This window comes from Cygnus atratus, chromosome 11 (genome assembly GCF_013377495.2).
Source record: "Cygnus atratus isolate AKBS03 ecotype Queensland, Australia chromosome 11, CAtr_DNAZoo_HiC_assembly, whole genome shotgun sequence".
NCBI lineage: Eukaryota > Metazoa > Chordata > Aves > Anseriformes > Anatidae > Cygnus > Cygnus atratus.
Genome location: NC_066372.1, coordinates 18,868,083 through 19,145,301, shown reverse-complemented (window position 1 = coordinate 19,145,301; position 277,219 = coordinate 18,868,083). Strand labels below are relative to the sequence as shown.

General features: G+C 50.2%; 13 protein-coding genes and 1 long non-coding RNA gene across 19 annotated transcripts; 7 read left to right on the top strand and 7 right to left on the bottom strand.

Moving 5' to 3' along the window:
* The first annotated feature begins 2,059 nt into the window (after positions 1 to 2,059).
* IGDCC3 (immunoglobulin superfamily DCC subclass member 3) lies at positions 2,060 to 89,824 on the top strand. Its single transcript, XM_035554607.2, has 14 exons — positions 2,060 to 2,170; positions 10,783 to 11,088; positions 53,198 to 53,342; positions 55,917 to 56,047; positions 60,014 to 60,151; positions 66,016 to 66,174; positions 72,577 to 72,742; positions 80,916 to 81,163; positions 81,521 to 81,685; positions 86,754 to 86,942; positions 87,228 to 87,332; positions 88,751 to 88,889; positions 89,343 to 89,550; positions 89,660 to 89,824. The coding sequence occupies exons 1-14, from the start codon at positions 2,104 to 2,106 to the stop codon at positions 89,822 to 89,824; spliced, it is 2,331 nt and encodes a 776-aa protein (XP_035410500.1). The 5' UTR covers positions 2,060 to 2,103.
* Positions 89,825 to 114,905: 25,081 nt separating this feature from the next.
* On the top strand, positions 114,906 to 120,608 carry PARP16 (poly(ADP-ribose) polymerase family member 16). Its single transcript, XM_035554606.1, has 6 exons — positions 114,906 to 115,091; positions 115,962 to 116,099; positions 116,899 to 117,105; positions 118,187 to 118,358; positions 119,119 to 119,260; positions 119,916 to 120,608. Exons 1-6 carry the CDS (start codon positions 114,906 to 114,908, stop codon positions 120,058 to 120,060), a joined length of 990 nt encoding a protein of 329 aa, XP_035410499.1. The 3' UTR covers positions 120,061 to 120,608.
* Positions 120,609 to 125,680: 5,072 nt separating this feature from the next.
* On the bottom strand, positions 125,681 to 137,236 carry LOC118251994 (gonadotropin-releasing hormone II receptor-like). Of its 2 annotated transcripts, XM_035554758.1 has the most exons (6): positions 137,167 to 137,236; positions 133,703 to 133,802; positions 133,099 to 133,391; positions 127,186 to 127,769; positions 126,403 to 126,604; positions 125,681 to 126,090 (listed from the first exon to the last, which is right to left on the bottom strand). In XM_035554758.1, exons 4-6 carry the CDS (start codon positions 127,684 to 127,686, stop codon positions 125,681 to 125,683), a joined length of 1,113 nt encoding a protein of 370 aa, XP_035410651.1. In that variant the 5' UTR covers positions 127,687 to 127,769; positions 133,099 to 133,391; positions 133,703 to 133,802; positions 137,167 to 137,236. The 2 variants fall into 2 exon arrangements, 1 of the variants encoding a protein (XP_035410651.1); XR_004780004.2 differs by lacking the exons at positions 125,681 to 126,090; positions 126,403 to 126,604; positions 127,186 to 127,769; positions 133,703 to 133,802; positions 137,167 to 137,236 and adding exons at positions 130,110 to 130,850; positions 131,269 to 131,357; positions 131,483 to 131,637 and having other exon boundaries at positions 133,099 to 133,340.
* Positions 137,237 to 137,261: 25 nt separating this feature from the next.
* CILP (cartilage intermediate layer protein) lies at positions 137,262 to 148,456 on the top strand. The gene is made up of 9 exons (XM_035554852.2): positions 137,262 to 137,563; positions 139,037 to 139,166; positions 139,837 to 139,920; positions 140,717 to 140,770; positions 142,187 to 142,372; positions 143,509 to 143,823; positions 143,927 to 144,035; positions 144,602 to 144,759; positions 145,386 to 148,456. Exons 2-9 carry the CDS (start codon positions 139,103 to 139,105, stop codon positions 147,731 to 147,733), a joined length of 3,318 nt encoding a protein of 1,105 aa, XP_035410745.1. The 5' UTR covers positions 137,262 to 137,563; positions 139,037 to 139,102; the 3' UTR covers positions 147,734 to 148,456.
* A 4,950-nt stretch (positions 148,457 to 153,406) lies between these two features.
* MTFMT (mitochondrial methionyl-tRNA formyltransferase) lies at positions 153,407 to 158,877 on the bottom strand. Its single transcript, XM_035554851.2, has 9 exons — positions 158,693 to 158,877; positions 157,937 to 158,149; positions 157,406 to 157,528; positions 156,262 to 156,364; positions 155,618 to 155,693; positions 154,999 to 155,090; positions 154,816 to 154,897; positions 154,111 to 154,193; positions 153,407 to 153,838 (listed from the first exon to the last, which is right to left on the bottom strand). Exons 1-9 carry the CDS (start codon positions 158,845 to 158,847, stop codon positions 153,629 to 153,631), a joined length of 1,137 nt encoding a protein of 378 aa, XP_035410744.2. The 5' UTR covers positions 158,848 to 158,877; the 3' UTR covers positions 153,407 to 153,628.
* A 4,727-nt stretch (positions 158,878 to 163,604) lies between these two features.
* On the top strand, positions 163,605 to 171,103 carry SLC51B (solute carrier family 51 subunit beta). The gene is made up of 6 exons (XM_035554840.2): positions 163,605 to 163,678; positions 167,195 to 167,295; positions 167,786 to 168,163; positions 168,457 to 168,600; positions 169,239 to 169,329; positions 170,094 to 171,103. Exons 2-6 carry the CDS (start codon positions 167,256 to 167,258, stop codon positions 170,311 to 170,313), a joined length of 873 nt encoding a protein of 290 aa, XP_035410733.2. The 5' UTR covers positions 163,605 to 163,678; positions 167,195 to 167,255; the 3' UTR covers positions 170,314 to 171,103.
* On the bottom strand, positions 170,680 to 176,009 carry RASL12 (RAS like family 12). 2 transcript variants are annotated; one of them, XM_050712925.1, is made up of 6 exons: positions 175,940 to 176,009; positions 174,972 to 175,088; positions 174,229 to 174,285; positions 172,807 to 172,880; positions 172,548 to 172,738; positions 170,680 to 171,965 (listed from the first exon to the last, which is right to left on the bottom strand). In XM_050712925.1, exons 2-6 carry the CDS (start codon positions 175,078 to 175,080, stop codon positions 171,581 to 171,583), a joined length of 816 nt encoding a protein of 271 aa, XP_050568882.1. In that variant the 5' UTR covers positions 175,081 to 175,088; positions 175,940 to 176,009; the 3' UTR covers positions 170,680 to 171,580. The 2 variants fall into 2 exon arrangements, with proteins under 2 accessions (XP_050568882.1, XP_035410732.1); XM_035554839.2 differs by lacking the exon at positions 175,940 to 176,009 and adding an exon at positions 175,280 to 175,662 and having other exon boundaries at positions 170,949 to 171,965.
* A 1,595-nt stretch (positions 176,010 to 177,604) lies between these two features.
* Positions 177,605 to 178,981, top strand: KBTBD13 (kelch repeat and BTB domain containing 13). Its single transcript, XM_035554838.1, has one exon. The coding sequence runs from the start codon at positions 177,605 to 177,607 to the stop codon at positions 178,979 to 178,981; it is 1,377 nt and encodes a 458-aa protein (XP_035410731.1).
* Positions 178,982 to 182,954: 3,973 nt separating this feature from the next.
* Positions 182,955 to 190,554, bottom strand: UBAP1L (ubiquitin associated protein 1 like). The gene is made up of 5 exons (XM_035554827.1): positions 190,423 to 190,554; positions 188,244 to 188,966; positions 187,182 to 187,379; positions 184,028 to 184,129; positions 182,955 to 183,089 (listed from the first exon to the last, which is right to left on the bottom strand). Exons 1-5 carry the CDS (start codon positions 190,552 to 190,554, stop codon positions 182,955 to 182,957), a joined length of 1,290 nt encoding a protein of 429 aa, XP_035410720.1.
* A 4,089-nt stretch (positions 190,555 to 194,643) lies between these two features.
* Positions 194,644 to 198,650, bottom strand: PDCD7 (programmed cell death 7). The gene is made up of 5 exons (XM_035554605.2): positions 197,851 to 198,650; positions 196,811 to 196,949; positions 196,241 to 196,477; positions 195,534 to 195,621; positions 194,644 to 195,152 (listed from the first exon to the last, which is right to left on the bottom strand). Exons 1-5 carry the CDS (start codon positions 198,637 to 198,639, stop codon positions 195,035 to 195,037), a joined length of 1,371 nt encoding a protein of 456 aa, XP_035410498.1. The 5' UTR covers positions 198,640 to 198,650; the 3' UTR covers positions 194,644 to 195,034.
* A 453-nt stretch (positions 198,651 to 199,103) lies between these two features.
* Positions 199,104 to 221,210, bottom strand: CLPX (caseinolytic mitochondrial matrix peptidase chaperone subunit X). 2 transcript variants are annotated; one of them, XM_035554742.2, is made up of 14 exons: positions 221,041 to 221,210; positions 216,926 to 217,086; positions 215,419 to 215,536; positions 210,464 to 210,618; positions 209,270 to 209,429; positions 207,752 to 207,793; positions 206,449 to 206,625; positions 205,418 to 205,582; positions 204,984 to 205,072; positions 204,315 to 204,479; positions 203,022 to 203,321; positions 202,482 to 202,574; positions 202,095 to 202,201; positions 199,104 to 200,979 (listed from the first exon to the last, which is right to left on the bottom strand). In XM_035554742.2, the coding sequence occupies exons 1-14, from the start codon at positions 221,096 to 221,098 to the stop codon at positions 200,889 to 200,891; spliced, it is 1,881 nt and encodes a 626-aa protein (XP_035410635.1). In that variant the 5' UTR covers positions 221,099 to 221,210; the 3' UTR covers positions 199,104 to 200,888. The 2 variants fall into 2 exon arrangements, with proteins under 2 accessions (XP_035410635.1, XP_035410637.1); XM_035554744.2 differs by lacking the exon at positions 207,752 to 207,793.
* A 1,961-nt stretch (positions 221,211 to 223,171) lies between these two features.
* SPG21 (SPG21 abhydrolase domain containing, maspardin) lies at positions 223,172 to 234,502 on the top strand. 2 transcript variants are annotated; one of them, XM_035554778.2, is made up of 9 exons: positions 223,172 to 223,338; positions 225,597 to 225,690; positions 229,956 to 230,117; positions 230,972 to 231,052; positions 231,638 to 231,783; positions 232,320 to 232,428; positions 232,912 to 233,019; positions 233,392 to 233,532; positions 233,855 to 234,502. In XM_035554778.2, exons 2-9 carry the CDS (start codon positions 225,628 to 225,630, stop codon positions 233,975 to 233,977), a joined length of 933 nt encoding a protein of 310 aa, XP_035410671.1. In that variant the 5' UTR covers positions 223,172 to 223,338; positions 225,597 to 225,627; the 3' UTR covers positions 233,978 to 234,502. The 2 variants fall into 2 exon arrangements, with proteins under 2 accessions (XP_035410671.1, XP_035410672.1); XM_035554779.2 differs by having other exon boundaries at positions 223,203 to 223,282.
* A 151-nt stretch (positions 234,503 to 234,653) lies between these two features.
* On the bottom strand, positions 234,654 to 249,704 carry ANKDD1A (ankyrin repeat and death domain containing 1A). 2 transcript variants are annotated; one of them, XM_035554776.2, is made up of 15 exons: positions 249,456 to 249,704; positions 246,167 to 246,270; positions 245,269 to 245,505; positions 244,756 to 244,854; positions 244,163 to 244,267; positions 243,400 to 243,498; positions 242,854 to 242,952; positions 241,609 to 241,707; positions 241,004 to 241,102; positions 240,671 to 240,769; positions 239,596 to 239,694; positions 238,375 to 238,470; positions 236,770 to 236,971; positions 236,121 to 236,252; positions 234,654 to 235,695 (listed from the first exon to the last, which is right to left on the bottom strand). In XM_035554776.2, exons 1-15 carry the CDS (start codon positions 249,487 to 249,489, stop codon positions 235,634 to 235,636), a joined length of 1,665 nt encoding a protein of 554 aa, XP_035410669.1. In that variant the 5' UTR covers positions 249,490 to 249,704; the 3' UTR covers positions 234,654 to 235,633. The 2 variants fall into 2 exon arrangements, with proteins under 2 accessions (XP_035410669.1, XP_035410670.1); XM_035554777.2 differs by having other exon boundaries at positions 245,407 to 245,505; positions 249,456 to 249,703.
* A 9,048-nt stretch (positions 249,705 to 258,752) lies between these two features.
* On the top strand, positions 258,753 to 274,953 carry LOC118252002 (uncharacterized). Its single transcript, XR_004780008.2, has 4 exons — positions 258,753 to 260,861; positions 263,778 to 272,958; positions 273,639 to 273,813; positions 274,713 to 274,953. It is a non-coding gene; the product is annotated as an uncharacterized LOC118252002 (long non-coding RNA).
* The last annotated feature ends 2,266 nt before the right edge of the window (positions 274,954 to 277,219 follow it).

Sequence of the window (277,219 nt, the reverse complement as noted above, 5' to 3'; positions counted from 1 at the left end):
TAACCTTGTGGGGAGGGTCGACAGATGGATGGACCCCATGCTGCCTCAGCACTGGCTGGGCACCTTCACACTGCAGCTCTGCTGTTTTTCAAAAGGCTGCGCTTTCTGCTCACTGTGTGATAAACAAATTCCTGCATCCAATACAAAGCAACTTTTTAGCCTTCGTAGTTTACAGAGGAGCACAGAAAAACACGAGTGCTCCAGATTCCTGTCCTCAAGTAAGTCTAAGAAGAGCCCCAAACCGGCATTTTTCTTTAAAAAAATCTCATGGCTTTTCAGGTGAGTCCCATTTTTTGGCAGAACCACACCTGTGACTTTCGAAATTGACACCAGTGATGTCACTGATGTCATTTGCAAAACGTGGACTGAATTTAGAGATGCTCTGAAGAGATAGCTACCCCTGCTCCTGAGTCCTGCTACTGCCACTCAGGACACTGCCCGTACACAGGAGCAAAAGCATCCAAAATCTGTGGTTCCTGGGGGAAACAAGCCCTGTAAAGCACACTGTCTTTTGTTTCCCTTGGAGTTACTGATCCTGACAAGCTGTACTTGGGGCCAGTCAGGCTCTGGAGCCTGTTCACCATGCTGATGCAGTCCCTGGAGCTTCTACAAGCTCACGATGGCTGCATATGATAAATGCTTGCATGGTGGCAGCCAGGAAGACAGCTGGGGAACAGGAGCAGAGTTTGTGCAAAAGGTCAGGGACAGCGCAGAAATTCAGATGTTACCGAGAGGCCAACAGAGCCAGTTCAGCCCAGAGCAAATTCTTCCCTCCACTAAATGAGCAAACCTTTAATGTGGAGCAGATGCAGTGACGTCTTCTTTCCTTGCTGGCTGACTCCACCACACTCAGAGTGCACCATCAGGAGAGCCACACATTGCATGTTTTGCAAAGTGTTTTCATCAGGCTTCTGGACAAGTTTGCAGGGTTAGCAACCTGGTACATCAAGCTCTGGTTTTGTTCTGAAAAGAGAAAATAGTTACCATCCAATTCTAGTATTTTTTTTTCCCTCAGACAAACAACACAAAAGGCTTTGAGATGTCATCGAAGGGATGACTTTGCTGCTGCTGCTGATGACAGGGAGTTGTGTTTGTGGAGAACATGGGCCAATGGATTAAGTGCAGTAGGGAACCGCTATGGCTGTAGGGCTGGACCCTGCCCTCTCCCTCTGCTTCGGTCCTGGACACCATTTCCAAAAACGGGTCGCTCTGAGTGGTGACAAGCAGGAGCGAGACCCTGAGGCAGACACAAGGAAAACATCCCCTACCATTAGCGCAGGCTGTGCTGGCCAGCTGGGACCTGTGAGGGGAGAACTGTGAGGGGAGATATGTGAGGAAGACACCTCAGAAGAGACTTGTGAGGGGATGCCCATGAGCGAAGACCCCTCAGAGAAGGTCCGTGATGCAGCCCCAGTGAGGGGAGACTGGTGATGGGGGACCCATGAGGGGAGACCCCTCAGAAGAGACCTCTGAGGGGAGAACCATGAGGGAAGATCCCTCAGAGGAGGTCCGTGAGGCAGCTTTGGTGAGTGAACAGTGCTGAGGGGACACCCATGAGGGCAGACCCCTCAGAGGAGATCCATGCAGCAGCTAACGAGGGGAGACCCGCGAGGGGTCCCCCTGACCCCACACAGGATGGGTGCTGAGATACCCCTCGCTGACACCGACTCCCACCCGCACTGCTGCCTCCCCCCGGCCGGGAGGGAAGTCCCCACAGCCCTGCCAGCCCCGGAGCCGTGTCAGCCCGGTCCCGGCCGGCCCCATCGCGGCGCTGCGGGCGGATGCACAAGATGGCGCAAGGCGCTGCCCGCCCCCGCCCGCCGGCGGCCCCGCTCCCTCAGCGCCGCCCCCCCGGCCCCCTGCCCGCCCGCCCGCCCGCCCGGCGCGGCGGCGTGCTCGCACGGAGGGGAGCTGCGCTGAAATCCGCTTTTTGGCTTTTTCACCCCCGTTTTTTTTCCCCCCCCCCCCCCCCCCCTTCCTCTTCCCCCCCCCCCCCGCCTTCTCAAGCGGAGGGAGGATCTCTGCCTCGCCTCCTCCCTTCCCCTCCCGCCCCGGCTGCTCCCTCCCCGTGGGGCGCAGGGAGGCGAGCCCGCCCGGGATGCCATGGCTCCGCCGGGCTCCGCGCTGCCCGCCTGCCTCCTGGGGCTGCTGCTGCTCGCCTGCCGCGGAGGTAAGGGCGGGGAGCGACGGGTGGGGGACCGGGATCCATCGCCGCTGTCTGTCCGTCCGTCCGTCCGTCCTTCGGCACCCCCTTTTGGGGAGCGGGGACACCCAACGCACAGCCCCGACCCCAAGCCCTGCAGCGGGGTCCCGGACCTTCTGCTGCTCCCAACCCCTTGACCGTCCCCAGCCGCCACCGTCCCTGCTCGCAGCCCATCCCCGTGGCCTCGGCCCCCCGGTGGGGCCAAGGGGGCTCCGAAAGCTCCGGGTGTCGAAGCGTGGAGGTGTGCCACGGCCCCCCATCACCGGTGGCGGTAGCATCCCTCTGTGGGATGGAGTCCCACCATCACCTGTGGTGGAAGCATCCCTCGGTGGGTGAGGTGTTGGAGGGGGACGGTGGCGTCTGTGGGGACCGCGCTGCCCTCAGCACTGGGGAGGGACGGGGTGGTTGTGGTGGCGGTGGCCTGGCTTCGGGTCCATGCCTGGGGAGCCCACACGAAGCCATCACCGGCAACGCGAGCGGGAGACGGCGCCCGCTTGGACGAGCCGCGTTGGCCAGCGGTAGGTGGTGGCTGCCCACAGGGACGTGGGGCTGCGAGCTGCTGAACCTCCAAGCATCGAGCTCTCACGTAACGCCCAGCTCGGTTTCCTTCAGCCACAACCGGTAACACCACCCACCGGACCAGGGCCGAGCTACAAAAACATCAAAAGGTTTTTTTTTTTCCCTGGACCTACGAGCCCTGCTGATAAATCGCAGTGTTTTCGCTCTGCCGGCAATGCTGCTTAATTATGGGGCTAATCTGAGAGGGATGCTGAGAAAGATGCTGTGCTGTAGCAAAATATTCCTGTGCCTCCTGCCCTCTCTTCGCTTACCAGCCTTATAAAAAAAAGCAGGAATTGTTTTAAAAACGTACGAGCAGCCCAGCAGGGTCAGAGGGAGAAAAGCGTGTGTTAGATTAATTAATCAGAGGTTTGCTGCCTGATATGAGGGGTGTTTAAGAAACCGGGCTGGGGGCTCTTCCCATAATAAATCTCGCCACGTGGTCTGTGGCAGCCACAGCGAGGAGAAGCCGGTGTAACTCGGAAAATAGAAGTTGTCCGTGGAGCGGCTGTAACGAGGCGGGTCTCGTTGCTCTGTTGGGATACCGCAGTGCAACGGGGATAGATGAAAAAGTACTTTTTTTGGGGAGGGGAAAGGTTGGGAGAAGGAGGTTTTGAAAGCAAAACTTTGATGAGCCGAGTGTGTGTCTAGCTTATCGCCTGCTGCTGTCGGAATTGCCCCGCGTGCTCGTTTACGCTGCGACTTGGCAAGGCTTAGGGGGGTGTTTTGCTGGCCCCGCTGCTGACCGCTTGGCTGCGCATTAAAAGTTTTTCTGGTCTGAGGTTTCCCCCCTGCCCTCGGTGGGTTTCTGCACCGTAGGTGCGGTTAGCAGCGGCGTGACGCCGTCTCTGGGCTCTGCTGCATTTAATGAAGCCCCCGCGCCGATGTCAGTCAGTGTTGGAGCAGAAAGGCTGGGCAGGGGGTGTACGGGGACGGATGCTGTGCTCTGGGGACAGGTTCTGTGCTCTGGGGACGGATGCTGTCCCTTTCCATGCGGGATGCTCGCTGCCCTGCTCCTCGGGACGCGGCGCTCGGCTCCCACCCGTGCGGCTCTCCCGAAGCGCAGGCGTGGGAGCTGGTCAGCGTGCCGGAGGGGGCTCGGCAGCGAGACACTATTTTCTTTTTTTTTTTTTTTTTTTTTCCTTTTAATTTCCTGGAGCTCTTTGTTCTGGGTGGTGGACAGTTTTTGTCTGTTATTGCTGAGCCCGGCATTCAAAGGCAGGCATAGGAATACCAGAGGCTCCCGGCTCTGCTCAGTAACAGCCTTGGAATTAAGCGTCGTCATTTATATTTAAGTAGACTTAACTTCTAAATTATTGAAGCTCTAAGCTTTCACTAATTCCTGCTCTGCGTGGCTCTGTGTTCTTGTTTCTAGATTCAAAAAAAAAAAAAAAAAAAAAAAAAAAAAAAAAGATTGCCATCTCCTAAACCAGTGTAATACCCCCTATTTTTCCTTCATATACCTAGAGGTTATCTGGTGTCACTTCCCCAGGAAAGCTCAAAGCTGCTGCATGAAATTCAGTGTTTGGGCTCTGCCTCTCTCGGGGGGTTCGACGGGAGGAGCTCGGGGAGCGGTGCCGGGCGCGAGGCTCGGCGGGTGCGAGTGTGCCGCTGCCACGCACGCGTCCGCTGGGGCCACCGCCGCCAAGCTTCCCGCTGGGAGCACTGAAAAGCCGCCCGAAAGAAAGGGAGAGGGGGCAGCTTGGTCCCCTCCCCATCCTCCCTGCCACCCCCGGCACGGGGAATGGAAAATCCTGAGCTAATCACGTTGCTCCTCTTCTTATGACTGTCAGGCTTTGGGCTGGCACGGCACGAGCCCTGTGCTTGTTTAGGAGCTGGCGGTGGCAGAGGGTCCCCGGTCCCGCTGACAGCCCAGGTCCCCCTCCTCTCTTTCCTGCTCCAGCCTGGTTTTATCCGAGTGCCCCAGTGCAACCAGCCCGCCTCGGGCCAGCGTGGAGCAGCTCAGCAGCAGAACTTTTGGGCAGAGAGCTGCAAAACTGCTCTCACGGCGTGCGTGCAAACAAGGAAGCCTCTCGCCTTCCCTTCTGCCTGTGTGAACTTTCCTTTCCTTGGCTTCCCTCCTCCTGCGGGGTTGTGTCACGGTGCTGGAGCTGAGCACACGCTTCATTCCATTGCCTGCGACGGGGCTGGGGCAGAAGATGCTTTCCTCCGTGCCCCCTTCCCCCAGCCTTTATTTCTTCGTGCTTTGCACCCCTGGATATTGTCCTTTTATTTGATCTAAGCAAACAACGCAGGAGCCCCCCTCTGCAGATCAACAATTCCCATCTACATCAATAACGTCGGGCAGGAACAGGAATAGTCCGTTCAAAATTACTTTGAAATCACAAACTTATTTGAACTTTACTGGAGCTTTTAGTTTTACAGAGTTTAGAAACTAATAAATTACGTAGCAGGGCTCATGAAAATCTACCCGAGTCCGCTTATCCAAAAGAATATGCAACGTTTTGCTTTTGCAAGAAAATAAAAATAATTGTTTACACATGTTCAGGAGTCATTGGCAAGCATATAAAACGGACGGTTAAGGAGGCGAACATGTCAATAATTGCGCTTTAAGGGAAAAGAGAGGCAAGCAGGCGAGCGCACCAAGGAAGGCGCGCAGCGTACCGGTCTGGCCTCGCTCTTATATCAGATGTCGCTGCTGCGTCGCGCCCTCTGCTCAAGAGGACCCTGGTCCCTTAACAACCCAGCCCCGCTCCCGCGGTGGTAATTTAAAACCAGAGTTTCAGGGCAGAGTCGAGGATTTGCTGCCTTTTTATTATTTTTTTATTTGCGCACGCGATGAAGCTCACCGCGAGTCGGGAGGACGCGGGCTGCGGCGGGTGACGGCTGCGTGCAAAGATGCTGTCGCACGAGGATCTTTGCTGCTGAAACCCGAGTGTATGTGAAACGGGAGAGAAGTGCTAGGGGGATGGCTCTGGTTTTAGAGCTAGCAGGTTTTTCCTTCTGGTTTTGGAGCTAGCTTCCTGGGGAAGGCTCTGGTTTTGGAGCTGGCAGGGGCCCGCGCTTCCAAGTCGCAGGACGGGAGGTGAGGGGGCAGAGGGAAAGGCAAGTGACGGGAGGGAGCTGGCTGCTGCCTTGGAATCCTCTGGGTGAGAGTTTCAAAGGTTTTAACGTGCACAGAAACTTCTCTTCCTCCAGAAGGGCCTTGCCTTTCCTTCCCTTGCTCACCGGCCAGTCCTGCCCCCAGCCCTCAAGCCGCATTCCCAGGGCGATGCGATGGGGCTGCTGAGTTTTGGCTGCGGGGAGCCAGCTCTGCGCACAGCATTTCCCTTCTCGGCCGCTGCCTTTGCCGTCCTGGCGCACGCGGTGCTTTCCTGCTCCGGATTTGTGGCGCTGATGCCCTCTGCGGTGAGGCTGTGATCTGGTCAGGGCTGCGAAACACGTGGGGAGTGCAAATAACAACGCGTCCTACGCTCGGGCTGCTGCCCTGCTCTCCGGCTGCCTCGCCGTGCACGGAGCTACGGCGGGCAATTCGCTCGGAAAAGGGTCTGTGCCCTTTGCAGCCTCACCGACGGGTTTCACCCCGCTTGCTTCAGAGATGGGGGAGCCCACGAGGACTCGGAGCTCGTCCTGGAAAGGGGTCTTTGTGCTGGGAACGCTTCCTGCTTCCGCGCCGTATTTAACGAGCGACCTCCTGGGATTTGCCCGGTCTGGTCTCAAACATCTGAAAATTATTTGGGGCCGTTTCTCTGCCTCTTTGGGCTGCGTTTGCTAAAACCTCGGCATCAGGTGGCCGAGAGGTCGGTTACCCTCACAAAGCCTCCTGCAATCCCCTCACGAGTGGATGTGGTTTGTGCGCGCTGATGGACAAATCACTTCGTGTAACCTCTGTCCGAAAGGAAAGGGACTAAAATAACCTGAGCTAGTAAACGTTACTGCCAGCAAGGTGGTGGGCATGTTACAGCCTATTTCTCTTCTCTAAACGTACGCTTTTCTGGATGCCCTAAAGAGCCAATTTGCACTTTCCTGCAGTGCAGCGCCCTTCTCCTTAGGGTCTGGGTCAGCCTCGAGGAGATTTAAGGGGGCACCAGCTGGATTTTTAGGTTGCCAATTTCGTCCTTCTGAAACCTGTTTGGAGAGCATCTTGCAGGCCTAGATAGCTGTTCCTTCCATCTCCTTGCATTTGCAGAAGTGTTTAAAGAAAACACCAACAAAAAAAAAAAACAACAAAAAACGGGAGTCATTTCCCATTGGGCTGTCCCAACACACACCCGCGTTTTCTGTCCTAACGCCGACCCGCTGCCCACTGCCCAAACCCCGCTTCTGGGCTCGTGGGAGCCCCAGGGACGCTTTCTTGTGATTTTTATTGCAGCAGGACCTTGGTGGAGGCCAGGCTCGCTGGCGGCTCGCTGCTGATTTATGCGGCGTTACGCTGGGAACAAACGCGGTAAATCAGGAGAGGGCAAGCAAGACCCTTCTGCCCGCGAGAGGCTGCGTGTGGGTGGGTGTTGGAGTGACACGGGAGGAGCTGGGGCTGCTGGCGTCTCCCCGCCGAGCTGGAACGGGCAGCGAGGGCCTGGCTGCTCCCACAACGTCTCGTTTTAATGACCTGGGCATCACCCGTGGGGACCACGTGCTGCTGGGGCTGAGGGGTACAGGGGGACGAGCCCAGGTCTGGCTCGGGCTATTTGCGATGGGAGCAGCGAGATCAGCCGCTCTGTCTTGCAGGAGAACAGGATGGGAAGCCAAAACCGAATGGAAAAGGACAATGCTAGGGTATGAGCAAGTTCTTTTGAAGCTTTGAACATGAATCACAGTGTCAAGTAAAAAATAATTAAACTTTTTTTTTTTTAAATGTACTTCAAAGTGTCTTTTAAGCTTCCCATTAATTCCAAGTTCTTTCTCTCAGCGCTAAATAAATCTCTCGGTTCAAAAGCACAAGTGCTAATTGGTTTCTCTGAGTACGCCTGTCTGCTTGATCAATAGGGGAAGGAGTTTTTGTTAAATATTTGCACGTATAGCCTCATATTGTATTGCTCAGGGAGATGGTAAATGTTTCTCCAAAGGAGACTTGTAGGATGAGGATTCCAATAATTTTCTCGTGGCCTTTATGTCACAGCCAATAACGCTTCCTCCCTCCGTCCTGCTGCAGAAGTAAAGCAATTTTCCCTCGTGTGCTGCCTGGTGCAGCCTGAGAGGAGCTGACCCTGTCCCTGCGTGGCACCCCTGTGCTGAGCAGGCAGTGCTGGGAGCCTTGGAGCCCTTCTGGAGGTGCCCGGGACGCCGCGTGGGATGAGGCAGGTTTGGGTACGCAGCCAGCAGCTGGGGCAGGACGGGGCTCCTAGTGTCCCTGTGAGCGCACACAGCCTCAGTGGCTTCCTCTCCCTCGCAATTAATTGCACTTTTACTGTTTCCATGTGCCTTCCGAGTGTCATTTACTTCCAATTTCATCGTTCGTGCGCCTCGCTGCTAAGTGCAATCAGATATTTGTGCTAACGGAGCTGGCTCCCCGTCTCCGCTGTTACCTCCTGGCTGTGCGTGATCTCCCTCGGCGCTTCTGGAGCACACGCTCCTCGTGGTGCCAGCAGCCTTCACCTCCTGCCTCGGGCATCCTCAGCCAGCGTCCCCATCCCTTCGACCCTCATCATCCCATGGAGGCAGGGATCTGCATTTGGGGTCCGTCCTGGGGACCCGGAGCCCCACGGTGCCAGTCTTGGGAGGCCAAACCCCAGCGTCTCTGTTCGAAGCCCAGTCCTCGAAAACCATTTTCGGTGTGGGTAATCCCAGGCAGTGGCACTTCCCAGTGTGGCCAAAGGGCTGCAGGGGGATGTTTAGGAAGGGACAAGGAACCTGTAAGGTGCCCAATTCCTACCGTGCCTTGCACCCAGCTTTTTCCAGAGCAGCTGTGCACAGACCATAGGTTTGTGGGCCAGTTTCTTATTCCTCCTCTTCCTGGTGCGTAGCGCTGGGTGACGCAGCATCCTAGAGCCTCATTTTTTCTCTTTTTTGAGAAAAACTTCCCGGAACGTGATGCTGCACCCTGTAAACTTTGCAGAGTAGGACACCGAGGCCCTTGAGGACCAAAGCGGAGTTTTTCAAGGCGATTTAGGATCTATCTGCTTAACGATACAACTTAGGCAGCTTTAGGGTGTGCAGTGTGCCAGGGAAAGGCTTTGGGACTTTTGAAGGGCTCCTCCCCTTGTCTTTCAGCATCGAACTGTCTGGGGAGAAGAGAGACTTGGCCCAGAGTTGGTGTGGAAAGCCCGTGCCGGGCGCGTGTCTGAGGGCCCCGCTCCTAATTACGAGCGGCGTCGCTTCTGCTGCTCGAGCAGCCCGGAGTTAGGATGCAGACCGACTGTTTATGGAGGTAAACATGATTATCTCCAATCACAGGCCCTAATGACGGTTATTATAATGACAGCGATTGTGGGAAGGGCATGTAATTATGTTGATTCTTCCCTTTATTGTACATCTAATAATAAGCTATTTTATCTAAGAGTCCAGGGGAGCGGCGGAAAGACGGGGCATTTAATTCATTAGGGATTTTTCCTGATTGCCTGTTAGGTTAAATCCTGAAATCCCGGTCAATTTTATTGAGTCAGAAGCCCCCCTGGGCTACGCGGGGAGGCAGGAGGTGAGGGTCCTTACCCTGCCAACAGGGGATGGGGCCCCAGCACGTTAGGTGCTGTCGAGACTCTGGCCACTTTGCAGAAAAATGCGGAGCATTCGTCTAATTCCTTAATTTTTACCCCCAAAAAAAAGTAATTGGCGGGTTTGTGCTGGCCGCAGCGTACCTTGCGGAGAGGACCCCAGGGCTATCCCGTAAAAAAAAAAAACGAACCTGAAGTCACGCTGAGCGATGGATCACCGAGATGGCTGGAGCTCGCCTGACATTTTAAGGCTTAATGGGTTAATAAAGCGTGTGCTGGAGGTGTCCGTCACTAAGTAGGGTTTGCCCGTTCCCTGCACACGCTCATACCTTGACAGCAGCACCTTTGACCCGCCGAGCACTACCCCTGCCTTCTTTGTCTGCTCCGTCCATCTGCCTCGGCTCAGGTTGCACTCAGTGTTTATCCCCCGTAATCCAATTTAAGTTGCCGTAGAAAGCGATGGGGGTTTACGGAAAGAAAGGAAAAAATCTCACCGGGTTTGCAGAGCCAAAAAGACAGGCTTTTTTTTTTTTTTTTTTTCTTTTTTCCTTTTAGGCTGTCTCCTCTCATCTCTTTTATTTCTACCGTGCATTAACGCTCTCCCCCGTTACCCCAGCGCATCGGGATGCTGTCGGTGTCAGGGTCGGTCGGAGGCGGGTGTTGCAAAGGCTGTGCTGTGGCTGATGCTTGCCCAAAGACCTTGCCCACGTGTGCCCCAGTTCCTCCAGCAGCCGTGGAGTTGGTCCCTTGGAGCCTGTGGAAGAAGGAGAAGCTGCCCCGCAGGGCACAACTGCTGGAAGCCTCCTCCTCTTGGGGGCTGTAGCACAGGAGAGCAGCTAGAGAGGCTTTCCAGGGGTTCACATGAAATCCTACTTTTCGTACTCTCCTGGAATTTCCTCTCCGTTGCTCTCATTGATTAAAAAAAAATCGCCTCCGTCCCTGCATTTACACCCTTCGGATGTTTGTATGACTCCTGTTTCTCGGTCGCTTTTTTGTCTTCCGCGTCAGCATGTGTTTTGGGCTAATCTTTAAATAATAGCTCCATTTCCGTCATCCTCTGTGGTGCTTAATCATGCCTGTATGGCAAATTATACCCTAAAAAGGTGTGCTGGACCAAGTGAAGCGTAACACGCCACAGTGTTTAAGCATTTTGTTGGCAAAAGAAGAAAATTAGTACGTATCTGTGTGATGGCAAGCGAGGCTTTGCCCATTGTTGGTACAGACTCCGCAATAACTCCCATGCCCTGAGATTTCGAGGGCAAAGCCTTGGGAGGCAAAACATTCCCAAGAGTTTCTTGTTTTTCCGCAATGTTTTCCCTATCACCCATTAGCTGCTTTAGCAGTTGGCTCTCGCTTGGTCTTGCGGACGCGTTGCTGACTCCGTCCTTCTCTCTCCTCCCTGCCTTTTAGATTTTGGCCGTTCCTCCGAGCTGGCGTTCGTGGTGGAGCCCAGCGACGACATCGCGGTGCAGGAGCAGCCCTTGATCCTCTACTGCCAGGTGGAGGGCATCCAGCCCATCACCATCACGTGGCGGAAGAACGGCGCGATGATCGTGGACAGCGAGAACGCCTTCATGTTGGCCAACGGCTCGCTCTACGTCTCCCGCTTCCAGAGGGTCCGCGGGGACGGGTCCTCGGACGAAGGCGAGTACGACTGCATGGCGCAGAACCACTATGGGCTGGTGGTGAGCCGGAAAGCCAAGATCCAGGCAGCCAGTAAGTACGGGTTTCATCCCGGCTGCACCTCCTGGGGCAGCTCTTCTACGGTGCTACGTGCTCGGGGAGGGAGGCTTAAAGAAGGGAAGAGAAAGTGGTGTGGGAAAGCCGGTGTGGGGATCTGGCATCTAATCTCTGCGGTTGTCCAGCTGTGAAAGAAGAGCTAATCAGCCTTCTCAGGGGGAGAAAACTAAAAGCCAGCTTCTAGCAGTAAATCTGTCTCGGAGGGGTGAGTTACGGTAAAGTCATGGAGTGAAATAGTCCATGGTCCGTGTCTCTCCTGTGGTAGCTTTGGGAGCCCATCGGCTCTGCAGCACGGTCGGGCTCTGCTTGGCAGGCAGCACATCCTAAACCTTCAGCAAAGACCTTCTGAAGGTCATGGTTTCTTTCCTTTTGTTATTTAAGACAGGCAGTGTGGAGGCAGCAAGGTCTTATTTACTACCCAGTGTGGCAGTGCCTTTGGGGGCAAGGCTAACAACACCAGACAGATTGTCTGCTGGGGGAGCCTGGAGGAGGAGAGAGATGAAAATGTCAGCGAGGGAATGAAATTTAAAGGTGGGGGAGGAAGAATTACAGGGCTGGCTGTGACTCCAGCCCTGCGCAGAGCCCGGCTTAGCCCCTTGCACCTGGAAATGCTGCCGCAGCCGGAGCACTTGGCCCATTTGGGTCGTCTGATGATGGTTTCCCTGTGCCAGCTCTGGTTTCTGGGTTAAGTTTGTCCTGGGGTTGATGGCAGAGCTGAGGAGCTGTGACATGGTGGCTTCTGTCCCTGTTGTGGTGGTGGCTGGCTTTGCCCACACCATGTCTGCAGGCTGCGGAGGGGCTGCCACCAGCCCTTTTTGCATTGCACCAGAAGTTGCTGCTGGGCTTGATTTATATTCAGCGGGGATGTGGGTGTTCAGTATGGCCCCGAGAGCTGGCCAAACGCTGGTTTGTTAAATTAAGTTTTACTGAAGTGTTCCCCGACTTGTCTGAGAGGCGGCTGCCACTCTTCTCTGTGTGCAAGCCACTTACACCAGTTCCATTATGTCTGCTAACCACGCCGTGCTTTTTCGGTGCAAAGCCTACAGCAGAGTTTGGGGCCAGACCCAGGGTCCCCCGGCTGCAGTCCCCAGCCTGGGGGGCCGTTGGAGCGCAGCATCCCGCTCCCCGCAGCGCTGGGCCCGCTGGCAGCCCACCAAGGGAACACTTCAGCCCTTGTGTACAACAATTCCCGAGCGCATGAAGTGGCCATCTGCGAACCTAGCTTTTCAGTAGGGTAAGAAATGACATTGTCCAGGAGCCAAGGGCTTTGGGGCCGTGCCAGATTAGCAGCTGGATCTGAAACGTGTCCGTCTTGTGGTGCTAAACCTCGGAGCGCTTTTGGTGAACGGCTCTGGCATTGATGAGCTGGGAGCTGGCTGACGCACGAGCACAATGCCAGACTTCTGGGACCTGTGAACAGGAGACAGGAGAGCCAGAGGAGTTACCTTTGGGATAGCGGATTGTCGATAAACACTGCTATCTCGGCTCCTGCATCAATGTGTATGGGATGTCCTGTGTGGCCCGGAATAGCCTTTCCTTTTGTAGCTTCGTGTGAATCGAATTGAGAAAGGGATTGCGTTGAAAACGCTCTGGAGCCCATGCTGGCTTCAGGCTTGGTTTGTTGCCAGCCCTAGGGAAAGGGCTGGGGGAGGCCAGCACCAAACACAGGCACCTGGCCCCAACGCCACGTGCACCTGCTGGCAGCGGGACTGGAACAGGGGATGTTGTGGGCAGGCGTAACGCACGGCTCTGGCGTGTGCAAGCAAAGATGAGATCTCCCGAAAACGAACCACAGTTGTACCCTTGAGGCCCTGTGTCTTGGGCTCGCTGTACGCAAGTCATAGCGATTTTCCTTACCCCAGCTCCAGATAAGGGAGTCAAACAAGGTGGGGAAGGTCATTATCCCTGTTTTAGAGACGAGGGGACCATCGTGTTGAAGCCGTGGGTGCTGGCTGCCTGGAAGCAAAAACCCGAGTGCTGAGCAGACCTTTGCGGAGCAGAGTAAATACTGCGGGCGGGTAAAAGCTCATCCCGGTGCCGAGCTCTTCTTCTCCCCGAGCCTGACATCTGAACACAAAAGCAGAGGAGAAATAAAAACCTTTCGCAAACAAAAATCCTGAAAGTTGATCAAGGCCGTGCTACTGCGGAATAAAAGGGATCTGACGGAGCGGAGCCCCTCGAGAGCCCCGCTGCACTTTTCGCTGTCTTCAAAGGCGTGCCGTTGGTCTCGTATCACCGTTACAGCCCCTGGCTTCGGGTTATTGCCTGGAATATAATCTGCCTGGCTCGGAGGAATGTACATATTTGCATTCAGGAAATGTGGGTTGGATATCATATTTTTTTTTATGTTTCAAATTTACTTGGACGCTGGGCGCGGAGCAGAATTTAACTGGAAGAAGATGCTGCGCTCAGCTGCCGCGCGTGCGGCCCCGCTGGGCTCGCCGTGGGTGCGCGGGGCGGGCAGATTAGCCCGGCTTTGCAAGGAAGCCACAGGTTTGGCACAATCCGGAGACCGTGGAGCTGCAAAAATGTGCAGTTTTGCCATAGCGGTAGGTGAGATGTATGTAAAGGTGGGGAACGGGACAGCCTGTGTCGTCAGACCCAGCTTCCTCTGCTGCCTTAGGTGAGTCTTGTTGCTTTCCTGCCTCAGTTTCCGCATGGAGCGGGCACTTCTTAAAATCCTCCTGCTAGAAATTGGCTTGTGGAATTTTCTTAACTGCAATTCTTTGGAAATATCTGTATTTTGTCATTGGTAATCGAAGATTCTCAGCGGAGGAAAGTGCATCTTGGCTGTTTTGTGGATTGGTAGGTCATGTGCTAAACACCTTGATGATATTTTTGTACTGTAACCTCCTTTAGAACAAGTACAAGTGTGCAAGCAGCGTGTGCATGACCGAGTCGAGCAGAGGCCCTTGGCACTTCCATCCTCTGCCTGACGTGCTGCCTGGAACTTTTTCGGTCGCTGTTTGTGCGCCTGTTCAGGCCCTGGTGTGCTGTCAGCAGGCGGTGGAACGCGGCGTGTTTTTGTGATCCGACCAGGTTATTGAACACAGACCTTTCCCTAATGGCAGTTTCATAATTCCTCACGACTCCGGGCTGTCTTAATTTAAATCGGTTTGGTAGACAGCGTGTTCTCAGGTGGCAGGGAGTGCTGGCTGTGTCTGTGCCAGCAGCCAGTGCCTGCCTTTGCTGTCTGGGGGTGAAGACACCCCCGAGCAGTAAGCACTGGAGTCCAGCCCTTTGGAAGAGGGGCTCCCCAAAATGCAGCCACGTTTCTTCTCATCACCACCTTTTGCTTAACTCAGCCTTCCTCCACTCCGATCCCGCTGTCTCCTGGCGTTTCCAGCCTTTCTGCCAATGCTGTAATTTGACGGAGCCGGCTCCCCGTCATCATAAATCACAGCCCGGCCGGTGGAGTAGGACCCATTGATTCTATCACTCAATAACGAGCAGTTACCACTAATTGGAAATCACCATCAAACCGGGTATTGGATCAGGCTCCGCACGCATCCGGCCTGAGAGCAGCGATTGTCACCGTTTGATCTGGAGCTATTTTAAAAAAAAAAAAAAAGGAAGGTAAGTCAATCGTGTGGCTTAGATCCAGGGGTATTTCACAAAGCTTGGCGAAACGGGCCTGCCGGTACCTGAAATGCTGTGGGATGTGAGAGTGAAGCTGGAGAGGTCGGGGCTGGCAAAAAAGGCACTTTCCTTCTCATGTCTTGCCGCAGGGCACTGCTCTGTAGCCCTGCTTGACACCACACATCCCCCGTGCCTGTCACTGCTCCCTTACTCCCTTCCCCTTCTGCATCCTGCCCCAAATCCCGTTCCCCCCCAGCACATTGCCTGGCCATCCCCGGCCTCCCCCAGGACAGGGGCTCAGCTCTGCCGTCGTCCCGCAGCCCCCATCCCGGGGCTCTCCCTGCAAACACACACCAACCACCGTGACCCCTGGGCCAAGGGTCTCGAGGCCATTTGCAAAATAGAAAAAGGGGGCAGGTCTGCTGAATATGCATGCCTGCAAGTTGTTTTCCCTCGCTAAGCTGCCCAGCGAGGGGAGGAGGTTGGGAATCGCGGGGATTTTAAAGCAGCCAAGATCTTCCCATCGGTTCAGCTCCTCGGCGCGGAATACATTCAGGGTTTAACCTGCAGCCCCCTTTCCAGGCTCCGGGGTGGTGGGAAGAGCTGCTGAGCCCAAATAATGGCAGCATTTATAAGAGTGTAGAGACAAGAAGGAAGTCTAAAAGGATTAAGGAGAGACAAAGGGGGCTGATTATTTTATGGGTCACAATACAAGGCATTAGAGCGAGATCACAAAGGGATGTAATTACAAAAGAAGGCCATACTGGGGGGATCAAACCAGGATTAGAGTGGGAAATGTTTTTACACAGTTTTGTTCCACTCATTATGAAGTTAGCATTTGAAATTAAGGTTTAAATAAGGTGGCACCAAAGTTGTCCCCAAGGTATTTCCTGGGCAGTGCCACTGTTTGGACGCAGGGGCCCAGCTCCCAACGCGAAGTCACGCCGCGAGCGCACGGCTTTGCCGCTGGTTGTTCCTGCACGCACGGCGCCCGTACTGACAGCACGGCCCTGCCTTGTGCTTGTGCTTCCACCGAGGGAACCCGTTTCTGCAGCTGGGATCGGGATGCTTTTGTGAGGACAGGTTCCAGCGGCGTGAGGCACGTGCTGGAGGTAAAGGGATGCTTCAGAGGTGCTGGTTTGCTGCTCTGGAGCCGTGCTGGTGTTACTCCCAGGCTCTCGGGGCTGATGTTCACTTCCAGTTTGTCGCAGTGTAGCCCCCGGTGTTGCACGCCAAGTTTCTTGCGTCCACAAACAAAATTTGTATTTATTTTTCCGCCATTTTCTTTGCATTTCCTGCTCTTTCTTCTCAAATACTGAGGGGTGAGCCTGGCTTAGTCCGGTACCAGCGGTGTTTCTCTGCCTAATGCCTGTGCTTTGAATGCTCCCAGCTCTCAGTAAACCCAGAGCACATAGTGGGCTTGCAGCAGAGGTTCCCAGGGGGAAAAATACCCATGAGGGATTACTAAAAAAAAAAAAATAATAAAAATGGAGTGAAGCAAAAAGACCGAGAGAGGCTTGCATGGGAGGGAAATGAGTGGGTTATTTCTCTCCATCAGCTCTTTGGGCTGCCTCCAGGACACGCTGGCTGACGTGCCGCTGCCTCTCGCATCCCTCCTGTTGCAGCGTTTGGCCCTGCGTGTGCTGCAAAACAAATGTACAAATCTAGGAGCCGCCAGGGGGAACGGAGAGATGTGGCTGGAAATTTTAGTCGGTTTGGGGGATTAAAAGAGTTTGTCACTTACCACCCGCTGCCTTTCAGTGTCGGCGTGTAACAGCCAGAAGCCATCCTGAGACTCGAGCACATTATAAGGCCATATTTCTCTCGGCTGCTCGTTTCTTAGCAGTGTGAGAGTTATTTAAATATCATCGTGCACTTCTCCGCGAGGCTCCTAGCGGGGACGCGCCAACCTCAGCTCTGGCAGCGTTATCTCTCATACAGGGGGGTTTGCACTGCAGGCAGCAATGTCACTTAGTCATTTACGGAAAGCTCAGGGGAAATATATCAGAAGAATTTCATTAATGGCAGCACTGTTGAGTTATTTGTCTCAATTAACTCCGGGAGCACAGCTGAGGAAGTTCTGATGCCTCCGCCGCGCGCGGCTGCTCCCCGGCTCGCCGCCCGCGCTCCCCGCACCCTCCGGGGGTCCCAGGGGAGCCGCAGGCCACGGGGTGGGCACGGACACCCCCACACCAGCTGTTTGCACCCCCCCCCGTGTGCAAACTGCACCTGGGGGGCAGGCTGCTGCTGTTTCCCCTTTACCGGGGACCCCTGTTTGATGGGGACGTGCTTCATCGGCGCCTTCGCTTCCCTGCACGCCCGCCAAGAGGCGAACGCGGGGCCGGGGTGGTGCCGGTGCTCAGGTGCTGGGGGCTGTGTTTGTGCTGCCCTTCGCTGGCCAGGCTGGGAGTGGGAATCGACTTGCGGGGGCGTTTGGCCCGAGCAATCGATGCTCTCAGTGTCGTGGGTCGCAGCGAGTGCCTGCGAGGTAAAGGGACACGGCGCTGTGGCTGCCCCGGAGCTCTGGGCCTGCCCGTAGCTGAGTTACTGAGAACAGAAGTATCAGTAAATAAAGGGACATAGAAACCAGAGAGAAAGATAGGTGATTGTGTCAAGGGTGTGTGTTTTGTGCTGATCCCAGCTCGCAGCTGCCCGCTATGAGATCGGGATTCTGGGGACCCGATTTTTGAATGTTTGGGGTCTTTGGGTGCAGCAGCGAGATGAGCAAAGGCAGCTCTCCCAAATGTCCAGTCTCAGACGAGCTCCTGCCCAGGGACCAGAGCAGCTTCCCCAGGACAGCAGGTTGGGAACTGGTCCACGAGCTCCCCAGCACCGAGGGTTGCCAGATCCTGGCTCTTCTGCGCCAGTTTTGGGTTTACCCGCGGCCGCAGCCCTGTTGCTGGGAAGGGAAGCGGCTCCCGCTCCTCCTAGGCACGGCATATGGTTTTCAGAGAGGTTCTTGCTTTAAACCCAATTTTACAGTTGGGTTGACTGAGGCAAAAGGAGGTCAAACGATTCGCCTGAGGTCACTCAATAAGTGGCTCAGATTAAATCTCAACCCACGACGCTGCCCGTTCCCAGCGCTGGCTGTGCCGGCCGGACCAGATGGCCTTCTGAATGCGGCGTCAAGATCCTCGGCTTTTTCTCTACCTCATTGTTCTCCATTGTGGGCTTCTGAATGCAGGACCTTGAAAGTGAGAGTCATCTGGATTCGGCGAGTCCAAGTTATTCTGTTTAATGACACGGATTTGCAGGAGAGGGCTTAAACGCACCGCTTTGCTCCAGGGGTTGGAATTTTGCGGAGATTTACCTCTTTGCTTCGTTTTTTCTGACGTTAAAAGTCTCTCTGCTAAAATTGGTGCCCTCAGTGTTCAGCTGCCCCACTGCTACCTGTGCAGATTTGTCCACAGGGAGCTCTGGCCCTGGTCCCGGGGGTGATTCCCTGGGGGTTTTATCCCAGCTGCTGCCCTGCTCTGGGTTGTCTGTGCCTTCCCCCTGAGCTTGGTCCTGGGACGACACGAGGGGGTCAGTGCTGGCTGCTGGGGGATGCACGATGCCGTGTTCAGCTCCAGGAGGCTGCAGGTACTTGCGCCAGCTCTGGAAACACACATGGAAGTGCTGAAATCTGCCCCACGATCCTGCGGGGTGGCCCACACATTGCTCCCGACAGCAGTAGGGCCACAGATGCAGCCAAAGCAGTGCGAAAGGCGTCGCCGGACAAGCTCAATCCCAACCCTTTAAACCAAGGAGCTGCCCAGGAAAGCATCCGCATGGCTCCAAAACCTCCGTGGGAAAGCGGGAGGATTCATTCCCAGGACTTGTCCAGGAGCGGCGATGCTCGGGTGCGGGATCCTCCCGTGCCCCCGCATCCCTCTGCGGGACCGGCGCCGCTCCCAAGCCTCAGTAAGTTGGCACCTCTCGAGCACGCCGTGATTAATGGTGTTTTTTTGTCGGTCCTGAGAGGCCCCCATTATGTCCCTTTGATGCTGCGTTTCGCACTTAGCACTGTCACTGAGCTCAATGACTAATTTTCACAGGTCACGGAGAGGGACAATGGATCAGGCCACATTTGGAAGAAACAAATGAAATTTTCCTGCAACCGAGAGCACTAATTAAGAGCGAGGATCAATTTGGATGTACAAAAGAGATAGTTTTAGGCTGCTGGTGTGTAAATGAGCGGCGGTGCTGCGGGAGCAGAAAGGGCTGCGTGCGTGCATGCTTCAGCTGCAGCGTTGTACTGCACTTGGTCGGTACTTCTGTGCTTGTTCTCCGAGGGAAAACCGAGTATTTTCCTGCCTGCTGTGCCCAGGAGGGGCAGGGACAGCAAAACGTGCCAGGTTAGGTCGTTGTTGGTCCCAGGAAGATGTTTTTGGCCAGCAGCTGAGCGCATCGGGATGCATTCCCTCCCGTCTCTGCAGGCAGGATGGTGCCCACCCCGGCCTCAGGCTGAAGCTCTCCCTACCAGGGATGTGCTTTGCTGAGACTGCAAGGGAGCAGAAATTTGGAGGAGCAAGGCCAGAGCAAGGAGATCTGGGCAGGGGGATGGACCAGAGGGGGTGAGTGGAGGCTGGGGGCAAATAGGGCGTCAACGGGAGAGAGGGACAGTGAAATCCCACCGAGGAGGAGGCTGTGAACGAGGCAGGGAAAAGCTGAGGGTATGCTCGCTTGTTGGGTTCGTGGCTTCGCTGAGCATTGCAGACAGGATTCGTGTTTGCTGGCTCTTCACGTTGAAGGAGAAGCGAGAGCCAACGTGTATTTGGGGTAAGCTGGTTGTGGATGTCTAAGTCCCCAGGCCTTGCAGTTACAGTCAGATCATTTTGGTGGTAGAAATGCATCACGTTTGGTTTTGTTTGGATTTGCCTTGGGCGTAAAGGTAGGAGCATTAAGGGAGCATCCTTTAGCCAGGAGGATCCCCAGGGCGGCTGGCTTCCCACGAAGCAAAGGCTTCAGGAGGTGCTCGAAGCCAAGCAGATTCGTGGCGTTGAGCAAACCTACAAGGTGACCGGGCAGAAGCAGCACTCCCCTCCTTCCCCTCGTCCCTCAGTGTGGGTGCCCACTGCCATTTCTTCTCCCCGCAGCTCAGCATCTCCTCTGGCTCGCCCTGCAGCCGTCCCATCCCACAGGAGCTCGTGGCTTGGCTCCTGCACGGCCTCGGAGGCCCCTTGGGGGTTTCGGAGGTGGGGGTGCTCACGGGGAATTTTGTTTGTTCGCCCCAGCTCACCGTGGTTTCCCAGCGTGGTTTCTCAGCCCCAAATCCCCTCGGTGGTGGGAGCAGGAAGACCAGCAAAACTTCCTGCCCAGGCAAAAGAGGCTCCTGGCCACCCTGGGCTGGCAGATGAAGGATGACAACAAAAAACAGCTTTTAATTTTGTTTGGTAGCCAAAGAGCAAACAGCTTCCTTGTCCTTTGGGACAACTGTGGGTGTGCTGGACCTTTGCGAGGGCTCGAGCTCAGCAGGTGCCCAGCACCTATGTAAGCAATGGGGACTTGTCTGCATCCTAAGTACTGCATCTGGGAGCAAGTTTTAAGGACTCAGACATTTTTGGCCAACGCAGCCTGGTGGTTGATGCCTTGGGAAGCCTGGCTCCGCTGCTGGCATCCTGCTGACACCTCTCCCGACGGCTGCGTCCCCAGGAATGGGGGACGGAGGCTCCGGTGCTGCCCCTCTCCCCGTCCCTGCCCATCCCATTTGGGTTTGGGGTCTGTCGCCTCATCCTGCCTGTGCCGAGCTGGTGTCCGTGGGGTTCCCAGGTCCGGCTTTTCTGAGAGCTTTGTGTTTGTGTCCAACTGCCCCCAGGAACCAGCTGGGGGTTTGGAAGTTCTTTCAGAGGGAGGCAGCGATTTCTGCTCCATGTATTCATACCCCAAAGCCTCTTAGACAGCTAGTTATAAAAGCTAGCCTGGGTGTGTGTACGCAGAGGTGTCCGTGCACCCAGGGGCGAGTTTCTGGGGAATATGTGCAAAGCTTTCTGTTCTCACGTGTAGCTTGCTTCTGTCTGCAGCACCTCTGCAACTCACGCTGCCGCGTCCTGCGGGGGAAGCAGGATTTGGTCTTGCCCAGCACCCTGCCCAAGGGAAGGCCGCTTAATTTTCCTTTTGCTGACTGTGTGCCCCCCAGAATGAGAGATTACCTGGTCCTCCAAAGAGCGCTTCCAGCGTGCGGAGAAGTCTGGATGACTCACAACTTTTAATTAGCTCTCCTGACTGCGGCACGGATCCCTCCCTCCCTTCCAGAGGCGGTGATTAGAATTGCAATGAAGATAATCCAAACTGTGTGTGCAGGGCTTTCTGTAAGCGGAGAACAAAGCAGGACATCCATCTGGTGAGTGTGAGCCCATAATACCTTTCTGCTCATTTCTCCAGTGCAACGGGAGCTGTTTGGGACGGAAGCAGGCTCATTATTTTGGAAAGGCTTGCTGACATGCAGAGCAGGAATCTCAGAGGCACCGAAACCGCTGCTCGGGAAGGAGCAGTGCTTTCATTTTTAAGCCCACCTTTGCATTTCTCCTTGTTAAAACCCGTAGCAATGAGGAATACCAACCTCAGCGACTGATTAATGTGTGAATGAGAGACACCCTTAGTTTTAGCAAGGCTAATCAAAGCTGCAAGGGAGTTTTAGAAGATAGTGCAGGCGAGCTGAGCCTGTCCTGTAACAAACATCCCAGCAGCAGCAACGCGTTAGCTGTGCCCGGGTAATCTCAGAGGAGACAACCTCCTCTCCGAGTGCTGCTGCTTAAAATCTCCAGCTCTGCAGAGGACGGAGCTCCTGCCTTTAACACTTTGCCATCCCCTGGTGTGCTGCCTGTGGTGGGAGGCTCTCCCTGTGCCCCTGGGTCCACTCCCCGTGCTGGCAGAGAAACGCAGCGGCGAGCCCTCGGCCGTGGTGCTGCCCTGGCTTCACGGTCAGCTGGGTTTTGCCAGGCTGCTCCAGCGCGGCGAGAGGACGGGCACGTCGTGGCGGGGCCGCCACGGTGGGAAAGGAACAACAAAAAGCCGTTGTGGAGCCCGACACATGCTTCCCCCTGCCATGGCAACAAGTTCATCCTCCGGCCAGCGCAGGGCTCGGCTGCGACGTGGCGATGCGGCCGGGAGCCCGTCCAGCCTGCGGCATCCCCAGAAGAAGAGGCAGGAGGGATGGGGACGGCTTTCGTGCCCGCAAGGTGCAGGCTGCAAAATTCAGGCTGCTGCTTTCCTAGCCCAGAGGGATGGGAGCTGCTTTCCAGCCTCTGGGCAATCCTCTTGGGGTGCTGAGCACCGATGGCCCTCCAACGGAGGAGCCCAGGTCTAAGGAAGCGGTGATTGAACACGAGGAAGCCCTTCCCTTGTTAGGAGCTCCAAGCAGTAGCTCTAAAAATCCCCCCCTGCGTATCAGAGCGAGGTGCAGCTTGTGCTTTGAAGGCGATGTCTTTTCAAGCCTGGATCCCAGCTGCTGAAAGTGCTGCGAGCCGCGCGTGCTGGGAGGGTGCAGCTGGTGCAGCTCAAAGGGCAAATATTATCAGCTGTTGAATCGCAGAGATTTGAGACGTCACGCCAAGGGCTTTGCCTTCCGATGTTTGGATGCATGCTGTGAGATTCATAGGTGGAATGTTTCTGGAGAGCTGCTTTGCTTCTGTAGGAAAAGGCAGAAAAAAAAAGTGGAAAATAAATACAGTATGGTATTGACAGCTTCTAGCACTCGAGACCTGTGAGGCAAGCTGTCTCTCCCCTCCCAAAATTACAACGCTGGTTCTGAATTCTTGATGTTAAAAACCAACTAATTAATAGTTCCTTTAGATCATCTATTTTAGCTGCTCTGATACCCTGAAGTCCTGTCCCTGGCATATGTGATTCATTGAGAAAAAAGCTTGAAAGCATCACTTTCAACATAACGAGAGCGGAGGTTGATAGAGCTGCAAAACACTGAAAGTTGGGGCTTCACAGCGCTGCCAGACATCACAAGATCCTTGATGAAATGATGAGAGCTGGGAAAGCGGAATAAACTGCCGAGCGCCTTCCATTTTGGGCCCTTGTCATGTAAATAGGCTCCAATCTGCATGTCAGATCCCTTGGGTGAGCGAGCGTAATATAACATTAAAAATAAGGCAGCAAAGCCCCTAATGTGTGTGTTTTAGCTGTCTTTAAACAGGCAAAAAAAATATGCTTGGAGGAGCTGGGGTGGGCTGAGAGGGCTCCTCGTTACCGCTCCGCTCCTAATGCAAAGAGGTGGCTGTCGGGGCTTCAAGGAAAGTACTTTAATGCTACATAAATATAATTGCTTCGATGAAATGTCTTTAGCCTCCTGAGGGAAGTTGTAGGCTGCCGAGCCTTTAGATATGAATGGACGACTCCGTAATTGCTATTGTTTCGGAGACACATTAGGAGGGCCTAATGCTGATCACTTCTGGCATGTTGGGGAAGCGGCGCGATGGCAGTCCCACGCACCGCATCACTGCGGTCTGCGGGGTGGAAATCTGGCAATTGCTTCGGGACTGGAAGTTTCTTTCCTAATTAGATCGTGGGCTGGTGAATTTTACTTTTTTTTTTTTTTTTTTTTTCTTCCTTTTCCTGCTGGTATGCGGAGCGAAGGCGTCGAGCTCTTTGCAATTTAGGCTTCGGATAACGAGCCTGAAGGCAGCGCCTCGGAGGAGTGCAGAAGTGATGGGTTTGTGGCTCTGGTTGGGGCGCTCTCCTGACTCTGACGGGGGCCAAAATACCTGGTTCAGATAAAAGGCCGAGGCGTGGGCACTCGGAATATTTTAGCTTTTTAATACTGATAAGGGAAACGTTCTTGTACATGGGGTATGCTCCCATCTCTGCATGCAGCTATGTTTAAAAATCGGGTTCCGGGCTTCACGATAATTCCTAAAAGAGATTTGGGGTTGTCTCCTGGGCTTGGAGGCTGTAGGCATCACATTTTTCAGCTTTTCTGCGTGGCACTGGGGCCAGAAAGGCTAGTAGACCGTTCTGGCCTGGTAAGCAGCTAGGTGGGAGCTGCAAGCCCTTACCCCATCCTAGCGATTGTGGCTTCGGATGCGTTTTTCGTGGGAGCCAGAGGAAGCCAGCTCCCGAGAGGCAGCAGCATGGCCAGGGGGACTGGCACAGCCTTCGGCGTGGGGACGCAATTTTCATGCCATCGGCCGGCCACAGGACTGCTCCTCATCTTCCTACCGATGTTTCCCCTGCAGTGTGTAGCCTCAAGTGGTAAATCTTGGTCCTACTCGGGATTCATTCTCATTCTGGAGATTTTTACGGCTTTCAGAAACCTCAACTGTCGGGTTTTAAAGACTGTTTTCTTCCCATGGGCTTGTTGTTTTAAGGAAAGTGAGAGGAGTTGTGTAATCCCTGCCATACAATAGATAGCCCCAGACTAATAACACACAGTTTTTCACAGCAAACCCAATCCTGCCCGTGTAATCCTGCCTCCATCCTGGCTTGCTGTTAACCCAGACAACCATTACGTGACCGCTCCACATACAATGGCAGCTTTTTGCCCCAGAAAGGTGAGGAACGAGGGGCAGCGAGTCAAGGAAAATCCCAACTTAAATCGCCTTCTTGTGTCCTGGCAGCGCTTGGCTGAAATCCAATGACAATAAGGGCCCGACGTGCCAGAATTCGCAGGCAAATAACGCTTTTCCACCACAGCATCCCTGGGAGACCCCCCCCAGCAGCCGTCCGTGCTGCCACTCATCCCCTGGGCCCAAGGAAGCTGTTGGGGGGGGGGGACACGTCTCCGTGTTGTGACGGGGTGCGATGCAAACATGAGTGACAGGGTGACATTTTGACAGCTTGGCTTCAGGTTCCTCCTGCAAATGTAAATACGTTCATTTGAATCCAATTTACACAACCTCGAGTTTTTAATGGGGAGTAAATGGAGGATTGCTCAAAGGTGAATTGTGGGGATTTTTTTTTTTTAATCTGGAGATAGTTGGGGATTTTTTTATGGGTTTGGAGTCAAAATATCCTTAGCATTGTGGAGGTCGAAGTGGTTCCCATCCTCATTTGCTTCAATTACGTGTTTTTCCATCGAATTGCTTTGTTTTCTCCCAGCTTAATGCTAATCCCCATCTGAGTTGAGAGACAGGCAGCAATGAAGTTCATTAAATGTACCTATTGAGCAGCTGATAAAATTGAACCACAGGCCCATCCTCCTCAAATCAAGGACTCTTAACCAGCCAATAGTCCATTTTATCTTTTTCCTGAGGGCTCTAATCTGTTGCTCTTTCTCACTCGGAGACCTGCTGTATTTTTGCTGGGGCGAAGCCGCTGATTGTCTCATCAGGTGGGAGCGAGGGCAGCCGGATCACACCTCGAAGCGTGATTTATTTAGACAGGCTCAGCACCTTGGGGATTTCTTATTCCTCATTAACGTTCCTGGGGCTAAATCCTCCCTGAGATTCGGGTGAGTAAAGCTGGAAGGTGCAAACTCCAGCCCCAGCTGGGCTCCTGGGCCTCTGGAAGGAACGCAGCCGGCTCTCCGGGGGTGCTCATTTCTCCCCTATCTCTATTTGCTCAAGTGCTTGAGGCTTCCTTTGCAGTGAATTACCTGCTTTTGTCAAGCAAAGATGATCTCCATTTAGAGGTGGGTTTATTAGGCCTGCTGAACAGGGCAGACGTTCACTGGGGTCAGTGGGGGCTGCTTTGGCCCCGTGCTTGAAGGCCAGCTGGAGCCTTCAGCTGGTGCCCATCAGCATCATTGAGATGGCAGCAACACCTCAGGGGCCTGATGCTGAAGAAGTAAATCTCCTTAGGTGTGGCACGGCATTTTTGTTTGGGTCCTGCAGTCTGTGTCAGTTGCCTTCTGGCTGCTGGTCCTCAATGAGTTTCTGAAACACTGTCTATTTAAAGAAATAAGAATAGCAAATCTGTTCCCCTGCCTTTTTTTTTTTTTTCCCTTCTAAAATCTTTCTGTGCTCCTTGCAGTCCATGGCAGGAAAGTCTCCAGCAGTAACAAAGCGAGCTGTCTGTAAAGCAGCCAGGGAAGCTCCCCAGCATGCCTGATAGCGTATGGGATTTTTGACTGTGCAGCGCTCCGCTGCAGGGTCTGTAACTGGAGCAGGTGAGTTTTCTGCGCTAGGAGCTAGAAACCCTTAAAGCTTAACCACAGCAAGGAGATACAGAGATCATGCAGACCTTGCAGCTGCGGGTGTCCGGCCTCTGGCTGCCTCGAGCTCAGAGGTGAGCCGCGGCCTCCTGGCAGGGCGCTGGTTTCACCCCACGTTTTGTCCCTCTGTCCCCTGCGGCACAGGGCAGGTGTCCCCCCAGGGATGGAGGATGTCACCCAGGATTTCTAAGAAATAGCAGATTGCTTACTCCTCACTCTGAGACCTGTGAATGCCCGTGATGGATGCTAATTAAGAATCTGCTTCCTTCTTCTCAGTTTTAAGTGAAAGGGTGGCAAGGTAAAGTGGCAGGCAGACCTCGTTTATCTTAATGAGAAGGGTCAGGAGATTAATTGAGTTTTGGTTGGTGAGGGTGTTGGAGCCTACCCTGTGTTTGTTGGCAGGCATTTCTGTGGTGTGGGTGCACGGGGCTTTTCAGCAGGGTGCTGTGCCTACGTGGGATTTAGTGCCCATGGCCTCTGAAGTCTTCCTGAGGGAGAGAGGCTTCAGAAGAAACCCAAGAGACTTTCTAGTAAGTGTGTTGTGACTTTGTAAATGATTTAGATAACCATATCGTGAATTTTGCAGACTTTTCCCTGGGTGATTGTGTTGCATACATGTCTGTGATACGTGCTGCGCCACGCGATGGTCACTTTGAAGCTCTGCTGTAACAGTTCAGACATTTAGCCAATGTACTTAGGAAATACCAGCAAAAAACGTGACCGTTTTTACATTCCAGACTCTCACCTTGTACTTACCACTTCTGAGGTTTGTTTGACACGATGCTGACATATTTACAGTGTAGCCTTACTGTATATAGATGGAGTAATCAGCCAGTCACTCAGGGCTGCATCAGCCAGGCAGAAGTAAAGCTCCTTTTACTAGTTCACGTGCAGCTCCGTGCTGTGTGCATAACCTCATTTCTCAAGCCTGTTTCCTAGGTATTGAACGTAGACCTGAGCAACACCTACTCCTTAATGGGACAGGCTTCCAGCTGGCGTACATCAGCACAGCTCCAGCTGAGAACAGCCCCGTATCCACAAAGGAGGATGCCAAGATTAGCAAGGGAACGCTCTCGCAGGGCCAGCGAGGCAGGTGAATGCTATCACTGTCATTTTTCAGGGGGGACATGAAGGGATAGGAGGGGCAGGACAATGCCGAGACAGTCCAGAGCTCTGTTGCAGAGCTGATGTGGAGCGTGGAAGCCTTCAGCCCCTTGTTTGTGCCCTGCCTGGGGAGGAATTCAGACCTGCTCTGCTGGAGTCATTCATGCTTGTTCAAAGCCAGCATCAAAAGTTCCCATTCTATCTCGAAGCTTTTTAACGCACAAATGGTGAAAAGTTCATTAACTATTGCACTTAACCGACTTCAGTGCTTAAATGCTCTGTGTCTGTGAGCACCGAGAGCTGGGGGTACCTTTCAGGCTCTGTGAGGAGCGGGGATGTCACTGCCAGCTCTCCAAAGAGCCACGTCTGTGCTGGGACATAAATTCCGGTTGGCCCAGAATATTTTCATGTCATGCTCGATGGCCTGTGAGTGCTCTCTGCTCCTGCCTTGCTCCCCAGGTAGGTGGGCAGGATCAGGCCTTTTGGACGAGGGAAGCAGCGCTGTATTTTGTGCAGTGTGAGCGTGCAGCACCTCGTGTCACGGAGATGAATGTCTCTAAGGTCACCTGCAGATAAACCTTTGCTGGCTTCTTGCTCGTATGCACACCGTGTGTTCTGAGGCATTCAGCAGCTCTAACGGTGCTACTTAGCACAGGTTTTACTTCTCCACCACGCACAGTGTAGTGGGGCTGGGGTAAGGACTGTTCCCTGGAGTGAACCTCCTCCACTTGGGGACGTTACTTGGGTACGAGGCACCTTGCCCTGAGCTGGACTTGCAGGCAGCTCATAGCTCTTTTCCCAGTACACGGCCAGTGTGCAGCTGGAGATCCAGGCAGTTATTTTCCATCCATCCAGCCTTCTTTCCAACCTACTGCTACCCATGGGGAGAGAATTTTCTCCTCCTCCGGAGCGCGAGACCACATTGTTCCCAGCACCTGAGGCATGCAAAATCCCCTTGCCATCCTGGAGGAAGGGTCCAAGGGAAGCCACGGCTGATTAGAGAGGCCAGAGCAAAACACTGGCCCAGAAGCTCACTTGTGTTACTGTGCAGGGAGAGAAATTGTCCCCTCTGAAGAGCAGGGGACAGGCAGCTGCGGGGCTGCTAGCAACACGCTTGTACTTTGGGTTTGGTCTGATGCAGGAGCGGCTTGGAGGGGAGCACAGCATTTCTCAGGCACCCAGCAGCACTGAGCACCAGCACAGCTTCCCTGCTATTCCTAGCGGTAGTTTAACAGGCGATGGCACCCTGTGCCATATACCAGACCCCAGTGACCACAAGAACCCCGTTCGTCCCCGGGAGACTGCACCAGACCCGGGACAATTGCTCTCTCCAGCTTGGTCTGCGTTCAGCCCAGCGGGGGGGACACGTCCCTGGCTGGCCTAATGAGACCAGGCATGTGTGACATTTTTATGACTCCTTCCCGAGCTATTTCCTCCAAGTTTTTTAGTGCTTAAATTGGATTCCTCCCCCCACACCCCCCGGTGTTGTTGGCAAAGCCGTCTGCAGACAGAGGAGCGATGCAGAGATAATGCTCACAGGCATGGGTCTGGCTGACTTCATGGCTCTTGCATCTTTCCTTCAGGGTTTCTCTGACTTTTTGCCAGGCATGGACGCATCTCTCCGGGCATTTCCCGTGGCCCTGCACTAAGGGCTGCCCCCCGGCTCTTCCAAAGCTTTGTTGCAAGAGGCGTTTCGCGGCAGATGTCCCAAATGAGCATTTCCCAAGTTCTCACCCCACTAGAGATATTCTCAAGAGAAGCATGCTTCAGTTTTATAATGTAGATGAGCCTTCCCCCAGTGCCCCCCTCCAGTTTCCAGCCCTAAAAGTAGGCGGTGAATTCTGAGGCTTGAGGGAGGCACAAAAGCCTGTTGGAGTCCCGTGGCATTGTGCAAGGTGGGGATTTGCAATTTTAAGCAGAGGACAAGGGAATCGTCCTGATAATTGTGTACAACACCTACAGCACCTATAAATACAGATGTGTATTTATATAAAGCCTCTCCCCCCCCGTTCTGGCCGGGGTTGCCAGACCACCCTGTCCTGCACAAACAAATGAGGTAGAAAGTCCGAAATTCCATCCCTGCCTTTCGGGGCTTGTCTGGGGAATTCCTGAGTAATGGAGGTTGAATTGGGTCACAAGGGCAGCGGGGAATAAATCTTCAAAGGTTAGCTCTGGCATGAAGTCTCCTTTTTAGGCATGTCAGGGATTCTTTTGTTTTGCTTTGTTTTCGAAGGGCCCCCCCGGCCGGGGAACAATACCTCGCTGGGGCCAGGGCTGGCCGGGCACAGCCCCGCAGCATTGTCTGGGGGGGCGGGGGGGGGGGAGAAATGACATCTTAAAGAATGGCGCTTCTTCTTCTGGACACTTAGTAGATCAGTGTGCATTCAATTAACCCTATAAACCGTGCGGGGTCCAGGGAATGAGCTTTTCAGGCGTTAGGGATTGAAAGTACTAAGGGGGGCGGGGGGCGAGCTGCTGGGAGCCCTGTTTAAATAAAGCCCGTTAGGCAGGGGCAGGCTGGAGGGGGTGGAACAGGGGGATGTTTTTCTTCTGAAAATTAAATTCCAGCGTAGACTTCATGCCCTGGTCCCAGTTTTCTTTGCTTAAAGCCCTCGTGGCCCAGCTCAGGCTGGCTGTGTTGGTTAGATGCTCGGTCAGAAGCTGGCTCCGAAGCAAAGGGATCCTGCAGACTGTCTTGGGTGGAAAAAAACAATCGTTGTATTTTTTCCTCCTCAGATTTGTGCTTGACATTGAGTTATGTCCCAAGGCCTGGGCTGTAACAGCCTGTGGGACGTGCCTGACCTTCCTGAGTGCGTCTGATGGTCACCTGGGTATGAAAACATCAAAACGCTTCTGTGAAGGACTAAAATACCTTTATTTTTCCAGTCCTGTCCATCTAACCCTACAAAACACTGCCACGTTTTGAAAATACAGTATTTATTCCTAATAATGTTTGAACGACTGTCAAATTTCGGAACTTTTGCTGGGATCTCCCCCCCCCCCCCCCCCATCCACCCCAAAGCCCCGGAGGCATCAGGGCGAAGCAGCACCCCTAGGATGAGAGCGAGATGGTGAGCAGGGAGCTGGGAGCAGCCAAATTTCACCCGCTGCATATGGATAACATTCACCTGGAGAAATCCAACCCATTTGTAGATATTAAACTAGACACAGTAATAAATTCAGTATGTATTTCAATTTACTTTGCTGCAAATAGATTTAATTTACCAACTGCAGAGCTTTAGATGGAGCTGCCTGTATTCCTGCCATTTTACGCTGCGTCCCGAATAGCTTATATGTAAAGCTGTAAATTAATAGGCCTGTTTCTGATTTGTTGCGCATATGACATGGACGTGCAAGTAAATTAACAATGAAGTCTGAGTGTTGCAGAGTTTAATTATATTTGCAGATGAACTGGCATCTAATTCCTCTATCTCTTCCTTGTTGTGAAGTGCGTTGGAAATGCCTTTTCCCCAAAGGCAGTGGCATTTTGTACTGTTTTGAGAGATCCGTTGAATTTCCAGCTTGTCTAGGAGCTGCTGTTTGACTTCACGGTGCAGCCAGGCTGTGTACAATCGTGGCTGGTGATTATTAAGTGGTAAGCAGCATTTCTGGGGATGCTATCACTTTTTGGACCTGGTATTGCTGAGGACTAGAAAATCAACGTGTGTCCTTGGGGCCTGCAGCCTCAGGTTGGTTCCTGGTGGGCTGCTGCATCGTGGACCTTGCTGGGCTGCCAGTGCTGGCTTAGGGTAACATGGTGGAGGTGGCTAATGTGGAGAGATGGCCTCAGCCTTGGAGAAGAAGTAGCAGCTGGGAGCCCTGCGAGTGCTCTGAGCTGTTGTTCCTTCAGGTGGGAGCGTCAAGACGGTGCAAGGTGACTTTTTTCCCGTGTTGATGGTTCAGGAAAGCACCCCAAGTCAGCCCAGCACCCATGTTTGCAGGGAACCTCTGTAGCGTCAAGACATCATTAACACTATCTCTATTCCTTAAAAAATAGAACCAGCAGCTCTCCCCTCTGCCGTCCTTCACAGGCTCCAGTCCAACCTTCTTGGAAGAACACACAAAACTGGGCTTTCCCGAGGGCTGTAGTACCCATCTCCTCGGGGTTTCCAGATGCGTGAGATTTTTGAGGACCTGGGCTACAAAGTCGGTGCTCGGTGGCATTGCTCCCAGCTTTGGAGTGTGCAGGTGCTTTACTGCTCCACCGGATTGACACCTTGAAATCTGCCTCCATCCTTGGCGTAGGAGCAGCTTCTCTTGACCTTTGTTGGGCAGCAGGGATGAGATAATGGCACCTTGCTTTATTAGCTCCTTCAAAAATTATTCTGATGAAAGGAAGGGTTTGCTTTCTCACTGTCTTGCACTGCTTATCTTTTACACAGCACTGCGCCCTTCCCTTAATTTAACTTAGAAGTAGCTTCTGAGGCAATCGCAGTGCAGGTTGCATCCTAGGAAGAAATACTTTTCCTGAGCAAACAGGGGAAGAGTCAGCAAATACTTGGCATCTCTTTTCCTGTTGTCACAAAACCCTGGCGTTCCCCGAGGTCGATTTGCGCTTGCTCCGGGCTGTGCTTTAACAGGAACACGTTTGGGATATGAAGTGGGGAAGCTTCTCAACAGCTTTTAATTGGAGTTGTTGCTTTTGCTGGGGCTGCACTCATTTCCAGGGGCTTCGGCAGGGAATAAAATACTGGATTCTGTTAATGCTGGCGGGGAGTGAGGCAGGTTTGCCGGTGCCTCAGAGGGGCTTTTTGTGACTCTGCTGTACGCTGGGACAACGGGGATTTGATCCAGATGACACCGAGCCACGCACCGGGGCTGTGTGTATGAACGGGAATTTAACTTTGTGGCTGTCACTGCCGAAGAAAGAAACCTGGGCCGTGATGAGGGTTTGTAAGGGGAAACCGAGCTATTCCCCCCAGAGCTGCTTTCCTCCTCCATGCCTGGTTGCCAGTGGCTTCCTGCCTGTTGTTAGTTTTTCTTTTCGAATACAATTTAGTTTCTGCAGGCCAGTGGCTTTTAATGATTTCCTTTGAGTCCATGCATCCTCCGGAGCGGCCCTCTTCTCCCTTGACACTTGATGTGGGAATGTGTACATCGGTATTGTTACCTAAACAATACCCTTCAGGCACCGGAGCTGGGCCCGCAGATAAATCACGGATTAAAATGAAGCAGAGTTGCTGGATAAAAAGTCCACAGCATTCAGGCATGCAGGGAGCAAAGCGCACAGAGCCCAGGTAACGGCAAATTGTGCGTGTTGTCTGAAGAGCCATGTAATTAATGAACAAGAAACCTGTTTATTCTGAAAATAAATGGCAGAGTTACTGTAATGCTTTGAATGCCGAATGAGGATCTCCGGAGGCACAAGAGCCCTGGCAGCTCCAAGTCACATCTCGACCAGAAAGCTGGCTCAGGAGACGGAGGATTGGAGCATGCATTGCTTTTATAAAGAATATGGGACCGGCCTTCCTTCTAATAAACACCTCATTTATTTTCTCCGCCTCCTCAGCCATCCAGTTTGCAAACGGCGATGCGGACGGAACAATTAGTGGCTTCGATTCGGTGCACATGCCATTGCCAAGCAGGAAACAAGCACGCTGGGCACGAACACCATCAATCTTCGTTTCAGGCATGTGCGAGTGTCTGGCACTTCAGAGACCTCTGCAAACAGCCTGTACTTCTGCCCCCCCCGCCCTGCTTTCCATCCCAATCTTGCCGCTGCTGTATTTCGGTGTATTACACCGGGATGCTTCCCTGTTAGAGCTGGGGGAGGTTTGGTGGCTCGGTTTTTCGCCCCAGCCGTTTTCCCTGCGTGGAGAAATGCGCCCACGCGGGAGGCACCGCCGCAGCGGGCGCCGGCGAGGCGGGAGCTGTCCCTTTAACCGTGCAGAGCATGTGGCTGGTTTTAGTTAGAGCTCTTTTAGCAAGTTGTCTCAGCACATCAGGGCCCCGCTTTCATCATGCCTGGCTCTTTTTTTTTTTTTTTTTTTCCCCTTTTGAGTCCTAGAAGTCAGAGGCCACGGGGGGGGTGACAGAAAGCAGTGACCTCTGCAGAAGCGGGGGACCAGATGGCCACTCCTCTTCCTCTGAGCCTTTTTCTCCTGGCCCCAGGGCACGGATCTGTGACCTTCGCTTTAGCTGAATGCCCAGACTGTGTGACTGGGGCTTTGACATGCTCTTTAATAGGCATACATTATCCCTCCATTGCTAAAAGCCCAGAAAACTGGGTTCATTTAGACGGAATTTAAGTAAAACTGTTTGGATTGGTCTTGCTATCCCCTAGCTGCCTCCTGTTAAATTGTTGATCTTAGTGCTAATGAAGGGAAATGCACACACAGACGGGCTGGGGAGCATTTTATTTTCATTTCAGTCTGCTCCTGCTTTGCAAAACTCGGTGCTGGTGATGGACGAGGTGCACACTCGGCGCGAGCCCCACAATGTGCCCACCCAGCTCCGGTGCTGGGACCCCCCCGAGCTGGTGGGGGCTGCTCTGTGCTCCCAGGTCTGGCTCTCCCGTCACTTAGTTAAACTTCTGATCAAGCAGAACTTGGGCTTGTAGCCTCTCACGGAGGCTGTAGGCACAAGGGGGAGATGTAAGCAGGAATATTTAAATCCTTCTCGTTCCCAGCAATTGGTCTGGTTTCGAAGTGGGAGCCAAGCTAGAGCATTGCAACGTGGTAGCACCCCATGGTACCAAGCACAGGGGCAGTGAGAATGGGCAAAAATCCCCCCTGGGGAGAAAGGTTAGCACTGGATTAGCTGGAAATGGAGAAAAGAGAGAAAATATTTCCTTCTGCTTGAGTTAGAAGTCACCGTGCTTCTCCCCAGTACCCACGTAAGCAAGAAATTCACCCGGTATTTCTGCCTCATCCTGTAGCTGTTATTAGAGGAGGCCAGGCTCCTGTTAGAGCAATTTGCTTAATGGTAGCTGTGCTCTTCAGGAATGTCCTCAGGAGGGACGTGAAACGTGCTGGTTTTCAGCCGAAAGGAACCTCAGAGGTGTGTGTTTCTGTTAATGACCAGCAACCATCGCCGCCGCTCGGCCACGGCTGGCCTCCAACCTCTGCCAGGCAAGCGGATGCTGAGGAGGGGCTTTATTAATGCCTACCATTTCCGAAGGGTTAAGCACATGAAAGTTATTCAAGGAATTTCCTTTTTCGGGGCAGACCTAGGGAGGTAGGTATAAGCAAAGGCCAATTCAGCCCCGCTGAAAGTGATGGATGCAGTTCCCTTTGAAGTCCCCGGGAGCTGCACTTCCTCGCTGCACAGCTGAATTGAACCCAGAGGTCTTCAGCTGTGAATCTGTAGCCACGAAACACAGTTTGGTGACATCTTCCATGGTTCATGAGCTACTGAAGGTGGGAAGGGGAGAGCAGAAAGCCGCTCGGAAGGCTGGTGCTGATGATACCGGAGGTTTCGCTTGCAGCTCGTGTTCCTGTTTTCAATTAAATTAGAAAGTATTTGTGGATGAAGTGACCCATTAGTTGGGTAATAACACTACCTTATCACGCCTGCTTATCAGTATTAGTTATGCACTATAAAACCCATAGCAAAGCCCTTGGGGGAATCAATTAAATTGAACCGGGCAGCTTGGGGCGTGCGCGCGGCGGAGCTCTTGTGAGATGCAGGGCGCGTTTGTACACCAAACTGTTGCAGGTTTCGGGGAGCCGGCGTTGCTGAGCTGCACACCAGCCCTGCCTGGGAGCTGTCAGCATCACACGTCTTTGTTGCCTCTGCCAATTCTTCGCCGAGCGGGAGAAACAGGCCATAAATCTGCTGATTATGTGCATTTAGGCAGACTAGCTCCCTTAATGGCCTTTATGACGGTTGCAGCCACCAGTGATGGAGTTTTGCATCCCCAGCTTCTAATAGTGGATGGTTGCTTGCTCATGCTGTACATCCCATTAAATAAATCTGAGCCTATGGTAAATGATTGCCAATATTAAACTGCAGAGGGAGAGATTAAAAATGTTTTCCCTGTCTGCTTGGAAGCCTTGGGAGGGCTTTGTTCAAGCATTTTAATTATTGTTCTTTAAAGAGGAGATAGGAAATACTTGAAGAAATAAAGTCTCGTCTGTTTTCACCGGTGTCTGAGCTGAGAAGCTCAGGTAAGGGGAACCTGATTTAATGACATATCAAATAGAGAGCTAGGTCTCATCCGATCCCTCTTTGAAACACTGCTTGGCAGCAATCAGTGCCCCGTCAGCTTGAATCAGTAATTAGACCTTATAAAGTATTTAGTCTGTGGTGGCACAGGGAGCTCTGGTGACCGCTCACCTGGAAGGAGCTTCATTTCCAGGTAAAAACTCCCACTGTAGGGATTGAATCTGCTCACACTTCAGCTAGAAAAAATGAAAAAAAAGAGGGGGAAACAGCGTTTTCCTGAGTGTTTCGGGGCTGCAGTGAAAGCAAAACTGTGGTGGTTTGCACCGTCCATTAGCGCCGTCGCCCCTGGGGCTGTGAAATGGCCGCAGCCGGCTGGGGCTCAGCTCCGAGCATCCTCCCGGTGCTTTGAACCCGAGGAGCCGTCACACCTCGAGGTCAGGCGAGGGGCCCCGGCAGCGGGCAGGGGCAGGATGTCATTTTGTCATTAGCCGGGCTTCAAAGGCAGGCAGGCGGCAGGGAAGGGGGGCGAGGAGCTGCGGGGTCGCGGGGGCTGCGAGCCCCCTGGGCCAGCCTCGCCGCTCACCTGGCACCCAGCTGCTGCGGGGCGAGAGAGCCCGGGGGAATGGGGGGCCTGAGGAGGAGGCCTGGGGAGCACCATGGGGCTGGTTTTGGGGTGCAGGGTGTGCTCTGCTTAGTGCCACCAGGATGGTGGTGCTGGGAGCTGGAGTTCGAGCTGTGTAGTCCCCCGGGAGCGGTGCTGCCTGATGGGTTAATGGGGTTCTGCACGCGTCTTGGAGGTGGTTTTGGCATGATTTTGGCTTGCTGGGGGTGCTCCCGTTGGAGGCTGGTGGCAGGGTTCAGTGCCCTCATGCTTGTGCATCGAGGCTTTAAGCTTTCCCGAATCAGCTCCGACCCCGAAAAATCAGAAGAGTGGGTTAAAAACAACAAGGTTGCCAACGGGAAAAAATCCCCCTCGTTCTGGGGACCCGCGACTTCGCACCCCACGCCCATCGAAGCCGAGGTCCTCCTGCAGATCCCCGCACGCGAGGTGAGATCAAAGCACACATGTTGGCTGTGCCACTGGTTTCTGGGCTCAGACGATCTCCCACCGGTCCCGACCAAAGCCGAGGGGCTCAGCGCTGGGCGTCAGACGCCCGCCGGAGCCAGCAGAAGCACGGCACCGCTCTGCCTCGCGAGCTCCTTCCATCCTGAACCCCAATGGGGCTGGCGTGCTGGTAATTAGGATGTTTGCTGCCACTTCTCTGGGCACGGCAATGCATATTCATCAAATACGTAAATTAACGCATTGAGCTCTTTGCATAAATCTGGATACGAGAGGATGATGGGGACGGATTGCTGCAAGAGCAGCTCTGGAAATGATTCCCCGCCAGCCAAGTGGCACCAGGATCCCGCCCGCGCTCCGTGGGTGCTCCGGAGGTGGAGAGCAGGACCTCGTTTGGCTTAATTAGCGCCAGAAGTGCAGGCAGGAGCAGGTTTACAGGTGGGTTTGCACAGCCAGCTCTCAGGTGGCCACCCCCGTGGGCTGGGGAGGCCGATGGGTGAGGACTTGTCCTTGGAGGGAGCGGAGCTGCCCGTGTGCCCGGTGTCCCTGGGGAGTGGAAACGCACAGAAGGTGTTTTTGGGGCTTGCTCTGGGTGTTGAGCTTCCAAACGAGCCCCCGGCACATCTGGTGCTACCACAAGGAAAAAGCATAAGACCCGTAACCTTTGCCTGCAGTAGCTTAACAATACCTCCGAGTATTGCTTCAAATACATATAATAAGTCTGAACTAATAAAGTAACGAGTTTATGGGCTTTTTAAAGATTTTACTGGATAAACGGAGGGCCTAATAACACGATTCGATTTCTTAATGTAAACACTGTGTTTGCCAGGGCCTCTTAAAATATTCCGAACTTTAACTGCAGGAGCTGTGGCGTATGATTTATACTTCTGGCTGCTGGAAGCTCTGGCTTTCATTATCTGTATGCGCCGCAGATCCAATTATGTAATATCGCCGAGATAAGGCATGTAACGTTTCACGTCTAATTGTTCTAACATGCAAATTCATCCCGTGCCGGCGTACGGTAGCACAAAAGGCGAGCGGGGGCTGAATTTCAGGAGCGTGCGTTACGGCATCGGGCTCCGTGCAGGGTCTGGGGGGGGAGATGGGCAGCATACAGCTGCTGGACGCTTTGTTGGGCTGAGCATCCCGAATCCTCTCTGTCCCTACAGTGGCTGTGACTGTCCCTGTGCTCGGAAGCAAATGGGACAGCCAGAGTCCCAGGTGTCCTTCCTCTGCCCGTGCAGATGGCTGTGATACCGGTGTGCGTGCTGACCGTCCTTGCCTGCCCCTTCTTTCCAGCCTTAGATATTATTATCTCCGTCTCTGAAGATCTTCGTTAGGACGCTGTGTGCATTCCTGGTGCTCGTCCAAGGCTTGCCCTTTGAGTCGTCTGCGTCCTTGTCCCTTCCTACACTGGGGTCCCTCCGTGCCGGGTGCCACGGGCAGGGCAGGCGAGAAGGCAGGGCTGAAGGCACTCCCCTCTCCTTGGCGCAGCGTCGGGATGCCACCAAGGAGCGAGTCCTGCCATCGGGAGGGTCTTGTCCCCTGGGAGACCCCACCTTCCCTGTGCACGAGGGTCCTTGGGACCAGCACAGGCGCTTGTATCGATGCTTACCCGCGTGATGTGAAGGGCTGGCAGCAGCCCGCTGTAATTTAGGGGTCTTCTGACCTTTGGCATGGGCTTGAAGGCTGCTTGGGACCTCCGCGAGGCAGCGGAGAGGGGACACGTGTGGCTTTGTGGCTGCTGGTGGCAGCTGGAGATGGTCAAAAAGGCTAACTTCTGGGGGGTAAGGTTACTATTGCCCATGGTGGAGCTGGCTGGGGGAACTAAAACCATCCATTTAAGCAAATCCCGGGGTTGTTTTGGCCCAATCCTCTTGCATGCATGCACTTGTCCTGCAGGTCCCATAGGGAGAGCTGCCCCGTCCCCGGCAGCCTCCCGGCCCTGGCTCTTCCTTCTGCCCCCGCCAGGTTTCGGTGCTGCCGTGGTGCCGGCGACGCCGGCCACGGTTCTGGCCCCGCCGTTCGGCTCTTTAGAGGAAATTTCCCACTAGCCATCTTACGGCTACCGGCCATTGTGCTCGGGATGTGAATAGGTCCCTTTCAACCTTGTTTTATTCATCATCAGCAAAGCATGAAATTACAGTGGAAATGCTAATAGATTTCCTAACAACTTGGTATCTACGTGGGTGAAAGTTATTTGTTGACTAATTAGTAAGTTAATTGTTTTATGTTTTATGGAGGTCAGGTTGCTGTTTTAATGTAGGTGGTGCGTGCTCTTCGAAACAAGACTGCTTTAATGAGGCAGCAGCGGTTTTTGCCATCCTAAAGGGCTGCAGGGCAATGTTATCTCCCCAGGAGCTTGTTCCCAGCTGTTTGCCGTGTGCCAAGCTAGGATCTGAGTCGTGATCCAGGCCAAGAGCAAGGGGCTGGGAGCTTCTGTTGGACCTGCGGTCGGGCGTTTGCTTGTGGAGCCCGTAGCAGAATTCGGGGCGTATTGAAGCTGAAGCAGCGCTGGGTGTGATGCCAGCTGGCTGTCTCGGCGCTGAGCTCTGCAAACTGGTCAGAAGTGGGGAGGAGAGGGGCTGGCGTCGCTCAGAGCCATACCTGGGGAGCATGAAGCTGCCGAGGATGGGTGAGAGATTTTGGAAACCCGATCGTCTCGATGACATGGACAACCACCCCGTGCTCCGCTTCCCCGCCTGCTTTTGTGTTTGGAGCCAGGGGGACGGAGCTGCTCCTGGGAACAGGGACGAATTCTGCGGGGATGCTCAGCTTCCTCTGCCACCGTGGAAGGGGCAGGCTTCTGGGCTCCCAGAACTGCTCTTGAGCTTTGAGCCCCCTAATTAAAACCATTCGTGACATCAAAAAAAGCGTTTTGCAGAGAGAAAGGAAACATCTCTCCTTCCTGGGGTTTGTGATAGACTGTAGGAGTAACTCGGCCTTGGGTTTCTGCGGCATGAAGTCTTTTCCCTGGCTTGATTTATGTGATTTAAAAAAGGTTTCCTGCTCTCCTGCTCCTCAGCAGCTTTCTTCCCCCTGGTTTATGAATTTGCTGTTGTTTTCCACCCTGGATTTAGATGTCCTAAAAGGTACTGGCGGGTGGATGGAGGCAGTAGCGGGCTGGGGGGAGGCTCCTCCTGGGTGATTAAGCCATCTTGCTTCGGATATTTTTTCCCTTCCATGTTCCCCCTGTTCATCCTCCTAATTAGGGCTTCCCGGTAATTATCTGCCTTGGCCAACGCTGCCCTTTCTCAGTCGACTCAGCCCCGGAGCTGTGATACGAGGCAGTGGTTTCGTGCCTCTCCTCGCTCATCCTGCATGGGGAGGGGGCTAGGATTAGCGTTAGGGATAGGATTAGGGTTAGGGGTCGCTTCCTGGTGCTGCTCTGGGTTGGCAGCATCACAGGGAAGACTGTGAGAAAGATTTTTGCTTGCAGACAGCCTTTTCTGTGCTGATTCTTCCTCCTTCCAGCTGGAAGTGCAGTGTGGAAATTACCAGTACCTGGCGGGTTTATTTGTTGTGCTGAGAACCTCATGGTTTTAGAGAAATTGCTGTCGTCTTCTGTCTCAAGGTGTCTACAGCCAGCTGCAGGCTGTGCTGGGACCTGCGGTCGTGCAGAGGGTTTTGGAGGATTTGTAGGGTTTTGTAGGGTTTATAGGGTTTTGTGCAGAGGGTTTGGGTTTTTTGGCTCCACGCTTTAAAATCAAGCTGGAAACAGGTCAGCTGCCAGCAAATCCAGCCTGGTACCGAGACCAGTGCTAAAAAGCACCACAAAATAGGACTCAGACCAGCCACCAAACCCCACCTCGGCTGCCTTTACCCTTCCCCTGGAAGTGCTGTTGTTGGGGGGCTGTCAGGGAAGGGGGCTGTAAGAGTTTTATTGGTGAGACAGACAGACATTGCCAGCCTTGGCGTTCCTTGGGAAATAAGAGAAGAGACGGCAGATAACACTTTGCTCCTTTATTAGATTGGGAAATCATCTATAAAACAGAAGTGGAGTTGAAAGCGAGCCCCCACGTCTGTCATTACGGCCGAGCCAGCGGCAGCCAGCCTGGGCTGGAGCCCTCCACGAAGGGAGATCCCAAAAGGGCCAGAAGTGAGGTGAGAGCAGAGCCACCAGCCACATCCCCGTGACCCAGGAGGGTTGGGGGGAGCCAGGGACCCAGCTTGGGCAGCGAGGCCAATTCCAGCTCTTCTGTGCTGCCAGAGCAGCTCAGAGCAGGCAGCGCCAGCTGGAAGGTTGTTGTCCCGTTGTTGTCCTTCAAGCTTGGACCCAGCCCTTGCAGATCCTTGCGTCAGTACATCCAAGTGCTGGGACATCCAATATTCAGCCGTGACAGTCAAAAACTGGAGAAACTCAGCCCCGGGGGAAGCTGCCTGCCTGGCGGGTGGCTGAGAGCTCGGGCATGCTCGGGGGCTGGTGGTGAGGCACCGAGGGACAGCAGCGAGCCGTAAAATGTCCCTGAAAGCAGCAAGTCTGAGCAAAGCGATGCTGCTTAAACTGTTTGATCGTGTGGTGTGCCAGGGCTATCAGGCCCCTTCCGCGCTTCCATCAGGCAGCGTGGCAACCAGCAGGGAAGTTTTATCAGATATTAAAACCAGCTTTTGAATTTTCTCCTAAAGCAGAGTGCTAAATCAACCTCTTCACAGTAGGTTTTTTTTTTTTTTCCTTTTTTACTTTCGTGTGCTGTTTCCTGCTCGGCCCTTCTACCTTTACTACTGTCTCTCTCTCTCATTTTCCATCAATTGTATCTGTAACCGTTTTGTGTTTTATTGAGCATGAATGAACGGTGATGCCTTTTAGATGAGTGGTATTTTCATCTGAAGATGCTCGTTTAATAGATGCCTCTGCTCAGCTGTTATCCCAGTAGTGCTCGGCGTTTACCAACACGTTACTTACACCAGCTTCACTTTGGAGGCGAATTAATTGCGTGGAGAGTTTTTCTTCCCTTCTCCCACCCTAACAAAAATTCTGCTCGTCTGCTGGTGGGACGTTAGGGGCCTGCGACGCGATTTGGGGGCGGCGTGAGCTGTGTAGGAGCTGCAGCATCGCTCCTGACGCCATCCACCCTCCTGATGGATCCGAAGTCATTAGGAAGGGTCTGGGTCTAGCCTGGGTGCTGGAATCAGGAGCTCAGCTGTTGGAGACAGTGGTGGATCCCCGAATACCTTGTTGCAAGGCATCGCTGCCACCCTGGAGGTTCCCTGGGCTGTGCAACAGCAGCTGGACCTAGGGATGCTGAAACATGCCTCAATCGCAAACGATTTGCTTGTTTGGCCCAAGGATTGTCACAAGGATTCCCTGGAGGTCTCCGATGGTCGAGTTAGCCCAAGGCAAGCACTCGGTTGTCTCCTGGCACTGGTGAGAAGCAGGCTGCCGGTCACAGCGGTGACAAAGGCGTGCAAAAAGCCAGCGAGGGAATCGTTTGCCTCCGTCGTGCCGGGGTGAAAGGCAGCGTGTGGGGGCCAGCTGCGGGTGGCAGCGCTGCCGTGGGGCTGCTTTGATCCTTCTGGGCTCTTCTTCGCCCACGTCTGAAGAAACCCCGCTGCCTCTGATCCCCTGAAGCCCTCCGAAGCTGGCCGTGGAGGGGAGAAATGGCCAAGTGTCGATTTTGCACGCTGCAGCCAGAGCTGACTCCCTCCAGAGAGCTCTCACCTGCATCTTACAGCACAGAAGCAGCATCGGGCACCGACCAACGCACCCAAATTTCCCCTGGATGGCACCCGGGGAGCTCGTAGAGGCACAGAGGAGGCTCTGCGAGGAGGCTCTGCCCTCTGTGGTGGCCTTGAAGCCTGCTGCTGTGTTCAGAGCAGGGGAGGAGGCGGGATCGTGCGTGCCCCCCGGGCTGGAGATGAGCTCTCCAATTCACATTTCTGTGCCTGGGAAGGGTTGCGCAGCCTTCATCCCCCGAGGCTTGTTCTCTTCTCGCTCCTTGTGCAGCAGCTGGCAAGGGAAGGGGCTGGACCTTGTGTCCTCGACGAGGTACTCTGCCAGCTCTTTGCTACACCGAGCCAGATTTTTCCTCGTGATCCAGGCTCCAGCACGCTCATTCAGTACCACAACACTTAAGAAAATCAGATATTCGGTAAGTGTTCCTCTGGGGTGCTGACCCTGCCGAAATCAGCGGGGTGGCTCCTGGGGAGAGCTATTGCCCTGCGTGACTGCGGGCTGCGAGCCTGGCCCCGACCCCTGACATCAGCATCTTCATCCCCTGCTCGGTGTGTCCCCCATCCGTGGTAATTTCCTAGCGGATCGGCTCCAGTAAGGCATTGGAGGAACATCAGTTAATTTTGAGAATGACGCATAAAAGAAGCGGTGTTCATCCAGGCTGTCCCTGCTGCTGCAGGCTCTGCATCCATCCACCTCCGGGCAGCTCGTGCATCTCTCCATTGAGCTGGGAGCATTGAAAAGGGCCGTGCCTGCAGCTCCCCTCATGCCCACCTCATTTTGCAAACCATCAGGGGCATCTTGTGCCCTCCCCGGCCCCGCTGGATCCACGGCCGCAGCTCCGCGGCGCGCCGCAGCCCTTCCCACACCGGCCGAGCGGCTCACCAGCCAAATTTCTCGCGCATCTGCCTTAATTTAGCTGCCTTAATGTGGGCATCTCGTCAGCTTGATTTCCCCCGTGGCTCTGCGAGTCAGCTGGGGCGCCGGGGCCTCCCATTAGCGGTCCTGCCCGGTGCCAGATGGCGGGTGATGGCTTGCGGAGGCTCCGGAGCTGACGTGCCCCATTGTGCGGTGACACAAAAGCGAGCCTGCCTGGATTTATTTAATTTTTTCCCCCCTTCTGCTTTCATTTTCGTTCGGGGCCATCACCGCCCCAGCTAATTCCTGCAGCTCTCTGTTTGTTTGTTTCGTGTCGCTGTGAGGCTGCTGCTGGGGTTTTCCACGCGGGTTCCTCCACGAGCATCTTGCTGCTTCCCAGCTTTCATCCCACACCCACACGAAATCCCTTCTTGGACAATTTGGTCTCAAAACCGAGTTATTCGGGTGTCACAGTCACTCCCAGGAAGCCGTTCTGCGCTGCAAGGTTTTGTTAAGATGGACTTCGTCACCGTCCTGGTGATTTCGGGTGTCCCGGCAGTTTTGCAGGTCTCTAGCAGCCTGTGCTGCAATTACACATCTGCTCCTGCGTTTCCATCTCTCTTGCTAACAGCAGAGGCGCCTGCTTTGGGGTGCAAGTGTTTTTTCTGATGAAGATGCAAATTTGAGGAGGCAGAGGACTGATTGCCCAGGCACGGCGCAGGGAGGGCTCGGCTTCCCCGCGGGGGCTCCCGGAGGGTCGGGCTTAGAGGGTTTTGCCTCTGATTTCCCCAGTGTGCTGCAAACACCGGGGCAAAGCTCAAGTTCAGAGCTCAAAGCCAGTGAAAACGCCCCCCTGCAGCCCCACTGGTCAGGCGGTTTGACCTCTGCCTGCTCCCTAAAACCCACATCGTTTTTGCGATGCTGCCGGGCCTTGACTTCAGCATCGCCCCAGCCCAGGCGGGCTTCCACGCACACGTGCACATCCCAAACCCTTAACAGACCTTAATTAAAACGAAATCTCGTGATGACAGGGAGCTGAGGTGGCTAAATGTTGTCCAGTCTGGCGTGCGGATGGGAACTGCTGGGCTACTTGCATGTCCAGCCCTTCCTCCCGCTGCCCCGTTGCCTTTCCTTTGGCAGGGGCTGTGGGTGCTGAGCTCTCCCCCAGGCTGGGTGCTGGGTGCTGGATTTCTCTTCAGGATCTCCTCCTGTCTGTTGTTCGTGGCACGGAATTTTGCTGCCCGGGGGGTGTTTTGTGGCCCACCCCCACTTGCCATGCTCATGCTTCTTTGGGTGTTTGTGCTTCCCAAAACGCATCCGTGGGTTTGGTGATGGTCTGCTGACAGCGGGGAAGACTAAACAGTGAGATTTGCAGTTTCTAACCCCTCCTTGAGAGCTGCCATCACTTTCTTCCTCTGCGTTACCGTCCTCCACACCCTTCTTGTCTTTAATTGCTGTCCCGTGTCCCCGCTCGTGTCTGTCTTCGTGCTTCGGATGGAGTGAGTGGCTGCTTTGAGTGGACCCGGCACTTCCACAAGGAGAAATATAACCCCTCAGCTTGTTGTCATCCTGGACGTCTGGAGGGACCCCTGCACGTTGTCCCCAGTGCTGTGGCACACGTGCCTGTGCGTGCACACCCCATGCCCGGCCATACGCGTTCGTGCCGACAGCCCCACGCGGGTACGGGACCGGCGCTGGCACTTGTGCAGAAACCCAATGCCCTTCTCCCGAGAAAGAAATCAGGGAAAACATCAAAACCCCACCCGCCGTGCAGCGGGGCTGATGTGCCTCAGCTAGGAACTTTCCCTTTGAGGTGGTAATGGCCTGGCCAGCAGCCAGCAGCGGCAGCCGCCCGACGGAAGAGGGGGGCTTCCCGAGATAAGCTATTTCCAGCCGGCGAGGCTCCTCGCGGCGAGTAAACAGAGGAAAAAAGGGACGAGCTCCGCCGACGCCGTCATGTGTCCCGCTTTCGTGGATTTGGCCTATTTTCTGCAGGACGGCCGTAATTCAGCTCGGGTCCCCCTGGACGGCTGCCAGGAGATTGGGAGGCTGCCGCTCTCGCCGAGGAGCGGGCAGGAATTGATAGACGTAACTCAGCCACGGGGATGAGATGACAGCCGTCGGCTTCGGCGCTGCCGGGAGGAAAAGCAAGCCTTGGGGGAAGCTGGATTTTCTCAGTTATCACGGCGGTTGAATCCTTTCTAAATCTTCCATCTTACCACCTTCAGTCCGGATCAGGCAGCACCGTAACACAACGGCACTGCTCACCACCGGGGATGGGAGCAGGATGTTTCAGATAATCACGTGCACGAGAGAAATGCGGTGGTAAAATGAGCAGAAAGGAGCCGAAAGCGGTGTTTTGTAACCTTTACTCTGTGCCTGACTTCCTCTGCAGCTGCGCTTGGGTCCTTGGCCTCTCGTCTCCTCCCCACGCGGTGGATGCCGAATATTCCCCTGCGGCGGCGTGCGCAGCTCCTCTGCAGCAAGCGATGGAAATCCAGCCTGCGTGGCTCTCTTTCTCCCTTGAATTGCTTCTTCAGTCGACGTGCGCGCCATTCCCACCTCTATTCCAGTCCTTAGGAAAGAAGGGGAACTTTGTCACGCTCGGCACCGCGCATGGATGTGCTGAAAGAAATAGTGTTCTGAGGGACTTAACGTGAATTTCCCTCGGACAGAGGAGCTGTTGTTCAGGTTACTCCCTTGCGAAGGAAGGGATCCTTCTTTCTGCTGCTCTCAGACTTGGCCTGGCCTGCAGGGAGGCTTTACCCCGTGTCCATGCAGCTCCTCTCCGTGCCCTGGCCCTGCGCTGCTCTCCGGGGTGCTGGGTGTCCTGGAGGTGCTGTGCCCGGGTGCAGCGGTGCCGTGCAGAAGGGCTGAGGGTCTCCATGCTGTGCAGGGCTTTTTTGCCACGTGCCACCGCAACGCCTCAGGTCACCAGATTGCACAGAAAGACGCAGGGAAATCATTTTGGGGGCGCTCCCGGGACACCCAGCACCTCCTGCAGGCACTCATCCAGCCGCTGCTTGCTCCTGCAGTCTTCACTGGTCAAAACTCCCCCTGCGGCGGGGCCGACCCTGTGCTCGGCCGCTGCGGCAGCAGGAGGGGGAACGAAGAGCGAATGAACGGCGCTGGGGCCGCTCGCTGCCGGCCCGATAAAAATGGCACCTTGCCCAAGCCTCCTATAAATCACCAGTTCCATTCGGAAAGGAGTTTTCTGCGGTAATTAATGAGCCAGTATAAAGACATTAAACGGAGACTGTGTGGTGATAGAAAGGCTTGTCATTCACTGAGCCATCTTCCCCCATGTGAATAACCACGAGGGAACAAAGGCCAAACTCCTTATAGACTGAAGTGCACTATCTCTGATAGCTGGGAATGAAGTAATTCTCTGAAAATAACAAAGGCGCGGTGAAATACATTAGTAAACTAATTACAAGAGAGCTGGTAAAAACAGATGCTGAAAATTTAAAGCTATTATTGGAGTGATTGCCAGCAGAAAAATGGGGGCTGACAACAAAAAAATTAAAAAAAAATGCATCTCATTTAAAATTCATTAGCCTGTAAATCAGGACGGCTCCCTGTCTGCGAGCAGGGCCGATGGCATTTCCGTGGGCAGCGATGATGAAAAGCTTCCTGCCCTTCGCCTCTCCAAATTCCACCGTTGCCTCCGGAGGTGCTGAAGCGCAGCGTGCGCGCGTTCCCAAACCCCAAAATCTGGGGTCTGCGGCGCCCCGCGCGCTCCGAGGTCTGAGCGGGGATGTTCGAGGTGAGGTGCCGCAGCGGGGCAGGATGGTGCCTTGTGCTGTTCTGCCCTCGCTGTGCCGTGCTCGGGGGGCTCGCTGCCTCTCCGGGCTGAGACAAAGCAGGATTGCTCGTCCCCGCTTGGTACCAGAAGCAGTTGGCTGCGAACAAAGCGGTCCGCGGCCAAAACCGGCTGCGCCGGAGCCTCCTCTCGTACCATTTCCCGTCAACATTTGGGAGTGGGATGGGAAACATCATTGTCGTGCGACAAATCAAAACGGTAACCATGTAATTTGTCTTAATTGTCTGTGTCGGAGTAGGAAAAACACGAGGCGCTCCGGATGGAAACCTGGCAGGAGAGAGCTGCCTGCTGGCAGCGCGCTGCACCTCGCCTCGCCGAGCCCAGCCAGCCTCCTGCGGGCTTGTGGGACGGCTTGCCCTTCGTCTTCGCGGGATTTCAGGGGTCTGCAGGGGCTCTTGAGTAGGATAACTTGTAGGTATTTTGCAAACGTGCTGCAGAGGAGAGCCTGGGAGGCGGCGAGGTCCTGAAGGAGACGACGCTCGGAGCGGGGTGAGTGCAACAGGAGGGAGCGGAGGCACCTTGTTGTGGTGCTGGAGGGGAGACCAGCTCCCGGTGAGGGAACCTCCTGCGATGCTGGGGTTTGCCCCGCTCAGAAATTCGCCCTGCAGAAACCCAGCAGTCCTCCGTGGTTCGTGGCCAACATTGCCCCTGGTGCCTGCCTGCGGTGCCGGTGACAGATAACCTCCGCCTGAACCGCAGGTTCGCGAGCCCCATATGCAGTCCGCCCGAGCAAATTAAGAGTTGTTTATGACATTTAATACTCCCCCTTCCCTCCAGCAGCAGGGCAGCAGGACCACGGGTTTGGCTTCACAAATGGTCGCCTCAGGACACACTAAATGCTGTCACGAGCCAGAGAGCAATTTCGTCTTGAAAAATTACTGCAATAGCGCTCCCTGATAAAGGTCTCTCCCAGCGCTGCAACCCTCCCTGCCAGAAACTTCTTCTCTCCCTGAAACCAATTTAAGAGCGCTAAAGGGGCTGTTTATTAGGCGATTCCCCTGCAAAACAAGAGGGTGCTGGAAGACAAATCGCCACCATGGGCTGCCTGCCGTGCTGCTCGGTGTCGCAGGTAACGCGATGGGATGCTGACAGGGAGCGCTGCGTGTTCAAGGGAGCCTCACGGAGCATGGAGCTGCAGCTCAGGCATCCGAAGGATTTCCAGGTGCCACAGTGAAGCCCCTGCAGGGACACCCCATCGTCATCCTCCCCGCCTTGGTACTTTGCTCGGGCAGAGCAGCCAACTCCTCCCTTGTGGGCTGCTGCAAAAAGGCCAGCGCCTGAGCTGGGGATGGCTCGAGGTCATTTTGTGCGTTGTGCAAAAAATTCAGGAGCCACACTCGCAGATATTTGCCTCCTGGTGGACTTGAGTCATGAAGCAGTAGTTTGTTTTTTTTTTCCCCTCCTGCAAAATATCTGTTGCACGTTGCCCCCCGTGGGCAGCTGCTGTGCCGTGCCGTGAGGCATTAGCTCACTTGTCTCCCTTTCATCCCCGTCCCGGGGGCTTAGGGCAGGGGGAGAAAAGCAGGCCAGGTGGAAACTTGGTTCTTCAGCCAGAGGAGTCCGACTGATGCGGCATCAACCTCGTTTAAATGATTTCACTCAGCTTTGATGGAGGACGAGTGAGTGTGACAACAGCAGAGACCTGAGGATGCGAGATGCAGACGTGCAGAGAGCCTGGACCATCCGTGCTCCAGGGGGAGAAAGGGACAGGAGAAGAGGAATAAGCATTTATTTGCAAATGTTGCAAACAAAAAGCCTGCAGGTCTGACCCTCTTTCCATCTTCATCTGCCGGGCACAGGGCGAGATGGGGCTTCCCCCCTCTGTCTTCCCTCCACGTGGTGTAGGTGCTCCTGAATGAGCTGCGTTCCTCCAAAGTCTCTGCCTCGCTTCAAACTCTCCCGAGCCTTGCAGCCTGTTTTCCTCTGAGATCTGAGGCCCAGTGAGGACAATAGAGATCTGGGATTTTCAGCCCTGTGATTAGTGGGCAGGGGCAGAGGGGATTTTCCCCTGTGCTGGGAGCTGTGCAGGCTGTTCTTTAACATTTCCCTCCCTTTCCAAAGCCGAGAGAGAAAGGCGATTTTTCTTCCCTTTAGATGTGAGCGAAGGCCCCCGCTCCTGCTACTCCCGGCGAATTAAATAGATAAATGGGCGGCGCTGTTGTTCACGCTTCACTATGCACAAAGCAACTTGCATTCAAAATCGGGCTGCTGGCAGTTCAGCAGCAGCCCCGCACAATGGCACCATTCGACACGCGGGGCCGGCTCGCAGGCTCTGCAGCTGGAGCGGCCACCGGGCTGCTGTGACACGGGCGTTTTTATTATCGTTATAAAAATGCATCTTAAAAAAAAAATTAGAAAGAGAAGATATAGTGTTCTTTCTTAAAAACTTGGAGAAACATTCCTGTTTGAGAGCAGGGCACAGAGAGAGCAGGATGGGGTTTGTGATGTCCGTATTCCCCCCGTCTTTTCTGCCAGTTTTTTTTTTTTTTCCAGGCAAATCCTCAATTTCCAGAGTGTGGAGAGGAGCACATAAAGTGACCTCTGCCTGCTAAGCCTTCCCCTGCCAACTTTCCTGAAAATACTCCCCGGCAGGTTGCTGGCTTAGTGGTGTAGGTGCCCGAAGACGGGAGGGGATTGAGACGTGATCCCCCTGCTCGCTTTGGGGCTGCTGTCTCGCCGGGAGTGCACTGGGGAAGGAGCTGCAGTGCCAAGCAGGATGGGTATTTAATAAATCTCGTGGATCCAACCAAGGGCTGGTTCTGCTGGAGCTGTGAGCCTGCTGTGAGAACAGTTCAGGTCTGGGTTTAACTGGAAGAGTGGCTCCTTGAATTTTAAAAATAACCCTGACTTCTGCCAGCCCACGGGGAAATTCAATTTTTATTCGCAAGTTGGAGAGTTTAGCATGAAAATCAGCAGCTGTACCAGGATAGACCATCGGGATAGAGCCACTCCTGGAAGGGGAAGGCTCTGCCTGTGGCTTGTTCTCTCTCCCTGGCCAAACCACGTGCCTCCCAGGATTCGTCTCCATCTGCTGTAACGGAGCTAACGAAGCCTGCCCTCCTCGGCAGGAGCATCTGGGAGCCCAGGTACTGCGGCCGTGTCCCCGTTAAACTCTCTTGTTCCCCGCACTGTGTTAACTCAGAGGCATTTTAACCACATGCTCCATTAGAAGAGGCCTGAATTTAACAGGCTGGAGGCAAAAATGTGGAGAAGGCGTCTTTGCTTGTGGGCTGTCTGGTGGTGAGGATGCTCAGCACCTCCCTGGCATCCTCCCATATTGCAGCCAGCCTGGGCATCTGTTTCCCCACGAGTAATTTAAAAGCAGAAAGCAAAGTGACTGCAAAACTCACTGGGCTTCCCCAGTACTCTCCTAACACCGTGCTTGGCACCGAACCTTTTAAGTCTTCTTCCTACCCTTGTGTCTGCACTTGATAATAATGTTTGCGTTTTAATGATTCCAGCACGCCTGGGATTTGCTTTGACATACCAAGTTAATGTTTTCTTTTTCTATATCAAATCTAGGTCAATCTCTGGCTTAGCACTAATGCTGTGCCGAGCAAGAAAGGATTGGCCACTAATGGTTTCAATTTAGTTTTTTCATGGAGTAAAGGAAATTTCATTCAATACCTGTTTTCATTTTTATTCCATTGGCCTTTCCACGGGATCCGTTGGGCTGGGGAGAGTGTTTGCTCTTTGATTAGAGGAGACCCAGCAAAGCTATTTGCCAGAACGAATCTTCTCTGAATATGGACGAGGATGGATGAGAGCCGCTGCTCACCTGCATGGTGCCGTGTCTGCAGGACGTGCCGTGAGGACTGCATGCTGGTGAGGGTGAGGCAGTGGGACACCCCCAGCATGGGCTTCTCTCTGGGGAAGAGAACCAACCGCCCAGCCCCATCCTAACCGAGGTCCTCCATGGTTCGAGATGGGAGAAGAGGTGAAGAGCAGCTCGCCAGCCTCGCGCTGCAGACCTGCCCAGCTGGCATCTCTTCTGCATCAACATCTTCAGGAGAAGGTGCACCCATGCGAGCGATGTGGGAGGGCTCTTATAACCATCCCCATCTGCTGCAAGCCTTCTCTTGTAGCGTTTGGTTTTTTCTCTCCCTGCTCTATGCCAGTCTGGGTGTACCACAGCCAAAACCCAGCTGTGATGGCAGCAGAAGCACTGAGACACCGAGGCTCGGAGCTCCACCAGTATGGAGCAACGTGAGTGCACGATTCAGGTCTGATCTCAGGGCTGGCTGACACCTGGAGCTGTAAGAGGGCAGTTTAATGGAACGGGGTGACAGACACCCCGTGTGAGGATGGTAAAGAGGGACCTGGGGCAGCACCAGTTCCTCCGTTGGCACGTGGATGCTGTGATGCTGGATGACCAGAGCGATAGGTAACGCAGGCAGGTGGATCAGAGGCTGCCTGCCCGCTTAGGAGCTCACAGGGGCGAGGGGCTATTGTGATTGCATGTATTTATTTTTCAAATGATTCTGGCCATTAGCATAGAGATTAGATGCGGCTCCCTGGCTGCTGGCCAGCCCCACCGGGCCGGTGTGCAGCTCTGGGTGTTGGCTGAAACAAGAGCACCCGGGTGATAACAGGAGCAGCGGCGTTTTCCGCTGGAAGACGAGTGCCAAACGGGAGCGAGCACTCCCGGATGGGTTTCTTGCAGTCAGTTGCGGCGTGTGTGAAAATCTTATGGGGAACAGCAGAGATTTAGACCCTCCGAGCAATGCCCTGCACAGTGGCCATGCTCACGCCATGATTTGTGTCCTGGCTGAGAGCAGCGTCCAGGTAATTGCTCGCCTTCAACTTTTGGTGCTGCTTTACAGGAGGTGCCACGAAAGCCTTTGTCTGTGCAACTGTAAATAAACTCGTAAAGCCGTGTTAAAAATAGCGTTTTGTAGCTCGGCGCATGAATATTTAATGCATCTTCTGCAAACCAGCTGGTCTTGGCAAGGGTCACAGTGTTTCCTAGGCGTTTAACATAAAACTGTGCTTCAAAGCCACATTATAGGGTCGTTGAAGAGTAATATTTTACTTAACATCCTCATAACTGAATTATTTATAACTGCCCATGTTTTATTCATGATAAATATTAATACTAGTGTCTTTAAGAGTAAAGGTTATCGCTGCAGTTTTACCTAGGAGAGGTGATATTATTGAAATAAAGGGATGCCAATGAATTCTGCAGCCGGCGGAGCAGCGTCTGTGCTGGGGCTGGGCTCATTCACACCTCCCTCTTCTTATCAACCCTGTCAGCCACCAAAAAACCTCAGCGCTGAGCATCTGTACGTTTGAAAGGAATTTTCCTGCAGGCGTCTGAATCCCAGCTTTTTTTTCCTTTGCCTTTCTTTATTAACGAGCTTTGTGCCATTCTCGTTAATTCTTGGATTCGTTTCTTGGTGAGAGCCCATCAGCTTTGGGTGCAGGATGCTCGCCCTGACCTGGGCCTCCGAGGGGCAGCCTTGACATATGCTGCAGCTCCCTCGAGCCCCCCTTGCCGCAGGGACCCCCGGTGACCCCATTGCTTTCAGCAGCCCCCATCACTTTGGCGAGGGGATTGCCTGGTTTGGGGGCTGCCAGGGGAGACACCCCAGCTGCCTTTGGGCTCGAGCCCGCATGGCTGGGTGCTCTGGGCCACGAACAGTCCCATTTCCAGGCTGAATGTGTATAAACGGGGTAAATTGCCATTGCTCTGCCCCTTACCGGAGGGAACATTGCGTTACCTTTCATCCTGGGGAAGTCGGATAGGTTTGTGCTTGGTCTTTTCACCTTGTGCTGCTGCGTGCACCCGTGGCAGCCTGGCTGGAGCATGGCACAGGGGGCTGCCAACCCAAGAATCCCGACGTGGGGCTGGGGGCACGTTCTTAGACCTGTAAACCCTTCCCAACCCCACGGCCATGCCGTGGCTTCGCCGCGCGTTGTGCCATCAGCTTAACAAACCCGCGGCGAGCGGGCTGAGAGCGACGGGTCCGGGAGCAGCGCGGGTTAATGCAACACATATTTAATGTATGATTGCTAATGGCCACCTCCCATCTGCCCGAGCCCGACTGGAGTTTGCAGCTGAATGATTCAGCTGCCCTGACACACACGCAGCTTGTTCCGTAGCCGAGGTACATTCATTACGCCTGACGCGTGTAAAAGGGGACGAGGCTTTCTCGCTGGGGAGAGGCATTATCGGGCTGGGCTGGCGGAGCAGGGGGCTCTCTTGGAGTTTATTTTATATGATAATGTGAGAGATCTTCCTGTGGATGCGGCGCTATAAATGAATCACGAGCTAAATAACCACTGGGATGTTTATTAGCCTCGAATATGTTTATTGCCGAGTCAACAGGCAGCGCCTTCCAATTAATTAATAGTAATAATTACTGTATTATTTATGGAGCTCTAACAGCGTGCCAGAGCCTTTCTGCGCGATGCTTACAGCTGTGGCTGTGCTGAAACGGGCTGCTCTGTGTTCACCCTGCATGGGCACGCCGGGGTTTGTCCTTCACTGGCGGGTGGCCCCAGCCCCAAAAGCCGTGGTGGGCTGAGCTGCTGAGCTCTGAAGCCCACTCTTGGTGCTGGTGGAAGCCTGGTGCTCTGCGACATGGAGATGTGACCATTACTTCCATTTTGCTGGAAGGCAGGACGTGCAGTGAGCCGAGCAGAGATGGGGATCAAGTGCAAACAGCCTGGTCTTCTGCCAGGGTGGGTGCCTGACAACCCCATTTGCCAGCTCTGCGAAAGTTCCTAGGTCCCGTGAAGTTGCTGGCGATGGATCTCCTTTCACAAGTGACCGTTTTTGTCTCTCTTTGTGTCTTCCAGCGATGTCCGACTTCCACATCCACCCGCAGAACGCGGTGGTGGAGGAAGGGGGCGTTGCGAGGTTCCAGTGCCAGATCCACGGCCTGCCTGAGCCTGTCATCCTCTGGCACAAGAACCGCATGCCGGTCAACACGGACAACGAAAGGTAGGACATGACCAAACCATGTGCTGCTGTCCTTTCCCCAGGTGGAGGCAGGAGAGCAGGCCTGCTTTTACCCCCACGGGTCTTCTATGACATGACTGACCCAGGCTGAGACTCTTGGCCAGCATTTCTGCCATGGAAGACTCTTTAGGTTAATGTTATGGGTTGTGAGGGCTCCTTCTGGCCAAGGGCCATGCAGAAAGACGGCATTTCCCAGGAGAGCTAGATAAACCCTATTAGATGATTTTGGAAGCGGCAGAGGCTTTCATTGACCTTCCCCAAGAGGAGGCAGCCCTCTTCCAGTTTGATTTTCCAGCCTGGAGAGCCCACACAGCAGTCCTAGGAGAGCCTGGAGCAACTCTGGCATCCTTCATCCCTCTGTGACTCCATTTTGAACACGTCTATCCACACCAGAACCATGACATGGTCTTGCAAGTGGCTCCCAAAACTGAACTATACCACGACCACCAGACCTTCCTTCCTGGGTGGGTTCCCTTAGCGGGTGGCAGCAGGGAGGCTCCGCGGAGCGCGTCCCGCAGCGCCTTGGGGCCGCTGTTTCCCTCCTGCAGAGAAGCCCCAGCCGCCCCCCTTCCGCAGCCGAGGCCTTGGGGCGGCACGTCCTCGCTTCCTGTGTTTGACAGCCTGCTCCCTCCGCGTCGGAAACCTCACTGGCCACGGTTTGATCATCCGAGCAGGGTACAGGTGGCAGGAAGCCCGTGCTCCACGCCAGCAGCCTCCGGCGGTCCCAGCTGCAGCTTGGGGGCTGCACAAAAGCAATGGCAGGAGACCAGGTCGCAGCACACCTCCATCGCCCATTGGCGTCCATGCGTTGGGAATAGGCGAGACCAGGAAGCCGTAAATATTTTCCTGAAAGCCCCTATTCTTGAAACAGAACTTGGTGGGGTTCTTCAGAGGCAGGAGAAAATGTGAGGCTTGGAACAATGCCTGACCTTTTCAGCATTACGGTGAACTTACAGTAGAAAGGCCCAAGAGGCCCAACCTCGCGGTGCAAAACTGCAACTGTCAGGTTTTGTTTTTCGTTGTGTTTTTCGTCTGAGCTTTTTTTAGCCCAGCACAAGGTTGCTTCATCAAACTCGATCTCCTCCGAAGGCTCCTCAGTCACACGAGTGCTAAACCGGGGACATGGCAGAGCAGGGCAGCTGGTGCGAGGTGGTATCGGCAGGAGTAAAGGGTGCAGAATCGGGCCTGGCACCTTGCGTGCATCCTGATGGATGTTGCAGGATGGGCGAAGTCCTCCTGAAGTCCCCCATGCATTATTGCCACTTGCTGCTTGAGCCCAAGGTCACTGGTGTGGGGATGGACAGATCTGGCACAGATCAGTGCGACCACGACTTCTTTTCTCCAAGACCAAGGAGGAAGAGCCAGATAACCCCAAGCTGTGCCCATCCCACTGCTTCGCCTCTGGGGCCAGGAGCTCGCCCAAGCCCTGGAGGACACGGTCTGGGAGCAGCTTTCCAAGTTTTCAGTGTCCTGATTTTGAACAGGCTTTTTGTAGGAGTAAAGTTGCAGGGGAAGGATTTCATTGTTAGCTCAGTGGATTAATCTCTGACACCAGCGGGCCTGGGTGATGAGGGTTGCTTCTCCAACTGAATTGGATTTCTGCATTAATCACGCCCGGTGCATTTCTGCGTATGAAGTGTGTATAAATTTGTATGCCGAGCCTTGCACTTGGAGGCTCTGGAGGCAGCATAATAGCTTTGGAATTGAATCTTCTAATGCTGTGGGCAGATTGTTAACAAAAATGAAGGCTTCTTGTGGTATTCATCCAAAACAACGGGCATTTTAAAGTCCCGGAGAGATTGCAATCAACTTGGGGACGTGTAAGACTGATTGCTATCACGCTGCCACCGACACCGAGCCGCGCGTTTGGCACCCGGCGCAGGGAGCAGGTTATAGGCACTTAGCCATATGCTGATCCGGAGCAAGGTATTCTTCATCTTCCAGACGGAAATGGATTATTAACTCATCACGGTGTAATGACACAGCACCGAGCAATTTAAACACGCAGTTGCCAAGCAACCCATAATGTATGTACACGTATAGATGTCTGTGTGTGTGCATGCGTGCTCTAAGTGCGTCTGGTTTGTATATACAAAATATTTATGTTTATGTATGCCCACACAATATTTATTTTAAAGACACTTTTCCGTGCATTCGAGGTTTTGATGTTGCACGGATTTGAGTCCTGTGTCAGACCTGGAGCACACACTTCCCCTGTGCTTGTCCATAGACTGACGTGTCAGCTGCCTTCACACGAAAATGCACTTCCAAAGCTTTTCCATGAGTTAAATAAGAAGCTTCTACTTTGTAGCCTTCTATCGAAAGCCATCCTTTCCCAAGGATGCATCAGAAGATGAAAAAAGGAACGTAACCTCTGCAAAAGAAGAGCAGAGGCTCAAATATCGAAAAAGCAAACGACTGAAAAGCAAACGTGCTCAGCCTGCTGGGGTCTGCATCATGCGGGTGGTAGCTGCTTTTCAGCTGCTTTTTCATCAGCCTGCTTTCCCATCATGTCCCGCCTTGCAAGTCTTCATTTCTGCTTTTCTCTTCCCGCAGGTACACGCTGCTTCCCAAGGGGGTTCTCCAGATCACGGGGCTGAGGGCAGAGGACAGTGGGATTTTTCACTGCGTCGCTACCAATATTGCTAATGTGAAGTTCAGCCGGGAGGCCAGGCTCACTGTGTCAGGTCAGTACCAGTCCTGACTGTCTTTCCCTCTTCCTGCTGCTGTTCCGGACCAGGACAGTTTAGCTTTGGGCTAATAACACCGAGAAAAGTTCCTCTGTCCAGCAATAGCACGTTCCTTGTTCTGTATTGTTATTAGTTCCTGCCAGATCGGGCCATTTGATTGCAGAGAAATCTGTCTCTTTGCCTCTAAATTAGTGCCAGTTTCTGGGGAGAGGGAGGAGGGTGTGAACATGAGTTACAGCAGCTTTGCATTAAATAAATTCTTTAGGAAATGTGGAAGATACATCATCTCCTTATGAGACTTGCCCACTCTGGAAGTAATTGCAGCACACAGGGTGATCAATTATTTATCTAATAGGGGAGTTATGTTCTGTAGGCTGTGAGCATTACACTGCAACCAAAGTGGGCTCGCCTTTCTTTGGAAGATGAGAAGGAGAAACCCTGAGCACCCCAGGCTGGATTTGGGCTCGGTTCTCCATCCATATTTGAAGTTATTGGCAGAAAACAGGCTTTCACTGCTGAAAGCTCCAGCTGAAGAAATGGCGGTACTTTTCGGTCCCTCTCCAGAAACAGGTCCAAAACCACATACCTGCTGGTCTTTTGCGTGCTGTGCAAACAAACCAAAGCATTTCACACCCACACTTTGTTCGTGCGCAAGTTAGATGTGTTGGTGACAGCATGCACGGACCTTTTACATGCAGCAAAGGGTCTTCCCCCCGAGCTGTGATCCTTCTGGCCTTTGGTGGCATGTAGTTGCTGGTGACTGAAAGCTTGCTAGTGTACACCTGTGTGTCGGAGGCTCACACCTGTACCGAGTGCCAGGCTGGCCTCTGCCGACTGAAAAAAAGCAGCACGTGTGAAACGGGGGAAGCCGAGGAAAGAGCGATGCTGTGTACGTCGCCTGGTGGGGGAAGCAAGCAGGTTAGCTGGTTCTGAAAGACCTGGGAGCTTCTGGTGCCTGCTAGCTAGCTGTTTTCTTGATCTATGTGAACAGTAGCCACATGGGGGGGGGAATGTACAGTGAGTTACCGACGTGTTGAAGTTCTTTGTGTCAGTTTTCTGGTCTGAGTTATTGTTTCTCACAGGGCAGAAAGTGCTAGTTGTTGTCAGCTGACCATCCCTCATCCCAAAAGGATATTTTCCAGGTTTCCTGTCTGTGCAGTGCTTGTGGTTTTTCTCTTCCTTAAGGCAGTCGGACGTTGAATACGGGCACAGTGTGTAAGTGTGTAAGTGTCTGTGAAGGGCTCGGACCGTGCTTCAGTTACTGCATGTGAGCAGAGCTGCAGGAACTGCACGTTTGCACACTCGCAGCCTGTTGAAAGCACGTTACCCTCTTCAGAGGAGGGTTCCCTGGCTGGGACAGCAACTTGAGCTGTTGTTTGACCTGCAGAAACCCTCCCTGGGGTTTCCCTGGGGTGGGAGAGGAGGAGGAGGCTGGCTGCTGCAGGGGAGGAAGGAGCCTGCTCGCAGCACTTCCCTTCCTCTCTCAGCACAGATCTGTCTTCCAGCCCTACTGGATTGATTATTTTCAAGTGCCTGCTTAGCGGAGCTGCTCCCAGGGGGCCGCCTGCCTCTGCACTGACACCTTTTCAGCACGAGCCACGTCTCTCTCTGCTGCCGTCCTTTTGATCAAGATCTAACAGCCCTTGCCAGCGACGCTCCCATCCCTGCTAGAGTGCCTGTCGCTCCTCACGGTGCCGGGGACCTCCCCACCCTCACCAGGATCGCTGCTGGCAGAGCCCCTGGGGACTGCCTGCATCATTAGAGGCTTTTTCCCTTTCAAAATAAATCCCCCCCAGCTTGCCCTAACCCCCGTCATGCTCCTCCAGCAGCACTTGCCTACTGAGAGCCCCTCGTTTTGTCACTCCTCCCTTCCTGATGCTGCACCAAAGAGTGTCCTGGTAGGAGAAGGAAACCTCCCCGATGGTCAGGGGGCAGCTGCATCCCTCCTGGGTCACCGTCCCTTCTGGGGGCCTGCAGGAGCTGCCACTGCCACCAGCATCAGGCTCGGCAGCGGTGGAAGTGCTGGTCCCAGAGATGGGCAAGGTTTGCTCAAACTCAGGGAGCTGATCCCACACCCAGGAACCCGCCTGCATATTGAGGACTTGGAGCGTAAATCAAAGAGTGTGATTTTTGTTGTTGTCGTTGGCAAAATAGAGAGTTTTATAATTTTTGCTCTGGTCTCAGCTCCCGTCTGCTGATATTCTTGGGTGACCTTGGACATTTCATTTCATTTTTCAGTGTTTTGAAATATTGAAATCAGTATATAATACGATGATAATATCGTATTATTCTAAGCGTGGACATTTACCATTGTGATTTAGAACAATAAATTTACATGGCTTTTAGAGGCACTCCGAGGTACCGAGGGGGGAGGTATTGTTTTCAGATCCCTTGGGGTTAAGCAGCCGGTCATATGAATTTATTGTGCATTCTGGTTCTCATCAAAAAATCTGCATTTTATGGCTTGCGGTGAAATGCGTTCAGCGAGAAAGTCAGCTCTTAAGTCACACCGACACGGTGATTTTTCTTGGATTTTGCCCATTCAGACGCAGCCTCGGAGTGGCTTTGTCGCTCCCCGAGCAGCCCCCGGAGGGATGGTTAACCAGCGAGCCGCTCCGATCCGTGCTGTGCGGTCCCCCTGCTGCCACCCTTGTTTCAGCCCCTGAGGTGCTGTGAGAGGGTGATGTTAAAAAGCATGGGAAGAGCCCTCGCAGGTCGTTTTTGGGGCATCGATTCGCTTTAACAAGCTTTTGGGAATGTCCGTGTCCTGGAGGCGGTGCAGGGTGGACCCTACAGCGAAGCCCTGCCGGTGGCAGGGCTCTGCTCCAGCCTCCCCCGTGCCCCAGTCTTGCTCGGGGGAGAAGAGCAGCCCAAGTATTCCTCTCTGCAGGTGCACGGCATTTTTTGCCAGCAGCAGCTGTCAGATTGTTTAAATTCCTCAAACACTGCTTGACCTCGGCATTTCTGGCGTGCAACCCAGATCTCATCAGCAAGGGAGAGCATAAAGGGAGAAGGCTAATGCAGAGGTCGTCGTTGTTCCTGTTTGCTGATGGAGAACTGAGAATATCTCGTTTTCCTCCTCTTCTGTTCCCCAAAAATGGGAGTGGAGGCCAAGGGAGCTTTGGCCCAGGGGTAAGGTGCTTTCTGGTGGCCCAGGAGATGCAGGTTCAGCTGTGCTGTACCTGACACGGGATGATAGTTTGGCCCTTGCAGTCTCCTTTTGTCCGGTGAAATGTGGTTGTCTAGTTTCCAGTGTCCTTTTGCCAGAGCTTTATTTTAATGTTGGTCCGTGCATCATCTTGTGTGATGGGTTTCAATCTCGGCTGCTGCCTGTTGGTGCTACCGTAGTGCAAATAAACAATTTCCGGAGTTTCGTCTCAAAAAGATCCCCAGCAGGAGTCAGAGACTGCCGCCTCCACTTCCCTCTGTGTCCCAGGACAGGGTTTTTGGAGCAAATGACACCAGCAGCAACAGAGGATGCTTGCAGGGAGGTAGATTTATGTGTTGTGGACCACACAGATTAATTAACAAACAGAGATGGTGAAAGGTGAAGCAGCTCTTTCATTTATTTGCGTAATGTCTGTATAAGTCTATATGAGTTGTCCTGTAGCTTGTGTCCACCCTGTAGATCACATCCAACCTGCAAATCTGCTCACTGCAGCTCGCAGCAAGGTTCCTTCTCTGTGCTGCCCATACGTGGGTGTTAAGAGCTGTGCCTGTGGCTGGGTGTGGCCGAATTTCCCCAGAAATAGCAGTGCACACTTAAAACACGTTCAGACAATGCAGCTGCCTCCCGAATACTGTGCTCCCTTTGCTTCATGTGCATCTCAGATTTATTGGGGATTACACCAAACACATCATCGTTACCTAGAGGATGAATGAAGCCCTCTGTGGTTCCATTAAACAGGAGGAGGAGATGAGAGGCCCCAGGGATGCCTTTTAACAGTGATGCTGTCCTTGCAGGCTCCCACTCCACTGTTTACAAGGACCCCATGATTCTTGTCGGACCGGAGAACCTCACGCTGACGGTGCACCAGACCGCGGTGCTGGAGTGCATCGCGACCGGCAATCCCCGGCCCATCGTCTCCTGGAGCCGCCTAGGTAAGCCCCGGGGCCGACCGGGATTTCTTCCTCCTCTGTGTAGGAAACAGGTGATGCCAGGGACTATATCACAAGTGATTCACCCTTTCCATTCCTACGGGGATTAATTGCAGGCTTGAAGTGCTTTTTTTATCTTCTTGTCTGCGCTCTGTTTTTTTCTCCCTGCCAAGATCCTGTGTTTAGCGGTTAGAGAAGTGGGCTGGTTAAACCCGTAGATGTTTCCTGAAAGGTGATAATTTTAGCGTTCCCTGAGTGACAGCGTCTTCTTCAGCTGCATCAAAAACATCACCACTGTTGGCCCAGAGAAGCAGAAGCATACACAAACATGTCTTCCATGTGAGACAGACTTGAAAGAAACTTGCTGTCTGTTCAGAGAGCTGTAAAAAATCTTAGGGGGCAGAGAGAGCTTAAGGTAGCGTGTCTGAAGCTCTGAAAACACAGATGCTCACCACTGGGGTCAGTGATGGTTTTTAATCAGCATGGAAACCAGAGCCAGTGTCTGATGGCATCACGCAAGCAAAGTGCAGTGTTTCTCCCAGTCCGAAACCAAGGGCTCTTTTAGGCTTTTACTGTGATAGTAGCTCAGAAAATACTTTGTGCGGAGCAACACTTCCACCGCCCAACAGAAATCTGCGCCGAGCAAAGAGCTGATGGCTTTTCATTTATCTTCTGGAGCTTGTAACTGTGTGAGCATGCTGTGGGGTTGGGGTCAGTTAGCATTTCCCAAGCCCTCGTGCTCTGTGGGGTCACGTTGTTTTTTGAAGCTAATCTCCCCGAGTCACCCGAGGTGTCTGTGAAGCATGAGCAGAGATAATCCTGCCCATAAAGCAGTGCTGGGTGCAGGGCTTTGCCCCCGTGGCTCTCTGAGGGCCGTGCTGGTGGGGTCTGGCCTGGCTCATGGGACAGTGACTTCTCACTCAGAGCCATCTGCGAGGGGACAAGGGCACGTATCCAGCAGCAGTCGCACCGTTTCTCCACGCTTCCCTTCCAGTTTGCTTCCTCTGGTGGCTTATAAAACCAACTTGTGTTTGCTAACTTCTTATTTTTCCTCCAGAGCCATAACCATCAGATTGATGCTGTTTTAAAAATTCCCCAGATAAGCTGTATCACTGTTTTGGTTCTCTTGGACGCAAGGCAGCTCTACGTTAGAGCTCAACTATAATAAACTACGTTATAATTGCCTTAATTATAAGTGCTTATTACCTTCTTCAAAACACTTGTCTCTAAAGAGCAGTGCAGTAATGAAGATGTAATAGCTTCGTGCTATGTTTGCCTGGATGGTGTGAGCTCAGCATTGCCTTCCACCAAAAATAAATACCCTCCCCACATGGCCTTGCAGCAAAGCAGCAGATTTAGAGCTCCTAAGTGGCAAAGAGACCCCATTATTTTCCCTCCCCTTCAGTGTGAATGTTTCGTGTCCAAAGAATCAAAGATCTTGTTTCTTATTGCACCAATCTTGACAGCAATGGGGCTTACAGGCTCTCTGGTGACTTTGTGGGCCTGTCATCTCTTTGTAGAGGTTTCAGAAGCACTTTGATGTCTTTGTGTCTCTGTCATCTGGAGGTGGGAGAGGGGTTACGCTGGAAAGGGAGGTTCTTCGAGCATCTGTCCTCTACAGGTGGCTTCCTCCCCTATGAGGGTCTCCTTCCTCAGGTTCTTCTGGCAGACCTGGTTCAGCTTAAACAACCGATTAACATACCTTGGAAGAAAAACCTTCATCCACTCCAAGAAATAATAAAATTCATGGCCGTGATGTCTTAAAGAGATGCAGCTGGTTTAGCAATAATTTAAATGTAAAGCTCACTTCTGTGTGAACATCTGTCTTGCTTGGTTGAGGGAGAGAGCCACGGTGTTGCCATTACACCAGGTCCGAGCACAGGGCTTGTTGCTGTTCTGGAGTTTCTCTTTGAACCCCTTTGCTCACAGTTTTTACGTTGTGGCATTTTTCTGTCAGAAAGGAGCAAAGAACAATTTTGCTTTTACAGCTTTCAGTTGCAAGGGAAGCAACATTTGCACTTTTTGCTTTGGCTTTGCGAAAACCTGGCCGGTTTTCAGGGGGAGAGGCAGCTATATTTTGCTTAAAGGAAATCATTCCAATTCTGGGCCGGTTTTTAAGTGTCACACAATCAATTTTGAATTTAATTTCCTCGGGAATATGTTGTAGCCCCTGACCACAAACAGAATTCCTCTGTCTCGCAGCGCATGAAATGTCAACATTCATTAGAGAGCAGGCTCTGAGAGAAACGTAAAATCATTAAGGGTTTGTTCAGGGAAGATAGGGCTTTTCCTTTCAGAGCTACGCACTTCAGGCTGGGACCTGTATGTGTGCACAAATGAATATCCCGGGCACTTACTGCAAAGCCTTTTGAATGAATGACGATTTTAATGTATCCTTACCCTTTAAGTGACAGGCCACTGAGCTGGCCTCCATAAAAGGTACCAGGGCAGAATAATACACTATTTAGAGAGAGATAGAAAAGTGAGGCGAAAAAGAAAAGACAGTGATTATCTGATAGCGTTATACAGAAGTTGTCAGAAAGGGTCGCACAATGGGAAGGAAATTACTAAAGAGGGAGCCATTCAAAAAGTAAACCATACAACAATTGTAGGAGCCAATTAATTGGTAACTTATTGGACACAGAAGCTTGCAATAGATGGCTGACTGGTTGACAGGAGCGCCGTTCCTGTAAGTGTTTAGAAATAATAGAGTAAATTTCACCACTTCACATCCTGAATAGTCAACTGTTGCAATGTACTCTAAATATGCTAATCCGCGGTGCCCGGTGTCGGACAGAGCAGGAGACCCATGCGTCTAAAAAGTGGAAGGCTACTATGGCACAATACAAAGAATTCACAAAAGACCTAAATGATCAACATTAGAAAGTTGTTACTTTCTTTCAACTCGCTACTTATAAAAGAAAGGCGTTCATGTTGTTGCATATTCATATGGCCCGGCACGTTTTAACGGGTCCCCGTAATTGGTGCCGGTGTGCCAATCACTGGTTGAGCAGGCAGAGAACGGGCTCCAGAAAGCATCACATACACCTAGTAAAAGAAATAACGGGGGACTCCCAAGCCCCGGACTTCACCCCAACAGGAAACCTGGAGACCTCTACTTGTCCAGAGCCGGGGCGTTATTTGGGAGCATCTCCCACATGGAGAACGGACTGCTTTATTAATCAGTCACTGGCTGCTCTTCACAACCGGCTGAACCTTCATCCCTCTTCAGCTGGGGAGTGAGATGATCTGGCAGACATTTCCCCCTAAACTGGCTTGTTCTCAGGCCTCCAATTTTCTGCTATTGACTTCATAAAAAGAGGTGGAAGGTCATAGTAAATGAGCAAGTTTCAAGCCTGTGTGGGTCCGGAGAGCTTTGGGGGCAGAGCAAAAGGGTTAGTTTTTGCAGTCTTTTGGATCTCCACCATGGAGAGATGGCTTGGTGATGGAAAGCAATGCCAGAAATGTGGGTTTTGCAGGGTCTGAGTCCCTTGATCCAAGCCACTCAGTTCTCCCTGTAAGAAAAACAGGGTTAAAAAGTGCAGATGTTGCTCTAGAAACTGTTTCCAGGACTTTTTGGAAAGCAGCAATTGAGCGAGAAGCCTATGGGCTGATCTGGCACGGTGATCCTGGCCGGCTGCTGGAGGTGGCCATGCTCCCCGAATCAGATGGCAGTCCCCTTGGGATTTCTGAGCTTGGAGTGCTTTGTTCTTCAGGGAAATGAAAGATGCTTGGCTGACAGGAGACGTTTCTTCGGAGCATCACCCCTGTAATTAATAGTTGAAGCTGGGGAGACAACTGAGGATGTATAGATGCAGGTATTTGGACTTTGCAGAGTATCTGCTGCAGGCTGGGTCTTTTGTGCTTAAATTATGTAGCACATTGTAAATAATACACTAAATCTGCTGACATTCAAGTCACATTTCTGTGGTATTTCTTCAGGCAACGATGTGATGAAGCATCCAGGTGGGGACACTTCGCATCTTTCACTGATCCCGTCCCTCCCTGGAGAGGGAGATTTGATTTTCACACCTATTGTAAATACAGACTTGCTAAAGGTCTAACTTAAAAGATGAAATCAAGTTCAATTTGAATTTAATTCAGACCTCTTTACACTTCAGTTCAAATGATGTTTGAAGGAAATGGTTCCTTCTTATTGCTCATTAAATGCGGGACAGGTCATGTTTTACTGTCCTTTTTATGACCGAGCCATTTACTGCCACAGTGGCTTGGCCAGCTATGTGATCATTTAATCATTTAACGACATTGTTTTTCTCTGTCTAGAAGACCCAAGCATTTTTCTTTGCAATGCAAATAATGAAGTGATCTGGCATTGCCTGCCTAATGAAGCAAGGAATCCTTCAAATCTAAAAATTTCCTGAAAAGCAATGCAAAGAGCGTGGCAGGAGAAACGGTGATGAAGTGCCGGGTAGCTTTCAGTCCCCGTTTTGCCAGTGTTTCCTAGCACGATGCTGCAGAAACACCTTCTATTGCAAAAACACAGCTTTGTTTCTCACAGTAGGGAGAGCCAGGTCTCCATCAGGGGCCATTTTTGGGTACAGCAGGGGCTCTGAAGGAAGTACTTGAGGATAATGGGGTGGGATTTTTCCTTTTACCAAGCACAACTTTGAAGTGGAAGACGCAGTCTCTTCTGCTGTTGTGGAGCACACACGTGCGGTAGGCTCATGGGATGTTCAGATGGGGCAATCACTAAGGCTGGTTCTTGCTTCTCCATTTCTGTAAGCTCCTTAAACTCCTCCCTGAGCAAACGTGAGAGAGGAACTGGGTTCCTGCTTCCCATCTGATGAACGTGTGCTCTCCTTAACTGCTCCTCCAGCAGAAGTACTCCCCGCCTTGCCCCTCTGCTCAGACACCCTGACACATGCTAGGATTGATTTAGAGCTGCCTTTGTCAGGCAGTGTCTTAAAACACAAACCAATGAAACAATAAAAAGCAATAGCCTGATACTAATGAAACACATTGTAATTAGAGCTGGCTGGGAATTCTCCAGTGAAAACAGGCTTTGATGGAAAAAGGCGAATTCTCCGATACTGCTATTCCATGCTAAGCACTTCAAGTGCTTCAAAACCTTGTGCTGGAGTCCAGGCGTGATTTTCTAGAAGCATTGCTGCTCTCCTGCCTGCCTGCTTCATACCCAGCCCTCAGGATGAAGGCGACCCTTTCATGTTGCCCTTCCAAGCCAAAGCAGCTGGCCAGATCAAACCATCCAGCTTGGAGCTGGGCTCCTTAGTTCTGGGCTATTCTGTGTGTTCAGGAGCAAAAGAACTGAAACTCCATTGTTCACATAGTTTCCAAAAGCAACGAGACAAATCCGTCAAGGGTTAGCAGATAAAAAAAACACCACTTCTAGCTCAGGAAATCCCCAAGCCATAAATTGTTCGTGGCTGGGAGGGTGCAGCAGGGAAGTACTGCTGTGGGGTGGCTGCTCTCCTTCCCAGATCATCTACCTCTGTTGGCAACAGGCTGTTGAGCTGCCTGGATCCAATGTATCAATGGCTTACAGAAATTGATATGATTTCTTTTGCTTTTACTGCTTTATTGGAAAGCATTCTGGGAGCTTCATCTTAACCTGAACACATTAAAAGCTTCCAAATTTCCTGTGATGGTGCCTTAGTTTTCCAAGCACAAAGTGTGCCTTTGGGCAAACACTTAACTGAGGATCCTGGTTTCCTCCAGAAGGCAGCTCTGCTAAGAGCATCAGCTAAAACTTTACTTGGCAAATCCCAGTAACAGAGCACGATGCCACTCCATAAGTACTTAAATTGGACCTCACCAAGGACTGTGTGCTGGGGCACTTCACACAAAGGCTCAGGATGTGACCCTTACCCCTCTTCTCCCTCTTTCAGACGGCCGCCCGATTGGCGTGGAGGGGATCCAGGTGCTGGGGACAGGAAATCTCATGATCTCGGACCTCACCGTGCAGCATTCTGGCATCTACGTGTGCGCCGCAAACAAACCCGGCACGCGGGTGCGACGGACCGCACAGGGCAGGCTCGTGGTACAAGGTGAGCAAACTGGGTCTGGCAGAGTGACGATGCCCGCTTTGCTGTGCCCTTCGCATGGTCTCTGCCTGTCTCCTGGGCACTGTGATGGGTTGGTTTGGGCTTCTTGGATAGTATCAGACAAAGCACTTCTTTTCTACACATGGTTTTGCGGGTGGGTGTTAAGTGTCTATGTCCCAGACAGGTGAGTAGTGGCCAGGTATCATTGAACTGAGGCCTCAGCTGCTGGGTTGCAGTGGCTTCCCACCACCTCAAGGTATTTGGCTTGACAGCACGGGCTGAGTTAGTCAGCCAAATCACCTCTTACCCTCTGCATGGTTCTTAGTGATGTGGGGATGTGGGCACTGTTCTCATATGGGATGCCTCTGCTTGATGGAAACCACAGCTACAGTGATATCCAGTAGTGGGTATCACTCACAGAGTATTGCTCCCTGACCTGAAATGGCCCAAGTAAATGTAAAGCCATTTCCAGGAAGTCAGCAAGACCCTTTGCTGTAGCAGTTGACGCTGCGTCTGAGCTCTTTGCCCCAATGTGGGTAAAGCACCCTTTGGGGTTCGTGCCCAGGGAGTGCAGGCTGCTCCCCTTCCCCACAGCAACTGTCCTGAAATGTCACTCGTAGAGGGTGATTCAGCCCAGAGCAGAGATCAGCACTCAAGAAACCGAGCAAATCCCTTCCACATGCTCCGTGCGACCAGTCTCCATGGTGAGGGGAGCCAGGCAAGTATTTCAGAAGGCAAACCCAGCTGGCAGCGTGCTCTGAATGGCAGTAATCCACCCCTGATTACAGGCACTCACCTCCTCTTCAAGCTAGTCCACTTAAAGCATCTCGCACTCTCATCAGTTCACTCATTAACTATTGACTGATGATATCCTGAATCTAAAATTACACACCTCCTGCTGGAGCAGGCTAATTGAACCTTTCATGCTGGTGATGGGGAAAGTGCCCTGCTCCAGCCCTGATGCTCACCTGACAGGTCCTGGGAGCGGCTGCCGGTGATCCGGCACCACAGGGCTTGTGCAGAGGCTGCAGTCCCTGGATGCTGGCGTCCCTCTTCCCTTTTGCCTTGGCAGCATCAGGGAGCGATGCAGAAAGAGAATGTGTACAGGGCTGCTTGCTCCTCCTGAGTCCTAGGTGATAACAGGGGGGGAAAACTTGCCATCTCTTTTGCTGCTGCATTTTTGGGTGAGCAGTGCAACGAGTGGGCCTGGAAGTCCCCTTGTTAAGAGAAACAGAGCCCAGGTATTGCGAACAACCTGGCTGTACTGATACAAACCATTCAGAGCTGCTGCAGGATGGCTCTGCACGTGGTGCATGCAGCTGAGGCCGTGAACCCAAACGCAAAGCTGATGTCCAGGTACCAGGCAGGCAGAGCCGAAAGAAATTCCTTGAAAAATCTATGAAGTTGTAAAAATACAGCTATTGAATGCTGTTGGCTGCTTCAGTTAGCAATTGGATGAGAGCGCAGCACAACTTCTCATCGCTACGGATCAGCAGTTCTCAGTTTCTTTGGAGAGTTGAACAGCACCCCCAAGCAGGTGCTCTATAGTGTTGAAGTACATCCAGGGTAGGATTACTGTGGATTTTCACCTGGAAAACCAAGATAAGAATTTGTCCTCAAGCAAAAAAAAGGAAAATGGAAAAATTGGAAAAGGAAAGGGTCGTCAGAGCCCTTCGCCGTGGAAGGGAGTTGCTTCTGTGATCAGGATTAGCGAGAAGTGGGAGTGGTATGGAGAAGTGTGGCCAGGAGCTGAACCCGTGCTGCCATGCACAAAGTGTTCATGTTTTGGGGGCCCGGCCACCCCCAGGGGAGCAGCTGGACTCATCCCAGGTTTGCTCCCCCCTCCCTCTGAAGCAGCTTCTCCCTCTGAATCTCATTTTGCCGGAATTCTCCAGCTGAGAGGTACAAATGATTGCTGTTAGGTTTGTCTGGGAAGAAAACCCCGATAATGACTGACATGGAAGACTGGCGGTTTTATCTTTGTCGAGACGTCAGCGATGCAAATTACATCCGCAAAGAGAAGAAAAGCAAAGAACAGGCCATCAAAAGCCTGGCTGGAGAGGAAGTTAGCACAGGGCTGGGACAATGGGAGCGTCCTCAAAGCATGCCAGGCCAGGTACTTGCTGCTTTTATGCAGGGCCCTTGAAGTGCCTGGAGGCACAAATTAACTTGCCCCGCGCCTTTTGAAGGAGGCACGGTTTTATATGTGGGAAAGCCGGGCAGAAAGGGCCACGTTTCCTGCTATAAGGCGAGGAGTTAGCTGGGGCTGAGAGCACATCCTCCCTCCTGCTGCCACCTCCGCCCCGCTGCGGGCTGCCAGCGGCGGTCCTCATCCTATAACAGCATCCCCAGAGGTGTCCCGTCGCAGGGCTCTGCTCTCGCTCCAGCCTTTCACGTCGCAGGCTCTCCTTCAGATCATCTTATTATCTTCCTGGGAATTCCTCCTCCCTTCAGAGGATAAGGCCTCAATCCCCCGCTCCCTCCCTCCCTGCCCTCCCCTGGCCGTTTAGGCTCCTTTGATCTCTTTTGTGAGGTTCTCCCACAAGAAAGTTTCCATTTTCTCTTTAAGATCCCAGCGCAGCCATTTGAATATTGCTTTGTGCCGGGCTGCGATTGAAGGCCTCGCGGGGGGAGCCGAGGAAGGGCCGAATGCTGAACGGAGCCGGGCCGTGCGTGTGGTGCAAGGGACGAGCAGGCTTCGGTGGCAAGGAGGGGGAAAAAAAAAAAAAAAAGAAAGAAATCAAAGCGCTTTCCCTCTACCTCCTGCGCAATCTTTTGTGCTTTATTATGTGTTTGGTGTCATAACAAACTGATGGGCTGTGAATGGCCAGATGGTCACCAGTGTTCTCCGCTCCACGCTTCATTTCCTCCTGAAAGCTATGCAGAAAAATGAGATCCCATCTCATAAATGAGTGCCCATCTCAAGGCCGGGGTTTTGAAGGCTCCGCTGACAATGGCTGCCTTGTTCGCCCTGCTTGCTGCTGCCAGAGCCGGGCATCGCTCCGTGGTCCAGCAGATCCGGCCACCGCTGCGTTTCCTGATGTTTCTCCCATCGCCCCGGCTCGCTGGCGTTGGCGAGCCTTGGCTGCGGGCTGGAATTTGTCAGCAGAGGTATTGCGGTTACTGGGTTAGGCTCGGCGCTGTGGTTGGCCTTGAGTTTAGCCCCGGCTTAAATTCATGCTGCAAAAACAGCTCCAGTCCCTGCCGCGTGGGTCCGCGTGCCCCGGGGAGCAGAGCCCATCCTGTGCTCGTTTTCCTTGCCAAGGAAAGGAGCCGTGCAGGGACAGGCAGGAGCTCAGATCTCATCCGTCGGGGTGCAGGAGTGAGCTGGGGTGCCTGCGCCCTCTGGAGCATCCTCCCTGGAGCACGCAGGTAGGTGACACGGGGACATTCACTGCGGAGGAGCTGCAGCCTGGGCCGTGCCAGGACGAGCAGGGCACACGATACTCGCTGACAGCCGATGGACAAACGTGTGACAGCCTCCCTGGTGTGGGCTCTGCCCGGCTCCCAGGGGACACACTCACAGTGCCCATCTTTGGCCGTAGGAATCCCTCCTACAGCTTGAAGAGTTAGTTACTCACCTAAGCATCCGCACATCTGTGGGCGGTGGAGGAGAAGCAAAGTGAGGGGCAGTTCTTTGTCTGCCTCCTGCCATCTGATGCTGTGCTTGACCGATTGCCCTGCAGACCGGTCTTTATAACCTTATTGTGTATTCTGCTGGCCTGATTTATGAGATTTTGTGCTTTCCAGGTTATTCTTCCTTCTCCTCACCCCAGTCTCCCTCCCTTAACCTGCTACTCTGGGTAATTGAGAATTACTGCTTAGCGCTTCGGTGCGAGGGGCAGGGCATCACCTGGCCCTGGCACCTCAAATTTCCCTGGAACAAACAGCACACCCCAAGCTCATGTCAGGGGCTGTGGCTGTGCAGCGAAGCTCCCTGTTCCCTGGGGTGGGGCTGGTGGCTATTGCTTTTTGATACCGATGTCACGCCTTTAAATATTCATTAAAACTGCGTGATCCCCTCCTTCCCATTAAGCCCCGAATAATCAGCGCTCCGGGTTCCTCGTGCTTCTGTTCCTATTGATGCGGCAGCAGGAGGGCATCTCCCGGCAGCAGTGCCTGTCCCCGCATTCAAACCCCGGTGGCACCCAGCCCATGTCCCTTCTCCGATGCTGTCAGGTGCTGGTAATGGGGACAGGAGCCTTGTAAGTCCATACAGTCATCTTTCAAGGCTTCCCGCTGGGGTCTGGTGCACCAAACACCCAGTTTCTGCTGCAGCCTGGGCCTTTTTGCTCCTTTTGCCGTGAAAAGGAGGAGGGCAAGAGCTGAGCGGGGCAGAGCAGTGCCCACAGAAAGCCAGGAGGAGTGGAGCAGCAGGAGGACAGAGCTCAGCACCATCCAGCGAGGGGCCACCCGCTCCTCAGAGAGTTTGAGCAAGTTGAACGGGGCGCCGGGGCTTTGCTCTGGTTGGGTTTAGCAGGACAGCGAAGAGGAGGGAGCACAGGATCCTTAACAAAGCTGCCAGTGGGAGCTGGCTGTGCCCTTCCTTGGCATCATGTTTTGCACCTGCGAGTGTCATGGGCACAACCTGTGGGATGGAAGCAGGGAGGTGCATGGCCACTTGCAAAATAATTGTGTCTGCAAAAGCGCGCCAGCACAAAGCAGGGGGTGGGAGGTTAAGGGAGTCTTAAAAATCAGGTCTGTACCGCGACCCTAAAGGGACCGTTCACTGTGGGGCAGAGAGGTTTCTCGCCCGTTTGGCCACGCTTCCAACTGGTATTGACCCGATCCTGAATTTTATTTTGATTTCCAAGTCTAGGGGGAAAAAACGTGGAAAGGAAAAGAAGGGCAGCGCATCGATTGGCACCCAGGGAAGTTTAGCAGGAGGCTCTGGGATCCGTTAGGCTGCTGGGATCAGGTTCATTAGCAGATCCGAGCGGCAGCAGAAGTGGCCTGACCATAAACTCCGCCAGGAGACACCCCGGACTGCTGACATAAGTCAGGGTTGCCATGCTCCGCTTCCCTTTGATTATTAAAAATGGAAGAGGGGGCTCCTCCAAGGCAGAACGGCTCTGCAGTGAGTTTCTGTGCCTTCCTGCTCACAGGACTTACAGTCTGCATGGCTTTGCTCTTAGACGCCGGCACCTTTTGCTGCGTTTTGGCCCTGCTGCAGTGGTAACGGCGCTGGTCCCTTGCACACGTGCAGCAGGGGAAGGGTTTTAGTGTCCTGTGCTGTCACAGCAAACCCCAAGGGTTCTTTTGGCCACGAACCACAAGGCTCTGCCCTGACATAGCAGCTCCTGCTTGCAGCCTGGGGACCCCTTCCCTGCCCATTGCTGGACCCCTTTGCTCCTTCCTCCTGTCTCACACCAGTCCCATGCTTGGAAAACGCCTGTGAGCAGTGCTGAGCACATCTCCCTGGCTGATCTAGCTTTTGTGGAAAAATTTAACGCTGGCCATCCATTGTGTGACGCTGGTTGGTAAATTCATTACGGGCCCGTGCCTCTCATCTGTTTGTCTTCATTGTGGCTGCTGCTGGTTCCGCATGATTTTTGGTCCCAGCAGCAACGTGGAGTGTATTTATCACTTTGCCCTTTGAAGCGTAACTGCTTGGATAAACTCACCTATTTGGCAGTGTTTTGCAGGCCGTGCTTTCTGTAGGCTGATACACTGCTTTATTCTGATAAATGATTTTAAATCTATTCTGAGCTGCTGGAAGCGGGAGAAATCGCTTTCTGTTTACAAACCCTGATGTTGAAGGTAAAAAACGTTTGGTCGTGAGGTGAGCAGCAATTACAGGCTCCGCGGAGTCTTCTCCAAGGCTCGGCAGGACCAAAAGGGTCCCGAGCTGCAGATCTGGGGTAAAAAGGGCTCCCCGGTCTGTTGCCGTCAGGAGAATCTGCAGCAAATCCAATATTTCCTGGGGACGGAAGAAGCTGCCAGATTGCTGTATGTACATCCACACTTTACAATCCGTTTGCTAATGCCGTACGGGTCCTTTGGGTGAGGCCATGGGGTGTTGCTCTGCTGTTGAGCAGGACTTCCCACCCACCAGTACCATCATTTCAGCACGTAGTTGCTGTCTCCCTTCCTCAGCATTCTTTGTGCTGTCCGTGCATGCTGGTTTTTGCAAGCTTCTCTAGTAGAGGGCTGACTTCTGCCAGGGTGATGGATGTGCTTGGTGCCACGCTCAGCAAAACACCATGCACGCTTTCTCTTTTATACGTTACCTGCTGCTTGTGCTGTGGGTTAGCCAAGTATACCTGGATCTGATGGCACCAAGACTTCCCTTCCCCATGTTCCCAGGCAGTTGAGGCTTATAGGAGACCAAGCTATGAGGTCTGTGCCAGGGCGAAGTGAGATCATCATGATTTTTCTCATCCTTCTCCTCGTTCTTCCCTGCAGCCCCTGCGGAGTTCGTGCAGCACCCCCAGTCCATCTCGAGGCCCGTGGGGACCACCGCCATCTTCACCTGCGTGGCCCAAGGGGAGCCCCCGCCGCAGATCACTTGGCTGAGGAACGGGCAGATCCTGGAGACCAGCGACCACATAAAGCTGAAGAATAACAACAGGTAAGTCCCCGTGCGCTGGCCAAAGCAGCTCCAGGTGTCGGGCAGCATCAGCCTGGAGTCACCCTGCGCAGAGGACCCACGTCACCTACCTTGTGGCCCAGAAGCAGCTGTCGCTGCAGGTGTATTTCGTGTGATTTAGCTACAAACAGGATCAAAATGGACAAAGACAGCTCGCACTAGCTTCAGCTTTTGCACAGCCGGCTGATTTGAGGCAGATGTGAGCGTTTTGGAGCGGTCGGTGAAGGCTGGCAGCGAGCAGTGGGCTCTGTGAGATGTCCCAGTGAGCCGTGCAGCCTTGCTTGCTGTAGCCCCGTTGTGCTGGGCAATTGTTCGTGTCCTGGGGGGCCGAGATGGGCACGAGAGATCCAGAGGCGCTGCCACCCTGCGGCTGGAGCACCTTGCTCGGGGAGGGCACTGGAGGTGGCTCAGCTTCAGCAGGCGAGGTGGGCGGCTGCCACGCATCCCTCGGACCGGGGCGCTGCTCCCTTGGGAGCGAGGCTGGATTAAAAGTCAGCATTTTGAACCATCTTGACTCCAGTGGAAAGGGGCCTGGGAGGGAGGTTGGCTTTCTTTCTACATTAGCAAAGGGCTAGTGTGAAGGTGGTGGTGTTCAGAAGCAGAATTTGTGGATTTGACTTGGGCTCTGATACAGTAAAACACTGAAGCATCCTCTCTGGTCCTACCAGCTGCACTTTGTAGGCTTACATTTCAGTGCTCTGTGCTTTATTATACCAGGACGTCAGTGATAGACCTTGACTGACGATGCAGGAGCCTGGCAAAAGTTTTTCTTTTGTCCTGATCCTCTTCTGGGTATTTCTGGAAGGACCAGAGGCTGTCCCTGAGGCTGGCAGGTTGGGTGCTGTACCGCAGTGGGGGAACCATCCTTTAACCCCTGTACAGCGACCTGCTTGGGTGTACAAATGCCTTTACCCCTGTTTGAGAGAATATTCACGTGGAAGCTGGCTGTCACTGAACTTCAGCCCTTTATCTCACCGGGGAATGGTGTTCTCTCTGAGTACTAAATAAATAACTGCATTTCCATGCGAGGGAACGGGGATGTTTGTACTGCAGAAATGATACGGCGCGATGCTCTTAGCGTGAAAATTACAAGTTGACAACAGTTTCTATGGAAATAGCATTGAACAATATACTGAAAAATAGTAGGAGCTGTGTTGTAAACCTAAATTATTGGTAGAGGTTTGTACTCTATAGTGTCATATAGCTGCTGTCTGTGTTAACAAACGTATCTCATGAATACAACCCCACCTCGATGGAAGGTCTGGACTTTCAGTGTAGCCTGTGCAGGCACTATGGCATGTATGGAGAACAGTGGTTTTATTTTTCTAAGGCTCTCTGTAATACAGCTGTTCGCTTTCAGGATTGAGGCTTTCATAAGCTTTATTATATGAAGGACAGAAGGATGTGAGTTGCAAGAAGGATAAAGTGTGGGTTGTAATAAGATCTTCTTGATCGGCGGAGGTTTTTCTGTGCTGGAAGTTTTTAAAAGCTTCGGCGAACTTTGTGCATGCACACACAGACACCACTCGTTCCAGGCTCGTGGTGTTATAGTTCATGTTTTCTGAGGCATGGGTGCCCTTGTCATATGAACACACCAGAAATGGGAGAAGGGAAATCAGTGCATCCCCTTTATTGACCAGGTAAGACTTGGTTGGACTTGATGATCTGAGAGGTCTTTTCCAACATACATGACTCTATGATTCTGTGGCCAAAGACTTTTTACAAGTGGTCATTGAATCCATGACAAAACTCACACTGAGTCCAGATCTTTGTCTTTACTGGGTGCCTTGCCTGTGAAATCTTTCCTTTCCACTGCTCAAGGAAGGTAGACATAGGGTCTTCGATTGTGGTCACGACTCCTGACCAGGTGCCAGTGCACTACAAGCGCATATTAACTGAGACTTGGTGAACATTGTAATAGTATTTTATGGCAATCATTTAATGCAATTTAGCTCCAGTCTTCTCCGTTGCAAGCTAAATGATCAAATTACATTGCATCTGTCCCAGGCTGGGGGAGCTCTGCCCGTTACTGGGGCTCAGCTGACGTGTGGCATCTTCTTAAGCTATAGTAGCGCGATTGTAAAGCCGAGCCCTAAGGCCATCATGCTTCATAACGTTCAACTTTTGGCTTCTTTTGCCCTAGTTTTAGTTTACTCCAACCCTCAGCTTCAGGAAAGTGGCTGTGCCTGGTAGTTTCCAAAGCTGTCAGTGTGAAAAATGCCCTTGCTCGTACAGCGTGGCTGGGTGCTCCATGAATCGGAGCCACGAATTCCTCCAGGAATCGGAGGAAACAAATCAACGACTGGTTTTTTTTTCGGAGCTTTTTCAAGTTGTCCTTTGTTTCATTCCCATGGGCATGAGTAAGTGCTGTAACCCACTTAGTTCCAGGCAGAATCGGTTTGTGATTATGCCTTGGATTTATCAGCCTATTGCACTTGGAAAATATTTGTCCATGTAAAGATGGATCGCGAATCTGCTAGTAATGAAGCTGCTAAACTGCACCGTGAGCTGTTTAATTAGATTACATGGTTTCCCAGAAAATTCATTTGGATTAAAACTCTGCTTAATATGGCAATAAAGGTCTGAATGCCCCCAAAGGGATTTTTTTTTAAAAAAGACTAAATCATCCCAAATCGTATCATGTGCTAATTGATTGCAAAATATATCATTATGAAGAACCTCACTCTTGTAGACGAACGCAGCTAGAAGCGAGGTCCAGACCTGCAAGACATGGGGCATGTAACTGCAAACCCAAGGAGAACAAACCATCAAGGTCAGGGGGCTTCAGAAGACCGTCCTCTTTGAGGTGGGATGGCAGCTTCAGGGCTGGGCTCCCTGCAGGTTGGCCATGGCTGCTTGTACAACATCATGAGGGTCTCCAGAGCCACTCGCCGTGCGATTTCCAGCCTTGCAGTGCAGTAAAATAAGCCTTGCAGGCTGTGTCCGACAAATACCTCTTTCCTCGCGGTCCCTCTGATCGCCTGATGTGTTGATGGTTTCTTGACACATTAGCATTAAAGATCAGCCTTCTGCTGTGCCCTCTCCAGAGGTGGTGGTTGTGTTTGGAAAATGCCAGCTGTGTGGGAACAAAATATCCAATCGATGATTAGCAAAAATCAAAAGCAGTTGTGGGCTAGCGGATAATTGTTGATGAAAAATGCATGAAGGCTCAGGTGGAGGGAATTGTGGGGTTTTCCATTAAAAGCTGTGAATAAAAATCACCGAAGGGGCTGACGCTGGGGGTGTCTTGCCACGCGATGCCGGGGCTGTCGGAGTGATGCTGCACTCAGCTCTGCTCTCGGGTGGAGAACTTGGTGGAGCCTTTTGGACTTGGGTGGAGCTGCCCCTGATAATCAGAGATGCCATGTCCCCATTTTTCATGGGGTGATCTGGATTGATCATGATCCAAATGCCCCAGCCCGGGAGGTGCAGTGGGCTTTTCCAGCTGAATTCCCACCTGGCATCAGCAGCCTGGCCTGAAAGCAGAGGTGTCGCTGCAGGGGGAGGGGGTGGTGACTGGCCACATTAATTGTGGGCTTGTGGAAAATCCTGCTTTTTAGGTTATTGCTTGAAAATTTACAAGGAAGCATGAAATAGCACCCGAATTACTGCTCTGAAAGGTTTACTGCTTTCCTTCCTTTAACCCAATCAGGTTCAGGGGGATAATTTTCAGCCCCGAAGTATATCACACCGTGGGGTTTATATCGCCGTAATAGCAAGGAACAAAGGCCAACATCTTCAGAGGAGGCAGGCTCTAAATATTGATTTTCCAAGGAGATTTTATTTACAAAATGGTAATTAAGGGACTTCATTTGTTCCACAGGAAAAAGGCTACATCAGAACCCGGGCTCAGGTGGCATTTGCTCTCCTCGGTGACCTTTGCTTATGAAGTGTCTCCTTTTTAGATTCTTCCTCGCTGGTTTGCACTTGTTTTAGGGCTCTGCGAATGATTCGCTGTAAGGGCCTTGGACGCTCAAGGCTCATCAGAGAAAATATTCCTCTGCAGTTGAACTTCAGGACGACTTTGCTTTTCTTGCACTGGTTATGTTACTTAATCCTATTGCAGACAGGGAGAGCAGGCTTCCCACAGAAATACCCATGCAGCCGGGGCAGGACAGCTGTTTTGGTACCAAACCCAGGGAAACTCCAACCTGTCATTTGCAAGGTGGCGTTTTGCCATGAAACCCATGTTAAATGGGTTAACCCTGGTCTCTTTGGGGTTCACACCCCCACAAACTCTGGATTTTGTAGGGATTTGACACCTAAAGGAAGGTGCAGATTATTTATGCAACGAGCTCGAAGACCTTTGGTGGTTCTGGCAGGGTACCGCATAGAAAATCCCAGCTCAGTTCCCAGAAGCATGACAAATAAGTGCGCGGAGGACCGGGATGTGAACCAGCTGCTCCTGATTTAAGCATAATTTATGGGTTTGACTTTGTGGGGAAGAAGCGTGGGGAGGCTGCGCGGGCTCCTGATTGCCTTCGCAGGGAGGGTCTCGGCACGAGCAGCGGGGCAGCCGCCTGGCCCTGCCTCCCGCAGCAAGCACGGGTCCTTACAGAGGAGTTTCGAGGCAGGGGCAGCCTCTCATGGGGCAGCCCAAGCTCAGCCTCCCCAGGGTTAGGTTGGGTTCTTTTTCTCTCCAACGCCGGTGGCCATTGATGGAAGGAAGCTCTGAGGACTTTCCACTTTGCAGCAGAGCTCTGCCAGCTGTCCGTGCTGTCACAACCAAAGCAGGGATCTCCCCTCCTGTCCAGGAGCTCTTCCCGAGGTGTTCTGTGCTCCCCTGCGGTCCTGTGGGTGTAAAAGCTTTCCTGCTTTCTGCCGGGACAGGATTCAGTTACGTCTGTGATTGCAGTCTTGATTCATGAAAACAGATCGAGTGGCAGCCAGCTCATCCTGTTTTGCAGAAAAGATGCTGTAAGACAAATCCTCGTCCTGCCAGATGCTGTCCCCTCCCAGAGGTGCAAGAAGGAGCATCTCTGACCAGCTTTGCGGGGCTTTGCAGCCAGCACGGGGCAGGCGGATGGCTGGGATGGTTTCCTGCAGTGCTGTGCACCCCGCTGGGGCCGGCAGCATCCCTCCATGGACCCCACCGGGGTGGGTCTGTAACCACAGAGCCAGGCTGGGCCCCTGGCCGGTGTGCTGCAGGATCTGCTAAACATAAACCTGTCGACGTGGGAAGGGATTGTTCTCCTGTGTAACACAGCCCAGGGAATTTCAGTTTGGGCTAGGAAGCTCTGTATGGTATTTAATTTTTGGAGAGGTAAGGACGTGCTTAGGGAGGGCTGGGGACGATCTGCAGTGTCCCTCTGGGCCGGTGAGTGTCACCCTTCACGCCTTGCACCCTATTCTTAGCCTGGACCAAGGCAACCTTCAAAGGCAGGGCACTTCTACAAGGCTGCCGGGGCACAGCACCAAGGGGAAAAGCCCCTTTGTAGCGTGCCAGCGGCTGGCAGCCTGTAAGGAATTGAGGCAGAGCAGGGAACGGTGCTGGGATGCTGGTGCTGGGCGTCTGCGCGCGGCCCCAGCGCATTTCTGTAGCCACCGCCACTGCAGAGGGGCTGAGCGCTGGCAGCAGCCTGCTCCGCATTAATTTCATCACACTCCCTCCTTTGTGCGCCTGTGTGCGCGCACGCTGCTGTCCTTCCAGATGGGCCCCTCTTCTCCTTTGTGCTGCCGAATCGATGAAGAGGCCGCCTTCAGTTCTCAGACTTTTTTTTTTTTTTCTCCAGAGGAGCCTTTGGAAAGCCGATCTCCGGTCAGCGGCCCGGACCCCTGACCCGAGCCAGATCAGTCATCTTGATTGCCTCCGAGCTGCGAGACAGCTTGGGAATAGGCGGCTTTCGAGCTGCCTCCCGTTTCCCTCCGTGCCGCGGCTCGGCCGGGTGTGAACGTGCAGCAGCTCCTCTCCCCACTTCCATCACTGCCTGTCAGGGCATTGTGCGGAGCCGTGACGGAGCCCTCGGCTCGCCGAGCGCCTTTGGTGACCAGCAGAAAGCCTTCTGGCATCTCGCCGCGCCCGACGTGCTCGCGGCGCTGCCAGTCTGGCACTCGCGGGAAAGTTTCCCAACAGCAGATGTCCCGAAGTGACAGATTTTTTTCCCCTTGACGGGAAGGAAGAAAAGGACGCCGCATGTTTCAGATGGTTGACGCGCGGAGACGCTCTGCGCCTCCTTGCGCGGCAACTACATATTTCCCTTTTGTTTGAGCTTCTTTAAAAAAAAAAAAAGGCAAAAAGCAAAAAGCGGCCAAAGCTGGGAGAGCTGGGGACCACGCCGTGCCGCATCCTCTGCATCCCAGGGGTGCTGCACAGGGGGGAATTCTGTCGATAATTCGGGTGGAGAGGCACCAGCTGGGGTGCTACTGGGGTGCCTGTAACTCAGCGGCAGCCACTGCCCTCCTCCTGGCTGCTGCCAGCAGGTTTCAGAGCTCACGCCGGGGCTTGCAGCTTGTAGAGCTCTGCCTGTGTGTGTTAAAGGGCCCGGCAGGGAGTGAAAGGCCTTGTTTTCATGGACCTGGTGTGTAAGTGCTACCACCCCGCTGGGACTTCTGCAGAGAGGCAGCTGGGATGCCCGGCTCCGGGTGCCAGTGGCCACCGCTACGCAAACAGGCTCCCCTCTCCCCTCCTCTCACTGTTTTAAACTCAAAGCAAACAAATACGCTTGGAGACAGCGGGGTTTAAGTGCTCCTCATTGTTCCTGGGCAGCTTTGTGCCTGGGAAACTTGAGGCTGCTCTCGATGTGCGTGCCAGCCCAGCCTGGATGCTCCCGGTGCCCAGATGCGCAGCGGCTGCGCGAAAATAATCGCGGCTTTGACAGCGCGGGAGGAAACGCCACTGCTCCCTGCTCACATCTGCTTCATGCAGGGCTGCGAGTGCAGCTTTTGGACTTTATAATCTTTCTGCCTCCTGCCATCTGCCCTCGCAGGAGTCGGGCTTTGCTGGCACACTTGAGCATTGGGTCTCTCCTCCTGCTGCCCCCTCCCAGCTCCGGCTTTCTCCTCCCATTTATTCAGATCCGTGGAGCCTGTGGCTATCGGGGGTTAGGGCTGATTCTCTAAAATCACCATATCAGCTGAAAACATCACATTTGATATTCCATTTACAGTGTTACCAAGGAAACAAAGGGCCAGGACATAAATAGATGGCTGTTAAACATTTGTTCACTCACCATGGCCCTGATAATTTGCAAGGCAGAAATATAAATGTTAAATCAACAGCAATAATAAATTTAAATGCAGGGAGCCCAATATTTTGCCGCAATTAGAAGAAGCATTCATTCTGCTGTACAGGCAGGCAGTGGCAAGTTATTTATCATCTCCACCTCCCATGTTTCATCTGCATAAAGGGCACCTTTGGTGATGACTCCCCAAAAGCCGTGAAGTACCCCTCACATCAGCAGAGGTGTAAGCACATCCGAACGGGACTAAGAGCATCATAAGCCTATTTTATCGTTACCTTCCTGAGCTCCTGCCTTGAGGCTGGTACAACATCTCCAACACTAAAGGCTGGAAACAGTGCGGGGAGACTTCCCCCAGCCCCATGTCTTGGCCAGGAGATGCGCTGGGTTTTTATTTATGGGGTCTTGTGCCTGCTGAATATTCACAAATTGAATCATTTTGTTCCAGGCTTGATTTCAGGAAGAGAGCAAGCCCTGGAGAGAGCAGAGCTTTTGCTGACGGGTCTCTGTTTGTAAATAAATGTTCTTAAGCTGTTTTGCACGCTGAATGGCGAGACAGCGCCAACGTGCTGCACATTTATTTCTGAGTCAATGCTTGCTGCTGTTGTTTTAAAGATCCGGGGCTGGCCCTGAAGTTGCCCGGCAATCACTGGAGGGCCATGCAGCTCAGAAAGGTGTGAGGTGCCCACATGTGCATGGGGTCTGCTTGTCCCTGTGTACTCGCATCCCAGCTGCAATCCTGGGGTTCAGGACGGAGATAATCTGCCCCTCCTGAGGTCAGGGAAATGCCACATCCACCTCCTGAGCTTTTATTTCCCCAAAAAACACCACCCTGCAGCTTCCTGGGGTCACAGCGTGCGTGGCCCTGGAAATGGAGGCTTGTTGGATGCCCTGCCCTCGCAGCCTCGGCTGGAGGGGGGGGACTTGTGCTGGAGAGCACTCAGTGGGATGCTTGTCCCTCTCGTGTCCCCACGCAGCACCCTCTCCATCTACGGGATCAACCAGGCGGACGAGGCCATCTACCAGTGCATCGCCGAGAACAGCGCCGGCTCCACACAGGCCAGCGCCCGCCTGACGGTGCTGTGGGCGGACGGGCTGCCCGGGCCTCCGCAGGCCGTGAAGGCCGAGACGGTGTCTGCAACCACCATCCAGGTGTCGTGGAAGGAGCCCCTCCAGAACACCAAGGAGATCATCGGCTACGTGCTGCACATTCGGAAAGCTGCAGGTACGTCTCCAGCTTCCTCGGCCTTGGCAGAATTGAGCCATGAGGCCCAGCAGGTAAGGCAGGCCTGCACTGCCATAGATGGTGCTGCCATGTCCTCCATCACCCCCATGTTTCTGAAAGACAGAGATGAGGCAGTAACGGTGATATAAACACCAAAAAAATGGGGAGAGTGAAGCTACACAGTCAAATCTTGCTGCTCACGTAGGTCTCTGGCAAAGCACACAGAAGTGTAAGCAGAAAAGGGTGTGGGCAGGTTCAGATCCACGTTAGGGACCAAAGTTGCTGCTTGCAGCATCCGTTTAGTCCCTTTAGCTCTTGCAAAGCCTAACACAGCTCTGTTCTTTCTTCCCACTTCAGATCCCGTGGAGATGGAGTACCAGGAGGCTGTCAGCAAGAGCACCTTCCAGCAGCTGGTGACTGATTTAGAGCCCTCGACCAGCTATAGCTTCTATATAAAAGCTTACACCTCCCGCGGTGCCAGCAAGGCCTCAGAAGTCACAGTGGTGAGCACGCTGGGAGAAGGTAAGGAACGCTTTGCACTTGGGCCATCAGATGCTAAATCCTGCTGTGTGTAGCAGCGGCACCAGTCACCCCGATACCTTCTCTGAGTGCCTTGGCCCACAGCCTGTGTTGTCGCTGCTCCTTGTTCCCACTCCTCCTCACACCCTGGGTTCTTGTGTAAAGCTCACTTGTACCGTTACACGGGGATCGCCTGATGGCCTTAAACGCAGCGTTACCTCTCACAGCTTGTGTTGTTGTGAGTGCAAGTCGATCCTTTCCGCCGTCTGGTCGTGTATTGCAGCTGCTGTGGGCTTTTCCTAAACTGCTTGCTAAGTGCAGATTTCCTGTTCAAGAAATGTCTCAGCATTCTCCAGCAGCTCTGGTACTTACAGTTCTTACTTGATAGGTGCCACATCTTTCTGATTTTGTATTTTGTTCTGCTCTACCCTGGAGAAAAAACACCGAGCTGAGCCGTCCAGACCCCCAAGTCCCTGCCTTGGAGCAGCCCTGTTTCAGTGGGAAGTTACAGTGTTCTCCAAGGCTTTTCCCTGCCTTGGCCTCCCAGACATGGCTACCAGTTTGCGTCCCCAGTAAGAAAGTGGGTGCTCTGATGCAGGGGACTTGCCTACAAACCACAGTCCCAGCATTATTTGTCAAACATCATCCGTCTGGCAGCGGCATCGTAGGAACATTTTCCTCATCTTGTGTGCCTCTCCAGCACCTCTAAATCCTGTCTCGTCTCACTTACTGAGAGTAATTTCCTAGGAGGATTGCATTATTCTCATAAACACTCAGTAATTAGGAATTTGCAGCAGAGAGGGCATGAGGATGTGATTTAGGATTAAGAGTGCACTGGCTTCCAGGTGGGGGATCCAGCCCTCCTTCCATCTTCAGCTGCTGCAGATGTTACTACAGCATTGATGCAACAATGCCAATAAATCCTTGCCCTGCAAGTTTATTTCCTTGGTACTCCACAGGGAATCAGTCACCCTTTGAGTTTGTTTTTCCTTCCAATTTAGAGGCAGAGGGATTCACTAAGCTAAAACTTGAAACTCCTTGACCCGACACTCTTGAGTTCAGCTACTGGAGCTAAAAGCCAGCCATGCTTCATAGAGTCTGGTGTTTCTGCAGGAATTTGGGTCAAGCAAGAGAGGACTTTTGGTCATTATTACCTTCAATCACGACAGGAATAGTTAAGTATCTGGTAATGGGATCATAAATTTCCTGTCTCGCTGAAATTTTAAGGCCTCATTGTCCTGCTCTTACTAGCCTTTGAGGTTTTGTTCTGTGTAACGAAGCTTCAGCAATTAGCTACATGTGCAGGTTGGACAGATTGTCCTGGTTGAGATCACTCAACCCAGCTTGGGTTTGCATCCTAGGGAAATAACAAGAGATTCCAAAGCCCAGTTCTGGCTTGATTCTTAGGCAGGCAGAGTGCAGGGGGCTTTCCTTGTTTGCTTTGCTTTCCTGGTTGCACATAGAGCTGAAAGCAGGTCAGGGAGCCAGGGACCAGCAGCTTTTGCCACCAAATTAAGGTTTCTTTGCAGATACGGCTCTTTTCACACACAGCCAAGCTGTTTTGCCCCGTGCCTTCGTGAGGCACATGAGGGGGTTGCGAGCCTTTGTTTTAGGGGAGCTCGTGAATCCGTGCGGTCAAACAGAGCCCCACATGCCGCAGCGCTGCCAGTGTGCTGCTTTGCCTGGAGGGGATGTGGGGGCTGATTTGGGCTGCCGAGGATGGCTCGGCTCTGCAGAGGCAGGGCAGCATTTGTTGGAGTTCCTGCAAAGGTGCTGGCAGCAGGGGATGGGTCTGAATTACCTCGTAATTGCCATGTTATGCAGGTGTGGGCCTCGGGAGCAGGGCTGCTCCTGCCTTTGGTGGTCAGCTTTTCTTTTCAGGACTAGTAATATCCTGGGAGTGCACTTGGCTGAAAGTGTGGTGCTCGTTCTTTTGTGGCCAGTGATAATTTTGGATGAAAAGATGGCAAGATGCCATAGGGAAACCAAGCAAGTTAACCTCGTCTTCCTTAAACATCTCTCGCTAGAAAGGTCTTCTCATCTCCTCCCTGTCGTTCTCCTTTCCCCAGGACTGGCTAGGAGCAGGGTCCCAAGGGTCCTGCAGGGATTGCTCCGGGTAGACGGGGAGCACTCTCCGTGTAAAACCCCTTGACTGCCTCGCTTTGAAAATCGAATGCTTCTCTGTGAGCTTGTGTGCCCGGCTCGGGGCTCCTTTCCGCCGTTTCACAAATGCTGTGGTATTTTTAATCTCAAAGTATATCCGCTTCACTAAGCAGCACACGCTCCTGTTCTTGTCTTTTAATGCTTTTTAGGGTTTTCTCCAGGACTTTTTGACATTTCTCTAGGATGAAGACTGTTCCTTTAGTCTCCTTCGGCTAAAGACGCCTTCAAGAAGAAAGTTGAAATGACCTGGGGAAAATTCCAAACAGCACGGAAGAGGAAAACAAGTATCCCAGCCCTTAGCATGAGGGAGGTGCCTTATATTAGATGCATACTATGTTTTATATATACTTCTGTGAAGCACATATACACTTGTGTGTGTACATATATTTATGCACACACAGATATACTCCATCTGTATACACTTATTTGTGTAATAACATTATAAACAGCACATGCATTCTACAAGTGCCTACATATAATCAATATTATACATATATATATATACTCAGAGTTTGAATAAATACTATATATTTCGTACTTTGAAGGAGAGATATTCTTGTGGTTTTTATTAAATGTAAGGCTCTGCAACCGTAAAATAAAGCCGACTCTTCGCAAATCAGGATGGCCCACGTTAGTGTTTCTTTGTCCATGGGATGATGCGATCTCCCTTTACGTGGCATTTGCACTGATGATTCAGAAAATGATGCTCTAAGCAAGGGGCCCACTTCTCAGAGGGGTGATCCAGACAATTCCTAATTTTGCCCTAATGGGAACTGGGGAATTGGGAGAAAAAAATAAATATATTATTCTGTTGGATTAAAAAAGTATGCAGACTTGGGAAGAATGGTACACTCTGGTATTTTTTTTTGAAATTGCTCTGTGTTTTGCCACCTAGAAATGGCTAAGCACAGCCTTCCCATCAATGAAAAGCACGTCGGAATAAATCCTAGCCAGAGGAAATACTCCTGCCCCTTTTTTCCTGTTGGCAGCACTCAGGCAGGGTGGGATCTCGCTAACCTAAACAAGGACAGACGCTCACCGCTCTTTTCCTTCTGCGTTCACATGCAGAAGCTCACCAGCCAGCAGGGACTTGTTCCTCTCCTGATGCTTATTCAGAGAGCATCAGGAAAAGCCCCTGCAGCCCACCAAGGCTTGGAGAAGGAGGGCATCTCTTTGGGAAGAGCTTGCCCGGACCCTCCTGCTCACCAGGAGAGATGTCTTTCCTTCCCCTAAATCCTGTGGGGGCTCCCAGTGCCTGGGAAAAGGCCAACCATCGTGCTGTGCCGCTTTGACTTTGCTGTTAAATCGAGGAAGTGCCCTTTTTAGCTCTTGTCAGTTTTAGATTGACACAACCACATTTCAGCAGCTTTTCAACATCACTCACTAAATGGCTGTGCTGAACTCTGTGCCAAAGGACAGCGTCGAGGCCAGGTTTTCACTGCTCGTCATTTAGAGACCCAGTGGGGAAAACAAGACAAAAAGCAGCATCGGTGCAGTGCAAGCCCAGCAGTCCTTATACTTGGGCTATTCTGAGCGTATAATCATTTGGGACTGGAAAATAGTTCTGCCTCAAAGCCTTCTCTTGGCCAGAAGCTGTTGGAGAAGCGGAGCTGTTGTTCTGCTCCGTGCTTTTCCTGCTGGGTTTAGTCAAGCTCACTGCCTAGGGCAGCAGTGCCCAAAAACCCAAGCAGGAGCAGAGCCTCTAAAGGCAGACCCCACAGCGCCTGGTGCCATCCGCCTTCTGAATGGTGCAAAAGGCTCAGGAACTGACGGGAACAACTGGCCCGGGGGTGTTTGGTGGAAATGAAGTGAAAAAATCATCAGTGAGAGGTCCTGCTGAGACACAGCTCTGCGCTGATGTGCTCAGTGTGCGAGAAAGGGAGGGCGAGGGGAAGGAAGATGCTCGGGGGGAACGTGGTCCTGCCTGCCACTGCTCTGCATGGCGCTCTGTGGCAGCGTTTTGTGCAGAACCAGCTTTGGAAAAGACATGTATTTGAATCAGAAGAAAGGTGGCTCTGGTTTGCAAAGCTTTGCCTCTCAGCCCAGGCTGAGGGGGCAGGACAGGGTCGGGCAGCTCTTTGGGGAGCTATGGACAAAGTGGCACTGATGGCTTGCTGCTGTACACCCCGAGAATGGGAGCAGGATATTGGGGTGCTGACTGGGCTGGCACTGACCGTAGCTAAGGTTGTCCTTTGAATCAGGCCTCGGTGACACCGGGCAGCAGCAGGGACACCCTCCCAGCTAAATCCCCAGGCGCCCCTAAGGCCAGGTAAGTGCCTGCCTGCCGAAACGGGCAGCGCCGCAGTGACCTCAGGCTGCTCAGGTAGTTAGGGCTGTTGCTGAAGATGTCCCAGTTCTCTCCTTGGTCCCCAGCACAGAATCACAAACCTGCCTCCGAAAGCTGATGGGAGAGCAAGCTCCCAAACACCCTGCAAGCCCCCGCAGGAACCTCGCGCGCTCAGCCGGGCAGTGGCATATTTCACCGACTGCTTTTCAAGACGGATGTCTCCGGCTCCGTCCCTTCTGGTTCCTTCCTCCCACAGGGATTAATCACTCTGAAAGGTCCTCGCTGCCCTCGAGGCGAGGGCAGAGAAGTGGAATTTGGGAATGCAGTTCCAAAGTGGCTGCATTCCTGCCCTGACCCGAGGGGGCCGAGCATCAAATTGCAACCCGAGTGTAAAAGTAGCCTCTTTGCTTGTTGAGTGGAGCCTAGGAAACCCTTGGAAACTCACACAGCTCCCTGAAGAAATTCAAAGCTGTTAAAGCAGGATCTGGTCTAATCTGATTTTCTCAAACTCACCTAGCACATTTTTTGGTGCAGCGACTGCAGGGAAGTGCTGGTGGGGAATTTCTCATCCTGCAGGCTGAACAGCACGTGCAACCTGCCGTCTTTCTCTCTCTGTTTCAGTCCCAGCCATGCCGTCCCTCTTCATTAAAGTCATTAACAGCACTGCTGTCCAGGCCACGTGGGAGCCCTCCATCAAACTGGGCCAGCATGAAGGCTTCAAGCTCTACTACCGCAAAGTCCACCTCTCCCAGTACACGGGTCCAGTGCTACTGGCCAGCAACATAACAGCGTACAACATTACCCACCTGGGTGAGTCCCGTGACAGCTTCATCCCTGTCGCCTCCCGACCCCGCGGAGCTCAGATGTGTTGCTCAGCCCCTAACCAGGGGGTGCTGCAGCTCTTCCCCAGGTTTTTGGGTGCTTTCCCACCCAAAAGAGAGGTTCTTACACATCACAGAGGTGGTGTGAGCTTGCCTTGTGACTTGTTAGCAGTGTCTTGTGTGTTTGGTTAGGCATGGTTCCTAAATACCTGCCACCCTGGGGAGATAACGCTAGTGATCAAGGCTGAAATACCCTTCTTATGTCTCAAAACAGATGCGTCGGTGGTGTACGAAGTCAAACTCCTCGCCTATAACCAGCACGGGGATGGAAATTCAACTGTCCGCTTCGTGTCCTTGAGGGAAACCGTGGAGAGGACAGGTAAGACGGGCCATCGTTCTCGGTGGTGGGTCATGAGAACTGATTTGGAGGAGAGCGGCAAGGTGTGACTCTGACAGTGCACCAGACATCAGACACCATCGCTTTCAGTCCCTTTATTTTCAGCATCACAAATAATGACGAGGTGAAGCTGCGTGGGGTTGGAAGGGTGGCTTCCTTGCCACGAGGCCGCACAGATCCCTTGTCGAGGCGAGGCGTGCATTGCTGCCAATGATGGCTCGCTCCATCCCAGTTGTCCCTCGTTAGCCTTAGCAAGCCAACACCTCTTTGCAGCACAGTTCAGCCCTGTGCCTTTTTCACCGTGGGGGAGAGGACGAGCCCAATGCTTCCACAATTGCCAGTTTTGTCCCCCAAGCTTGAGCCAGAAGCGAGGCAGTGAAAATCAACAAAACTGCAAACGTTAGCTAAGAGCTGCTGTCCTCAGGTGAGATGTGGTGCACCAAGCTCTTTGCTCTTCTGGAGCTCTCTTGGAAGCTCTCAGAAGCTCCTCTTCTGAGTTTCACTGGTAATGAGGAGAGAGGCCGTGCGGCTTTGGGAAGGAGAGGGGCTGCAGCGCACGAGCGTTACATTACGAGGCAGGAGAGAGTAAATCTCTGGAGGGAATCTCTAACCGATCACACCTTGCATATTCATCTATGTGTAAAAAACATCCTGCTGCTCTCGGAGTCCTTTAAAGCCTTCCAGAGGGAATATCTCCAAGACAGTTATTGCTGCTCTATCTGCGTTGCAGTAAATACTCCTCTGGTTGGCAGCTGCTGCGCTCACCAGCACCTCCTGCCTCACAGGAGAGGGAGGCTCAGCCTTTGAAGCAAACTGCTTGTCTCAGGGATGGGCTTCAACCTGTGATGGTGCCAGGAGAGAGCTGAGCAGAGGTGGGCTGTTTGGGAGAGCAGCACTGGGGCTGTTTTGAGCCCTCTTGCAGGGCATGAGCAAAGCACTGTTCGGCTCAGCTCAGAGTGTGATGGCATGGTGCTGCTCCGCACCCAGCCTGCTCGAGCTACTGCTTTGTGTTGTGCGAAAACTGACCTTAGAGTCCTTTTTGTTCACTGATTGTGTCTGATACCAGTAGCCTGGGTGCTAGGGCTGGCTCTCTGCAGACCTTACAGTCTCATGCGTGCTCTGGCTGCCTCCATGGGGTACAAGGAGCAGGGGGGCTCTTTGGCAGGCAGTGGCCCCGCAGTGTAACAAACCCTCCTGGCCCACCACCCAGCTCTCCTCAGCCTTAGACACAGCTCCAAGCCCTGCCTGGGGTCCAGCTTTTCCTCAGGGGCTGTAGCAGTGAGCCAGCACTGAGCCATTGCCCCGTGGCAAGGTGCAGTCTGTTCCCACCAATCCCCAAAGGTGGACAAGCAGCAGGAAACCAGCACCGCTGACCCCCTCTCTCCCCTTTCTTCTGGCAGCGCTGAACCCCCCTTGTGACTGCATGAAGGACGAGCAGAACAATAAAACCTCCACGACTGGTATCATCATTGGCATCCACATTGGCGTCACGTGCATCATATTCTGCGTCCTTTTCCTCATGTTTGGGTACAGAGGAAGGTAGGAGTTGCTCACCATGGCAGGGTTGGGGTCTCCCCCCGAGTACTATGACAGGCTGTTTTCCACGCACATCCCACAACGCGCAATTGCACAGCCCAGCTCCTGGGAATGCCACCACGCAGGTGCTGTTTGCACCACAGTCCCTGCCTTCCTCCCAGGCATGCAGACCCCACAGACTTCTCTGAACACACGTAAGAGACCCCATCAGCTCCGGTCCCCACCAAGGGAGCTGGTACTTCCCAGGAACATCAATATTCCTGCTCTGGCCAGCCCTGATCCTCCCTGTAAACCAAAAGCCCTTCTGCAGCGAGTGGAAGAAACATAACTTCTTAGGAAGGATTTAAGGAATGAAGGAAGGCAGCAGAGAAATAAGGCAGATTCAGGCTTGGGGGAAGGAAAGGAGGAGAGGCACCAGCTTTGCTCACCCTCAGGCTATGCCTCGTTATTTTTCAGGCTGCTGATGTGTAAAAACGTGCAGGAGCAGCTGTCGACCCCGCAGATCCCGAGGAGCCAGAGGAGCGCCACGGGGCTCGTTCTGAACGGGGCTGCCCGCAGGGACAGGGACGAGCGGGACTTGAACGGGAAGCAGCTGGATATGAACGAGCTGGAGAGGTTATTCCCAGCGGCACCCTGCCAGGAGCAGCAGGACAAGGGAACAACGGTAAGTCCGGTGGCGAGGGGTTGGAGGCACACCACAAAACACAAACATGTCTAAAAGCACCGGTGACCTGCCATCATCCCTGCATTATTTTCCCTTTCTCTCCTTCCAGCCGTCTCGCAGCCCGCCTGCCGCCCACGACGACACGCAGATATCCACGCTGCCCTTGGATGAGTTCAGCATCATCGAAGAGCAGCCAGAGCCTCCCCAAAAAAGCCCCTGCGGCGGCAGCCCTGCTGCTCCGGCCCCCCACCCCATTCTCACCCATGAAGGATAACCTGCCAAGGCTTGAACCCTCGTGTAGGAGCTACCAGAAACCAAAACCGCGGCTGGCGACGTCTTTACGATGATTTCCTCAATCTCAGGTCAATTGAAGATTTCTACGGTCTGATTGTTATTTTTTTGTTTTGCTTTATTTTTATATATATATATATATAAATATATATATATGTGTGTGTATACAGCCTTTTGGAAACTCTGTGAAGTTTGTCATTCCGACCTGTCTCAGGCCTCTTGGTGCGTTTCTTTCAGCGATGGCTTTATCAAGGCTGGTCACGACTGATTTTTCCCGCTGCTGCTAAGTAAAAGACTCCTTGGCAGAGTCTGGCAAACTCTCCTGTCCCTGACATTTTTGGGGATACAGTGGAGCTTCGTCCGCTTGGCATCACAGACTTCTTCCCACTCAGCAGCTTTAGGACTACTTTTTGGATCTATTTTTTATTTTGAGAAGACTGGATTCGGAGAAACCCTTCGAACTTGACTCCAAAAATCGAGGCCTGGAAAGGCCATCTTTCCATGGATTTGATGATTTTGTACACTTTTGCTATTTCTCAGGATACTTTTTTGCTGAATGACTCTATATAATATGGAAAAAAAAAAGAAAAAAAAAAAAAAAGAGTGTGTCAAAGGAGGCCTGCCTGAGGGCTACTGAAAGACTTGGACAAACAACTCGAGTGAAATCAGAACCTACCTCAACCGGAATGAATGTCTTCTGGGAAGCAGAAATGCCTGCGTCTTCCTTCGTGTTCAGTAACAAGTAGCGGAGCACTTGGTCAGTACAAGCTTGGTCCTACCTCAGCAGTCACGCTCTGTACCTGCCGCGTTGTTGTTTTTGTTGTCGTCGTTCCCATGTAAAGCACTTCCAAACCTTGAAAGCAATGTTCTACCTCAAGCGTGATAGAAATTCGTGTGTGTGCGCCCACCCCCCCCCACCCCAAATGCTGCCTCCTCCACCCGGCCCCGCGCCAAGGCGGCGGGCTGGCGTCCGGCAGCGCTTGCGCTAACGCCTCGCTGGTCGTATGAGCTTTACTTGTAGGCACGGTGGGATTTCGCCGGGTGGAGATTCGTATCCTGGTTTTTACTTTAAAGACTGTTGGGGCCGTGATGGATGCGTGGCTGCTGGTGCCCCGCAGCTCGCTGGCACTGTTGCTCTCGCAGGATGGACCCAGGCTCCCAGCCCCAAATGGCTGCCTTGGCCCGTCCTGGGTGCGTTTGGGCTGGGTGCTTGGGTCTCTTCTGTGCCAGGCCCAGGGCACCCCTTGCCCCGTTAGCTTGCCACTCTCAAGGCCGATTCCCCCAGGACGGTTTATGGCATGTGCCGGCACGAGCACCACGAGGCACCCCTGCGAGCTGGGAACCCCAACGTCACCGTCTTGTCCCTTCAAAGCCCACCCTGCCACCAGGAGCTCTTTGTGGAAACCATGACCCAGCACTTCCAAACCCTGCTGAGATGCTGCTGAGCTCCTCTGGCATATTCCGAGCCGGCAGGGCTCATCCCCAGGTGGGCATGGCCAAAGGATGGGCTCAGCCTCACCGGGCTTGCGTCTCCACGGAGGACGAGGTGAGGGGGGGCTCCTGTGCGGCGATGCAGGACAGGATCCAACGCTGGAGGACGCTGGGGGCTGCCGGCAGCCACCCACACCCGGTGGGCAGAGGGGCTCCCGACACCAAAGAGAGGTTTTGTGCGTGGCCCCCACCAACCCGCCGCCGCTTTGGGGTTGTCCTGGCACGGAGCAGCATGGCGAAGCCTCGTGAGTCGGTGTGTGAGCGATGACATCCATAGGGTGAGATGGGGACACGCACAGGGGACGGGGATGTCTGCCAGGCAGAGGGCAGACAATTCCCCCCCTGGTGTGGATTCGTTAAAACCTGACAAATGTAAAGGTCCGAACTCTTTGTGGAGGTGGTGGTACATCAGACGTCGCTGTATTTACAAAGAAAGGAATCAGGAAAGGAAATTAGTTTAAGTTTAAAAGAAATGATAATTGTATTTTTTTAAATGGTACCAGTGGGAGGGTCCCGTGTGTCAGAAACATTCCCCATCACCGTCACGTTTGGCAACGGGATGCTAATTATGTAAATAATGCGATATACAGGATGATAAGGAAAATGTCACGTCCCATGTGCTGCGTCCTGGGGCTGGGCTGGGGACGGCTGGGGGCTGGATACGAGCAGGACTCTGTGCTTCCAGGTCAGATTTGTGCATTAATCCCCCCCGTAGCCCCTCTGCCGGGCCGGTTCCTGCTCACATCAGCCCTGGGGGACGTTGCCTCCCGTGTGATGTTGGGCTTGGGGACAGCGTGTGAAGGGCACCGGCGGGGCACGGGATGGGCAGAATGGAGGAGGAGATACCCATGGCTCCAGCCTGTGGTGCTCACGGCCAGGAGGGTTTCATTTTTCAGATCCATCAGCTTTTTTTTCACCCAACCCAAAGTTCTTGCTGTGATTCACATCCCCTCCGTTGACCAACCCAACTGGCCAAAGGCACGGAGTCCGGGTTTCACCAAGTCTGGCCAAGGACCAAAGGCTCAGCTCGCTCCTGGCCCCCAGGCATCAAGACGGGGGCAGAGCTGAGCCCCATGTCCCCATTCTGGGCCCTGACCTCGCACCGCAGCACCCCAAATCTCCTCCTCCCGCCCTGTTCCCGGCCCCGCCGCGCGTTTCGTGCCGTTGTCTTTGTGCGGAACGCCGGAGCTCACGTCGGATAAGTACTGTTGCCAAAGTGAACACATGATGTAGAGTAGCTTTCAGCTCAGAATCCCTGGAGCTGTGAACATGCTATTAATTTAATATCATATTATTGTGATATTGTAATAGTAACAAGTATTTGTCACTACTTCCTTTTATTAAAGGGAAATGCTGTGCCATTTGACTAGGTGAAATACGATAGTATGTCGAGAGTAGACCTTTTTTTGATTTTTAATAATTATGCAGAAATGTAATGGCTTAAACCAATGCAGATTGTGGGTTGGTTTGAGATGCTTGAAGATGGATGTGAATCTTTAAAGACTATTTTTAGATGTTTAGCTTTTCCTCTTTCTGGGGTTTCTTTTACGCTCTTGTCAATCCATACCGCTGGGACCGATCCGCAGGCGTTGGCGGCGGGGCAGCCCCGAAGGGCTGAGGCTGGAGGGGGATGTGACCTTCCCTGAATTATTAAAACCTCTCAAGTCTGCAAAATTGGGAAAAAAAAAAACACCTTGAAACAGCCCATTCCAGTTTTAGTCCACCTGCCTGCCAGGCAGCTGGAGAGCCGTACTCTCGGTATTTTGCCTCCGTGATTACCTGGGCCAGACTGGAGGCAAAGCTGTGCTGGAAAAAGCTTTGGAAAATGTTACCTGAAATGTGTCTGGGCTTTAATCTGTAAAGTGGGATGGAGGAAAAAAAAAAAAAGAGCTTGTGTTTGATTTCAGATCGGGGCAGAGATTCAAGTCTGTCCTTGATTCAGCCAAACTGTTGCCCTGCTTTTGCTTGAAATCGCGGGATTTCTGTGCAGTTGCTGGGCGGACAAGGGCTGCAGGTCCCTGTGTGGCTTGGGTGGAGGTTCCCAGGTGACAAAATGCTCGCCCTGGGTCTTTCCTGTTCAGTTACCTGTTTTCTTGTCATCAGAGGTTTCTCCATCCATGTGCTGGGCTGGGATCTTGCTTTTCCAGGAGCTGTGGGACAAGCCCCGCTCATCCTCGCCTGTCCGCAGGGCCGGAGCACTCACCCCCCGGTGTTCAGGAGAAAGCTCGACGGCTTTTTTATTTCTTTTCCCCCCTTTTCTTGCCAGGAGGGATCAGAGTGTTTTATCCGAAGCCAAAACTGCTGGATAATGGGCAGGTGCTGGATCTCGAGCCAGCTGCTGGCAACCACCCCTGTTTTTGGGTAGGAATCGTGTCCTGTAATTTTTTTCCCAATCAAATAATTCCACTTAATCCAACCCTGCTGCCTTTTCTGGGCAGATCCAAAAACCCTCTCGCTTTTCTGGCTGTGGTGAGATGAAATTGCAGCAAGGAACAAAGTATCCAAAAGCTGATTTTTTTTGGTAACCCATAATGGGCACAACCTATTCTTGGAGCTCTCAAGTTTCCCAGAGATGGCTGCTACCTCAGGGATAGGATCCACGTTGTGTTTAGTTGGACAGGGAATAGTTTTATGCTGTGACAGGGTATTTTCAACGCTCTTGGATTCAGGTATTTATTTGTCTAACGTACCTTTCTTCTTCCTCATTTGGTAAAGACGCTGAAATCTTGAAGTGCTGGACCAGTTTGGGGGTTTTCAGGCTTCCACCCGTGATTTGTACACAGCACAGCCCCAGGTTTGTGCACAACAAAGGACGAGGGACGCTGAGAAGCCGAGCAGGATGCTCCTAACTGCATCGACGGCTTTGGTCCTGGTCTAGGTGTGTACGAACCCACGATAATTAGAGAATCAATTAAAAGACATTTCCACCACCCCTCCCCTAACCAGTGTGACGGCGCTGGCTGTGGATACCCCACCTCTCGGTGCCCCAACATTTTGCACCGTCCCTGCTGCCCGTCCAACAGCCCCGACCCCTTGGCCACCAGCTTTGGGAGCCGAGCCCCCTCCGAGCCTCCTGGCAGCTCTCCGGGCTGGGAAAATGGGGAAAAAAGGAAATTAAAAACCTGCGAAAACAAACGGCGGTGGCACGGGGGGAGCGACCGACTGACTTCATCTGTGCAAACAGGACTTGGAAATGTATCCCTCCCGATGCCGGGCCACTGAAGGCAGGTTAAAGATCCAATCTAGCAGCACAATGCCGGCTAATTCATTTTCCTCCCCCAGAAAATTAAAAAAAGGGAAGGGGAAATGGGAAGCGCTTGGTTGGGTCAGCTTTTGGCCCTCACCTCTAGAAACAATTATGCAGGAGCATCCACCACGGTGTCGGTGTCAGGGCAGCAGCTCTGGGTTTACCTCGAGAGCAGCGTTCAACCGTCAGGATTTCGTGCCAAGGTCGGGGCAAAACCCAGTGGTTTGGGGAACGGCCAGGTTTTATGGGACTTAGGGTCAAGGTCTTACGGAGAAAAGAGGGGTTTGACTTTGGTCACGGTTACATCCTAGGAACTTGCAATATCTTTGTGTTTGTCATAAAGGAATAACAAAGACGATGGTAAACCTTTGTCCTCTTCGGAAATCCGTCGTTAAGAGTAATGTTAAAAACCCAAATTGCAAAGCACTTTTCTACTGTTTGTTTTCTACCTTTCTTACTTTGAACTGTCATGATATTTGAAATCCCACTGATCCTACGATTGTTAGATCTGTATAAAAAAGGAAAAAAAAAATTAAAAGTTTTTTTTTTTTTGTAGTTTGCTCTGTTTAGATTTTAGCCTGTGGCTACTTGTACAAGAAAAATAAAGCTAGAATAAACGAGAATAGCTCCACTATTCAGCCCGAGCCGTGCTTTGTTCCTGCCGCAGCACGTGAATGGCCGCAGCGTGGGAATCGCGCGGCGCACCGGGATTTCGGGAGCTGGAAAATTTGGCTCCTCTCGCCAGCCAAAGGCTTCCAAAACACAGTTTTTAAGGGCTGAGGGCTGGGTTTTTTAACCGTTATTGGAGGTGTGCCGGAGCATCGGGCACTGGGGATGTGCCTGAGAAACCGAGCACAGGAGGAGGCAGCGCAGCTTTGGCGCTGGATGATGAAGACCTCCAGGGTGTCCCGCTAACCACGGTCCTGTCCTCGTCCCAGCAGAGCTTTGAGCCCCTTCCTCTGATCTCCATCCCACTGAAAAACATCATTTTCAGCCTCCAAATCTCCCAGGCGAGAAGGAGGGAGCCGGCAGCGGGCGGAGCACAACGGGTTTTGGGGACTCAGCTGACCCCAATGGGGGCATGACCACAACCCTGCCACCCCCTTCAGCTCTTCCTAAAGAGCCTTTGTCAGCAGGTGAGTGAAAAGTGTCGCTTCAAACAGCTCCCTGAAGCTCCCAGAACAGGTAAATTGCAGCACGGACGGGCTAAATGCACACTTCATAATAAACACGGGCATAAAAACTGGGTTTATTTCCCGGTGGCAAAGCAAGAGGTGAAGAAAGATCAGAGCTGGTTAACTCCAGGGATTTTGTTGTAAGTTCTGTGAAATGCGGAGCTTCAAATCGCAGCTTTGGAGCCAAGGTATTATATAAAGCTCTCAGCTTTCATTAAAAAAGGACTTTCCCTGCCTTCAGAGCAATAAAAAAAGCCTTGACAATATTAATGTAAAGTCTTAGAAAGTAAGGAAATAAAAAGAAGCCAAGCAATACTTTTAAATCTCTTTGATTTCTGGCTGTTGGGATTATTAGCAGTCTCAAGAAAAAGTTACCTGAGCGCCCAAAATTCATAATAAATAAAATAAAAGGAATCTCCTCCTGACTGCTGCTGCTGGGACCACCCGATACCTGCTCTCCAGCTGCAGGAGCGCTCAGGATGCTCAGGCTGGGTGTTTTGGGATCCCCCCAGTCCCGAAACACCCCCAGACCCCAGCTCATGGCCAATGGCACCGACCACTGGGTTCCTGCCTCGGGTACTGCTGGAAACAATGCCCTGGGTATAACCCTGCCAGCACAAGGAGAATTTATAATATCCCATAAACCCCTAACTATCTGAAAGGTCATTTCAGCGCTAATACAGCTCGGGCATTACGGTTTCATTTGCTGACACTTTTACGAATCCGCGTTTAATTCCAGCACAGCTGCTGTAAAACCTTTATAGCGCTGTTCTCTGCCTTGAAAAATAATCTTTAAAAACCACGAGCCAGAACATCTCCATCAGCACCACGCAGGCAGGGCTGATCCTGACCTCGCGGGGCTCCCACAAAGGGCAAAACTGGGGTCCAGGCACCCTGACCACAGCACATATGGCCAAGGAATCCTGGCACTCACCCCTCTGGCTTTTAATCATCAGAGTCCTCAAATTTGGGTTTTCAGCCCCGTTATGGATGGCTCCCCCCAGCTCTCTGCCGCTGGCTGCCTCCCACCAGGCTGAGTTAAAATTCTCCTAATTTTGTAGGGGACTCCTGCTCAAAACCTCGCGCTGTCCAGAAAGCCGTTTTCTCCATGCTAAAATGGCCAAATTAGTCTTGCTCGCAGTTGTAAAGGAGCTTGTCTTGTTTATCGAGCGATAAATATAAAGCTACAGTAACTAAATTCATCAGTCCCCAAACATAGCCACTGGGAACGGCCGTTTCCGACATCCAATCTACAACCGCATGAATATTTCAGAGCCCTCTTTCCCCTGGGCACTCGCCTTATCTCTGGAGCCTGGATATTATTTTCTGCTTTTCAGCTTTTTGGATGTATTGGAGGAAATGTCATTATTTGGACCTGTGTGGATTACAGTTGACTTTCCTAAGCCAATTTATATTGGCAAGCTGCTGTTTTTAAACCCCACCTATAAATCACTCCTATGAATTTTAATAATATAATGTGGTTTCAAACATGCTCCCTTAATACGTGACACACTATTACAGCCGGCAACAGCTCCCCAGGTCATGAACTCCGTTTTATCGCTGCTCGTGTGTGTGTTTGTGTGTGTTACGATTCCAGAAGTCCAGCCCTGCTCCCAAAGCCTGGTGGGTTCAATTTCCTCTGACCACCAAAAGCCCCAAAAGCTGGATCTCAGTAGCCCCGGGTACTGGGATGCGCGCAGCCGGTGCTATGGGGTCGGCAGGACCCAGCCCCAACCTCAGCCCGTGGTGACCCCGACCTGCTCGGGGTGTCGGGTACCAGTCACAGCACGGTCACCACCTGCAGTCTGAGGGCATTTAATTAATTTATTTATCTAAATTTTTGCTTTGAGACCAGGAATTTCCTCCCGAGGCAGAGGTGGGGATCCAGCGCTTGGGTGAGACCTTTAGGAGATGTCCGTGAAGTCAGAATTAGGGGATTAGGACTGGTGCCTGATATGTCCCTTAATAAAGACGTACAGAGTGCACCAAGAGCGTGGTCTCCAGCCTGGATCCACAGCCCCAGGCGGCCCTGGAGCCATGTATGAGGCCAACCCTCGTCCCCAGCGCTGGGCTTCCAGCAGCTCTGCCCCTCCTGGCGCACCCGGCACCACTGCTCATTCTGTTCCCACCCCTGCTGAAGTCTCCTGGCCAGAAAGAGAAGGGCCAAGAGGGATGGGGCGCAAAAGCCAGGACAGAAAGGAGCCCTCGGGAGACCCCCTGCGATGGACCAGGTCATGGAGCATCTCCCGAGGTTCCCCTGGGGGAGCTGGGAATGGGCTATGGTGCCCTGGTGGTGGCTCCGGTGATGTCCCCACCACGGAGGTGATCCCTTGGCAAGGAGCTGGGCCAGAGGTTCGAGGACGAAGCCACCAGCAGGATGGAGCCAAGGATGACACTCTCTGCTTGCTCCCAGCTGCTGCTGGCCCGGCAGCACCGACGTCTCCATCCCCCAGCAATCACAGTTTTAGTGCTGCTGGAAAAAAAAAAAAAGAAATCCAGTTTGTGCAGAGAGCGTACGAGCTTCTCAAAGGCTTTGGCTGTGATGATTTAGTCTGCAATGTTGTCACGTTCATCATTAATCTATTTTTTCCCTTTCTGTAACTTAACCTGCGACAAGCAGACATTGTAAGTGCTTGATTTCCCAGGAATAAATTACAGTTTCATAAATGGTATTTTGCTTCGCTGCTCAATTTGCAAGTGAAATTACGCCAATTGCTTTGTTCACAGAATTTTATCCAGCCCGAACAATGCTGTCCTCAAGACTTTTTTATTTTTTAACCCCCGAGTTGTTTTTGTACGGGCTGTAACAGGGCTACGTGGGGATCCTGCGGCTCTGCAGTAGCAGCTACCAGGGCACAGTGCCCATAAAAACCTGTGTGGGGAGACCTGGACACGAGGCAAGCCACGCATGGAGCCAAGCACTTCCTGTAGAGAAAATAACCCTCCAGATCAGAAATATTTAGTCGCCGGTTTTGATAGCACCTTTTTGTGCTGTGTGATTTCGGGCTGGGGCTCAGGGTGCAGAGCACGGAGCCAGGGAGAGCTCGGGGCAGCTCGGGGCAGGCCCTGCGCTGCTTTTCGGAGGCAGCAGCGTCCGTCCACGTGTGCTCATCATTCAGCCATCGCTGGGGACACATGGGGGACAAAATGTGGTGTGTGTGTGACCGGGAGAGGCCCTGAGTCACTTTTAAACTTTTTTTTTTTTAACCTGCACTTTTTGGGGAGAGCGCAAAAGCCTTTTGGGGAAACGGTCCCTGACGCGGGGAGGCTTTGGGTTTCTTTCAGCGCGGCACACGAACCGGCTCTGCCCACAAAGCCTGTCATGAAGCAGAGCTGTCACCTTCTGGCCAACCCCGCCACCAATACTTCCAAGAGGTGACACCCAAGCCCCAGAGGAGTAAAACACTCACGAGCGAAGCACAAACAGATGGGAAAAAGCAGGGTTGCAGATATGACTGCCCGGGCTCACGCACCTGGTGTGCGAGGAGGTATCAGCCACCAGAGAATCTGCCCGGTTCCTCCGCTGAGGGTATCGCTCGTTTCTGCCTCATGTGCAATGAGGAAAAGATGATTAAAATCAAAATTTGGTCACGGGACGGGGCTGGGAAGCGGCACGGTGGCGGTGCTCGTGGTGGCAGTGCTTCGCAGCCACCTCCTCCCCTCCATCCCTGCGCCGTGCGGGACGGGAGGTGCAGGAACCGCGTTCGTCCCTGGGTCCACCCGCGGGGGGGGGGGGACTTTGCCAAAACCCTCTGCAAGCCAGGGCTTTGCCAAAATGCCTCCCCTCCCCTCGCCGCGCCTCCGTCCGGCAGCACTCCCCAAAGACCCAACACCTCCGGTTTCCATGGCAGCCTGATTTTCAATGAGCATCGTTCAAGTCCTAACCGGAACGAAAGTGTTTCATTAATGCGTGCAGGACACGCCGGCGTCTCCCCAGGGCGACAGCAGCTCCCCCCAAAACTAGCACCTTCTGCCTGTGGTGGGTTTTTTTATTATTTTCGCCATTTGGGCCCCGCCAGCAGCTCGTGCTCTGCTGGAGCTCCGCACTTCAGTCCGTTGTGCAGCCACTCCGTGCCCCAACCATCCTGGCTGCACGTGGATTTTTAACCAAAAACGTGTATTATTTTCCTAATCCTCCTTGCAAAAAATGGCAGTGTTCAGAGCTGGGTTTCAGCCCAGCCCGGCTGCAGCTCTATGAAACACCCCGAGCGCTCCCGAGAGCAGGAACACGCTGGAAGCCGGGAACGTCGTTAAATGAATATTCATAAATTATTTTGCTGTATAAACAGTATTAATATCACACCTTCCAGCTTCAAAAGCATGTCGTGGGCATGGATTCATTACGGGCACAGACTTCCAGAAAGGCCCGTGTGAAGACTTTTGTTTACGGTTAAACTCAGCGACTTTATTAAACACTGGCAATATATTTATTTTAATAGAGTACAAAGCCGGGATTTGGCCACCCTAAAACACCACTCGGGGCGCAGGATCTCGGAATAACCCAATCAAACAAAGCTAATGTGCGCAATATATCTTGGGTGAGTAATATACAGCCACATTTCCTGCTCCATTTACCCAGTTTTAACTACACCTGACCTACTCTTATCCTAATAGAAAACGGCTGCTCTTCTCATTGCCCCGTCCTCCGCACACGTTTTTCTGGTAACGACCGAACCTAAATCACTTCCCCTTCCCTGAGAGCTGGGCACCAGCTGTCTGGTGGCTTTTAGCCACAGCAAAGCCTCCTCCAGCCCCATGTCCCGACCCCGTCCCGTGTCCGGATGTGTCCTGACGCCGTGGCATTGCCCTGCTCGCCCTCACCCATGGGTACACATGGAATAACCCTGGGAAATGCCCAGATTTTGCTTTGCAAACCAGCATCTTGCTGCACCTGCGAGGACATTCAGGGGTTCGCAGGAGCACGGTGAGATGCTGCCCCCAAACATGTGAGCATCCCACGGCAGGACATTTTTAGCAGTGACAAAATCCGGGGCAGGAGAGGGAAAAATCCTGCTCCTGTCGCTGCTTTTCCCCCACTGAGCTTAGCTCGCAGCGATGCAGAGGTGGATTAAAGCTTCCCGAGCAGCGCGCTCGCACGGCCGATTTGACCAGAAAATGTGCTTGATTCCCAAGCACGGCCTGCGCTCCTCCAGCCAGCGCTGAGAAGTCACAGCTACATTTCATTATCATCGCTAATTGCTATAAAGGATTACGGGGAGGCGACGGCACAGGCAGGAAGAAATATCCGCGGTTTGCTCCACATTGACCCTGGAGGAAATTTCCCAAGCTTGCTTAGGGGTGCAGAAATTGGTGCAAATAAATGAGCAAAAGCGTTTTCTGAAGGAATTAGTGCGTGGCACAAGCAAATTGCAGCAATTGTCTCTCTCCTTTCTAAGTGCTGAATTGCCTCTATAATTCCCCATCATTTAGCTGCATAAATCTTGCACAAATAAACTGGCAATTTGCATATGCACAGAAAAGAAATTACAGAAACACAAGGAAAGAAATTATATTTTTCCCGCTCGAGCGGCAAATAAATACGCGTTGCTTGTGCCTAAGCTGTGTTTGGTCCCGGCTTGGAAATCAAAATTTGGGAAACCCTTTAATTTTCAATAATAAATACATATCAGAGGACGAAAAAAATAAAATAAAATCACGTGTGGCTGCTGCTTCTGCGACACGAGGCGTGGTGCTGAGTGCGGTGGGCGCGCATTCAGCGTGGGGCCGGAGGCTCAGCCCTGTGTGACTGATCTCGTTCTGGAATAAGAGGGTGTTATTCCCCAAAACGCCATAATCCTCTTCCAAATGGCGTAATCGCATTTGGAGTAACGTGCTTTTCTGCCAGAATATTCATATTGGGAAAAATTGAGGGGGAGGAAAAAAAAAAAAAAAAAGCCCCAGCATTTGGAGCTGTGGCTCCTGCAGAAGGGCTCTTGGTGGGCACTGGTGGCACCGCAGCGCTTTATAAAGATTTAACGAGCTGCTCATCACTAATTCCTGCGGGCTCTGGGGCAGCGTGACCGGGAGGTGTGTGGCCGCTCTTCCCTCCTGCCTTGGTCCCCAGCCCCGCCGCGGGCAGCTCCTGGCACCGCTGGGTGACACCGCACGGCCGCTGCTCGTCAGGCTTGGGAGGGCACTCACCACCATGCTCCGACGGCGGCAATATCAGGCTCACCATCATCTCGTTGCCAAGAAAAGATCCCTTTGAGTGCCATTGCACTGGTGGAAAACTGGAAGAAAAGTTTTTTTCACCATGGGCCCCCCCCCCCTCCCCAAACCCCGATGCGCCTCCCCAGCAGCGGGGATGAAGGCAGGAGCCTGCCAACCCTCCGTCCATGACCCCATAGCCAATTCATCGTAGGTGGGCGATACCTTCCTTTACACCCCGGGATGATGGCCATCCCTCCTGACATTCACAGGACATGGGGGCAGCTCCCCTGTCCCCCCTCCATACTGAATACACCACAAGCAAGGCACAGCACTGAGTGAAAAGTGATGCATTGGGTTTAATTTTCTCAGAATTGGGGAAAAGAAGAGAAAAAGGAAGCAGCATCCCCGCCTTCAGACTCCAGAGAAGTGAAACCCAACCATTTCAGACAGATATTTTTCCTGCAAAGCTCCATGTTTTGCCCCAAAATCATAATTAAGCAAACCAGGAGCTTGTACAGTAATTGTTCGTGTGATTTAGGTTAAAAATAATTGCTGCCCAGGCTTCTCCACCTGACACAAGTAATTAGATGACAGGGCACTTATAAGCTGTCGTTCCCTATGAGCACATTCTGAGCTGGCCTTTAGGATGTGACCTTTATATCTGCAGCAGCTTCATCTGCTGCCTGCCCCTGGGCTGGGTTATTGCTAGAGACCCAGGCTCTGCCGAATGAACCTCCAGGATTAAACCCATTGGAAAACCCATTAAAACCCATTGTGAAATAAATAAATACATATATACATATATATCTATATTATACATATATATTTATTGCAGTGATGGAAATTGCTGATGGCCCCAGGGGAGCCTGGGCTGCTGGGACCTGGTGTCTCCCTGCTGGAAGGAGCCCTCGGTGCGTGTCTCTTCTGCGAGGCTGACCCAAGGGGAAGCGGATCCCTGCCTCCCAAAGCCCCAGGGAGGCCAAAAGCAAACTGCAGGGAAGGGAAAGGACCCAAGGAACTCATATCACCCTCGCTGCTTTCTGAGATGCAAACGGCTGTGGGGAGACCCTGGTGCATGAGCACAGCCAGCCCTGCATAGCAGGGGTTCGAGTCCTTCGTGGCTGAATGGCTCAGTAAATAAAATTTAAAAAAATAAATCCAAGGCAACGTAGACTATTTTCTTTCCTTTTTTTTTTTTTTTTTTTTTTTTATAAATTCCAGACTTTGTTAGACTCTATCTTCCTGCTGGCATCCATCGAGAAGCAATTTGACTTTGCTGGAGTTGTCAGATTTCTAAAGGAAGAGATTTCACTTTTACACCTCACTCAATATTTCTCATCAAATCCACGCACGGTTTTTAAAAACATTTCCAAATTCCCCTTGTGGCTGATGGATTTGTTTTTCCTTTATTGTCATAACTTTCTTCGAGACATAAAGACCCTACATTTGCAGAGCAAGCGGGGATTGCCAAAAACATGCAACGTGTATTTATAGCAGTGTTGTCTGAGAGGCTCCTGCTACGCCAATATTTCTTTGCACCTTGAAGTCTGTGTGTCAGCCGAGAGGCACGAACCTGCTATGGGAAACCAGCCAACACATCGACGTTCTCAGATTCAGCGCCGAAAAATGAATTCTTTACATCTTTTCCACGCAACAGGCGCCTGACCCTGGCTGGCACAGCTCGCTGAGTCCCCCCGTGCAGCAGCAAATTGCATGGTTTGTTCAATGGGTCCCCAACCACAGATTTCCCTGCGAGTAGGGAGATGCAGAGGGTGAAGCAGAGGCACAAGAGGGTTAAAACAACCCACCCAGCCCTGATTAAAGAGCAAACATGGGAGAAACCAGGGCTAAAGCCCACCCTGCCTCCAGCTGCACCCCTTGCAGAGGGCTCTGCGGGGGCTCCACATCTCTTGTGTCTGAGAAGCTGCAGTAATGGGAAATAATCTGGTGCTTAATGAACCCCCAACTTAAGCAGGCTACAAAACAGAGCTTCAAGGATCCCGATGACTTTCGCTGACCAAGCTAAAATCCCGTAACTCTTCCCGCTGGGGTGCGCGGTGTAGGACGTAAAGCGGTAACACCGGCAATGCCGGAGCTCTCGGCACTGCTGGTGTAGGACTGGTGGGCTGAGGAGCCCCTTCAGCCCCCTGGGGTCTGTGTTGCGACTTAAACTGCTCTCAGGAGAGGTGCAGATGGAAAGGGAGCCATTTGCCATCAGGTGGACGAAGTCGGTCTCCTCAGATTTGGCCAGGAGTTTTTTCAGGGGAGGCAGAACGGCTCTTAATAGGATTTCAGGAGCAGTTTATCTATCAAGGGCAAAATCCCACCCTGAGACAATATCGCGGGGAGATTACCCTGCGTTCTCTGAAGGAGAGATCACAAGATGATCCCGAAGCGAGGCTCGTTTGTGTTGAGCTAATGACAGCTAATTGGTAATCCCCCTGCACAGCTGTGTGGAAGGAGAGCAGCGGCCGCGTTCCCAAAGGGAGGGCATCTGAGGCCTGACGCAGGCTTCATCTGAAAGAAAAACTTCTGGAAAGGATCAGGGCAAGGCCATGAATTTATGAAGTAGTTGTTGGGCTGACTCTAATTTTTAAAGCGTTATTATCCTTTTAGCAGGACTGTCGGGGAGATGGAAGCCAGAGCTCGCGGGATGAGGAGCAGCTGAAGGGCGATGTGGAGCAGCTCCTGCCCGCCACGCTTTTTTTGCGGAGCTGCGAGCCAAATTGCTTGTAAACAGCTTCCCCCGGCCCAAAATGCCGTGAAAGAGGAGAGATTTCTGGACTCGTGGTCTGAGGAATGGAGAAGGAGAAGGAAAAGGGAAGCCCAGGCTGCCACGAACTGGATCTCATAAAACTAGAGCTCTGCGGGACAGCTAAGGGGTGCTGATCAGAACAGCCGATGGGCTGATCAATCAGCCATGCGGGAAAACTAATGGGGATTGATGTCCAAAATGCAAGAGGAGGACTTACCTCTTTAAATAAATAGCTGATGAGCCGGTGATTGCATTAATCTTGCGGTTCTACGGGGAAAGTTTGTCCCAAGCTAATAAAGAGAAAAAGGAAACTGGGGAAAATAGCATCCCCGGGTGCCTGGAGGGTTTCATGCTTCTGCCTGTGCAGCTGAGGCACACTTATTCCCAAAAAATAAGATTTTTTTTTAACTTTTTCCTTGAGGAACGGAGTGATTTGGATGGGGGTGGAAGGGCACATGCTCCTTTCGGTGCCTGAAAGTTACTCCCTGCAGCAAACCATTCCTGCATCCCCCCTGCTCCATTTCCTTCCCTTTGAAAGGCCTCCCACCCGATCACAGATGGCAATTCCGGTGTGACAGATCCTAATGTCACTACTGGTGATGGACCAGATGTCCAGGCAGGCGTATTGCTCCTTTTAATCCAAAATCCATCAAGAGCCTCACCTTTGTAGTTGAGGGGGGATATAAAGGTGTCCTCATGGGAAGGGGGGGGGGGGCACGCATTTCGGTCCCTCTCACCTCCTCTTCCCTTCTCTTTTGAGGAGCTGCAAGGGACTCAACCCGACACCACAGGGGTCCTGCTCTGAGCAGCAACCTCACCATAATGCCATAAAAACCTCCCTCGAACTTCACAAGGATGTGGGAAGGGATACGGTTTGGGTGATAGGACCTGGACGAGCCTCGAGGCTTCGCAGCGTGCCAAGGCAGGGTAGGTCCCTGCAGCCTGGATGAGTCCAGGGGAGGGAAAAAAACAACTCCTAGGGGTTAGGGCACGATCCTGACCCCCCGTGTATCCCCCTGTCTCCTGTACTTGACTATACCCAGCTCCTCCCAGATGGGCACGAATCAGACCTGGTGCCACATGCAGCACTGACTGTGCCAGTGTAATGCTGCTCGGAGAGGCTCACTCTGTGCCCAGCACTCTTTTCTTCTTTCAATCCCCCCAAATGCAGCTGCAGCTGTGAAAAAGAGCATCAGGTGCCCGGGATGAGGTAGTGCAGGGGGCAGCTGGTTGGCACCCGGTGGGCGCTCTACGGGTGACTTCTTTCTCCTCGCATCGTAAAGCGAGAGCTCTCGTGCTCGTTACCGCTCCTGGAGACACAGGAAAAATCCCAAATCCTCTATGGCAGCAGAGACAAAGCTGTGCTGGGTGCAAGATGTCCATAATGAGTGCCGGGAGCAGTCCTGGTGTTTTAGGGGCCGGGTGGTGTGAAGTGCAGAGCAGGCTCGGGGCTGGAGCTGCATTATTCATGGCGGGGGGTCTTAAATATTTCAGTGCGAGGCTGAGGTGGGGAGCAGCAAAACAATAGCGTGTTGTCTTCTTTCTCCCCCTAAAAGCATTGTTTGTGTTTACGAGGGCAAAAGGGGAATATTTTTGTCCTTTAAATGTAATGTAACGCACCGACAAATCCCAAGGAAAACCGGGACACCTGCAGGCAAACCCGCAGCCCCTCCGATGGGGAGGGAGCCACCCGTCTCCCCTCAGCTTCCAAGGACGTGATTTCAGTCCTGCCTTTAGGGGAGGAACAATTCAGCCCCCGGCATTTGGTTTTGGAGGTGATTTGTTGCTTCTGCTCTGTTCGAAGGCGATGAATGGGAGGGTGGGGGGCACAGACAAGAAAAGTGTCCTGCAGTTCCCCCCCCCCCCCCCCCCCAAAGCAGCAGCCTCGCTTCTGCATGGGAGTTTTGTGGTCTGATGCGTTGGCTGGATGGCCGCAGGGCAGTGGGAAGCTGCGTCGTGACCCTAAACTGCAACTTTTGGGGCAAGGCAGCAAGGGGAAGGGGCAGGTGAGCAGGCAGAGGAGCCTTCCCCGGCCTCCCGGCGCTGCCCCCAGTGCAGATGCACTGCTGCCATCATCCGGCACCCGAACCCAGCACAGGGGCTCAATCCCTCCCTGGGCAAGGAGAGGCAGCACAGGCACAACAAACACCCGCTGCTCCACACGCCGAGCCGTCCTCTCGCTGTTTCCACTCCAAGAGGCATCCTTCAGCACAAAAGTAAATAAATAAATAAATAAATAATAAACAAAAAAAAAAATAAAAAGAGCAATGCAGCAGGTGTGATGCTGGCGGAGGCTGGATGTCTCAAAGCAAAAATCTGCATCAATACCACTGGAGATTTCGTTTATTTTTATTGTTCCGTCATCCATTTTCTAGTTTCTAGTTCCCATCCTCTGCAGAGGTGCCCAGGACCCGGCCCCGGGAGCTGGTGGCACTCAGATGCCCCCTGCACCTTGACATCGCGTCTCTGCCACGGTTCTCTGAGCTGCTGCTGGGCAGATCGCTGCCGGTCTGAAATGAAAAAAAAAAAAAAAAGTAAAAATGTTATGGGAAGAACCTCAACATTTCCCGAGGGGGCCCCAGTCCTCTCCAGGAGCTGGCACATGATGGGATCCATCCTGTCCCACCCTGCCCCAGCGACCAGCCAGCAGCAAGGCACATCTCCCGCTGAGACCTGACTGGAGGCAGCCCAGGCTGCTCTTCTGGGTCCAGAAATGCATTTTTTAGCTGTGCAGTCCCCCAGCAGATGGTTTGGGTCTTGCTCTAAGGGCTTGGCTTTATCCCCACAGCTCCTGTCTGGTGCTGAGAGACCGGTGGAGAGCGAGGCTTGGCCGAGCTTCGGATACGCAGTTATTTCAGACAACGTGATTTTGGCCAGAGCCACACGAGACTTCCAGACCTTTCTCACTTCTGTTTCCCTTTCTGCAAAAAAAAAAAAAGAAAAAAAAAAAGAAAAAAAAAAAAAAGCCCACAAAGATAAAGCTTGGCAGTTGTCTCTTGTATGAGGGAAAACAGAACAGGCTCCCGGATCTGGCACAGCTGACGTGCAGCAGAGTCCCCTTTTCTGCCCCTTTTGGAACCGTCTGACAGAAACTCAGATGACTTCCCCTGACAGTGAGAAACCCCGAGCTTTTCCCATCTCACATTTAATTTCTATTTCTCTCCCATGTTCGTTCTCAGCTCAGATTCAGGTTCTGGGTGCAGCATAGCCAGAAATCCTTATGATAAACCATTGCAAGTGTTTGCTGTGAGCTGAGTTGATCTGTGCCCTGGCACAAGCGCTGCGCCTCCTACGAGGAGTCGGTTGCATTCAGCCACATCTAAAACGAAGCAGCACAAAGTTTCCTTCGGAATCTGCCCTCTGAAGGTGGGGAGAAATAGGGAGAGAATAGAATAGAGAACAGAAACTCGAATATTTCTGAGTTAACAGCCCTTTCTGGTTTGTGTCAGGGCCACTGAAAAGCAATACTTTAGAAGAGCATCCTGGCGCTGTATGCACAGGAGAGGGCATTACAGCAACATCCTCCCCTTGGCCATCCCCATTTCGGTGAAGGAACTGCAAAGATGCATTTCCCTTATGGAAACCAGCAGCATCCAGAGTCCCCGGGCATAGAGAAGTCCTCGCCACATCGCTCTGCCCTGGCTGTAGCAGGAGCGGGTGATGGAAGAGCATTTATGGTTATCCCCACATTCCCAAGAGCGGTCTGGAGAGGCACGTCGGGTGAGCTCCAGAGGCGCTTTGTGTCACTGTGTCACCCACATGCTCCTGGCCTGGCCTGGCCTGGAGCCCATGGCCGAGGGGTGAACTGCCTATATCCCATACCCAGTCTCCCACCGAGTTTATTTTGCAGTGTGGAGCATTAAAGGCTGCTGTAAGGAGCAAATCTATCAAAAGCTCAGCACCCTAAGATGGACCCAGCTCGCTTTTATGGTTACTTTTAACAAGCGTGCTCCTTCCGATTGTTTAGCAATTGCTTTAAAAGGGATAATTATCAGATTTCCCTATTAATGGGAAAAATTGGGCGGTTGTAAATCTTAAAACGTGCTACTATCTGCACACTGCATGTATCACATTAGGGAAAAAAACAATCTGTGGAGCAGAGCTGTTACAGAGTGACTGTGTCTGGGCTCAGCAGCTGGTTTTAATCCCAGCAGGAGACCCCCTGCTCCCCAGCCACGCCACGAGCCCTGCTCTTCCCACCACGTCTGTGGAAGTGCTGCAAAACCCGTGTTCTCCTTGCACATCGCAGCAAGTCACACCAGCAGAACCTATGCATTTGAGACAATGCGCACCAGCTCATTACTGCTTCTGCCATCGTATTCACCCGTCTAGAGAGGTTATTTCTTTCTATACATAGTGAACCTGGCCCTCTTCACTCGTGGTTTTTTTAGTCAAAGCTATGCTTGCTTTATCGGAGTTGTTCCTGAGTTTCTCCAGAAAACTGGAAAGCTTTTTTCTGGCTGCCTGATGATAGACAGGTGCCATTGGAAAGCCCTGGAGATTCGCCATCTAGTAAGAATTAACTGACAGCAATTTGTAACCTCTGATGTGTCTGGGTGAAGCGAAAACTTCCTTTATTCCCCCCATGCAGTGACTTACACAAAGCTGAATGTGGGCCCAACTAACTGGTGGAGACTCCACCTTCAGGTCCTGCTATCTTCTGGGAGCACAGAGAGCAAAAGGACAAGGGTACACGAGCCAAATGCCAAAGGATGGTGTTGTGGTTAGAGCACTGGCCTGGTATTTGGGAAATTTGAGACGACGTTCTGGTCCTCTCCCCCAGAAAGCTCTGGAATCCACCACAGCCTGAGGACTAACCTGCATTTTGCTACAGACCGAGTAGCTTTGGCTAAACGGCTTAATTCTCTTCCCTTCCCACTGCCTGCGCTAGGTGGGATATGCGAGCCCATTTGGCACACTTACCTGGTGCTCGGGAAGCTCCTAAATCCATGTAACAATTAAACAGAGCCCCGCTGTTAGATTAGAACTACAATAACTCAGAGCTGAGCACATTTTGGTTTGATTTCCTTACGACTACACGAACGTGGCGATACAAGTGACAGAGAAATATGATTCACCGCATTCATATGACTATTGCCCAAACAGTCATTACTTTTATCTGAGCAAGCTATTGGAAAATGTTAAAGGCAAGAATATTTTACCCAGCTGACTTAAGGAGGTTGTTTTATTCCACATTTCTGTTTTCAATAAATCTCCCGGGACAAAAACATTCCCTGCAGCATATATACGCACAGGACAAAAAGGCGTTAAATCCTAAGAGAGGGAGAGGGGGGGAAAAAAGAGAGATAAATAGTTTACTTCTATTATCTTTACCATATGTTCTATTCCAACTGGATACACATAAACAGCATGTAATCTTCAAGCTCAGCTTTAGACTCTTTGAAGTGATCTGACCATACTACTGATTTATTTCAAACTAACCTTTCTCTTTGAACCCTGGGTCAAGGTTAATTCTATAATAAAACATACCTTATACAGCTGGCTTTTCCAGTGTTGCTAGCAAGTAACGAACCTCTCAGTCATAAGCATTTGTTTTACTGAGTGTAGTATTGTATTTCTATTTTCCCTTCCCTATATTAATTTCCTTCACAGACCCTAGTTAAGGAGGAAAAAAATCTCTTTTCCGGTCCATGAGATCAATTTTAAACACACTGGAATTAAATGAAGACATTTAAGCCGCATTTCTATGCTGAAATGCATCCACCGACACCAGAAACTATTTTTATTACGGTCTATGTTAAATAATCAGATCTTCAATTTCATAAGAAGCAGTACAACTATGTTATTCAAACTGCTCCACTGGCAGTGACCCTTTCAGAACCTTTTACAAAGCCATCTCTGCACTGAGTCATAGCAAATCGCCGAGGACAGCCTTTATATCTAGAAAAATAAAATTGGAAAAGGGACGCAGTAGGTAAGAGATGCACGGCACGTTGGTCAGAGGCTGCTGCTCGGGTTGTTTTTAAGAGGACTGGAAAGATGCTTCTGGGTCTCAGCCTCTTGCTCACAGCACTTAATTAAAAGGCAGCAAGGCAGAAGCTAAGACAGCAGCTGTTACGTATTTGTTCTGGCTCCAAAGCCTTGCCAACACGGTGCCTGCTGGAGCTGTCGGGAGAGGGATTAGTTGGGATCTTCTGGGCTCGGGGCTCCCAGTGCGGCTCCCAGTGGAAGACCTTATCTGGTGTTGTTAACTTCAGGAGGGAATTGTGCTTCTCCTCCAAATGGCATAAATAATGACTTTATCCTGACTTATCCTCACAAGTTTTGCAGGCCCAAGTCTAGAGTAGGTTGGTGTCCAGCAGCATCAGCACACGGAGGTGCATCGCCCCTAAACCTGGCACCAAAATCCTTCAATACTTCATCGCTGGCTTAGCAGCTGCTTTGTAAAACGGGGTTTTAATCCAGTAGTAGATGAATTTGATCAGACAGCACTCCCAGTCAGCTTTGACACAGTAAACTTGTTATCTCATCAATATCTGTCATTGCCTAACTCAGTTGAGCTACTGTAATGGAAGCACCATCCATTTGAAATCCCAAAGGTAGGCATTGGTTTGGGATCAATGCTCTCAGAATCTCCATTAACTGTTATGATGCCAGAGATGCTTTAAATCTCTTCGGGGTTAATTTCTTCATGCCAGGACATGTCAAAAAAAATGTCTTCACCTCACTTTGAGAGGCTCTCTTATAGTAGTATAGAGGAGTGGTGGCACAGTGAAGCCAGCACCTCCAGAATTTACACACTTGCACAGAAACTCCCATTGCATTTCACCACGCCGTCCTTCTCTTCAAGCTTCTCCACTGCTACTATTGCCCTTCCCTGCTGTGAAACCACAAGCCAGAAAGCCCCACACAACACACCAAAGTCCCAGCTGGCAGTGCCAGATGTGTCCTACCCACTGCCCCAAAATCACAGCCCCAGGCATGGTGTGAGATGAAAGGTACAGCATGCCGCCTGCCATGTTACAGTTCTGAAAGGGAGGCCAACGCACCTTTTGCTACGTGAAGTGTCTTTACCTGTCCCAGAGCTAGCAGGAGCAGTACCCTTCATCTCTTCTGTGCCACAATAATTAGTATTTTAAATGAGAGCACTGGAATCACACCGATTTGAGAGCTCAGAATTGCAATGTAAAATTTCAAAGACATTAAAAGAGACACCGCTACCATTTTCCAATATTGTTCTTTAACTGGCACTGAAAATAAAATGATTACATCTAATGATTTATTAGTTGTTGTGGTTTAGCCCGGCTGGCAGCCAAACACCACACAGCCGTTCGCTCACCCTCCCCCCTCCCTCTCCGGGATGGGGGAGAGAAACGGGAAAGTGAAGCCTGTGAGTTGAGATAAGGACAGTTTATTAAGACAGGGAAAATAATAACAATAACAATAATAATAATAATAATAATAATAATAGTAATAATGTGTACAAAGTGATGCACAATGCAATTGCTCACCACCCGTTGACCGATGCCCAGCCTATCCCCGAGCAGCCGGCCCCCCCACCCCGGCTAGCCACCCCTATATATTGTTCAGCATGACGTCAGATGGTATGGAATACCCCTTTGGCCAGTTTGGGTCAGCTGTCCTGGGTCTGTCCCCTCCCAGCTCCTGCTGCACCCCCAGCCTGCTCGCTAGCAGGACAGAGCGAGAAGCTGAAGAGTCCTTGGCTTGGTGTAAGCATTGCTCTACCACAATTAAAACATCGGCATGTTATCAGCGCTCTTCTCATCCTAATCCAAAACATAGCACCCTGCCAGCTACTAGGAGGAAAATTAACTCTGTCCTACCTGAAACCAGGACATTAGTGAACAAAATCAGCCAATTAGACAGTCAACGGCTGATTTTCAAAGGGATTGCACAGAACAATTTAATATAATACAAGATAATAAACATGTCCTGAACTGAGTCACTGAAAGATGCTGCTAACAGACTGTCAGATATATCAGATATTTACAACAGAATAAGGCACCACATCAGATAAAATAAAATACATCCTCTCAAGGATATAGAAATATGGAAAGGAATCTCCGGCTGCATTTCAACTCTGGGCAATTTACATAACTCCTGAGAAAAAGCTTTGTGTGGTGCCAGACCTCTTAAAAGTAGCCCATGCATGCTGCTGTCATTTGGATTACCCAAAATATGCTGCTTGTGAGGCAGACCTCTACTGGTGACAGAAGTTCGTGTGGGTTTACAAGGTCCAAAAAGAGCAGGCGGAATACAGACTTCAAGATTCATTCCAAAATCTGCACAATAATAATTACCAACACATCAAGAAGGAAAAAAAAAAAAAAACAGCATTGACCTTATGGGATGGTTTTAAAGAGAAAAACATGCAGCAAGTAATTTGAGTAACCTAAACTAAAGCTATCATTAAAATCATTTTGTCTCCATGTTGCCACTAAATATGTCAGACCCAAGCAGGTTTTTGTGCTTAGAACTGACGGCTTCATATTGCAGGCTTGCTCATGCAGTTGTTACTAAAAGATGCATTTTTGATAAAACGGTAAAAAAGCAAGTAAACAAACCTGCAACTCAAATTGATTTATATATATCATTGTGAAATCATTTTCAATTTAATGTAACTGTGCACAGCCTCTGATACATCTGGTTCTACCCAGAATCATGAAAGCTCCACTCATGCTCCCAAGCCATTCAAGTGGGTGAGTAACTATATGAACTCTGCACTTAAGAAGGAAGTTTGCATTTTGTTTGCTTTGATACCTGCCTGGCCTTAGATGGTATTTAATCCAGCTGGTGTTCCTGTTTGCTATGAGTAAGGCTGAAATTGCAGCTCAGAAGAAGGTGGAAGACAATCTCTGAGGATCTGGTTGCAGGATGAGAGCCCAGTAACAAGGGATTTTAACATTTTTCTGACATTTGCAATACTCTACATGTATCAGTTCCTCCACCTGTATCAGTTCCTGTTTGGACACGTGCTATAACCCTCCTGAAGAAAAACACCAAGAAAGGTGCTAGAACACACATAAAATGGCTATACAGTTCCCAGATTTGTCAGTCTAAATATCGTGCACTCAAGGCCGCAGATTTGTGGTCGAGGAGACCTCCACGCTGTCGATGGAGACTTCTGATACACCTTGGAACTGGAGAAATGCTTCAGAGTACTGCAGAGCACTGACCCTGTGCTGGTATTACAGAGGGAAGAGGGAGAATTTAAGAGCTGGTTGCCTGGACTCAATCTTGGGCAACACAGTGAATGTAACCTTCAGAAACCACTGCTAAGATGTCCCATGAAAAGTAAATTCCTCTCCCTTAAATCCACAGTGCCAGTCTGCGGAAGACAACTCAAACCTGGCTTCAGTCTTTGAGGTTACAAGCTTGGATGATCAAGGTAACATTTAAGGAGTAATGGTTTTCTATTTGCTTTTGACTTACTTAGAGCAACGTAACACCAAATTTTACACAAAGAGCAGTCTCCCTGGATGACCATAGGGGCTGATCACCTTTACTGTTCAGCCGAACGCAATGCCCAAGCTGGGACTGGGCACGTGAAGGAGAGCAGAGCCCCTCCATACCCCAGCAGGGACACAGTGGGGGACAAGGGCCACCCGGGACCCCCGACAACACGCAGGGGACAGAGCACAAGTGTCACAGGGCCACTGCGCAGCTCACACCCCAGCATGTTGCCACCATCCCTGCCACCACCATCCCCTGCCTTGGGGTCACGATGCACTTCTCCATGCTGGCTGGGTTCTTGTGGGCAGCTGGGCTCTCCCTCAGTGTTCTGGCACCAGAGGAGTGCTCTCCCCCTGCTCTACCTGAGGAGAAGGCACCATTTCCTTGCACCCTCACTCTCTACCTGAGGAGAAGATGCCATCTCCCCGTACCCCTCACTCTACCTGAAGGGAAGGCGCCATTTCCCCGTACCCCCCTCACTCCCTACCCAAGGGGCACACGCCATTTCCCCGTACCCCTCCCGTCCCCCCGCTGAGGTGACGGTGCCGCTCGCCCCCTCAGCGCCCCCACTCCCCGCGCAGCGGGCACAGCGGCACCACAGCCCGGCACGGCCCCGCTGCGGGGCGGAGCGGCGGGGCCGGGCCGAGCCGAGCCGCGGCGGCCCCGGGGCGAGGCGGAAGGGCGACGCCGCCCGGGCGGGCGCTCGGAGGCCGCCGGCGGAGCCCTCTCCACGCTCGGAGCGGCCGCAGCTCGGCAGCCGGTCTCCCCCCACCCCCCCCCGCCCCGACCCCTCCCGGCCCCAGGCCGGGCCATGCCGCAGCCCGGCCCCGGCGAGGCGGCCGGCCGCGTCAGGGAGGCGGCGGGGAGGGACCCGCTGGCCGCCGACCTGCGGTGCAGCCTCTTCGCCGCCGCGCTGCAGAGCTACAAGCGCGACTCGGCGCTCAGGCCCTTCCCCGGCCGCTACGCCGGCGGCGACACCAAGGACTTCGAGGCGCTGGTGAGTGGCCCCGAGCCCCCCCTTTGTCCCTGCTGAGGCAGGGAGGCGGCTCCGAAGTGAATTCGGTGCGAGGAGGCTGTGCCGGCGCTGCCTGCCTCCAGGCTGGGCGAAGCTCGCCCGTCTGCCCCCGCCGAGGGCCCAGGCGCGGCTTTCGTCCAAGTCCTGGGACAGGGACGCCTCTAAAAATCGTCTGGACAGCTGAACTTGCGTTAGGTGTTTATATCCAGGACGGGAATGCTTTGCTCAGCCTCTGGAGTGAGGAAACAGCCACATAAATCTGCTCGTTAATGAGTTCAGGGCAAGCACGCGTGGGAACATTGTGGGGTAAAAGCAGGTGAGATTGGCTCTCTGAGGTGAGAGGGCAGGTGGCGTTTCAGGGCCACCAGCACAGCATGAGGCTTTGTCTATCCCCTTACGTATCCCCATAGGTTTTACAATAAATTTAGGATTCTGACGAGTAAACTCCTGCTTGCAAATTTCCAAATCTGGTATTGAGATGCAGAGAGTTATAAGATCTCGCACCGCGTGCAAATTAAAAGTAGTTTGGGAGGGTTTGTAGTTTGCAGGGCCTTGATACCTCTTGTGTTTATCCCACTGAAATCTGCATTTTGATGGCTTATTTCTTTTCGGGAGCTTGCTTGCTTGTTCCTGTGTGTACCGTACAAATACTGTTGATAAATATAAGTATAAATGGCTTTACAAGAAGCGACAAACTTTCTCACAAACTCAGTACAAATGTCTGTATCTCAGAACTGAAACTGTTTTTCTGTTTACAACCTATTAGGGTGAAATATTGTTTTCTTTTCACTAGAGGTCTCTGTTTAATCATAATGAAAAGAAGGAGCTTACACTAAATGTCTGTTTTGTTAGCTTGCAGATACCAATGCGCTACCAAGCCTGAAAGAACTTCTAGAATCCGTTCCAAACACAGAGAAAAGGACCTGGGATTTATTTAGTTGGATTTTATCATCTAAGGTCTTAATGATACAAAGTACTAAGAAACAGGAGGTAAGTTTTACATTCTGGAAGTCTTGATAAGAATTTGTCTTCTAAGGCAATTTTGCGTTTCAGAAAGTATTTCCCTCCTGCCAGAAGTTAGCTGGTTATTGTAAGAGCTTGATGTGAATGCATTTTTTCTTTATATAGAGAGGGGTTTTCTTAATTTTTATTTTAGGAAAACTGGTTGGAAGAACTAGTTATCACTGTCAGTAGCTGGTGATTGGGCAACGATTGTAGCTCCCATTAACAGAGCATGTACATGCATGTATTAGACCAAGATAGTCCTCCTCGGGTTTCATGGGGCTGGGTCGTGCTTCTCACTGAAAGACAAATTTGTACTTCTGCATACTGGCCCAAAAATGGAGAGGTAAGGTTAAGAGCCACCGAGGCACTTCTCTAATAGGGATCAAAATAGTTGTAGAGATTAGCAGCAAGATGAAAACAACTTCTGGTTTTACATTTTTTTTTCCTTTTCCAAGATCAGCTGATGAATGTGTCATCTCAGTGGCCAAAACAGCATTGTAGAATTATTATATTTTCCTTACATCTATTAATTCATAATAGCACTTCAGTCTTTTTTTTTTTCTCCTTCTGGAAAGATGAATTAAGATTTAGCTTTGACAGCAAGAAACTGTCAGAATTCTCACTGTACACTTACTCTTCCTGATTTGTGGGAGTGCTGAATTCTAACCAGGAAGCATGATCAAAATACATAAAGCAATTTGACAACTTAAGGGATAGTAAACAAAATTCTCAGTGAAGAGTCTAACCCCATAAACTAAGACTCGTATTTCTTCCTGTTTTCAAGTATGAGAAGATACAAGAACTCACGGGAATGTCTGGTGCTGCTGTTCCTGCTCCGGACTTCCTATTTGAGGTCGTGTATTGTGATCAAATGAATACCAAGTTTGCTGAGACCAAGGGTGAGCGGGACCTGATCTACGCCTTCCATGGTAGCCGCCTCGAGAACTTCCATTCCATTCTGCACAACGGCCTGCACTGCCACTTGAACAGGGTGAGGCTCCTGGTGTTTCTCATATTGACACCACATCCTTTGTTGGTCACTTGCAGCCAGTGACACTTAAAAAACCACCTGAAATTCCTTTATGGTATTTTTCCTTTTACAGTATAATTCCTTTTACTCCTGTTTTCACTTTAGCGTAGGCCTTTGTGTATGGTTGTATTGGATCTTCTGATGCAGCCTCAGGGTAAAAACTGGAAGTGGCAAGAAACATTTTTTCTCCAGTGTGACAAATTATGACTATCCTTTATTTCTTTGTAAGGAAGCATAATGCCTCTGAAAACACTGTCATATCTAACACCCTGCAGCTGGAAAATGCTCATGCACAGAGGAAGATAGTGACCCAGGCAGTGCAGAGATTCTGTCTTTCTGCCTGGCTAAGGGAGATATCCCAGGATATGTAGCCCTTCTGATTGCAACAGAAGAGAAGCTGGGAGTTCTAGCCTTGTGTTGTTTGTAAAGCAGCTCTGACACAACAGCTGCATATCCTTCCTGTCAACCTGAACCATGATTTCCCCTCCACACTCTCTTTATGAGTAATGGCTCATCAGCTACACCGGATCTACTGGATTAATAGTGATAGCCAGTGGGCCAAATCTTCTGATACAAAGTTACTAAACCAGTTATTTTTGAAAGGAATTCACAATTGAAAAGTACTTCCCTCCTTTCCTGTAAAGCAGGGGTTTAAATGTGAGTAAAGCCTTGTCTGTACGTGAAGGTTGGGTTGTTTGAATGACGGCAGTCTCAATAAATCAGTGAAATGCCCCTGACAGCAGCGCAGTCATGTTGATATAAAAAGGTTAACTGGCAAACTAAATCCAAATCCGGGAAATCATGAATCTGTCCACACCAAGGGTTGTGCCAGACAGCCAATTTGAGGGATGGCAGCTGCCCCACCCCAGGGGATTAGTGCCAGGACAAAAAACTGTGCATGGATCTGGCCAAATGTGGGTAAGAAAAGCCTTTCTTCATTTACCTTCAGAAACAGAAAGGCCAGTCTGAACGTAAACAACACTTGTGTGCTTTTTGTAGTTTGCATTACAGGATTTTAGGATATATTTCTGCTCCATTTCAGACGTCCCTGTTTGGTGAAGGTACCTATCTCACCAGTGACCTGAGCCTGGCTCTCCTCTACAGCCCTCATGGGCTTGGCTGGCAGCGAAGTGCGTTGGGCTCTATCCTTAGCTGCGTAGCTGTTTGTGAGATCATCGACCACCCAGATGTAAAGTGCCAGGTGAAAAAGAAAGGTGAGCCTATTGCAATATTAACTACACATAGTTCAGCCCTTCTTTGGCACCTTCTGTATGTCAGCCTTGTGCATATATGCAGTTGTACAAACAATGTAGTATACGGATACTCATCAGCAGAAACTGGCCTCAGACTCCTTTTCCAGTTGGCCCCTCGACAAATCCACAAATGCCTCATTGTCTGTGAAGCTTCTCTTAAGATAATATATTTAAAGGATAGAAAATAATTTGGTTGCATCATTTGTTTTTACGAGTTTCAATAATATGATAAAATCATCTATAATGCCTGCCCATTTCATCAGTGATGGTGGGACAGAAGCATCAGAAGTGTGTTAAAACCGAACTGTATTTGATGTCTGGGAACCCTCTGCTCAGATTGTCCTCTCCTATGACTGTTTCCTGCTTGCCAGGCTCAATCAGTCCTTCAATGTTGTTTTCCTTTCCCTGTTAATATTAGCAGCTGCTCAAGTGCTGTGTGTGAAACCCGCCTCCTTTTCACCCTGCTCTGGGACTTAATACCATCCATACCAAGGATGCCTAGGAGTGGTATAGCCTCAAGCAAACTTTTCAGTCTATTCTTGGATGCTAAAGGATTCTGGGGAATTCCCAGACTAGATGTTTGATTATCTCATTCCCACTCGTGTGTGTGTGTGTGTGTGTGTGGTGGTGGTGGTTTTTTTATATATGGTCACTTGAAGTTGTGCATCTCTTTTTGCTTTTCTATTCCCGAAAAGACCTCTTCTTTTCTCTTCCCATGCAGATTCAGAAGAAATAGACAGAAAAAGAGCACGAGTGAAAAACAGTGAAGGGGGTGATGTACCACAGAAATACTTTGTTGTCACAAATAATCAGCTTTTACGAGTTAAATACTTACTAGTATATTCACAGAAACAGCATAGGAGGTAAGAGTTCATCTATCTAGAGTGATGAGCATGCTGTAACATAGATAAACATATCCTATTTGTGAAAAAACAATGGAAAACAAACTGCAAAGACCTGCTTGCACTACCAGATTTTTTTTTAACCTGTTTCCTGTGGAAATAAGCCTTACTGCCTGTCATCATTCTTCCTCTACCTGCTAATTTAATGCTCCCAGTTTCATCTAAATTTATTTTTCACCAGACCTGTAAGCACTTAATATCATCATTAAGATACTTAGAGAGCTCTAATAGTTTCCTGCTATGAACAAATAAGAATGAAACTCAATTGAGTGCTGCTCTTAAAACTAGGGCGGTCTCAACTCTGCTCTTACCTATTCTAAGAGGCAGCGTTCACCGAGCTAATCAAATGCAGGTACAGCCCAGGCAGTTACAGCCCCTCGCAGCTCAAGGCAAGTCACAGAGAAAGGTGTGAACATGGAGAGAGAGAATAGGGTTGTGCACGGTGACTTAGGGAAAAGGGATAAGGAAAACAGGCTCTGTTGGTTACATGAATTGTGGAACAACTTACCGTTTTTATTGCATTAGCTTAAATTATTTAAAATAACAAAACTTAAGATACTCTTTGTCAAGGTATTTGTCCATTTCTCACAAAACTCATGCATTTTTCCCTTTTCAGGCCTTCAGGTCAATCTTCCTGGTTTTCCACCCACCGTTTTGCCATAATGATGATGCTGTACCTACTGCTGCTAATGGTGATCGGGGCCAGCAACTCGCCAGCCTTCCTCTACTACTGGCACAGAATGTTTGACTCAGAGGGATGAGTTGCCTAAGAAGATAAACTGTTACTTTCACTATGTGCCTTAATAATAACAAATCTACAGTGCACTGCATCTCTTCCAGAGCTCTGGAAATAAAGGTGCCTGGAGCTTTCCAGTTCCGTCTCCACTATGTTATCCTCATGGCATCTTTCCATTTACTGTTTCTGTATTCCTGTGATTCATGAGGATGCTCGGCACAGCTGAAAAGGATCATGATGGTGCAGCTTAGCATGAACCAATTGTTGAGGGTCCATGGGAAAAAAGTTATTTAAAATTAATGACAACTAAGCGTGGAAACACTCTGGTGTAACTATTTCCTGTCAAACCGAGGTAGTAATATTTGCACAAGTTAGAAAGGAGGATTTTTCTGGATGTCAGTGGGTCTTAACCAGTTTGTGTTCAGAAACTGTGTTTAGTGATGTTTGGCACGTCTTAGCGCAGATGGGATCACGTTTAAAACCAACTTTGTTTCTGACCAGGAATTTTTATATTTGAGCATAATGATTGTAAGAAAAGAACATGAAATAAAACAGCAACCAAAATGGAAAAAATTAAGTGGCTTCTACTAAGGTTTCTTTCTCCCCATAAAATGTGTACAAGGTTTGTGCTCTCAGCCATGACCTGCCTTGTCCTTTGGTTAGTGCATAGATCAGACAGACTCAGGCAACTCAGCATCAGTACTGGAGGTGCATTTTGCTATTAAACTGCCTTCCACTTCTATTTTCTGCAGCAAAAAAGGGGAGGGTGAAAGGTTGCACTTATGCTGCCACCTGGCAGGCCTTTTAGGGTTGCTGCTGCTTAAGTTTTGGGATCTGGTCCAACATTTTTAGTTGCATTGAATTGTTCTCAGCCTCACTTTACGAACAAATAGATCAACTAACAGAATACCAACAATTTCCTGAGACAGTTTTCCAAGGAATGGAGTAAAATAGCAGCAGAAGTGGTAGGGTTTATTTTATGTCTGAACATTGTGGTGTAATTAACTTCATGTAGACTTCACTCAGGCCTTCATGTGACAACTTATTCATAATACTATGTTTGTAAGGTAGATTGCCCACTTCCATTTTTCACGGAGAGGTGGAGCTTTCAGTAGTCAGAATTATGGCAGTTGCACTGTTTGCAGAGTGCTTTGGCTTAATGCTGGCGCATCAAACCTCAGTGCATCTCAGATTCAACTTTTCTAATCTTGAAGGAAGGCATTCTTACTGTATTTTGGGAGCTTGTTTTTAAACGCACACATAGGTATGTGCAAGCTAGTTAATGGAAGGAAACATCCTCCTCCTTATGCCTAAGTCCTTCATATTTACTTATATATCCTGTCCTTCATATTTTGTTACAAAGCAGCCCACAACTGATCGAAAAAGGAGCAAAGGACTATCCTCTGAGCAGTGACTGGGCATGGGATAAGCCCGATAAACAGCCCGGGGATTCTAGGTGAAGAAAAGCAAGGTACATGCTGCTGTTCGAGCCCTGGCATTTGGCAGCAGACTTGATAAATGCAGGCTTTCGTTGCACAGTGAACCCTAACTAAAACAAAATCTCATCACATATTCCTAGCAAATGAGCCTATGATTACCGCCTCACTCATTAAATATTTCAAAGAAAATCTTCTTTCTCTCATGTTCTGTTACCTAATTGCCAGAAATAATGACGAGGTAATCAGGTATTCTAACTAAAGTTAGAGGACAAGTTCATTTACAGCAACCCCTCTTCTTGGTGGATGGAGCTAGAAGCATTTATTCCAGTTAATTTTGCTGCCAGAACAAATTTGTTTATTCACTATACAGCTTGCAAAACAAGAACATTATAATCCAATTCCCCATTGCCTTTTACAGTCCATTAATAATGCTCACTGTTACAGCACATTGCATTTCCTCAGCCCAAGAAACGCACGCGCTAATTATAGTGCTGATTTGCAATTAAAATGTACGTAAACTAACAATTTATTGCAAAGCAGAGTCAACCACTTTCCAGTAGTTCGCTCCGATATTTCAGTGCAGAAACTTGGGGTTTAAAGCATGTATGGTGTGTTTCTGGAGGTTTTTGCCCATTTCTGGTCCCCCTCAGCATGTTATATTTAATGTGCCGTGTGTGTAGGGGTTTAAGGTAGGTAGCAGGGCAGGCAGAAAACCTGGAGGTGTTCGGTACTGCCTAAAAGGTATGGTGTTGTTAAGGGGCTTGGTGTTCACCTGGAAATGAGATGTCTTTTGGAACAGATGGGATATCTGGGGCCCTTTGGAAAAGGAGGAGGTTTAGCAGCAGTTGCTTGATGGATGGCTGTTCCACCGTGTGAGCCTGGGAGCCCACCAGTCAGACAAAAGGAACAGATGGGGAGAAACGTAGCAGGGTTTGGGGGGCTTCCTTGCACAGGAAAGTTTCTGAAGGATAAGCAAAAGGAATTGCCGCGTAATGGCTGTTCAGTGCTATCTCCTAACGTCTGGCTGGGCTTTTTTTTTTTTTTGGCTTTTAACTGGAGAGCTGAACTCACTTCCAAAGTGGGGGAGAATGGGTCCGTGTCAGGAGCTAGTCCCAAGCAGATCTGCATCGGGGGCTCCAGGCTATATCCCCAGGGAGAGGAGCACCGGGGGACCTCACGTGTGAGCCAGCACTGCATTAAACCAGCAGGCATCAAAGGGAGAGCAGCTTCTTCCACTCTCAGGTTTGATCAGGTTGAATAGACCCACAGGAAAGAGGTGGCTGCAGGCAGGGAACCAGGCTCTGACGTCCTGATGGCTCCTTGGTGCTTTAGATCCCCATCAGTGGGCTGGGGGAACCCCAAAGGCAATGGGAAAAAAAATATTCATGTAAGGTGCTCACGTTCTACCTTAGCTGGCCAGCAAAATACTGAACACCCTACTCTCGTGCTTGTTTTCTGCGCTCCCTGCTGAGTTCAGCATGTGTTTCCCAACGTGGCAAGATGCAGTCAGCTGAATTAATGCGAGTGTTGTGCTGAGTAACTGGCAATATTATGAATTAACCTCAGGTTCACGTTAACCTCTCCAGCCCATTGCGAGGCTCTTTGGACACGCATGGTACTATAAAAACGCTAACGGGAGAGGAATCAGAGCTGCCTCCTGAACAAAGGAATGCCCTGTCTGAAGCAGGCAGCCCGGGATGAGGTTGAGAAGTGGTAAAATTACCAAAATACCTGTGTGCATTAACACGGTCATTAAATTCTATTGGTGAATATTGAGATTTTGTTACTGGCATCGGACAAACCCGACCCTGAAAGGGAAAGCATGGCAGCGGGTGTTTGGCAGGGGGAATGGATGAATTTAGGGAAGTGGAAGAACTCACCCCCTGTAAGGGGAAATGGGTGATTAATGCATATGGAAAGATCTCAGGAGCCGCCTGGGTGACGTGGGCAGGGAGGGAGCCACAGCAGAAACAGAAGCACCCGCGGGGCGAGGAGGAGCGAGGCTCCAAGCTACGTGCCCCCACAAGCAGTGCAAAACCCTATTGCTCTCTATATTATAAACATGCTTAGAAAAGGCAGAACCAGAAGCAGGAACAGGCAGCACAACCTGAACTTTTGAGCCAGGCCAGGGCTCGCTTCCATCCCCAGCAGAAGCCCGCGAGCGGAGCCCATCCCCGCGGGGCACGGCTGCGGCACGGTGCTGCCCGCGTGCGCCGGGCACGCTGCTTGGCGCTGAGCTCTGCGAGTGACATTTTCCTTCTATCGCGAAAGCTGTTGTTTTGGGCATCTTGCCCACGCTCTGGGCTTCCCGAAATGTCAGCCTTAAGCACCAGTAAAGGGAGGGAAGAGAACGACAGGGAATAACGTGCACGAAGTGCTGGTGGGCAGGTGGGGCAGTGCTGGAGAGCCCGCAAGCATCCCGGGCACCGTGCCCAAGGAGCGAGGTGTGTGTCCTCTCCAGCGCCCCAAGGAGAAGCATTTTCCTACTGTGCCATGGTTCTCCTAAAGCCAAACCTGCTTCTGCCCTCCCACCATACCTATGGGCCGTGAAGTCGGTGGGACCCCCGATGAGGAAAAAAACCACTTGGTCCTTAGAGAAGGTCTCTGAGCCCATTAGGGATCTTCAGCAGCGCAGTGAGACCAAGGGAGGGTCTGATGAACAAGCTGTCTTCCCCATCACCGTAGAATAAACTCCTTCTTGCACCAGTCAAGCCGAGACAGCCCAGCACCAGCAAGCCACGCTCCATTAGCGCTGTGTAATTAATTGACCCTGAGCACAACAAGCCCAGGAAAGCCAAACGGCGATTACACATCTCGCTGGAGTTTGGATGCTTTCTAAAGGGCTCACGTTAATCCCCACCAGCCAGCCTGGGCTCCTGCAGCTCTAATCGATTTTTTTTTCCCTCCTTGGGCAGCATGTTTAGCATAAATGATGTTTAGCATGGGGGAAGACGAGCACCCAGCACCCGTCCCCAGCCTGGTGTCACCCGGAGCACTTTGGCTTCCCATACCCTTGCCACACAGCAAGCACCACTTGCACCTCTCTGACTGAAATCCCACCAGCTCTGTGAGCAACCACACTTTGTCACAACCACAGCAAGTCAAGAATTGTTATTACAACAAAGCTCGCTCATCCTGATAAAGTCCAGATGCTCACTGAAAACCACAGTGGCCACAAAAATACCCAGGAAATTGCCTCCTGCCAAGTCCAGAGCTCCCCAACCGTCCAAGGATTTCCACAAAAACCCCAAATCCACCTGGCTCAAACTAAGTTTGTCTTCAAAAGCAAAAAATGCGTTTAACACCAATCAGTATATAATGAACAAAGAAACGATCCATTATCTCTAACTGCACAGAAGGGAACAAGGCAGCTGAACTAACCCAACTTGTCAGCCTACACCCAGAGAAGAAGCCTCCACCTCCACAAGCAACTTCTGGCACACCAGTGGAAAGCAGAAATAAAATAAAACCCACATTACTCACCGCAGCACAGCTCCTTCTTTCACCCCAGCCCCACCAGCAGCCTCCCTTCTCCTTGCCATGCAGCTGAAGCCATCTGCACCCAGCTGGCACCCATGGGTGCTGATGGGCACCCCACCCACTGCTGTTTCCCATCACATTCCTCATGGGGATGCACATGGGCAGCACCTGCAGGGTCTCTGCTTGGGGGCAGAGGTGGGATGCTGGTGCTGGGGCAAACCAAATGTGTACTGATGGGAAAGGGGAAAAAAAAAAAAAAAGAGGAGAAAGAGTGGGTTTTGCTCCATCAGCCCACACGAGCTGCTCGTGGCAGCCCAGTGCGGGGTCTGAGACCTGCCAGGCTCACAGCCCAGAGAGGGGCTGGGGACAGGGACACTCAGGGTGCCTCGGGACCTCAGGTCTTCTTCTCACCCTCTGATTACCCAAATATTCCTCCTGGTCAACCTCGTGTCCCAGAGAGCCGCTACAAAAGGATGTGTCCATACCAACCCTGTGCACCAGAACAAGACAGCCAGGACTGTTTTCCCTTCTGGCTGTCTCCATAAGGGAGAAGAAACCCCACCCCACACCACCCAACTGCGGCTCTTTGTGGCCCTCCTGCCCATGCCCCCCATGTCCTGTTCCTGGCCGGAGACCCGCACCCACCTTGTGGCCATCTCCAAAAGGCCCCTGCGGGACAAAGCAGCCCCCAAGGCAGTGCTTCCCATCCCCTTTTTGTGGGTCTCCTCAGCACACCGTGTTGACAGTTGTCCCGCTGGAGCCCCCTGATGCCCCCCTGCCATTTCCAGCCCCATCCTTGATGGTTTTCTCCAAGGCTGAGGCAGGTTTATGTCTCTCGTGCCTGGTGATTGCTGTTTTGATGCCCCTGAGACACAGCTGCACGTCCTCCCGAAACGAGGGAGTGTACAGCCCGTAAATGACCGGGTCGGTGCACGTGTGTAGCAAGCCGAAGAGAAAGAAGCTGTGGTTGATGTACTCGGGCGTCCTGTGGATCATGGCTGGCTGGAACCAGTACCACAAGCCCAGCAGGTAGTACGGGGTCCAGCAGATGACAAAGGTGGCGACGATCACGACCGTCATCTTGAGGGTCTTCATGCGCGCCTTGGAGATGGGGTCGTTTTGATTTCTTACCAGACCTGGTGAGAGTCATAAAATCACAGAATCATTAAGGCTGGAAGAGACCTCCAAGATCATCTGGTCCAACCATCCCCCTACCACCAATGTCACCCACTAAACCATGTCCCCAGGCACCACGTCCAACCTTTCCTTGACCACCACCAGGGACGGTGACTCCACCACCTCCCTGGGCAACCCGTCCCAATGCCTGACCGCTCTTGCTGAGAAGAAATGTCTCCTCATTTCCAACCTGAACCTCCCCTGGCACAACTTGAGGCCATTCCCTCTGGTCCTATCCCTGGTTCGACCCCAAGGGACTGGGACCTGCTTACCTTTGTTGACCTTGAGCTGCTTACTGATCTCCCAGATGATTCGGGTGTAGCAAACGATCATGATGCTCAGGGGGGTGATGTAGAGGGTGGTGAAGGTGAACATGTTGTAGAGGGTTTCCTCCCAGTGCGCTCGGAAGCTGCCGTGGGTAACGCACTGGGTGAAGTTCCCTCCTGGGATCGTGTGCAGGTGGAAGAGGAAAAGCTGAAACCGAGAACCAAATAACAAGGCGGGGAGGTTTTGGGGCAGAGCACCACATCCAGGCAGCGCTCCTGGCTGCGCACGGCAAGCACCTCCCTGCTGCTGTCGGACCCGGAGACATGCTCTGGGCACCTGGCTCTTGGGCTTGGCTGGGACGGGTGGGACCCAGCATCTGTGAGATCCCATTTCTATCTCATTGTTTCAGAGGCAGAGGTGGGATTCACCCTCGGGTGCCCTCCTCTCTGCTTTCTGCCGTACCACATGCTGGGCAGTAACTGCTCAGGTTTTTCTTGGCCCAACACATTTTTGCAGTGGAGCAGGGATACATTTTGGGGAGCTGATAGCCACATGCATAAGAAATAAAAAAAATAATGGAAAATGGAATTTTCCCCAGCATTAATTTAGTACCCTGATGGGGTCGCAATGACCTGCTGCTATAAGCAAGGTGCAGAACCAACGCAGCGACCACACCAATTTGCTCACCAAAGCCAAGCTGCCGAAGGCGAAGCCCACAGACTGGGATGGACTTGTTGGTGAAGCACATCTCCAAAACCAAACCCTACAGGGAAAGTGCCCAGCCCTACCTGCGGAGCAGCCAGGAGCACGCTGCCCGCCCAGGCGGCACGCAGCAGCAGCCCGTTGCGGCGTCGAGCACGGGCGAAGGGTCGGAGGACGGCGGCGTGCCGGTCCAGGCTGATCACCACCAGCACCAGGGCAGCTGCGTACATGGCAAAGAGCTTGAGGAAGTTGAGGAGCTTGCAGGAGAGCTCGCCGCCATACCACTGCACCGTCACGTTCCACACAGCATCCAGGGGCATCACCGCCACCGTCACCAGCAGGTCGGCCAGCGCCAGGCTGAGGATGAGCGGCCGCACGTGGGATTTCCTCCTCTTCCTCAGCAGGCTGCCCAGCACCGCCGCGTTGCTGCACGCCGCCAGCAAGAAGAAGACGGCCGTGATGGCCACGCGCACCCTCGCCGCCTGCGTGAACCGGGGCTCGACCCAGTGCTGGGGGCAGTGAGCGGCCGAGGCGTTGATGTCCCCGTCCGTGGGGAGGTGGTGGGGAGGTGCGCGGGGCTGGCTCATGCCCTGCCAAAACGCTGGTGGCCAAGCGACCCCCTGGTAGGGGGTGAGGAATGCGGTGTGTCTTCAAGGGGAGCAGCTGGAAACTGGGGAGAAATGGGGAGAGGGTGGGAAGTGAAGGTTTGGAAGCAAGGCGGAGGTGCCAGCAGCAGCCCCTGGCTCTCTGTTGCCTGCCTGCGCCGCGCTGCCCGTGTTGGCGATGCTGCCCGTGTGCCCTCTCCAGCTCCCACCGTAGCTATAGCAATCCCCTGCCCAGACGTATTTTTAGCTCTTTGCGAGGCAGTTGAGCAGCTGGGGAGCGGTGGCTGGAGCCATGGGACCAGTGCCTGGCTGGGCATGTCTTTCTTTGCGAGCAGACAGCATCTTTTTAAAAACCCCACGATGGTTTCCATTAGCAGGTGTAAGCTTAATGGTCTGCCTCCGTCTCCTGCACTAGACCCACACCTGGGGGTGGCAAGGAGGGGACAAGGGGCATCCCATGCTGTCCAGGCACTGGCAGAGGCTCGCAGTGGCATTTGGGAGTTAGGACCTTCCCCAGACCAGGGCAGCACCCAGCAGGGTGCAGGCAAAACCCCTCAGTGGGTGCCCCTGAGCCTGCTCCACACCACTGTCCCGCAGGGCTTTGCCTTTGGGAGGAGAAGCAGGAGGTGAAGGCAGAAACGTGGGCACATGTGGGGTGGCTATGGGGTGATGAGCACCATGATGTTCCCCCAGGGTTTGGTTTAATTGCCCCTTTATTCCCAAGCACAACCAGCCTAGGGACAGCCCGCATTTCAAGGGCAAATCCTCCCAACTCTTACGCACACGAGCATTAATGCTCCCAACTGCAGGGAGCTCTTAGCATTTTGAGCACCTTCTGGCTTGCCGATACCAAATTATCACGTTCCCTGCCTTTGCACAAATAAAACGAGCTGCAGAGACCAAACCTGTCCCCCAGCTCCACGGGATGGAGACGCCGATGCCTTGCAGCGAGCTTCCCTCCTCCAGCCCCCTTTGCCGCATCCATTGCCTCCCTCCCCAAAACCCAAAAAGCAAGCAGAGAAAGCAGTAAAAAGTGCTGATCCACTGGCTGGCTGGGAGAAAACCATGCCAGGATTTGTCCCAGTGGACAGGAACATACCTGGCACACACATGCCCCGAAGCGAAGAGAAATGCCCCTTGCCTCTCCGGTGGCCGTGGCTGCACGTCAGGCTGCTCCAGCACCGAGCATCAGCACATCCGTGCGGCACTGCCCTGCAGCGAGCCCCGCCGAAGCAGCAAAACCTTCCCTCGCCAGCAGCTACACTCTTTTTAGCACAGGCGTATGCAGGCGCTGGCATCTGGAGAAGGCAACACCGACGCAAACATTCCCTGCGCTGGTAACGTGCAGCAAACCCGGAGCAGGGCAAGCGGAGGTGGGCACCCCTGCCCTCGCGGGCTTAACGAGCTGCCCGCTTTGGGCTTTAATGAGCAGGCAGCGGGGACGAGGACGGAGCTGCTGGATTGTAAGAAATGGCCAGCGTTCAGGTTGTTGCCTCTGGTGTGGTGGCGAAGCGTGGCCCCGTCAGGGAGAAGTGCCAACGCTCGCCGCATCGGTTTGCTATAAATACAGGAAAATGAGTTAATTATCACTGGGGTTGGTGATGAACGTCCTGTTGCTCAGACAACGGAGAGGCTCGCAGCACACACACACACCCCGGTGATGCTCCGGGACCAGCCGGCTCCCTGTGAGCCCCAGTGATGAGCACAGCTATGTGCCTGGGCTGAAAATGCCATAAGGAGGGGATTAAACCCAGAGAAGAACTTAGGTCGTTTTGCCACTTCAATAAATCAACTCCTTTCTCTCCACTTTCTCAGTTCCCATCTGGTTCTTTTTGCATTTATTTCAGCGTAATGCCGTGGGAGCGACACAAAGCCCTGGGATGGGTACGGAGCTCACAGGGGCTTAAAAAGCACCCTGAGGCTGGGGATGGGGAACGGGGGCACATTGCTTCTCCAGCCAGCAAAAGGGGAGCGAGGCGAAGCAAAAGATCTGGGGGATGACTGGTAATAGCTTGGCAATGAGAAGCGGTTACAAGAGGGGGGCTCCTGGGGACCACTGGGAACCTGCTCTGCGTGGGCCAGGTGCTGCTGAGCCTCCTCTGCTTGCTGGAGCTCTCCTGGGCACAGGAAAATTAGAGTTTGATTTTTTTCCCTATGTGGTTAAAAAGTCAGATTGCACAGCACAGAGACAGGTGGCTTTGGGTGAAGGCGGTGTGCGGCAGAGTCCTGAGACCCAGGGAACGCGCAGCCACTGGAGCGCCCAAGGGACCACCAGCCACCGCAACCCCCCTGAGCCCCCCCCATCAGTCCTGTACCCAAGGGAACGGAGAAAACCAGACCCAGCCCAGCTCTCCCAGCCCTCCTCCCCAAATGCCAGCTCAGGAGGTTGTCCCCAGGGACCCCCAGAGCCACCACGGGCAGAGCAGGATGGGACGATCCCTGGCACCATGGGGCAGTGCTCCCGGGGGAGAAAAGCATGGAAATTGGGTGGGAGCCTATTTATTGCAGCAGTCCCAGCCACCTCCTTGTGTTCTCCTCCTGGCTGGAGCAGGGAGGAATTCAGCCCCACATCCTCATGCTGCCTTTCCCTTTCGGTGAGCTCCTCGCACCTGCACTGAGGCGACTAAATAGCGAGCCAGGAACGCGCTCCCTGTTTGTCCTCCTTCCCGGCTGGCTGCCTCCTTGTCTGGAAATGTCCTGCCTGTCCCCCACTGTATGATGCAAGAGAGGGACAGGATTTTTCCCGGGAAATGTAAGCCTTGCTCATGCCACAATAAAGCCTTTGGTCCCTGTTCAAAGAGGATTTTTGTAGCGTGCCATCATGCAGAAATGTCCTGGGAATGCATTACTAATAAGTCTTATTTTAAGGGTGTGGTCCCTTGTTAAAAATGACTATTTTTCTCCCGTGTTTGCACAGCAAACCTCTTGTGTTTTCTCTTTTTTTGTTGTTGTTGCTTGTCTCCTCAAAGGTCAGCTTGGATGCTGTCTGCTCAGCACTGGTTTAGCCATCACATTGTCGGTCTGCGGGATTAGGAAACGGCGCTGGCAGGCAGGGCTTGTTTCTGTGCTCCTGGCCCCTGCTCTTCCCGAATCCTCTTGGGGCTGGGATGCTGCCCTGGGGCCTCCCAGGAGCTGCACAGGGTCACCTTTAAAAAAAAAAAAAAAAAAAAAGCGAGGTGCATTTCACGTCGGACATCCCGTACAAAATGAAACACAGCACGGGATGCCATCCCCGAGCTGCTAAACCGGCGCAAACATGGGGCGTGCTGCTGCTTATCCCCAAAAATCACCGCCAGGGCCTTGGCTTCGCACTAGCAGGAACAACCCGCCTGTCCGCCCCCAGGAGCAACTCCGGCTGTTTGGCCTTTGGCCTTACAAAAGAACAAGGACCGAGCTTTTTGCCTGGAGGAGGAGGGATGAAGCGAGCGGAGCCAGCCCGCGGTGGCACCCAGAGCCCGTACCCTTGTCCCCAGCCCCTTTACAGGTGCTTCTGCAGGGCTGGGGGGCCCAAAAGTCCCTGCTTGCTCTGAAAATCTCCCCCTTTCAGACTTCTCAGATGCAGACATTTTTCCCCTAGTTCTTCTTTTTCTCCTCCAAGCCTCGAATTGTCTCTGGAGCAGCTTGTCCAAGGAAATGTTTGTCTCATACTGGACCTGAAACAGAAAGTCTAGTCAGGGACATCTGACATGCAGTGTTTTTGTGAGTAAATACCAGTGTCCATGAAGTCATTTCCCAGGGTTAGCGATGAGCTCAGCCCTGGAACGGCTTCTGTTCTTACCCAAAGTTCACAAGGCAAGCAGACGGCCGCGCAGCTCCCCGTTTTCATCCCGCTCATTAAAAACACATCTGGGCTGCGGATCAGTGCTGGGGCTGGGGACAGGTCCTGTGCACCAGCTGTGGCAGGGCATCACCCTCAGTTCAGATAAATATTCACTGCAGAAAGCAAGGGGGGAGTGTTCTCGTTGAGCCTGAAGGGAAATTGCATCCCCTGTGCTGTAACCCAGGAGGGCTCCCTGTTACCCACCAGGTTCCCTCGGGTGTTTCCTTGTGAAATAATGCCCTGTTTCTGGATTCAGCTTCAGGAGTTGGAGCGCTTAGACCCTTCTCCAGGTGTGTCTTGCCCCCAGAGCTGAGAAAAACGTGCTCTGGATGCTCAGCCCCACAGCAATGCTCGGGTTTATAATCGGTGCTCGCAGTGCCACTGAGCCCAGCAAGTCGTGGGGGGGACCCCAGGCACGTACCCATATGGGATGGTTAACAGACCCCATGGAAAGGTGAGGTCCCGTGCTGAGAGTGCCCTTTCCAGATGCTTGCCCTGATTTCCATCATCCTGCGTGGAGCAGCAGCTCCTGGGGGCTTTCCCCTGCATTTCACCAGCACATCGCCACCAGGGCGCAATGCCCTGCGCCCACCTGTGCCACCAAGCCCCAGCACCACCCATTCACGAAGCAGAGCCCGGCACTGTGCCGCAGCTCTCTGCCTTCAGGAAACCTTTTCATCGTGTGGGAAGACAAGAGGATGGAGTCTGTGTCTTCAGACCACCCATTTCTCTCTCCCTCCCCAAGCATCCATCTCAATTCCCAGCTATATCCATAAGGAACCAGGAAAGATGGAAGGAAAGGTTAGCAGGCTAAAAAGGAGGACGCTCTCTTCTCTCACCCATCATTCCCCATCCCTAAACAGGGTGAGAGGGATGAATTTATCTCCCAAAGCCAAACCTCGAGGCTCAGCTCCAGCAGCAGCAGGGGTTTGGTGCCACGGGTCCCCCTCAGTGCCGCAGCGCCACCGGCACCTACCCGGCCAGGCCCTCGCTGCCCAACCTGGGTATTTTTCCTAGGCTGGAACAAGTTATGAAATCCAAATGTTTTCATTGTGACTAACCCACGGAAGTGAACAAGTTTGCCCTTGTTTTTGGATGGATTTTAGTTGCTGTCCTTGTCGTTGCCTTTTGTGCCCTCTTTCATCCTGTCTATTTTTACGCCTTGCTTCCGTCACCTCCCGGCTTTCTCCCCGCTGGCCCTGCTCTGCGAACCGAACACCCTCCTCTCTCCCATGCTCCCAAGCGTCTTTGGACCCAAATCTGATTTTTCTTACGGGAAAAGCTGTAACCACAGCTCCACATGCCCTGAGGAGCGAGGGCAGGATGGAGCCGAGCCACAGCGCTCCCCACCGCCTCCTCCAGCCCTCCTGGGGAGGACACGGGGTCCCTCGCTGCTTTTTTAGGGCTCACCACCTGCAAACCCATTCCCAAAGGGCACTGGGGGTTATCCAGGTGTTGACCCACTCCGTCCCAAGCACCTTTCACATAGGTGCAGGGAAAAGCTGGAAGCCCCATGGGAGGGAGGAGCAGGGGCAGCCTCCCCCAGCACCTGTTTCCCCTGCGTTTATTCAAACCTTTGCCTCTCTGAGCAGCATCCGAGGTTTAAAAACATCCTTGGGTGAGCTTCGTGCAGGGATATCACCGCTTTTTGGAAAGGACGAGGCTGCGGGATGTTTGGTGGCTCCAGTCTCTCCTTGTCTACGTGGGGAGGAGACGATGCTCTTGGGAAAGGCAGCTGTTTCTGCACCCTCACTTGCTGGCTCGGAAACTCTTCCGAAGCTGGAATGCAGACACTTGGTCCCCTGCAAGCCAGCAGCAGCCTCTTTTGCCCCGTCTCAGCCCCACACGGCTTGGTGCAATGATTAAGCTGAAATAAAAATCACCCAAAAAAAGCAAAAAATCTTGCTATTTCAGCAACATTTACAAAGAATTGTATATAATGAGATAACTAATAAAACAATTTGATTTTTTGATGCTGGCGCTTTGTTGTTGTGAAAACAGGAGCATTTTTTACAGTACGTGATAGAGAGGACCATGGGCACAGCAGCCTGAGCTGGTGCAGGGCTGCAGGCAGGGCCCTGGCCACTCTGCTCCAGGGAAAGGTGCAAAAAAAGATGAACACAGTGAAGATCCACCCCAAAAGGGCATGCTTGCTGCCAGTCCTGACCAGAGCCTCACCTGCACACCACTGAGCAGCTTTTAGCTCAATGCTCCAGCTGGGGAAAAGCCGGCTGGTGCTTTGCCAGCACAAATCAGCTGCAGCCCTGCCCGCCTTGACCTGATCAGGAAAACAGAAAAAAATCAGAAAATCAGCAAAACCTGGAGCAGGAAAAGGCACAAGAGAGACAGGGCAGGTCAGAGGCAGGCACTGCGCCGTGCCACCGGCGCGCGTACACAGCCTGGCTCCCAGCGCATCCGAGCCCGCAGCTAGTGCCTGTAAATAAGAGCAATAAATTACAGGTGTCTTCAGGAGCAATTAATTAATTGCCTGAGCCAACATGTGCTTCCACACAGGATGCCTTTGTCCACCACGCAGCTAAACCAAACACCTGGAGGGCTGCGGGCTGGAGCTCTGCCCCTGCTCTTCCTCTGCAGTTTAAATGCCCCCATTCAGGCGCTGCCCTGCCTCGGACCTCGCCGTGGTCCCATTGCACATTACCCAGTGTTTGCAATAATTTCACTAACATGATATTGGGCAATAATTCACGCCCTGCTGCTCACCTGCAGCGGGGTGGTGTGGGCAAAATTTGGCATGGTGGCGGCACGTGGCACTGCGCAGCGGGCGAGGGTCCCCGGGAGTCATCGCTCCAGGGGCAGCATGGGACCCGTGGTGCTCAGAGGGCTTGGAAGGGCTTGGCCATGCCTAAACGAGCTGTGATTCTTAATTTAATTCCCCCAATCAGCCATGTAATTAAAAAGGGATTCGCTACGGAGGCATTTCTGGTGCTGTCAGAGACCAGATAGTGACCAGCCAGGCCTGGATGCGCGCAGCAGGGATTGCTGCTCAGTCCCCAAACACTCCTAAAAGAACCATTTCCCTGCTGAAGCACCACCGAAGCCCTTCTGCTGGTCACAAAGCAGGTGGCAGCCCTGTTTTCCAGCCCAGGGGGCCCAGTCGTGTTGTGCCAGCAGGTCTCTGAAGCATCTGGGCGATGCTTCGTGCGTCTGCTCCGTAAATGCTGCAGGTGGAGGCGAGCTCCACGGGGCCAGGGGGAAGGCTGTCTCGCTCCTTTTGTCCCAGCCACAGCCCATAAATCCTCATCCGTGCCATAAAAACAAACTACAGTAGTTCATTTTTTTGGGCCCTTTCCCAAAGCTTTTAGGCAGCTGGGGCTTGCTTTTGTGCTGACGAAGCGGTGGAGGAGGGCTTAAGCGAAACAATATTGCGGCGGCTGCGGGTGCGCTGGTGGTTCAAACCTCAGGGCGAGCCCCGGGGACCCACGGCATCTCCACGTTTCCATCCAAACCGTGGAAGTGGCGGCTCCGAGTCCTAGGATGTCAAAACAGGGCTTAAAAACAACAGCTTCGGCTCGGCACCAGCCACCCCTGGAGCGTGGCTGGGGAAGCGCTGGGAGCCAAGCGCTTAGCGAAACCCCAGCTCCCAGCTCGCCCTCCTGCAACACGCAGCCTTCCCCAGCGTGCTCGGGACGGAACAAAGTCATCAATCAGTTCTTGTAGCTCCCACCTCCGTAAACAGGAGCGAGCCCAGGAGCACAGAGCAGGGGGAAAAAAAGCGTCAGCGCCCTTCGGTGCGGCGCAGAGGGCGCGGGCGGGGAGGAGCAGGGCTGCCGGCCCCACCGCGGCCCCACAGGGGTGCAAACCCCAGGCGAGCCCTGAGCACGGTGATTTTGGTGATGGTCACTGTGCCAGTGTTGTATCGAAAGGGCAGGAGGCACAAGTAGCCGGGGCGAGCATCGCTGCCCTGTTTTCCCCCGGTTTTGTTAGAGGGGAAGGAGGGGAGCGATGGAGACGTCCAGCGAAGGAGCGTGGGGAGGGAGGAGGTGAGAGCTTGGCACCGGTTTGGGGGGGAGCATTCGGCACGGCGGTGCTCACATAAATACACTATTGTTTTCTAATTACATGGCGGTGAGCCGGTCATGGAAAAAAACAGAGCCAGCAGAGCCTCCCCGGGGCTCCTCCATGGCAGGGGAGCTGGAAGGGAACATGGCTTCTCCAGACCTTGGCTTCACGCAGGAAAACGTCAGTGATGGAAGGGAAGACACGAGCCGTCCAGTCTTGCTGCATCCTTCCCCACTAGCCATGGGGCACGGCAGCATCCCACCGTCCCCTCCGAGCATCTCCCGGCTGTGGTCGGAGCAGGAAGCAGGCTGAGGGAAGCTGGGGCTGGCATCGGGCGCATGCTGTGGCCGCAGCGAGGACACTGAGACTTGGCAATGTTGGGCTTTCTGGAAGCGTGGGTTATGTGGGTTTTGCACAAACCGAACCCAGATGCGGGCACGTCTGGGAGCAAAAGCCAGGGCTTCCAGCAGCCAAGCCCAGGGAGACCCACTGCCTGCCGCAGTTAAATGCTGTTAAATCTGGTGCTAATTGATCAAATTCCTCTTCTCTGCCACAGAACCAGGTGGGGCCGGGCTGCAGTACCACTCCTCACAGCACTCCAGCACATTTTGGCATGGGGAGGATGCTCGAGCGTGGCCGAGCTCCGTGTTTGTATCTCAGAGCCTCCGGCTCGCTGGACATCCCTCACCCACCAGAGAAACCTTCTGACACTTTCTGGCAAATCCCAGTTGTTTGCTACTTTTAACCTCGTAAACAGAAACAGGAGTCGGCGCCGGGCACCTCCGATTATTTTTTACATGACCCCATGGTCGATGATCCTCCTGCACCGCTCCCTCTGGCAGCGGGGCCGGGAAGCATTACTAAGCGGGCAGCCTGTCTCATCATGTCCCATCCTATCCCATTCCATCCCATTCCATTCCTTTCCATCCCATCCCATCCCGTTCCACACCCCACTGCCCATCCCCATCCCAAGCACAATGCACACGCAGCACGTGTGATGCCACGGGGCAGGCATGTCCCTGCACAGCTCCACGCTTCATTTCCAGAGTTATATGGGAAAAATGTGGTTGCCCTGCTCGGGGGGGCTCTCCTTAGGGTCTTTGTTAGCCCTGCCCATTGGTTCAAGCGAGATGTGGTTGTATTTATTCACAAGGAGGGTCCCGGTAAGGTTGTCATCCCTCCTCTGCAGCTCGGGGCTACCCCAAGGTGTCTGAAACATGCATCCGTCCACGTCCCCAAAACCCCGCAGCATCCTCACCTGGCCACGGCCAGAATCAGCGCAGGGGGGAGCGGGCAGCAAGGGGAACGCGGTGCTGAGCCCAGCCCTGCCCCAAGCCCACCGAGCGTGGGGAGCCCCCAGGCACCGGGGGGGCACTGCCTTGCCCCAGACCAGGCGAGACCCCACAGCATCCTCACTGCAGCGGGATACAGGCAGGACCCCCCTCCACCTGTGAGATATCCCTGCACAGAATTACCACCAGCATCCGATTTGGGTCCAGACCTAGTGCAAGCCCCACAGCCCAGATAAATGATAGTGACAGCGCTGTCACCCACGGGACCACCCCGGGACACGGCACGAAGCCCCCACGTCCCCATGCTGAGCCGCAGCCGCGCTCCCTCACCGGGGCAGCGCTCCTTTTCGCCGAGCTCTGCGTTTACCATCACCTCGCCGGGGGTTGTCCAGCCCGCGGCTTCCTCGCTCGTCCGATCTGCTTTTGCTCGGCGGCCTGTGGCGCGGTGCCACCTCTGGAGCCGCACGCCGCGCTATATAAGCCACCTCGCCGCGCAGGCTGCGGGGAGGCTCGTGCTTCGCCCGCTGCAGCGGCAGCACCGAGCCCCTGGGAAGCTCCTGCTCCTGCTCCTGCTCCTGCTCCTGCTCCTGCTCCTGCTCCTGCTCTCCTCCTCTGCAAATTCCTTCTTACCGCAGCTGCTCCAAGCCCTCGCTCCCCCGGACCGCAGCGTGGCTGGCGGCGAGAGGACGGGACGTTCCTTCGTTGAGTTTTTTTATGGTTTTTGTAGGTAAGAGCAAAAAAGGAAAAAAAAAAAAAAAAAAGTCCCGCTAAGTTTTTTTTTTCCCCTCTCTCCGCAGCAGGCGTTATATAACTCTGCTGGGTAATTAAGGCGGCGTAATTACAAGTGGCTGTGATTGTGGAGGTGGGAGTTCCTCGCTGGGGAAGCCCAAGGGTGGCCGACGGCTGGGTATATACGTGGCGAGGCGGCTCACGGGACTGCAGGGCGTGCTCGGGTCGGCGTTCGGTGGCATCGCGGGGCTCCCATTCATCCCAGTGCGACCTCTCGCTCGCTAACTGGGCTTGGCACGGGGCTCGGAGCAGGGCTCGGGGACGAAGGCGCTCTGCTCCCACGGGGCTGCCGGAGCTCCGTCCTGCACCGCCTTGGGCTTGAGCCCACCTGCCCTGGGGGGGGGGATGTGTCCCCCGCACCGGCACAAAACCCTGCGCTGAATGAGTCACAGCCAGCTCCCGAAATAGCCTGCGAGTGGGAATCGGGCTTTCCGCCCGCATTCATTTTTCCTGGTTATTGTCTGGCTGGAAGTTCGTGACCCCGCCGTAAGCCCACAAAATCCCGCTCATGTGTTGCTCGTTATTTGTGCTTGACTGGGATCCGCTGAGCTGTAATCAAAGCGTTTCCTATTCCCAGAGCCCCCGTGCTCGGAGAGGTTCGTTCACGCTGCTTGCAAGCAGCAAGGTGCTTTTGCTGCCGCTGGTCGCTGACAGCTTCGTTTTGTGGGTAAACAGGCACTGAGCAGTGACAGCAACTTTTTCCCCCGAATTCATTAATTTTGGGAGCGTAAACAAAGCACCTGTAGCTGAGGCTGGTGTCACTGTGGATAACAGCAGCTCAAACGCTCGGCACCTTCCGAAATCAAATGCTGGAAACCCCAGGGCTAAGTGATTTATTAAACACCAGCTGCAGCAGCCGAGCTGGGGGAGAGAAACACAGAGCCTCAACCCCTCACCTCTGCATGCAAAAAAAAAGAAGAAAAAAAAGGAAAATATTTGGCATCTGGCTGCAAGGGCTTGGTTTGTGCGTGGGGTTTTACGCTCTCAGTGGTGCTCGGGAGCCTTCCCCTCCCGGGACACGCCACGAGCAGCGGGACAGGGCAGAGCGGGGCATGGGGGCCGAGGCAGAGGCTCTGCAGAAACACTTAGCCTGCAAAAGGGCCCGGCAAGGAGATGTCGTTAAAAAGCAGAGCTCTGCAGAATAGATTTAGGATCAGGGCTGAGATGTGATGGCGAGAAGCAGAGGGACACGGCACAGATGTGCCACCTCCACTGGGGGACAGACAGACGGGAGCTGCTGTCTGTGGGGGACGGGCTGCCCTTTGAGCAAAAGCTTCTGCGATTTCTTCTGGATCGGGGCGGTTTTGGGTGCTAGATCAGGATGGCCCCGCAGGGTGTTTTGCTGGGAGAAGCATCCCGCAGGTGGCTGGCACTGCAATGAGCCCTGACCCGGCCGTGCTTCTCCCCGCAGGTCTGGGGAAGGCACGGGACGGCTGCGAGTACTCGAGGAAGCCCCCGGTCACCTCTGGACACCGCCATGGTCACCGCGAGAGGATGGCTGCTGCTGCTGCTGCTCCTCCTGGGAGCCACGGCCGGTTTAGGTGGTGGTCACCCCTTGCTATTCACGTCTCAGTGCTGTCCCCGGCCAGGGGGACACGGGCGATGCCATGGGTGGGCACGGCGAGGGCAGGCACCGCATCCTCTTCTCCAGGAGAAGATGCGTGGGGCTGCTGGATCTGCGTGCTGCCAGCCCTCGCACGGCACAGCACGCCAAGGAGCTGAGCCATGAGGACCCTACCCGCTTTGCTCGGGAGGGTTTTGCAGAGAAACGTGCTTGCAGGCTCTTCGGATTTGTTTTCCGAGGCTATACAAGAATTTCGCCCTGAAGTGCTCTGGCCAGATGCCCGGGGATAAGAACAGGGAGGGTCAGTGCTTAACGGGGACGTGCCCAAAAACCTCGTCCTGCGCTGGGCAGCTTTGGGCTCAGCTCCCCAGCTTAAGTCCGAGCTCATCCCCTCGGGTTCGTTTCTCCCCCATGTAGGGGAAGGCAGGATGTATTTTATGCTTCCAGATATAAAAAGATGATTTGGTCATAGCTGCTCCAACACAAAGGGCAGCGAGCCTGAAATGCGACAGCACCGGGGGAAATCCCAGCAGGAGGGACGCGGGGAGGGCTCTGAGCACAGCCAAGCCATGCCCGACCACTCAAATCTAATTAACTTATTATTAATCTGTTTTAATCTCCAATTTGTTAATTTGTTGACCCCCTAGGTCAAAGGCTTCTGAGGCAAAACCTCGGCAGGATCCAGATAGGACAGAAAACCTTCAGCCCGCTGGTGATGCTCAGCTTAGAGAGTGAGTTGTCTCCCGCCTCAGGTGGCTTTCCCGTGCTGGGAAAAAAGATATTGGCGCGTATTTTTTTTTTCCAACCTTAATTTTAAAACAAATCAGTTCGTGGGAGTAGGTGGGACATTTAGGCAATGGAATAAATGCTAATCATTCGTGACCTCCTGTTGGGTTCGGGCTCTCGCTGACACACGCCGCTGGCTCCTCTCCTGGAAAGCTGAAGGTCAAGTGCATGACCACAGCCCGGCCCAGGAGGCTGAGGACAGTGCAGTGAGGGCACGGCGCGTTACACCCAGCCCTCCCATCCCGTGGCAGGCGTGTGTCCCCCCGGTGGCCTGTCCGTGTGTCCTACATCATGGGGCGGGGGTTTGGGGGCTTCCCAGCCTCCCATCCCACTCCCGTGGGGCTGAGCTGTGGGATGGAGGTGAGAATTGAAGCTCAGAAAATACGGACGTGGGCGGCCAGGCAGAGGGTTTGCACCTCTCCCTTCTGCCTGCTGAGAGGGGTTTTTAGGAAAGCTCTCAGGAAAACTGCAGCTTCCCAAACTTCTCCTCCAAGTGGATGGCCCCCAGTCGTGCTGGGGCTGGAGCTCACAGAGCAGGTGCTAAATTGTGCTACTTCAGGAAGAAATAAAGCAAAACCTCGAGGTTTTGGCCAACACCAAAGCAGCACCTACCCTTGGCTATGAGCAGGGAGCCAGAAGCTCCATTTTTACCTCTGGGGGCGGGTGCACAAAGCCTCCCTGGGCTGTTCAGCTGGGCTCAGTGCAGCCACGAGGGTCACAGCATGCGTCCTCTGCCCGCAGGTACGAGGAGCAGCTCTCGCCGGGGAGCCCCGACTTTCGCCTACGCCAGACGCAGTACGTCCCTGCCCGCCCCGTCCCTCCCCGCACGCACCCTCGGCTTCTCCCCATCCTCTGCTTCCTGCTTTTTCCACTGTCAAGGTGCTACCCTGAGCTTTAAAATGCCATTTTGCTCCACGGGACTCCCCCTCCTCCTTTCCTACCATCACCAGCCCCGCAGACTGAAGCAGCTGATCCCAAATGAGCTAAGCAGGGCTGTGAAGGATCTTACAGAAACCCCACTTCAATCTGCTGCACATGAAACCTTGGGGCAAATACGTTTATCGGTGTGCCTCCTGGAAAAAGGCTGTCTCCAAGCTCACCTCCCCCTGCATCCCCTCTAAATCATCCCCAAATTGTTAACTAATGCCTATCAGTGTGCCACTCGGGATGCTGAACGGGGATGTCAGTGTGCCAACAGATTAAAAACTCGCCCCGCTAAGCCAAGCTCTCACTCCACAACAGACCTTACTCTTCCGTGGCTGCTGTCATTGAAATGCTTTTTTCCAACCACCAGAACCCATTTAAACACCTGCTTTTGGAAGCCAGTTTCATTTTTGAACAGTTCAGCCTCTGTCTTTCTAGCAAGTAACCTAACCTGGCTTACAACAAAGCTGGCGGAAGAGTAGGTGTGGGAGATGACGTGGTACCCGCACGCGTTTCCAAGAGACCTCATTTTTAGAAACTTCAGTCACAAGTGCATCCTCGTAAACATTATTAGAACATTGACATTTAAAAATAAACCCAAACCACATGCTTGGAGTGGATCTCATCCATTCAGGCAGCTTAAACTAATACCACCTAGTAGCCTTTTAAAGAAAATCCTTTAAACATCTAACCGCAAGCTAAACTTTCAAAAAAACCCTTTGTATTTTACAAATCAGCTGGTCCCCAAAATGCTCAGCATTCTCAGTAGCATCTTGGGCTTCTGTTTTGCACACAGTAAAGCTGGGTCTCTCAACAAGACACACGCTTCCCCTACAGAGAACACATGCTGAAGCATGCTTAAAGACATTCAATACGAGCATACCAACAATTTTACCTTTTTTTTTTTTTTAAAACCACATTTGAAATGCAGGCGAGCGCTGCCCCTCAGACAGCATTTAAATGACAATGTGTGTTTGATTTCCTTTAAGCCAAAGTTATTCAAAACTAAGCATGAGCTGCGTGCACTCTGCACCCCTTGAGTTTATCTTAATCATCCTGAATTCGGTAGCCTGCAGGGAAGTAAGTCAGAAGCATTCAGGCGCCTTCTCGTGCTTTATTTCCCAGCTCCCTGACCATGCTTTGAGTTTGTTTAATCCATGTGGTGCGTGATATCCAAATACAAACGCGTAGTCGGAGCTACATAGAAGCTGTTAAGAAAACTGCCTGTTTTAGGGCAGCCGTACGTGTAATGTGCGTCGCAGTAACACACCAATGATGTTATTCAAGGTCCACCGGTGCAAGATGCAAAAAGGTTTTTGTCTCCATGGTCGAAATGGAGCGAGTGCTCAGCAAAGTGTGGCCAAACCGGTGTGCAGAAGCGTACCAGATCCTGCCTAGCTGAACACCTCTGGGGCGTGCACTGTAATGAAGCAACTGAGGAAGGGCGGCTCTGCATTGGACATGTCTGCTCAGGTGCTCCTATAACCTCAATTACGTCCTGATCTCACCACTGCATGGGTGTTTTACTCCCTTCGTGGCCTTTTTTCCATCTTTCTCCTTGCCAGAGTTCTGAGAGATGCAAAACCTGGTGTCTTCCCAGGCAGGGCTGGAACATACAAAGGGAGCAGAGCATAAAGACCGGATAGCCAAACAGCAAGATGAGGGGGATCCAGATGCAGGGAAGCAACAGGAACCCATAGAGATCCTGGGGATATAGGAAAATCTTGTAGTCTCGATACAACAGCAGCTCTCAAAGCGCAGTCAGTGTCTGCAGGCTGCTGCCTCCATGCAACCAGACCCAGGAAGGAGAAGAGCGGGAAATATTGAATTGCCACAGCCTCGCTAAAGCAGCGTATAATTAATTAGATTATTCTTGTACCCCTCTTTTCAGCAAATCACTCTGAAAACAGTCAGCGTTTTCTCCAAGAAAGTTGTTTTGGGTTTTCCCTATTTCTTCCATTTATTTAGAGCAATGAAAAAATTATCACAGAGCTGCTGTACAGGGATGCTCTGCGATCATAAAGGAATGACCTGAACCCTTGCAAAAGGGAAGAAGTGGGAATTATTTAGGATTAACTACTATAGGCAACGACAGTATTTCAGAATCACTGTTTGGGAGACCACTCGTTAGACCTATCAGATAATGCTCATCTGGCAAGTAACCTACGTCCAGAACAAGTCAGGATACTGTTGAATAAGGGGAGACAGCTTTTAAAATACACCAGTGCTGTGACATTTAGTTGGTAACAGAAACCTACAAAGTTGAAGGCGTTTGGATGTGTGATTTTGCCAGGGTTCAGCTAAGAGCTCACATGCAGATCTGGATTCAAGTTTCCCTGAAATTCAGCCCTTTGGGGATGGTAAATAAAAGTTGCTAGCTGTAATTATATCCACGTGGCTGCTTTCTACTAATTGTAAGGTTCAGAACTACATCACCCCCGTGTTTCTAATGCACAGCTGTTGATAATCTGTAAAAATATGTTTTGGATCCAATTTATTCCTTATGCCCTATCTGCCTTATTGCATCTAAATTAAAAGCAGGCACGAGACCGTGCTGTGAGCAGGACGGGGACTCGGGCTGCTTTCTGACCCGCCTGCCTCCCCTCCAGCCTGCAACATCACGTGCCCCATGGGCCGCGTGAACGCCGACTGCGACGCCTGCATGTGTGAGGATGTGACCCTGCACGGAAAGGTCTCCCTCGAGGACGGCTCGCCCGCTGCCGATGCCCGGGTCTACCTGCAAGCCAAGAAACTCAAGCTGTTGACGACAGCCGACAACAAGGGCACTTTTAGGATCCCTGGGGTCTGCCCCGATGGCAAAAACACCCTTAAAATAAAGAAAGCCAAATATGCAACGGCTGCCGTCACCGTGCCCGAGACCAACAGAAGAAACCTGGCGCTCCAAGTGCAGCTGCAAAGATCAGGTAGCCCCGAAGAGATGGGGGAAGTTCAGCACTGCTGAAAGCAGGAGGCTTTATGCAGTTATCAGAAATAAGACTAATGAGGTGGCCTTTCCTTGTCCTGCAGGCAAACCCTACATTGTAAAGAGTCCTGATGACAAGGCGAGGAGAGTGGGGCAGAGCGTGGCGCTCTGCTGTGACGCCGTGGGGACTCCGGCCCCCGACCGCTACCTCTGGTAAGGAACTTGAGTTTGGTCCCATACCCTCATGGCAGGCAGAAGTCTTCACTGTTGCACATACTTGATTTTTACCTCCTTACTCTCTTACATAGAGGCGTTGTGGTTTTTTAAGCTATAAAACCGTGTGCTTAAATACACTGAGAACCCACCGCTACAACTGGTGGTTTCCTGGAGATTTGCAGAGTTGGCATTTCTCACAGGTGCAGTAATGTAATCCGCATAGGGACTTAATGGAAAAAACATACACATAGGGCTTTGAAAAACCTCACCAGGTGTGACCGGCAGCTGTGTCTGGAACTGTTTTTAGGTGAAGCCCCTGTAAGTATTTGTAGCCTGACTAGCACCCCATACAACACAGTGGAGAGATGTTTTTAAGTACAACCACAATACTGAAAGGGCAGCTCCTGGGACGTAGCTGCTCTGTGATATTGGAGGTGAAGCTGATGGAAGAGGTCTGGCAAAATCCACACAGCAGGACACAGAAGGGGCAGAATCCAGCCTTTGCTCTGCACCAGTCATTTAGTCAGGCTCTGTCCCATTAACTGTCTGCCTGTTCCTGGCAGGTACCACAACGGCTCACTGCTGGACCCCTCCATATACAAATATAAAAACAACCTGATTCTGAAGAACCTCAACAGAGGCCAGGCAGGAGAGTATTTCTGCAAGGCCAGCAGCGATGGGGGTTCAGCAAAGTCCCAGTCTGCCAAGCTTTCTGTAGTAGGTAAGAAAAACGTGCATGATGCACTCCAAAACAGCTGGGGAGGCAGTGGGGTGCAGAAAACAACGCTCAGGAATTGCCACACATGTGGGAAAGAAAAGGCGCAGGAAAAATATTCAGCCTTTATCTCATGCATCCGCTAGCAGATAAGCCTGAGTGAGCTGGTTATCGGCCAGATGCTCTCTACAAACTGGAGCTCTGGGATTTCAGATGACCTGCCAAACTCAATTTGCTGGGCACGGTCATTTCTCACTGTAATTGCTGCCTGGCGTGTGAATTTTGTATTTATTTATTTATTTTTAAATCTTGGGACCCATTTCGGTCTGTCCATAGCCAAAAAGCCAGGCAGCTGCAGAACACCTAGCTGATGGCAGTGGCAGGAAAGCAGGAGCTGGGACACTCCTGCAACCAGCACTGCTCTTAATTGGGTACCTCAAGTTACCGTTGAGCACCTGCTTCACTGAAACAAAGGCCAGATGAACTCAGCTAAACAAAATTCTGCAAACCATATGTTTTATCGCTGCAAAAACCTGCGACTGGAAGCAATGTTTAGCTCTGAGGGTTTCAGACCACGTACAGATGACTGTCCAATTATTTCATGCTGCTCATTAAGAAATCCTATTCAACAGGAAGACAAGAGGCAGCCTGCGACCCCCAGCCCCAAAGCCACCTCATCCGTCTTCCGCACGACTGTTTCCAAAAAGCAACTAATTCATTCTACTACGATGTGGGCAAATGCCCAGCGAAGACCTGCGTTGGGAAGCTGGATAAAGGACTGCGGTGTAAGGACAACGTTGCCTACTGCTGCGGGGCATCCAAGATGGAAACGAGAGAGATCCCGTGCAATGGGTACACGCTCCCCACTAAAGTCACTGTAGAATGCGGCTGCAAGAAATGCACCGAGACCAGAATAACGGTTCGAGGCAGAGCCACAGCAGCAGATAACGGCGAGCCGCTCAGGTTTGGCCACATCTACATGGGGAACAAGAGAGTGAGTATGACCGGCTACAAGGGAACCTTCTCCATCCCCATCCCCGCAGATACCGAGAGACTGGTTCTGACTTTCGTAGATCGGCTGCAGAAGTTCGTGAACACAACGAAAGTTCTGCCGTTCAAGGAAAACGGAGGTGCTGTGTTTCACGACATTAAGTTACTAAGAAAGAAAGCCCCTGTTACGCTGGAATCCACTGAAACCAATGTGATTTCTTTGGGAGAAATGGAAGAAGATGATCCAATTGCCGAATTAGAAATTCCTCCTGATTCATTTTACAGGAAGAATGGAGAACTTTACAGAGGCAAAGTGAAAGCCAGCGTGACGTTTCTGGACCCAAGAAACATCTCAACAGCTGCTGTGACACAAAGTGACCTGAACTTTGTAGATGAGGAAGGAGACGTATTCCCGCTCCGCACGTATGGCATGTTTTCCGTGGACTTCACTGATGAACGGGGCACCGAGTCCCTTAACGCAGAGAAGGTGAAGGTTCATTTGGACACTGCTCAGATCAAAATGCCCGAGCACCTGCAAGAAATGAAGCTTTGGTCACTGAACCCCGAGACAGGATTATGGGAGGAAGAAGGGGACTTCAACCTTGAGAAAAGCAGACGGCGCAAAAGAGAGGAGAGAACTTTCTTGGTTGGAAACATGGAGATCAAAGAAAGGCGGCTTTTCAACCTGGACGTCCCAGAGAGCAGACGGTGCTACGTCAAAGTCCGAGCGTACAGAAGTGAGAGATTTCTGCCAAGTGAGCAGATCCAAGGGGTAGTGATTTCTGTTATAAACATGGAGCCAGAACCAGGATTCTCTTCCAACCCCAGAGCGTGGGGTCGTTTCGACAGCGTGGTCACTGGTCCCAATGGCGCCTGCGTGCCAGCTTTCTGTGACGAGCAAAACCCAGAGGCCTACGCAGCTTATATTTTGGCAAGCCTGGGGGGAGAAGAACTTGAAGCCGTGTCCTCTGCTCCCAAACTTAATCCCAATGCTATTGGGGTCCCACAGCCATATCTCAACAAGCTCAACTACAGGAGAACAGACCACGAAGACTCAAACACCAAGAAAACTGCTTTCAGCATTAACATGGCCAAGCCGAGTCCAAATTCTGCAGATGAGAACAATGGCCCTATTTATGCCTATGAAAACCTAAAAGAATGCGAGGAAGCTCCATACAGCGCCGCTCACTTCAGGTTTTACAGGATAGAGGGAGACCGGTACGACTACAATACTGTTCCCTTCAGCGAAGACGACCTCATGAGCTGGACCGATGACTACCTGGCATGGTGGCCTAAGCCCATGGAATTTAGGGCCTGCTACATTAAAGTAAAAATTAACGGACCCCAGGAAGTGAACATAAGGTCTCGCAACATGGGCGGGACACATCCACGTACCATTGGCAAGCTCTATGGCATCAGGGACGTGCGCAGCATCCGTGACTCTGAGCAGCGGGACGTGTCGGCAGCCTGCCTGGAGTTCAAGTGCAGCGGCATGCTCTACGACCAGGACCGCGTGGACCGCACGCTTGTGAAAGTCATCCCCCAGGGCAGCTGCCGCCGCGAGAGCGTTAACAGCATGCTCCACGAGTACCTGGTGAACCACCTCCCCATGGCTACGAACAACGATTCCAGTGAATATACAATGCTGGCGCCTCTTGACCCGCTGGGGCACAACTACGGCATCTACACTGTCACTGACCAGGACCCAAGGATTGCCAAGGAGATCGCTCTGGGCAGGTGTTTCGATGGCACCTCCGATGGCACCTCCAGAATCATGAAGAGCGATATCGGCGTCGCGTTGACTTTCACCTGTTCGGAAAGGAGCGCAGCCGAGCAAAGCATATTTGAGTCCCAGAGGAACTCGGGCCAGCAGTCCATAGTGGTGCCGCCACCCCCAAGGGAGAGTCCTGCGTTCCAAAGGCAGCTGGGAAGCCGCCGAATCACCCAAAGCAGGGTCCCGATGAGAGGTCAACGGCCTTCCTCTTACTAAAGATATACAGGAGTCTCAGTAAAGTCAATCGCATTTGATTCAATATAACCTGAAAGGAACATCCACCTGCAAGTAACTTCATTCAAAGCAGGTAGATGTCATTATTTTTGAGATGTGATTAAGGTGCCTCTTTTTTCTTTTTACATTGCACCAGAAAGGAAAGATAAGGCCAAAACTGGGGGCCAGTAGTTGTAGTGGGTTTCTGCCTTATTAAAAGCATCCAAAAAAAAAGTTCTGCCTGACTTTAAAAAGCTTCACAATAGCCTAAAGAGAGGATTAAACACACAACTCACTTAAGACGTGTATATAAGACATTCTTCTGGTCTGCATCTGCAGACTTTGCCAGCCCAAGTACCTGTACAGTAGTTGATAACATGAAAAGGAATAAACTGATTTCCTGATACTGAATTCAACTGCAAGGTTTTGTACTTGAAATGTAAGTATTTTATTTATTTCTAGCTTGTTTGAGATGACCGTATTCAAGCTAAACTACCGGCAGCTGCATTTCTAAGAACTCACATGCTTGACAGCACAGAGAAACCATGTGGATTTGTAGGCTCCACATGGATAAAATTATGTCTCTCTCTTGCTTCTTGCATTATTTGAGAAGAAAATCCTTGCTCTACAATAGGGTAGATTAATAAAAGTCATTTTGTAATTTTGACAATGCTGTATTCCCTTTGTGTTTGACATGCCCAAGTAAATAAACCATGTGTAGAGCTGACAGAAGAATAATCTGCAACATTTCTTTTCAACAAACGGGTCAAAGCTTTTTGATGCAAGACTGATCCTGGGTATGGGAAAGTGGTTTGGCGGGTAGCTGCTGCTCCCTTTAAGTCCAGGGCTTCGCCACAGCACGCTGCATTCAGGGAATCTCCAGTCTCCCATAAGCAGCACCAGAACCATGAGATATGGAGAGGCAGCGACTGTTAGGAGATGCAGAGCAGCAGGTCTGAGCAAGGGATGAGCACTAAAAGGGAGCAGCAGGGCTCCCAGAGGGGGGACAAGATGGGGGGGAAAAGGGCTTTAAGGATGACAGCAAGTCAGGGAATGTGGAAGCACGGCTAGGAGGTACAGAAACAGTTAGGTTTCCCTCCACATTCAGCAGCAGTGCACAGCACACTGCTGGGTAAGAAGCTGCTCTTAGCTGAAAGCACAGATGGCCACAGAAGGGGTCAGACAGTGACCCATCATTGCCCTATCAAACCTGTACGGCCTCCCCTCCACTACGTCTAGAGAGCAATTGAGGACCTCGCCAGCACAGAACATACTGTGTTTACACCCAAATATACTCCTGTCAATAAACTTTTTGGGTGCAGGCGAGCCAGTACGCCTCCAACACTGAAATCTTCACAGAGAGACCACAAAAAGGTAGCCAGTGTTCCTGAATTACAGCTGAATTCAAACACAAGCTCCAGCGTGGATTTCCCTCTCTTACCACTCAATCCTCTCCTACAGATATGAGGACAGTTCTGATACAGATCTCTTCTGTGTCTTACCTACAGCTCATGAAGGGTCTGGTGAATGTTTCAATTGCCTTTAGCAAGCTCTCGAACAGGTTCTCACGTCTGCCATGGAGCATCTCGGGTATTAAACACAAATCTGTGCAGGACTGTGCAGTGCCAACGCAGCCTGAACTATGGTTAAAAAGAAAAAACCCTTTATAATCCATGTTTTTATGTAAATTGACTATTATCTAAGAGAAATGAGAAAAGAGCTGTGGAATACTCTGGCACATCCTTCTCATACCAATGAATTTAGACGGCGTGTTTTCTTTTGTGTCTAGTCTGCTGCAAGAGCTTGGCGCGGGCTTGGGCCAAGGCAGCCAGTGGGGAGCATTAGCTCGGACCTTCCCACAGAGCTCTTGGCTTGCACTGCAGACTCGCAGAGAAATGCCTCTTCTCTCCACTCCCCTCCTCCTCTGCAGACAGACAGCCAAATCCTGGCCCTGGTTTCATCACTTCGAGGGTGAAGTAACACAAATGACTTCTACAGACCAACACAGGAGTTCCACAGAGGAAAGCAGGCTCAGGATCTGGTCCCTGCACTTCACGGGTGCTCAGCAGAACCAAACGGCAGAGTTTAGGGCTCTTCCCCTTGGGAAGAAATTTGTTTAACAGCAATTAAATGGTCACAGACCTACGGCCTGAAATTCTGCCTATCCATCAAACAGCAAGAAGCTCTCCAAGTTTCCCCAAACAGTCCCCCACTGCAGCTAAACTCTGACTTGGAGAAACAAACTTCTCTGCACTCAGAGTCCCTGAGCTCTCAGAGGAGGCTGCTGGCAGAGTGCATTGGATACAAAGCAAGACAGAGGTTGCCAACATAGGCACTGACGTGCTATTAACAGAAAACCAGCCAAAAAACACCACTCGGTGCTAACACTTCTTCACCACTGATAAGTCACCACACCAAAGACATCAAGAGCTTTTCTAGGATAAAAGCTACAATAGATTCTAGCATCCACCCCTCACACAAGTTTTATGCTGCAGTGTAGTTCTGACTTCCAGCTCCTTAGCGCTCGTGTTTATGGTCAGTGCACTGCAGTGTCCCTTCTGCAACCTGAAACCTAAGGCACACTCCCACATATCAAAGGAGAGCATCAGCCCCAGGAATGCAGGAAGGCTGCAACCCAGCTCCTCCCTGTGCATTAACTTTCGGACCACCAACCTCGAGAAGCAGTCTGAAGCAGGAGACCTGGCTCCTAAACATCAGTAAGTTTGGGGCTAATGGCAAAGAAACTTCCATTAAGGTTACTTGGTTTCCAACCCTGATGACCTATCCCTCCCCTTGTTTTTAAGAAAGAGAAAATTCTGCCTCCCAGAAGCTGCCAGGCTGTCAGCAGTTAGGATAAACACAAGAAGTGAGATTCCCATCTAGCCTCAACCTTCCTATTATTCATGGATTTTACAAACAACAATTGTAAGTCTCAAGTATTCCTTTGATTAATCACCTACACTTTTTGAAATTTATTCTGCAGAAAACAGGAATAAAGTTTCCAAGGAAGCAGGGGGAGTAGTAGTGTTTGGTTATAGAACAGATGCATCCAACTGCTAGTCATCAGCATACTAGGAAACATCATTCCCTCTAACATTCACTTGAAATTCAAGATGAAATCATCCCCATCCAACACCAGAGCCCTTCTGGTATCCAAAAGTTTTGCAGTTCTACCAGCAATTTGGCTTCACTGATCTTAAACTGAGCTGTAGCGGATGTTGGGTCTATGAATACCTCTGCTATGTTTCCTCTCTCTGAGAGGAGGACAGCTGTTTTATTTCATTAGTGTCACTTTCCAATTGCTAGGGTGGCTGTGCTTGACCCTCATCAGTGGTCCTGGGGATTGAATCACCCTGCCTATGTTCCAGAGGCAACCTTGACATGCTATTCCACACCTCAGTGAATGCCCCATTTTTGTCTTGTCTGTTCTGCAAAAATAATCAGATTTTCATTACCTACTGGGTTAAATCCCTACAGAGCTAGGTGAAGGCAAAGTTTCCAGAGAGACATTTTGGCTAACAGCTGCCTGGGGAACACCAATTCCCTTTAAAGCTTCTCTACCATGTCGAAAATAGCATGTCAAAGATTTCCTCCATAAAAAATAAATTAATCTTAGTCTCTTTTCCTCCATAAAAACAACTGGGTAAAGTCATGCACATTCTGAGCTAGGACAATTAACTGCTAAGCTACAAAAAACGGTCTAATCTTTGAAAATCTCTTGTATAGAAAGGAACTCTGAGAACATTAAATTGAAAAGCTATAGGTATCCCAGCTACATTACTGTTTAGGCATTAATTGATATTAAACAACTGACTGAAGACATTCCAAACCTGATTTTTCGAGATCATCTGCCAAGCAACCTTTTTTTTCCCCCCTAAGAGATGCAGTGAGCACCATCTAGTGGGCTTCTGAGTGCATGCCATCTCAAACTCCCTGTAAAACACAAACCCTTCACTGTTACCATATGCTTTAGAACTGAAATTACCACCTGCCACCAGTGACTAACAGCAATAGATCTCACACAACGCATAATCTAAAACTGTTGGCAAGAGACGTACAAATTGCCCTACAGATTATCCCCAATGCTAACATTTAAGAGACACTGCCAGTTGGAAATTGATATTCCACCTACCAGCATTAATGCCACCCAGCAATAACATTGCTTTGCTCCGTGTCATTTTGGAAATGCATGCAAAGCTACACTGTGCATACCACTCTGATCAAAGGGTTTTGCTCTCTGAATAATTTAAACATAGCAGAAGAGTGGAACAGCATTTTTGGTACATTCTGAAGTGATTTCAGAGGATCTTTCTTTGGACCCACGCTGGGATACAGATAAAGCTTTGCTATTTTGATGCCAGAGCAGGTTCAAAAAAAGGAAAGGACACGAGGAAGTTGCAAGAACTTCCAAAGAATTTTCTCAAAAGTTTTAAAATTACTGCAGCATAAGTTGCACCCTTGAATCTGTGGTCAGAAACAAAGGGAATTCTCTACAGAAAGCCAACTCCCACCTCACTGCTGTTTCCAGCTTTTGACTCGCATTTACAGGCATGGATTTCTTGGAGGATCATGTGTTCCAGAAAACCTGTCAGAGGCAGATTAATTGTTGAACCAATGGCAATGAAAGAGGAATACTGCAGCATCTGCTTTAACAGATGCTTCTTCAGAAACATTTTAATCCATGTTATATAACACCTTTTTTTAGATTTGGTTTCTTTCATGCAGTGAGTCACACTCAAGCATGTCAAGCTCCTGTCACCTTGATGTAAACCTCAGGAATTCAACACGACTTCAGTTTTGACTTTCAGACACGAGTGTTTGAAAAGACATGAATCCCCTGAAATATCTAAAGAGCCAGAAGTACATGCAAAAGAGGGTATGTCCTGTAATTATGTTTTTTTCTTTTTGGGCTTACAAAATTTCTGTGACAGTGCCATAAATATGGAGCTAAGAGAAGGGAACAAATTGAGCAAATAACGCTACAGCAGCTCTTAAGATCTACCTGGTCTTTAGATTAGTTCTCTAATTTATCTGGTCTGGTTCAAGAATAGAAAAAAAGGAATGGTTGATCACATGGAATTATGAGACTTCCCAGAAAATCCCACCTAGCAAACAGAACCAACAGAGGCATATGACCAACTCTACACAGCTCCAAATATGGTATTTTATCAAGAAACTGCAAACAAAGTACAGGACGTTTTGTGTTAAGGGTAGTTAACTATAAGAAACCTAGCATGGACAGGTGAAGGTTTTCCAGATACTCTCAGTTAAAGCTACTCACCTCAACGTGGGGATACAACAGCAGAGTTTAAGGTCCACAAGAAAATCAAACTGTCAGAGGGCATTAGACTTTGAGGCAGAGCAGATATCAGACAAATTGCATCTGTTATTTTTGCTAGATAATATTCCATAGGTAAGTATCGCAAAGATGCGATTAAAACATTGCATGGATATTCTTTTGCAATAAATCCTATCAGAGATGAAGATATTTGACAAACGATTTAGCAATGAAACAGGCTTCTGTTCTGAAAATCTTGCTTTTGTGAAACTAAATATGAAGTACAGAGATGACAAGGATTTTAACATTTCTAGATTAAAGTAACTGTGCACATCTTATGCTTTGAAGTTATATTAAAAGTCCCCCAAAATAAATTGAAAGCACTGTACAAAAATAAATTTATTACCCAACAGCAGGAACAGAAATTTATTCACTGTCTTCAGAGTTCAGAGATCCTCTTCCTTAATGGGGAAAAGGAAATGAACATCATCAGCACAACGATGAAAACATGCAGATGACAGTCACGTCAAACATTCTGGGGAGGAAAACCCTAAACCAAGTTAAACGCTATAGTTGGGCATTGAAATACTTTTATATTACTATTAACTTACAGACATCTTTTAAGATACATCTATTGTTTTATATCCTGCACCAGTATTTCGCTCTTTGAGAGTCTTTTTTGCTGGGCTAAGTCTGAGTGTTTGAAATCTGCATTCCTGATGAACCGTTCTCGAGTTCTGCTGGAACCAGGGGTGCATATACCCATTGTAGAAGTCGACTGCTCTAAGCTTCTTCTTCAGCACGACTGTTTTGATTCCAACCCAGCCTTCCTAAAAATAAAAATAGAAGTGTTTTAAATATGATAATCTTTAGCTCACCACACTGACTTACAGAACATTTTATTTAATGTCATCAAGTTTATGTTACGAGTCAAAATTCTCACTTGCAAACAAAAAGACTTTGTGGAAATTAAAAGTTCTTTGAGGCATCGAATAAAAAGAACAATGCTAATCTTAACTAGTTCAGTGAATAACAACAGACAATTAAAAGCTAAGCAACACAAAAATATTAAAAACCTCATATAAAACAAACAGAAGCCTACCTTGCAACGAGCTATCAGTGTTTGGGACACTTTATGGTATAGTAGTGAACCCGGAACAGCTTCATCGTCATTTAATACTTGGTCTAAAATGAAAGCAAGATCTTGCATTTTTATGTGAACAAGTAAAGACTTTGAAACACTCTCTTTTAAGCAGAATTACCCTGAATTACTATTTTGCTCAAAAATATTTTATTGTATTCTGTGTTTTATTATACATAAATGAGCAGGAAGGCATCGGAACAGTCATTCTCAAGCACTGCTCCCAGTCTCATCCACAAGTAGCCAAGCATCTGCATGGGGCACAGCAGAGCACACAAAGCTCTCAGACTCACAGGCGACTAGAGAAAATGGTTTAAGTGACAGTGCACACAGTGATAGCCTTCCTCTTGAGCGATCCACAGACAATGGCATTAGAAGAGGATCTCTCAACTCATTCATTATAGGATTAAAATCCTCAAATATCAGGATTCACAGGACTATGCCTGCTGTTCTCTCAACATCATCACAAAGCAAGACTGTCCTTAAAATTCATCTTACGCTTGTCTTTGGGCTCAGAAACTTACTAGAATCTGAGCACATGTGAAACTTAGTTTTACTGGACTTCCAGGAAGCAGTACTTGTTTAGTACAATTGTGTACAATCTTCAAGTTAATGCTTTCAAAGACACAAGAATTTAACTTTACAGATTAATTTAAGAGTACATACCAGCAAAATCAGGGATATTATCCACTTCCACAAAATTCATAAGCTTAACAGGACTACCCTTCCAGAGTGTCTGCAAAGGAAACTGGAAACAGAAGCAACTTGAGTTTCAGCCATCAGTTAAAATATCTACGAAACTCAGACCTGCTGGAGGACAGAAAAGGGGTTAAAAAAATCCACTCTTACCATACTTCCTATGGCACGGTGCAGCCGAATTACTTGTGCAGCTGTTTGCTCTTCCCATTTTATACAACTCTTAGCTACAGATACTTTAGGAGCTAGAAGAATAAGAAATTTAAAGATTTAGTATTTTGCTTTGCATCTTTTTGCACACAAATAGCTGTACCGATTTCATCCTGATAAATGGAAGGTTCACAGTCTAGCCCTAAGTACTTTACAAGTTCTTTTCCCCATTTGTTGTCTATAAAAACCCAGGTTGGCTTACTTACCTTTTATTCCCAGTTACCCTCTTAAGTACACAGTGCAAACTCAATGCGTATTTACAAGCACAGCTGAGCACTTTTGTTGGTGTTACAAACATGAACAGTAATAAATCAGCTCAGATTTCGTGTCATTGCTAGAGATTTCATATCGCACATGAAACATCTGGGAAAGAACAACAACAAACACTGATGTAGCAAATTTGAAGAATTCTGAGGGGTGTTTCCCTCTGACTAAGCCTGAGGCAGCAGTTGGAAGACCATATTGAGAAAGGTGTCCAAACAAATAAAACCCAGCATAGTAGGAATAATCAGCTGATAAAAAAAAAAAAGAACAAGTTGTCTTAGATAAAATGTGTACCTACCAAATGTTACTCCTTCTTTCGGTTGTTCTTTTTTATTTTCTAAACTTTCAGGCAAGTTTTTCAAAACTGACAGCAGCTGCAAAATATTTTTTTTGTACAGAATTTTAGCAAATTTGAGCGTATTTGCTGACAATAACAGTAAACCTAAGACATACAAATACATTACTTAATTTTTAATCAGTGAAACTTCCTCATACGATAAGGAAAAACTCCTAAGGAAAATTGCGTCACTACATTCAGAAGCCTTATCATATACACAAACACAGCAAAGGCATTCTTTCTATTGAGACACAATTAAAAAATATATTTTTTTTTCTGGATGATCAGGACTCTGATGTTAAACCTAGAACAGCATGAAAGCTGAAAAACACAAATATTCATTTCAATAAAAGAAGCAACTGCAGCATTTCCACACAAAGCATGCAAGTTCTTCACTTATTAGAAGAGCAACACACAGGACCATCACGGATGGATCATTACAAACCACTCAGCTTTCCTCTCACTATGAGAAAAAGCTCAAACTAATTTTCAGATCACTCTCCTCCTAACAATTGCAGTCAACGCAGAACAAGATTAAAATAGTAGGTTACAAATATTAAAAGCAAAGCATTAATCAGAAGCGACAGTAGCTTGCATGACTTTACCATGTTTGCACCCATCTTTGATAGTATCTCTTCCAACTCCTTTGTAGTACAGTGGGGAGGAACAGCAAACTCTTCTTGCTTAATAATTGGACCTACGTCAAACCTACAAGGCAGAAAAGACACAAGTTTACTGCAGGAAAAACTCTCCATTAACAGTTCAAAAGCGTACGTTAAATACATTAATTCACTTACTCATTACCTTTTGTTCATCTATTTGATGGTGTGAGAAAACTAAATTTTAATATTTGGCTCACACGGCAAAAGAGGGAAAAGAAAGTTGGATACATCTTATGTATGTAAGCAGTACTCAAGTTTCAACAAAACAAAGTTTACAGATCACAAGTACAAGACTTCAAAAGAAACAACCTGATATATTCAGAAAGAATTTTTCACACTTTTCTGAGATCTACTGTCAGGCAAACATCTAACAAAGAAAAGATCAAGCTATGACAACGTGTTTTTACAAGCCATCCAAGCGAGAGTTTGTGCTAAAGCACAAACAGATGACCCCTCTCTTGTCCCTTGGCAAGCAGTTTATTGCTCTCCCTTACGCTCACGCGTTACGGGCAACTCTGAAGTCTGAAAACTCACTCTTTTCTGTAACATCATACCCAACCTATTAATCCAGCTGCATGGCTATTTGTTCTGTATCTGCTCCCCGTAATAACGCTAAAAATTAGAGAACAGGGCTGGGATTGCTACTGCTGGCAACAATCTAAACATGCTGAAGGTGCTATCAAAACTGCTGCACGCTGCTACAATAAAAGATAAGTCCTTTTTATTATTTACATTATTATAGTTTTATTTATTTCTGAAATAAGTTAAAGACACAGCTTTAATATTGGCTACACATTTAAAGAAGCAGATTACTGGGAATCAATTTCTACAAAAAAAGCAGCATTTTGCCTGGCGTGACTACTGAATATTTCCATCAACAAAAACTATTTCTTAAAAGCCTTTAATACAGCAGTCTAGAGTACAAATTATGAACTCATTAAATACTGTATTTGTTTGAAGTCTGATATGGTCAGATGAAAATTTCTAATAATCAAGTTTGAAACCCTTCAACACACACATTTTAAGTAACCTATCGATTACACAGAACAGCAGCAGCGAGTTGTTTTGAACAACACATCTAACATACCTCTTTGGTCTTATTTCCATAATTGTCACCCCAGTCACTTTGTCACCATGAAGAATCGTGTGGACTATCGGTGCAGGACCACGCCATCGCGGGAGAAAGCTGGGATGGACATTCAGCACGCCACTAAAATTGAGTATTTTAAAGTTAGAATAGGAACGGTAACTGAAACATATACAAATGGGTGTGCAGCACTGATTACACTGAAGCTACCTTAGGAATTATCTGCTCAGACTTTCTGACGTGTTAGTGGTTTATACACTTAAAGGAAAATTCACACTACGTAATCTTCAGCTTCTCAGTGAATACAGAAAGGGAGACGAGAGGGAAAAAAAGGTAAGCATATTATGCTGAACATCTCCATAGTTCTCCATCAACACAGAGATAGAAGTAGGACTCAGACTAAGCAGATAACCTTAGGGAAGAAGCTCATCTTGCCCGCTACAAATCACGGGCACTGACTGCAGTGACATTCAGAAGTGGAGCCTGCTTTTTCTAATGAAACAGCAACAGATGTCTTGTCAACTCACTTACTATGGGAACTGTAGAATAAGGTCCTCGCTTAGGAGACGCCCAAAGGATGCCACCACACCAACATCAAACTGCCCCACAGGCCCCGTGTGCGGCCACTCGTGAACAGGCAGCTGGAGCTCCTGCGCACAGCTCTTCACGGGCAGACCTCTGGGCAGGCGGGAGGGCAGGGTCACCACCTCCAACCTGGACACAAGCAAGTCCTTGCTGGGCTCCCTGAGGTGGACAAAGCACTGAAGGACTCATGCAGGCAGAGCTAAGGAGAGACAAAGGCTGGCTCACACCCACCCCTTGCTGTGGTCTGTCTCCACAATGCCTGCCTCTTCAAGTCCTATCCCCTAGACAGTCCCCAGCCCCTAAACCCTGCCACTACCCATAGTCCCACAATCCCTGGCTCCCCCTTTCAATCCCAAGCCCTGTCACCAATCTCCACAACCCTTGTCCCACTTCAAACCCTGTTCCCTTGTAGTCCCTGCTTCTTCTCCATGGTCCCACACGTAACTCTACAGCCCCTGTCCCAATGTATGGTACCTTTCCTCCCTTCCGCACCAACCCATGGGCCCTGCCCCTCCCCCAGCACCCTCTGAACCCCATCCCTGGCCCTCCCCCGGCCCCCTCAGCCCCTTCCCTTCCCCGGCCCCGGCCCTCCCTCGTTCCCCTCAGCCCCAGCCCCAGCCCCGGCCCTCCCCCGCTCCCCTCAGTGCCCCCCCACCCCTGGCCCTCCCTCACCCCCCTCAGCCCCAGGTACCCGAGCGGTACCTGGCGGCCTGCAGGGCTCGCAGGGCGGTGACGGCGAAGCGGTCGGTGCCGAAGAAGAGAACCCTCCATGGCGGCTCCCGCCTGGCCCGGGCCCCGACCCCGCCGCCCGCCGCCTTCAGCCCCTCACGCCAGGCCCGCAGCAGCCGCCCCCGCATGGCGGCCCTTCCGGCGCCTTGGGGGGACGTCACGACATGGCGCCGCGCGGCGGCTGAGGCGGGGCCGCCATTTCGGGGCGGGGAGGCGGGGTGTCAGCCCTGGGTGCTGCCTCCACGTCTCGGCCTTTTATCGTAGAATCGTAGAATTGTTAGGGTTGGGAAAGAGCCTCGAGATCATCAGGTCCAACAGTCACCCTGCCACCAATGTCGCCCACTAAACCATGTCCCCAAGCAGCACGTCCAACGTTTCCTTGAACACCCCCAGGAACTGTGACTCCACCACCTCCCTGGACAACACGTTCTGACCACTGAGAATAAATTTCTCCTAATTTCCAACCTCCACTGCCCCTGGCACAACCTGAGGCCATTCCCTCTAGTCCTATCCCTAGTTATCTGTGAGAAGAGGCTGACCCGCAGCTCCCCCCCACACCTTCCCTTCAGGCAGTTGCAGAGAGCAATAAGGTCTGCCCTGAGCCTCCCCTAGACTAAACACCCCCAGTTCCCTCAGCCGCTCCTCACAGGACTTCTGTTCCTGGCCCTTCACCAGCTTCATAGCCCTTCTCTGGACATGTTCCAGGGCCTCGATGTCCTTCTTGTAGTGAGGAGCCCACTCCACCCTCGCCTTTGTGTAAACTGACCACTCAGCCTCGGTGCTGAGATAACACAGAGAAATGTCCAGGGCAGAAAGGGATGTTGACTCTGCAGCCATTGTTTCTCCCCTTTCTCCAATGCAGATGGGAAGCTGCAGTGTTAAATTCTGTGGCTGGCCCAACAGACAGCTTTGTTTTAACAGTGATTATAATTTGAAGAATGTTTTCCTGTAAGTCATGAGGTCAGGATAATCACTTAAAGAACTATCTTCTCCCATAACATAAGAAACAAAATATTTTATCATTCTACTAAGGACATTCTTTTCCCCCATGGGAAGATGTTTTTTGTGTGTAGATGTTCATTTAGTGTAAATTACAAACACAATTCCCTATACATCTAAATGACGACATAGCCTAGTATCTTTGACATTAGGAATTTCTAAAACAGAGTATATGAGAATCTGGGAACAATTTATATATGCCAGTGAAAACATGTAAATTCTGTGGAAATAAGAGGACAGTTCATGTCAGGAGGATACACCAGGGAAGGATCATTAAGGAACATGAGATTTTGTGCCACATTAAATAGCACTATGCATTTTTACTCTCTTCTTTCTTATCTGTTTGGCCATCAACAGGGCTTTTTTCCCTCTGATATGGAGGGTGCCTCTGTCTCCACTGATAAAAACATAGGAGAACTAATGAGAAAGTGTAAATGAGAAAGGTAATAAAAGAGTTAAGCGATCCTAAATGTGGCAATCATGTCCCTACACCCCAAGAAAAGAATACCAAATACCAAGATAATTTCCTAGTTGAGTGTCAATGCATAAAAATCAATTGCTCCAAAAAGCTTAATTCTCTATTATTTGTGGAGCTCCATGAAAATCCTCAGTTCTGTAACATCCAGGCCGCTCCGTGCAATTCCAGTCACCTCATGTCAGGGTGTATGTGATGAAAGGATATAGCAAAAATATATTTCTGGGGAAAAAAAAAGAAAAAAAGAAAGATAAGAAGGTAACAAGGATGCATGAATGGCTTCTGTTCAAGAAAAGATTACAGTAACTAGCATATTTCTGCTTGCAAAACAGATGTGAGGAGAAGGGCAGGCTGGGAGCCTGTCTCATCATTAACAGTATGGGGCTGGTAAACAAGGAACAATTAGTTGTTGCACAAAACTAAGAGATTGCAAGAAGTATTATCAGGCACTTACTGCTATCAGGCTCCACAAGAGAGGAAGCAGTGTTTCACACAGTGTGTAATTTGATCACATAATTATCTCAGATGCTGAAAATATTCATGGTTTCCAAAAGCAGAGACAGCAATTCAGGGAAGAATTGGCTCATGGACGTGACTAGATGTGCAGTAGCCAGCTTAGACCTGAAGCAAAGGCTGATGATCTGGGAGAACATTGATTGTTCTCATCACTAGCATTAAGCTCTTGCATGGACTAAACTGAAGAAAATGTTCTGTGTGGTGCAGGAAAATATCAGCTGAGATCTTGGGTGAAACCCTGGATTTATCACCAACACTTCGTGGCCTTCAGAACGGCCAGGAACATACCACACGTGTTTGGAAGGCCCAAGCACCATCCAAAAGCTGGCAATTCAAACCCAGCACTCAAGTGCTGCTCAGTATTAATATCTTGCTCTTGGATCCAAGCACAGGAAAATTGAAAAGTGCCAGTGGCACATCTGCACTGTGTAAGGAGTTTTGCCTTCTATCTGAACAGAAGTGAGGTGAACTTAAGCCTTGGAGAGGTATTCTCAGCTCTGTCTGTAGTTAAGGCTCCTGGAAATACTTCAAGTCCATGCTGGGCTTCTGCCAGGCTTACTCATGAAATAATTAATATTTCATTTGCATTACATTTATGAAGTGGACTTAAATTCACTCTAACATAACTTAATCCCAAGTAATCCATCCTCAGCTCTGATGCAACTGTATAATTCAAATCTTCTATTGTTGTTCTATGCCTTGTCCACAGTGTACATGACATTTAACTAAAGATTTGTCTGGATGCATTTTTTTACAGCAGAATGAAAGCAACAAATTGTTTCAAAAAAAAAAAAAAGAAAGAAAAAAAGAAAAAGAAAGAAAAGAAAAGCAGCTTTGATTTGAACTCTGCTTTTGTACATGGAAAAAAAAATACTCTGAATGTTTAGTTATTCTGTAACCAGGCATTTCGGGTCAAAGACACAGAAGGGATCAAAAAAGATAAGCAAAATTAAAATGTCAAGGTCAAAGGAGTTCTTCCTATGAGTAGTGAAGACAAATCTTAGGAGGAAGCAGAACACAAATCAACGTCCTATCTACACTTTGCTTCCTAGCCAAAGACACTGAAAGTGTCTCCAAGAAGTAAAGAGATATCTCTCATTAAAGAATGCCAGTGTTGTCAAGGGAAGCTTGAAATAAAACACTCACAGTGGTTGCTGAAAAGATTGCTTCTGAGCGCCTTCACTGTCCTCTGGAGAAGGAGAGGATTACTGGGATCAAGCACCCACTGTAACCAGTGGGAAAATGTTTTTATTTCCATGTATATTGTGCTGAGTCCTAAAGGCATCTTGGCCACGTACCTGCATCCTCCCAGTATTTTGTGGGTACAGGGGGTGAAAAAGGAACTGCTTCCTGGTGCACTGATCCTTTTTACTGTCACATGCCTCCCCCCCAGGGGAAGAGGGGCAGCTGAGCGCAGGCAGCCCATCCCGTGACCAGGGCTGTGGGATTTGGAAGTGGTGCAGTAGGGCATCAGGGGTCTCTTGTGCGAGAGCAACTGTCAGACACTTCTTCTGCGAACAGCACAGAGGCAGGACAGTGCCCAGACTGCTGCTGCAGAGCTGCTGAAGCTGCCCCTGACTTCCCAGGGGCTGCAGGCACTCTGTCTCTGCTGATCAGGTTTCTGCCCATGGTTTCAGAGGCTTCAGGTTAGGGAAATGCCTAACACCATCGCAAACAGCTTCCAAACAGCTCTAAATTATTATTTTTTAATATAGATACATAAGTCAAGCTATGTAGGAACCTCAGATGAAAAGGGACCTGCTGGGGCTTTGCAGTCCTGTCCTGGTCCAGCCCCTCATTTGCCATGGTTAGCTTCTCCATCCTTCTCCTCGGAGACTGCACTACGCTGGCCAGCTGTATTTTTAAATGACCCACGTTGAAATGAGGAGGGAAGAGAGCACGATTTACAGCGTGGTGGATCCCCATCCCAGAGGATGTGTCTCCGAGTGCGAGCTCTGACCCGAGCCCTGCCAGGCTGACACTGACCAGCAAAACTCTTCTGTCTGCTGGGTGATGTTGTACAGGGACAGCCAGGGGAAGCTCTGAGTCGGATGCAGAGTGGGATTCAAAAGATTAATCGTTCTGGAACAGGGCTGCAATGCCAAAGACACTTTATTTCAAGCTGGAAAACACCAAGAACAGGATGAACATATGGAGACTGTGCCCGTCTCCCACTAAGCTGAAGCTAACCAGTGCTAGCTGCATGCACAAAGCCCATCACTGAGAGGGATCCAGCTTGGATATCCATGGATCAGGTAGTGCACTGAGGCTGTATAGAAAATGAATCCTCTTCCCCAAATGTGTCTGGCACAGAAAGACCACACCAGCCTTCTCGGGCTGCAAAGCCTCTTGGCACTCTGTTAACTTGGCCAACTCAGATGCCCATTACCTTTAACACAGATGGCACAATCTCTGATGGGTGCTTTACGTTTGTCTGCAAAACCAGGCACTCTTTAAGATGCTCTGAGCTCCTTAGAATGACCATTCGTTTGTTTTTTTAAAAAAAAGGCGAATGCCTGCTTATCAGGAACACATTTCCTGTATGCAATGAGGACGGAGCCAGGCAGAATGAACAGTATCCCTTATTTTAACCCCTGGGGTAACTTATTACAGTGTCATTTTACTCGGCGTGCTCTTTTAATACTGATAATGCCAATAGCTTGAGCAAATAAACTGGAAGTTTCCTACGGTTCATTCTTTGGGAAAAGGTCATTCACCCCGTGCTGTAAATGGACCCACTAAAGAGGTGTGTTTTTTCAGGGACCGGAGCAAACCTCACCTGTTGGACTAGCCTTCACACATGACTCAGGAGCAGAATGAATCACAGCCCGTAGCACTCCGAGAGGAGGAGGACGGGCAACCTTATCACCGTAGGAAGGCGCTGACGGGTGCTTAGGGCAGACGTCTTCAGACGGCAGGGCTTACAGAAGAAATGTAGCTGCCTCTCTTCTGGGAACTGCGTGTTTCTGGTGAGTTAGCTGAGATTAACTGACATTCCTGGTGCGCTAGCTGGTGGGTTAATTTATAGCTATTGTTAATGTATTCATTTCTTTTGGTTAGGAAACTCAGATCCTCAAAATTTTAAGTAAAGGCTGCATGACATATTTAAGAAGAGAATGAATGGGAAGGGAGAAGCAGGCTGGGATAACTCCTGCATATAAACAGCCTGGAAAATATCTAATATAACTTAGATTTGCTTTTTAACTTTATGCTTTACAAAGGTTGAAAAGTGCTACAGTCTGCCTTCTTGTTTCAAAATTTTAAATACTAAGCATTTTTATTGTGTTCTTTAAGTGAACTCAGTCCTCAATGTGCCTTTATATATACAAACCCATCCATTTGTGTCTCCATGGGGTGACACTGTATGTCCTGTATGAATCCCAAAGACAGAGCATCCCACTTGCATAGTGTATTTGGAATAACTGTCACATTCTAACACAGTCGGTTAAGATAACCATCAGAGAGACAGTCTGGAGGGCAAGAGGACACAAATTTACAAAGACTGGGACACCGTAAGCATACTGTGTAATGAGGACTGAGTAGGAGGACCAGCAGGACATTGTCATCCTACCAGAGGCTGTGCTTGATCATCTTTTCAGATTTTTTTTTTCCATCTTAATAGTAAGAAGCAGTCACTTGCCATTTTTCTGTATTTTCTTGAAGTATCGTAGGATGCCACCAAATTCCACAGGTCCTGGTTTTGAACCAGAGGATTTGGGATGGCAGTGGTGAGTGACTCTTTGTTTATGACATACACGCAGCATACAGCTGTGGCTTTCATGTGAACATCCCATTTGAAAAATGAAAAAAAATAAATAAAAAATGACATTGTTCAGGCATAAATAAAAACTCAAAATAGCACAGGCAAAATATTTCCTTGAGAGCTACCAGCCTGTTTGTTCCTTCCACCTCCTTCCAAACATGCCTAAAACGCATGAACTTTCTCTTCTTTGACTTCCCCATGCTGTACCCAAGCTGGGAAGCACCCTCTGTCTTCACAGGGCTGAGGGACCAAATCCCATAGCTTAGAGATGTCTAAGGCCTGGATTTACGGGTTTGCCCCATCCAACAGAGGCCAGAGAGACTGCAGGGGAACAGTGGATAAGGCATCCCCCGGGCTCTCTTACCTTGTGTGCTGGAGCAGTGCTCACCCAAGCTGGGATATGGGAAGCAGAGCAGAGCAGCTCTTCAGGGAAGGCAGGAGGAGATGACTTTAAAAGATCCAAACTCCCCAGAGTGTGCCCAGCCTTGTTGTGGGGCTCACTGTTACCTGGTCCCTGCTGGAGAACCTGGGTCAGCCACACGTGGAGGACCGGAGCGAGCTCTCCGCTGGGGTAGGCACACCGACCTGGGAGCACTTTGTTTTGTAGCTTTGGTGAGTGAAACTTCCAAAGTAGTTCGGTCAGTTCAACGTGGCTGTCAAAGATCCTTACAAAAACAGGATTCCTTTAAAGGCTTTCACCTATATTTCCTGTTAATACGAGATGAATATCCATTCTGCCACTGTATTCTTCCCGAGAGGCTGCTTTTAGCAGTCTTCTCCTGTGTCCCTGCTGTGCATGACAGCGGCAGTGCAGATACTGGGAGGTAGCCTGCAGGTTATGAAACACCTCAGGAGAAAATGAGCAACCTGCATGTCAAATGCTCTTGCTCGAGCAAATGATTAGACAGAAGTCTTGCACAGCAAGACTTAACACATTCAAGTGGCACTTCTTATTAGGGTGTAGCAGACTTGTAAGTTGGTTTCATTGGCACCAGCACTTTATTTCTTCCTTTCTGTGGAGTGATCCATGTGAATAGCTAAAGCTTACCTGGACTGCAAGGTAATTGGCATACCTAACTGCGGGGAGCAGCTCTATTCGTATTCTCTGAAATATGGAATCAAAGGGGACGCGTGAGATATTTCAGAGCCCTGTCCTAAAAGCATCGCTAACAGGCAGCTTTCTGGCAGGAGGGAGCAAGCCTGCATGCCTGGTTGGCTATAAAACGTGAACTTTGAATTGTGAAGACATTGAGAATGGGGGGGTGGAAATAGTAGCAATCATTAGGTCTGTAACCGATAGGACAAACGCTTGCCTGAGGAGTCAGCAGGAGTGTTATTGACACGCCTGGCGCCGTGGAACATGCTCATGAGCGATTTCCAGGGAGCAGTTTTAGACAGTGCCGGGCCATGCTACGAGTGCGAATGAAAGTTGTGAGTATCAGGCAGTCAGAAAAGTCTTGGTCTTCATATAATAATTAATCGCCTGTGGGGCCAGCGTGTCGTTCACCTATGAGCGGGTGACAGTTCAGGTGAGGCCAGCGAGCAGTGACAGCAGCTCCGCTCTCTCGTGGCTGAGCAGTGGGCTGGGTAGGTCCAACCTTACGGTCTCGAGGTAACTTGCAGTAGGCAGTTTTCCTTGTCCCTGACCTCATTCCTTCCCTTGGCAGTCATTAGTCCTCCAGGCAACATCCACGTCAGTGCTAGCCCCTGCTGTGAGCCTGTGCTCAAGCCTTTTCCACCCACAAGTTGCTCAGCTCGGGGACCACCAGCTGGGTGGCCACATATTGGGGTTCAGGTGTCAAAACGCCTACGCTCAAGCTGTTCTTTTAGGGGCGATGTGGACATAACTGCCCGAGCTCACTTGGCCTTGCCTGCGTCACGCACTGGGAGGGCAGTGCAGACACAGCCAGGCTGGGGGGACAGGGCCAGGGGGACTGGAAAGCCCTCTGCTCTGATCAGGTCCTTCCAAAGGAGGCTGAGGAATTGAGTTGGACAAGCAGCTATAAAACTTGGACTGATGCCATTGACAAATGAGGGACTAAAGGTCAAGGAGGAGCTTTCTGCTTCCCTGAGGGATGGGAGATACCTTTGCCTCAACGGCAAGCTGGCTATTCCTCCTCTTGGAGCTGAGCCCTCTGCTTCCTCGTCTCCACACCCTTACTCTGCCATCCCTGGGCTGTCAGCAGATCACCACTGCCCACAAAATAGGTATTCTCTGGGATCATGGCAGAGGAGTGAGGAAGAAGCCAGGTTATTTGGGGAGGGGCTGGCTCTAGCAGCCAAGCTCCCACCTGTACAGGGTCACCCAGGCGAGGGGTCCCACCCCAGGCCTTGTGCCAGACCCACCCTGTGCCAGACCCAAGTGGCTCCCAGAGCCACTGGCTGTGTCTACACGCCATCCTGGCAGCTCAAACTCGTGTCTGCAGAAGAAAAGAGATGGCACAGCTGCACAGGTACATCAGGTCCCCTCTCTGAATACAAAGCTGGAGCAGGGAGGGGTATCAGCATGAGCACAGGGTTGTTTAGAAGATCATCACTTCTATCTGTACTTTCGTCTCATCTTCTGTAGGCACCAGAAAAGAAACATGCTGGCCTGCTTTCTCCACTCCTGCTGCATGATAATTTCAGGGCTCCCACTGATAAAACCCATGGCACTGCACAGTGGGAGCTACCAGAAGGTACTGTGAGGTTATCCCTCACCTCTCACCTCTCTCTTTCCCAGGCATCCGCACACTGAACGAACACTGGTGAAGTCGTGATCCATCCGAGCTGCACATACAAATATGAAGATACTCTGGCTAATCCCATTTTTCCTGCTGCAAGGTAAAGGCTTAGAGGACGGCAGTGTGGGTGAAGGAAGCTACACATGCCAAGGCTGAGCCTCGTCACAGATTCTTACCCACTCTGGGCTCAGCAGGGGCCGCAACACAACGTTGCGTTCAGGGCAGGCTCACAGGAGCTGGAGGCACACAAGTGAGAGTTTCCAGCGCTGTTACATGACCTTATGAATGCCTCACTGGCTGAGGACAAACACCTCTTTGAGTGTGCACGTGTACAGGTAGCATTATGGCAAAGGCATGCATACATGGACCTCAACTGTCTGTAAATAGGGTATTTTCCTCTCCAAGACACAGACCTCTTCTCCATATACACTGGCAGCAGCCTGACTCAACCAAGGGGAAAGTTGCACCCTAAGCCTTTGCTCACAGCAGTTGCAACCTCTTTGACGCCAGGGAAGACACCTGATTGTCACGGAGGTGACACACTCATGTTGTGACATGGTGGCCACACTCATGTTCTGGTTTCTTTGCAGACACGGAAGCTTTTCTGATGAAGAATGCTAAAATCAAGCTGTGTTTACAAGCCAGCACATCGGATGAGAGTTTGCTGCTGGAGGACTGCAACCCAGCATCACATTTGCAGGACTGGTCTTGGCAGGGTGATTCCTTGATAAATCACGGCACGCAGAGCTGCCTCTCTGTGGTGGAGGCCAGCAGAGTGCAGACAAGCCCCTGTGACAGCACAGCTTACACGGGCTGGGACTGCTCGAATTCATTGCTCTCTCCTCTGGGCAGCAGCCAGGGCTACCTGGTGGCGAGCAGGAAAGGAGTTGGTCTTGATAACGTGAGAGGTCTCAAGGCTCAGTGGTGGCAAGGTGTCACGGAGGGGAATGTCTGCAAGGAGAAAGCAGGTAAGTGCTGCCCACCGGGTCCCGGTGGTGCACCTGCACTGCCAGGGAACGTGGGAGGGCACAGTCAGCATCCTGGGGTCTTTCCAGCCCTGGGAAAGCCCACTGTAATGCGATCTGCAGAAACACCACAGCCAGAGACACCCTCTGCTTTCTGAGTACTGGAAATGAGGCTGTGCACTCAGAGCTTGGTTCTGCCTGCTTGGAGAAATGTAGTGGGCAGCACTGGGGGCCGTTTCTCAACTGAAGTATTGCCATGAAAGACCACTGTATCTCTCTGTTCTTTTCCTCCACAGCCAAGGCAGTGCAAGACAGCTACTTCCATGCAGCCCTTACCAGCACGCAGGTGTACGACCACACAGCATACAACTTTACCCTCGTGGGGGGTATGGATCCAGAAAAGCTGAAGGATCTGCTGTGGTTCTTCCGCACAGAAGACTGTAAGTCCCGCTGATGTTCCTGGGCTGAGTCCAAATAGAAATACATGGTCCTTGGCTGTGAACCCTTCTGCCTAGTGGAGGTGCCTGAGGGAATTATCTAAGGAGGTTATTTACCCCAGGTATATAAACCCTCAGCCTCACCTCCCAAAGAAGCAGGCCATGTGTGAAGTCAGGCATGGCGCTTTGCTGTGGTAGGGTCTTCTCCCAGAGAGGGCTTCAGCCTCTCTCCAGGCATGTTCTGCCAGAAGAGCAAAGGTCTGAGATCACCAGTGATTTTGGCAGGGTGGAGGGAGCGGATCAATATGAGTGGGTCAGCGCCCTGAGGATCAACTTCAAAGCCACGAAACCCAAGGACAGAACATCAGCTGCCATCTGCACTGCACATCCCATATTCTGGGGCAAAATCCGCCTTCCTGAGCGTGGCAGTGGTGAGAAAGGCTGCAGAGAGGAGGGGCCTTTCCAGCAGTGCTCGTGGTGGGGTGCTGCACCTCTCGACCTTGCTCCCACCCTCGGGCACAGCCTCTCACAGCTTTCAGGCAAGCTGGAAAAGCCACGTGAGGCAGATGGAAAATGCCTGGCTGAGCTCTGCAGACCCCTGCTCTGTGCATGCTAACGCTGCCTCTCTGTGCTTCCCCCAGCATCAACGTGGAATTACTCCATCCTTGCGCTTTCCTTCGTGGTCACGATTCTGGGTCTTCTCCTCCTGGGCATTAACATTACACGAAACAGGTGAGTGAGGAAAATTTGGGGTGTGGTGGTGCACTCAGGACAGGGCAGGAACAAGCACTGAGGGATGGAGAGAAGAGCAAAGACAAACTTCCTTTGATCCCTGCTTCACTGTAAAACCTTCCCTGCCTTCCTGCACTTCTTGTATGTCACTCAGATCAAGCACCTTCACTTCTCTGTGCCCTGGATCCTCACCAGTAAAACGTCTGCAAAAGCACTGGCCAGCCCAAGGGAGGTTTTGGGAGGAAAATGCCACTGAATGTGTGTACATGAGGTGCCCTCCCATGAGTACAGGGGCACACAGGGACTCGAGCAGGACTCCCCAGCCATCTCTGATCCCACAGTGCTTCCCTGGGCCGTCCTGCTGCACAGCAGCCCTGCAGCTGAGGAGCAACTCGCTGCCTTCTAGAGTGAGAAAACACACAGGCAGAGCTTTCATCCTGAAATAAGACTAAAAGAGATGTTGCAAGTCTGCCCTGCCATGCTCTCGTATTAACGACGGCTTGCTGGGTGTTACTGCCTTGCTTTAAGCAGCGTGGTGTGCTGTGTTCTCCAAGAGTAAACACTGGGGCTGTGCGTACTCAAACACTTCAGACCACTTACATGACACAGCGTGGCTGGCAGCGTTTCCCGCAAGCAGCTAACGCATTCCCGGGGCCAAGCACGCAAAGAGACGAATGTAACATCACCTCGGGCAGGCACGTGCCCCAAACGTGGGCCGAGCTCGCTGCTTCTCTCCTTATCTCCTTTTTATGCCTTCCCTGCAGGAAAAGGAAGATCCACATGTACAAAGAAGCGGTGCAAGCTGCCCAGCAAGCTGAGCTGGAAGCCAAGCAGGCCCTGATACCGGTGCAGGAGTACAGCCCGGGCAGCCCGCAGATGCGGGAGCCGGCACTGCAGGAGGAGAGGGCAGGAGAGGTGCTGGTTCAGTGGAAGGACGGGACCATCACCACCCTGTACAAGGAGAGCTCACAGGATGCCATGTAATGGCGGCTGGAGTCAAACCACTTAGTCTCAAAGGAACGTATCAAAATGTCTCGATTCACACTGATTGAAGATGGGGAAGTTTAGCAATGCAGTTTAGCCTGGGGGGAGAAAAAGAAAAAGGAAACAGAAGTGGCTCTGGACTCTCAAAGCCGTGCCTCCCCCGTTTCAGCTCTGTCTGGGTGCTCTTTACCCGCTGCTCTCAGGTGCCTCCAGGCTTCCCTCCCGCGAGCATCGCCCCCTCGCCCAGATGCTGCCCGCTGGGCTGGGAGCCGAGGCGCGAGGGGCTGGGGGCTCTCGCCATGGTCAGCTGGGGAAGGCACCCTCAGGAAAACACTGACACTGAAGCAGAGGAGCGTTTGCTCTTTTCAGAAGTCATCTTTATTAAAATATTTTCCAAAGTTGATCGAAATCCCCTATCGAATCTCTCTCTATATATCACTAAGGTCATATGTATATATGTACAAATGTACATGTGGGTGTTTCACTCTGCAGATCCGTGCAACTCCAGGGAGAAGCAGGACATTTGTCCTGATACAGCAGATGAGCTCAAACACACAGCCCTTGGCTTGGGCACAGGTAGAGCCTGGTCACAGCACACGGTGCTCTGTGTTAGGATTGTCTTCACACCCTTCGCAGGGCACACACAGAGGCCATGAAATAATTTAAGACATTTGGGAAGTACATCACATCAGTCTTTTAAACAGAAGCTTTTAGGAATGCGTCCTGGTCAGTGAAGCATCTCTCCTTGCAAAGCCTTTGAAAAGGAACACTGTCGTAGAAAAGTTGGTTAAAAAAAAAAAGAAGCTATTTTGGTATGACTTATTTCAATGCATGGGAATCAATTTTAGGACACCTGAGACCTTTGGTCGGCTGTAACATTATCCGCCACTTTCTCGTTCAGATTAAAAAAGAAATTCCTCTTACTTATTGCTCGGCGAGGGGACCTGTCAGGTGAACGACACGGGCTCCTCTATGTCTGGGGATTCATTCACCCTTCCTGGGCTCCCCATCTCTGCCTGATGGACTCCATCCAGCGCGTGGCCTCATCCATCTGCAGATGCCCAGGCCCGCTGGCTGCCCCTGGGGACAGCCCTCGCCCTCCCAGCGATGCTTCTCGGCCCCGGGAGGTGCCCAGATCCGCAGCTGCATCGCCCAGGCAGGGCTGTGCACGTGTCTCCGGGACAAGGTCCCCACTCCTGATGCTCCCAGCCCCTCGCAGAGCCGGGGGACGGGGATCTCTCGCTGCTCCCTTGTGCAGGGACGCGCCTTAAAATATCTTGAAGCCTTTCAGCAAGGTGAGCGTGGGCGCTTTCCTCTTGCTCTGAGCCCGCGAGGACTTGACGGTGACCAGCTTGGCCTGGGCCACCGAGGGGATCTCCTTGTAGTTGACGGTGGAGAGGGTGTTGAGGGTGCAGCTGGCCAGCCCTTGCCGGGTGGCCAAGGTGGCCGGGGTGGCCACGTGCAGGCAGGGCCGCTCCTCGGCGATGAAGAGGGGCCGGAGGGGCACGCTGCGCTCCGCCTCGCGCCGCACCTCCCGCACCGCCTCGTGGAAGACGTGCTGCACCGCCGCGAAGTCCTGGCACGCCGACACCTCGTAGAAAAGGCACCCGAACTTGCTGGCCAGGGACATCCCTTCGGCTTTGGTCACCTGCCTGCGGAGGGGACGGGGGACGATGGGCACAGCCTCGCTCGGGGCGCTCGTCCTGGTGGTGTGATGGTGCGGGAAGGGGACAGGGGTCTGTGTCTCGGGGCAAGCAGGGGACAAAAAGGTGTGCCAAGCGAGGTTGCAGGGGGCTGGGGGTGATGGCAGGGCCAGCACGTCCCCACAGAAAGGGAAAAAGCAGGTCCCGAGAGCAGGACCTTCTGGGGATGGCTGAATCAGTATGTTTGAGTCGAGGACCAGAGGGACACAAGTTCAGCTTGTCCCACAGCAGCACAAACAGCCAGCAAGGATTTGGAGATCCTCACCCTCCCGGCGTGCTGACGCTGCCTTATGACACAGCTGAAAAAACATCCCACCAAAAATAGGGGTGGGCTCCAAGCAAGCGCATCCCCCCGTGGGCGGCAGGGCCGCCAGCAGAGCCCGCCCCGGATACGCACGAGGATGCGACAAATGCCAACACGGGTGGAAATAACCACTAAAAAAAACCCAAACCCTGAAATCTGAGCTTTTCACCCAAGTCACAGGGATCCGCGAGCAATTCCCCAGCAGGAAAAGAGGGGCTTGCGGGTACCTGTACTGCTCCATGTCCAGCTTGTTGCCCAGCAGGAGCACGGGGCTCTCGTGCTGGCAGCCCCGCGCGTGCCGGGCGAGGACGTCGAGGTAGCGGCGGCAGCCCTCGAAGCTCTCCCTGTCGTCGATGCTGTAGACCACGAGGAAGGCGTTGGCCCAGCGCAGGTAGCGCTCGCAGTTCCCGGGGCCGTCCTGGGGGCGAGAGGAGCGGGTGAGCACCCGCCCCGTGTTGGCACGAGGAGAGCTGCCCGGCCCCTCACCTGGTCGGCGGTGTCCATCACCTTCAGCAGCACGGGCTGCTGGTCCACCAGCTCCTCCGAGGTGTAGGTGTCCTCTGCAAGGGAAGGGTGGCCATGAGGATAGGATGGACGTTCCCCAGTACCTAGCAAAGCCCTGGCTGGGTGGGATGCAGTGGAAAAAGCTCCTGGTGAGGAGCGTCCTCTCGCCTCGCTCCTTCCTACACGGGCGTTATTTGGGGTGGCCGGAGGTGGGCGCAGCAGCGATGCCGCTCAGCAAGCCTGGTAGGGGGCAGCTTTTTCCTACTGCGTGCAAAATGCAGGGTAGGATTTTATTTTGTTTATTTTTTTTTTCTCTTTAGGATCAAAACAGCTCAGCACCTTGTGCCCCCAGTTCGCTGGAAATTGGGTCCCCCTCCAGCCTCACCCCAGCAGCATCCCCACCCCTCCGAACCACAGCGGCCAAACCCTCCCTAACGCCCTCAGGTCCCTCCAGGGTTCACCTCCATGAAATCCCCCCAAAATCTGTGGTGGGCTGATCACTCCCTGTCCCCTCTGTGTGCTCCTATGGGGACGGGAGGGAGCCCGGCACGGCCATCGTGGCTGCGCCCTGGCTCAGCCCTTATCTAAACGCTGCGACCCAGCAAGATAAAGCCTGCTGGGGTCTTGCCACGGAGCTGGCTTCTGATAAATCAGGCAAAAGCAGCAGCTCCTTTCTTTAGGAAAGGGTGCAGGGCTTTAGAAACAAGGGGGCTCCTGTGCGGTGCCCCAGCTGGAAGCTGCCCTCTCCCAGCTGGGTCTTAGGGGATGCGTTTCGGGAAGGTTTTGCCGTGGGAAGACGGCAGAACCGCCACGAAACCACAAACAAGATCTGAATAAAGGATTTTTCCTTCTTTCCTAAGAGTTATTAGGGGCTGGAGCTGGTTCCTGGACGGGGTCCATATCTCCCTAATGTCCCTGATAAATCATTTACAGTTCTTCACTGCGCACTGGAGTCAGGCCTAGGAAAATAGTTATTAATTACTCAAACAGAGCGGAAAGAAATGCCCAGACCCGCTCGCTGCACAGCGCAGCCCCCGGGGACGCTGGCTCCTCCACACTCCCAGCGGGTCCCCTTCTCCTGCAAAACACCCCAAAAAAGCGAGCAGGAGGCACGGGTACCCCCAGAACCCTCCCAAAATGGGGTTTTGCCTCTGGCACAGAGATGCGAGCAGGCGACGTTCCCTGGGGGATGTGCCTACGGGGCGAGCACTGCTTTCACCGCTGTTTTTACAGGCTGGTTTGGGTCAAATCCAGCCCTTCTTTTGCTTTTCATGTCTTTTTTTTTTTTTTTTTTCCTTAAATGCCATATTTGCGGGAAACGTGGGAAGGGTGCTCTGCCGGAGCACATCGGGGACACGTGGGGAAAAAACAGTGGGGAGAGAGAACCCCGGAGATAGCACTTACCCAAGTTGGGATCATACTCGCTGATGAACCTCTTGGTCAGAAACTTCACTGTCAGAGCTGCAGGAGGGGAAGGGGTGGGTGAGGACAGCGTGGTCACCCCTCAAAGCAGCGCCCCGTGACCCCCCGTGGTGTCCCCAACCTGTCACCCCCTCCTTCCCAACCGCCACCAAGCTCTTCCCGGCCAAAATGCACCTCTTCTCCCCAAATCCTGCCCGCCTTTTCCAGGAGAGCCTTGTGGATAATAAATAATAAAGCCATTCTGGGTCATTTTGGGGAGGTTTTCACACCACTAGTGGGGCATGGGGAGGGTTTCTGGGCACCAATGCTTGAGGACCCACGCAGTCTTCCCCAGCAGAACCCGCTTAGCCCCCGCCTGCTGGCCCCAATCTGCACAAGCAGAGATGCTGCTGCTACCCTAAACGTCCACAAATAACCCTAAAAAAAACCCACAGGCATCGCATGCAAAGCAAAGAAACCCAGCCACGGCCGTGGGCCTGACCCAAAAGGCCCTGACCCACTCTGGGAAGATTGCAGAGAAACTTTTTCCTCTCCCAAACATGAAAAAAAAAATAAAATAAAAAATTCTCGGGGCTGGTGCACAACATCGGGGCAGGGATGCCGCAACGGTGCAGGAGCCGGGAGAGCAGGGTGCTGGGAGCTGAAGCTGGGCGGGCACCCAAGGGTGCCAAAAAGCCAAGGGCAGCGTTGGGCAGCCCGGGGGGCGCGTTGGTGCCCGCTCTCACCTGACTTGCCGGCCCCTCGGCACCCCAGGATGGCCACGTTGCACTCGGCGAGGGGGCTCTGGGGCGGCCGCTCGGCTCCAGCCCGGGGCTTGCCGAACATCGAGGACATCCTGGGTCCTGCGGGAGAGAGCAGGGGGGACGTGGGGACCCTCACCCACCTCCCCGCCGGGCAGCACGGATGCGGCCGCTCTTGCCACCTGGCGAAGGGATGCGCTCGCCTCCAGCCGCAGCCCTGGGGCCAGAGCGAAGACGGGGACCCCCTTTTCCACCCTCTGCCCATGGAGAAAGAGAGGAAGGCAGCCTCCCACCTGTGACTCCGAGGCCGGAGCTCGCCGGGTGCGTGGAGGCCACGGCGGGGCTGGGGGAGCAGCGGCCCCTGCGCCGCCCGCGCTCCCAATGAATGAGGCAGGCGGAGGCGAGCGCTGCTCCCACCGCTCGGGCCCCAGCCAAACTCCTTGTAAGGCAAGCTGCCGCGCCGGGGCCGGGCTGGACACGCGTCCCCAGCCGCCCCAAGGACTGTCCCCTTGGTGCAACGCCCCGGGGGGGGCAGCCCTGCAGACCCCCGGCAGCAGCCGGCTGCCCGCTGGTGCCCAGCGGCGCTTTGCGGGGGAACCGTCGCCGGCATCGCCTCCATGGGGACCCCCCAGCTCAGCACCTGGTGGCCACCCTTACACGTCCCCTTCCCCAGCACCTCGCTGGGACCCCACAAACACAAAGCAGAGCCCAGCTCCCCCCTGAGCCCTGCAGCACCCAGGCTGAGGCCGGCACACTCATTGCACCTCCTGCGGGCAGACGCAGCGCACGGGAGCGCGGTGCCAGCGTGGCCGCCGTCCTTCCCGGCTCTTTTCCCCGCTCCTTCAGTGCGAGATGCATTCAGGCACAGGCACCGCCTGCTGCTGGCAGGCTCAGCGGGGGAAAAAAATCCCCTTTTTCCACCCAAAAAACGCAATCCCAAGGGGAGTACTCACCGCCGTTGTTGACCGCGCCGAGCCATCAGCCCAACAGGCTCCAAAGGCGAGGAGGAGGAGGAGGAGGAGGAGGGAGCTGAAGTCAGCGTTGTCATGGCGATCGCAGCCATTCGGGATGGGGCTCAGCGCCCAGCACCGCCCGGGCAGGATGCGGCCCCCCAGGGGGTTGTGCAGGGGCCGGGTGCTGGGGTCGCCCGGGGGGGCGCGGGGCTGCTGCGGCTGTGCGGGGCACTGCGCCGCTGGGATGATTGCCCGGTAGCGCACAGAGGATATTTTTAAACCCTCCCAAAATAGTTTGTGACTGTGGAAGCCCCTGCTAGCCTTGCTGCTGTCCCGGGGGGGGACGGACGGACGGACAGGGTCAATCCCCCGTGGGAAGCAGAGCCCCTCCAGGGACCGATTCTGGTGGGATGGCAACAACCCCCCTGCCCCAAATCGCCTTTGGACAGAGGTGGAGTGTGCTTCAAGGCATCAGAGCCACGTTATTTTATTTTTTTTAAGCCATTCAAGATCTTCTTGTGCTGGCTGCCATAAAGCAGCCTGCTGTCAGGGTGCTGCGGAGCTTTGTCCTCTGCCTGTGTGGGGGCTTTTGGGGGAACCCAGTTGGACCATGGTGCTGCCACCTCCTAGCACCCCACTGCTCCTGTGCTGGGACACCCGAGCCAGATGGGATAAGGAGGGAGGGACAAAATGCCTTGGGGCAGGGCATGCTGCTCGCCTCAGATTATGGCTCTGAAGTAATCAGGGGCTGCAGGTGGTTGTGACCAGGACGAGCCGTGGTGCCTGCCCTCCTCTGCACCCCGCAAGGGATGCGTAACGGGATTTCTAACCAGAAAAAGCTGTGAACAGCACACAGATGAGCAACATGCCACAAATGACACTTTTCTTCATGGTTTTTTCTTTACATGAGTCACAGGTGGCTTCATCTCTGCCGGCAGCCCCTCCAGGCTCTGCTGCAGCCGGATGCTGCGGGGCGAGCCCCGTGGAGCTCTCATTTTTGGGCAATTTTACACTTCATTTTTATTGCCACAGGGTCCCCGTGCAAGCACACCATTTCATTGCTCGTGTGCCGGGGATGAATTTTGCCCCTGTTGCTCAAGTGCCTGGGGGAGCTCCGGGGCCGGTTTGCAAAGGGAAGCGCCCCGTAAACATCTCTCCCTGCCCTTGGCCACGCAGAGCCCCTTTCCCACGGCCGGGCTGGAAGGCACCGAGGTTTGCTGACGTCCCTTACCCCCCTGCGGCCATAAAACCGACGTTTGCGAGGGAAAAAATAGTACAGCGCCCTGCTCTTCCCAGCAGCGCGGCCCAGCTGGAGGACAACCACGTGGAGCCCTCCCCGTGATGCCCAGCGCCTGCAGTGGGAAGCGGCCCCTTGGGGCCTCACGGGGAGGATGCTCGAAAGCACCAGCAGCCCCACCGTGACCCGCAGCCCCCACCGGAGACCCCCCTGCCTTTTGGGTGGGCGGCGAGCGCGGCGGATGCCTTTGAAAGGGGCCGCTGGCTGCCCGCGGGGCCGATCACGAGCCAGGCTATCTTTAGCCGACGGGATTTATATTACAAGCGAGCGGCGGCAGCACGGCAAAGACGCCCAAGGGTGGAGGAGGCCGGGGCACGGCGAGGAGGAGCATCAGGGGCTGTCCCCTGCCCCCCGAGAGCCGGGCGAGGATGACCCCGGAGGAGGACGGCGCTCGGGCACCGGCCAGCGTGCGTATCCGTGTGGAGGGGCAGCTGTTCTCGGTGGAGAAGACCCTGCTGGTGGAGAGCAGCGAGTATTTCCGTGCCCTGTTCCGCTCGGGCATGAAGGAGAGCACGCAGGAGGAGATCGTGCTGGGGGAGCTGAGCGCCGCCGGGTTCCTCGCCATGCTGCGGGTGCTGGCGGGCGAGCGGCCGGTGCTGGGTGGCGAGGAGACCTTCCAGGCGGTCGAATGCGCCGCCTTCCTGCAGGTGAAGCCCTTGGCCAAGTACCTGATCAACACCATCAACTCCGACAACTGCATCCTGCTGTACCAAGCCGCGGCCATATTCGGCCTCCTGGACCTCTTCCACTGCGCCGCGCTCTACATCAGGGACAGCTACGCCGAGCTGGAGGACTACCTGGACTGCCTCTCCGCCGACCTGTTGGCCTACGTGGAGGCCCTCCTGCCCAGCTCCTTCGTGGCTGTGGGAGCCCACACTCCCACCTTCGAGTTCCTGGAGGACCTCTCCAGGACCATCTGCTACCTGGACGAGGAGGCCAACACGTGGAGGACCCTCTCCTGCCTGCCGCTGAGCGCCAGCACGTTCCTAGCCGGCATGGCGACCATGGACAACAAGATCTACATCGTGGGGGGCGTCTACGGGGCCAGCAAGCAGGTGGTGGAGAGCAGCTTCTGCTACGACGCGGACACCAACGCCTGGAGCGAGTTCCCCAGCCCGCACCAGCTGCGCTACGATGTCAGGCTGGTGGGCCACGAGGGCTGCCTCTACGCCATCGGCGGCGAGTATGAGAAGATCTCGCTGAAGTCCGTGGAGCGCTACGAGGTGTCCTCCAACACCTGGACCTTCATCTCCGACCTGCCGCAGCCGAGCTCAGCCGCACCCTGCGCCCAAGCCCTGGGGCAGATCTTCGTCTGCCTGTGGAAGCCACTGGACACCACCGTCATCTACGAGTACGAGAGCCAGCAAGACGCCTGGCTTCCCGTCACCGAGCTCAAGCGGCACCAGAGCTACGGGCACTGCATGGTGGCCCACCGCGACAACCTCTACGTCATGCGCAACGGCCCCTCGGACGACTTCTTGCGCTGCGTCATCGACTGCTTCAACCTGACCTCGCGGCAGTGGACGGCTCTGCCCGGGCAGTTCCTGAACAGCAAAGGAGCTCTCTTCACCGCCCTCATCAAGGGTGACACGGTCTACACGGTCAACAAGATGCTGACGCTCCTCTACTCGGTGGAAGAGGAGACCTGGAGGTTCAAGAAGGAGCGGGCGGGTTTCCCGCGCAGCGGCTCCCTGCAGACCTTCCTCCTGCGGCTGCCGCGGCGCGACCACGACGTCGCCACGTAGGCGGCCCCGTCCCACCGCAGGATGCTCCCCTCGCACCTGACCGCTCCCCTGGGCTCCTCTCCTCCTCTGCGGAGCTGTGCCCGGGTCCATGTAGGTGTCACGTTGGACCTGGAGGTGACACTGGCCCTGCCAGAGGGGAAGGGGCTGCAGGCTCTCACGGCAGCCGTGCACAAAGTCCCACCAAATGTGAGCCAACAGCATGCAGGGCTCTGTGGCTCCTGCAGAGGACAGGCTCTGGAGAGGTGCAGACGTTAGGTTTGCCGATTTTGGCCCCACTCTGAAGGTGCGCAGCATCCCACCTGCTCTCTGCTCTGCTGGGAAATTAGTCTTTATATCCTGGAATTAAAGGGAAAGCTGTAAAAAGCCCTGTGTTTTTCATTACTGTTCTCTCGTGGCTTTTTTTTTTTCTCCCTTCAGAAAGGGAAATACCTCCTAAGGGGGAACCCACGTCAACGCCCCTCCTGTCCCCTTGCTATCCGACCACACACCGAATGCTTTTTCAGCTGTGGCTCCGCTCAGAGCCGCGGGCGGGAGCACAGTTCCCAGGCAGCCCCGAGCTCCCCGGGGAGGCACCGCCTGCACCCGGGACAGGGGGGACAAAGGGACACAGGGAGATGGAGGGGAAAGACCTCAGAATTGGGGGTTTCTCTCCAAAAACCTGCACGGGGGCAGGTCGTGCTCCGGGGTGAATGGGTGCCTCTCTGGGAAGCATCCATCGTGTCCTCGAGGACAACAGCCAGCTGCTGACTCCTCCAGGGAGACACAACGCGGAGACAAGTGCTAGCTCTCCTCTCGTTTAAGCCAGAGGGGGATTTTTAAGGCATGGCAAACCTCAGAGATACGGAGGGTGTGAAAAGGGAAGGAGAGGACAGGTTCCCAGGTGTCCTCGGCCAGTGGAGCTCCATAACCAGCTGAGCTTTCCCGGTCAGCCACAATCCCAAAATTCTGGAGGATGTCAACCCCTCTGCCAGCTCGTGGCTTTGCTCTGGGGATGTTCAGAGAAGGGCTGCCCTCGCCCCCCTTGGCAAGTGCCTCGTGCTGCTGTCCCTCCGGCGGGATGGGGACGAGGAGTCAAGCTGGCAGCAGGCCCCAAATATCGCCCATCCAGGCTCCCGTGCACCAGGCTGCCCCTGCTCCCATCCCCTGGGGGTCAGGGCACACCAGCTGGGACGTCTCCACCGCTCACACTGCTGGCCCTCGCCAAGTTCTCAGCATTTTCGAAACAGTCTGCATTTGAGAAAAAAACAACATCACCAAAATAAACAAGAAAACCCAAGCTTGCATCCATGTCCATATTTAAACCACTTCATGCGCCTGCCCCCATTTGCCCTCCACCCCCAGAGCAGGCCACCATCCTGCTTGGTCTGGGGACCCAGAGAGCTCAGCCCCAGGTCCTCGTGGAGGTGCAGGTCTGATGGTGGAATGGGGGAGCTGGGGGACACTGGGGCTGCCCAGGAGCAGCCCCACACTGGCTCCCCACGACAAGACTGCCTTCCCCCTCAGTTTTGTTTTTTGTAACCTTGTGTGTTACCCCACGAGGAATTCGGAAGAGCCGCTGAGCGTGCTGCGAGCATAAATCCCATCGAGTCAAATCCGCGGTCCCTTCCTAGACGAAGCCAATTAACATTTCACTCCATCTTCTCCCAACTGGAAGCGGCACATGGGAGCACGCTGCTTTAAACCACGTCAAGCTGAACAACGGGCTTAAAGCCTCCATTAAAATAAAGTTAAAATCATTTCTGTTACTCAAATATTTATGGCAGCTTCTGTGACTAACCCAAGACAGTTTAACTTGGCAGCCTCTCCCATTCCTTCCAGCTCCGGAACAACCAAGCCATACAACTTCTCCCCCACCTTCGTGCACTGTTTTCCCAGCAGTTCACAGGTTTTCAAAGGGAAAATATTTTTTTTAACTGTAGCACCTGATGGAAAAGGCAAGCCTTGGCAGGCACTGGGGAGCGGGGCATGGACGTTCCCAAGAGATGAGTAACTTGGTTGCATCCGTCCACCCAGAGCACGGTACAGAACGTAACACGAGGCAATTTTTAGAGGGAGAAAAAAGATGCTGTTTGTACCTCTGCAAGTAGTGGGGGAAAAAAAATCATGAGCCAGCGTGAGAGGCTGTTCAGCCTTTGCACAGTGAGTGGGCACGATGCTGCAGATCTGCTTTGCTGCACCAGAATTTAGCACTCGATGTTATGCGGTGCTGGCACGAGCACACCACCGTTATCTGCCCCTCCGAATCTTAATGGTGTTTACTCCGCCAAAGCTTGCAGCCGGAGCCGGAGCGATCTATCTAATCACAGCTTAACCTTTTGCAAGTTTCTGTTTAAGGTGACATCATCTTGGCAGGGACGAACGTAACGAAAAGCTGTCTGTAGAATGGACTTGCCTTATAAGGGCCGTATCGAAAATAAAAGCTTGTATAACCAAAGCAAAGGCTCCTGCAGGAAAAGCGGGGATGGGAGCTCCCACCTGCTGCAAGGAAGGCGAGACACAGCCAACCTCCACGGATGGATGGGATGGGATGGGATGGGATCACCACCCCATGCTCCATTAACCAATTTCCTCATCCTTTTCCTTGCAGAATATCTCTTGTGGCCACACAAGAAGGTGCCTCATTTTGCTTCTCAATTACATTAATGATGTTGCAGGCATTAAACGCTCATCCTTGGGTACGGACAGAGTTCCCCCAAAATCTGGATGCAGAGTGTCCTCTTCGCTCTGCCACTGGGCAAGGATGGAGGCATTCGTGGAGGGCTACACCTGCATGCCATTGTTTTGAGAGCTACCCAAAGAAGAGTGGAGCAGGGACACATTGTTTTAATTTGATTAATGCATTTTAATGCATTGGGCAAGGAGATTGCTTGGAAGGACACAGTGGAAAAGTGGTAAATACTTTGCAACTAATTAATAAGAATTGTCTCTGCTACATTGCGCCAGTTGGCATTTTCATAGGAAAAGAAAGACAACGATACTTTTTTATAAGAACCCCTCCAAGCATCTTTACTCAAAGAAATTACATCTGTATCTAATTCACAGGGAAATAATGTACTTTTATACGAAAACACTACCCATCGTTACGCTGCCAAAACACGAGACACATCCTGTATGGTGAGCTGAAGCTCCCAGTCTCTGTACTTAGTTACACACAAAAACTCCCCCAGGCATCCAGATTTTCCTGATCCTGATGTTTGTGCTTAACCTAATTTTGAGCCACTGTCTCCACAATTTAGGGAAGCATCCCCTGAATTTGCCTAATGGAAGGCAGAGCTGAGCCAGTCCTTCATCTCCCTGCTCAGATTTCATGAAGTTTCCTGAGCATGAAGCTTTGCACAAGCCGTTTTTCATTGTGCTGGGTAAAAGCAGTGTATTAGTTACCTAGAACAACGGCAGCCTGTTTTCCTTCCAAACCCTTCACCGAGCTGTGCATTTTTCTCCAATTTCTTGTTCAGAAGGAGACACTAAGTTGGTCCGGCTAGGTTTCAATTACAATATCCAAACGTCATTAAGTCAGCTGAGAATCTTCCCAAGAAAGGAAGAAGTGGTGTTTCTGTGAAAGCACTCGGCTTTTATGAAAACACCCTCTTCTGATGATTTATATCACCGCGTGTGGCTCTATTTGTAAACACGGCGCTGCCGAAACAAGCCGCAGGAGCTGCGCGTTCCCCAGGTGCAGGGAGAAGGCTCGCTTTCTGCTTTCGCACAGTCTAAGCGAAAGGCAGCTTGGATCTCATCCCCCCTAATCTAAACAGCAGAGTCGCTCGAGGGTGGATATGTGTGGGTGAGGAGATAAACACTGCCGATGCGAAGCCTTTGCCTCGGCGCAGTGACAAACCGGCGCGTGATGGATGTCCCCGGACGAGATGAGAACCCACGCTGGTACGTTGCTGCTTGCTGCCCAGGAGGGGACGGAGCAGCGGGATGAGTGCTGGGTGTCCTGGACGGAGCTGCCCATCGGTGCTGGGCGCCTTCACTGCCTCTTCATCATGAGCTCTTCCAGCGCCTTGTCTCTCTGGTTCCCGCAAAGCAGGAGGACTTCTTTGATTTCATTCTGCTGGAAACCCATGTCGTTGAACTGAGCTAACAAGTGCAGGAATTCGGCTGCCTGGAAGGGGGAGGAAGAGAAAGGAGTGATTTTATCGTCAGGATGCCTTCAGTGCACCGTTTCAGCGGGCAGATAATCCCGCAGGGCTGTGTTACCGCTGAGGGGCACCACGGCTCCCGCTGCCGGAGCAGACCAAGGGAGCAGGCCAAGTGCTAGTTTTACAAAGTGTTTCTTTAGGCAAGTTTAAAAATAAGAAACGGTTAATGAAGTCGGCCTCTAACCTCACTTATTCCTTATAAAGTTTAATATGAATTCCAGCCGCGTGTTTGCGTTGTAGAACTACCACGCCAGGCCGAGGAAAGCAGCCTGCAATTAATTTCTTCTGCTTCCCCCCTTGCTCAGCCTGGGCCCCACCACAACACCTCACCGAAGCCCTGTCCTCAGCAAGCCACAACCTCACAGATCCAAGAATCAGGCACCATCCCGGTGCTGAACCCCTCGTCAGAGGCGAGCAGTGTGATGCCACGTGCTGTGATGGCCGGCATCACGTCCGACAGCACCAACGTGGCTCAGAGAGTTCCTCCACTTGGCTCTGTGCACTGTGCAAGTCCTTTCATCCTTAACTGCCAGCAGCCAAAATGGGATTGCTGACGGAGAACAGAGCACGGGATGCGTGGTCCTGCACCTGGGACACGCCGATGGGGATCCAGGAGGCAGGGAGCGAGCACAGACATTGGTGTGCCTGGGGATGGGATTCACACTGGGGCTGAGCGAGCATCGTGCTCGCACGGCAGGGCAAGAACAAGGAGGGAGACAATCCTCTGCGAGCCCTTATGGCCATGCAACATCACCCTGGGGGTTTGAGCCCAGGCTGCAGCGTGTGTGGGCTCACTGCTGGCTGAGCACCGGGCCCCGACCCGGCAGGAGGCTGCACAGGAGGCAGGCGGGTGGGACCGTGCGCCCCCAGGACAAAAGGCTGGGCACCGCGCCGCTCTGACCTTTTTCTCCGAGTACTGGAACATTTCCATGGCCTCCTCCACCTGCCCTTCCTCGTAGCCCTGCTTCAGCAGCCGGTCGCAGGCCCGGAGGTAGCCCAGGAACTGGAGGAGAAGACGAGGAGGGTTAAACCCGGCAGACACCGCGCTCCCAGGGTGGGAACAGAGCGACGCGGGGGCAGAGCAAACATCTGAACCATCCGGAACACAAAGCAACCATCTGAAAGCTGTTTTTTTTATATTTTTTCATTAAGCAGAGCCCGTCTGGGTGAAATGCCAGGTGCACGCTGATCCCTAACCCCAGCTTCCCTTTGATGCTCCCAGCCCCGGGCCCCCGTGGGACCCGTGCGAACCCCCCCGGCCCCAGGGGAGGCCTGTGTGCTGTCATTACTGAAAGCAAACAGTTATTTTTGGCTTTCCTCATTGTTCTTGGAGTGCTGACAGCACAATTCCCAGTGGTATCCTTGGAATACCACGAGAATCATTCACTGTCCAAAAACATGTGTGACAGACAATAATAAATGAGCTATACAATAGTGGAAAAAAATATATATGGAAATGGCTGCTTGGAGAGATGGTGAGGAGCCCAGGGGTCTCCCCAAAACCATGTTTGCTTCATCCAAGGAGAGGCTGATTCATGTCTCCCAGACCTCCACCCTCTTCAGCTGTGCCGTAGCCAAGGAGGAGGATGAAGTAAAAGACCATAAAACACACGAAAAGGCCAAAAAAAGTCCCTCAAATGTTGAGCTTATATAGCTTGGCTAAACAGCTAGTTCCCCTGCAACAGAGTAAGAATTTTTTTAAATTAATCCTTAAAGAGCGGCTTTTCAACTCAAACACATGTTATTCGCTGGTCGTTGGCATTCATAACATGGTTAGATTTTCCTCATTACCTTACTAACTAAAAAACCAGACCGTTGCGGCATTTTCTTGCCCTGTTACAGGGAGAGCTGCTCCCCACGTTCAGAGCAGAACGCAGCCAGGCTTGGCAGTCTGACACACTGCTCCAGCCATGCACGAAATCTGTCCCGCTGTCAACTCCACGATTTTTATCATTAAAGAAAATACATATATATCCTCAAGACTAAACAAAAACAGGTTTTTAAATACTTCGACCTGCTCACCTCCTGGGTTCAGCATGGGGCTGACGGCTCGCTGGGGAAGCAGCAGGAGGCTCTCCTAGCCCTAGGAGGAGCATGGTCGAGGGCCAGCAAGCTCGGTGCTTGGTTTTCCAGTGCAGGAATGTGATGGGGAACATCCAACGGGCACACAGAGCTGCAGCGAGCTTCTGCACACCCGTAACATTACCACCTTGCAGCAGCAGCTCGTGGCGGTGTCTCAGGGAGGCTCCTTATAACCCACCTGGACGTGAAGCCAAAGCCTCAAGCAGGGGTTAGCCTCCCATGCCCGAGCACCAAATGTTTCCCCAATGGCAATTTCATGGTGAAGGAACGGGGAAACGTGGCCAGGGCTGTGCGAACCTGTCTTTTGGTGCCACCCCTCCAGCACTGAGCCTCCACCAAGGACACAGCTTCTACAAGCAGCAGCGAGCCTTGGCGAGCCACAGCCGGATGGGTCAGTGGATGAAAGGCTTGTAGGAAGCACTGAAGATCTCAACTGTTGCTTGGAGGAAGACAGCCGAATCTCATGGAGGAGGAAAGGGGCAGGTGTGTGCTTTGGGAAGGCAGCAGAGCTGGGGTTTTGCTGTATTACGTCTTACCTAAGAGCCCGGCCATCCAGGGACGTGCACAGGCTGAGGCTCCCCAGGCAGGAGCTGAGGCTCCTTGCACCAGTGATGCCTTTCTGCCCTCTGCTCTTGTAGGGTTCAGCTCTTATCCGTGACTCCTTACCCCAGCAGACGAACCTCTGGCGTGTCAGGGCGACCCCAAGCCTGACAGAGCCTTTTAGAGAAGCTTTTCCAGCAAAACTGAGGAGGCATCGCCTTGTTAAGGCAGCAAACTTAGAAAAGTTTGCTAGCTCCCCCAGGGTGGGCTCTGCCAGCTTTGCTTGACACTGCAAAGAAACGGAACAATTTTTGGCTACCATCTGGTGCCACAGTCAATCTTCGTGTTTGAAGCTGTCATCGTCACACACTGAAACCCCGTGTGACACTAACAAGCAATGAAGAGCGTCCACAGCCCTTGTTTTTAACTTGAAACATATTTTCCAGGAAGGTCTTAGCCTAATTTGGTAGTTCTGTGCTTGTAACGGTCGCCTGAACAGCTAGACCTTGTGTTTCATCTCGGCTGTGTTGGGCATAAATGGGAAAGATGGGAACTTCTGGTGGGGAAAACCAGCACATAAGGTAGACCTTGTATTTTGGTGCATTAATCACCTCTCCGAGAGAATGGGAGCCCGTGTGTTTGCACAGAAGGGAGCAGACTGCAGTGTTTTTAAGAGGCACTGCTCCTTCACAAGGAAGAGAGAGGCACTGCTCCTTCACAAGGAAGAGAGATATTGCTACAAGACATGTTTGATGGCCCTCCACAATGGCTGTGGGCTGTGCTCTCCCATTTCCCTCTCCCCGCCTATGTAGAAACCTTTAATATTAATGAAATAAAGCTTCCCTTCCCACCTGGGCTTGCAGTAGTGCTCTCCTGCAGTCCCGGGGAGCTGAGGATAGCGGGTTTCTCACAAAAGCATGACGGCTGCGCTCGGTGACCCGAACGTGACGCTTGCATGGAGCCGCTGGTTGCTCCAGTGCGGGCATCTCGGGTTTGGAGAGCGACCAGGCAAATCCCCAGAGTGTTTGTATGGAAATCGTCACACAGAACTAACAGCCGAGAAAAAACGATGTGCAAAAAGTTCCCATATACGGGGGCAGGATCTGCTCTTCAGAAGAACGCTGCGCTCCGTGCACCAGATGGGGAGGATGGCGGCACCCGGCCGCTATCACTTGCTGACAAGCTGAGCACCACTCGCTGCAATTTTCCTACAGCTAAGCTGTGGGCATGCCAGCTACCAGAAAACCCTGCTCTGACACCCAAATGCAATAAATGGCTTCATTTTCCCCAAAGGAGAACAGGAACGTGGGGAGCCCTCTCTGAGCAAAAGCAGGAAAGATGAATCTCTCACCATAGAAAGATGATTTTTTTTTCCCCAAAAACATTTTCCCCAAAGCACCCCACATCGTTTCAGCCATACCAGCTTCACCAACCTGCCCCAGGCTTTGCCTCCCGATCTTCTGGAGGGTGAGGATGGCTTTGTGGGCCGGGTAGCCCAAGGCGATGACGGGCTCGATGAGGTCGCGCTCCTCCTGGCTCAGTGCCGCGAGCAGGTCGGCCGCCGAATCCGGCTTGGTTTTGCGGGATGCCAGCGGCCGTGCCGGGGGCAGGCAGGTGTAGGGGCTGAGGGACTGCAAAATAAGACAGGACATTGCGTTGGACAACTGGGATGGGGCCACCTCCATGGCACCCATGTGAGATGGCCATCAGGAAAACCCCCTGCCTGTCCCCAAGCCAGCACGGTGGAAGCAGGCAGCAGAGAACATTGCTCTGGCACTTGTCTTTGAGTGTCCTTGCATTAGTTAAAACACCATGAGGAAAATTCCCATAAATGGAGCAATTCCCTTCAGGCACGTGCATGCTCTCCCTGCTATACATCCCTTTTTTCCCCAAAAATGGCTGAGCTTGCTGGGAGTAGGACCCGCAGTGCTTCCCCAGTGACTTGGAAGCAATGCCCATGGAGCCTTGGAGAGGCTGGGATGCGCACTTCCCAATAAGTGGTTATTATGTGGTTTGGGGGCACCTACAACAGTTTAACCACAAGCCTTCTCTCAAAAGAAGACCAGACTTAAATAAATCCATGCCCAGCTACAGATAGAGAGCAGGGAAATCAGCGCTCAGGAGCACCTGTGGGGCGAGGCCACCAAACCCAGCCTCCTTTTAAAAAAAAAAAAAATTCAATTGAAAATTAAATAAGGTATCTTCTTTGTTAGGGAAAAAAAAAAAAAAAAGAAAAAAAGAAAGAAAGAAAGAAAAAAGAGGGATGTTTTGGTTAGGACAACACAGAAGGCTTGTGTTTAAACCCCAGCAGACAAAACCCTTCCTTTAGCTCTCAGGACAACCCGGCACAAGTTTCTCCCTGGTGTAGTGTTTTTGAAGCCCAGTTTCGGCTCTGTTTCGCTGCCCAGAGCCCAGGACCAGGTACTTCGCCCCCTCCCTCTGCCTCTCCCCTACCTGGGCACCGAGTGCAGGGCCACGAGCGCGAAGCAGCTCACCGGCACTGTGGGCTTGTGCTTGCGGATGGGGGGCATGGGGATGGCTGGCCCTGGAGGGGGAGCTGGCACCAAGCCTCCCGCGCAGGATACGGCTGCTGCCGGCCCATACTTCAGGCTCCTGTTGTTTCGGGAGCGCTGGGGGAGTGCTGGTGGCTCTGGGAGCCCTCCATTCTCAGCCATGGCTCTGTTTAAAGGATGCACCAAAGCAGCCAGCTTCCTCCTGGCTGCTTCCAGCTCATTCTTCATGTTGTTGAACAAAACCAAGGACCGCCTCTGCTTGCCCATGTCCGGGCTCGCTGCCTTGTAGCCGTTCTCTGGAGGCGGCTCCAGCAAGCCGGGCGATGTCTTCGGTCGGATCTGCTGAAAGACATGCTGGTTTCTCCTCCTGAAAACATTCTCATCCCTGTCATTTTCTTCCCAGGAGGTGGAGGAATACTCATCATCTTCCAAGTACCCGTCCTCCTCCGGGCGCGCGGCCTCGCTCTCCGTGTCAGAGGCTCTGCCTCTGCCCTGGTCGGCGGCGTTGAGGCTGATGCAGCGCCGCACCGCACCATCCCGCGCTCTGCCCCCGGCCGTCTCCCTGCCCTCAGCAGGGTCCACAAGCAGCAGCCAGCACGGCGGGGCCGTGGGGACGGTGTCGGTGGTGAGCCGGTGCCGGGAGGTTTGGTGCTGAGAGGCAGCCTCCAGCCAGTAGAGCACCTTTCGTTCCAGCGAGAAGTCGTGCTGTGGGAGAGCAAGGAGCAGTGAGTGAGCACACCCAAAACACCACCACGGTTCAGCAGGTACGGGGCAAGCCCCGTAATAATTCACACAGGCTGTGTCGTTCCAGGATCGGACCCCACTGGGGATGGCAACGGGCACTAGAGCTGCAGGTCTGGGCAGTGCCGGCCTCATCCTTATGGGGAACCCTCAACATTTTCACTTGGAAAACATCCAGCTGCAGCGTTATTACAGCTTCTAGTCATATTTAAAATCCTGTGGAGAGGTGTTTTAGGCAGGGAGGGGGTTGTTAGCTTGGCTGCTGTGGAGAGGGGAGAGCAGAGAGGGGGCACGAGCCTCCTGCAGAGCCGGGAGGAGGACATGGTTGGGAGGAGGACACGGCCTGTCGCAGGGCAGAGGGGTCGTGTCCACATCACCCAGCTTCAAACATGTCCGAGCCTCACATCAGAGCACTTTCCGGGAACAAGCAAGCTGTGCGTGCCCCAGCGCTCTCCAAACAAGGCCTCCTCCAGCCCTGGCAGGCACATTCACGGCCCAGGAATGCTGCCGCTACTGCTGTGCCCGGCCCCAGCCAACCTCCCCGAGGAAAACACCGTGTGGAGAACGCCGTCCCAGCCCACCACTGCCTGCCTCCAGAAGGACAGACGGACGTGTGCCCCCGGCCTCCCCCTGAGGTGGGGCTGGGGGGATGGACGCAGCTCAGCGACACCTCTGCCTGCAGACCACCACCTGCCTGCACCTCCAGATTCAAGGAATCCCAGAGGAAATAAAAAATCTCAAAAGCGGAGCGTGTTTTAGTGCTGGAGCACCACAGGCCACAGGAAGCAGAAGGCCCGGGGTGCCCCAGCACAGTGCTCTGACCCCATCTACGGGTGAGACTGCTCAAGGCACAGCTGAACTGCGGGCAGGGGGCGAGGGCAGGCTTCTGACCCCCTTTGAGCTCCATTTTGTGCTGTGGCGGCGTCCTAGTGACAAAGCCACTACAGCAGCGGGGGGGTGTTCAGCAGCAGTGTAGGAGTGGCTGATGAGGAAGATCACAAAATGTCACAGGAAACATGTTACCGCACAGGTAGCATTGCCCGGTCACATCTCTGATAGATTTATTAATAGATATTTTTTAAATATTATAAATAAATGAGATTGTGATGATTACAGACCATAAAACGCTCCCAGAGCAGGGCCTGAAATTCGCCCTTTTCAAGGACAAATCAAACTTCCTATTGAGGAAAGACCCTCCATCCATCCCATCCTCAGGCTTGGACGGGATTAAGGAAACCCGAACCCAATCAAAGCCCTTCCTCCCACCCCCAAAACACACGGTCCTCACCTCCTCGTGCTCCTACTGAACAACAACCAACGGGGAGGACACCAACTCGGAGGTTTTCCTTCCTCCCCTTCCCCAAGACAAGCATCCCTGTCAGCATCTCAGCGGAAGGGGATGTGGAACAGGCCAACCCACCATGGTGCTCACGAGGATGTCGGTGCAGTCAGGAAGGTCTATGGCCGGTGCATCGATAAGGGTGTTTTGTCCCACTGGGTCTCCTTCGAGGCTCTTGGCCGTCCGGAAGGGGACTCCATCCAGGTAGCTCATTATCGCCGCCCGATTTCTTGCTGTCTGAAAGGGGGTGGAATAAAAATGTCAATGGAAGGACCAGCACCTGTGAGGGCGTGAGGTAACCCCAGCAAACTTGGGCGGAAGAAGAGAAAACTGAGCTGTTCCAAGCGATCTTTTGGAGAGAGGAAGAACTCTGCTGTGTGCAATGCCCAGATTTGCAAAGTCTTAATTACTAGATAGCAGGAAGATTTCTCTGAACTATCCTTTGCCATTTGGAGCTTGAGTCTCCTGACTAAGCTTATGGCTTCATTCAGCAGAGATCGTGAGCATTTTTCTCCTCTGCTTCCACCCTTTTGCCAGCCCCGTGTATGCCCCATTGCTTCCCCAAGCAAGGCACTGAGCCCTTTTCCCAGCTGTAGAGCAGAAACCGCTCTACAGAAGCTCCTGTAGAGCTCCTGCAAGCTCCTCCTAAGGAGGAGGAGGAGGAGGAGGAGATCACCTCCCAGTGACCTGGGCTGGGTGGCAGAGATGGCACGTGGCTGCCACACCACACCGAGCCGTCATGTGGAGCTGCCACACCAGGGGAACCATCACCGTGCCGCTGTGTTACTGGGCTGGTGTCCATTGCTCTCCCCAACACAGAGCTACAGAGGCACCTGCGCTTTATTCCTATTTTCTACCTTTATTCCTATTCCCTACTATCCCTATTCCTATTTTCTGCTTCAGTAGCTTTTGCCAAGGTTCACGTTGGTGCAAGCCACGGTGTTAGAGGGATGCTGAACGGCCATTTTAAGGGGAGATTAGCTTCTAAGAACCAGCTGCTCATTTTAAGCACCATGATGTGTTTTAGGATTAGGAATGGCCAGGGAGAGAAAAATTTCTGATGAACTGGGAATGGTGGCATGGAAAATATTACTGTGATCATGTAGCCATCGGCTCTGCATAAATGACTCAGTTTAGTTAAAAAATAAGCCACTACTTGTTGCATCAAGTCCCAGGTCCCCAGCGATGACAGCACACAAAATAGTTTCCTTTCTATAATGTTGACTGGCAAAAACCTGATGTGATGGTAAGTCTTCGTCTGACTTCTGGAATCTGCAGCCTGTTTGTCCCAGTCCTCACCAGCCATGCTGGTCATAAAGCAAACACTTTTTGTGACATCTGTATCCATAGAAGTGTCTATTTTTTTTCCCCTTTAGAAAGGAATGGCCTCTATGACAAAGGATATAAACACCCCATGAAAAGAAAATAAGCGGCAGAATGTATTCAGGGAACAAAAAGCTGCCTGTTAATTTAATGTAAAAATAAAGAAAATGGGAAATGGCATTTGAGAAAGGCAGCTCCTTACCTTTGGAAAGGAGTGAGACAAACTGCTTTGAATTAAGAGCGAAACACACAATTGCATGGCACCACTTGTTGCTCTGATCACAACTACACGGAGCTGTCACCCAGCTGCTGACGCCAGGAGCCCCAAATCCCCAGAGCCCCTAACCAGCTTTGCCGGCCCCGCACGTGTGCTGCCGCGAGCCCGCACCGTGCAACGTGCCGGGAGCCATCTGCTGCCCAGCCTGAGAGGGCTCAGCCCAAGTTACAATCCATGCAAGTGCTGACGAAGGGAAGGCAGGGAAACATCTGTCATCGAAGCCACGTTGTCCCCGTTTTCCCCAGCTCGTTAACGTCACGGCACGGCTCCTGCCTGCTGCGGGCGGCCCGGTTTGGTGCAAACCCACACATCCCGACAGCTGTGTGGCATCTGGCACTGCCAGCTGTGCTCAGGCGAAAGGAGAGGGGTATCTTGCTGTCCAGCATCTGGAACGGTGTCCAAAAGACCCAGGCTCATTTACAGAGAAAAAGCTGTGTTGTAGGGTGCAGCGGCAACGTGGTTAAGCCCATACCAAAGTCCTGCTGTCCTCATACAGGTACAGAATAGGCCCTTGGTGTCCTCATCTGCTGCAGTACTGCGCTAACGGCGGGCACTAGGAAAGGCTCCCACCAATATTAACTCCCAAACCAGCTGCTTAAAGAAAAAAGGGGGGGGAAAAAGTCCATCAGGGTGAGGAGCACTGACTGTGGAAACGCTCCTAGACAAGAGCAGGTGGGGGTCACTGGTAAACACGGCTCACACCAGAAAGCAGCTTCTGCCAGGGCTCCGACCTCTGCTGCTTCGCACCAGCCCTGCCCGATTTCACATCAAAGGCAGGCTGGCAAAGGAGCAGGCACCCATCAGGACAGGGTGAGCCTTACAAGAACAAGAAACCCAAACTGCACCAAGACCCGGGAAGGAACAGGATGCAAACGAGTCCTGGAAACTCGTAACAAACCCCTCTTCTTGTGGGATATTTGTTGTTGCACTTATAGTAGTAGGAAATATCTTACTATACTCAGACAAATCTGAATCTTAAGAGTGAATCTGAGTACATAAAGGTTTTGTTGTTTTTTTTTTTCCCCTTTTTTTAAGAATCAGTGGCCCATCTCCCATGTATTTTACAAGTTCTTTTGAGATTTCAACCACTCCTCTTCCAGCTGTGGCTTCTAATTCTTTCTCTCTTAAAATATAAAATGTTTTAATGCAAACATCATTAGACAAGAGCAAATACACAGAATAAACCACAGCAAGCTTGTAAGATTGAAGTATACCTTAATGATTTGCTGGCATTTTCAATTCTTATTTTTATCAATAATATAAAGTTATCCTTACCGTTGGATGCAATCACGTAGCTTGTCTCACACGGCAGGGAGAAGAGGGTTGCTTTTACACTGCCTGCTTATCCACTGCTTAGGTCTTTAAATTGTTGCACAGTCAGACAAGCACCTGACTTTGACAGCTTCAAGATTACAGCAGCTTAGGCGGTTAGCCTGCCTCACCAGACATGTTGATGGGATAAGGAGCCTAACTATTTAAGCAGAGCATCCTCTGGTCACTTAGCTTCTGGAATTGAAAGTGTTGGTTCTGCAACAGTTTCTATGCTGTTTGAACTTTTGCTTGTTTGTCAAGTAAAATCCCCAGGACCTGGGATACCCATGAAGGTCTTGGAGCAACATGAAGCTGGAAGTCACGGTAGGGAAGGGGAGATGTATGGACATGCAAATCACAACCCAACTCTTTAGAGGACTTCATGGTGATCTGTATTTTGTGGTGCTATCAGTTAGCAATCAATATACACTGGAGCAAGAACCACAAACTTCTGCACTTAGACAAATCTTAGCTCTATCAAAAACTACGAGTTAGTGCCCCCTTAATAATAACAGAAATCAATGCGAAGCTTCAGCCACTGACATTACATATAAGCCCAAAGTTAAGCGCTGAATTTATCAGCGCAGAGTAGGCAATTATGTGTTGCCTCCTCCAGGAATTACACAATGCTGCGATGCTAAGAGGTAAGGCACTGGAAAAACTGAATCCATTCCCACACATTAGGGCTAAGTGAGAATACGACTGCAACACTGGAAAGATGCCACGACAATCTGCATAGACAAGCAAAGCCCCAAAACCATATGGGCCATCGCTGTTTTAAGCAAATTGTCCAGGACATGGAAGGCTTTGAAACCATAAGCCTGTGTCACCTTGTAGGAGGGAGAAGTTCCTTCACACAAACCTTTTGCCAGCAACTCTCTGCATAGCTTGGGTTGTATTTGATGTACTAGAACAAATCTCTCCATAGGAGCAAAAAAACTTCAAATGAAAAAAAAATCCAATTTTCTCTGTTTATTCTGTACAAATAAAAAAAAAAACATAAAATAGAGATGCATTTTTAATCAAATGTTACATAAATGATCTGTCTCTATAGAAAATAGCTATACAGGCAAAAATAATTAAAGTAGGTTAAACTTCAGATTGTATTTTTTTTTCCAGCAGGCTTATTTATCAGATTTATATATAATCACGTCTGACTGACTTACTTCAACACAACAGGTAATATTTTCCATGTTGTGGTACCAGTTTTAGTCCAGAAAAGCAAGATGTCAACAGCTGCTTTAACCAAGCTTTAAACACGTGTCTTATTTGTACTTAGAATTTGTTTAAACTTGTAATATGTTCGTTTCTACGCACAAAAATACAGAAACTCTTTTGAAAGCAATGCTTGACATGCTTCATTTAAAAAGAAAAACATGTTACTAATGATCTTTTTTTTTTAAACAACGTTTTTATTTCTGGAGATTTCAACATCTTGATTTAGGCTTATAAAGATAAAAGTCACTAAAAATAGCACGTGAATACTGACACAAATAACCTCGTCAGCAACGTTACTTTATGAAGATAGAGATTTGTTAACAAAAACTCACAGCAGGATTGTAATTCTGTGCCACAAGAGGCCTGACAGCTTTGGACTTGCTCAGATATTTCCCTCCAGAGTCAGAAAACAGAAACATTTCTTACCGTTTTCTTCAAGATATTCCAGTATCTGGCCACCAGAAACAGGACCCAAGGACAAGACCTCCTCTTTGGATCCTCTCACATTTACACACACAACTAGAATGAAACATTCCTTCAAAGTTAAAATAATTTATTTCTAAATTATCTGACAGCAGTGGCCCAAGTGTCGTTTGTGGGGAGACTTGGAAGAACCCATCCTGGAGGGATGCAGCTTCCTTCGGGGTGATCGGCTGGCACCAGGTACTGATCCCATTCGTGCCTTTAAGAGAGAAAGTCTTGTTTGAGAGGAGCGGTAAGATTATATACCTACATACATATTTGTTCATGCCAACCAATACACAAAACAACTGTAAACTGTACTCTGAAACATTTTTTTCAAAGCAGAAATGTGAAAATTTTAATATACTGATACAGTAAAGGCAACAGCTAAACATGGAGTGCACTCTGCTTCACATGGATGTCTGCTGGATACAACTTTATTGAGCTAGACGGTAGATACTTAACCAAAAAAGAGAGAAAAAAAAAAAAGCAGAATTCATTGCATAATCATACTTGGAAGTTAATGAAGTAAATAAAATTTTACAGTCTCAACAAGCAGTACTTGTCACGTTAGACACTAAAATAAAGATTTTATTTCTACCTGATCTGGATTAGCGCTGCTACAGAATGCTCGGCTTGTAAGTAATATTCTCTGAAGGGTTGCAGTAGATGGGCAAGAGGAAATTCATCTGTTAAAGCACAGACAGAAATTATTCAATAAGCCAGAGACACCTTCGATTCTAGGAAGTCTTAGAAGCCCCAAATTTGCCAACTCATTTGTTACTCCCCAGCCTAACTTGGGATCTTTACCTACACAGCATGGTAAGGATTATTTAGATGCTTTGCACGTCTCTTCATCCTTACCGGAGCTGTCAGAGCAAACTCAAGACTAGCAAAACTTTTTCCTGCCTCCATCCTCTAAATAAGGGGAACATATGGACACTGAATCTTTACAAATCACCCAGGTCACGCTTACCAAATCACCAACTAAAGCATCCACTGGGTGCAGGAAGTCTTCAATCTACTCTATTTATTCCTACTTGAGCTCATCTACAACCTCTTCTTGCAAAATATTATGGAGTCAGCTTGAGAAATACTGCAGTCTATGCTGAAGAGCTAAACAGTTCTTCTTGCATCACATTTGTTAAAAGCAGTTAAATTACTTCTCTACGTTTATCCCATCTTTTCCTCTAAGCATAAATTACTCCAGCAGATGACTTCTTTCTCAGCTATTTTTGCTCCTGTAATTTAAACCCAGCGCCTAAGAGATGAAAAAAACAATAGTGATGTACGGCACGCAGGATCTACCTGGATCCCCAAAGAGCTTGGAATCAATTTCACGTTTCTGCTGTAAAAGTTTTTCCCTTTCCTTCTTCTGTTTCTTCTCCATTTCTCTCTTCCGTTCTTCCTCCTGCTCTCCCTCCAACATAACTCTTAATGCTCTCTCCTCCGCTTCGTACAGCTCTGTCCGGTTTTTTAGCAACGTTTTGAGACTTTCTACCTGACTTTCAAATGCTTCGTCTGCTGAGGGAGGTGGACAAACACCTAAAGAGAAAAAGGATTAATTTTAAATTTTCAGATTGAGAAGAGGCTCTGTTAACAGACCAGAGAGTGGAGCTGGCAAAACGTCAGAGAAGCATAAGCCTAACCTTGCTAACGATTACCTTGACAGAAGAATTTTCTGATAAGGAGGGGCTTGGAAACATAGGAATGCAGCCACTGCATCCGCTTTGCTGTTCAGCATTTTATAACTATTCTCGCATAACGATGTAACAAAACCCACTGATTAAGAAACAGCTTTTCCAAACTGCACCTTCCACATCACACTATTTCCTGCAAGCGCAACTGGAAAAGTTTGGAAAAATTCTCCTAATTAACCTTTTCTGCCAGCAGCCTCTTTTCTCAGTTTCCGAAGCTTTTCTAAGGCACGCAGGATGTCCATCATTCTCTTTGTGTCTGCTTGCTTCTTCCTGACCTCAGATAAGACACTGTCTGCAGCAGCCTTAAGTTCCCGCTCCTGAAAGCAAAGGAAAAAAACAACAGATGCATGAAATATCCCCCACAGACAAGAAAAGGCACTTTTAAAAAGATGAGCAAAGCCCTGGAGGTCAAAATAACTTCCTAGTAACACAACCATAGCAAGTCAGTCAAACATCTGATCTGCTTTACCAAAAAGTCAAAAACTAATAGACTTTAGGAAAAAATAAATAAATGCTGAGCTACTCAGAAATTTGGGCCAGAATGGCTGTTGAATTTGTGAAGCCCAACAACCTTTAGCTTCAGAAAATTAGCAAAAATGCACAATAAATGTAAACCGCACAGGTTTTACAGCTGTGCAGTTACAGACCATTAACATGGCAGAGTTTCAATGCCAAACCTTTCACAGCTGCTCTGCACCTCCCGAGCAACGGGCCCAGCACCCCTAGAGGGGTGAATCTTTGACCAGCAGCCAACAAACAGGTGCCTACAACACTTCACATCGAGCCTAATTTGAGAGTTTTGTTGGTTGGTTGTTTTTTGCTTTGGAGCCATCTTACTTCCCCACAAGACAGAAAACCTTATGAACGAGCTTCGTAGGGACAAAGCAGGCAGCAAGGCCGAGGCACCAAACCCTGCTGACCACTGCTGGGTGCACAGCAGCCGCTGAGGCACAGGGAGGCTGCGAGCTCAGGACCACAAACGAAGACCTCTACGTGCACCTGAGCTCATTTAACCGCACCCGCCGGGCCAGGACACGGATGTGGCACAGCCGAGATGTCCGCCAGGGCCTCTCCAGAAGCCACCAAGGGCTGTGAGCGCCGCTGAACCTCCTGGGCCATCAGGAGCCACGGAGGACGAAGGCTGGCGTGATGCTGGCGCAGCACCCGTGGGGTGCGAGGGGACGGCAGGATGAGGCCGCCCGACGCCAGAGACCATACCCGGTTCTTCTCCTCCACCTCCTGGATGCACTTGGCCCTCCACCGGTCGATCTCTGCCTCCCGCTCGGTGGCTCGGGCGGCCTCCTCCTCCTTGGCCGCCTTGGCCTCCTGCTTCCTCCTTTGGAGGCGCTGCCTCCTCTTCCTCGCCTTCTCGGCCTTCCTCCCCAGCTCCCGCAGGTAGCCGGGTTCCCTCAGGGGCCTCACGGCCTCCCGCAGCTCCGACCTTACCGCCTCGGCTTCCACCCGCACCTCGCCCCATCCTTCCTCGTCCCCCTCGGCCTCCAGCCGCCTCAGGGCCCGGCAGGCGGCGGCCAGGCGAGCCACCAGCCCCAGGGCCGTCACCGCCAGCCGCCGCCCGACCTCGGGGCTGGCACCGGGGGGCACCGGCGGAGGAGGAGGAGCAGCAGCGGGGGGAGCCCGGCGGCGGCGGGCCAGGAACTGCGCCAGCCACTGCTCGTCCCGCTGCCGCTGCTGAGCCTCCTCCTCCGCCTCCGCATCGCCCGGCGGGGCCCCGCGGCCGGCCGGGGGCCGCTCGGCTGAGGGCCACGGGGGGAAGAGCGGCGGGGCGGCGGCGGGGCGAGGCGCCGGGAAGTAGGGAGCGGCCTCGGGGGGCAGGAGGAACGGCGCGGGAGCCGCCGCCGCCGCGAAGGGGGGAGCCGGGCGGCCCGAGGGGCCGGGGAAGGGCGCGGAGGGAGGCGGAGGAGCGGGGGAGAAAGGCCCCGGGGGGAAGGCGCGGAACGGCGGCGGCGCGAAGCGACCCGGGAAGGGCGGCGGCGGCGGGGCCGCCATCTTAGGGAGAGGGAGGTGCAGGGCTAACGCGTGGGGAGGTGGTTATCGCCGCGGGGGGCGGGGCCAGCGCCATGCCGGCGTGGTTTATCGCCGGGGGGCGGCGGGGCCCTCCGGCAGCGGGTGCGGGGAAATGGCCCCCTGCAGCCGGTCCCCAGGGAGGAGCAGGGACAGGAGCGAAGCCCCCCCCCCAGGCTGGAAGGCCCTGGCCGCGTGCTGAGGCCAAGGTGGGGCCCCTTCGCTTCGCGACACGTTTTTACAACGTGTTAAAGTGTTAGAGCCCCACCAGCAGCACCTTTTATCGTTCGTCTGCATCAGTTTAAAACCAAAAAGCTAAAATCTGGAACAAAGCAAACCTTGCAGTTCAACAAAAAGCTTTAAAAACTATCCAGAAACAGCCCCCAGCCACACGTGGTGAGCCACCACTCCTGTCCAGCCCAGCGTCGCTCACGGAGGACAAATCTCTCTCGAGTATTCCACTTTGTTTTATTCAAACGCCAGCAGTGAAGTACAAACTGTAGTTACACAGCATTTGTTTCCTTAAAAACAGTTCTTGGTTACATAAGGCGAAACAACTTCCAAAACTAAGTTGTTCAACAGTTTTGCCTAAAATGTTTCCCCTCCCCCTGCTCCACTTAAAAAAGGATTAAAGAATTTGGAGTTAAAAGCGGTCGGTTATGTTCTTCACTCTACAAAAAGGAAAATGAGGATAAAGTTACAGACAGATCACCACAGATTTAGATTTGAGGTGACTAAGCTTCTCCTAGAAACTTCCTCAATTCTAAAAGCAGCTTTTTCTGAACCATTAACGGGTCGTTTAACCAGAAAAAAAAAACGTGAAATCCTAACCAGCATCCGTTGCATCTCGCTAAAACTGCTTTCTGTGTAGGAACACAAGTATTACAGGACCATCACCTACAACTTACATGACAAAAATTAACGAGAAATAGGGCCAACACATCTGCAGTACCTTCCCTTACCTAAAATATCTACTAGATGGAAAAGAATGATGCAAGTTTTATTGAAATAGCGTGAATTAAAATTAAAAAGGGCCCAGTAAAATCTAAATCTGTGCATCACTGAAGGACAAAACCAAGTTGTAAGCAACAATTTTAATTCCTCGAACAAATAAAAAACATACAGGTCCTTTAGTGTTGGTTTTTTTTTTTTTTTTTTACAAAGACTTTCCTAAAGGATTGAATTTATTTTGACGTGAAACAGAAGAGGGAGGATTGCTTGCTGTGAGACTAAAAATCAAAGACAAAACCACAAGATGCAATACTAGCATTTGAGCATATAACTTAAAAGCACTGTCATGTGAACAATCACTACTGATTACATCAAAAATATTATACATTTACTTCTTTCATCTCAACATTATAAGATAGGTTGGGCAAATACCTGGCACCAAAAAATTGATGCATGATAGTTCCAATATGTTAAACAAAATGTACTATATTAGAACATTAATATTTAAAAATTTATGCCAAGTTCTCTTCCAAACTCAGATGGCTTACCAATTCCTGGAAATCTTATTTACCCTTCTGGAAAAAATAAGCAAATTGTTGTCTTCACCTTCTTTCACGGTACTCCAGGTGACTAAAACTTACTCCTAATGGAGAGGTGAGCAATAGGATGTATTTGATATTGCATCCAAATTAACGTAACAAGCTAGTGTTACATTTAGCAAAATCTCCCAGCAGTGTCCATAAAGTGTCCCCTAGTTTTTCAAAATCCTGTTGCAAGGGCTTCCTCCCACACATGTAACAAGTCACTCCAGCACCTGCTGGGTTTCAAACACCAGCAGAAATCTAACACTGACCTGAACACAACCCCGTGCGAGTCACATGAGGAGCTAATAGTTTATTCACCCTCTACTAATTATTAAACTTGTTTTCCCATTTGTAGAGTAACATTATTGTAAAATCTAACTATTGGTAGTACCTGCATTGCTGTTTAGTTTTTAGAAAAAGCAATTCAGGTGTTGCTATATTTGCTATACATTTTAATCGAACAAATGTAATATACAATTTATATTTGAACATTATGCCGTTCAAGTCCACACAATGTCCATCAAATAAATCAATGTGATGTCACAGTAAAATACACGATCTGATTTATCTAATAAAGTTCCTCATCACGTATCATATCCGAGATAGATCCAATGCTGTTAGTATCAGATTGTGAAGCCAGAGGCAAATCCTAAGGAAATAACCAAGTGCGCTTTATGCAGGAGAGCGTTCTGACAGTATTTAATGGTTTGCAGCATCTGCTTGTCGAGGCCAGCCTTCTTCCTCAACTCCAGAGTCATATTCCTCTTCGGATGAATCTTTAGTGGGAGCCCTATAATTAAAACGAACTGATCAGACACTTTATAAATTGAGGGGGAAAAAAATGGAGACAGTTTCCATAGCTTGTAGTAAATATGCCACCTGTAAAGTGCCATGATGAAAAATGTTCTGACAAGCACGCCACCCGCTTAATGACCTTCTGAGCTGAAAATGGTGCTATGCAGACTTAAACTACTAATATGCAGTCTCATTACTGAAAAAATCAAAAAGTTAAATTCAGTTAAATTATCTGAAAAATTAAAATTTACATACTAAATCAGCAAACACGAGTGCTGGCGCTCTGCAAAATAACAGAAAGCAACCATCACTGTAATACTAACACCTTAAGCTTCCACCGTTCCCTTTGAGAAACGAGGTGCGCTGAACCAAGCTTCACCAAAGACACAGATAAATGCAGAGCATGCATCTCAGTGGACAAAGTCACTCAAAAGTTTTCCGCAGAGGTAGAAACCAAGCTGAAGTTTCTAAACATCATTCCTCTTTTTTTTTTTAAGCCTGACCCATTCCCTTTCTACTCCACTGCCTGTTCACTAAAATTATTTTTTTGCCTTTAAACGTAGACTTGCCCAGTGCTTTCAGTGCTCTACCACATCATTACCATAATACAATCATTACCACATTGATTATTTTAGCTAGTGCTCAGCAAATCAATAGATGCTTCTTTTTGGCTCTCCACTGCTGTAAGAGTAATGGAGGAGAAAACTGCTGCAGCCTGGAGCTTGCATAAAAATACACCTCAGTGTGGTAGAAGCTAGAAGAAGGAAAGATTCTGCTTGAGAAACTTCAGCCCTGCCACATTTAAAACTTCAGATTTTTACTGTTACCTTTTGATGCTGATCATTTACTTTATTTCTACAGGTATATACACACACGCACAAGGTTTGAAGTAACTTCATGTATGTTTATTTTTTAATTTCTATTTAAAAACTAAAGAAATACAAACCCAAAGCCTCTAGGACAGAATAGGCACTAAGTCAACTGTGTACAGTGTACAGATTTAGGATCCTATTTAGGTTGTGTGCATGGTTGTGTGTTTATAAACTTGTTCCTATGGATCAGGATCCCTAACTGTATTACTCTGTTCTGATACTTCCATTATGGATTTACCTAATGTATCCTGGCTCTTTTTTGCCTTCTACAACATCTTTGTCAACTTCCACGCATACGATGTCAGAGTTGGGCACTTCAAACATGGGCTCCAGCAACAGCTTTTCCTACAAGAAAACAGAAGAAAAACATTTCCGTATGCCATCTTCTTCATGTTCAAAAAAAAATATGGTTAGCAAGTAATTCTTAGGGCCAGATGTTTTTCCTGAAGGAAGAAATCTGAGTACACGCATTTCTAGGAAGAGATTTATTGTATCTATATGAGACCCCAAACCAAGTAAGGCTTTGTCTCTAAATTGTTATGATTAGGACCACATACATGAATATGGGTAGCTTCATTTACTCAAGATGAAACCATTTACTCAAGATGAAACTTGATTTACTTACCATTATAGATCGCAGACCTCTTGCACCAGTTTTTCTGTCCAGGGCTAGTCTGGCTATAGCCTTCAATGCATCTTCAGTTACATTTAATTCACACTACATATAGAAAAATGGCAAGTTTAGTTAATTATTTCACTCATAACTCAATAGCTTGTTAAGAATTAAGTAGTTAACAAAATTTCGTTCATTTCACAAACTCTTATCAAAAACCAGAAGAGCTTCAAGTTCTTACTCGATATTGTGTATGTAAACTCCTCATACAACAATGGTCTCAGCAATCAATGTGCAAGTTTTTAGAACTTATTGTCAGGGTAAATCTGGTTTGTTTGGTTGGTTGTTTTCCCCTCCGTCATCTAGCAAGATGTAGGAACAATTTCAGTCTTTACACATCTGAGTCAGTATTACTCCTTTTCCTGCAAAGCTGCTACGTACAGTAAGATCATTTTCTTCAGCCACAAAACACAACATATCTTTAGAGTGAGGCAGCTTTTTAATATTGTATTTTATAAACAAGAATATTGAAAAGCTGTCAAAAGTGCAAACCTTATCCATGCTGAATAATGCCTGGTATTGGGGGACCACAGCATTTCGTGGCTCAGTAAGAATCCGTACAAGGGTTTTCTCATCAAGGCTGTGCAGAGGAACCACAACAGGCAAACGTCCCACAAACTCAGGAATCATGCCAAATTCAATGAGATCTCTGGCTTCCACATGACGCAGCAAGCGATCCTTTTCTTCTATGTCTTCGTGTGTGTTGGACTCTCCACTTATATTAGCAAGATCAGCTGCTGCTGCAGCCCTTCTGCCTTTTCCGATATTAGATGGTGTCCCAAATCCTAGATACTGCAAAACAAACATGTTGTGCTTACATAAAGTTTTCTTTATGTAACTAAATCATGATGCAGGTGTATAAAAAAAAAATGGAGTGACTGATTACGTCATTACATATTAATTTAAGCTTAAGAAATTACTTTTAGTAAAATTATCTCCCTTGCACAAAATCCATTTCTTATGTGTTAATACCCTACTGGGGGGAATTAAATGTTAGACTGAATAAAAGTTCATCCTTAACAGAAAAAAGGTTAGTAACACGTCTTAAGAAGTTTTCAAGTAATAGTGACACTAAAAAGTGCTCTACGGAAGCTACACAAATGCATGCAAGAACGCCTACATGATACGTGAATTATTATAAACAGTAATTTGGATTTTTGTCACTGTTCTAGTTAGAAGCAGGGTACACACACTGTCAGAAAGCTGAAGCATACAGGACTGTTCCCAAATATTAGTATACAAAACAATAAAAAATGCATGACTAGGTATTTTCATAAGATGATAGCTTTCAACACCATGTACTCAAGATATCCAAGTATCTATTAAAAAAGTAAAAGCTTTTTTCTACTGATACACAAAGGTTTTCTCAGTTCCATACTTGGCACACTCCACCTGAAATAAATCCTCTTATCACTGCTTGAACTAACTGTCTCTTATTCCTTTTTTAAGAAACATAGAGCATTACAAAAGTTTAAGAAACGACCACTTAAGGATAGACAGTAAGTGCACTATCAACAGTTTAGAACCTGCATCTATCTGCATATGCTAAAAATTTCTCAGTGGAAGCAGAGACCACTGCTAGCTACTTAAGCCTACTAACAGACTTGCTCTTTGCTGCCTTTCTTAGGCTCCTTGACCTCAGGTCCCCAGATAACAGAAAGAAAACCACAGCTCTACACCCAATCTTAGTAGATTTACAAGTACAGCAAGACCTTCAGGAGTCAGTACTGTGTGAACAGTAATCAGGATTACTATTTCAGTTCAAACGCAGCCTGATATACTCACTTTTTCATTTTTCCTCCTGCTGATAATTCTGTCAAGACCATTGAAAGCACCAGAAGCTACAAAGAGGATGTTTGTTGTGTCCACCTGCACCGTTTCTCCACGTAGCTTACGGGAATTCTTTTCTGGAACGTTTACTATTGTGCCTTCTAGTAATTTTAACAGGCCCTAAGGAGGAGAGAAGAAATAAACAATGCTTTTAAAAAAAGAAATGCAGTACCATGGAAGAACACATAGCACAGCGTGCGTATCTTTACAGGTTTTCTTTCAATTTTTAATTGCTTATGCCTTTATACTAATTGTAAATGTCTAAAGAAATCAGTTTTCAGGATAGACAAAAATCTTTTAATGCAACTCCCATCCAAATGATGAGTTGCACAGAGTAATGAACTGCTTTGAGGGTTTTGTCAAAAACGTAAACTGTTACCTATTCTTGCCTCTGTTATGCAACTTGCTATCTGATACTGCAAAGATGTTTTTAAACTAAAACTTTTCCGCAATACAGTCCTGAGTTGCTTTTGGCTTTTTTTGGAATGAAGAAAGTAAACAGGAAAGGTGAGAGTTTCAAAGGTTAATAATTAAGAAACTGAAGAACTATAACTCTACAGTCTCATGCTATCAGACGTAGCAGACTTGATGGACTAAGTAAAGCCACTCCATGGAAATACTTACTTGTTGAACACCTTCTCCTCCAACATCCCGTAACTGATGAATACCGGGAACGCTGCCAATCTTATCTACTTCATCCAGAAAAACAATTCCTGCAGTTACAGAAAACGGATTTAAGGAAGGTTCTACTTTTTAAGAGGCAAAAGTTTACACACAGGGAAGAACACAGTTTAAGATGGCAATCTGTTCTCCCTTCCTATTTCAGATTGCAAAAATGTATGACCTGAATATATAAACAAAGCTACGGACAAGAGCAAGAACTGCAAGATATATTTAGAGTTCTTTTCAGGTTTATTATTTCTGATTTCAAAGTGGTAAAATTCAGGGATGTGACACAAAAAACGTAAGTTACAGAAATACTGGTTATCTCCAGGTTTAGAACACCTAAGGTTAACAACCTATTCATGAACTTCAGGCAACTTATTGTACAGGTTTACCTTGCTGAGCTTTTTCTACGTTGTAGTTGGCATCTTGCAGCAGTTTTGCAATGACAGATTCAATGTCTTCGCCAACATAGCCAGCTTGAGTCAAGGTAGTACAGTCACAGATAGCAAAAGGTACATCTAGACATTTAGCTAGAGTCTGAGCCAGCAAGGTTTTACCTGGTAAAACAAAAACTGTACGTTATAAATGCCACATATTTCTTCAGAGCACACAAACCTAAGTATTTACCATAGGATCACTATTACTGTCATTAAACATTTAAAATGATATCAGCATGTTCATACAATGATATAAGAAAATTTTCCAATGCAGCCGGTTTTCACTAACAGTGCTCATGTTAGCAAGCTGTATTCCTAAATAAGACTAGTACTGTATTTGAGGCAGCTTGAAATGCTTACTGTACCACAAATAAAACGTCATACAATACGCAAAAGAAAATCCATTTACTTGCATGTATTAAAGATTAAGTCAATACGTAGTCCTTTGCACTAAGGGTGCAGTGCAATGACCCATTGTTCCTGCTTTGAAGTTGGGGAGAAACATAATTCCAATATCATTTAGTGAATATTCTCCCAAATAGTCTGCAAAATGCCACCACAACAACACAAACACCCCCGTTTTCTATGAACACAGATATCATTTCTTTTAACCACCTGTAAGTGATCTGTCCCAGGTGTGAAACATCACTTTCTAACCACAGCATCTCAACTTGCCATCTAAAAAGCAGACAAACTTTAGATGCATTTTATTTCAGCTTAGGGAAAACTTACATCTTTTAATCAGTCAGTATTTAAAGGCACAAAAAAAAAATCACAAAAAATATGACCAGACTTCCTTCCTTTTTAAAGCCATTTAGCTCAGCTTGATACAGTGACGTGAAAGCATAAAATCCCGGTTTGGAATTTACAGTTTAGCTTTACAAAGATCAAATTGAAATAATCACAGAACAGGGGGGAAAAAAAAAAAAAAAAAAATCACTCAATTCTAAGGAAAATTAGACGTATAAAATGATGCAGCTGTATACCTGATCCAGTTGGTCCAAGCAGCAAAATATTACTTTTTTCAAGTTTTATGTCATCATTGGGCGAATCTAGTACTTCTCCTCCCCGTTTTTCCTGAGGTATTTGCTGGTTCATTTGTTGCTGCATCGATGCTCCTAAAGCATTACCATGTGGACTAATCCCAGCAATCTGCAGCAGCTCTGAAAAGAACAATAGTAGTAGTGTTGAAGCACTGACAAGGTTTGTCATTACCTTAAATGCATAAAAGCTTTTCCTGATTTATTTTTTTTTCCTGTGAACCTATAATTCCACCTATTTGTGCAGAAACTTAGAGCTAGGACTGCAACAGAAATTTGCTGCAATTATTACAAAAACATGAGTTCCAATCATATTTTTGCACACGTTTGTATCTACATATATGGAGAGAATTTCTCATGATCCAGTGGATTATTTAAAAAAACTGCTAGAGAAATTTTCAGTCCTTACACAAATTGACTCATTTTCATTGCAGTTTTTTTTTTTAAACACATAGAAAGAAATAAACCCAAACCACTGATCTCTGTGATGAGAAAGTACAAGAACTGACTTACTGTAACATTTACAAAAGCAATGCAGAGGCCTACTCTCAAGACTTAAAAATGTGCCTTAGATCAGTTGTTACAGGTTTTGTGTTCATATGTGGATAAGGAATTTGAGCTGAATATTCTTTCTCCATAGCACTACAGTTGTAGTTGGCTTGAGGAGTAGAATTTTGAAGATTACGAAAAGTGGTCTGAAGAGGTGTAACTGGGATTACAAACTCATCTACTCTAGACTAAGGACAAAGTTCAATAACTAGCAAGAGTTTTGGTGGACCAAAAATAAGTGATTGACATCACTTGGACAAAGAAATGGTACTGAGGTTCAGGGCGAGGGTACCCTTTAAAAGTGTAGATACCCTGCAGAAAACAATTACAGTACTTCCCTTATTATCTACCTCGCATCGTATATTGTATGGCATTGATATAATCACATCAGAGATTAAGTTTTAAAAAAATCTTAACTTTCACTTGTTCTATTGAGGATGATTCTAATGGACAGGTGATTATTTAACCAACTTTATAAAAGGTAACTTTACATTCTACCTGCTTTCTGCCTAGAATGAGATAAAGAGTCAGATCCTAGTCAGTCAAAATATGCTCGATGCCACCAGTTAAATTTAATTACAGAAGAAAAGCAAACATTTTTTACTCGGTATTTCTGACTAATGGTCACTAAACACTACTCTACATTAACACCAAAAGAGTACATATTGCAGAGGAGGACATGAGGAGAGAGTTCACTTACTTGTAAATCTGTACTCATCCTCCCGTCTTCTGATTTCTAATTCTAAGAGAGAGGATGAAAACAGTAATAAAAAGTAAGTTTATAAAAGCTTAAATTCTCCACCTCTTGCCCTCTTCTGAATACATTTCATCACTGTGTATGAAGGTATTTCTAACACAAAATCCCCACATGAATTAGTTTTTATTGCTGTCAATTGCTGCCCCAAAGTCGACTTGCATGTTTGTAAAATGACAGCCAGCTATCTACTACTTAAAACATTTACAGACTATTAACTCCAATTAGATTTTTGTTTTGAAAACATTTATTGGAGGAAAAAATGCTATAATACAACTTCATTTTGAAAAGACTTCCTTAAACTCACGCATTTATAGCTGAGTGTTACTAAATAAGATTGATAATACTTTGAGATACGTTCAGTTATAAACATTCACTGCCAGTCTCTTTGGGTGGTCATTTTATCTTCTGTGGAGGATCAGGAACTTTCCTATGCCAGGTACAAGACTGGTCTCCTACCACTACGAGAACAGTTTCAACCCCCCAGTTAAACGTTTCTTTAAGTAAATTTAAAAAAAGAACAAGGTTTGTTTGCTTAGCGTACTATTAATTGGAATACAGAACAAAACACCTTAAGAAAAAAAAAATCAAGGTACACTTTGAATCGGAGACAGTAACTTAATCCTACTTCTAAAAATAAATTAGATCAACATAGCTACACACTTACTCAGTGGCAAACGTACTGCCAAGAGCAGCTCAAACTACACCTGCTAGGTATCGAACAATACTATGGTGACCAACAGATGCTGCCAACAACAGGCGAGTTTAGAAAGGTAGCTATTCATCAAATTCACTGTGCAAAACACTGTCTTCACGATCTGCATTGTTGCTTGCAGATTAAGCCATTAAGTAGTAAAGGAGATTAGAAAGAAAAATTTAGGAGGCTCATGTTATAAACTTAAAGGAAAACACCTCCTAACACGTGCCAGTAAAAAACGTTATATATTTTACTGTTTACGTAATAGGTAGACAATACCCATGGCATCATAAACCTTCTGGATTACTATTTAAATAAACCACAGAAGTACACACACAGGGAAGTTCAAATTTAATAGAATTTTTTTAATCATTTCAGTTACAGAATATCTAGTGTCAAGGTAGAAGTGTTCATATGTTTCTTAGGTGAGATTTTCTTAACTTACTGATGCAGTACGTGCTTATCCCACTTTACTTTGTTTAGGCAGTGAAAACAGACTGGTCCACTTTTGACCTATACTCTCTGAATGCAGTGAATTTGTATATACAGTGGTTTCTGAAAATGTTGGGTTTTACCTAATAACGTTCAAGTCTATCAAACAACATTTTAGAGAGCTTCAACATTTCCTTTCAGAAGTATTACTGAACTAAAATTAAACCGATATGGATGGCAGATCTACTACTACTATTAGAGAACCAAAAATATAAATTAGGGAACTGAAAGGGTGAATTTTATTTGACCAGAAGAATACCAAACACCAGACAAACCTCTTGGTGTTAAAGAAGTCTGCTTTTCAACTTCAGCCTGCTGTCTCAGGTTAGCTGGAATATTATTGTAGATCCTCTTGTAATGATTATACACAGCTACTGAAAGCACCTTCTTGGCAAAACACTGACCAACAACATATTTGTCGAGGTAGTTATAAATCTGAAAGATAACTCAGTATTAGTAACATTTCTAAACAAGCTTGTAGCAAGAAAAAGTAGTAAACTGTGACAAAGCTAAGACTTTACAGGACATTCAAAAATTAAACTTGAGTGTTGCTTTATTTTGTGAAGGTGTGCGAAGATTCTGACATACATTCTGAAACCCTGATAACTAAGCAAAGCTGAACCCTGTGACTTTGGGATAAAACAGGACATAAGCAAAAGCTCTAACCCCCAAAGTTGGACTAAATAGTTCTGACTTTAGTTTATTTCAGTCTGTAACCTAACCTGGAGAACGTTACAGAACAGAGAAATAGGAACCCAACATTTAAAACACAAAATAGATTCCTGTTGATAAGTTTACTGAAAAAGGTGGGACTTACATAACTAGATTGTGTCTGCAAGTTCTCTGCTACTAATATTTGAACCCATTGTCCTTTTCACCCAAATTTGTAAAAGAAACAGAAATTTCAAGTATATTTAAGTTCTTACAAGAGGCCTATCCAGGAGCCACATGCAGCTTTAGAAACCACTGCAGTCCACTAGGAACCGCAGAACACAGTAAGCTCCCTCTCCTCCTTCTGGAAGAAGGAAACCAAGTGACTTAATGTGGAGGCAGCAGTAGACAGGTTGCAGCCACACACCATCTAGCCACAATTCTCACCCAGAAAGAGGCCACAGAAAAGGTTTTGCAACTACGGAAAGAAGCTGCCAATATCAGGGTGTAGAAAATAAGGTCAGAGCAGGAAATTAAAGATACCATGGTTGGCAAGGACTGAGGTTGCTTCAGGGTCACAAGGCCAAAATTAAGGTATTGCACCTCAGTCACAAGACAAAGCCAGAGGAAAACAAGCCCAACTACTTTTATGGGATCTACTTATTCCTTTATCAGCGCTCTGCTGCATCACAAAGCTCTAAAAGGTTTAATCTTGAACTAATCGCCTTTGTTTGTTGCTCTGTCACAGCAGAAGTAGTAAAGTCTTCCAACGTGATGGAAGGAACAAGGAAACATCAGGGTGGCATTAAGAACTGTACCTTTTTCGGTGGAGGAGGTGGCTTCTGCTGGAATGCCAATTTCACAGCTTCAGCTGCTGACTCAGGCTCTTTAATGATGCTCTTTTTTGTGTCTGCCTCTGACAGTACAACAAAAAAATGGTGACACTTCTCACACTTCACAAAACGAGTGGAAGCTGCAGAAAAAGTGAACAAAATGGTAAGAGAAATGACTGAGTATTCACTCAGCTGCCTGAGTTTTAGTACACAGGACAAGCATCTGTAAGACAGCACAGTCAACTCTGTTCACACGCTTTCCCTTTGCTTTTAAAGCTTCTAAGGTGAACAATTAGTGGACTACGAAATCTGACAGAAGGAATGCAATTTGCCCAAAGTCACAACGCAGAGCACCTACCAAACAAGGGACTGGAAAGCAAAACTATTTTGTATTTTTTCAGGAGCACTAAACTCAGAAGAGGAAACTCTTCACCTCAGAGCGATGCAAAATTAATGAGGGCTTCTAACTATGCAGGAAGTGTTAATAGCTCAAACTAGCAGGCAAAAACGTTGTGGTTAGGGACGGGCTACTCCACAGTGTGGGAAAGCAATCTACGATATAAATCTCAAAGACAGCATGCAGCAGGTTCAGGGAAAGGCAGGCACGGCAGCTCCTGGTCTCTGCGTCCCCCTGGCTGCATGATGCTCCAGAGCGTGCTTGAACTGGTCACCTAAGCCCAGGACATGGAACACAGCACCACACCAACAAGAGACAGCTACGGTATGCAGCAGGTGATCAGGACTTGGAGAATTTCCAAGACCCTTTGCTTATTTCTTTTACTGTCAAGAACAGAACACATTTCTTTCAAAATCCAAAAGCTCCTATTGCTGACTTTGTGAATCACTTCTCAAGAAGCAAGGATTGTAAAGACTGGTTTCAAAACCCACAAAGTTTATTTCTTTGGGAAAATCCAAGTTGAAATAATCTAAAATAAAGAAAAATAAGTTTATAGTCTGAAATAGATCTTTTCTAACAATATTGCTATATTCTGTTACATACAAATTGAGTGCAACAAGACTGATTAAAACTAAATATATTAGAAAATTTATTAAATTAATAGTAAAGGAAATGTAGCAAATTCACCACATGAAGAACTTCAATGTCAGAACTTCTGAACTCTTAAAAAGCTTTTAGTAAATGGCTTGTAGAGTCTTGTACCAGCTGATTTACTAACAGCCTCTAGCAATAACCTAGCTGCTTATTTATAGCTTGGTTTTGCCTTCCATATAGGTGGCATCAGCATTTTACTTTGCTAATACTAAATACACCTTATGGCTGAATAAATAACAGATTATTTAATACTGTAGCACATAATATGGTGACCACCACAGCTTTATTAGCTCTGCTCCAAAGAAAATTTGTAAAACAGCTGGAAAGTTCTCCTGGCAACATTACACATCAGCGTTATCTGCCTGACGGGACTGAAACGGAGAATTGCTTGCATACATTTGTCTCACATAGCTATTTATTAGTCAGAGCATCACATGAAAATACTCAGAAGACCCCTGGTATCCTTAATGGCTACAGTGCCACGAGGCTGTTGTCCTTCCCCAGGCGATGCTAACAGCTTTTTTAGGATGCAATAGCCACGAGAATACTTGCCCCCCTTACAGATCCACAGGAATGGTGAAAAAAGAAAATAAACAGGCTATAAGAATACTATTATGCATTCTGAAAACATCACTCACTGAAAAAAAAAATCATTGCGCAGAGTATATTTGCATCAATTACTGCAAGCAGCACACAGAAAGGTTACAAGAGATCTTTCTTACTTTCAGCAGGACCAAGAGGGTCAATAGTTACAGAGAAACTTTGATGTATGGGGTGCCCCTGGCAAATCTGATAACTCAGTTATCAAAATAACGGAGAAACCAGCCAGTTTCTACCATTTACTTAGCATCTTAGAAAGAAGTATCAATGAGTTTTAACAGCACTCCAACTGTAGGGGCAAAAATTTTGAGATTCTTCTCCAAAATCGAAGGAAACCAAGTTCAAGTACTGCTATCTTCCCAAAAGTGAGCTCTCAAAATTTCAAGCAACTTTTCTATTCTTAAATTACTGGCATGTTTTTATACGTTGTGTTAGCAAATATGTAAAAACACAGGAAAGAGCTTTCAGGTCAAATCACCTCAGTATCATTAAGATACCTGCAAATATTTATGACATAGTCGAAGAAGCAAGTCAAGTGCTGGTTTTGATTCAGACAACGTTACTGTAGCATGTCAGAGGCTGCGTTTGTAAAGAGATTTTTAAAGTCCCCACAAGCTGACCTTGCCAAAGAGAAATGCTGGGTTTCTACAACATACACAGGAAGTCAAAACAAGAAGATTAATCTTGAAAACACTTGTAGGGCTGTGACAATGGCCTACCAAACTGATGAGGTAAAATGACATCAAGGAAAAAGAGCAGGGAAGCGTGTAGCCTGTTACGTACCTGCAGTAGCAGGGAAGTTTTGCTTTTGAGGATGAGAGCTAAAGGCATCAGCTGGAGACAGCAAAAGCAGTGCCTCGTTAAGGCTTCTTATGTCAAGCAGCTTTAAAGCTATTGGATTTCACTCTGCATCTGAGGCTCACGTCTTATTTCACTGAGCCCAGAACACCTTGCATAGTTCCACAAACCAAAACAATACAGGAACTGCTGCAAAAAAATACGTCAAAGGCAAATCTATTAACTTGTTTGGTTCTTCCTCAGTAATTAATTACTGGAAAACCATAGCCAAAAAAATTCTTTGTGCGAGATTTGTCCGCTCAATGGTTAATTGCAAACTAATTCACTAATAAATGTGGCTTTTATTCAGTATTTTCTTGCCCTACTCCTCTCAAAATGACTAAAAATCTAATATTTAAAAATCAAAACAAATGCTAATTCCTTATCTTCCTTTGGCTTTTGACATTTGGGGCTCCTCAGTTCTGTAATTCAAACCAGAACTGGATGAATTCATCTTTTTTGCTAAGTAAGCAACAAAGGTTTAACTGAAAATCAAGTTACAACATGTGTAATAGAACTTGCAACCCATTCATTTCGGAACTTATTTTTTCGTTATTAGTTTATATATATATATATATATATATTTAAGAGAATTAGAATGCAGCCCTTTTGTTTTCCTGCTGCTTTATATTCTCTGATTTGGCTGGGAATCAGTGTACTCAAAGTGACAGACTAAGCCAGAAAGAAACACATCCAGAGAAAACTTGACTATGACTGAGAGGAATTTCTGAGAAATTAGAGCAAATAAAGAAAATAAAATTGAAAACAAAGATTTTAAGTTAACAATTAATAGAGTGGGAAAGTCCACTCTACTCCATTACTGAGTGTCACCGCACTTAGTTTGAACATAATTTTTTTAAAGGCTGTAAAATCCTGAAGTCTCAGAGTATTACATGCAAGGATGAGAGAAGCAGATACATTCAATTATTCACTAGCAGACTTCTTTATATTTTGACTTTCAAGCTTCTGATAAATTTGACCAGCTTCAACAGTACCTGTGCCGTTCTGATGCCACGATTCAAGTGACACATTGCTACTTTTGAAGCTGAGACTGCATTAACCAGACATTTTCTCCCATGATATTAGTATGAATAAGTTTTCTTCATATGACAGTTTTCAGGCACGCCTAAAGATTCCTAGTGCTAATGCAAATATACTGAATTAAATCTCAGCCGTATAGGCACCCAGTGACTGTTCTGCTCCAAGGAAATGCTTGAATGGCATTTGCAGATAAAAGCACGACCTCCACCGATGCGTTCTCTCCGCTTGCTGAAGTGAGACAGTTTCAGAATGACTCTGTCTACACATGAATCACCTCGTAAGAAGGTAAACCAGGTTAAAAATCCTTCCACTGCTTTCAACTCCACGTAGTCCACCAAGAGACCGATGCACAGAACATCCCAGAGGATTATAGTTCTAGTTACATTAGTTGGTGTAAGGTTTTTCAGAAATGCTTGTCTACAGTTTCAAATAAAAAGACTTAATTTTAAAAAACAAAGTAGCAACTGATGACTGATCTTTTTATTTAAGCATGCTGTTACTATAGATTTGTCTTGTGATTCATGACACCCAATCATTTTAATAGTATGTTTCGTGCACGTAGCAGTGAATAAAAGCACACCTGCTCATTTTCTCCAACTACGATACTAACAACCATTAAACAAGCTTACGCTGTCCTGGTCTTAAGCTTCTCAGTGCACAAGCCTGATTATGACCCGATACTTCCTCCTTGAGCCCCACCAACTGAGAGCGGACATTTGCTTTCTGACAGCTATGTTCTAGGCTGCTCTCAGTAGCACTGAAATACGGAGAAACGTCCCTAAGTACGGTAAAACCTACAGGTGCATACATGCATAACTGGCATTAATTTGGGCAGTACTGCAACAAAAGGTTGCTACTGCTGCTGGACATCAGGCATCTGATACGTTTTGGGTTTTCTGTTTGGACTTCGTTTCTTGTTATGAATCTGATTTTGCCATAGGAAAACATCAGAGGAAGCCATCTGTCATATACTAATTCCTCTGCTGCGTAAGCATTTTGGTTACAGTCCACACAGGATTAGTCTTACTATTTAGCAGGCAAAGGAAACGTTACATTAGAAACATTTACGTATGTAACAGAAAAATATATTAGTAAAGTAGTACTGTTTACACGAGCATCTCTTCCCCTGCATAAAATGTAACAAGCCATTGTAAAAACGCATATTTACAGTTGCTGTCCGAATTCTACTACCATGTCCTGCTCCACCGTATCATAGGAAATTACACAAACGTATCAACAGAGGCAATACTTCCTTACACCAATGTGGCCAAATTAACTTCTTTAGTCTATGTAGAACTTCGAAGAATTATAGAATGTGCTTTTAAAAAACTTAGCTATCAGGACTATATTAGGTCATTAACATAATTACATGTGAGGCTATTTATAAAATAAAGTATCTATCAAAACTTACAGACAAAGGTCTCCACGTGTGTGCACAAGTCACCACACTTCGGGCAGCGCAGCTGGTTCCCTCCTTTCCCAGAACTTCCAGAGCTTGACTTTTTACCACCCCCTTCACCGACAGACTTCTAAAAAAAGATTTGCAGACAATTAGCTCCAAACAGTGGAGCTGTTACGTTAGGCATTTAGCAGTGTGTTTATGGAAGCCAGTAATGTGAATATTGTAATACCTGAATGACAAAATAACTATTGTCAGGACAACACCACAACACAAACATTCTGAAGTGTCTACACATCCGCATTTCCCAGTTCTACCAATTCTGGATGCGCACAGAAGAGGCACCCTGTATCTACATTAAAACTGTTTGATTTGAACTGGAACTAACAAGCTAAACCGTGTCAAGAATGTTTTAATAGTACATTCCGCCATAGCTTATTTTAACCCCACAGAAGAAAACAAATCATACTTATGGAGAGTAATTTCATTATCACAGCTGTGTTTATTCTAAGTGTGCCTGATGTCACAACTCTCCGCATGTCCTTGACAGATGTAGCTATGCTGGCAGACGGCTGTAGGGCAGATATGACCTATAAAACAAGCATCTCAGACATCATCTGGAAAAATTCTCCTCTGACTCCTGAGGCAGAGTTCCCTGACAGAGTCCTACTTGTCTTTCTTCACGTTATGCTATTTAGTGGGGTTTCCTGTTAACATTTTTTGAATCTGTATCTGTTCTATGCCTTTATACCTTGACTAGTAACAGAAGCTGTTATAGTTCAGGAAACAAAAGATTTCTTCCCTCTTCCAAAATACTTCCCCATTTTTTTTTAACCTTACTTGCCCACTTATTTCTCAAGCACAAAAGACTAAAACTCTTTGGAAAGTGCCTCAAATGTGACAACGTGCCATATCAAGGCAGAAGTTATCACCTCAACTCTCAAAATCTTACTTGCTGACTGAAGAGCAATTTTATTCTCAGGTAATCATTTATCTGAAGAAGCTGTTGATTAACTATAATTATAGAGAAAGACTAGGATGGGAAGAGATTAAAATTTACCAGCAAGAATAAAGGTGGTGTCCTCACAAAGTTGTCAGCACTGATTTGGTAGTTGTATTTGAGCAAGACAACGAAAACATTTAAAACTGTACCTACTTTTAAAGGCCTACTTGGGGATAGCAGACTTAAAGGAGAAGAGTTCTGATTACTACTCTTTCCTGAGCTCCTGAAAACTGTTGTGAATGTATAACGTTCTACAAAGTTCAAGTGTCCCTTTATGGTAGGAAAAAAAAATTAATAAAACTGGCAAAAGCATTACGGAACGTTTCTATAGTTTGCTAACAAACTCACAATACATTTTTTTCTTTGCGGTCAGCTGCAGCAATTTGGATTGGAAGTGCCAAGTGTTAGCAGAATTCCAAAATTCTGATTTTAAATAAGGAAAGATCTACTAAAAACATTTAAGAAACATTAAAAAAAAAACACAATCATTGAAAAACCTTAACGCATGCTGATTACCTTGCCTCCTTCTCCAGAGCCATCCTTGCTTGCGCCATCCTTTGAAGCAAAATACGCTGGTGTTTCTGAAAAGTTTCTAAGAGGAATTCGTTTGAGGGAACAAGTTTCAAAAGTCCCAAGCTTTCCTAAAACAGGGACGCGTGTACGACCGCAAGTAATACCTAAATGAAAACATGAAAGCAAAAACATTAATTTCATCAATTGTTACACCGTAGGAATATTTTTGCTGCTACCACAGTCAGGTAACAGAACTACCTTGTTAACATCTGGCCAAAAAGCATTCTGGTTGTGACGACATATATCGGACGCACATAACTTCAATATACTGCTTTATAATTTCATCCAAGGCTTTAGGGAAATCACCAAGAAAACCCCAAACCAGTGTTTTCCTTATGTGTAATCTGTTCAAAATGTAGTATTTATCTATCAGTACCCAAATTTTGGACGTCAATTGAAAATACCCTGATGTCAGCAGACCCCAGAACCGATTTACATGAAATAGAGCTCAGAAGTTTCAGCAGCAGAACTCAACTCTGAACACCCAAATTTCTGTTATCCAAAATACATCCATGTGACCACCTTTAAGTTTATTTCATTAAACGGTGCCTGGATCATCCAAAAGTGACCTGAAAGTAATTTCACGTCCTCTAGTATCAGGCACAGTTCCACTCTGTCATGGGACTGGGAATATCCCACTTGTGAACCCGCTCCTCAGAACAATAAACACTATCAACATGTAGCGCTCATGGAATAATTCCAACACTGAAGTGAAAAAAGATCAGTGAAATGCTCCCTCATCACGCAAAAGTTACCAGAGAAGTGTCTCAGAGGCAGAGACCACGCGTTCAGACTTGGCTTTCACTTGTGAACTCTACTGAAAACTAATTTCCAGGAATCTGAAGCAATGCTTGACAAAAAAAAAAAAAAAAAAAAAGTTGTTCTGAGGAAAATTAAAAGCTAGAATTGCATTTGGCACACGCTGACCCTTTACACACAGGCACAAGCAAATTCAGCATAGCCTTACCTTTGTTGAAGCAGCTTATTGCCAACAGGAATAAAGCCTAATTGAGAAACTAACGGGCGTGTAAGATTACATTTCATGGCTAGGTATGATGTGAATCAACAGATGTCATGCCTGTGATTGCAACATCTCTCACCGTAAACAGACGAGTCTGGAAGCCATGTCTTTTATCTTTCTTTCATTCAAACTGCCCCATTTCTTACTTGCTTTATGCATTCGACAGGAGCTCTTTGGCTGCTGCCGACAGAAGAGCTATATAGCAAAAATGTTAATTAAAAACTTGTTGTTCAGACTTGGTTTTTAATCTGTTAAATCAGAAGTGCCAGAATTGTACAGAAAACCCCAAAAAGTCTTCGAAAAAGAATTAAAACGATAAAAATTGCAAGAGAAATACAGTTAATTTGCACTGGAAGAGGAAAGAATGACTAGAATATAATAAATAAATAAGAAAGAAAGAAGCAAAGCACTAGAGACAAGCCTGTATTTACCGTGAAAACCCCCTCAGACTTCTGTCAGGTCATAACCAGGAATACAGAGTCAAATGAGACGTGAAGTTATTTATTATGATACATGCTGCTTAAGATACCTGAACTTAAAGATGATTTGCGGTTATTACTTGTGTCCGTAAATTAGTCAGGAATGTCTAATGATCAGCATATTTTCCAATTTTAAACTCTGCTGAGTGCCACTACCACACGGGTAAACACCTTAGATTACAACACAGGAGAACCTACGAAAACACACGGATTGCTACATGCCAGAAGTAATCTTAAAATACTGGTTCATTTTCACAAGCGGTTGTGTCTTGTTGACTGAATGTGCACAGGGAGCTCCGAGGATCAGGAGTGCTAAATTTACTTGTCAGTACAGAACAAACTGTGGCGAGCATTCAAAACGTTACGCTGTTTTGCAGTAATTCCCTGTCTTGGGGGTTTAGTCCTCATATATGGTGCCTTTAAAGTGATTTGTTTTACCACGTCTAAAGGGAACTGGGACAGGACCTCTAAATTAAAGACGAAAAAAAGAAATAGTTCCCTGAGTGAAAAACAACATCCCAACTCTCCTGCTGCAAGGAGAGATTCGGCCGATGGAGAATGAACAGAGCCCTAACGAAGACTCATCAAACGTTTTACTACTAAGCACTGCATAAGGATCAAAGATGGCCAATTTTAATTGAGTGACACGGAAAATGCCCTGAAAACTTTATCAGACGACCTACGAAGCTACACAAGTGTCCGGGCCGGTAGGTGCCACGTTACCTACTGTGCCACTATCGATCCGAAGGCTGCAGTTGTGCGACTTCACCTCCAGCATTTGACAGGTTGCTGGCAGCAGACCCGGGCTAGTCAGCAACGTGTGCGCCGCTCTTAAGCTCTCTCCTGTTCCTCTTAACGAAAGCCTTAGTCGGTCAGCCTTTAGAGAACAGCGTTAAACTCACCCTGCCACATCTGCTGAACTCCAGAGGGTACGGATAGGCTAAGCCAGAAGAAAAAAATATTCCTGCTACATCAGCTTTAGGCACTGGGACGAGGCTTTCGTGTTTAGCCAACCTAGGTGTGACTTGTCTTTTTTTTTTTTTTGGAGAGAACTTCATTGTACAACTAAAGAATGAAGTAGGAAGAAAGTTATCACAACGACTTGCTTGCATAATTGAGCCCAGAGGCAAATTTTCGAAAGCGATTCCAGCCCACCGCCTGGCAACTTCCAGCCACTGATAGGTACCGGGGAGTGTCAGCAGGAACAGCTGGCTGGCACGGCAGTATCTCCTCAAACACACGAGCTGCAGTCAGGGCTTGGCTGGTTTTTTTGAAACACAGCTTAAAGAACACGCACCAAACCTACAAATTTTGGTAGCAGCAGTGGCTTCTATCCAGGGCGTTCAGGTTAGCAGGTTATGATAAACTGGGAGGTTCCTTTATACAATGTCAACCTTTAATTGACAGCTGAGGAAAGAAACACTGACTTGTGGGCCAAGCCTCAAATATTTTGAGAGAATCTGTTGCCCAAAGATGTCAGAGGGAGACTGACAAAGAGAAGTCTCCCCTCTGTGTGAGGCAACACTCCACCATCAGACCCAACGGCAATATCACAAGATATGATCTCTTATAGCAACCAAAATGCACCAAATTAACTCTTAAAATAAATTCTAAATAAAGCTCATGCAAAATTTTATTGTCCTATAACTGTGTTTTAGTCTCATTTGCTCTTGTAAATGTCCCTTTTAAATTTTAGGTCTGACTAAAAAATACAAAATCTATTATTTATTAAGAACAAGAAATGACATAAACAAAAAACCAGTTCCAAAGTAAATTCTGAACGTTGCCTGTTTTAAAGCGTGCTGTTTCGGTGGGTCTGCACGAGGCCAGACGGGTTGGAGCAGAAAGGGCTTGTCCAAACCCTTTCAGCACGGGTGATGTCAGAGATGGAGATAAAGTCACCTGCAAGGAGTTACCTCACCTCCTGAGAGCAATAAATCCCCTCCTCTGACTTATCAGGCCACTCCTGAGGGTATGATCATTCAAAAACTCGTTGCAGATGCGGCAGCAGTAAAGATTTCCCCCACAACTTCGGGGAGGTCTGCCTTTTACTGCAAGAAGTGTACAGCTTGTCAATGCTCACGACACACAAAAACACGACGAAAAGGACAAAACTAGGAAGAAAGCAGCAAGCCTCCCTCCGCACCCACCCTGTACCTAGCCTCACTCGTCTATTAAGTTGGTCGCAACCATTTTTTGCCGACTGAGCGCAAGTTTTTGTGAGAAACACTTCAAGTTCGGGCTGAAAAAAGCCAGGCTGTCAGCCAGCCAGCCCAGGCGGCGGGTTTAGCAGCCCCACAGCGCGACACGCACCGAAAATCATATTTTTGAAGCGAACTCTGCTCTGCCACCCCACAGAAACACCCCAACGAGAGCCCCTTTCCCTATAGCACGGCACAGCCCCTGCCCAGGCCGCCGGGAAGGGTTTAATGAGGAAAAAACACCCAAAATAAGGGCAGAGGTCTCTGATGGCGGCCGTGCTGGTCCCCAGGGAGCCCCGGGTGAGGAGGCCCGAGCTGAGAGGAGGAGGAGGAAGGGGAGGCTGAGGAAGGGGTTACCTCTCCGCGCAGAGCCCAGCAGCCGCGCGGCGGCGGCGCAGCAGTGGCAGGCGGACATTATGCTGAGGTGAGGTGAGGCCCGGCCCGGCCTAGCCTGGCCCGGCCCGGCCGCTCCCCCCCAGCCGAGGCCTGGCCCTGCCTGGCAGCGCCGCTGCCGCCCGCCCCGTAAACACCCCCCCCGCCCGGCGCCGCCTCGCTGACGGCAGCCGCGCCGCCCGCTCCACACACACACACACACCCCGCCCCCGCGGACTACAGCTCCCGGCAGGCAGCGCGCGGGGCGCCGCGCGGAACGCCGTGCCGCGGCCCGCGCGGGGACTTCTGGGAGGTGTAGTCTCAGGGAGGTGTGAAGGGCCCAGCGACCCCCTGGCGCGGTGCATCATGGGATATGTAGTCTGGGCGCCTCCCCTCCGCACATTAATTTCAGGCAATTCCTAACTTCTAACTTTAGAGAGATAATTTACCTATTTTCTCCCCAGTCGTGTTTTCCTTTCTACGCGATGTTACTCCCAAACACGCACAGTCTGTGTGCGATTTTGAGCAACGCCTGCTCAAAACCCAGCTGGGACTGGACATCATTTTTTTTTCATGCAAGATAAATTTTTGTAATATTAAGCTTTTATTTATTTATTTGGTTCCAAATCTTAAATGCAGTACGACAAAAATGCTTCCCGTAAGTCTCAGAAGTGTAAATCTCTAACATATCCTTTACGCGTAGCTCATGGAGAATACACCTACAACTGACAGGCTTGTGTAGGTCTTTCAGCTCGCCTTCAACTCCTCTTTGCCATGTACTGATTAAATGGAACTTATTGATCCCAACTGTTCATTTTAGTAATGACTCGTAGACAGGAATACATTACCCGACAGCAATTAACTTGAGTTGCCCTGAAGCAAATGCCAAAGGCCGCACTAACAGCAGATAATCCACACCACGCTGCATGACTGCATCCAGGATGATTGCTGAATGCCATTTTTAACTTCTGCTGAAGTCTGGATGGTTTTTAATCCTTGTAAAATACAGGTTTAACACTACCACCTACTGCCAGGCAGCTGCCATTCTGATTTTAATCTGTGTTAAAGCCAGCGCTGTGTTTTGTTTCCAGAGCTTTTTCAGGGAGCTAGGCAGGAATAGCAGGTTAGGCTCAAGGACACGCTGAAACGCACTGATAAAAGCTGTTTGTCTTGCAATCACAAACCACGACAGCACGGAGAGGAGCGTTGCCTCCAGCAGGTATCAGATCCAGCGTGCTGCCGTGAATAAAGGTTTGTTACCTGGTTTGTGGTGCATTTGGACCACTAACAGTAACGGGATGGTGATCTCAGCCAGCCCCTCTGAACTTGAAAACACCTGAAAGTACTGAAAGCAGATCAGTAAAATGTTACTTAGGAAGGATGATTTGAAAGGACAATTTCCTCAGCTCGTAGCTTTAGCTGTTTAAATTTCTTTATATATGAAAAATGGGCAGTGCTATTACACTAACAACCTCTTCTTTAAACCCAATTTATTGTAATTTATAAATTATTTATTTAAATTAAATTTACCATGTGACTCTTATTGGCATCCTGCTACATTTTTTGACGAGGTTTATCCTCTGAAACTCCTTTAGGGCCACTTCCCTTCTTTTTAGCACAACCTGGAATTTAGCTTTTTTAAAACCGATTTTGACGGACGAAAAGAACCAGATTTTGTATCAGAAGAACCGGCACTACATCACGCTCAGACGAAGGGAACTGAGTAACGCGTATTTAATAAGCGCTCCCCTTACAAACACAGCCCTTCGCCCCCAGAGCAGCTGTGGCTCCCGCTGGGTGGCAGGGACAGGTCACAGCGAGGGGTGCACGGACAGGAGGAAAGCTTAACCAGGGCCCGCCACGCCTTTCTTTTTTTTATTTTATAGCCCAAGTGTGTGATAGTTCTCGTTCGCAAACACCCCGCGAGCCCCGTGTGAAACCCCCGTGCCCCCTGAGGGCCCATAATGGCGGCTCCCCCCTCACCGCCCACCAGCCAATCCGCGGCCCTCCATGGCGCCACGTGACCCCCCCCCCCCCCACGGCCGTGTCCCCCTAGCAACGGCTCCACTTCTTCCGCCTCGGCAGCGATGGCGGCGGCCCCGCCCGAGAGGCCGTCACGTGACCGGCGCGGAAGCGGCACCCGGAAGTGGCGGCGGCGGCGGAGGAGGAGGAGGAGGAGGAGGAGGAGGGGAGGAAGGCTCCGCTCCCGCCACCCCCACCTGGGCCGGTGAGGGCCCTAACAAGGGCTGGGGGCCGCGGGGGGTCCCGTTTAGGGGTTTTGGGGTGAGTTCGTTTTTTTTGTTGTTGCTTTTTTGTTTTGGTTTGGTTTTTCTTTAGTTGTGTTTTGGGTTGAGGTGCCTTTTTCTGCTGCGTTTCCCCTTTCTTGTCCGTGGTTCAGCTCCTCTGTAGCCGGAGGAGCCCCCGGCCCGCGCTGACACGCGGGCACAAACCCGCTGCTGCGATTCTGTGTCACGGGGAGAAAAAACCTTTCAGTCCCAGGTCGCTGCCCGCAGCAAACCCCGCTTCAGCGAGGGCTCCTGGAGCCAAATAAAAGCTCTTTGCTCTCCCCTCAGAGGGGCAGAGCTCAGCAGCGGCAGCCGCTGAGGCACCTGTGTGAGAAAGGAGCCGAAATCCAGTCGGGTCCTGGCGGCTGGTGGATTCCCCCGAGGCAGCGGGGACCCGGGGCACCCGCGTTTTGCCTTTTCCTTCTGCTTGGGGCCGGCCCGGTGCAGCGGCAGGGCGAAGTTCAGCTGGATCCTGCCTGGTCCTTCCCCGACCTAACGGTGGCCTGAGAGCTGGAGAAGGCAGGAGGAGAGGCGGCGGCAGTGGGCGGACGATGCTGAGCACTCGATGCCCCCGGTCGCTAGCAGACAGCCCTTGTCTCCACGTCTGTTCTCAGGCTTTGCCCCGTGCAGTTCCCCTCACCCTGACTTGTGTTTCCTGACCGTACTCCGATTTAACGCTGGGATAGACCGCGCTGGTTTAAGGCGCTTGCTGCGATCTGTTGTCGCTCCCTGTTGTGCTGAGCGGCTTTTTGAAAGCTAATTGGTGCGTGGCTACGGAAAGGAATTACCGGACTGAAGTGCTGCTTCCTTTCCGTAACGTCCAGCTGTCCCCCGTAGTCCAGGAATGTGTGTTTGTGGGGCAAAAGGTGTTTTTACCACCACTGTAGCGGAGGTAAATTTTTTACCTCCACCGTGCTGCCAGACTGTGACAAATAACAGAGTAGTTGATGTAGGTACTGAAATGAAGCCACATAAAACTGAAACGAGGGCTGTGCAGCTGAATTTCCAACCCCCAAAGCCCCTGTTAGGCACAAAAGGCGCGTCACCCAGCTCCACGTGGGATATGCACACCGTCGTGCATCGTAGGAGGTGCTTTCTCTTTTAAAGTTCAGGTTTCCTTACTTGGGAGATGAAGGCTGAAAGCAAATGAAGGCTGAAAGATGAAGAAGTTGAAAATGCAGGAAGTTAATGCAGCTGTAACCCCAAAAGTTAGCTAAACCCTACGTGCTGGCAGCTTTTCTGCAAGACGAAATGCATTTGAGTGACTTCCAGAACATTGAGCTCCTTTTTTTGTCAAGATCTAAGAAACAAAACCTATCGATCTGTGTTTGGCAACCCTAAAGTAACGAGATCGAAAGTTGCTTTGTTTTGTTGCGCTCAGCGGGTGCGAGGGCACGACAACAACCTCCTGAGGCAAGTGGCTTTCAGGGCAGGGCTGTGAGGTCGGCAAGCTTCGGAGCTGCTTGATACCATCTGTTGTGTAAATGGGAGCTCATGGTCTTGCACTGCTTTAGAAAGTTGAATCTAGAAGTCGTTCAAGTTGTTCACTACAATTTAATGGAGTATTAATGAGAAATTCTCGCTATTTGCTGTCGTACCTTCTGACTCGGGTGAGTATTTCAGAGTAAGTGAGTGGATTTCTGTGTGGAGCCGATTCTGAGATCGGTTAGTCTTGTGCTAATCGGTGTGCCCCAAGGATATCGTTGTTCGTAACTCCTGACAAGAGTTGGCTCCTGCTTGGGTAGGTTTAAAACCTCGGGACTCGTGTAAAGCCTCAGCTGCTGTTCCCAACGCGCCTCGGGGTCACTTGTCCTCAGGCTGAAGAGCACGGCCTCAACGCTCAGGCAGTAGCTTCACGGAATAATTCGAGTCTAAACTGCTGGCTGAATTCTATCAGACGTAAATTTGGATGCTTTATTAAGTTAAGCTCAAAGCAAAAATAGGCTCTAGCTTTTTAAGCCGCTGGCAGCCTGCAACAGAACTGCCTTCCTCTACAAGCGCTGCCCGGGAGAGCTCTGTTACAAAAGCGTCGTCATTTCCTAATTAGAGCGGTTCGGGGCAGCCTCCTGGGAGCACGGTTACGTGGTTCGTGATGAAAACCGAGGATAAGTGAAGTTGGTGCGAGTCAGGGGAGTGTAAGAGCTGATGAGAGCGGGCTCACCCTGCAAATGTTGTGTGTGCGCGTGGCACAGCCTTGCGGGGTGCCGAAGGGAAACCCGCGTTCTCCGTCTTAAACATTGTCTTTCTTTGTTTCAGGCTGCCCTAAACTGAGGTTTTTCTAACCATCATGGGAGAGATTAAAGTCTCTCCTGACTATAACTGGTTCAGAAGCACGGTTCCTCTCAAAAAGGTACGTTCAGCTCTAAGCGGCTCGTGCGCGGCGCTCTGCTCTTGCTCCGGGGTGGGGGAGGACCGGGCGGTCTGACTCCGGTTAACGCGGGACAGTTGTGCTGTGCTAGTGACCTGGCTCACCTTGTCCCACGTGTCTCACCAGTGCCTGGAAGCACGCTGTTAATTTTCACGTGCTTCGCGAGCCGGGGGCAGCGGTGGCTGGCGTCCTGGTGCCAGCCGTGCTGGGGACCGCGTTCACGGAGCTGCTGCGTGAGCTGCGCGGTACCAAAGCGGCGCAGCCGACCTGGCTCAACGCTGCCCTGCTGCCGGAGCCACCTCCGCAGCTCCTGCACCTGGGCTCCAGGCTGCAGCAGAGCACCTGGAGGCAGCTTCTTGGCAGGCAGGGCTCCTCAGAGGGGGGGAAGACGCCTCAGCTGCGGTGGCAAAAGGCAAAGCTGCTGCTGCTCGTCCTTTGGATGGCTTCTGCTTAATCACGCCGTCCGACCGCTTTCCCCTCCCGCTCAGATTTCTCCACTTCCTCTCACCAAGCTGCAGGAGAGCGCTTGGGACGTGCAGCCCTTGTGCTTCTCTGTGCGTGCAAAGGGCGCGGGGACCTGCACTGCTGCGTAGCTCCTGGCCCTCGCGCTCTGCCGTCCCTCTGCAGATAAGGCTTGCCGAGGCTGTGGTTATACAGTAACCGGCAGCAGCAGCCCGGGCTCAGCTGTCTGCCGCCTGCTCCACTTCCCCAATGTGGATGGTTTGGGCTGCGGGGAGGTGCTGGCAGCGGAGGTGAGAGCAGCACTACCTCTTTCTACAGCGAGTCGGTTGTGGTTGGGCCACCCTAGAGGGATCGTGTCCCCAGACCTAAGGAACAATGCTTAAACGTGCCCGGCGTTATTTCTGCTGGGTGATACGTGGTTTTATCGAAGAAATTACCTTTATGGAAGGATTGCAGGATTTTTTGTTCAGGGCTTTTCATTCGTTCTTGCCACCTAGGTGTTTCCTGTAAGAGAGATCTGCCTGCTCTCCCTAGGCTCTGCTTATCCATCTTCTTTCCATTCCTGGCTGGTGCTGGATCTGCCGGGCCTGTTTGTGCCACGCTGCCGCCCCCAGGCCGTGCCTCGCTGGGGCAGCAAGGCCTGGAGGCAGTGCTTCGGCGCTGGGACGTGCAGGTGCTCCACGACCACGCTCTGTGGGGTGCAGTGAACGAGAGGAACCGGAGGATGTGGTTGCGAAGGGTGCACGCTGCTGCTGCTGCTCCCCTGGGGGCTGCGTGGTGCTGCAGCTCCGCTGCCTTCAGCTGCTGCCGACTTGCTCGGGGTTTCAGAAATGAGAGCGTGTGTGAGCCGAAGCTGCTGTTGGCGGGGCTCATCTGACCTTCGGACTAGGGGATTCCTTTCCCTCTGAGTGATTCAGCCGACTCAAAAGTCAAGTGATGCCACAGTGATGAAGGTGGGGTTTAGAGAAGGTAGAAATAAACTAGTTCTGGTTTCAGGGTGGAGGGGGGAAGTACGTTTGCTTGCATTACCCTCCCAAAGGCTTAGGCAGAGCACGTGCACTACAGAGAACGACCAGCCATCGTCACTGCCCGTCAGCGTGCTGCTGCCGGACTGAAGGAAGCAGAGCCGGAGCTGTTTGCTTGAAAACAGGTTAAGATGTTCCTCCTGAAAGCAGCAGAAACAGCACAGCTCCATTGCCCTTCCTGCTCTCGTCAGATTTGGGAAGTACAGCACAGAAAATAATGTTCCTAAGCCAAGTCTTCCGCTCTGCCTCTGAGCCCCCGCTTGGGTTTGTGGCCCCCAAAGGCAGGCAAGTGCCACAGGGTGAGTCCTCACCTGGGCGTATGACGCTTCAGCTCGGATAAACATTCAGCCTGAGGGTCATCCAGTAGTCCTTTTTGGAGGAAAATCGGGGTATTGCTTCAAACGATTGGTGTTTTTTCAAATGCAGAAGTGGTTCTTTATCACAGGGTGGCAAAGAGGGGATTTTTACAGGGCTGTAGGCAGCCTTGGGGTGAGAAGTGGTGGAGAGGCCGTGATTTTCCCACAAGGGGGTGGGACTGGGGGCTCCTTCATGGAGGAGGCCCAGAGCTGCCACCAGGAGCTGCAGCTGTGTAAGTGCTTGTCGTGGCTGATGTGCTGAGCCTAAAATGAAGAAGGAGGGGAGCACAAATTCAGGTTGAATCAGGCTGGGTGCTGTACCAGCATATAGGAATATCCTCAAAATCCACCACTTGCTGTCTTACCTAAGTCCTACCTAAAAGTCGTCGGCAGAGGACACCCCGGTTCTGCTAAACTCAAGGGAGGTTTTACCCCTCGTTTCAGTGAAATGCAGGTTTTACTCTTTTTTTTTTTTTTAAACTGTAGGTGATCTTGATTGATAGACCTGAACAAGGAAACGCAACCAAAAAACTAGGTCCTACCAAGTCAGCGTTTACCCACGCCGCTGTCTGTGCACGCAGCGCTTAGCGTTGTTTTTGTGCTGCAGTTAAACGACCCGGTACGTGGCTAGAAATCAAACAGAACAATCGTTTAAACCTCCTGGTTCGTTATCTGGGCTCGAGGGAAGAAACGTTGCCTCTGAGCCTCAGTTCCCGTGACGTGAACCAACTCTGTGATTTCAAGGGCTATGCAAAGCGAGGTGTTGCTTCACCTCTGGAAACGCTCCTAAAGGCAAACGGCGACCTTGCGTGTTTCCAAAGGTGCTAGAGAACAACAGCTGAGGACTGCGAGTTCTGGAGTTGTGTGCAAAGGGTTGGTTTGGGGAGGCTTCGGGAAGGCTTTTGTGCAGGTTTTTAAAACTATTTCAGTGGTCAGGGAAGCCCTGGTATGCAGTCTTCATTTATTCTTTTTTTTTTTTTGTGAAGACTACGAAACAACAGTACCATGTGATTTCTTGCTTGTTCCCAGAGCCTGAAATACCGGCTTCATTGCAGGCAGCTTTGTTAATCAAGCAAATGGGATTTGTGAGACTGGTCTCTAACTCCCTGAGCGGCTTAACCGCTGCGATGGGGAAGCGAGCTGTGCTTGTACGTCGCTGTTCACAAAGTGGCAGACTGGTGACACGGAGGAGATGAACTCCTGCTGCGTGACGCAGGCTTCCCCCAGAGGTTTGTGCTCGTCGATGGTCAATGTGGCGTGAGCCGTGCGTTTTCGCAGGGCTGAGGAAGGTTGAACAAGCACGCTGAATATACAGAACGGCTCGGTGGTAAACAGCCTGGGTAGCAATGAGGCAGGCCCCAGCACTGCTAGAAAAGAAGACCTTGACCCAGTTCCTGTACTTCTGCAGGCGATAATTGGGCTAGGACTTGTTGCTCCCGGCGTGTGGCGGGCCCTGTGCGAGCAGCTCGTGTGTGGGTAACCTGCCGCAGCCAGCTGCGTGTCCCAGGGGCTCCAGACACCCCCGAGGTGCTCCCGTTTCTTCCCAGGTCAGCTCTGCAGAGCTGCTTCGGAGTCGTGTGGCCGTCTCTGGCAGTGGGACGTAACTGCTTCAGAGCAGTAATCTGCAGGGCTAGCTGCTTAATTCAGTAGACTTGCACAGATCCAGACCTGTAATTCTTTTGCCCGGTGTCTGCAGGTGTTAGTGGTTAAAAAGCTGCCCCTGCGGCAGCGCTGGCTCTCCCAGCCTGCGGCTGTTGTGCTCGGTCCTGAGAACCGACCTCCCGGGTCTCTCTGCTGGGCTGTGGCACAGTCTCTCCCCTGCCAAGCACATTTTTCTGCCTGCGGAATGATGTATGAACTTGATCCTTTGGGGCACAGCCTTGCTGTTCCCATGACTTATCTGTGTGCTTTTCCAGATCAAGACGTACCTTTCCAAACCGTTTCCAAGCGCAGAGAGCCGCTCTTCCTCAGAAAGGAGGAGATTTATTTTTTTTTCCAGTGTAAATTCTGACCCGCAGTCAATCGCTGTCAGTCCAACACGGCTCACTGCTTCCAGCACGTGTGTTATATTCCAGTTGTCTGCAGAGGGGTGCACCCCATGAGATGCCACGGATCGGCACGGCGTGGTGTTAGCTGCCCAGCTTATGTCCAGGCACACAAAGTGTTTGGTGTGACAGTGCTTGGTCACAGTTCTGCCTCCGGCTGCATCCACGCAAGCATTGTAATTGTTGGTAGTAAATAGCCTTGGAGAAGAAAGCTGTTTTGATGAGGAATAAAAGAGTCTTGTTCCAAAGAGTCCTGAGTACTACAATATTTACTGGGTGACAGATTTTTGTAGAAGCAGCTCTGGAAGTTGGTTGAAGAAACTCCTTTCAGCCTTGTGTTTTTTCCTCTCTCCCTCCAGATAATAGTAGACGACGATGACAGTAAAGTCTGGTCGCTGTACGATGCGGGACCCAGGAGCATTCGGTGCCCTCTCATCTTTCTTCCTCCCGTGAGCGGAACTGCAGACGTGTTTTTCCAGCAGATTTTGGCACTGACTGGGTGGGGTTACAGAGTTATCGCTGTGAGTATTGGCACTCCTTTGTCAGAAGTCAGTATAGTTTTGTGTGTTGATATAATTGGAGGTTGGATAATGAATATTAACTTAGTTTTGACAGGAGAATCCCCCCAAAATATGATGCTAGGTTGTAGTCCAGAATATGTGGCGTGCAGATCGAGGCTAAAATCTGCTGTATGTTCACAGAACCGTTTATCCAAAGCCTTGTGCATACACATTACTAAATTCTCGGTCTGATCTTTACCTTGTGTGCCATGGACAAGAGTCATCTTTGCCTCCAGCTGGATCTTTGTTAGCCATGAGACAAGTGCGTGGGTTAGTCCAGGGCTTCTGTGTTTGCCTTAGGGATAATTAATAACCTGCTTCTCGGCCTGAATAGCTGCAAATGCGAACTCACTCCTTAAAATCCCAACAGCCCACTCTTTTGTGGCTTCTCTTCAGCTCCAAAGCTGAACTGAAACAATGGGTTTGTACAATAATTTTTCTGCTAAGTGGTATGTCTGCTGCTGTATCTCCTGCAGCAATTAAGTGTCTGTATCTGCCAACTTTCCGTGCCACAAAATCACTGAAAAATCATTCCGGTATCTTTTCCCTTTTCCCCTTGATTACAGAATGAAGCAAAGCTGTGCTTTCCCCTCTGAACTTGCTCTGCTAAACTTTCTGTTGTGTGTTTTTGTCCGAGTAAGGGGTAGTTCTTCCTTCTGGCCATAGGGACCTTGCTGAGGAGCTTGAACCTCGTGGCACGAGACAGACAGGTTGCTCTCTTCAAACCTTTAATGGGAGAATTGGTGCAAGTTTCAAGCAGACAGCTGATGGATACTGACCGGAGGCGGGCTTGTTCTAACTTCGTGTTGTTTTAGTTGCAGTATCCAGTGTACTGGGATCACCTTGAGTTCTGTGATGGATTCAGAAAACTGTTAGACCACCTTCAGCTGGATAAAGTGAGTGCCGGGAGACGGAGAAATGGATGTGTAGTTGCCATAAAAACCTAACGTTCAAAAGTCTCTTTTAAGAGCAAATGTATAGCGTATGATGCAAAACCAGCCTATAAATAGGCTGTGGGGCAAGTTTGCTTTTGAAACTAGTTTATTTTTGAAGGTCAACGCCCTTGAAAATTTTGTCTATATTCACTTCTGTTGTAGGCCTATTAAATTGTATTGCTTAACTTCAGTTTTTCATGAGACCCTGTTTAAGTTATCTTTCATAACTCATGTTGTCCAGAATACCCCAATAAAATACCTTGGATTGGAAGAGCTACTGAAGACGAAGTGAAATGTTCACTTTTTACTTAAGCGTGATAAGCGCACAGAAATTTGAGCTGTGATCTGGAAACACTTCCTTTTTTCAGTGTTTATCATATCCTATAAATTACAGAACCTATGTAGAAGAGCTTTTTTTTTTCCTTTAAAAAATTAGTTGTGAGGAAAAATAAAACTTGAATGACTTATTTTTCGTAACAAAATAACATGCTTAAGGGTCATTTTTCACAAATGTAACATCTGTTTTTGTTTTTCTAATTGAATTAGGTTCACCTTTTTGGAGCTTCTTTGGGAGGCTTTTTGGCTCAAAAATTTGCAGAGTACACACACAAATCCCCCAGAGTTCACTCTCTGATCCTGTGTAATTCCTTTAGTGACACTTCCATCTTCAACCAGACGTGGACAGCAAACAGGTAAGGAAGACTGAGGCAATGAGATTGGTGGCATTAATGCTTTTTGTGATGAAATGTCACGCTGATCTGGTTGGACATGTTTCTGACCTGTTTCCAGCCTGCATGGCTAGTGGCAAGAGAAGTGAGGGGTGGAATACTGTGACTTTTAAAGTCACACCACAAAAGAAGTAGAAATTTTCACAATTGGGAGTGTGGAATTTGACAGATAAGTCTTGTATGTATCTTTCTGTGATCATTTGAGAACACGTGGTCGAATTAAAAAAAATCTGCCTGATCTCTAGCAAAAACCTTCAGAGTAACGAAAATATTATTCGCCATGTTTAAAATATACTCTTCCAGTGCAAGATTAGCAGCTTTCCAGAGCATTTCAAGCACCTAGCTGCAAGGTTTTCCATCTCTGTGCTCTCAAAGCTTACTTTTCAATTTCATTTGAAATTCAAGCACAAAGTTTGTGCAAGAAGAGGGAGTGCTTACAACAAAGCATCTTAATTCTGGAGTCTTGGGTGCTTGAAGACTGCATCTTTTTTCTGTTTTAGCTTTTGGCTGATGCCTGCTTTTATGCTGAAAAAAATTGTCCTTGGGAATTTTGCCTCTGGTCCCGTAGATCCTGAAATGGCTGATGGGATTGATTTCATGGTGGACAGGGTAGGTGTCTGTGTACTTCAATGGCTGTGGTGTCGATCTCTGACAGATTCGCTTAGCAGACAGTGGAGGCTGTACAGATTTCTGCTGCTTCTGTCACTTACCCAGAAGTGAGCAGTGAGGGACGGATCCTTAGCAGGCGTCGGCTGTCACAGCCTTGCAGTTTAACCGGCAGTGTGACCGTCTCCCTTACCGTTCTGTTTGTGTAGATTGGAAGAGAGGAGTTTAAGAAACAGATGGAAAAGGGAAAATGTGCTGGGATATATCTGTAGGCTATATTGTGGAGGCAGGAGCAACTAACTAAACATGTTTTAAGCATTTGTCTCACGCAGCAAGATATTAAATTGTAACTATAACTTTCACCTGAAGAGCAGTCCTGTTTCCCTTAGAACTAAGGAGCTGACTTCTCTTTGGCTCTGGTATTACTGTTGCATTAACTTCCTGCACTGAAGTACATTGTTAACCAATATTTATCTCTACTGAAAGCTGGAGAGCCTGGGCCAGAGTGAGCTTGCTTCAAGACTTACCCTCAACTGCCAGAACTCCTACGTAGAACCTCATAAAATTCGAGATGTCCCTGTAACTATTATGGATGTAAGTTTATCTCAGTTTAATCTTTTCTTTAACGCTGTTTCCTCCTCTCGGAAGGTGGGGCGTGATTATTGTGTTAGCAACTTAATAAATATTTGCAGCATCTAATTATGTACTTAGATAAACCTGCTGCTGACTGGACAACAGTGATGTTTGTGGTAAATTATTGGATGTTCTGTGCAATAACACAGCCACGTTTACATATCAGTGTTAGCTTTCTAGTTGTTGGTGCCTAATTTGTTTGCTTGTTTTCTGTTTCATTAAAACTATTCTGGATAAGTTGATAGTTCCTTCTAGGAGCAGGGTATATCCAGTCTGATGGAATGAGCAAAATCTGACTAGATTCAGAATTAACTGTTGTGACTTGTTACGTAGGTGTTTGACCAGAGCGCACTTTCGACTGAAGCAAAAGAGGAAATGTATAAGCTTTATCCTAATGCCAGAAGAGCTCATCTCAAAACAGGAGGCAATTTCCCATATCTCTGCAGGAGTGCTGAGGTCAACCTATATATTCAAGTAAGTGCCTGCATTCAAACCCAATTTACCAGCATGTATAGCTGGAACAGCAGTAGCAAACTTTCTGTGCTTGCTTTTATTTCTTAACCTGCCTGAGCTCTGTTCACTCTTATCTCCCAGATCGCTGATGCTGAGAGCAGCCACATTCATCAAGGGTTGGCTTTGGGGGCTTGGCTGCTGCCTATTTCCTCTATCCTTTGTCTGAACTCTTGCACTCCAGTCCCTGATTACATTCTCACAGAAAAGTTACTCAGAAGGAATGTTTCTCTTACCACAGTTATGCTTCTACACCGGTTTCAGTGTTATTTTCTGTGTCTTACAGATCCACTTACTGCAGTTCCGTGGTACCCGGTATGCAGCCATCGATCCCTCAATGGTCAGCGCAGAAGAACTGGAAGTCCAGAAGATCAGTCTTCATAACAGCAGCGAGCAAGAAGAAGAGTAGGTTTCTGACTGCCAGTGAAAATGAGGAATCAGGTTTGGTGGTCTTCCTGTGTACAATCATCTGTTCCCACTCTGCCTTTTTTCTTGTGTTAGCCGATTATCACTGTGTGATTCCAACAGGATCAATAGTCAGTGAGTTACCCGCAGACAACAAACCTTCAACAATGTAATGGAACATCTGTTTAATTTTAAGTCTTTGAATTCAAGAAAGTATCTCTGAAGGCTGCAGTTTTAAAAACAAAGACATTTTTGCTACCAAAGTCTTCACTATCATGTTCTTGAACAGAACAGTATTTCTTTTTATATTTTCACTCAATTGTATATATTGCCACATGCAGGTTGTGTACTTATAAGCTGACATATATTTTTGTTGAGTATTTGGTTTAAAAGATGTTAAAGTGCCAATGTTGCCATCACTTATTTGCTTTATATGTTGTGTTGCAAGTTAGTTTATTTCTATTTGAAATAAATTTTTAACTTTCTTGCTAGCTGTTTAAAAATGGTTTTCAATAAAACTTCAAGTTCAGCAAGTGCCTCTTCTTTTGACTACAAGAGAACAGTAGTGTAGCTTACTACAGTCCTGGTTTGCCTCCACAGATACTTTTTTTTTTTAAAAAACACACTTTTAAAGGTACCTTCTGTCTGAATTTGCCTCTTGTATTGAACAGTTTTAGTTATAAGGTTGCACTGGGTTAGCTTTGAGTAAGAATTAGTCAATGTTTTTAATAAAGACTTAAGACACAATGTGCAAATTTAACGTTAGAATTTTGATTTATTGAAATACAGATGTTATTTTTCCCTTGAAACACTAAAAATACAAAAACTTAAAAGACAAATTGGTGTTTATGAAAATTGTATGTCCTTATCATAGGCTGTGTAAAATAATCAATGATAACTTCTTTGAGTTGAAACAGTAAAATCCACGCTGCAGTGCTGTGGACAAGAGTATCAGCCTTCCGGTAGTCTTAACAAGTTCGCTCTTCTATCTCTCACTCTTACCTAAGTGGAGCTATCTATGTTCTAAGGTAAAGGAGATTTTCAAGTGGTAACCTACGGATTAAAGAAATTACTCACTTGATTTATAGATATTACAGTGATATACATTAATGTTCCTCTCTTTAAAGATCACAGTCCTTAAGGATCAAATAGTTGCCTTGACTTTTCTGATCCAACTTCCAAGCTAAGAGGAAAGTTTAAAAAAAAAAAAAACAAACACCTAAGATACACGTGCTAGGCAAAAAAAGGTATGTGGAGAACATTCCTGTAAACAAAAGCTTATAAAATTGACAGTTAAAAATTCATATACAAAAATACACTGCAAACAAGTTACAATAAAATTACAATAAAATCTTGTAGTATATCCTGATACTCAGTCACATTATGGCAAGTGAGACTTAGCTTTTATTACAGTATCAGAACGTAGAGAAGAGCCAATAAAATCTCACTTCTTTTTAAAGAGGCATTTTAGACTGCTACTGTTTGCTGATATCCTTGTAGTTTCAGACCAAGAAGGAAGCAGCAATGACACCAGCTTTTTATGACAAGAAGCCCTTAGGTTATAGCTGCCTTCTGGTAAGTAACAGAGCAAGTGTTTCTCTTGTAGCTCTTAAGACAACCGATGACACATCAGTTAAGGAACCACTAGTACCCCTCAGTTTTACATGGCTGTGCACTTCCGTGGAGAAGCAGAGTCTGCATTTGCTTTTTTCCGAATGCTTTCTGTAAAAGAGAAGAGAACATTCTCAGTTTTAAGGGGTGGGGTATATCTTACACATCTTGTTTTTTTATATATATATATATATATATATATATATAAAAATCTTGTCTCTTGTTATATCTTGTAACACCATTCAGTGGTGCTGTAGGTTTACTAAAGGATAACGCTTTGATCTGTTTACTGGTTATTCGTCTCTGAGTAAGCATCCTGCTGCACAGAAGGCATAAAGCTGTGGAAGGATGTGTTAACTTAACAAAAAAAAAAAAGATAAATGATGTATGGAGTGGTAGTAAGGGGGTGGGACAGGGCAGAGTACCTTGGAGCTCATGTGAATGGGGTTCACTGAAGTTTTTTTCTATACGTTGTAAAACAACAGCATTCAGCTAGTGCTTAGTGCGTACTATTCAAAGGAAGACAAAAGCATTACCAGCCAAATCTCTTCTTCCAATGCCCACAAGACCTTCATACAATCCCTTGACTGGATTTTCTCCTGCTGTGATCACACCGTGAAGCCAGATAAGTAACATCCTGTGGCCATGCTCTCTGTAGCTCTTAGTACCTGGCAAGATGAAGCCACAAATTAAATCCTGCACTTCACAGCCCATAGTTCTAGAGATGATTTCTGAGTTGCTGAGTTTGGGCACCCCTACGCTTTGGATTTTACCATGAAGCTCTGAAGTACATTCTGTCTTAATTCCTGGTGGTGGTCTGATTGGTAGATTAATATTAAACTTGCCGGAGTGGGAAATGGATGAATTTGGGCTTGTCAGACAGCCTTTTATGTCAATACAGAATTTCCACCTTCAGAGCATAGTTCCTTGCTTGCATTGTGCAAACTACAGGATTCCCTGTGGTGACCAACAGATCACCAGCAGTGATCTGTTTCCAAAACTCTGAACCTGCTGAAGTATCCATGAAGTTCTAAAGGGGATTCTGCTGCTGCCTTGGTTCAGCTCCCTAAAGGAAAAAAGATAACAGCAAGGTGGTTTTCTTCATGCTTTGCTAGTACTGCAGGCTTATGTCCTAGAGACACTGTCCAAGTGAAGTATGGAAAATACCTGGGTAATGTTTTATACCTGTCCATTGTTGCTCAATGGCTCTAATGTGTGCATCAGTGAATTTCCAGAAATGTGCCAGCTTCTTCCATTCACCAGGTTTGAGGTATTTAGTTGCTAATCTCCACATTACTGAGCGAATGTGCTGTGTTTCCACCCTGTGGTCTTGCTTAAAGGTCAAGTGCTTTGCCACCCAGGAGTCAGAGTCACTGTTCAGGTTGTCCTGCAAAGCCAGAACAGGAGTTTCAGTGTGAGATATTGCAGAATTCTTATCACGGTCTTTTGTGTGAGAAGATTCAACTTGGAGTGTCCTGCTGCTTTTAGGCTGTAATTGAGTTTTCCTGCTGGCAGCGAGGAGATAAACTGCATCTCGTTCTCATGTTAATCTGCAGTAGGTCTGCCTTGTTTCCTTGGCTGATGATCTCAGTGCAGCTGGGACAGCAATGCTCTGTTGTGTTAGCGTTACTGATAATCAGCCCATCGTGCTTCCTGGACTGAGACCTGCACGTGCCCTCCTGGTATTAATGAGACCTCCTATGTACCTGTCGTTATGCTGTCTCCCACATCCTCAGCTCTGCAGGTCGCTGAGAGTTCATTCTGGTGTGAAACATTTCTTCTATTGTCTTTTTCACTCTAATCACGTGTGTTAACAAATCTGTTAATAGCAGCTTTGCTGTGGAAGCCCATTCGAATCACAATTTGCATTTCTACAGTGCCTTTTATCAGGGACTTGTATGCAGAATCATTTAATTAAACTTCCCTGCTCCAACTGGAAGGCAGGCACACGCTCGCCTCCTTTACATGCCAGACTGCAAACAGGCTAAATGGCTTTGCCTAGGGCTGTCTGGGAAACCCGTGCAAGGCCCTGATACACAGCATTACTTCTGAAGCTGGGCCTGTGCCACCTTCCTTTCCTTACCCTCTACAGTATTGTCCTTCCTGGTATTGGAGGATGCACAAAGTCCTATAAACACAAGGAATGAGGTGTTTGGCTGTGCTTATGTTGTGCCCTCTGCTCAGACAGTGTTGGACACAGGCTTGGAGCAGGTAGGGTTTCAGTTAGGGGGTTAAGGCAGATGAGCAGCTGCACCCTACGCGCTGGAGATGCTGCTGTGCCACACAGGGAAACACAGGAGGAACAGCCCCAGGTGGGGGGAAGTTTGAGAAGGAAGTTGGTTGACTCCAACAAGAAGTGATCGCTCAGCTCGCAAGAGATAAGAGGTGAACTGCCTCCCTGCCACTGCTGAAACTCCCAAGGTCGCGCTTGGTGACCTCAGACCAAGCATTTCCCTGCTTAGTGCTTCAGTTTCTCCTTCTGGAAAAAAGAAATAATGATGCCACACCCTCTTCTACAGGGCTTTTGGAACAACTGCCAAAGAATCTTTGAAAATCCCTGTTCCCTTCAGCACAGCCTGAGGCTTTTAACAGCGGAGGCTTTTTTGAAAAAATAAGGAAAGTCTTAAGTAGCTGCAGTTGACAGGATGAGGGCTTTTGTTTATCTAAAATGAAAGTTGAGGTCAGGCTGTCACAGGATGTCCTCTTGCAGTTGGTAATGTGGAATCTCAGTGGAGAGGACAAGCTACATCTACCCTGTAAACAAAGGAGATGGTGGTATACACTGCTCACCTTTTCCCATTTGTAAAACCGATCGGCTTTGATAATCATGTCTGCCACGTTGATGTGATTGCCTCGGGCAGCGACATCCAAAGATGTTTTTCCTTGCTGCAATTAGAAGGGGAAAGATGAGCTGGAAAAGACCTTGCACACTCAGGAGGTTCAATCTCCATGCCCACCTGGCAGTCTTTAACAGCAGGCAGCACAGCCCATTGAGCAATGTACCTAGCTGCAATGAAGGACCTCTATTCTCCACCTGCAAACACTGTCTCAGATGTGAGTTAGCTTCAAGCTGCTGTGTGCAGGACACAGAGTCATTTTCCAGGCTCTGCAGCATCTCCTCTGCTGCCATGGGGGCTGTCAGATTGGCAGCAGTGGCTGGGATCACATCCTGTAACCCACAGGGGGATTGCAGTGTGCTTTCAGGCACCCAGGAATGTGGGATCTTAAAAGGACCAGCGCAGCGCTGCAATCCAAGGCCTTTTATAGCCTTTTGCACAGCAGTTTTGCTGACACGTGAAGCTGAAGTGATTTATGCAGCCTCATTAACTTTATAGGATCCACATATGCATGATTAGAAATGGTCTCCTAGGAGAAGCTGATGGGACCGTGAAAATGTAACTACACTCCTTACATGAACACAATTTTGGATGAACTGATGGATATGTATTAATATTTGAGTCTGCATGTGCTTTAACCCAGGTGCAAATGGCAGACGCTACGTTAATCTCTGCCCAAGCCCACTTCAACATTTTCCAGGCACATATGGGGCTTTCGGGCTGCACACAGCATGCGTGATTCCTCTAGAGTTCTTTTTTGTTATTTCAGGGACAGAAACCCTGGACACTGGTGCCAGATCTATACTATCCAGATACTTTTTACCTATTAAAACATGCACTGTGATCCCTGAGGTATATTATTTATCATTACTCCATAATATCTTTGATACTATTGTACACAATAGCAAAAGCAGAAGTTGCAGGAACTGGAGCAACTTTGGGAGAAAAGTTTGCTCATTGTGTGAACTGTTTTCTGTCTTCCTAAGAACCAGTCACCTCCTTACTGGAAAACACGTCAAAATAACCTACTCCGTAGTGTTTCAAGACATGGAAATTCCCAGATTTTAACATTATCACTAACCTTTCTTGAAAATTAGGAAAAACAACGGTAAAGACCATCCCTATTTTCCCCCCATACCCCTGTGGAATCCGTTCAACCCACAGAGACAATTACCTTGTCTGTCAGCTTCAGATTGACTCCTGCAATGAGAATCATCTCGGCAATGTCCTGCCTGCCGTGCTCTGCAGCGATGTGGAGCGAAGTCTGCTGCCTCTGCAGAAGGAGGGTGAAAGGACCAAATTTCAGAGGGGACAAGTGTGAGGCTGGAAGGATCGGACAGAACAATACCAGAAGGAAGCTTTGGAAGAACACAGTCAGCTCTGCCCTCATTCCCCTCCTTCCCTTTTTCAGCTGAGGGCCAAACACACTCCAACGTTGAAGTGGAGCTGGGTTCCTCGGGCTGAGCAGAACTGGTTTGTCCCTGCGCTAGCACCAGCACTGAGAGGCCTCTCTGATAACACTTCGATCTGAAGAAGGAAACTCTTCGGTTCCATAAAGATCCCTGAGGTCACTTACAGGAATATATTATTTCTTGTTATTTAAACATTTTCTGTAGGCAGATAGCTTGGCCAAGGGGAAGAAAGGATCTGTGCCAATTCTTTGTTCTGGGGACACGGGGCCTGTTTAATTTGGATGCATTGTAATCTGTACACAGTTTGGGATTGTTTCATGGAAAAAATTAAAATCAAACCCAATATGTGGCAATTTTATGGTGGCATGAAGAGAGAACATCACCACAAAAAAAAAGAAAAAGAATATTAACCAAAACATTACAAACAAGCTACAAATTTGTTAACAAAGCCCCTCATTCAAAGAATTATAATCTGGCAAAACAACCAGCTACCTCCAGGGCTTGCTTCCCATTCTCAGTCCCCCAAACATTTTGCAGAGTATCTTTTGGCCTGAAATTTCTCCCATCTGGTTCCAGCAGGGAGGAGAGAGTCTGACTATGCAATGTCTCTGTACACAGGGCCCAGGGACATGGCATAGCCCGTGTGTTGAGCGTTATCAAGTGATGACCTCACTGCAACACTCAGAATCATTTCGCTGGCTTCATGTTTCCTCGTTTGTGCTCCCAGCTTCTCCCCATTTTAAAGCGCTCCTCTTTAATCCTGTCCCCAAGGTGATCAAATCCTCCACAAAATGGATTCACGTTTCAAAGACAAAAGAGCAGGAGCTGCAGGCTTACATTATCTGGAATGTCAAGGTCACACTCCGCATCGATGAAGAGTTTCACCATTGCTGGGAAGTTCTGCAGCACTGCAACGTGGGTCGCTGACGCGTTTTGCTGTGGAAAGAAGATGCTGTGCTTAGGAAGAGCTCACCTCATGGCTGTGCTGTGCCTACACTGTCCACAGTAAGACAGCTGCACGCCTGGACTCAGGGGGAACTAGGGATATTTCCCCATAAGCACAGACCCCACAGCAGCACTGGTCCTCGCAGAGTTGGTTTGTGCTCTTGTAAAACTCCACCAACTGGCTTTGCCTGTTAGGAAGTGATGAGAGCAAGGAGTGGGACTTACATGGTTAACAGCATCTATGTGGGCTCCTGCATCCAAGAGGGTCCTGGCTATCTCCACGTAGCCGTGCAGCGCTGCATAATGAAGGCAGTTCATTTTCTTCTGAGAGGCATATCAGAAGAGACAAATATTAGGGCTTCTTCTCAGAAGCTGCAGTTGTTACAGACTGTCCAGAGATATCCCGGCTTCCCTCCTGCACCAGCCCCATGCTCCAGAACTGGCAAATTTATAGAGGTCGTCTCCACAGCTCCCTGATCCATGGGCAGCTTCACCCACCTCCTCATACAAAGCTGTGTGGGTTTTCCTCTGCACTCCCTGCTCTATTTCTGCCAGCTACAATTTTCCTAAGCTAGGAAATTTAGATTTTCCCAAATCTAAGACATTTCTACAAGTGCCCTGTCATGGTGGCATCAAGAGTGGAAAGGAATCTACAGAGTGGGACTAGCGCTGGGACCACAAGGCTCTTGCTGGGGACTTAAGTGATTAAAAGCTTGAAGCTAATGCTGCACAAGCTGCTGGCTGCACCCACACGGCTGCACAGGCACTGCAGGTGCTGTGGCCACGCTAGAGAAAGCGTCTGGAAAAGGAGTCACCTCCACAGAGCTCACCTGGGTTTGGGCATTGACATCGGCACCTACTTCCAAGAGCAGCTTCACGCAGTCCCTGTGCCCACCCTCAGCAGCCAGGTGCAAAGCCGTAAGTCCTTCCTGGAACAAGGCAGGATGAGAGAGGCAAAAAAGGAGTCACAGCTCTTCTGTAGGTAAGGGCAAGATAAAGGAGAAGAACCAGCAAGCCTCTACCGCATCTTCTGAACCCACAACATGTTAAAATACCAACACTGAGGGCCAGGGATATCCAACTGACAGTCGGGAAAACAACAGACACAATTATCTGTCACCGACGTGTCAGAGGACTGCTCTGTCCTTATGCCACTGGAAACAGCTGGCTCATTGCCACAAGACAGACATGTTCAACACCTTTTCTTCCCTTCAGCCCATTAACAAGTGAAAAATAATTTCACATGGGCACTGAAGACAAACCATTTTCCCAGAGCATCTCAGAGACAGACAAATGCAGAACTGGAAACCCCTAGCTCTCAACCACTGCTTCTCCCTGCTGAGGGAGCTCATTTCTTTACAAGAAAACAGAAACCAGCAGAATTCCCACGTGAATTAATCTGGTTTTATTGTTGCTCTTATACAGAGGGCAGCTATTCTGGGGGTGACAAATACTACCAGTTACCAAAGTAGCTGGTTTCCTTTTTCTTCCAGACCTTAGTGACAATCAAACATACTTTGCAAGGACTGTAACCAAATAAGACTAAAAAAAAATTGCTGATAAACTTAATTGGGAGTGTGCTGTGGAATAAATACTAGCTTTACTAAGCCATTATTTGCTATCTAAGTCATTAACTGTGTTCTAGCCATAGAATTTTTTAAAGCGTATCTATCAAAGAGAGATCTCAAACAGAAGGACCATATGTTCAGCGGCTAAGTCAATACTATAAAGCACACTGAAGTTTAGTTTAAAACACACTCAATAACCATTTAGGCACTTGAATGTACAAGGGTCAGGGAGAAAAACTGAGATAATAGAGTGATAAGGTAGGTCTGCAGGTACAGTAAGAAGAAAATGAGACACTTTAGAATTGGATATTGGTCCAAGAAGGATGTTGCTTTTCGCTGATACTCTGCAAGTGTAACCTCAATTTACAAACATACATTTTAGATAAAATCAGCTACCTTCTAAACCTCAGTACTGATCATTTAGCCTGGTGACTATGGCAGGAGAGTTTTTCTAGAGAGAGAAAGAGCAATATTGATGTGATTCTCAGTTCGTTTAAATGTACTTACTAAATTCTTTTCATCAAGGTCCACCCCGATACCTACAATCTTCTGCAGCACTGAGAGATGTCCATTTTTAGCAGCTAAATGCAATGCTGTATTCTTTTCCTGAAAGCAAACACCACTTCTTACATATATATAAATATATATATTTCATACATAGATGTGTATCACTGGACTGAGTGTTCATACAACACAGTTTTGCACAGAGTGCACCCAGGGTGACTGAAGAGGAGGTTGTCACCAGTAGTAATAGTCTGAAACAGTCCTGTAATAGGAGCAGCAGGGAGGCAAGAAACCCAGCTACCTTAAATCCAAGCATGGCCCACCTGGCTGGCTGTTTATCTGTCTGAAAAGTCCTGGAGAGAAATCCAACACGGACCAAGGAGCAAATGGGTTGCAGGTGGATGTGGAAGAAAAGCCCTGACATACCACAACCAGGTACAACCACTGACAACCTGCTTGCACTGGCCTCGTTTGGTATCCCATGCCTGACTCTCACATCCTCTGATCCTTGGAATTTATATTTCATTGTGTGTGGTTTTATGCTCATACCTCGTCTTTAGCATTGTGAGAACAACCCTGGTGAATCAGGAACTCCACCACTTCCAGCTGCCCGTACTCTGCAGCCAGGTGAAACGCTGTCTTGTCCATCTTTGAAAAGAAAGAGAAAGAAATACAGTCTGAGCAAGTCCAGAAAGCACAAGATCACATCATCTGCTGCAAGCAGTATAGTATTGCCTTGGGCAATATCCCAGTTGCTCAGCACAGTTAGTGTCCACTGAGGGGAAAAGTGCTACACTTCAAATATAGTTACCTCTTACTCTGCAGTTAACTTTCATTCTGATTTACTTCAGGCAAACCTAACAAAGTAAGCTGAACAGAACTACTGCTAACAACTCCAAGCACTCTAACAAAACACGGGAACGGAGATCTTTTCAGTGCTTATTTCACATAAATAGAGGATGATTAAAAGTTTACTAATAGCAACCAAGGGCAAAAAAAGATAATTAGTATCTGAGACTCCAGTTACCAAGTGAGTCGGAACCACTGCTGCGGAAAGGCAGATCTTGTGTTGCTTCATTTAGCCCCCAAGCATCAGAATGGGGATCATTCTAGGAACCACGAGGGCCAGGGAGCAGAAAATAGCGCGTGCCAGCTCCTGTGTGTTCCTACGTTGTCTTCAGGAACAGATCAGCCAATGCTGGAACATGCTGGGAGAGGGTTACCCTTGGTTATAAGAAAGGGCAACGTTCCTGCTCAGCTCGGCAAAGCAAGATGAGATCTAGTGAAATAAACAAGCGAAGAGCCTTCCCACCTTGTCTGTCTTATCCACATGCACGTCCTCCAGGTCCTCCATGATGAACTCCATCACCCGGATGTGTCCCCTCTGAGCTGCACAGTGCAGGAGGCTCCTGCCGTTCTGGAGAGGAGATAAAGGCCAGTTTTATTTAGCAAGCCAAAGGCTGCAGGATAGGCTCTCAACAACCTATTCTGGTTGGCAAAGATCCATGTGATGTCTCCCTGCACCTCCAGGGCTAAACTAGTTTGTGCTGCAGACAGTACGTTATGACTGAATTAATGCTCCTCTTCTCAACCAAGGTTTATTTTAAAATGCATGGACTGCTGATTTCCTAAACATATTTACCAGTTCTCTAACACCTTCCATGGCAGCACTGCAGAAATGTGAGCTGAGGAAGCCTTGTACATCCCTGTAGCTACAATTATTACAACTGTTTCAGGAATAAGTCTAGGATTGGAGGTGAAGATGATCTCGCCCAAGGTCACCCTACAGGCAGAAGTGCAGATGGCAGCCCCCACAGCAGATGCTGTCACACACGATTACTTTAGCTGATAGGTAAACCTCTCTCTGTCTCTGCATGATGAACCCAGGTACAGGGACTGTCTCACCTTATTGACACAGTTAATCTTTGCCCCAGCATTGACGAGAATATGCAGGACGCGGAGGTGGCCGAACCATGCAGACAGGAGAAGGGCATTCATTCCAAACTGGGCAGCAGAGAAGAGAAATACTGATAACTAAACTGCAGACCACCACCATCCTCACCCTGGAGGGAAGCTGCTCATGAAGCTTCCCAAATATCTTTACTTCTCTCTCTTTTTTTAGCCCCCCGTTCCTCCAATTACTATTATTTCTGCCAACGATGGTCTCAGCAGCAGAGACCTGCCTCTTAATTGCCACTTCCTAGTCAATGGTTTCAGGCAAGAGAGAACTTGCAGGCTGTCGTGGTCTTCCTACAAGCCCCACCAACATGACCAGAAGAAGCCAAGCACCCCGGTGCTACACATAACGCCTCACATTCTCCTTGACTATTTCCTGGTCACTGTGCAGGCAGGGAAAAGGCCAAAAGACAACGTAGAGAGGCACCCTAAAACCAGGCTCGCTCCAAAAAGTCACTGCACCTTCTTCGCAGGGAGGCCACAGCTTCCCGAGTACCGCGGTGCCTTGTGCCACCCACTCAGGACCCAGCACCCAGTCCTCAGCACTCCCCCAGCACAGAACACATTTGCAGAACAGGCAAGGGAGATTCGCCTTCCTACACTGTCTTCGTCATCCACCGGCACGTCGTGGTCCAGGAGCAGTCGCACAGCGTCCACGTTCCCTGCTCCCGCTGCCCAGTGCAGGGCAGTTCGGTCTGTCTGGAAGAGGAGGAAGGAGAGAGGCACGGCTGATGTATGCACAATGCGTGTGTATCCACCATCCTCCCTGAAAACCCAATTCTGCCATCCGGGGAGCCAGAATTCCCCACACTATACAGGGTTTTCTTTGGCCATAGCCCTCTCTCTTCTGGCTCTGCTATCAGGCAGTGACCTCTGCTAGTCACCTTCTGCTCAGAAACTGCAGTTAGGGACTGCAGTGACAGCACAGGAGTGTGAAGTATCGTTGCCCACGGATGGATGGATTGGTGCAAACCCGTATTTCCAGGGACCTACTGATCAACACTGGGAGACCTGCACCAGGAACTAATCAGTCCCACAGCCTCAGCATACAGAGACAGACAAATCGAAGCCAGTCGCTGCAGCCACGTGTATCTGGCACACTGGTTCCAGCAGGAACCATAGATTGTTATCCTTCCTCAGTGCTCCCAACTTCCCAGTCTGGCCCAGATGCCAAAGCTCTGAGTTTCAGAGTGTTGTGAAGCTGCCCAGTTGCCACAGGCCCTATTTGGCACTGGGAAGTGTATTTTAAAGCTTTGGCTGATTGAGCAGCTACTGAGGAGGGTAGTGTTTTGGAGCTGCAGTTCTGAAATACACCCTCAGCGCTTCCTGCAGCTTGGAGGCGGGAAAACCTAGGACTCACGTTGTTTTTGGCTTTGATGTCGACCCCTCTCTTGATGAGCTCCTCCATCCTGGCCGTGTCATTGCGCTTCGCTGCATCGTGGAACTCCTTCTCTGAATGAAGCACTGCAGCAGAGACAGAAGAGCTGGCACTGAAACAGAGCAGGGACGGAGCAGCATGCCCCAACAAACCTCCCCAACAAACCTAGTGGCTTCAAGGAAGGCAGACTGCAGAAATATTCTTCCAGCAAGAAACTCAGCCCTATTAGTGCTAGCACGCTTGCTGGATTCGTCTTCTCCCACTGTCTCCCCTTCCCTGAGCACCCCTGTGCCACATCAGTGCTCTTCCCGTTCTACCAGTTTCTCTTCTAATTCAGCGTCTCCTTTTTGCACGGATTTGTTCCAGCCCCCAAACCTTTTGATCCTTTAGGGCTGTCATCCGCCAAGGCCCAGAGCTGGTGTCAGGACTCAAGCAGAAGGCACAGACCCTTCCCTCCATCCCTCCTTTTACATCCTGCTGCTCTACAAAGACGCCCCTACATGTGGTCCTGCTGCCTTGCGAGCCGAATCAGCCAAGCAGCACACAACCTCTAGTCTGGCTGTGATTAGTGTTGCATCTCTTAATAGACTGTGGCAGTTCTTGCACATAATTTACACAAATGGCAATATTTGTCCTGCACAGCTAGGCACAATTTAAGGGTGTTTACTCTCCATGCTGGGCCTTGCCTCAGCAATCTTCTCCTTGATCGAACAAACCTTCCTGCCAAGAAATGAGAGCAACGCGATTCTGGGCCTGCTGCGGCCTGACAGGGAGGCTCTCAAGGTTTTTGGCAAGGCTGAAGCCAGTCTTTGTTGGACTCCGTCTCTGCCCTAACGCTTTTGGGGAATTCTTTAGAGAAGGGATTGAGTAGGACCCTCAGCCTGTCACATCCTGCTGGAGAGCTGGCACAGATACTCTGCTCCCTTCTATTCTTCTCCAGATCTCAGGCTGCAGTTTGAGTGCAGTGGGGAATCAATGCAACCTTCATTTGTTTTCTCCCCAGTGAAGAATACATGCATGCGTCAACCAAATCTGTTCAGGTTTTAAGCCAAACATAAGTCTATACATGACTCTTCAATCACACTGTTTTGCTGCTGCCACACACACCTCATCCTCACTTTCAAACCTTGCCTTTATAAGCACTTCTTGATTCATTACAGGATTGTCAATCTCTGTGAGCACAACTGTCCTCTGTCCTTTGCTCTGTAACACAAAAGGTGTCCCTGTCTGTGAAAAGGTCCTCACAGGGGAACAGCTACGAGTACTGCACTGAATACCAAATCCAAATTCACATTGCAAACGCAGAGCATCAGCAAATTCGTTCTGCTTACGCTCAGGCAAAACAAGCCTCAAGCAGCTCTGCTCTCCACAGGTTCCCACAGCCCGATGACTGCAGGAGCAACCAGGCTGCCTGCCCTAACCAAAAATCAACCCCCAGAAGACTCAGCAGATGCAAAGAGCTGGCCTAGGCAGGGACGGTTTTGCTCAGATAGTTCATCTGTATGGATGAAGTCGGAGGATGCTGAAAGGCAAATGATGCCAGGCAGGTTCTCAGCTGTGTAAATCCGCGTAATTCCACTTGCTTCACTGCTGATCTAGATAAGGATAAGCCTCTGCCTTAGCATTATCTGATGCATAATCCACTTGTGAACATCTTCTGTTAATTCTACTTGGCTGCAAACATTCAGGTATAACACTCCATTAATACTGAGAAAATGTTATCAACTAGAGACTAACCACAAGCCATAAAAAGCCATCAAAACATTTTATTGTCCCTGTCCCATCACATTCAGGGGATAAACAAGAGACTTTCTGTCTAAATAGCACTACCCCACATCTCTCTGGAGGTCACAGAAAAAAGGCATCCCTACTTTGGACTCCTAGGGTGGCAGAGGTGTAACATCATGCTCCAACTTCTGTTTCTCTTACTTCCAAACAAAAAGCCATCTCCCAAGATAAACACAAATAACACAACTCTTAATACCAGACAGGATCACTCAAGACCACTGGACCTGCCACTTCACTGAAGGCAGTAGTTTTGGACACTGATTTATGTAGCAAAAGAAGAGGATTTTCTGTACAGCATATTGAGCATATTCTGAGCTGGTCAGGTATGTTAATGGGACTGCGTTTCCACACTGCGTGGACACTTCATTTGAGAGAAAACCTGGGAAAATGTGGAGTTACGCAAATTATTAATACCAATGTCTGTTGGTATTAATTGGTACACAACTTCCATGTGCTCATCTCCATTCTGTAGAGTAAACTCTAGGTCTCAGTTAAGCAAATATCACATCTCTCCAGGTAGCAGAAATGTGTTCCTGTATTTTATGAGCACACAAAACCCCAGCAGACCTGCCAAGAGAAGCCGAACCGTCACTTGACTTATTCTTTCATCTACCTGTCACGATGCAGTAACAAACCTTTCATCGCTAAGGGTGTAGAAGCTGAAATTTGTTTGTTTTCAGCGACATATGGGAAACACCTTGACGGTCTGAGCTTCCTCCTTAGCACCCACACGGTGGAAATCAGCCCCATAAAGGTAGGTGCGCTCCTCAACGTGGCATGCACCCACCGATAAGAAACATTTTGGTACGTATTTAGCAGTTTCTCTTACTCTTTTGAGCTTGGATTTTGGGGTATTTCATATCCTATGGTAATGAATATGAATTCATTTATCCCAAACAACACCGAAAACAATTTAAGTGACTTCTCCTCGGTGCATTGCACCAGTTCACAGGCAGTTCATTACGTAAGAGATTTTAAAAGGCAGCAAAGGGGAAGAAACGAATGCACAGAAACGTGCTAAAACTGCCTACTGGGCTCCAGCAGAGGCTGCAGGACACACAGACACCCCAGGACAGCCGGTGAACGGAGGTCGAGACACCAAACTGGGAGCACTGGCATTGTCTGCAGCACCTGAGGGGCGCCTGGGGGGCAAAAGCAATCTCCATTCCTACACATCCACCTAGCTTATTCCTGAAGGGAGCCGCACATTTTATTAATCCTTATAGCATTCCCGGGAGGCGTGGGGGGGGGATATCAGAGGGGAATTCGAGCTGGACTTAAATTTGTTCCTAAAACCATCGCCGGGACGGGGGGCGGCGGGTCCGTGAGGGGCACCCGCAGGGACCCCCGTGAGCCCCCCTCCCACCTCAGCCGCCCCCCGGAGGGCGGCAGCGGGCCCGGGGAGGCCGGTGTCGCCGCTGCCGCCTCCGATCCCCCCCCCATCACGGCGCTGCCGCCTCCGCCCCGCCGGGGCCCCACTCACGGGTGTCGGCCTCGGAGGCCAGCTCATCCCCCATGCCGCGGCCCCGCGGCCCCCTCGCCGCCCTCTACCGCCGCGGCCGCCGCCTCCCGGGCGGGCCGAGTGTCGGGGCCCCGCCGCCTGACGGGCGGGCCGAGTGCCGCGGCCACGCCGCCGCAGAGCGCCTGTTTTAAGCGGTGTTTAAAGGAAAATAAAATGCAATAAAAGGCTCTTCTCCACGCGCGCCGTGGGTTGGGGGATGCACCGAAAAGCGGAGCGGCCAGCCGGCCGGTAACGATTCGCTTCGTCGTGACTGGGAGAGGAAGGGGGCCTTGGGTCTGCAGGCAGCATTTCTTAAATCCTTGCTTTTTATTTATTTTTATTTATTTATTTATATTTAAAATAGGAAGTTTTGGGATGACTTCAAGGGGCAAATCCTGCTACCGACGTTTCAGTCAGGGTGCTGCACGATCGCTCCTTCGGCCGGTGCCGCCCGTTACCTCAGGGTGGTTCAGTTCAGCGCCTTCACTTTGAGGCTGCGGGTGGTTAAATTCTGTTTCCAAGCCAATATGGGAGGAGAGGGGTTTCTCTTCTGTGGGAAATATGGGGTGGGTTGCTTTATTTTTCCTGAAAACAAGGTTCAGGGTTTGGCACTTTCTGGGGGCTCTCACCACACGGCCAAGGCTCAGCAGCAGGTGCAGAAGGGGGTAAAAGTGCTCTTCACCCAGGGTTTAGTTAATGTTCTTCTGTTTCAGCATCTGGGTCTGGTTCTGTCTTTGATTTTGTTTTCCATTTTGATAATTCTAGGAGGAAGGAAGCGGGCACTGGTTGAGCTGAGGCTGGGAAAGGATCAGATCTGTCTTGGGGAGGTCTGAGGTAAGTGGAAAAAACAGGGCCCAAAGCAGCCAGTTTGTGGGTGGGTACCAAGAAATCACACAGCTGGGTGCTTGGTCCTGTCAGTGATGTCCCACCACCATGCAAAATGGTGGAGAGATGCTGCTGCCTTTTCACAAGTACCAGGCAGTGACTATTCTGGCAGCAAATCTCACCTGAAGCTACGTGGGAGCTGCTCTTTCTGCCACAACCATTTCAATTTAGGCTGTATAACGTCTCTGTAGTGGGTCTGACCCTCACAGCTTCCTTGCCATAGCTAACTTGTGGGGGTAAATGTGGCACACGAGTGTTCTCTGGGATGTGTCTGAGCAGCTGGTGGCTGTTCCTCAGGAGCGAGATGCTCGCTGTTTGAGGTCTATATCAGTGGTGAGATACAGCTGCTACTGAAGCAAGGTCCTGGTTGTCAGTTTACATAAAGCAGACATTTCTAAGCACGACTGCACTGCAGGAACTGCCTCTGGTGGCAGCCTCTGACCCGTCCTGGAAACCCGCTGGTAGACTCAAAGGGTTCAGAGCTTGCCCAGTTCAGCATGCTTTACCCAGACCTTGTCAAATCACCTCTTATGTCTTCTGCCCTGCAAAAGGTGTCCCAGATTCCTTCCTTGCCTTCCTCTCGTCCCCCATTTCCAACAACTTAGCACTGAAAAAAGTTAAAATCACCTAGCTGAGGGCTGCATGTTGGAGCTTTCACCCTGTCATCTGCTGGCAATGTCTGCTAAATCCTGCCTGCTGGCCCTGCCTGCCCAGAGGTACAAGGAGCGTGGGTAGATGCTGTGACGTACACTGACACTGTGTTTTTTACTTAAATGACATCTCTTTACATTTTCTAGGCTTTCCTGTGTTTGCAGTCTGTCTTGCCTTTAATATGGGGTGACACCTTGAATGACATGTTGGCTTGATTGAGGAAATGGTGCTGCTTGTTGGCCTTCAAATCCATAGGAGGGTGGTGTGGAGAGATAGGAATAACCTGTCCTGCGAACCCAGAATGGGCAGGACTGGGAAGCACAGGCTTAGATCATGGTAGGCAGGACTTTGGTTTCTCCTGTGTATAGCTCTCCAGTGGCCAAGACAGCAAAGGGGAGTAGAGTGCATGAAGGGGGATTTCTCTGCAGCTGGTCAGAGGGGCCCATCTCAGGATAGGAGAAGTGATCTTGCAAGGACCCTTCTCGCCCTGCTACTCTGATTTCTCTGCTTAGTCCCTGCAGCACCAGCTTTGCATTCCCCCCATGTACCATGCCAACCGGTCAGCCTGTCAGACTTCACCCTTGTCCTGGGCTCCTCTCCCTTCCTCAGAAGGAATCCCCCGAGGAGTCATCTCCCTGTGCTCTGCAGCCCTGCTGGACCGCTGGTTTTGGGTGAGAGCACACAATCACAGCGACCACACGAGGGTGCCAGTGCCGTTTACCTGCCGCGATTTGCTGTGAGCAGTGAACTCCAGGCTGTAGCTGGGGCTGCTCCCTGGTTCAGGCCAGTCTTGGGGGACACCACTGTCCTGGGGACCCTTCTGCTGCAAGAGAGAGAGCGTGGAGAGATGCAGTGAGGCAGGCCCAAAGCCAAATCAGTGTCCAGGGGGACGCAGAAATGTAGAGATCTCTGCTAATAGAGAAAAGTCCTTCTGTGGGCACAGCTACGCCCTGTGCAGGGACACCAGAACCAACTTCAGTGCTGGGCTGAGCCATCGGTTTCCATCTCATCGGAGGCGCGCTGCTGAGGGCTGTGCAGCCAAGCGCTGCACTGATGCAGCTGTTTTGCTGCAAGGACCATTGGCAGCGGTTGCAGCTGAGAAACGGAGAGCGCTGCCTCTCGCCCCAGTGGACCCTGAGCTCTTGAACAATCACAGATTGTGCGTGGGGGTCTATGATTAGCTGCTGGTCTTAGAGCTTTGGATTCGTGTTTTGTTTTCCTTTTGTTCAAATTGAATTAAAAAAAAAAACAAACAACAAAACACTCTCTGGTAGGAAAAGCAAACATAAGGGCTGTCTGGATACAGGGGAAGCCCTTCTGGTAGAGCATCCTCCCCTAGGAGAAGGAAAAGCTGGGTTTGATCCTTGCCTCTGCCTGAGGGGAGATGGAAACCTTGGTCTCTACAGGACCCCAGAGAGTACTGTAAAGAGCAGGCTGCAAGCATGCCTGGTGCAGAGAGTTTTTCTTGCCCTTTCCTGTTATTTTAAATAATTAATGATTTGATGGAGCAGGGAGTGTGGAAGGCAGGTGTCCCGTCTCCCTCGAGAGGAGGCTGTGCACCCGGCTAGACGGACGCTTGCTCTCTCGTGATGAATATTTAAGTGTCTTAGACAAATTGGAGTGGCGCCAGCGGGAATGACTGAGAAGGGCCGAGCCTTCCCCACTGGGTACCCTAGTGCCTGAGGGCTGGGGAAGCAGCTCTGAAAAGGGCAGGCAATAATCCCTGCTTGTATATACGTACCGTGCCTGGCCCAGCGACGTGCCAGCCTTGGGTGGCACCTCTGGCTCCTGCCACTCTTTCCTTACGCTGGAAGAGACCCGTGGATGGAAAGCTGTCCAGATTTAACCTGCCACTGTTAGCGTCGTTGTCTGCACCTCTTCCAGAACTTGAATCAGCTGGGATTGATCCCCTCTGGCTTTTCTGCTGCTTAATGCTCATCTCAGAAGAGAAGTAGCACAGATGTACTGGAAGTTTGCACCTGTGGGCTTGGGTGTTTCCAGCGGGCAGAAAAAAAGCAGTGTAGGCAGTTCCTTCCATCCTTACCAAATAGGTTTGTGTTCAGGTGTGGAAGGGATGAAGGCTTTCTGCTGACACTAAGTACAGAATGCTGCAAGGATTTGTTAACGATCCTGAGCACTTGCCTAGCGATCCATCTATCGGCTAACAGACCTAAAAGAGCATTTGGATTTTCCCACTAACACTGTACCATAACAGGTGACAGCGGCAGGTGATAATTTGAGCTCTTTTTGCAATATATTCCTGATACTGACCCTGTCTTCAGAACGGTGTTTGACTTTATTTCACGTGAAGAATAATTTTATCTAAGCTGGCTTTGTGCTCTTTCTTGCTTCGAAGCGAAGCTCTCTGACATAGCGTTTTGCGCTCAATTTTTATGTGTTAGTTTATGGTAATCATTATTTTCAATCGCCAGCTTTCAGAAATCATGAGTCAGGCCGTTTAAATCCATGCCATTTTAAAACGCGCCTCTGTTTGCCCTCTGGTTCAGTTGTATACACAGTGATTTTAAAGTCAGTCAGATTTGCAGCTAACCCTGTAACACAGCCCACAAACCAGCATGTGTTTACGCAGAAACGGTTGCTTACCGAAAGGTTTAGCAGATCGGACTTGAATTGATTTCCTTTGGAAGCAAAACTGGAAGGTGACTCCTCCTGCCTGCAGCTGATTGCAGTCCAGGAAGCCGAGCCTCTGCTTCCCTGGAGCTGCCCACAGTGGGGGAGCCCGGCTCAGGGAGCAGCCTCCAGCCCTGGAGGGTTGGCTTTTCTGGCATATGCTGCACGGTCAGGAAATTAAATACTGCGTGGGAGAGGGGCCGACCACGTCCTTCTTCCTGTGTTAATGGACTGTCGTTACACGACTGGGTGTCAAACAGCACGAGGTGCTGGGATAGCCAACGAGGGCTCTGCGTGGAAGCACCCAAATCGGTTCCTTTGGGCCCTGGGGTGTGTGGCTGCCAGTGATGCCATGGGGCACTGTATGTTTGCGCTACGTTACGTCCTTGCTGTGGGCATGAGAGAAACTAAATGTACTGACTCTGTGTCCTGGTTTTCAAACTGCACCTTCAGATATGTCCCATCAGCATGGAATACACGTTAGGGCTCTGCCTGCGTGTCTTCTTGTGTGGCTCCATCTGATCTGTTATTTGTCTGGGCCAGGCTTTTGGTTGTCCTGTAGGCTAGGTTATTTTTGGTGCTTTCTTTGATAACTCTGGTGCTGGGACACGCTGCAAAGCCAAAAATCCTCTGGGAACATCCCAGCAATGCACACAAACAAACACCAGCCCTGTAGCTTCCAACAGTCAGACATACGAAGCTTTCAGAAACACTGGAAACCTAACGGGACTCCGCAGAGCCACTCTGGAAGCCTGAGGAAGGATCCACCGCTTTCCTCAAAGGCTGTATTCACCTCCTTGCAGGGCTTCCAAGAAGGAGCAGCTTGTTAGAGGGACCTGTGGAGCTTGAAACCTTTGCCAGTAATAATTCAGGCTCAATTCTGAAATCAAATATTTAGTTAAACAGAGACTGTCTGATGACTGGATTAAACACAGACGGCCTCTGAGTGAGCTTAGCACTTCATTTTTTTTTGTCAGTGTCCATTTCACAAGCCTATAATTCCATTTTTCCTGTCTTCCCAGACTCTGCTTATCCTGCGTAGCCTCTCAGACAATGTAGAAGGAGGTATTTCAGCGGAGCTGTTGCTCCTGGCTCAGGAAGCTGTATCACAGAGCAATCTTCTCTGTCTTCGGGCTCAGGGAGAATCCAGTGTTACGGGATTGGGATGAAATCATACGCGAGAGAAACGCAAGGGGTTACGTTTGTTTGGTTTTGAGGAAAAGTCTCGAGGAGCCCAGGGAATGTCAGAGAGAGCAGGTGAGCAAGTCTTGCCTGGCAAGGCGCCGTGTGGGGTTGACGCAGATGGTTCAATCCACGCTAACAGCGCCTGGGAGTTGCAGTTGGTGATTTGAACGTTCCTGTCCCGTCAGTGCCATTTTCCAAAGCTCTTAGGCCTTTAAATCCCTTGAAAAGATAAATGGGCTTAAGCTTCTATGGAGCTCTGAAAGTGCAGCTTACACTCAATTAACACCGTCGCCGGGGTTGTTCCTGGTGGTCGGGTCACTCCCCTTGTCTCTGCCCTTCACTGACACCGCTTCACTGCAGCTTCCAACTCAGTTCCTTCTCCTCGCACTTGGGGAGAGCTGAGCTCACATCCGTCCTGCGGGAATATGTGAGAAGCAAAAAAAATCTGCTCAGGAGATACTTATACCTGAATGACATCTCAGGAAAAGTACTGCAGGGAGGGGAGACGCATTATTTGTGTGATGCTTCGCAGTGAGGAGGGCTGTAAAAGCTCATTGTGCTCAAATTCTCTTCAGTCTGAGAGTCTGAGATTTGAACGGCGGCCGGGAGATTTCTGGTGGGACAACCTCTATCTCGCAGCGATTATCAGGTCCCAGCGGTCATCCCGGCTCTGCTTTGAACTGTTCTCCTCGCTAGCTGAGGTCAGCCTGGACTTTCAAGGCCAGGAATATTGGACTGATATTCTCTTAAAACATCTACTATGCGGAGGAGAGTGCACAGGGAAGGATCAAAAGGGCAGAAATATTCCTCCCTGACGGTGAGAGCAGATGCTCTGCGATGCAGCCGGTGTCCTGTCCCTACCAGGTTTGCATCCCGTGGTTGACTGAGCGAGTGTTGCTTATGGGAGGCGGGGGTGGCTGCATCCTATAAACCAAACCCTGATGGACACTGCTTCCCAATCCCCTCACTGACGTGCCTGCAGGCAACGTTTTTATTCTCACTTCCTGCATGTGTAAAAGAGGGTGGGTCCTCTGCTTCCTGGGCCTCCGAGGACTGGCTGGCTCCTAAAGGCAATCCCGTCCCTGCTTTTATCAGGAAAAGAGCGCAGCCGAAATGCAGGATTTTGTAACCAGTAAACCTCACGTGCCGAAACCTCCTGCCAGAGGCACAGCCCTGAGCTTCTCCAATGTCATCCCGTAAGGCTCGATGCAAAATTTTTAAGCAACACAAAAAAAAATCTTACGTTTGAGCATTTAATAAAAGGTCGATAGAGCTGCGATGCCATCGGTGCCTTCGTTTCTGACTCCGTGGTAAGGCACGGAGCGCAGCAGGAGCCGGGAGCACGCTGTCAGGAGGCAGCAGCGCAGCTTTGGAAGTGTTTTTCTGTCTCTCAGCAATTTTCTTCCAGAGCCCACAACATCTGTCTCTGTCCCCAGCCGCATGCAAGCGCCCCGAAAGTTTGTTCCAGGCCTAATGAGTAATTTCATGGTCTTGGAGTCGGAGGCGAGGGGAGGGGGCTGGGACGGCAGCTGGAGTCGTGTGCTTTGCAGGGAGCTCTGCAGATGTCAAATCGCCGACGGATGGCTTTTATTTTATCGCGGCCCACCACGCTTCCCTTTAAAGTCTGCTGCTGGAGTTTCTGGCGATCAGTGCAGAAACAGCTCCGACACGGGCCGCTGCGTTCCAGGGGCTTCCTCGCTTCTGGGCACGAGCAGCGTGGAAAATAATGTCATCAGCGGGGAGGAGGTGGGGGAGCTCAGCTGGGCGTCAGCTCCGCTCCGCTCACGGAGAGAGCACGCTCGAGTGCAGGGCACTTTGCCTGCCCTGCTCCTGTTTTCAGCGCGATGGGCTGGCAGAAGGAGGGGTGAGAGAACAAACAACCCCGGGCAGATGTGAAACCATATTGCTCGAGCGGCTAGAGGGTGCGCGCGGTGTGTGAGCACATACAGGACGAGCTGGCGCCAATTGTAGCCGGTCTCAGCAGGCCTTTAAAGAGCACAAAGCCCAGCTTTCGCCCTGAGAAGGGACAGAGTTATCTGCAGAGAGCGATAATGTGCGCACAGCACAGGAAGCAGAAGGCAGATGTTGTCATATGTTTATCGCGTGTTTCCACCCCAGGGTCTTCCTCTGGGACAGGCCTGCAGATCTCGGGCCCTGGAGCAGGATTCGCGCAGCTCCACGGACTCCCCGCGCTGTTTATCCAGCGCATAAGGACACGCGCGGCTCTTCCTCCACCTGCCCAGGTTCTCCTCGCCTGGAGAGGAAGTTCACGTTCGCTCCCTGTGACTCAGAAATAGAGCCTGATTCATTTTCGTGGTATTACTCACAGAAAGGGAAAGCCAAATGGCAACCAGTCTGTGCCTGTAGACACCTGTACCGCTCCGCTTCCTGCTGTTTATCTCTGGATGAGTTTCTGTTTATCGGCACTAGCACACTTCCCCTGTCGAAGCTTCTCTTTGCAGAGAAGGACTGATCAGAAAGCGAAGTTTTCTACCCCTACAGCTGAGAGGAAGAGTGCTGGTTCTCCGTGGCCGCTTGCAGAGTTCCTGATACGGGGCTAGTTCAAGTTGACACTTCACGGGGTAGCAGTGGGCTGTCACCAGAAGGAGCAAGCACCAGACGGATCCAGCAACGGCTGCAGAGGTCCTGCAGCTCCTGAGCTGACCGCTGTGCCTGCGGGGAGCTGCAGCTGGTCTGCCTCTTACAGGTGCTCAGCACTAGCAGGTCCCACTTCCAGTGACAGCGGCTGTTGAGGAGCAGCTATTTGGGAAATTCTCTCGCCAGCAACCTGGGCTTCTGCCCCATGCCTTGGCTCCCTGCTGTGACACAAGGACAGCAGCTGCTTGGGGTCCTTGTAGGCTGCTAGTCCTCAGAGGAAGGGGTGGTGTTTTACTTTCTGCTCCCTGCTCCGTTTGTGGCATGATGGGTGGGTTATTTGGTGCTAGAGAGACTGCGTGAGCATTAGTCGGATTTTAAAATCTCGGATTTTTAAAATCTCACCCAAGATGTGCACAGAGAGGCTTTGGTTGTGAGGTGGGAACCTGTGACTGGCACTACAGCTGGGCCCAAACCCGTCTTTCCCGTATCATTCCTTCCAAAACCCACAGCGCAGCCCTTCCTGCGCTGCACAAGAGAACACAGAGCAGAACTCCAGGTGGGTGGGCTGTGAGGAGGGCAAGGAAGGCTCTCAGGCCTGGAGCAGCAGTTGCGTTAGAGGTAAGGCGGTTTCCTCTGGGCTGCGGGAAGCTGAGGTTCGAGTCACCGCTCTGAGCAAGGCAGAAGGAGGTTTTGGCCCCAAACCTGGCTCTCCCTTAGCAGCAGCCTGCTGCTGGGGGAGAGGCCACGCTAGGGTTCTGCTCTCTCATCGTGTGCCTTGACCTCCCGGAAGAGCTTTGCTCAGAAGTGTTCCACGGGCTCTCAGATTAGAAGCTGGCGTTTCGGTTATTTTCTGGTGGAAAAAAATATTTAATTGGAAAAATTCCTGGGTGGCTCTGGTATGCTTTCAGCTGGCAGCCTGCCTGCCCCTCTGAAAATATTTCGGATTTTGAGCGCGAGCACTTTGTGTGAGGCTGGTTTCTTTGCTTGCAACCCTAGCTGAGGTATCCCTTTTCCCTGAGCGGACGGCAGGAGCTGGCTTCTTGTTACGCGGCAGTGGAGTGACCTTCTGGGGCTGCCCTTCACGGGAGAGGACGGCTGAGACAGGCCAGAGATCCTGTAGCATTTGGAGCGGTAGCCACTGCCCTGCTGCTCCTAGCAGTCTGCTGTAATAATTGCCACCGCCCCCAGCTCTGGCAGACGTGTTTGCAAAAAGCTCTGCGGGCAGTGGAAGCAAGCTGGTTTCATCATGACAATGTAGTTACCCTTTTAAGGGAAAATTCCCTCCGGGAGCCAGCCCTCAATTACCTCCTGCTCGAGCGCCTTCTTGCTGGAGATGTCTTGTAACCCGGCTGAGTTACAGCCACAGCGCTCTGCAGTCGAGCACCTCGCCGCTCCGGAAAAAAAATATAATTAAACTCTGCTGGCTTCTGTTGTTTGCTAGTGATTGCTGAATTTGGAAACTGCAGACAAAACCCGAAGGGCTGGATCCCCTCATCGGTGCAGAAAGGATCTGTGGACGTTGCATCTCCAGACCTGGATGCTGTTCCTGCAGCATTAATGGGGCAGAAGCGGTATTCGTCCCTAAACAAGTTTGTTGCAAGATTTGGGAGCCCTGGGTAGTACGACTTTAGCAGTAGACACGAGTGTCTACCAAACGCCAGGAAACTGGGGTAGGCAGAGGCTGCATTTCAATTTGCTGTTACTCACCCTGCTGAATGGGAGGGGTCCTCCAGGGGTCCTGATTTGGAGGCCTAAAAAATTCCTTCCATTCCGCTGCCGTGCCCCGCAGCCCATGGGGCGGTGGCTGCCCGCGGCGGGGCGGCCGCGGAGGTTGCCCTCTGCCTCTGACCGCAAAGGGCTGAGGGGGAACGCGCGGCGCTCTGGAGAACAGCCCGTGCGCTCCCTGTTCTACAGGGATGGTGGCTTTGGCTGCGAGCCAACCCCCCCATTTACATCCCTCGTGTTCAGCGCTGAAAATGGTTTAATTCCAAACGAGCTGTTTACCAGAAGAACACGACGCTCTTGAACGCAAATGTGTCAGAGGGATGAGACCAGGCTCCTAAAGAAGTTCTGGGGGCTGCTTCTTTTGACGTCTGTCAATTTACTGTGTTTGTCCTAGAAAATGGCACTTTCTCTCCGGGCAATAGCAGACCCGTTAAAAACATCAGCCCCGTACCTGTGCAGCTGCTGCTGCCTTGAGCCAAAACAAACGGACCGCAGCCCACGGCGTGACTGCACCATCTGAGAATGAAACGCTGGTCCTTGGAGGGAAGAGTCACAGAGGAGACAGGATTGATCCCAGTGCCCTATTTGGAGGACCGAAATGCACAGGAATCCTGTTCTGCCTGTCTAGATCCAGACTGAGAGAGCTTCGCCATCTTCTGAGCTTTACCAAGGGTTTAAATTCTCTTCCCCCATTAAGATCAAGGCAGAAAAGAAAACTTTTGGAAAACTTACGTAAGTAGACAGGAAGTAATTACATGAGCTCCATCAAAACATGCAATATCTGTTTCAGCCTTTTAAAAACTCTTCGAGAAAATTATCTAAAAATTAGCTGAGGTGTTGAAATCGTGTTTTCATGCTGCAGAGCAAAGTTGTCCACTTTCGAATCGTCAACTTTTCAAAGCCTTTTTGTACATTTTTTAAACTGGGGCACTCTTCTGAATACCCAATCCTCTGTTAACAGTTTTGGGTTGCTGCTTTAACCTGAAAAGGCTTTGCCAGAAAATTTCTTGCCTGCGATTCCCTGATTGCGCAGTTGGAGGTAGGTGGTTTTGAACCCGCATGGCCAGAAAGGCAGAAGCGTGGCGAAGCTGAGAGCACTGTCATTCAAATACACGACTGTTGTTTGCGCTGACAGCCCTGCAGAAGTTCATTAGCTCTTGGCAGTTGCAAACAAGCGGAATTCATTTGCCTGGCTCAGGAAATTCAACCCGTGCTGTTGAAAATTCAGCATTTTCAGGAGAAAGCTGATGGAAGGCCTGGTGGCTTGGACGGGAAGGCTGATCACACGCGTGGGACCGGTGCTGGAGGACATAGGTTTGGATCAGGACCTGCTGCGGTCTCCCTTGTGACATCTGGCCACGTTCTTTCTTTGAGCTCCATTTCCCCTTCACCGTTGTTCCTTGCAAATACACGCAGTCCGTTAGGCACTGGGCAGCGCTGTGCTGTCATGGTGATGTGGTCTAAACAAACGCAGAGCATTTTGCCAGCATTTCAAAACTGAAATTCTTGTTGCGAATGAAATAGCAGAGGAACTCGGAGTTTTGTTTGCTCGGTTCTTCACCCTGAGACTCTGAGTCATGCTGACTTGCATGTCCGCTGGACTTCTGGAGATCTTCTAGTATTTTGTCAACTGCAGTGACAGATACCTCAGTGTGCAGTGACAATTCACATATAAAACCGATTCGCATTAAGAAGCATTTCTTTCTCTGCAAGGTAGGTTTCATTGGAAGCAAAAATATTTTTCCTCCAAAACTATTTGAGTTTTTTGTGGGTGTGAGGGGAAAATATGAATATCGTTTAAAATTTTACTGAGCATCTGAAAACCATTTAGACACCAAGAGGGAATTAAGTAAGGGGTAAGGGGAAGCCAGTAACAAACTCAAATTTTTCCTAATTTCTGAGTAGTTCTGAGGGGAAGGAGGGCCTGGATCTGTTTACGTTGCATATATGCCACATCCTTACCTGTGCGTTAGGGCGAGTACTGAGCACTGCCTTCCCACTGCCTGCCCTCTTCCTACCTCTGACCTCTTCCCTTGCAGTCTGCTCCAGGTGGCTTTCTCTTTTAGGCCAGAACATCCCCAAAACAATTCAGGTTCTTATTTCTCATTAAAATGACCGGTATGGTAGATTTTACAGCTATCTGTAGTACTTGCACGGTATGTCTTGTCCATCTATGGGCTAGGAACAATAGTTCTTTAACTACTAATCGACCAAAGAAGCAAGATTTGGGGTTCCGTTCCTGATCCTTCAAAGGATAAGAAAAGTCATCAGAGGACAAATTGTCAGCATGGGCTTTTGGGGGTTTGTTTTTTTGGTTTGTTTGTTTTTTTTTTTAAGAGGACTTTTGCTGGTAACATTGTTCAGGTCGTCTAATGTTTGCTGCAAAATGTCAGTACTACGCTAATTAAAAATGAAAGTATCCACCACAGGAAGATGGGTTTGGAGTCCAGCACTTCAATGCTATGTGTCTTTCCCTTCGTTCTGGAGGGTGAGAAGCTCCACTGTCTCTCCTGGTCGCACAACAAGGCTGAAGTCATTCATGCCCACAAAACACCGTAAGGCCTTCACACTGGAAGATGCTATACAAGAACTGCCAATAACGTTTAGTCAAAAAAAGAGAAAAAAAAGGAGCTGGTTTTGGCTTTGTTTCCCAGCATTTCAATCCCATTCATTTATTTTGAGCAAACCATTTTAAAATTCATTTCCTGACTTTGAAAAATGCCTGCGTTGCAGAGCACGAACTTATCCCCATGGGGATGAGTAAATTGTCCCATGGATCCAGTGGGGGCGAGGAGTAAGGAGGTTTTCCTGGCAGAGACACATCCAAAACTTATGGAGAGCTTCTATCAGAGTGCTGAGCTTTCTAGGAAGGAGCTGTTCTGGCAGAGAAGGGGGCACGAGATGGGAAAGGGGAGAGAAGAGAGCTGAAGCCTGGAGAAGAAGGGGACGGGAGAGGAAAGCTGGGGAGAGCAAGGCAGTGTGAGCTGGGACTTGCAGAGCCCCGCGCTGTTTGTCATCTCTGCTGCTTCTCTGCTTGTCATCCGCTGCTCCAAGCGCTCCACATGATCCCCAGGGAGAGGGCAAACAAGGTTAAAGGACCGAACGGCCTGTGGGGTTTATTAGCCACTACGCCTGCTTGCTGAGGCTTCTGCCAGTGTCCTGCAGAAACCGCATGGCTGGACAGGACCGCAGGCAGTGGCTCCATCCGCCGTTCCGCGCAGAAGAGGGAAGATAGCCCCGCCCTCGCTGCATATCTGCTCTTAAGAAATGCTCCTGGTGGAGGTCCTCCTGCAGGTCCCATTCCAGAATATCCCCACCCTGTGCCTGGAAGACCTTTCTAAACTCTTCAATCTTCTTTGCTGCGAATTAAGCCAATTTATTTTTTCCTTTACGCAGTGGATGTGATACGCCGCAGACAACCATCTCTCCCGTAATAGCTTCTTACAAATGGGGTTTGTAATATTCCACTGAAGTTTTCTTTTGTATCGATAGCTGTGAGCACCGGTGCTTTATAATAAGTATGCACTGAGGAAGGATTGCTTCAGCGCCCTCAGGCACAGTTTTACCAACTCTGAACTGGGCAGCCCAGTAGGTCAGGGAGAGGGGACCAGCGCTGAGCAGCAGCAGGTGCGAGGGTCAGCCCCCCTTGCTCTCCGAGGGGACATCTGTCGGGCTGATTTGTCGCTGATACTGCAAAGAGGCGAGGAGTGGATGGAAAACACATTGCTTAAAGTTCCTCACACTGCCCCAGACAGCAGGGTTGCTGCTGAGAAAGAAATCGTTAATGCTTTGTAACATCACATCGGCTGTTTTCGCAGGAATATTGTGGGTTGCAGAGCCATGAGGTAAGGCACTAGAAGAACACAGTGACTAAGTTTCCTGGAACAAATTAAGCACTGGCTTTCCGAAGTATGTGGACTTGCATAGCATAACAAAACAGGGATCTCTGTTCTCTAAACACAGTGGATATGTTCTGTGCTGGCAGATTGTCTAACTCTTAAACTGGAAGGGGAAATCTTGGAGAGCTTGGCTGTTGATGATTCATGTTTAAGATAAAACACATTTTTTAATAGCAAGAATAATAAGTCACCGCTGTAGAGTAGCCAATGCTGTAGTAAATCCTTTGGCACCCTGGGACTGGAAGAGCTCTTTCTGCTCTTTCTCAGTTGCAAATTACTGAGCTCTGCAGGATCACTGGATGAAACCTAGGACCCTCATTCTCTATTTCACATTAGGAAATAACACAGTCTCTTCTAATTAGTAAACTATGACCGTGCATTGAATTAAACGCAGTCACGCAAATGTTTCACATGCCAATACTATGTATGTTTTCATTTTCGTGGGCTTTTTAATCATGTTTCACGGGCTTTACTTAGTGCTAGACACTGCCCTTCCTTACCAACATCAACTCAAGGCCAAAATGTGATGTGTTGTCTGCTTTCTCAGAAGAGGAGAAATTGCCTTTTTCTGTAGTATATCTGTAGAAATCAGGCTAGTCTTCTGAAAATTCCCTTGGGGAACTGCCCCCTTCCCGGCAGTGGCTTTCAGAGTTTACCAAGCACATTTACCCAGATGAAGCTGAGCTTGTGCAATAGGATGGCATGCACACTTGCATTCTTTTCCTTGTAGCTTCTGAACCCACTGGTCAGTTTCCACCCAGTTTCACAGAAGGGAAGCACCAGTTCCTGTCTTCCTGTAGCTCACTGGCATCCGCGCAGGGGAGCGAACCTCTGCTGCTGCTCACCACCGCGGGGATGACCGCCGGGTGAGTTTCGCGTTTGCTCCGCACCAGAATCCACATGAAGGCGTTAAGGATGGCCCCGAGAGCGCTGCTGGAGCCTGCACTCGGCTGGGTGCTGCAGCACCAGCTGTGTGCCACCCGCAAGCCCCAGTGCTGCTTCTCCTTCCTCCGGGCTTGTGGTTAGCACAGCAGCTAGCTCGCCCCAGCCTGACCACAGCCGGTGCAACGCGCCCTCCTCCGCAGCAAAGCCCCCACGTGCCAGTCCTCCTGGCTCATCTTTGCCCCTGTTTAGGACAAACGGCTCTTAAACAGCTGATATTTAAAAGGGGGTTTTATTGCCAAATCTCAAAGCTCGTTACAAGCAGGAGACAAAGTGCTGCCTTTCCACTGGCTGCAGCAGCTGCTTTTCAGATAGTCATCCACATTTGCTTGCTTGCAAGTTCACTTCCTTCCTGTCACAAATGTAACCTGGTGGCACAGCCTGAAACACAGACTCACACCCCAGCGCTCTGTGCCCACAGGGTTCCCAGGCACAAGAAAGCAGCCTTCGTGCAGCCAGAAATCAGATGGTTAAGGGGAGAAACAAAAAAGTGCGTGGTGGCAGGATGTACGCTGAAGCTGGGAGGTGCTGTAGGAGGTCAGAGCAAAGGCTTATCAGACCAGGATCCCATCTCTGACTGAGACCAGCACTGCCATTTGCAGGGGAGCAGCTAGAAGCACTCCAGAAGGCAGCTACAGGGTAGCCCACCCTCCTGCCTTAGGCAGAGCCCAGCTTATGACCAGAATGAGAAGAACAAGTGGGAAAACTGCAGAAGCAACGTGATCCGTTGTTTTCTGGAAAGTCCCGGTGAATCAGGCTTACGGCTGGGCTAGACATTTTAGGATGAAACTGCTAACCCTGCTAGAAAAAATAGTTTAAAAGTCTCCAACGGACTGCTTTCAGCAGTAGAGTTACCGGGTGCTATGGAGATTCCACTTAAGTTATACCTATTTACAAGAAATTATACAAATCTACTAAGTTCTGTTAGTACAGCAAAAACTGTCATTAGCTGTAGCTTGTAAAATGATTTAATGTGCTCACTTCCTAACAAATAGGGTTGCTTTTTTTTTTTCTGTTAAGATTCCTACTGATGGGTATTCAGTAAAATGTCAGACATTTATTCATTAGAATATCCAGTATTATATAAAAATATACAGTAAATATAAGCACATCCTGTAGGTTTGGCTGTAACAGATAGGGATATCTCGCTATCTTCATCAGCGCTTTGCCAGACGGTATCCACAGAACACACTGCCACAAGAAACACCCGTGAGAGCAGAAGCATTTGTATATGCATTAGGGGACTGACCCTCCCGTAAGTTATCTCCATTCTCATGAGTTTTCAGTTCCAGGCTTTGATTTGCCCATCCTGGAGGTCAGGACTGGCTTCCACTTTGGATATGAACCTGCACCCGGAGTTTGCCCTGGTTCATGTGTCTTCCTGTTAGTGTGAACTTCTTCTCCCCATCTGGTTTCTCTCTTCTTACAGACCCGCATCCTGCAAATGCCTGCCTGCGCTCTGAAGCTGATGTCCCTCGACTTCCAGTGCGCACCAGGTTCTGACAGCTCACATTCATACCACACAGTGTTCGGTAAACAAAAGTGCACATGCAGAAAAATACATTTAGATAGCAGATAGGCACAGAGTATTGTCTATATGATTAGCCCTTGTCCTAAGAACATCTGAAAGGCAAGTAAGACCCACGGTTCACATTCAGTCTACAGCAGCAAATTACACAGATCCAGAGTTTGCTCCAGGCTGTGTGCCTGGCAGTGGGCTTAGGACACAGGAATCTTTTTGTCTCAAAGCAAAGCTCTTGTGGCACCTGGGCCCTGAGTGTCTGACCGTGTAGAACCTCCCACGTGAGAGAATAAGAAGTGATTTTCCATGCATTGTCTACAGCTGTCTTGAGAGGGGGACGGACCACCCTGGCTGCTTTAATCAAAATCAAAAGATATGGAAGCAACAGCTCTAGTCACTCACTACCTATCTTGATGGCTCTGGGTGGTGAAAAACAGCGTATTTGGAAGCCCAAAGACAACATTTCTCTGCTCAGATCTGAAGAGCACATGGGCTAGCCTAAGAAGAGGTGCGGATGAAGCTTTACTGGGCTGCTGCAAAGGGAGGTGTTTGCAGCCCACTGCAGCCTTGTGGAACCTGGGGAATCATACAAAGAATAACAGAAGAGAAGTGCTGACAATGAGAGAAAAAAGATAAGGTAGCATGTCACTCCTTAAAACCAGTCTGGAAAGATCATCCTTTTCTGTGCTTCCTGAGTCTGGTTTAAGCAAAGGAGAAGCCCTTCAGGATGTCATACGATTCTCCTGAGAGCAAAAACTGTAGGGAACAGGAGAGGGAACTTAGCTCAGGTACAGCACTGTACAGCAGCGGTGCAAAGACATGATTTTATCACAACTTTAATCACTAGAAACCATGGGAATTGTGTTTGCTTTCAGCAGGTGGGTGGGGGAGCTGTGGGAATTGTGCCAGAGCCTCCTGCAATGCTTTCCTCAGCCCCTTACGTAGCAATGCACTTTTATTTTCATATACTTAAGCCACAGGGACCAGCCCCAAAGTTGTGCGCACAAAATGCCTTTCCCTCCGTACTCCAATTACAGATGTCTGTGCCAAACCGTGGCTCGCAGGCTAGCCGGGACACAGCAGGTAGAAACCTGCTACATAGGACGAGGGTCTCATCCAGACCAGCTGCCTGAGATGCACGCTCCTATCAGTTAGCATCCCACAACAGAGAGCCAACAGCTAAGGGAATGTACATCAGTAACAAATGAGCTTCTTAAAGACAGGCTCTCCTGCGAAGCCCCTGGGCATCTCCTGGACACAAGCCGTCCAAGCATCTGGCTAATTGTTCCCAGTTACAAAGCAGGGATTCAGAGTTATCAGGTAGGTATGGTCCTTAAAAATAAGCATGTGGTGCTGCTGCAACACGCTTCTTCAAAGGCCAAGTGTAACCTGCTCTGTATCTCTGCCTCAGTTTCCCTGGTAATGAAACAGGAACAATTAATACGTGCCTGGCAATGATGCATTGAAACTCGCATTCATTTACACGGTGCTTAGCCCACGTAAAGCATTGCCTGGCTGGACTCAGAAGAGTGCCTAGATCTGAGGACACTCCTCGTAGCCAGGAGCTGGCCAGTTTTGCTTGCCTCTGCGTGCGGTCACTAACTGTGGATGTGGTTTTACGAGCATCCTCAGAGAAGCTTAAGCCATTTATCCTTACATTCCTAGATGTCACTGGGCCAGGTGCTCCAGGAAACCTTGCCAGCAAGTGTATAAACAAAGTAAAATATTCTCTGACTGCATTTATCTTTAAATGATTGAAGTGGGAAAACCGGATAGGTGCCAGTGTAATCTGGTATCTGCTTGTAAATACAGACGGGCGGGGGTTTTGCTAGAGAAACCATTCTGCTCCTTTCAAAATTCCGACTCGGTTTGATTACCAGAAATTTTTAAGGCCTGATCCATTGATTTGAAAGTACTTTGGACCAAGTCCCTAAAGAGCATTCACATTTTTGAAGCTGTTCAATGTCCTGTAACCTTCTGCTGTGATGAGAGGATTAGAGCCGGACTGGTACGTACAGCATGAAGAAAGAGAGGAAGAGGCTGTAACTGAAAGCTCAGTTCTGTGCCATAAACATGGTGCATGCACAGCAAAACACCACCTTTTGAACACTGGCCTAGCAATGGTACAAATCATAAATGGCAAATGTTTAGCTTTGATTTTGAAAACCAAGTCTTTCTGAAGAGTGTGTCAGGGAGCACTTCTCCTATAAAGAGTCACTAGATCCTTTTGCTTTTCTTTCTGTTTCTGTGCTGCTTCTTTTTTCAGTTCTCCAAGACCTTTAATTTCTTGCAAGACTTGAGTAGCTTGCCGAAGTTGTTCTACCGCCTCGTTGAGTAATGTCTCTGCCATCACTGGGGGTCCGTTCCCCTCCTGGACCTGTTCCAGCCCTCCACGTAAAACCTTCTGCAGAAGTTTTTCTGCCTTTTCCCTTTCGCTAGCAACTTTCTCCTCCATTTTAGCTAAGCAGTGATGGGAATCCTTGGGGAAACCTTGACCTGGAAGTGCTGTCTGGGTATTTTTGGAATCTGACAGCAAGTCTCCCAGAGACGAACTGCGAAGTTTGAGGCCTGAAGTGTTTTCTACAGAGGTTTTCTTCTCAGTAGTTGCTTTCACACTCTCCTGGCCTGTTTCTGAAGCTAAGGAACTCGGTCTCTGTTCTGCTGAACTTTGCTGTTCCTTCTCAGCCAAGGTTCTCCCGTTTTCTTCTTTAGTTTCAGCTGTTGGGGATGTGGTCTCTGCTACTTCACTGGCTTCGACGCCGTTCACTGGGGGCTTGGAGCTGCCAGACCCCAGATCTTCCAACCCCCCAGCTTCCAGGTCGCCGTGGCTGGAGTTCATAGTGGCTATCATTTTTTCTGACAGAATCTTAGGAGGAGGAACAGGAGGCTTTGTAACATCTGCAGCAGCAGTCTCAGCAAGGCTGTCTTTGCTACTGTCTCCTGATGATTTCAGGTCTTCTGTGTTTTCAAGTTCAGAGACTGGTTGGTCCCAAGCCACTTTTAGCTTGTCTGGCACATTCTTAGGAAGAGGAACTGGAGGTTTTGATGTGCCCTTGCTGCTGAGCTCAGCAAGTTTCTCTCTGTTCTCCTCACCTGGTGCGATGGATTCTTCCACATTCTCCTCTCTGCTTACAGAGTCCTCTTCCTTGGCATTTACATCGTCCTTCGATGCTAAGCCTTCCTTAAGCTTCTTATCTGGAGGCAGAGGCGTTTTATGTTCCTGGTCAGAAACGCTGTTCTCTGCATCTTGGTTTTCTTTTGTGCCCGTGGGTTTTGTAGGTGGCATAGGTGGCTTTGGAGTTTCTTTCTGAGGTGGCAAATTGTCACTTTCGCTGATAGTGGAGTCAAAGTCAGGTGGTCCATTGTCTACTATATCCAGATCTAGTCTCAGAATACCATCTGACGTAGACTTGGCAGCCTGAAACATGAGAGAACTTTTTCAATTTCTATTCCATCAATCCTTTAACTTCAAGGAATTGCTATGGATACAGCGGTATAAACACTTGCGGCATAAAACTTAAGCTGTAAGGGGAAGGCAGGGGATTACTGTTTCACACATCCACCCCCTATTTATACTTACATCTGTCGAGGAGAATCTGACTGATTATAAAAACGGTGCTCTCAAGAGCAGCTGCTTCTATAGCTCAAGAGCAATCTACGGAGCTTGTGCTTCTTCCGTGCAGCACCACCCCGAGCCACCCTCTAACAGCAGTTGCATTCATCTAATAAGCGAAAGCCAGTGAGATCTGCTACGCCAAAATTTAATGAGCTGTGATAATCATGAGTCCCAAACACTTCACCCGACAAAGAAGGAAGCAGGGTCAGATCACATACGCTGCGGCAAATCTCGAATGCATCAAATGGAGCACCCCCGGCCCTCTGCACAGCCCTGCTTTTCCTCCAGACCAGCATGTTCTGTGAATGTCATGAGCGTTTTTGCTGCTGAGTTATTTTCCGCCTGATAGCGCAGCGACTTGCACAAGAATAACACAGCCAATAGCCACAAGCAGTCAAGAATTAGGACCGAAGCACAGAATATTTTTTTTTACTACTTCCTTTGAGCAGACCATCTCAAAACGTGCTCCACCATAACCTTAACTTCTCTGTTTTCCTCTTGGTGCTACGCTCTCAGCTCTGCACAACCTGAATTCTTCATCCTGGGGTGGCTGGATCCCTCTACCCTTTTCATTTACGGCGTGCTTCCCCAAAGCCCTCCCGCTTTCAGGACTGTCCTATTTCCACTTAAACATGTAAAACAAATCGATCTTTGGATGGTCAACATACGCTGAGACCACTTGAGCAGGGATGCTGTTGTAAGACCGTTGCCTTCTGCTTGCTCCCTTCAGCCTGATTTCACCGCTGCCTCGCTGGGGCCAAGCCTCAACCGATCAGACCTTCAAACCACAGGCTGCGTGCAAATCTCTCGAGCAGGGGGGGATATCCTAAAAAGGGTGGACGCGGTAAACACGCTACAGGGCGTGAGCTCGGCACCCCGGGGGGAGAAATGCGATGGCAGTTCCTGTGTGAGGGGGCCCAACGCTGCACAAAGGTGCAGCTGCAGCTCAGGCCAGACTCCTGCAGTGTGGAGAGTTTAGGTAAAGTCTCTCTTGCCTTTCCAGCCCCTAAGACAGACAGAGGCAAGCTGCATCCTGGCTGCTTGGCCCTGACCCCTCCTTACCTGGCCTGCTTTGACACTGAAAAAAATGATTGCTCATCCCATTTCCTTCACAGCGCTGCAGCCAGCAACTGTGATACTCATCTTTCTGCAGGCTCTATCCTCCCCCTTTCCCCTCATTCCTGCTTTTGAATTTGCAAGCCAGTTTCCCCCAGATTTGGCCGAAAGTGAGAGCTCTTGCAGATATCTGAATGAAGTATCTCATGAAAATAGTGAGCTGGCTTCCTGCTTTACTGAACCCATTCTAGGCATCACAGAATCTGCGCATCAAGGCTTCTGCAACTTCTGTCAGGTTTTGTTCTGTTGTTTTCTGGAGGGATGGATGGGCACCTATGATTCACTCCTATGCATTTCTCTAGAAGAGACACTCTCCCTCTATTTCTATGCAAAGTTAAAACTCCTGGGGCATCTCATCTTCTGCAGTAGGGACATCTGAGTGCTGTGCAGACACATAAGTCAGAGTCTGGGGAGTGTGAAGTAAGAAGGTTTGATTTAAAAACCTTCCTTGCTTTAGATTAATGGTCTCCTAACATATCAATCTGTCCGTGGAAGCTTATTCGTAAATCACAGGAATCCCGCATTAATAGGAGCTTCTCCCATAGAAATGAACTGCAGGTTTATTCTGTGGTGTTCTTTCTTTCCTTCTTTTTTAAGTGATAGATCCAGAAAATCAGTTACAAGTAGACAGGCCGGTCTATAAAGCTGCCTGGGAGAATAATGTATTCTGTTTCAGACCTAAGGAAGGGTTTGTAAACCCGAAAGCTTGTCTGCTTTTTCCAGTTAGTTTAATAAAAAATACTGCTTCTCTCCACAGACCATGCAGTTCTTGTACCGTCAGACCATTGTGGCTACAAAATCATCACTTCTTAGAAAATAAATATAGGAGCTTCGGTCTCTTCTGATTAAAGTGAAACTGTAATGGCTCTCACCAGACAGCGCAGCGGCTCATGAGTTATGGAAAGCTAAATATATCGTAACGTGTTGCAGCAGCTACAGATCTATGGGAACCTGGAGGTTTGCTAAAGAGGTGCTGGCGCCGTCTTTCCCAGAGGAAGCCGTTTCCCTTGTGAGCTTTCTCTGGGCTGTTCGCACCTGGGTTTTCCCTGGGGGTTTGCTGGTAGCTGGACGGAGCTGCCTGCTGTACTGCTGGTCCCAGCTGGGAGACGGCCCAGTCCCCAGGCAGGGCACCTACCTCCTTTAGGTGGCTTCTCGTGGGTGGCCGGCGACCTTGGGTCATTTTCACTCTGTCCCGAGTTACATGGTCCAAGGAAAGGCTCTCGTCTACTTTCACCTTTAAAGGGGGGAACGGGAGGGAAAGAGAGAAGAAAAGAGGTATTAATTTCTCATGATCCATCTCTAAAGGTGTCGTTGGCACACAGGAAGGGACGCAGCATTGGGATCCAGGATGATTTTTGAATATTTCACCGTTACAGTCTTAGCCTCAGACCTTTGTTTGCCTGCAAAGCCCCCCACGTACGTGATGGACATTTAAGGCATCAATCCTCTGTAGAACTGCGTTTATCTAAAAGGCACTCCAGATCAAAGCATCCAACCTTCAGGTCTGTAATCTCTAACCCTCCCTCTGCCGAAAGGGCAGGACAGAGAAGGACACAAGCGGGCTTTGTTGTCCCCACCCCAGCCTGGGCTTGGAACAGCTCCTGCGTGTGGCAGAGCACAGCACCCAAATTGCTGTTGCCATCTCAGAGGTGAAAGCCCATTAATAACTGTGACCTGACGGTGAACTGTATCAGCAGTTCTTCGTAATAGACCTTCCCTTGTACGGCTCTAATGACTGCAGGAAGCTGAATAGAAGGTGTGAGCAGTGACCTGGATTAATTGCAACTGTAGCTGAATTAACAAATTCATTTCCTGGCGTCAGAGTACAAATCACGCATGGGCAGCGAGGTATCACAAAGTGGTTGAGGTTGCAGGGTACCTCTGGAGGCCATCAGCAGGGCCACCTAGAGCAGGTTGCCCAGGACCACGTCCAGATGGCTTCTGGAGATCTCCGAGGAGATCTCCAAGGATGGAGACTCCTCAGCCTCTCTGGGCAGCCCAGGCTGGGAGGACCTAACCCCGTCGCAGGTATTTCTCGGTGTCTGCCACCCTCCCACGCTGCCTGGGGCCGGGGACAGGCATCCCATGGGCAGCAGAGCCTCTAAAGCCAGCCCAGGCACTCTGAGGTTGTCCTCAGCGTGGTGGCAGGGGTGTCAGCGCTGGGCTGAGGCGTGGGCAGCCAGGGACGGCTGTCGTGCAGCTCTCCTCTCTTCGCAGCTCTGCCACGTTCTGCTGGCCACAGCTGAGGGTCAGAGCCAGTGCGGAGGACGGTGAAAGGTCAGCGCGGTTTGCTGCCCTTCGGACCACAAGGCTGTCCGATAGGAAAAGCTGGTGAGGGTGGAAGAAGGATTTAAAAGGAGAAATGGGTCCCAATCCCTGGCTGACACGGCAGGGCGCTTTTACGGCTTTCAGTGGAGAACAGCTAAGCCAAGCCAGCCGAGGGCCTGACCCGTTAGCTTGTGCCTAGCCTGTGCAGCAACACTTCAGATCTGAGGTCTGATCCTAATTGGAATGAAGGAGAATTAAAAGCTGTCTCTCTCTGAGCATCCAGGTCCTCCTAAGGAGCGTAACCTCCAGGTGAAGACCCCAGACCCCACCAGGCTTCGCTGCCCACTGCCGTGCCCCTCCGGGCAGCTCAGGGACGGCGTCAGGTCGCTCCGGCAAGGGCTGAGCAGCGCCGCATTAGAGGACATCTCATCTCCCACCCGCTGTAAGGTGAGAGCAGGCCTGGCTGCTCAGCTCTCTGCTGCTCCACTTGTGATGTCCTCCCTGCTGCTCCCAGCTGCCAGCAAAAACCTGACGCTGGATGTCATTTGCCCAGGCAAAAAAAGGAGCATGTTCCAGCCTCTCCTCCAGCTTTTCCCTTATAAAAGCAAAGACCAAGCTCTCAGGGTTTAAATTCTCCAGCACCACACCAACAGGGCTCAGCCCTTTACTCAAAACTTTTACTCACTGCTTTGGTTTCCTTTGCTCAACACATCTTGCCGATTTCTTAGTCTCCTAGCTACCCTGCCCAGCTCTTGTGTGATTCCCGTGGTGGTGGTTTTGTGCACTTCCTTTCGGTTACAGAAACAACTGCAGAATTGATACTGCTCTTTCAGTTTGGTTTGGGGCCGATCACACACGAACGGGGAGCTGAGCAAGGTCAGTGAGGCTCCAGGATGTGCGATTTTCATCCTTGCCTCTGCACATCAGGAGGAGAGGAGGAGGACTGGGGCGTGCAGGTGCTGGGGCCAGCTGAGAGGCAGGCAGGAGAGCAGCTGGGCTGAGAAGCCACGGAGTAACTTTCCACTGGACTTCAGACAGCAAGCAGAATAGCTGGTGGACTGAGTCACTGCAGATTTTTCCAGTCTTGAAGACTGGGCTATGTCCTAACCAAACACCTCCGTTTCCAGGCTGCTTGGTGCTGAGAATCACGACACTGGGGGAGAGACAAGTCCTTACTGTCTTGGTGCTGCAGCTGCTTCTGTGCCCCAGTGGCTTCCTCCAGGACAGTGAAACATCAGTGCATTCGCTGAGGGGCTGATCCAAAACCCACTGAAGCCGCCAGACCATCTTCCACTGACTTCGGTGAGCTCTGGTGTCCCATGGGCTTCTCAGTGAGACATTAGCTGTCATCAGGACAGACCGTGCTTCTGGCACACATCTACTCACCCTGCTGCCCCTGCATCTAACCCTGCCAGAAGAGAGGGGAAAGCAGCAAGAGGTAGAAGGGCGCCAACGCCTCTCTGCATGTTCTAGCTTCTTGGGCTGAGAACTGAAGGGACTAAAAGCTCCTAGGCTGTGGGGATGCAGCTTGGTGTGCCCTGCATACCAGCTGTGAATGGGCTTTCTCTTTCCTTTGACCATGCCTGGCATTCAGCGTGGGGTCTCGGGCAAGTTCTCTTCCTAGCTCAAAAAGCAGTGAATGAGAACTGACACAGAAATACTGAGGTTGAAAACTGTTTCTCTTACCTCATCAAATACTTTGTTTTTGCCTCTATTGATCCCTTCATTAAGAGCTTTTATCCACGATTCCTTTTCTTCCAAAGTTGGAGCTTGAAATTTGATATCATGAACCTGCAAGAGTGGAGAGAGAATTTTGCCTAAGCATTACTTGTCAAGAACGGAGAGGCAGCTTTCTGCTCCATGTATATCCCTTCAGTTTTTATATAACATCCAGTTCCAACCTGTGTTTAAACTACAGATTCCTTTGTGCTTTGGCAAGTATTTCACTTCACAGCTCCCATGAACAGAATTTTGTTACGCTGAACGGTTTGTTGCTCTAGTTTTATTTTCGCCACTAATAAAGAAAGAAATAAGAAAGTGAGAGTTTTTTACTTCTGCAAAATGCGTGGAGCAGGTCTCATGGCAGCATGAAGTTTGTACGGGGAATGGTCAAACCATGGGTAGTGAATCAGACTGAAAGTCCAAGTTGTTTTGCGGCGGTTCCAATGCAATAAAGTACTTTATCCCCAACTTCCCCACAGGCTGCGAGGAGAGAGCAGTAGGAAACCTGCATGCTGCGGGCTCTGCCCGCTTCCCTGTTCCTGCAGCTCTGCAGAACAGAAGCGATACAGGAATCCAGGGCCCTGACTTCAGCTGCGCTGACACTGCTTCAGCTGCGTGTGGACGGGATGCAGCACGAGGGCGGCGTAAGTGAACGAAGTCACCGTATCTTTTTCTGTTTGCAAATGAAAAAATAAAGCAGCAGACACCGCAGACATAAAATTTCTGGGCTTTGAACGGCTGTCCTAAGAATAAAAAAAGATTAGGCCATACAAGAGGCAGGTGGCAAGAAGCATGGGACAGAAATGTGGACGGGAGCAGTGGGCAATTGTATGGTTATTCCCCATTATGGTTATAATTGTATGGTTATTCCCCATTCAGCCAGGTCTGTCCTTCCTCCAGCGTTATCCCAGGATGTGCTCAGTGTTTTGAATCTCTTATTGACCACGGCAGAAACAATAGGTAGGGTGCTATTTATTTTTTTTGTTGTGTTCTGAGCTCCTTAGAGGTATCGCGTAGCTTTGCCCCAGAGTACACTTCAGGTGAGAGAAACACCGTCTTCACGTTCCAAGTGGCAGACTGGCTTGGATCCAAATAGCTCCACTGTGTGCCTTCATCTGCACTGTGCAGGCCCACAGGTAGACTCTTGTGCTAAAGAACATCGTGCGAGTTGCAAAATCAAGCACTCAAAAATTGGACAAACCCGAAGTCGCCTAGGCAGCCTTAATTCAGCCTTGCTGCACAAGTTCCTCGTATCACCGGCCCTAACGACGGGCGGTGCTCTTACTGAGCTATGCCATAGTGTGTTGTACGGGTCAATATGTCTTATGGATTGCGCTCTGCTCAAGCCCTGCCCTGAAGACACAATTACTGAGTCCGTTGATGATCTCTTCTTTGCTGCTTCTCACTAGAATATCTGTGGGCTTCACAAACAGCCTTTCAGAGCAGTTATCCGCCTTTCGCAGATGAGGAGGTGAGCTACGGAGAGGCTCATCCAAGACCCATACTAGGAAGGTCTCATTTGGATATTTTTTTTCAGGTATTTAACATGCTACAGCTATCCAACATCTTTGCATTGCCTTCAAGAGCAATGCCTCAGCCTTTTTGTAAATGAGGCCCCACATTTGGAAATCACAAGAGGGTCGGAACCTCCAGACTATATAAAATGAGGGAGACAAAGCTAAGGCTGACTGACAGTTGAATGCTCTTAGCAGCTTCCTGTTTTGTTTATGGTAGAACAAAGTGGCAGCTGTTTTGGGTCTCAGCAGCTCCTGAAATCTTACACGCCTATGCTCTAGACATCCTCATTGGGATGCTCTCCTGACCAACACAGCACCATCAGAAATTCTGCAGAGCTAAAGCCTGATCTCCTTACGTCCAGCCCTGCTATTCTGCTAGAAACCTGCTGCCCTTCCTTTCTGTATTTATTGCTCACTTCGGTGCCACAGTTTTCCACCTGCACATCACAACGACAAGGTGCAACACCCTCCCAAACAGCGTGGCCAGCAGGGAGTTAAGCAGCAATTTTGGGGAAGTGTATTTGTTTGATTAGTTTGCACGTAAGGTGATTGGGGCCACATGTCTTCGTAAGAGCCCAGAGGAGAGGTTAGGGCCTGCACCACAGTGCTCTGGAAAAAGAGCTCTTTGTCTAGGGCACAGGAGGATCATGCTAACCAGGGAACCTAAGGGAAGGCAAGGCTCCAAAACACAGTGACAGCCAGGTTTTGTTTTAGCCCAAGCAGGCCTGGTTTTGTGTGTGCTTAAAAACTTTTTTGTTTGGAAACGATTTTGCCCCAAAGCTTTGTGATTACAGAAGCTTATGAGAAAGCTCTACTTGTGAGCAGCTGAGCTGTCACACTGCCTGGCAAAGACCTGGCAGCCCACACTGAGGTTTAGAAAGCTTCGTACATGTTGTTCAAGGGAAGGATTCCTGCCTCACTTCAAGCTTCCTATTCTAATGCCACTTTCTGTGCCTCGTTCTCGGCCCTGGACAAAAGCTGCTGGCCTCCCAGAGCTGGGACTGTGACTAAGTGCTGGTGTCAGCTCGCAGCTGCGCGGCGGGGCAGAGCGAGGGCTCTGGGGGATTGCTTGTCAGCAATGGGAAGCTGAGGTCTCCCTCCAGCATGCACCTTTTAGTGCTGACCGACTGCTGCGGCCACCTAACGCAGACCCAGCGACAGCGTGGGGAGGGGGATGCACGGGAAGATGCTCCCAAGGCAGCAGAAAGAGCCGGTGCACCCAGTTACCCGTCTTCAAGAACATTTTTCTCCTTTTTAGCCTAATATCCACCCATACCAAGGAAAAGTCAGGTTGCTGGGGCTCCGAGGCTGGCACTCGTGATGCTGCCAGACAGAGCCTTATTGTTCCCTCGCAGTCCCTTGTGTGTCTGCATCCCTCTGTGGCTCGTGTCCTCCACCGCAGGCACAGGGGAGGAGGCTAACCCACAGGGGGGTGGAAGCTCGCTTTAAAGCCAAGAAGACACAGGAAC

Excerpts from the sequence above, each read along its gene's own strand:
- IGDCC3 (XM_035554607.2), top strand. The coding sequence starts at position 2,104 with ATGGCTCCGCCGGGCTCCGCGCTGCCCGCCTGCCTCCTGGGGCTGCTG. Across the intron at positions 81,686-86,753 it reads GGTGAGCACGCTGGGAGAAG|TCCCAGCCATGCCGTCCCTC; the intron begins GTAAGGAACGCT and ends TCTCTGTTTCAG. Across the intron at positions 88,890-89,342 it reads ATGTTTGGGTACAGAGGAAG|GCTGCTGATGTGTAAAAACG; the intron begins GTAGGAGTTGCT and ends GTTATTTTTCAG.
- PARP16 (XM_035554606.1), top strand. The coding sequence starts at position 114,906 with ATGCCGCAGCCCGGCCCCGGCGAGGCGGCCGGCCGCGTCAGGGAGGCG. Across the intron at positions 115,092-115,961 it reads CCAAGGACTTCGAGGCGCTG|CTTGCAGATACCAATGCGCT; the intron begins GTGAGTGGCCCC and ends CTGTTTTGTTAG. Across the intron at positions 116,100-116,898 it reads AAAGTACTAAGAAACAGGAG|TATGAGAAGATACAAGAACT; the intron begins GTAAGTTTTACA and ends CCTGTTTTCAAG.
- LOC118251994 (XM_035554758.1), bottom strand. The coding sequence starts at position 127,686 with ATGAGCCAGCCCCGCGCACCTCCCCACCACCTCCCCACGGACGGGGAC. Across the intron at positions 126,605-127,185 it reads TGCTCCTGGCTGCTCCGCAG|CTTTTCCTCTTCCACCTGCA; the intron begins GTAGGGCTGGGC and ends TCTCGGTTTCAG. Across the intron at positions 126,091-126,402 it reads GCAGCTCAAGGTCAACAAAG|GTCTGGTAAGAAATCAAAAC; the intron begins GTAAGCAGGTCC and ends GACTCTCACCAG.
- CILP (XM_035554852.2), top strand. The coding sequence starts at position 139,103 with ATGGTCACCGCGAGAGGATGGCTGCTGCTGCTGCTGCTCCTCCTGGGA. Across the intron at positions 142,373-143,508 it reads CATTGGACATGTCTGCTCAG|CCTGCAACATCACGTGCCCC; the intron begins GTGCTCCTATAA and ends CCTCCCCTCCAG. Across the intron at positions 144,760-145,385 it reads TGCCAAGCTTTCTGTAGTAG|GAAGACAAGAGGCAGCCTGC; the intron begins GTAAGAAAAACG and ends CCTATTCAACAG.
- MTFMT (XM_035554851.2), bottom strand. The coding sequence starts at position 158,847 with ATGCGGGGGCGGCTGCTGCGGGCCTGGCGTGAGGGGCTGAAGGCGGCG. Across the intron at positions 158,150-158,692 it reads CGAGCCCTGCAGGCCGCCAG|GGAGCCCAGCAAGGACTTGC; the intron begins GTACCGCTCGGG and ends TGTCCACCTCAG. Across the intron at positions 154,194-154,815 it reads TAATATCCCTGATTTTGCTG|ACCAAGTATTAAATGACGAT; the intron begins GTATGTACTCTT and ends CTTTCATTTTAG.
- SLC51B (XM_035554840.2), top strand. The coding sequence starts at position 167,256 with ATGAAGATACTCTGGCTAATCCCATTTTTCCTGCTGCAAG. Across the intron at positions 167,296-167,785 it reads CCCATTTTTCCTGCTGCAAG|ACACGGAAGCTTTTCTGATG; the intron begins GTAAAGGCTTAG and ends GTTTCTTTGCAG. Across the intron at positions 168,164-168,456 it reads TGTCTGCAAGGAGAAAGCAG|CCAAGGCAGTGCAAGACAGC; the intron begins GTAAGTGCTGCC and ends TTTCCTCCACAG.
- RASL12 (XM_050712925.1), bottom strand. The coding sequence starts at position 175,080 with ATGTCCTCGATGTTCGGCAAGCCCCGGGCTGGAGCCGAGCGGCCGCCC. Across the intron at positions 174,286-174,971 it reads CCGAGGGGCCGGCAAGTCAG|CTCTGACAGTGAAGTTTCTG; the intron begins GTGAGAGCGGGC and ends CCCCTCCTGCAG. Across the intron at positions 172,881-174,228 it reads CGAGTATGATCCCAACTTGG|AGGACACCTACACCTCGGAG; the intron begins GTAAGTGCTATC and ends CTTCCCTTGCAG.
- KBTBD13 (XM_035554838.1), top strand. The coding sequence starts at position 177,605 with ATGACCCCGGAGGAGGACGGCGCTCGGGCACCGGCCAGCGTGCGTATC.
- UBAP1L (XM_035554827.1), bottom strand. The coding sequence starts at position 190,554 with ATGAGCTACCTGGATGGAGTCCCCTTCCGGACGGCCAAGAGCCTCGAA. Across the intron at positions 188,967-190,422 it reads ACATCCTCGTGAGCACCATG|CACGACTTCTCGCTGGAACG; the intron begins GTGGGTTGGCCT and ends GCTCTCCCACAG. Across the intron at positions 187,380-188,243 it reads AGCACAAGCCCACAGTGCCG|TCCCTCAGCCCCTACACCTG; the intron begins GTGAGCTGCTTC and ends CTTATTTTGCAG.
- PDCD7 (XM_035554605.2), bottom strand. The coding sequence starts at position 198,639 with ATGGCGGCCCCGCCGCCGCCGCCCTTCCCGGGTCGCTTCGCGCCGCCG. Across the intron at positions 196,478-196,810 it reads AGAGGCTGCTGGCAGAAAAG|GTGTTTGTCCACCTCCCTCA; the intron begins GTTAATTAGGAG and ends TTTTCTCTTTAG. Across the intron at positions 195,622-196,240 it reads CAAGCTCTTTGGGGATCCAG|ATGAATTTCCTCTTGCCCAT; the intron begins GTAGATCCTGCG and ends GTGCTTTAACAG.
- CLPX (XM_035554742.2), bottom strand. The coding sequence starts at position 221,098 with ATGTCCGCCTGCCACTGCTGCGCCGCCGCCGCGCGGCTGCTGGGCTCT. Across the intron at positions 206,626-207,751 it reads GGATGAGTACAGATTTACAA|AGCTGCTGCAGATTGCTGGG; the intron begins GTAAGTGAACTC and ends TGTTCTTTTCAG. Across the intron at positions 202,202-202,481 it reads GAGGTCTGCGATCTATAATG|GAAAAGCTGTTGCTGGAGCC; the intron begins GTAAGTAAATCA and ends GTTTTCTTGTAG.
- SPG21 (XM_035554778.2), top strand. The coding sequence starts at position 225,628 with ATGGGAGAGATTAAAGTCTCTCCTGACTATAACTGGTTCAGAAGCACG. Across the intron at positions 230,118-230,971 it reads GGGGTTACAGAGTTATCGCT|TTGCAGTATCCAGTGTACTG; the intron begins GTGAGTATTGGC and ends GTGTTGTTTTAG. Across the intron at positions 231,784-232,319 it reads CAGACGTGGACAGCAAACAG|CTTTTGGCTGATGCCTGCTT; the intron begins GTAAGGAAGACT and ends TTTCTGTTTTAG.
- ANKDD1A (XM_035554776.2), bottom strand. The coding sequence starts at position 249,489 with ATGGGGGATGAGCTGGCCTCCGAGGCCGACACCC. Across the intron at positions 244,855-245,268 it reads GTGGCCTCCCTGCGAAGAAG|TTTGGAATGAATGCCCTTCT; the intron begins GTGCAGTGACTT and ends TCTGCTGCCCAG. Across the intron at positions 235,696-236,120 it reads TGGAAGAAGAGATTTGGCTG|AAAGCATTCGGAAAAAAGCA; the intron begins GTAATGCTTTTG and ends TCTCTTTTACAG.